At 39.9% G+C, this 288,358-nt stretch overlaps 3 protein-coding genes and 1 pseudogene across 5 annotated transcripts; 1 reads left to right on the forward strand and 3 right to left on the reverse strand.

The window, feature by feature from the left end:
* Window positions 8,002-114,210, forward strand: GLDC (glycine decarboxylase). Its single transcript, XM_021063878.1, has 25 exons — window positions 8,002-8,506; window positions 9,032-9,110; window positions 32,558-32,693; window positions 43,178-43,342; window positions 48,443-48,520; window positions 49,624-49,771; window positions 50,361-50,557; window positions 51,555-51,651; window positions 58,506-58,611; window positions 60,499-60,638; window positions 62,970-63,050; window positions 65,811-65,908; window positions 66,421-66,505; window positions 66,605-66,646; window positions 68,819-68,961; window positions 84,840-84,915; window positions 90,280-90,405; window positions 91,893-92,042; window positions 93,506-93,618; window positions 95,310-95,451; window positions 98,841-98,952; window positions 107,110-107,205; window positions 110,858-111,030; window positions 112,958-113,038; window positions 113,510-114,210. The coding sequence occupies exons 1-25, from the start codon at window positions 8,240-8,242 to the stop codon at window positions 113,651-113,653; spliced, it is 3,075 nt and encodes a 1,024-aa protein (XP_020919537.1). The 5' UTR covers window positions 8,002-8,239; the 3' UTR covers window positions 113,654-114,210.
* On the reverse strand, window positions 54,121-56,188 carry LOC110255542 (annotated as a pseudogene).
* UHRF2 (ubiquitin like with PHD and ring finger domains 2) lies at window positions 129,360-206,778 on the reverse strand. 3 transcript variants are annotated; one of them, XM_021063938.1, is made up of 16 exons: window positions 206,259-206,776; window positions 200,703-200,936; window positions 188,270-188,529; window positions 170,704-170,922; window positions 156,590-156,699; window positions 153,678-153,864; window positions 149,236-149,359; window positions 148,786-148,893; window positions 145,013-145,117; window positions 142,695-142,801; window positions 138,970-139,132; window positions 138,157-138,297; window positions 136,176-136,272; window positions 135,387-135,544; window positions 131,516-131,614; window positions 129,360-130,381 (listed from the first exon to the last, which is right to left on the reverse strand). In XM_021063938.1, exons 1-16 carry the CDS (start codon window positions 206,409-206,411, stop codon window positions 130,235-130,237), a joined length of 2,412 nt encoding a protein of 803 aa, XP_020919597.1. In that variant the 5' UTR covers window positions 206,412-206,776; the 3' UTR covers window positions 129,360-130,234. The 3 variants fall into 3 exon arrangements, with proteins under 3 accessions (XP_020919597.1, XP_020919601.1, XP_020919603.1); XM_021063942.1 differs by lacking the exon at window positions 170,704-170,922 and having other exon boundaries at window positions 129,367-130,381; XM_021063944.1 differs by lacking the exons at window positions 129,360-130,381; window positions 131,516-131,614; window positions 135,387-135,544; window positions 136,176-136,272 and adding an exon at window positions 136,279-137,366 and having other exon boundaries at window positions 206,259-206,778.
* Window positions 240,611-241,754, reverse strand: TPD52L3 (tumor protein D52 like 3). The gene has a single exon (XM_003121910.4). The coding sequence runs from the start codon at window positions 241,427-241,429 to the stop codon at window positions 240,725-240,727; it is 705 nt and encodes a 234-aa protein (XP_003121958.1). The 5' UTR covers window positions 241,430-241,754; the 3' UTR covers window positions 240,611-240,724.

A 288,358-nucleotide genomic window follows, 5' to 3' on the forward strand; every position in this document is an offset into this window, starting at 1 on the left:
CATCGCTCTTTCTTTCTCTTTCTCTCCCTCTCCTTCCTCATCAGGAATTGAATTAATTGGCACCTTGATCTTGAATTTTTCAGCCTCTAGAACTCTAAGAATAAATTTCTGCGGAGTTCCCGTCGTGGCTCAGTGGTTGACGAATCCAACTAGGAACCATGAGGTTGCAGGTTCCATCCCTGGCCTTGCTCAGTGGGTTAAAGATCCGGCGTTGCTGTGGCTGTGGTGTAGGCCGGCGGCTACAGCTCCGATTAGACCCCTAGCCTGGGAACCTCCATATGCCTCGGGAGCGGCCCAAGAAATGGCAAAAAGACAAAAAAAAAAAAAAAAAAAAAAAATTGTATTAAAGTTTAAAAAAAAAAGAATAAATTTCTGTTCTTTCTACCTAATTCATGGAATTTTACTATGGCACCCAAACCTAATTAAGACACTGACAAAACCTCAAATAAGATAAAACTGAATATATACATGCCAAGACAAATCATAATCAAAATTCTTAATTTTAAAGACAAAGAAAAAGGCTGAAAGAAGCAAAAGAGAAATGACATTTTATCTATAGGGGAGAAATACTTGAATAATAACATTTCTTTCTCTCTCTCTCTCTTTTTTTTTTTTTTTTTTTTTTTTTTTCGGTCTTTTTGTCTTTTTAGGACCGAACCTGGGGCATATGGAGGTTCCCAGGCAAGGGGTCCAATCAAAGCTACAGCTGCCGGCCTACACCACAGCTACAGAAACGCCAGATATGAGCCGCATCTTCGAACTATGCCACAGCTCACGGCAACGCCAGATCCTTAACCCACTGAGCAAGGCCAGGGATTGAACCTGCAACTTTGTGGTTCCTAGTTGGACTCGTTTCCGCTTTGCCACAACGGGAACTCCGAATGATGACATTTCTCATCAGAAACCATTTAGACTAAAAAGAAGTGGCACACATTTTTCAAATGTTGAAAGATCTTGTTAACAAAGAATACTGTATCTTGTGAAAATATCTTTCAGAAATGAAGTGGAAATTAAGTTATTTTCAGATGAAAGAAAACCAAGACAAAAAAAATCACTGAAGGAAGTTCCTCTTTTATTTTGGCTGAGCCCATGGCACCTTGAAGTTTCGGGGCCAGAGATGGAAGCCACACCACAGCAGTGAGGAACCTGAATCCTTAATGCTAGGGCAACAGGGAAGCCCTAGGAAGTTCCTTCTTAATATACCACTGTTCTTTTAAAAAGAAGTACACATGGAACATTAGGAAGGCAGAAGAAACAATGGAAAGAGCAAAAATATAGATATTATCTGTTGGCTATGAGTTCCCTCAGTTTTTGTCTAAGTCTTTATTAATCCTTCATTTTTGAAGGATAATTTCCCTATATAGAATTCTAGGATGATGGCCTTTTCTTTTAAAATTTTAAATATTTTACTCCACCCTCTTCTTGCTTGCCTACTTTCCAAAATAAGAAATATACCCTTGTTCCTCTATAAAGTGTTTTTTTCCTCTAGCTTTTTAAAAAAATATCTCTTTGTCTTTGGATTTCTGCAATTTATTTTTATTTATTTTTTTAGATTTCTGCAATTTAAACACAATATGCCTAAGTTATATTTCTCTTGCTTAGTGTTCTGTGATCATATTGGACATGTGGGTTGATGTCTAACTTTTCAAAGTTTTCAGTTTAGTACTTCAAAGGTTTCTTTTGCTCCTTTTTCCTTCTGGTATTCCAATTATATATAGTCCCCCCCCCCTTTTTTTTAATAGGGCTGCACCTGTGGCATATGGAGGTTCCCAGGCTAGGGGTCAAATCAGAGCTACAGCTGCTAACTTATGCCACAGTCTCAGCAACTGGGGATTCAAGCCACATCTGTGACCTACACCACAGCTCATGGCAAAGCTGACCCATAACCCCCGCATGAGGCCAGGAATTGAACCTGCATCTTCATGGATGCTAGTCAGTTTCATTTCTGCTGAGCCGCAACTGGAACTCCACGTGTTGTCTACTTTTTCTATGAGAACTTTTAACATGTTAATCATAGTTATTTTAAATTCCTGGTAGGATCAATGTCTGTATCATATGTAGGTTTGGTTCTAATGATTTTTTTGTCTCTTTGGACTGTTCCACCCCCCCTTGACTTTTTGCATGCCTTGTAATTTTTTAGTGAAGGTTCAATAATGATATATTGGGTATTAGTAACTGAGAGAAGTAGAGCTTTAGTATGAAGATTTATGTTAATTTAGCTAAGGATGAGCTGTGTTTAATATTGGCAGTAGCTAAACATGCTAGTGCTAGAGGCTCAAATTTCTCTAGAGTCCTCAAATTTGTTTTCCTTGATGCTTCTGGAATTCCCTACATACTCTTCCTCAGAGAATTTGTCCTGTAACTCTTTTAGTTGCTTTTTTGGGGTTTTTTTTTTTCTGTTTTTTTTTTTGCTTTTTTGTTTTCTGTTTGTTTGTCTCTTTAGGGCCATACCTGCGGCATATGAAAGTTCCCTTGCTAGAAGTTGAATCAGAGCTGCAGCTGCCATCCTATGCCACAGCCACAGCGATGCCAGATCGGAGCCAAGTCATCAACCAACACTACAGCTCATGGCAGTGCCAGATCTTCAACCCACTGAGTCAGACCAGGGATTGAATCCAAGTCCTCAAGGATACTAGTTGGGTTTGTTACTGCTGAGCCACCATGGGAACTCCTCTTTTGGTTGTTTTTATTGGAGCCATTTATGTGGTAATGTGTTGTAGCAGAAAGGAAGTGTTTTCTAATATTCAAATTAAATACTAGTGTTTTCGTGGGCCTGTGTCTTAGGTTGTGAACTTCCAAGTGATTCTCTAGTGATGAAGCTCCCTCATTTCCACCCTTGTCCTGTACTTCTTTCCTTGGTTGCAGAGTTCCCAATCTATTACCTTGAAGCACTAAACCCTCTGATTTTTTTTTTTTTTTTTCTCATTATGTGAGACAAGAAGGCTGGATAGGGAGTTCCCATCATGGTAGAGTGGAAATGAATCTGACTACTATCCATGAGGATGTGGGCTCAATCCCTGGCCTAGCTCAGTGGATTAAGGATCTGGTGTTGCCATGAACTGTGGTGTAGGTTGCAGATGCAGCTTGGATCCTGCATTGCTGGGCTGTGGTGTAGGCCAGCAGCTGTAGCTCCAATTTGACCCTTAGCCTGGGAACTTCTACATGCTGAGGGTGCGGCCCTATAAAGCAGAAAAAAAAAAAAAAAAAAAAAAAAAAAAAGGATAAGAAGAAGGCTGGATGGGGGATGGAGTGGAAGGAATTTCCTTCCCCAGCTGGGATAAAGCTCTGGTAAAGTCCGTTCCTTTGGCCGTACCTGTGGCTTATGGAGGTTCTCAGACTAGGGGTGGAATCAGAGCTATAGCTGCCTGCCTATGCCACAGCAACTCAGGATCCCATTGGAATCTGTGACCTACACCGCAGGTCATGGCAACACCAGATCCCTGACTCCCCTGAGCAAGGCCAGGGATCAAACCCACATGGATACTTGTTGGATTTGTTTCCATTGCGCCACAACGGGAACTCCAAAAAGTCATTAATTTTAAATTTATCAACCTTTTTCTTGTAAGGACAGGAGGGATGACTTCTATGCTCTTTATATATTGGAACTGAAAGCAGAAATCCCAAATCTCTGTAACATCCCACTGTGCTTTGTGGACTAGAGTGGTTTGGTTTGGATCTGCAGGGTTTAGCATTATCTTAGAACAAAGTTCCTTTTTTCTTGTCCTTTGCTTTTTAGGGCTGCACTTGCTGCATATGGAGGTTCCTAGATTAGAGGTCCTATTGGAGCTATAGCTGCCAGCCTACGCACAACCACAGCAATGCCAGATCCAAGCCTCGTCTGCAGCCTACACCACAGCTCATAGCAATGCCAGATCCTTAACCCACTGAGCAAGGCCAAGGATCAAACTCAGAACCTCATGGTTCCTAGTCAGATTTGTTTCCACTGCACCACGAATGGGAACTCCCTTAGAACAAAGTCTAATCATCTGCCCAAAGACTGGGTATTTTCCTTTTTTTGAATATTAGGGTTCTCCAGAGAAACATAATATCTGTGTATGTAAAGAGCTTTTTAAGGTAGTGGCTCATGGAATTATAGAGGCTGGTGAGTTCAGTATTTGCACTAGGTGGCTGGAGACTCAGAGAAGAGCCAGTGCTGTAGTTCAAGTCCAAAGGCTATCAGAGCAGAGCCAAGGTTGCAGTTCAAGTTCAAAGGCTGTCTACTGCAGAATTCCCCCTTGCTCAGGGGAGATGAGTCATGTGTTCTATTCAGGGCTTCACCTGGTTAGTTTAGGTCCACCTATGTTACGGTGGGCAATCTACTTTACTCAAAGTGGACTGATTTAGGGAGTTCCATTGTGGCTCCATGAGGATAAGCCACATCCTCATGAGGATGCAGGTTCAATCCTTGGCCTGGCTCAGTGGGTTAAGGATCCGTCATTGTCATGAGCTACAGTGTAGGTTGCTGATGCAGCTTGAATCTGGCATGTGGCATTGGCCAGCGGCTTCAGCTCCGATTTGACCTCTAGCCAGGGAATTTCCATATGCCCTGGGTGTGGCCCTAAAAAGACCAAATCAAAAAAAAAAAAAAAAGTGGACTGATTTAAATAGTAATCTAATCTAAGAGCTTTTTCACAGAAATCGTCTAGAATGATTTTTGACCATATATCTGGGCACCATGGCACAGGCAAAATCAATACATAAGTTTAACTGGCATATGTGGTAAATGGCCACAGGTATCTTTGGGGAGTTTAGGAGGAAGATTTACAGTATATACTTACAGCAGAGCCATGAGATCTTTTCTTGAGGATTTTCTTCTTTCTTCCTTTTTTTCTTCCTTTGGCCAACCCCTTGGCATACTGAAGTTCCCAGGCCAGGGATTGAATGTGAGCTGCAGCTGTAACCTATGCCATAGCTGGAGCAAGCCAGATCCCTAACCCACTGCACTGAGCTGGGAGTCAAATCTGCACCATCGCAGAGATAATGCTGGATTCTTAAGTTGCTGTACCACTGAAGGAACTCCTCAAGGATTCTTTCTTAGGATTCCCTTCATCTGAGATGCTCTGGATCAGTGAACTAGATAAAGAGAAAACTAGTTGAGATTGGGTCTCTCCATTTGGGTGACATATCAAATCTTGGTTCCCCAGATTAAATAAGATTTTCATAGGTTGCTCGTTAATTAGTTAACACCAAAATCCCTGAGGATCAAGCCTAATTATTTCTCTAACTCTGCTGTACTTGTAGCAATCTTGCTGGCCTCTACCACTTTGGAATTCCAATGTTACCTCTGAAACCAGGGAGCCCATTTCAACAGTGGCATCTTCCATTATCACTTTATACATGCAGACACAGAAATTACAGAGCTTTCAAGAATAATGCTACTCCTCTTGAATCAATAGCTTTTTTTTTTTTTTTGTCTTTTTGCCAGGGCCGCACCCACAGCACATGGAGGTTCCCAGGTTTGTTACCTCTGAGCCTCAACTGGAACTCTCCTATCAGATATTTTATTCACCTTCCTGGAATATGTTGAAATCTAACTTTAGGTGTGGATCTAGAGGTAAAGAAGCATTGGCATACCTTTGCAAAGTTAATGCTTTAGTGAGGCCATTACAAGATCTTCAAGCAAAGGATGGCTAGCATCTCAAAGAGGGGAGAAGGGACTGCTTCATGTGTCGAGGGGGACTCAGTGGGATTTGGGGGTTCTAAGATAATCCAGTTCAACCCAAACTACCAAGATGTCCTCATTCCAAGTCTTAGGGAATTTAAATTAATCTCAAACTTTCACATATGAGTTCTAATAAGGCTGTAAATTTAGCTTCTATGATAATTTGGCAATCAGAGGGATCAAAACATTGGGTCCTCTTGCAGCTACAGAATTTATAGAGTGCTGAAGCTCTCTAGTTCTCTGAGCTGTCATTTTATTCAGTAAATTCTCCAGGGCATTCAGAAGCCACTAGCCTTCTCTATAGTACTTGTAGGCATCATTCCCACCAGAAGGGTCTATGCTAGCAACCATTTAGTCTAGCAAAGATTTGTCTTTATTTTTTTAATTTTTTTTTGTTTTTTCTAGGGCTGCACCCGCGGCATATGGAGGTTCCCAGGCTAGAGGTCTAATCAGAGCTGTAGCCGCCGGCCTATTCTCTGGAGAGCAACGTGGGATCCGAGCCGTGTCTGCGACCTACACCACAGCTCACCCCAATGCCAGATCCTTAACCCACTGAGCGAGGCCAGGGATTGAACCAGAAACCTCATGGTTCCTAGTCGGATTCGTTAACCACTGCGCCACCAAGGGAACTCCAAGATTTGTCTTTAATAGGCAATTTATTTCCCACTAATAATTTAACTCTTTGCATTGCATTCCTAGGACTATCATGATCTCATTCTCCACTAATGATAATGTTATCAGTGACTGCAAACACAACTGGGTCAGACAGTTAATCCCTTTAAGCTTTAAGATTACTATCTTAAATCTACTTTACGCATCTGTTACAGTCTTTGTTAAAGTTTATTTAGGAAAACAAACTAAATACTCATTATTTCAAGCAAGGCAGGATTAAAATACCAGGAGTTGGTGCATCTAAAACCACTGGAAGGACTGGAAGAGCAAGAGACAGAGTAGGTGGAACGCCATTATTTTCAGGTCAACTAGTGAAACTCAAGTCCAGGACAGCAAAAAATTCCTGCTGCCCCCTAGGTTGGAAAACCACAGGCTATTTCTGTTGACAAACATAGGGCCCTTGATGTATCAACATGGGTGGCTGGTAAGGAAGCACTTCATATCTGCTGCCATGCATGCATCTGTCTGTTGCTGACAATCAAGAAAATGGTTTCTACTTTTATTACAGTTCCAATTCTCACACAAGTGTATCTTGTTGTCAGAAGACCAATAATATCTAGAATCCTGGAGCCAATCTGGGAATTATAGTTGTCTGGCTTCCAGTTCCTGTGATACATAGATGCTTCCACTTCTCCCCCCTTCCCCCCCCCATCTAGCATAGAGGATATCTCCCCACTTTTATGAAGGCTATAATTTCAATTCCAAGGAGATGAAAAGCTGTTCGTGGGCATTCATCCCAGCCTTTCTAGCTCATCACACTCCCCTGCCCGCCATACACAAAAATTTTGCCTACTGTTTTTTTCATTTTATATTTTCCTGCCTCTCTGCCTAGTCTCTGCCTGTCAGCTGCAGAACTGTGTGCTGAAGATGACTGAAGGACAACACTTAGGAGGAGAAAGAGGACAGGTTCTATTTTTCCCTAGTCTTAGTACAACTCATGTTCTGATGACTTCTGTCATTTTCAAAGTTTATTCTCTATAAAAATCTCAAGAAAAAAAAACTCAAGTGATAGATGATTTACAAAATGTCCAGGTATAGATAATCTCCCAAATGATAGTGCAAAATGTATACTTTTGTTTCTTTTGCATTTTTATACCATACACACGCAAACTCATACAAGCCAGTGAGGGAGGTTGGGGGGAAGAGAGAAAGGGAGAGGAGAGTGTTAGTTTAAGGCTAGTGTTGCGGCAGTGCTTTCAGTGTCTAATCTCTTTTTAAATCCCATCTAGCTGTGTGAGATTCGAAAACCGAAGCTGAGAAGTTGAGTAACTTCCCCACGATTTCCAAAAGGATATAAAAACTCTCATCTGCCTATACTGGTTTCCATGAGATATGACAGCGAAAGATACCTCAATATTAATGGAGACTAACCAACTCTGAGTCTGGCTTCCCTGTCGGAATCATCTTCCATCTCAGCTGAATCTCCCAGGCACTTCCCGATGGCCTCTGGCACGAGCGCATAGAGCGCACCGGCCTCACATCAACAAGAGATGGAGTAAGAACCACCGAGGGTGGCGAGCTCTGGGCAGGAGCAGCGCGACTCCACCGAGGGCCTGAGGAGTGGGTAGGGAGAGGGGGCGGGGGCGGGGTAGACTCCTCCCCTGCCCTTCCTTTCACTCTAATTGGTCGAGCGTTTGCTGGCCCTATCCCCCTGCCCACCCCCAGACCGAAGCTTAAAGTGTGCGGAGCAGGTGCCTTGCGTGGAGTAACAACTTTACGCGCGTGTTCCGGTTCAGCGCGGCACCCATTCATTGCACCTGAAATTCAATCTGTCCTTCCGGTCATTCAGCGGGAAGGGGCTCCAGCTACCCCAGGGCAGCAATCACCCAGGGAACCGCGACCAGAAGAGGGGCCGAAAGCGCGGCTGACCCTCACGGGCCGGGGCAAGGGACGGCGACCACGACCATGCAGACATGCGCCAGGGCCTGGGGGCTGCGCCTGGGTTGTGGAGTCGGAGGCAGCCGCCGGCTGGCTGGAGGCGCGGGGCTCCGTTGGGCGCCTTCGGGCCGTGACAGCAGTAGCGGTGGCGGGGACGGTGGCGGGGACAGTCGCGGGGCTGCGGCCTCGCGCCTCCTCGAGCGCCTCCTGCCCAGACACGACGACTTCGCTCGGAGGCATATCGGACCCGGGGACAAAGACCAGAGGGAGATGCTACAGGCCCTGGGGCTGGCGGTAAGGACCCCATCTCGGCCCTCCGGGGCCTCGGCTCTGCCCTCCCGGGTTCTGCCCTCGCGGCCTCCCAGCTACATTCAGGATCTCTGCTTTGCTCCGCATGGGACTTGCACCCTAGTCCGGGGCCGTGGTGGGGAAGCGAGCCCGTTTTCTCTGTCTGTGTCCCCTAGCTTTCTCCCAGCCGCTTACTTCTCCACCCTTTTCACGCCTCAAAACCGAATTTTTCAACCTAAATTGCCCTGCCGATAAGTTCTAACTTTGCAAAATAAGGACCTCTTGATCTATCCGATTACCTCTGGTTGCTGACTGAAGTTAACCCGGAGTGGCCGTATCACTCCCCCGGGTCATTATTTTTTTTTTCTCCAAGTGATTTTTGGTTTGTTCTTTTTAAAAAGAAACAGTAATTAGACAATTTAAAGGAAGTTCCCACAAGCCTTTGTACATGCAAAATACAGAGGTGACTCTTTTAACTCAGAAGCACTTTCCTCTGCCTTTAGTGTTCACGGACCTGCATTTTAATTTTAGAGCGTTGATGAGCTGATTGAGAAGACGGTCCCCGCCAGCATCCGCTTGAAAAGACCCTTGAAAATGGATGACCCTATCTGTAAGTGACCGGGAAACTCCACTTGCTCTGGCCTATTTGTCTTCTCTCGTCTCTGAAATTTCAGCTGTGTGTTAGGATTGCTCAGGACCCAGAATATGTATAAAAGCGCGAGTACTGCAAGGAGGGGGACACAGTGAAATATTTATTTACCGTAGCAGTCAGTTCTTTATTTCAGGGCTCTGAGAGGAGCCAGGAAACTTCCCAGGAGGAAGGCAGTGCACAAACATGTGTGGAGGACTCCCATCTCTTCAGGCACCTGCCCAGGGCTGTGGTTCTCCCATTCTTTGGCTTGAGAGGTGTCACTTTGCTCCTCAGGATATTCAGAAGGGAAAAAGGATTTGCCTGCAATCAGGCAAATAGGGAAGTGACAAATATGGGAGGCCCAGACACCTGGCCTTCTCTCCCAAAGTTATATATTTGAAGTAGTTTCCAAATGTTCAAATTATTTTACCTTACATCCAAACTTTATTATTTATACCAACTGAAAGGCAGTAGTATTTTTAAAATCTGAGTGATTTTTACAGAACACAAATAAAATTCATGCTTGGTTAAGAAATCTTAGTTTACTCATAGACTCTCCTAGAATTTTATTTTATATTTTAGTGGGCTGAAGATTGCCTTTCAAAGGTATTTTTATGTAAGCATTTGACTTCCACGGACTGAGCAAGAATCCACAGAAACATTCAAGGGGATAGGCAGAGCTGAAGAGATTTAAAAACAAACAAACAAAACCCCAGAATTCTTATGGTTTTAAATCATAAAAGTGCTATCTCTTACTCTCTGTGGAGTCAAGTGAAGAGAAGGCAATTGTTTTGTTTTAGGTTTCGGAACAGAAGGAATGTTTAGAAGGCAATCTTGATTTTGTTTTAGAGAACTTGAGGTATGAAGCAGGTCCAGCTCCAGCTGGCTGATGCTATAACTCAAGCTGTGCTGAGGGCTGCTCTCTTTGATGGTTTCAAATCTGAACCATTTCCCCTGATGTCAGGGACCTTGTTCATAGAAGAAAATGTGCCCTTTTTCCTTCATTGGAATTGAACAAGCCCTGGGGATAGCTGGAAACCTTATCTATTTCAATTTTAGGAGATCAGAATCCTGATTTATTGGATGTTCAGAGTGAAGAGTTGTATGTTTGTGAAGCAAGCCATTGATGAATATTTGAATGAGCAAATGCCTTCCTGAGACTTTCAAAGTCAGGGACTGTTTAGGTCAGCCCTTTTCCAATATACTAAAATAAAATGTTCATGAGCACTGGAGTGGAGGAACCATGTCAAAGCTGTCTAGACTTTTTTTTTTTTTTTTTTTTTTGTCTTTTTGCCATTTCTTGGGCCGCTCCCACGGCATATGGAGGTTCCCAGGCTAGGGGTCTAATTGGAGCGGTAGCTGCCGGCCTACGCCAGAGCCACAGCAACGGGCGATCCGAGCCACGTCTGTGACCTACACCACAGCTCACGGCAACGCCGGATCGTTAACCCACTGAGCAAGGGCAGGGACCGAACCTGCAACCTCATGGTTCCTGGTCGGATTCGTTAACCACTGCGCCACGATGGGAACTCCCTGTCTAGACTTTTTTTAATTCAGCTGCTTGTTTCCAGCTGAATAATTTGAACCTTGGGGTATTCCATTTCTCCTCCTCTCTTTGGAAGCAGGATTCTGACAAATAATTTGCAGTTTAAGTGTATACTTTAAACTAGGCTTCTGTGAGATTTGGGACTGACTCCACCTGGTTAGTCTGAGGTGACTCAGAAAATACTGCAGTCAGAAGTCCCCCCCACCCTGCAACCCCTTGCCCTGAAGTGGGCTGACTCTCCAATAAAGCTGGCTTCTTGGAAGTGAGTTGGGGTAGGGAAGGGGATGTGAGGGGATGGGGGGACAGAATGCATCAGAAAGGCCTCAGTGCTTTACTCAGGTATGCACGGGTCATTGTTAATGAATGTGTTCCATGTGGGGAGAGGAAATTGGTACAGTAACCTTTAGTAGTAGCATTTACATTTACTGGTGGAGCAGCATTACCCAAACTTGATTTCACGTGAATGCTGAATGCCTGTGTTCTTGCTGTAGTCAGAGAGGAATTCTAGACCAAATATTTGTTCGCCTTGTACAGAGAAAACTAATAAGAGCTAGTTATGGGTCTTGAATCCCTCACTGCTTAAAAAAAAAAAAAAAAAAAAAGATTGTGAAAGATGTAAGCAGCATGGAGATACTTGGGTTAGTTCTAATGCATAGCTTTATTTCAAACATTTATGTAGTTCTTACCAGGTACTGGCACTTTTTTAAATAAAAAAAAATTTTTTTTGGTCTTATTTTTGCCTTTTTTCTAGGGCTGCACCCACGGCATATAGAGGTTCCCAGGCTAGGGTTCTAATCGGAGCTGCCAGCTTATGCCAGAGCCACAGCAACACAGGATCCGAGCCATGTCTGCGACCTACACCACAGTTCATGGCAACGTGGGATCCTTAACCCACCGGTCGAGGCCAGGGATGGATCCTGCAACCTCATGGTTCCTAGTCAGATTTGTTAACCACTGAGCCTTGACAGGAACTCCAAAATTTTTTTATTAAAGTATAGTTGATTTTTAATGTTGTGCCAAATTCTGCTCTACAGCAAAGTCGTACTGGCACTTTTAAAAGTGCTTTTCATGTATTAATTTAATCCTTATTACAACCCTGTGAGATAACTACCATTATCCATTTTAAAGAAGAAACCATGGCATACAGAGGATAAGAAACTTGCACAAGGCGGGGTGGGTGTATAAATCAGATAATTCCTTCAAAGTCCTGACTTTGAAGTATCCCATTTATAGGCATGCACAAGTCCAGTCACACTGGGATCACTCTGCCATTTGCCAACTTCACTAGTGGAAATGCAGCAACAGAGTGAGAACACAGTGACAACACTCAGGTCCATTGCCAGGGCAAGCAAAGGAGTGACAGAGGTGCTGACCAGGGCTGGGTATTGAAGGATAAATAGTAATGTCTCTGCTGGACAAGCCTGGGGAAGGCTTCTGCAGCCAGAGGGACCAGAATGTACAGGACAGAGCAGAGTGACCTGACAAAGTCAGGGAAGTACAGATGGTTCATCTGTCACGCAGGGATGCTCCCCTCCCTTGGACATTTCAGGAAGTGCCTTAAAAGAATACCTTGAGCATTAGTTGGCTTCATAGTAAGCCCTACTTCAGAGAAACAAGCAAAGCTACTCAGTTCAAAACCCTATCAGATTCATCCCCTTCAAGTGAATCTCCCTTCTCCCACCTGCATATGCAAAGGGAAAAAAACTAGAAGGATATATGTAAATTGGAACATTCTTTCTCTGGATGGTGCCTTTTTGAATTTTAAAAACTTTCTTTTTAGGTCTGTGCTCGCAGCACGTGGAGGTTCCTAGGCTAGTAGAGCTGTAGCCACTGGCCTATGCAACAGCCACAGTAACTCCACATCCCAGCCACGTCTGTGACCTATACCACAGTGCACGGCAACGCCAGATCCTTAATCCACTGAGGGAGGCCAGGGATCGAAGCTGCATCCTCATGGATACTAATCAAACTTGTTTCCGCTGAGCCACAAAGGGAGCTCCTGGATGGTGCCTTTTTGGGTAGTTTTAGATTTCTTTTTTATTCCTTTACTTGTTCTAGATTTTCTATAATAACTGCGTATTTATTTTGAAATTAATACAACATATAAATACTTTGTTTATGAACCATGCCAATCACTTTCAGCTATGGTCTCCCTCTCTGTGTATTTTCCGTGGAATCATCTCAAACTAACAAGACTGAACCAGTCCATAACTTCACAGAAGCTGCAGAATTTAAAGTTTACACAAAATTGTACATTGCTTATTGTGAGCTTGATTAGGAAGAGAGAGGGGTCACTAAACCCTTTAATGTTCAAGTTATTCAACCAGCAATGAACCAGCTGAGCTGTCAGAATGAGACTTTTAATGCGCTTGTGAGGACTTAATGTTCTAAGCTATATTGTTTAGAGGGGATTTTAATAAATGGTTAATGGAGGAGTGAGCAGAGGGGGGTGTTGTGTAATGTAGCTGTAGGTGGCGACTCTGTCACCCAGCTGGGACTGGGCACTCTCCTGAACTGACCCCAAGGACACAGACAGGGCAGCTATTCCCCAGGCTGTGAACGTCAGTTATCTTTCAGCTGAATTAAAGTCTGTTGTCAAGTGTCTCTCCTTTGGCCATTCTTAGCTCTTTCAGTTCCAGCATATATCAATTATTACTTTATTTTTATCTAGGATAATTCCAATGGATTTTCATTATACGACTATGGAAATAAAAGACAAGCAAGTGGGAAAAGCAAAGGCTGGCTATAGGAGTCAGCCTTGTGTTTTGTAGAGGAGTGGGAAGGTCCTGCAGTGAAAGAAAGGGAAGTTTTCAGGTGTGCCCTGTTGTCCTGGGCAAGCTGTACGTGGGCCAACTAAAGCAGGGCTTCCTATATGGTTGGTTGGTATGCATTTTCGGCTTTGTCTGGTTGGTCCTAAATTAGAAGCAGGGACCAAGATTAGGGAAGCTGTCAGTTACTAGTCGAGTCGTAGCCATTTGGGGCTAGTTGTTAGAGAAGTTATTGTTTATTTTCCTCTGTTGTCACTGGAGATAGCAAAAGATGGCTTTCTGTAAGTTTAACCTGTAGCAGGCTGGTTTCAAGGGTAGTTTGTCCTGAGCAGGTTGCTGCAGATTGTGGGTGAACGTTCTATGATTATCTATGTTCTGGCTATTGTCTATTTGTGTGGCTAGACTCTCAAAACAGAATCTATTCTGTCTTTATATTTTTTTTATTCTTGTTAGGCAGACCCCTGCTGATCTGATACCTTGGACAATCTGTTGCCTAAATTGTAATGTTTATGGCTATTTGTTGTGGGCAAGGCACTGTGAGAAGAAATGTATAAATAAACATAATCATTATCCTCAAGGAGCTTAGATTTTACCTTAATATAAATTGAGACAGAAAGTTAAAATGTCCAAGACATCATAAGAACTATGAATAAAATAGTATGTGTACAGAAATAATGTGGACTAAACAGGGATTTCTTTTTTTAATTTTTTTAAATTACTCAATTAATTTATTACATTTATAATTGTACAATGATCATCTCAATCAAATTTTACAGGAAGGAACAGAGATTTCTTAAAACAATGTAAAATTAAGTTGAAATATGGGAGTTCACATTGTGGTTCAGTTGAAACAAATCTGACTAGCATCCGTGAGGATGCAGGTTCCATCCCTGGCCTCCCTCAATGGGTTAAAGATTGGGCATTGCTGTGGCTGTGGTGTAGGCTGGCAGCTACAGCTCCGATTAGACCCCTAGCCTGGGAACCTCCATATGCCACAAGTACAGCCCTAAAAAGATTTAAAAAATATATGTATATATGTCTTCTGTTGGAAACAAAGACAGTATCTTTACTTTGACTATGTGTTTTTGTGTGTAAATGTTATAAGGAGGGAAACACTCAAAGAAAAAGGCAGTATCTTCATTGAGGAAAAAAAAATGGCCAAATGCAATGTGCAAAGCATAATTATAGAATTGAGTGTTGTAGTCTCACCCTTGATGGAATCTTAATAGCATAATTATTTTATGCTATTAAGCATAATTATTTTATGCTACCTGCATATGGCCTCAGATTTCACAGGACTTGCCCCCACTTCAGATGTCAATCAAAAGTCAGGGCTGTCACCTGCGCTTCTGACCAAAACCCTATAAACTGAACCACCTTTTCTTTTTTTTCTTTTTTCTTTTTTTTTTTTTTTGTCCTTCCTAGGGCTGCACCTGAGGCATATGGAGGTTCCCAGGCTAGGGGTTCTAATCGGACCTGTAGCTGCCAGCCTGCACCATAGCCATAGCAGTGCGGGATCTGAGCCACGTCTGCGCCCTACACCACAGCTCATGGCAGTGCTGGATCCTTAACCCACTGAGCGAGGCCAGGGATTGAATCCACAACCTCATGGTTCCTAGTTGGATTTGTTAACCACTGAGCCACAATGGGAACTCCTGAACCCCGGTTTTGTTTTTGTTTTTGTCATTTTTAGGGCCGCACCCATGGGATATGGAGGTTCCCAGTCTAGGGGTCTAATCTGAGCTTGGGTTCATTAACCACTGAGCTATGAGAGGAACTCCTGGACTCCCTTTTCTGTCTGAATTTTTTTGTTACAGTGGCTCACAGAACACAGAGAAACTTTTCCTTACATTTACCAGCTATTATAAAGGATATTATAAGAGATACAGGTGTACACCCAAATGAAGAGGTATGCAGGGTGGAGTCTGGAAGGGTCCTGAGCACAGATGCTTTTTCCCCATGAAACTGGGATGAATCAATTTCCCAGCACAGAAATATATTATCCATCCCAGGAGCTCATCAAATCTGTTGTTGTACAGAACTTACCCTGCAGCCCCTCCCCCCTTCCCCATCAGTGGGTGTGCCTGAAAGTTCCAATCTTATTTTTTTTTTTTTTTTTTTTGCTATTTCTTGGGCCGCTCCCACGGCACATGGAGGTTCCCAGGCTAGGGGTCGAATCAGAGCTGTAGCTGCCAGCCTACGCCAGAGCCACAACAACTCGGGATCCGAGTCACGTCTGCAACCTACACCACAGCTCACGGAAACGCTGGATCGTTAACCCACTGAGCAAGGGCAGGGATGGAACCCGCAACCTCATGGTTCCTAGTTGGATTCATTAACCACTGCGCCACAACGGGAACTCCTAAAGTCTTTTTTTTTTCTTGTCTTTTTAGGGCCGCCCCCAAGGCATATGGAGGGTCTCAGGCTAGGGGTAGAATTGGAGCTGTAGCTGCCGGCCTACACCACAGCTCCCAGCAACACTGGATCCTTAACCCACTGATAAAAGCCTGGGATCCAACCTGTGTTCTCATGGATATTAGTTGGATTCATTTCCGCTGACCCAGGATGGGAACTCCTAGACTATCATTTTTAAGCATTAAAATGTTTTGGACTATCAATCTAAATAATGAGGTAAACTCAAATTACCAGATATTTGCGTTTATTTGGGAATAGCAAAGGAATTGCAGTTTGGGAGACACATGTTATAGACGCTGCAAGCAAGTGAGGGTCTAGGGCGAACTGTGTTTTTTGGCAAGGAGAACAGAGAGGGATTTGCAGCCACAGCCCAATCAGTAAGTTTGTTGCCTGGAGTGTGGAGAGATTCTTGGCAGAAATTCCTTGGTCCAGAGGTAAGTCTCAGTTTGGTGTAGAGCAGATGTTTACAGAAACCCAGTCATCTCAGTTCTTAATTTTATTTTTCGTGTCTTATTTTTGATTGGTTCTTAGACATGTGAAAGTTCCTGGGCAACTCACTCCATCTTGCATCATAGTGGTCTTGGAGAGATAGCAGTGAGTAATGGCTTGGAGCAAGAACTTAATTTTCTCTTCAGGAATTAAACTTGGGCAGCCTGGATGAAAAACCAGGAATCCTAGCCAGTAGACTAGCTAGAGGGTAAAAGTAGAATTGCCCTGATTCTTGCCCCCTATTGAAAGCAAGAATATTTTAAGGAGGCAAAGACTGTGAAAACAGGTATAAAGTTTATTGTTAGAGTCACAGTACAACATGTGGGAGAGCACACACAAAGAAGCAGTTTATTTAAGTCAGAAGCAAGGCAGTATTACACAGCCAAAAGAGGAGCAAGGGTGCGGGCATCCCCCTGAGTGAGGAGTGTACCGGAGGTAGTTTTATGTAAGACCGTTCTTCTGGGTCTTTGTTTACCTTTAGACAATTATCTTGTTTTATTTCTCACACCTGACTGGACACAGAACCCTCCCCAATATGCGTGTGAATATTTTGTTAGAGATGGATGCCAAAGCAAAGGGTGCCAGGACAGTATCAGGACTTATTACAGACTGGTGCACCCTCCCTTTCTGACCCCAGGAGTGACTGAAGTGGTCATCTTACCTTTTTACTCCAGCAGAGCTCAGCTCCGGCAATTAACTTTTTCCTTGAAGTGTCAAAGAGAAACAAGGCCCAATTTACTCTGCCTGATAAAGTCCCAGCTTTTCTCAGCCCAGGGGCTCATCTACCTCCTACCTCAACAGCAGTGACAGCACTGGATCCTTAATACACTAGGCTACCAGGGAACCCTAAGTTCTGTTCTTCTGAGGGAGCATGTGTGAGATTCTTCATTTCATACATTTGGTTTCCATTTTAAATTGAAATCTTTTTACAGGACTTTATTTTTTGACATACAAAGGATACAAACATGCTGACATATAGTGATGAGAGGCCAAATAGGTCATGTGAAAGAACTTAAAATGTTTTGTTTTTGTTTGTTTTATTACTCAAATGAATTTGTCACATCTGTAGTTGTATAATGATCATCACAATCCAATTTCATAGGATTTCCATCCCACAGCCCAAGCACATCCCCCCACCCCCCAAACTGTCTCCTCTGGAGACCATAAGTTTTTCAATGTTTATGAGTCAGCATCTGTTCTGCAAAGAAGTTCAGTCTGTCCTTTTTTCAGATTCCACATGTCAGTGAAAGCATTTGATGTTGCTGTCTCATTGTCTGACTGACTTCACTTAGCATGATAATTTCTAGGTCCATCCATGTTGCTAAAAACGCTGGTATTTCATTCCTTTTAATGGCTGATTAATATTCCATTGCGGGAGTTCCCGTCATGGCGCAGTGGTTAATGAATCCAACTAGGAACCATGAGGTTGCGGGTTCGGTCCCTGCCCTTGCTCAGTGGGTTGACGATCCAGCGTTGCCGTGAGCTGTGGTGTAGGTTGCAGACGCGGCTCGGATCCCGCGTTGCTGTGGCTCTGGCGTAGGCCGGTGGCTACAGCTCCGATTGAACCCCTAGCCTGGGAACCTCCATATGCCGCGAGAGCGGCCCAAGAAATAGCAAAAAGACAAAAAAAAAAAAAAAATATTCCATTGCGTATATGTACCACATCTTCTTGACCCACTCCTCTGTCAATGGAAATTTAGGTTATTTCGAAGAACTTAAAATGTAAAACAACTCTTCCCTCTTCATCTTGGATTGTGGAATTCATCCAGCATCATCAAGATTTTATATAAATGATATTAACAATATTTTAAAAAGTTGGCTCTTTGCAAAAGTTACTATATTCATTATGTCTTGCTTTATAAGAAATTACTGCAGGACTTCCTGCTGTGGCACAGCAGATTAAGAATCCAGAATTGTCTCTGTGGTGGCGCAGGTTGGATTCCCCAGCCTGGCACAGTTCAAGTACCCAGTGTTGCTATAGCTGTGGCTCAGATTCAATCCTTGGCCCAGGAACTTCTGTATGCTGCATATGCGGCAAAAATAAAAAAATAAAGAAAGGAAAGAAATAATTATGAAACTCTGGCTTAAAACAACAATGAACATTTATTATCCTCATGGTTTCTGTGGTTGAGGAATCCAGGGGCAACTAAGTTAGGTGGTTCCAGTTCAGAGCCTCTCATAAAGCTGTGGTCACATGTTGGTGGATTCTCCACCAGGGCTGGAGGACCCACCTCCAAGATGGCTCATTCACGTTGTTGGCAATTTGATGCTGGCTGTTAGTGGCCCTAGTGCCTTTTCACACAGGTCTAGCCACTGACTGCTTGAGTGTCCTCACAACATGGCAGCTGGATTCCTGCAGAGCCAGTGATTCAAGAGAGAAGGAAAGCCAGGCAGAAACTCTCCTTTTTATGACCTAGTCTTGGAAGTCCTATGGTATCACTTACATCATTATAAGGGTGAGTCACTAAGACTGCTCCATATTCAAAGGAATGGGAAATCGTTTCTACCCTTTGAAGGGACGAGTATAAACAAGATTGTAGAAATAATTTTTTTATAGATGTTCTTTTTTTTTTCCGTTTTTTGCCTTTTCTAGGGCTGCACCTGCGGCATACGGCTGTTCCCAGGCTAGGGATCTAATTGGAGCTGTAGCTGCCAGCCTGTGCCACAGACACAGCAACTCAGGATCTGAGCTACATCTGCAGCCTACACCACAGCTCACGGCAACGCCAGATCCTTAATCCACTGAGCGAGGCCAGGGATTGAACCCGAAACCTCATGGTTCCTAGTTGGATTTGTTAAAACCACTGAGCCACTACGGGATCTCCAATATAGATGTTTTTTTAAGAGCAGTTTTAGGTTTCATAGCAAAATTGAGCAAAAAATAAGATTCACACATACCCTTTGGTTCCACACATGCCTAATAACCTCTCTCGTTTTCAACATCCCCACCAGAGTGGTACATTTTTTTCAACCTACATTGACACATCATTATCCCCCAGAGTCCATAGTTTACATTAGGGTTCACTCTTGGTGTGTATTCTGTGGGTTTGGACAAATGTGTAATGACACGATTCTACCACTATAGTAGCATACAAGATGTTTTCACTGCCTTAAAAATCTTCTGCAGGAGTTCCCATCGTGGTGCAGTGGTTAACGAATCCGACTAGGAACCATGAGGTTGCAGGTTCGGTCCCTGCCCTTGCTCAGTGGGTTAACGATCCGGCGTTGCCGTGAGCTGTGGTGTAGGTTGCAGACGCGGCTCAGATCCCACGTTGCTGTGGCTCTGGTGTAGGCCGGTGGCTACAGCTCCAATTGGACCCCTAGCCTGGGAACCTCCATATGCCGTGGGTGCAGCCCTAAAAGAAAAAAACAAAAAATAATTCTAAAAAAAAAAGGTTCAATGCTATCAGAATGAAATCAATTATACTGTGTTTTAAATATGGTATTACTCTTAAGGGCTATTAAGGTACATAGAGCCATTTGACCATACACTAAATCCACAGCCTACTCACCTTTGTCATCATTGGGTTATAGACTACAATCATTAAATCTATTTCTGCACCTTCCTCCATCTAGTTTCATTCCTCATGTATTAATTATCTATAGAAGATAAGAAACTGCTTTAGGCACTAAGGATTTAAGATTCAGGAGGTAAAACGTGATATGATCCCTGACTGTAGGTGACTACTTATACGGAGATAGATATTGAATAGCTCCTCAGGTCTGCAAATAGGATGAATGCTTCAACTGAGGTTATGGCATGAGCAGAGTCATGGAAGTGTAGACATGCATGGTTATTTGAGGATGATGAGTAGACCATGTGTGCAGAATACTGAGCTGCAGAAAGGTGTGGAAAGGAAGGTATGGAGGGCTCAAAGCCATGGTAAAATATTTGTTTCCCTCTATGTAATGGGGAGACATCAACAGTGATTACAGAGGAAAGTGACATATTCAGTGTGTGTTTTGCAGAGTGCCTCTGAGATAGATGCAAGGAGACTAGCTGGGAGATTGTTGGGGTATTTAGAGGTGAGATCTTTATTTTTTTAATTTTTTTTGTCTTTTTGCCTTTTCTAGGGCTGCACCCACGGCATATGGAGGTTTCCAGGCTAGGGGTTGAATCGGAGCTGTAGTCACCAGCCTTCATCAGGGCCACAGCAACACGGGATCTGAGTCACATCTGCAACCTACACCACAGCTCACGGCAACGCAGGATCCTTAACCCATTGAGAAAGAGCAGGGATCGAACCCGCAACCTCATGGTTCCTCCTAGTCTGATTCGTTAGCCACTGCGCCATGATGGGACCTCCCCTAGAGTTGAGATCTTTAAATGTGCATTAGTTCAGAGCTACCAGGAAGCAGTTACCAAGATGATATTAAAAATGTAAGAAATTTACTGGGAGTGTGAGCAGGAAAAAGCAGGGGAGCCTTTAGACTGTGATGCAGGTCTGAGCCTGGAGGAGGGGGAGAGAGAGATGGAAGGATAAGTGATTCAGTAGAATCATAAATCACAGATCTAAAAAAGTTTTGGTCCCTCTGAGTAGAGCCTTTGAGCCAGAGTCACCCATCAGAAGAGTCCCACATCTTGCAGGAATGAGTCTCTATTAGTTCTCCTGCTCAGTTTAGTATTTGGCTAGGAGCAGCCTGTGGGAAGTATGGTTTCAATACAAACATGGCAGTTGATCCAGAGGAGCAGCAGATGGGACTGTCAGTTTTGTTTTTTTTTTTGTTTGTTTGTTTTTGTTTTTGTTTTTGTTTTTTGCCATTTCTTGGGCCGCTCCTGCAGCCTATGGAGGTTCTCAGGCTAGGGGTCGAATCGGAGCTGTAGCTGCCAGCCTACGCCAGAGCCACAGCAACGTGGGATCCGAGCCACGTCTGCGACCTACACCACAGCTCACGGCAACGCCAGATTGTCAACCCACTGAGAAAGAGCAGGTATCGAACCCGCAACCTCATGGTTCCTAGTCGGATTTGTTAACCACTGCGCCACGACGGGAACTCCCAGTTTTTAGGCTGAGTGTCTTTTCTTGTGTGATAGCAATGTCATTAACAGAGAGGGAACAGGGAGAAGAGGAGGGTTCTGGAGGAAGATGAGATCATGGGTCTTGTGTGAGCAGAATTGAATTTGCGGTGCTTGTAGAACATGCCTTTGTAAAAGCTGTAGCAATAGTTGGAAATATGAATCTAAAGCTCAAGAGAGAGATCGAGTTGCTGATTTACTGAGTGTTCTGAATGAATTAGTGAGAATGAGATTTCCTAGGGATAGAGTATTGGGAAGAAAGGGAAAGCCAGGGTTGGGAGATAGATCATGGAAAAGGAGGGAGGCAGAGCAACTTGAGATGAGGTAATTGAAGACGTCAAAGGATAAATTTTAAGTCAGGGAGTTGTAGACCACAGTGTCAAATTCTGGACCTTTCTTAGAGTGAAGAAAGTCCACACAATGACATTAGGACACTCTGAGGTAGGAGTTGAGGGGCTGCATATCCTATGATCTGAGTGAGAGATAGGAAGAGTGAGACTGAACATTAGAAGGAGTGGGAGAGTTCCAGAAAGGCTGTCGTGGTCATCTGGGTAGTGAGGAACCTAGATCAACCTGCATGGAAGATCCCCTGAGATTTCATGGCTTGAATCTGTAAGGTCAGCTAGGGTTCCCCTCACCCCAGCATCATTTAGTGACCGGGTAGTAGGAACAGAGAAGTAGAGTGCCTGAGTTTAGCAGAAGTTGAGGATTGGCAAAGTCAAGTGGCCAAGGACTTTAGGTCCACACAGGCGGGCTGGGTGGGAGAGAGGTGAGGGAGGCCTGCCCCTCCACAATGGGTTGGAAGCTCAGTGACCACCTTGTGGGACTGGAAGTTGGGGGCTTGACCTCTAAGTCAACTCGGGAGCTTCAGAGGTGCTGCTAGACAATGAGGTTGTTAGCTGCTTGTGGGTAGGTAGGTGTTCTGGCTTACATTCCTTCTGTCTTCTTTTCACTCCCACAAAATGGCACTGTGCTTTGCCTTTTTTTTTTTTCTTTTTGGCATGTGGAAGTTTCCAGGTCAAGGACTGAACCTGAGCCATAGCAGTAACCCATGCCACGGCAGTGACAACAGCAGATCCTTAACCACGAGGCCACCAGGGAACTCCTTGCCTTGCAAAGAAGTCTCTGTTATATGATGTATGAAGAACTTTGATCCCATTTTGACTGCTCAGGTTTGTTTTGCTTGTTAAATCTGAGGTATTTTAATAAAAATGCGAACTGGGAATTTTTTTTTTTTTTTTTTTTTTGGCCACACCTGTGGCATATGGAAATTCCCAGGCTAGGGCTCTTCCTGAACCACAACAGTGACAATTCAGGATCCTTAATCTGCTGCACCACAAGAGAACTCCATGCAAACTGGGAAATTTAGTAAGGATTCTCAATGTTTGTATCATCAATGTACTAACTGATTAAACAATAAGGAAACAAAATCATAGAAAATGTGAAATAATTAGAGGTACTACATTATTTCATAAAACTTGCTTAAGAGCTGCAAATTTCCCTTTATAAATTTCTCAGAAGCTCAAGTTTTAGGGATGTGAGAACAGTTTGTGCATTGATTTGTCACTGTGAATTCTGTGATGGGTGAGTTATTAGGAATATTGAGCTAGCTACAGGTAGAGTTTAGGTGAATTTTCATTGTAACACCTCGATTCATCTGCATATTCTGAGCATGAACTGTATGCCTAGCAGGCACTATACCCTGGCCCACAAAGAGATTATAATTTAGTTGGTGAGATTCTGGGCTGGATGATCACAAATTTCTCCATATTCCTATATTCCTTTGATCTATAAAAATTATTTTTTTCTGCAAGCATGTTAAATTGTTTGAGTTGGACTTTAGTATATAGTCGTCCTTTGTTTTTGCTCTGCTGGACATGACAATGTACCCACCAGGCAGCAAAGAGGAAAAACAAATACTCCAAGATTCCATCCTGATTCACATTTCAAACTGACCATTTGGCTTGGTTACATTAGTCAGCAGGTGTTCCAGGTAAATATTAGGAATTGTAATGTTTCTCTGTATGTTTCTTTAAAAAATGTTCATAGATTTGAATGAAAAGAGGTGGTGGAAGAGGTCTCCCTCCGAAAGTAGTACGACCGAAGTCCAAGAAGTAAATAACAGCCATGGTGCCCCTTGTCCTGACTATTCCCCCGTAGGATGCTCTTCTGATATTCCTATGGCTGGTATAAAGATTTTGAACCTGTGTGTCTTTTGAGTGAGTAGGTAGAGATGTAGGGACTGCTTGCTCCTGTGGAGACGAGGGACCAAGGAGCCATCAGAAACACAGATTGGACATGCTTCAGCTCCTTTCAGCTGGAGGTGCCTGGCAGAGGGTCTAACCCCTGAGGGTCATGAGAGGCTGGGTAAGGTGGGGTGTTAATTGGGCAAGCAAGAACATGGGAAAGAGCCTGGAAGGATTAGGGTGAGAGGGCCAGAGCCCTAAGTCAGGACTGTGGGGTGCTGCCCAGACTACTTCCTGACACACAGGGTGGGCACCCCTCTGACAGTCTTGAAGGGTTTTTAATTCAGAGTTTCCATATCATGATTCCACACTACGCAGAGCTCATGGATTGGCTTGCCTTCTTAGAGTGAACAAATTCTATGATTCAGCAGACTCTGGCTGTGAAACATCCCTTTGCTGGGGAAAGAAACTTGACAAGACTGAGTGGGGTTTATGGGCTGGGTAAATGGGGTTAAGCCTGGCTTAACCCTACTTATTTATGGGGGAGGGGAGAGATTAAGTTATATTAGAGAAAAACAAATGATTAGGTGATACTTGAGAAAAACAACACCGTTAGGATGGAGTTTTTATGCAAATTCTGACTTCCACTGGGAAAATCCTGATAAATGCCTTCATGCATGGTCTTCCTTCCTTCCTTCCTTCCTTCCTTCCTTCCTTTCTTTCTTCCTTTCTTCTTTTTAGGGCCACACCCATGGCATATGGAGGTTCCCAGGCTAGGGGTACAATTGGAGCTACAGCTGCCGGCCACAGCCACAGCCACAGTAACATCAGATCCAAGCCTCGTCTGCAACCACAGCCCACGGCAATGCCAGATCCTTAACCCACTGAGCGAGGCCAGGGTTTGAACCTGCAACCTCATGGTTCCCAGTCTGATTCATTTCCGCTGCGCCAGGATGGGAACTCCTTGTGGTTTGTTTCTTGATGAGACCCTTGAACCTACCCCATGATTCTTAAGTAGCTTTGAAGCTAAGGATCTGCAAGTTGGCAAGACAAATGCTAAGGCAGTATTTTTTCTCACATTGTAGCCCTAGCTTTTCCCTTCAATGTCTGGCAGAAAAAGGCCTTTCTGGGCAAATTCAAATATGAGTGTTGGTTTTCAGGCCTGATGATTTCCTTGGAGTCCATTTCCAAGTATCTTGCCAAGCACATGAGGGGCAGGGAGTGGGAGGGAGGCTATGTCTCTGACTGAGTGGCTGCTCTGTGCTGGGTGCTGCTGGGCTGCCTGGAAAATGCTCTGTGGACAGCCATCCACAGTGGGGACTGCATATTTCTGTACCCATGTATTTCATAAGGAGGATTTTGTTCTGGGCATAACATTGTAGTTTAATTTACAATTTTTGATTAAATAAGACAGTCATATTATCTAAAACTGAAAAGCACAGGGAGTTCTCTTGTGGCAAAGCAGGTTAAGGATCCTGCATCGTCACTGAAGTGGCCTTTGGTTACTGCTGTGGCGTGGGCTTGATCCCTGGCTGGGGGAATTTCCACATGCCAAAAAGAAAAAAAAGGGAAATAAAGTGCAAAAAGATATACAGAGAAAAGCATTTATCAGTTTGTTGAGAATCATCCCAGAGATATTCTGTTAATATACAGCATATGCATGTACATTTTAAAAAATATAAACGGCAGAATAATATACATTCTCTGCAAACCTGGGTATGATATTTTTAGATGTCAAAAAAAAAGCATAACTACATTTTTCCATATAATTGTGGTTAAAAAAAAATCATTGGGTTGAGAGTTTGGGGAAACAGGCTAAGGGTGGAGAGCTCTGTGTATGTGTGTGTATCTTGAGGTGTAGCAGGTGTCTTGTCCCATACAGCCTTCCTGATTATTCTAATGATGTTTTCCTAGGTCTTGTCAAAATTCCCATGGGTGGGAAATTAAAATCAAGGCCTAGACATTTAATAGCTAAATCGGCTTGTTACTATTAGAGAGTATATTTGGGTACAAAGCTCTTGACATTTTAGGTGCAAGTGAGTGACTGTTTTAAATGCCCTTTAGTGGAATTATGTAAGGAGGAAGCATTCCATCTGGATTCTGAGAAGCAGGAACAGTTTGAGACCCACCTGTGGATTCTTAGAGAAGGGTTCTCAGTACAGTAGGACCAGGGCATTATGCAACACTCTGAGGGAGAGGAATAAACAAGGTCAGAAGCAGGCATTTATTCTGTAAGAAAAGAACTTAGGCTTAGATTGCTGAAGAGTTGAGGACTTTGATGACCGGGAGGCACAGTAGGGTACAGATCTGGCTGCTCTGTGAGGCTGTAGGAAGCATCTGGAGAATGATAGGTTGTCTCTAAGTGTTTTGTTTGTTTGTTTTTCTTTTTAGGGCTGTGCCTGTGGTATATGGGAGTTCCCAGGCTAGGGGTCGAATCAGAGCTGCAGCTGCCCGCCTACAGCACAGCCACAGCAACGTGGGATCCAAGCCACATCTGTGACCTACACCACAGCTCACAGCAATGCCAGATCCCCGGCTCACTGAATGAAGCCAGGGATTGAACCCGAATCCTTGTGGATACTATTCAGATTTGTTTCCACTGCACCACAACAGAATTCTGACACAAGTGCTTTTTGAAAATGCTTCTCTTACTAGTATGGGGTGAAAAAGGCTGCCACTTTAGACTTTAGGATCCCACACAATTTCCCCTTGAAAGAAATCTTGGAGTTCCCATCGTGACTCAGTGTTTAACAAACCATCTAGTATCCATGAGGACACAAGTTCAATCCCTTGCCTTGCTCAGTGTGTTAAGGATCCAACGTTGCTGTGAGGTTTGGATCCTGTGTTTCTCTGCCTGTGGCATAGGCCAGCAGCTATAACTCAGATTCTATCCCTAGCCTGGGAACTTCTATATGCTATGGGTTTGGCCCTAAAAAGACCAAAAAAAAAAAAAAAAAAAAAAAAAAAGGAAAGAAAAATTCTTTTCCAAGGGAGAAAAGAATCTAAATCTATGGTTAAGTACAGTGGTGGCATTACATGGTTAGGATTTGGCCTTTTATTTAGGCCAGTCATGCCCCAAAGCTTGTTCTTAGAGACTGATTCTGCTATGTTCAATTTCAGATAGATTCAGTGATAAACTACTGATTGTGGACTTTTCCCTTTTCTCCCCTTTTCTACATGTCCATTGGATCTTGGCCTCATTTAACATAGTAACTCAAACTAGCCTTCTAAATGCACTGAGTTGTTTCTTCTGCTGATTAGGCCAAAGTGAGATTTCATTAGTAGGTATGAGAAATAGTGACCAGTGAACAAGCATTTGAAATAATACAGACACTCACTAAGTTCTGTTTGGGAAGTGTTCTTTTTTTTTTTTTTTTTTTTTTTTTCCTGCTTTTTAGGGCTATGCCTGCAGAATATGGAGGTTCCCAGGCTAGGGATCCAATCGGAGCTGTAGCTGCTGGCCTACACCAGAGCCACAGCATCTCCAGATCTGAGCCGCATCTGTGACCTACACCACAGCTCACGGCAATGCCAGATCCTTAACCCACTGAGAAAGGCCTGGGATTGAACCCGAAACCTCATAGTTCCTAGTCAGATTTGTTTCCACTGTGCCATGACGGGAACTCCTATATCGTTTTTTTTAGATTCCACATCTAAGTGATATCATAGGATATTTGTCTTTGACTTACTTCACTTCGTACGATAATCCCTAGGTGAAGTCTTTTTTTTTTTTTTGTCTTTTGTCTTTTGTCTTTTGTTGTTGTTGTTGCTATTTCTTGGGCCGCTCCCTCGGCATATGGAGATTCCCAGGCTAGGGGTTGAATCGGAGCTGTAGCCACCGGCCTACGCCAGAGCCACAGCAACGCGGGATCCGAGCCGCGTCTGCAACCTACACCACAGCTCACGGCAACGCCAGATCGTTAACCCACTGAGCAAGGGCAGGGACCGAACCCGCAACCTCATGGTTCCTAGTCGGATTCGTTAACCACTGCGCCACGACGGGAACTCCCTAGGTGAAGTCTTGATTTTATCACAGTAAAAAGCAGTATAACTCTCTGTTCTTCAAGACACTGTCTTGGCTTCTAGCTGGGTAGTCTGATCATGATGAGCATGCATGAGTGAATGATAAAGGTTTCTCAGACCATTCTAACTTTCAGAAGCATGACCAAGTACCTACCCTACTCTCGATGGCTCTTGAGTGCCCATTAGCTTGGTGTACAGAGGACTACTCATTCTATTAACTCACTTTGTTCCCAATAAACTATAAAATTGATCATAAAAACCAAGCTATGATGAGGGCCAGAGAATACAGTTGTCCCTCATTATCCAGGAGGGATGGGTTTCAGGACCACCACACCTCACCCCCCTGCACACAGATATCAAAGTCCTTGATACTCAGGTCCCTTATATAAAATCATGTAGTATTTGCATATAGCCTATATAATTCTCCCCATATACTTTGTCATCTCCAAATTACTTGTAATATCTAGTACAATGTAAATGTTATATAAATAGTTGTAAATATGATATAAATGATATGCAAATATTTGCCAATACATGGCAAATTCAAGTTTCGCTTTTGGGAACTTTCTGAAAAATTTTTTGAATTATTTTTTATTCTTGTTTAGTCAAAATCCACAAATTTGGAAGCTGTGAATTCTGAAGGACCTGTTTTATTCATATTAGTCCAAAACCGGGTAGGGGCAGAGCCCACAGGTGCTTGGGAATTTTGGTCCTGTAGAGACTAGAGTATATCTGTTATAGAATTAAAAACTTGTGTGTTCCAAGTTTGAACATTTTTATGCTTCTGGTTCTTACCTATAATTTTGCTCTTCATTTATGTTAATTGGCCTTTAAAATTTTTCAAGTGTTTTATCCAAGTGTGTAAGACATTGGCAACTATGGGGGTGCTGAGATATATCTGGAGACCCTGAACTCATGTGGGATGTGCCACTGGGTTCCTATCTGGGCTAGGGTAGTGAAGGCACATGAGCAGGACAGGACCAGGGCATGGGTGGCAGGAGGCTGCTGAATGGACAAGAAATGAACTGGGTGCTATTTGAAGCTCTCTCATTGAACTCTCTCCTCAGCCCTGCTTGGAGGTGGGAGAGAATGAGCTTTCTTGCAAAGCAAAAATCAGATTTCTCCAGCATTCTAGTTGAGAGTTGAGGGTCTCCAGATACATATCAGCATCCCTTGTAGCAGACAATGATGGGTTTTTTTTCCTTTTTATGGCTGCACCTATGGCATATGGAAGTTCCCAGGCTGGAGGTTGAATCAGAGTTGCAGTTGCTGTCTTACACCACAGCCATAGCAACACTAGATCTGAGCCGTATTTGTGAGCTACACAGAAGCTTGTAGCAATGTCAGATCCTTAACCCACTGAACGAGGCCAGAGACAGAACCTGCATCCTCACAGATGCTATGTCAGGTTCTTAACCCACTGAGCCACAATGGGAATTCCCAGCCACTGATGTTTTATGTACTTGTTTAGGACTTAGGACCTGGAGTTAGGACTTCAATATATCTTTTTAGAGGATACAGTTTAACCTACCACACTCCCTGGCCCATCTCCTTCCTGGATTATTGTGCTGGCTTCTTACCATATCTCCCTGTTTCCAGAGTCTCCTCTCTGACTTATCTATACTACCAATAAAATTATTTTTCTATAATGTAGAAAAAAAATCATATTACTTGACATTCTATGACTCTCCAAGTTTAAACTCTTGATTTGACAGACAAACCCTTTAAAGACTGTTCTCATTTGAGAGCTGGACCTTTTGTTCTCATGGCGTAATATCCCTTTTGCAAAGGATCTTAATTGAAGCTGGTCTTGCTGAATTGGGTGCCTGCCAGGCACTGCTAATTAATCCCTCCTCCTACTGGGCTTCTTAATCACTCTGCCCTACGAAGACTTTTGGGAAGTGATTAGATTTCTTGCATGATTGTTCCTAAGGTTGCTATACTTGTATATCTCCTCAGATATTGTCTTATTGTACTTACAGTAATATTTCCTAAACTTCCGATGGAAAGAAGGCAAGATTGGTAGCTGGATTATATTTACTCATGAAACTGATACTTATAAATTGATATGTATTCCTCTCTTTTGTTAACCTGGTCTGGCAAAATGACACATCTCTTGTGAATTTATTTCCCGTGAAGAGTGGGAGGGTAGGATGGAAGGTGAAAGTGTTTTCATTGAGGATAAAGAGAGATTAATGAGAATAGCCATATAGGGTTCAGTAGGGTTACAACATTGTGAAGCATCTTCTTAGCCAGCTTGTCATCTTAGAGATTGCTATACCTAGATTTTTAAGAATAAAATCAATCAGTTCCAAAATTTAGTGACTCAGTCCCTGATCTTAAAGGGCGCAGAGATTTTCCTGAGTAGTTAATAAATTTCAGGTAAATCTTACTAGCATTATCTAACTATGTGTCAAAAGGCAAAGAGAGAACCATGTAAGGTAATTCGTAGCTAGAAAGTATCTTTCAGTATAAGGGCTGTACCTGTAGCAGGTCTGAATTTGGCCCAGTGGGGAAAGTGTGGAAGCTGGAGTTAGGCTGAGTTGTAACCCTTTAATTTAAAGCTGTACAGCATTAGGTGAGTGATCCTCTTTAAGACTCATTTTCCAAAGCTGTGTAGAAAGCATTTGTTAAACAGTAACTGTTCAAAATGTCAGATGCTATTATCATTTTGTCATTATATGAATGACCACCAAATAGGGTCTCACCTGCATCTGATAACTGTTATAATTCTTATTTAATTACCTTAGTGCCCTAATGGGAATACTGGTTAAAACTGCATGTGGGTTTTTTATTATAACTGGTATTTTCTTTTTTTAATGATTTTTATTTTTTCCATTATAGTTGGTTTACAGTGTTCTTTCAGTTTCTACTGTATAGCAAAGTGACCCAGTCACACATATATACACTTTTTTTCTCACATTATCATCCATCATGTTCCATCATGAGACTAGATATAGTCACTGTGCTATACAGTAGGACCTAATTGCTTATCCACTCCAAATGCAATAGTTTGCATCTATTAACCCCAGACTCCCAGTCCATCCTACTCCCCACCCCCCCTTGGCAACCACAAGTCTGTTCTCCAAGTCCATGAATTTCTTTTCTGTGGAAAGGTTCATTCGTGCCATAGATTAGATTCCACATATAAGTGATATCATATGGTATTTGTCTTTCTCTGACTTACTTCACTCAGTATGAGAGTCTCTAGTTGCATCCATATTGCAGCAAATGGCATTATTTTGTTCTTTTTTATGGCTGAGTAGTATTCCATTGTGTATATATACCTTTTTTTTTTTTTTTTTTTTTTTTAGGGCCTTACCCTTGCATATGGAGGTTCCCAGGCTAGGGGCCTAATTGGAGCGAAAGCTGCCGGCCATAGTCACAGCCACAGCAATGCCACATCTGAGCCATGTCTGCAAACTACATCACAGTTCATGGCAATGCTGGATCCTTAACCCCCTGAGTGAGGCCAAGGATCAAACCCACAACCTCATGATTCCTAGTTGGATTCCTTTCCACTGCCCCAGGACCTGAACTCCTATACCACATCTTCTTGATCCATTCATCTGTCAATGGACATTTAGATTGTTTCCATGTCTTGGCTATTGTGAATAGTGTTGCAATGAACATACAGGTGCATATATCTTTTTCAAGGAAAGTTTTGTCCAGATGTATGCCTAGGAGTGGGATTGCTGGGTCATATGGTAGTTCTTTATTTAGTTTTTATAAATGATATTTTCTTGGTTGGGTAAAGGGCCTTTTATAAGTAGCCATTTCAGAGACATAAAGGAAAAAGTGTCAGAGGGTCTCAGCTGGTTAAGAACCTGACTAGTACCCATGCGGATGCATGTTTGATCCCTGGCCTCACTCAGTGGGTTAAAGGATCTGGCATTGCCACAAGCTGTGGTATAGTGTAGGTCACGGATGTGGCTCAGATCTGGCATTGCTGTGGCTGTGGTAAAGGCCAGCAGCTACTGCTCCAATTTGACCCCTAGCCTGGAAACTTATTCTATGGTGGGTGCAGCCCTAAAAAGACCAAAAAAAAAAAAAAAAAAAGGTGTTAAGAGTTAGTGGGACAATTTTAGAGAAAATGTGGGTCATGTGTTATTTAAGACACGCCAACTACTGGTATAAGGCTATTTATTTATTTATTTATTTATTTATTTATTTATTTTAAGGGCCAAACTCACGGCATTTGGAAGTTCCTAGGCTAGGGGTCGAATCAGAGCTACAGCTGCCAGCCCACACCACAGCCACATAAATGCCAGATCTGAGCCACATCCATAACCTACACCACAGCTCATGGCAATGCCAGATCCTTTAACCCACTGAGCGAGGCCAGGAATCAAACCCATATCCTCATGGATCCTAGTCGGGAACCACGAAGGGAACTCCCTGGTATAAGGCAATTTAAAGGGGAAATCAGTTTTATTAAGAGCAGAATTTTTATTTGCTACAAATGAAGCATAAATGTGAAAGGAACAGAAGAAACCTGGAATGCGGCAAGTGTTAAAGTTGGGAAATTCCTGGAGTTCCCTCCATAGAGCAATGGGTTAAGAATCCAAATGAGGAGGTACCAGTTCTATCCCCACTCAGGCACAGTAGGTTAAAGGATTCTGCGTTGCTGAAGCTGTGGCGTAGGTCCAAGCTGTAGCTTGAATTCAGTCCCCGACCCAGGAGCTTCCATATGTTTTGGGTGTGGCCATAAAAAAAATAATTGGGAAATTCTGACAAACAAAGCCAAGGAAAGAAGAGCACCCCCCCTCCCCTAAATTATGAGGACCCAACCTTGAGTAACTGAATGCTGTTTTGGGATTTTTCAGATTTCTGTATCTAGTACATAGTGTTGTTGGGAGGAAGATTCTTATATTTCCGTATAGCTGTTCTCATATAAATACTCCAACAAATCTAGGTCTTTATAATTAGAACTCTCTTGAAACATTTTCACTTTGTAATGTTTCTCTCTTTCTCACAATCAGGTGAAAATGAGATCCTTGCAACTCTGCATGCCATTTCCAGCAAGAACCAGATCTGGAGATCATATATTGGCATGGGCTATTATAACTGCTCAGTGCCACAGACAATTTTGCGGAACTTACTGGAGAATTCAGGATGGTAATGTATTTCTTGAGGAAAAATAGGAGTGCTGTGATTTGATTTGCATGACTCTTCCCATGGCCCAACTTGCTCACCTCCCACCCCCAGAACCTCAGAACATGTCCATCGATGCCTATACTCTAGTGTTGTCTCTACCTGACTTTCTCTGGCTTGGGAGATTTTCTTACTCAAATATAAAAGAAATAGAAACTTCTTTTCACTTTCATTCCCATAAAATAATCTATAGCCTAAAATCATGGATGCTGGTCATCTCTTTGTCTCTCTGACTTCATGTTTGTTCTCATTGAGCGTATTTGAACAAGACATCAAACCAGCAGGTGTCCAGATTCAGGGCTTAATTCTTTGGAGCCATTGGGATTTTAGGCTATGTCTGAGCTTACTCAGTGAGTCAGAATCTTGGTCCATTGTCTTTTGTCAGGATTTTAGAAGTGACAGGTTACTGTACTCCCGCAATCCCCAACCAATATTCTGGGTTCACAACCAACTGTATCAGGTAAATGGAGATGAAAATATCAGCTTTATTACTTAGTACCTTGTAGAGAAAGAACCACGTGTGTTCTGTGTGTACAGGCTCTTCTAGAAACAATCAGAGAAGCTGAGCTGTTAGGGCTCAGGTACTTGTTCTACCCTCACCTCACCTGTCAGGTGACCTTGTCCTCTGGAGGTGGAGTGAGGTGTGCCCCTGTCCCTACTCACTCTGGCTGCCACCGATGGCACAAAATAAAAATGTTTTTTTCTGCACTTAAGGAAAACTTCCATGCAGTTTTGCTTTTCCATTTCTGTTTGCTGTCTGATAGAAAGAGGAAACAGAGGTTCACATTCCGGTTATGTACTAAACAAGAAAACACCTTTGGAAAATCCTTGGCAGGCAGAGACCATGGCTTCAAAGGTGCCTAAGAGTAGATCGAGGCATCTGCTTGTTTTGCCCACTGGGAAATATTGTTTGACTGTGGAGGAAGAAATACGGGGGGGCCCTTGGGCCTTTCTTTCTCTTGTTTCTGGATTGGTGCCATTGTATACACCAGCATCTTTGAATTCAGACTTCATTGTAGTTGATAAGGTTATCTCCAAAGGAATGTCTGCACTTAGCATTTCTAGTGTAGAAACAAACCACGCTTGGGAAGGTGATGGTAATTCATAGGTGTTTTTTTAGTTAATTGGTGCATGAGGTAAATTTAATTTTTAGTGGGACCATTATTATGCAAGAACAGAATAAGTGATTACCTCTGCAATTCAAAGATAGCAAGATACAGAGGCTTTTAGGTTGTGTATAGAGAAAAATAAACTTCAGTGAAGGGAAGGTGGACCTCCCTATGGGAAAGCACACAAAGTTCACAAATTTTTTGAAAAACTAAGTATATGCTTTGTGATGATCATTGTGCAACTATAAATGTAATAAATTCATTGAGAGAAAAAAAAAACTAAGTACATGCTCCACAGAAATAAATCTTAAAACATTTGCTGAACACTTTGCATCTTAAAAAAAAAAAATACGTCTTATTTAGTAAAATTTTGTCAGTTAATTTGAGTTGAGTGACCAGAATTTTCATTTCAGTAAAATAGCCTTATAAAAGAAGCTCTCCATCTGCCATCCTATGGCAGACTATTGAGACATCTATTAGTCCCTTTTTTTTAATCTTGAAAAGGAGGTAAGTGCCTACCTAAGAAAATTCAAAGCTGCCCCCCAAATTTACTGTGTGTTCCAGTCAACGCCTGAAGATGGGGTCCCTAGCTCCCACTGTCTGTGGTTGAGGAGGGGCCTAACATCTATGAGTGCCAGTTACCAAACTTGGATGGGTTTCATGTGGACCATCCCTATCCTTCCCAGTTTTTGTAAATTTTAATTTCCCACACTCTACTGAGTCCCTGCTCATTCCCCTCCCCACCCCCTTATTCTCTCTAAAATATCTAGTTACCTCTAACACACACACACACAGAGAGAAATATGCAGCCACATCTAAGAATACAATCATTGACAATTTTAGCATTTTAGGGAGTAAACCTGATACCCTACCTAGGTTTTAACTTTGTACAAAATGCTCTTAGTACCAGGGATATACGTACTGTTTTGACTCTTCACCATATATGAACTTGCTCTCTGCCCCTCACAACCAGCAAAAATAGCTGGTTTCCATGTGTTTGAGTCTGCGAATGAGTGAATATGTGTCAGGCCATCAGTGCAGTGGGCCCTCTTCTGGTGCCTCAAGCCCTGACCTGTAGGTCCGTGGACAAAGGCCTATGTGTAGCTCAGGGTATAGGTTAGACTGGGTGGGAAGCACAGTGCCTTTGCATCTTTTGTCCACTTCTGTGTAAGTTCGAAGGTTGTCCTGGTTGGTGTAGGTGTTTATCCTATACTAAGTGATTCCTTTTATTAAAGGAGCCAGATCTGTGGGCTTTTGGTTTCAATATGCTTCATTTCTTCTTCTTTTTTTTTTTTTTTTTTTTTTTTCTTAGGACTGAACCTGGGGCATATGGAAGTTCCGAGGCTAGGGGTCAAATTGGAGCTGCAGCAGCCAGCCTACACCACAGCCTACACCACAGCCACAAAAACTCAAGATCCAGTCGAAGTCTGGGACCTATGTCAGAGTTTGCAGCAACAGTGGATACTTTAACCCACCGAGCAAGGCAGGGATTGAACCCATATCCTCATGGATACTAGTCAGATTCTTAACCCACTGAGTCACGATGAGAACTCTCAATATGCTTCATTTCTTTTATTTTTTGGTCTTTTTTTTTTTTTTTTTTTGTCTTTTTAGAGCTGCACCAGTGGCATACAGAGGTTCCCAGGCTAGGGGTCCAATCAGAGCTGTAGCTGCCGGGCTACACCACAGCCACAGCAGTGCAAGATCTCAGCCGTGTCTGTGACCTACACCACAGCTCAGGGCAACACCGGATCCTTAACCCACTGAGTGAGGCCTGGGATCGAACCTACGTCCTCCTGGTAGGACACTAACTGCTGAGCCACGACAGGATCTCCTTCATTTCTTTATTAATAAGAGAACAGGAATGAACTGTCAAAGAACTGGTTTATTTGCTCTGTGTGTGTGTGTGTGTGTGTGTGTGTGTGTGTGTGTGTGCATGCGCATGTATGTAAACGTATTGCTGAGGGTTTCCTTTTACACTGGAGTATTGGTAAAAGTTTGGGTGGTACATTTGATTTCAAAGGCAAATGGCCTGTCTCTCCTCCTTACAAAACAAGCCTCAAAAGCACATGAATGGACTGCAGCATTTCAGCTGTCTGAATACTGGCCAGCGGTCTTCGCTCTTGTGGCAGCACAGAACAGTCACCATATTGCTTCCTGGCTGTGAGCGGATGTGTTCGTTTACTTTAGGAGTCGCCAGCATTTTGAGAGAGAGAGAGACAGTGTTGTTTTTTGCCTTTCAGTCCTGTTTTTTGGATGCATTTTAAGTTTTGTTCCTTTGCATTCTCGGAAAGCTGATCTGCAAACAGGGTGATACTACCCCTTTCCAGCCCTGATAGGGAGGGCTGTGCACATGAGGCTGGGTAGACGTCACATTATCGCCCTTCTGAATGGTTGCCATAGGGATGGAACCAACAAATTCCCGTGACGTGAGGTGAAAATAAATGGGTAACATAGCCTCTAGAGAATACAAACATTTGGACTCTTACAAGAAAATTTACATCAGACCTAGAATATATTTTATGGGATCGACTTTTCCAGATTTTTCTATTGCTGATAACATCCATTAACTAATATCAAAACTTAACATTTTCTTTGTGACCATTTCTGTTTTTTGTAATATTGGCACTGGGATTAAAATGAGAGAATCTCCGGTTGCGGCCTCCCTCCCCCCCACATCTCCGCACCATTACCTCCCTCTTTTTTGCTCAAAATCATGGAGAATCCTGATTGTTTTGTAATAAATATTAATGCCCTGTTAAATATATCAGTCATCCTTTTTGGGCAGGACAGAATGCCTTCGTGAACATACAGATACTTTTCGCTTTTTAATATTAAAATATATCTAGAAAAGTCAATTGAGTTAAATATCAATTGGAACATAGAAATTGCAGATCACAAACATTTTCTTTATCACTGTTTTGCCTAAGGCAGCTAAGCCCTTTTAACCAGGATGGTGTGCCATGTGCTAGCATTTTTCTTCTGAAATCAGAATTTATTTAGTATCTCTAGGCTTGAGACTCACCGATCCAAGTCTTTTAATAGATGATTTTTGAGCTCATTTATGCCTGTTTAGTAGCATAAAGAACAACATGTAGACTATAAAAAAGTTTACCAAAAAAAGTAGGATTGTGTATTTGTCATCTTTGCAAGAAAACAGTTTTAAAGCTCTTTGCTTTTAGCAGTGCTAATTAGCATCTACCTAAGCTTGGGCTTAGAGCAAGGAGAGAAAGGCTGAGTAAGGGAGGGGGGATATTAAATCCTAGAGTCTGTGATGGAAGGAATAGCATGATATGGGCTCAGGTATGAAGGACTCTGCTTGGGAAGTTAGAGGCTTTTTCTTGCCGGTAATTGGGGAGCCATCCTCATTTGACCAAGAAAGTCAAATGTGCATGTTTGCACCAGAAATACTTGGTAATTTCCTATTTTAAGCACTGCCCTAGGCTTGTAAGGCAACAAAGAAAGGAGTGGATATATGATGCTCGAACGAATATAGCACAAGTGGTCATTATTTGGGGCTAAAAATATCTGAAATTTTTACCTTGGGAAATGGCATAATCAGAGTATTTTTGAAGGAATAGCATAACTCAAGAAGAGAAACTATCTTGTTTGATGATCTTGTTGGAGGAAATATAGGTAATGAGAGGCCAACCTGGGATGTGATGAATTTCCAGAAAAAAATTGTTGAGTGAAAATATCTAAAAATATCTGAATAGAACAGTGAATAAACCCTTTGGGAGATGTCTATGAGTGTTTTTTAAAAATTAGAGGCCAGAACAGAGGATAAAATTTTCAAAAAACAACCAGCATTTGGGAAGGACTTTACCATTTCCAAAATGCTTTATGTATATTAACTGGATTTGAGTGTTAAGATAATATCTAATATAGATGATGTTATCTCCATTCATGGCCAAGGGAAATCTGGTGGGGAAAAGTTTAGTGACTTGTTCCTAAGCCACAGGTAATAAATTAGAGAATTTAGGTTGACACCCAGGGCTGCTGCTGCTTTTTTTTTTTAAAAGACAGCTTGGCTTTATTTACCCAGTGAAGGAAAAACAAAGCAACATGCATGTAATGGAACGGGTACCAAATGGCTGATTCCATGGATCTTGTATAGAAAAATACAGTCAAGGTTGTAGCTGACTTACTATCCTTGACTCGTAACTCATCAAACAGTTGGTCCTTGACAAGGCTAGGGGCTGTGCATTCCATAAAAAGGCACCTCTCCAGCCCTGGATGCTCGATGAGGTGAAGTGTCCATTCCTCCATGGGGCTGGGGATGCCCCATGTGTGACACCCAGGGCTTCTTAATTCTTAGCATGCAGAAACCACTACTTAAGGGAATATAAAATTATATGATCTTTCTAATATTTAAAACTGGAATTCCCATTGTGGCTCAGTGGGTTAAGAATCAACTAGTATCCATGAGGATGCCAGTTCCATCCCTGGCCTCGATTACTGGATTAAGGATTTGTCGTTGCCACAAGCTGTGGTATAGGTTGCAGATGTGACTCAGATCTGGAATTGCTATGGCTGTGGCATAGCCTGGCAGCTACAGCTCCAATTTGACCCCTAGCCTCGAACTTCCTTATGCTGCAGGGGCAGCCATTAAAAAAAAAAAGAAGAAGAAAGAAAAAAAGAAACCAAAAGTAATCTTCAACTTGAGGGCACTTGTTGAAAAAATTTTGATAAATCATTTAATGCCACATAGCAATTAAATACATATTTCTGAATAATATTTACAGTTAGAGGAGTTCCCAGGTGGCTTAGTGGTTAGGGATTTGGCATTGTCACTGCTGTGGCTCAGGTTCCACCTCTGCCCCAGGAACTTCAACATGCTGTGGGCAAGGCCAAAAAAAAAGAAAAAAAGCAAAAAACAAAAATGTTCTCTAGTGGTCTAGTGATTAGGAATCAGTGCTTTTATCACTAGCCTGAATTCAATCTCTGGTCAGGAACTGAGTTTCCACATCAAGTTGCTGCTCAATGCAGCTATAAAAAAAAAAAAAAGTCCATAAAATAATATTAACAGAACAAAAATAGAGATAAAACTTTATATGGAATATTGGAGTTCCCGTCATGGCTCAGCGGTTAACAAATCTGACTAGGAACCATGAGGTTGTGGATTTGATCCCTGGCCTTGCTCAGTGGGTTAAGCATTTGGTATTGCCATGAGCTGTGGTGTAGGTTGTGGACGTGGCTCAGATCCCGAGTTGCTGTGGCTGTGGGGTAGGCCAGCGGCTGCAGATCTGATTCAACCCCTAGCCTGAGAACCTCCATATGCCGCGGGAGCGGCCCAAAAAATGGCAAAAAGGCAAAACAAAACAGAACAAAACAAAAATCTTTATATAGAATATAATCTTACTTTGAAATGTAAATATGGTGTTCTCAAAAATACTGAAATTAATTAACCCGATTGTGATAATCATTTCACAAAGTATGCATATATCAAGACATCATGTTATACACTTTTTTTTTTTTTTCCTGTCGTTTGTCCTTTTTAGGGCTGCACCTGCACGCAGCATATGGAGGTTCCCAGGCTAGGGTTCAATGCAGAGTTGTTGCTGCTGGCCTACGCCAGAGCCACAGCAACACCAGATCCGAGCCGTGTTGCAACCTACACCACAGCTCATGGCAATGCTGAATCCTTAACCCATTGAGTGAGGCCATAGATTGAACCTGCAACTTCATGGTTCCCAAATGGATTCATTTCCACTGTGCCAAGACAGTAGCTCCGGTACATTTTTAATATATACAGTTTTGTTAGTTATACTTCAATAAAACAGGGAAAAAAAGAATGTGTAAAGAAAAGACACAATAAGAAATGGGGCAGGCAACACAATAGAAAAATGGACAGAAAAAGAAAAAAATTGAAAAGAAATGTAAATGTTAACTGTTGTTATCTCGGAGTTTGGAGAGTATGGGTGATTTTATTTTCTCAGTAGTTGTTTCAGTTTTCCAACTTTTTACAATGAGCATACGTAACATAATCAGCAAAAGATTGTGAATGTGTTCCTGATATGACAGAAGATGGTTAGTAAATGTCAGCCTATATCTTTAATATTTATAACATACAATAAAAGAAAGTAAAAAGTACAGTTAATCTCATTACTCACAGAAAACCACTGTTTACATTTTGCTTCCATGTTTTTACAAAAGTGAAATTGTGGTATTTTATATTTTACTTTAAAAATGAATATGTCATGAGCATCTTCTATGTCAGGAAATGCTGACACCTCATTTTCACAATCCATAGTATTATATGCAGTTGTCCAATTTATTTAATCGATCTCCTTTCAGTGGATTCTTTGGAGCATCTTTCTCTCTCTCTTCCTATTGGATGTTCTTTGTCTATCTTTATGGACATACTGAAACTTCCATTCTTTAGATGGGCTAGCTGATACATGTGTATGCTTGTGTATAAATTTGTGTGTCTGTCTATATGTCAAAAAATGATTGTAACTAAAAAGAATTTCATGTTAGCCAGGCAATCTAAGTATATGTCTTCGCAGTGGCAGACTATGCTATGTATGAAGATCTTATCTGATCTGAGGTCACAGTTACCCTTGTCTTTGCCTTTTGTGTGACCCCATTTCTGCTCAGATTCCCTTTCTGCTTTGTCTACATTATGTATTGTGTGCCTCATTTATTCCAGTTCACCACCCACTTAGAATGTGGCAAACTGATTTACAGTTGCTAAGCCAGGCTGTTCAAGGAATTAATTGAAGCAAAAATGTACTGTGCTATATAAACACACACATACACTACTAAACCAATGAAAGTTCAGGAAAATTATTTCACCACTTGGTAAGTCAAGCTCCCCCACTCTACTCCCCCTCAAAGGTAAGAAGATATTGATTTCAAAGCCTTCAGAAAAGAAAAAATGGAAGGAATGGGTAGAAATATCCTGAATGATTACCAGAACAAGAGAGGAAGGAAAAAGTGTTTAAAAAATGAAAACAAAATAAAATACAATTTTTCCTAATACTCTTCAGGCTTGGAAGTATGAAAACAAGAGAGGTGAGAAACAATGTTAATCACATGTGGGAGCATGGGCCCCAGTCTGACACACTTTGGTGGTAGAGTGAATGGATTATTCTTGGTAAAAAGATATCAGCTTTGTAGTAAGTCCTCAGTCACCCTTTTTCCTCTTATTTTATTTTCTTTAAAATATTCATCCCTCTGAAATTATTTTATTCATTCATTCATTCATTCATTTATTATTGCTGCACTCATAGCAGATGGAAGTTCCTGTGCCTTGGGTTGAATCCAAGCTGTGGCTGTGATCCATGCCGCAGCTGCAGCAACGCCGGATCCTTTAACCCACTGCTTTGGGCCAGGTATCAAACTTGGGCCTCTGCAGCGACTTGAGTGGCTGCAGTTAGATTCTTAACCCACTGTACCACAGCTGAAACTCTTTTCTCTTTTTTTTTTGGCCACACCCACAGCATGCAGAAGCTCCCAGGCCAGGGATCAAACCTGTGCCACAGCAGTGACAATGCTGGATTCTTAAGCACTAGATACCAGGGAACACCAGATTTTATGTTATTTTTGTCTTTTCCCCTATTACAATATATTCTCCTTGAGATCAGGGCCTGTTGTCCATCTTGCTCATGATATGCCACCAGAATTTATCATAGTTTTTGGCACTTAGTAGGCCTGTAGTAAATATCTGTAGCATGAGTAAATGAATGGATGAAAAAAAAGGATGAAGGCACCAAGAGGATTAACTCATACTTAAAGGCACATTTTTGGCTATCAACTGGAGGATATAAGATATTCTGCCTTCTAACCCTTTGTATTTTTTTTTTTTTCTTTTTGCCTGCACCTGGATCATACCCATGCCATAGCAGCGACCCAAGATGCTGCAGTGACAATTCAAGATCCTTAAACCACTGCACTACAAGGGAATTCATAGCCATTTAAATTCTCGAATTTTGATATCTATGGGATTAACTTTATAAACCTTTATAAGTAGATAGTAACTTTCTTTTTTTTCTTTTTACTTTTTAGGACTGCACCTGTGGCATATGGAAGTTCCCAGCTAGGGGTCGAATTGGAGCTACAGCTGTTGGCCTACACCACAGCCACAGCAACTCAGGATCTGAGCCATTTCTGTGACCTACACCACAGCTCACAGCTACGCTAGAGATCTCAGACCCACTGAGCGAGGCCAGAGATTGAACCCACATCTTCATGGATACCAGTCGGATTTGTTTCCACTGGGCCACAATGTGAACTCCATAATGAAAATTCTTAAATAGAGCTCTATTAATTTTTTAGGAGCACACAGAACTTCTGGTTAGTATAAACAAAGCCCCTCTCCCCCAAACCAAAAATTTTTTTTTTTTAAACATGTGGCCACACCTTCAGCATATGAAAGTTGCTGAGCTAGAGGTCGAGCCACAGCGACTGTAGAAGCAACGCCAAGTAGTTATGTTGTGAGCCACACAGGAAGTCCCCCCGATCCAAAATTTTAAGTGTTAGATATTAGATTCTTGGATGCCTTTCTATTGTGAGCCATGATTGAGGTGTTTTTTTTTTTTTTTTTAACAATTCTTTATTTTATTTTATTAATTTTTTTTTTTTTTTTTGCTTTTTAGGGATCGCCCACGGCATATGGAGGTTCCTAGGCTAGGGGTCAAATTGGAGCTACAGCTGCCTGCCTACACCACAGCCACAGCAATGCCAGATCCAAGCTGAGTCTGCAACCTACACCACTGCTCACGGCAACGCCAGATCCTTAACCCAGTAAGTGAGGCCAGGGATTAAACCTGCAACCTCAGAGTTACTAGTCAGATTCATCTCTGCTGTACCACAACAGGAACTCCTATTTTTTTATTTTTGGCTTCCCCATGGCATATGGAGCTCCCAGGCCTGTGATCAGATCTGAGCCACAGCAATGCCAGATCCACTGTGCTGTGCTGAGGAATCAAACAGGTGTCCCAGTGTTCCCAAGCAGCTTCCCATCGCATTGTACCACAATGGGAGCTCCGAGTCTTTTTTTTTTTTTTTTTTAAATTCTGTTTATAATACCATAGGAAGGCAGGTGGATTTTAAGAGACAGCTTATAATAAAACATATAATAAGATTGTTAAAATAGAAATTTAAGATTAAGTATCTTAGAGGGATAGAAAAGTTCTGATTATCCCCAAATAAAGGATAATATTATAAATGAATTTTGAGCTGCCTTACAAAGGACAAAATGTAAGCTTATTGATGTATTATATCATTCTCAAGAGGCAAATTTTCAGAAACTAAATTCTAAAATGAAGGCATTTAATGAACTTTTTCTGAATAGTGGATTCACAGTTTTAACATAGCCTTTTGCATCCCTTACAGGATCACCCAGTATACTCCCTACCAGCCAGAGGTGTCTCAGGGAAGACTGGAGAGTTTACTCAATTACCAGACCATGGTGTGTGACATCACAGGCATGGACACGGCTAACGCATCCCTGCTGGATGAGGGCACCGCAGCTGCAGAGGCAATGCAGCTTTGCCACAGGTGAGAGGCCCAGCATGAGGTTCCCTGAGGGGGAGGGACAGCTTCCAGTCTCACTCCTGCTGCACAGATGGCGGCTCCACTGAACCAAACAGTGCTCAGTGACTTTCTCTTGCTCTTCCACGCATGCACACACACACACATATCTGTGTGTATGAGATACATCATATCAGTATCATTATACCACCAGTTAGATGAGGTAACAAAAATATCTAAAATAGTAGAGCCTTAAAAAGCTGCTCTTGTTTATTTAACATTGTGTTAAGAAAGACATTTTGCTCTTCGCATATGTAGTGTTAAGTTTAGGAATGTTATAGCAACTCTGAGATGGTATAAAGGACCAGTGCTCTTCTCTCTTTGCCATTTTTAGCGTGAGGCTTTCATCCTATAGACTGAAGAAAAACATACAATCTAAAAGTTATGAGTTAAATTTTATTCAGGGATCTTACTGAGGATGATAGCCCAGGACGCAGTCTCTCAGATAGCTCTGAGGAACTCTAGTGAAGGACAAGAATATGTGGGAGATTGTTTGCTGAGGGAAAAAATAAAAAATAAAAACAAACATGTAGTCAGATATTAAAAGATTACCTCTAGAAATTCCCTGGTGGCTTAGTGGTTAAGGATTTGGCATTGTGACCGCTGTGGCTCATGTTTGATCTGTGGCTTGGGAACTTCTGCATACCACGGGCCCAGCCAAAAAAAAGAAAGGTTACTGCTAGTCACAAAGAAAAGACATCTCAAGTTAATGACGTTAGTGCTTTTCATTGTATGGGAAGATATAAGAGTCTGGGCTCATTGAAATTATTCCTTAGAAATGCATCTTAACTATTTAGGGCCAGTATCCAAACCAGTATCCTGTTTTTCTCCAGCTTGAATTCCTTTCAAGGTGTACCATCAGTGGGCAGCTGCTCTTGCAATGACTTGATCCTCGTAGAACTGAGATGGTGGGAAACATTCTTTGTTTACCAGAATGGCAGGGAATAGTCCTTGTCCACAGTCCTCAGGGTCACAAGATGACTGCTGGAGTTTTAGCCATGATATATGTTCTCAGGGAGAAGATAAGGGTACTCTTATCTGAATAAGCCCTCCTTAAATAGTTTTTCGGAAGCCCCTGCTCAGTAACTTTTACTTATGCTTCATTGACCACCCCTAACCTAAAAGTGACCAGGGGAAATGCAGTTTTTTTCAGATGGGCGCTGTCAACCAAAAAATACAGCCTGAAAGCTAAGAGTTAAGTTTTTCTTGGCATGAAAGTAGGATTTAAGGACAGGAGACAGCATCTCAAGTAGCTCTGAGAAACCCCTCTGAAGAAGTGAGGGGTGATGCTAGGATATATGAGTTTTTGCAACAAAGGGAAGGTAGTAGGAACAAAGGATTTACAGATAATTGGGTTGATGGAAGAAGATTATAGAAAACTTGTTTGTGTGGGAAGAAGGTCTGGGCTTTTTGGAAGCACTCCTTTGATCTGCACCTCAGCTGTGGGCCAGTCTTTGTTTCTTCCCTGAGTTCCCTCAGGGCTCACTGGCCCACCCTTGGGAGTGGCTGTTGTCACTGAGGACCATGACATCTTTTGTTTTGCCCACTAACAAAAGCCCAGGCAGCTCTGAAATACTGCCCCAAAGAGGAGAGAGGAAATATCAAGATTATGTCATGAAGGTGAAGGGGGAGGTGCATGCAGCCAATACACACATTTTACAGAAGTTTACTGCTGGTCTCATGAAGGTTACTACTAGTCACAGACATCAGTCATTATTGACAGAGTTTAGTGTTTTTCTAGGTATGAGGAGATGCAAGAATTGGGCTCATAAAATCTTCTCCTAAAAATATCTAACTATCTGAAGATGTGTTCTTCCAGTTTTCCCAGAGCATAGAATGCCTCACTCCTGGTCTCCACTCTGAGCTCCACTGCAGGTTGGCAGCTGCAGTGGCTTATGTTTTACTCCATGTAGAGGCTGATGGCAAGTGGCAAATTTCTGTTCACAGCGCATTGCTGCATCCTACATATCGGAGTTCTATTATTATGGGTGACAGGAAAAACGGATACTAAGTAGTAACTAGCAACCTGTGATATTGTATGTAAATATGTATAACCTTCTTTTATGAAGAATATTCTTCTCAGGTTGTTTTTAATGTTTTATAGCTTGTTTTCTTTTTTTTTTAGGGCTGCGCCTGTGGCATATATGGAGGTTCCCAGGCTAGGGGTAAAATCAGAGCTGTAGCTGATGGCCTATACTACAGCCATAGCAACACCAGATCTGAGCTGAATTTGTGGCTTACACCACAGCTCACAGCAATGCCGGATCCTTAACCCATTGAGCAAGGCCAGAGATCAAACCTGCATCCTCATGGAGTCAGATTTGCTTCTACTGAGCTACTACGGGAACTCCTATAACTTGCTTTCTTTTTCTATTTAACGATATGTTGTGAACATTTCCCATTTCTTTAGTGAACTTTCTAAAATAATGGCTTTCATTGCCTACAAGGTATTACTCATTTGCATGGAAGTGAAACCTAAATACCTCTTACTCAAACCCAGCCTAAACCCAGATTGGGACTTGAACCCAAGTTTTTTTAAATTAGAATCACTGACATGGTGTCTGGACTTACTGAGGCTCAGGTTTTCTGTATCTTATCACAGAAGGAATTCAGCAAGAGACCACGTGATAAGCAAGAAATTTATTTATTAAGATAAGAGCCTTTGAGAAGCAAGCAGGGGAGGAGGCTCTGCCTGAGGATTAGGTGGGCTACATTTTTATCACCCAAGAAAAATGGAAGTGGAAAAGACGGCCTTCCTCATTCTTGGAGTAGAAGTCAGGCCTCCATTACTAGCTCCTCCTTTGCATTGGGTTAAGAGAGCATTTGATGGTGCTTATTCGGATCATCAGAAGGGTGGTAACAAATGCTAAAATAGGTTGAATTATCTCAGGTTTCCTTAAGAGGGTCTCCTACTTTGGAATGTCATCTTTCCCTTAAATTCTTGTCCTTGTACCTAAGGACCATTATCTTGCTGAATTTGTATGCAGGCCTCACTTTATCTTTCATTTAAAGACCTGAGGCATATCTCAGTGCTTTTATTTATGGTTTTATGGCTCCTTGATTCCAAGACATTCTGTTGGCTTTCCTTCTTTTTCTTTTGTCTTTTGTCCTTTTAGGGCCACACCCAAGGCATATGCAGGTTCCCAGGCTATGGGTCTAATCTGGCCTTAATCTGGCCTACGCCAGAGCCATAGCAATGCCAGATCTGAGCCTCCTTTGCAACCTACACCACAGCTCAAGGCAACGCTGGATCCTTAACCAATTGAGCGAGGCCAGGGATTGAACCTGCAACCTTATGGTTCCTAGTCGGATTTGTTTCGGGATGTGCCACGACAGGAACTCTTCGAAGGCTTTCTTGAGCGATTATTATTTTACAGTGGTCTCCCAAATTTCCCTAGGTTTCCTTCTCTATCTGTGGTCCCCTACTGGGACTTCTTCAACTACCTGTGTAACTACTGGACTTATCCCTATCAGAAATTCCATAATTTATACAACGTCATCTCTATTGTTACACATTATTGGTTCCCAATTATTGAAATTGTTATTAATGAAATTTTTGTGTATCACTAGGTTAAATATTTGTCAAAAGTTATGGTTATTTCCTGAGGATGCATTTCTAGAAGCAGAGTTGCTGGGTCACAGTTAACTTTGGTTAACATTTAGATAATAATTTTTCTCCAGCTCCTAGCCTTTCATTCTTTACCTTCCTTCCTGGTAGAATTCTCATGTCCGTGGTCATCTATCTGGTTGGGGAAGCTGCCCACCCTGGTGATATGAGGTTTTTGGCCTTTGGGCCTAGTCAGCTGGGTGACTGCAGTGTCTAATGTGTTGATCCTTGTAGGACTGGCTGGCAAGATTCTTTTTTTTTTTTTTTTTGTCTTTTTTAGGGCTGCACTCTTGGCTTAAGAAGTTTCTCAGGCTAGGGGTCAAATTGGAGCTGTAGCTGCCAGCCTACAGCATAGCCACAGCAATGTGGGATCTGAGCCGCTTCTGTGACTTACACCACAGCTCACAGTAATGCCAAATCCTTAACCCACTGATCGAGGCCTAGGATCAAACCCTCTTCCTTGGGGATACTATCCAGGTTCATTAACCACTGAACCACTACAGGAACTCTAACGTTCTTCATTTACATCATGAAGGCCCATGTAACTCTTTCTTGGCACTTGTTGTTTGTAGACTTTTTGATAATGCCCATTCTGGCTGGTGTAAGGTAGTATATCGTAGTGGTTTTGATTTGCATTTCTTTAATAATGAGTGATGTTGAACATCTTTTCATGTATTTTTTGGCCATCCATATGTCTTCTGTGGAGAATTGTCTGTTTAGCTCGTCTGCCCATTTTTGGATGGGGTCATTTGTTTTTTTGGTATTGAGCTACAGAAGGTATTTTTAAATTTTGGAGGTTAATCCCTTGTCAGTTGATTCATTTGCAAAGATTTTCTCCCATTCTGTGGGTTGTTTTTTCGTTTTGTTTAGGGTTCCTTTGCTGTACAGAAACTTAAGTTTAACTAGGTCCCATTTGTTTATTTTTGTTTTTACTGTCATTACTCTAAGAGGTGGATCTGAGAAGATATTGCTGTCGTTTATGTCAGAGAGTGTTTGGCCTATGTTTTCCTCTAAGAGTTTTATAGTGTCTGGTCTTATATCTAGGTCTTTAATTCATTTGGAGTTTATTTTTGTGTGTGGTGTTAGGGAGTGTTCTCATTTCATTCTTTTCCATGTGGCTGTGCAGTTTTCCCAGCACCACTTATTGAAGGGGCTGTCCTTTCTCCATTGTATATTCTTGCCTCCTTTGTCATAGATGAGTTGGCTGTAGGTGTGTGGGTTTCATTCTGGGCTTTCTATCCTGTTCCACTGTAGATCAATTTAAGATTGATTTTGCTAAATGAGTTTAGAATGGGAATTGGATTTCAGTGGAATTCTAATCAGTAAATGTCAGTATTAGTTATTAATGACTCATTTTTTTTCCTAAGCTCAGACTTAAGTACTATCTTTGCTTTGCATTCTTAGAAGATACTCTGATTTCTTTTATGTTCATGTTGGAATGTGATTTTCCTTTTCAACAGACACAACAAGAGGAGAAAATTTTTTGTTGACCCTCGCTGCCACCCACAGACGATAGCTGTCATCCAGACTCGAGCCAAGTAATTAATTTTATTTGTATTTTGAATTCGGTGATAATATCATGCTCATCTCTGCTGTTTCTTCCTCTTATTTCCAACTGATTGGAGGTGAACCTGGTTTAAGATGGGCTTGTTGAGTTTTACTTTCCCTCCCACTTTCTTCCCCTGATCTTACTGGTAAGTAAAATGTGTCAGATTTGAGAGAAAAATACACAGTGAGTTTAGTTGCCTTTGCTTTGTATTAAGTTACCATGTTTTTTGTTTTCTTTTTGTAAAAAGAAAATTAAGAATTTTAAAATAATTTCAACAGTGTTTTGGGAAGTTTGAAAAGCAGAGAGTAAAAATGGATCTCTCACACAATTATGATTTTGTATGTATCCCTTCAAACATGGCTCATGGGAATCCATGTAATACCTAGGTTAGTGTGTGTAGATGAAAGCATATTGGTTTTTTTTTTTTCCCTAAGTTTTTTTGTGGTTGGTTTATACTCTTCTGAGAATTTTTGCTGTACAACAAAGGTGCATATTGTATTTTTTAAGTGCTGTAAGCAGATAAAGCAAATAGCACAACTACCACTTGTGGGTGTGTTTATTTGCTTTCTCCTTGTAAAAGGCTTTCACCTGACCCCATTCCTTCAGAAGTGTTTTTCTGACATGAGATAAGAACTAGCCAGTTTTAGGAACCTAAGGAAGGTCTTCTTCCTTGTCTTAACTGAAGTTTTCCATTTACCTAAGACCTATCCAAAATCAAAGTGGTGATGGCTCTGTAATTACAAGTATTGGTTCTTGAGCCCTCCGAGGGCATGTTTCTGCTCTCAGGCACAGGTTCTGAAAGGGGAGGGGAGGTGATGAGGGTGGAAGAAACAAATCGAGCTGTTGGATGCTCTTGATTTGATGTAAAGCACTGTTACCACTGAAGGGCTGGGTGTCTGATGAGGGTGTGAGCGTGTGTGTGTAAGTGTGTGTGTATGTGTGTGTGTGTGTGTGTGTGTGTTGGGATGGGGAGGGAGTGAGGCACTCAGGAAGGACAGAGAATATGAATGCTGTATCATTGAAAAGAAACTGTAGGTAATTTAATTTTCCCTTGTCAACCAAAAGCATGATTATTGTCTTCTGTCTTTCCAGGTATGCTGGGGTCCTCATTGAACTGAAGTTACCCCATGAAATGGACTTCAGTGGAAAAGATGTCAGTGGAGTGCTGTTCCAGTACCCAGACACTGAGGGGAAGGTGGAAGACTTTACAGAACTCGTGGAGAGAGCCCACCAGGCTGGGGTAGGCAAGCCTCTCCTTGTGGGGGTCCATGGACGTGTGTCTCAACTTTGAATTATTATTGTTACTCTTTTAGGTGTGTTTTAATTTCCACACATTTGTTACTTGATATGACAGAACTGCCTTCTTCTTACCTCCTTTTTTTTTTTTTTTTTTTTTTTTTTTTTGTCTTTTTAGGGCCATACCCGAGGCATATGGAGATTCCAAGGCTAGAGGTCAAATCAGAGCCGAAGCTGCTGGCCTACACCACAGCCACAGCAACACAGGATCCAAGCAAGCCTCATCTGCAACCTATACCACAACTCACAGCAAGGCCAGATCCTTAGCCCACTAAGTGAGGCCAGGGATCGGTCCCCTGTCCTCATGGATACTAGTTGTGTTTGTTAACTGCTGAGCCACTATGGGAACTCCTCTTCCTCCTTTCTTCAAGTTCCTGGCACATAGTAGGTACTCAGTAAATGTTTTAAACAAATGAAGGAGTAAACAGAATACAAACCAACTCTGCCAGTCTGCCTGTAATTGGAATAATTTATTACCCTGGCACTCAGGGAAGGTTAAAAACCTTGTCCATTTTCTCTTGTTTCTCTTCTAGAGCTTGGCCTGCTGTGCTACGGACCTTTTAGCTCTGTGTATCTTGAAGCCTCCTGGAGAATTTGGGGTAGACATCGCCTTGGGAAGCTCACAGAGATTTGGTGTGCCACTGGGATATGGCGGACCACATGCGGCCTTTTTTGCTGTCCGGGAAAGCTTGGTGAGGATGATGCCTGGAAGAATGGTGGGGGTGACAAGGTAAAGCAGTTCATGTTTCTTCCTTTTTACTGTGATTATGGTTTTTCCCTGCTCCTTCTCTTGATCACAAAAGTTGTTGATTCTTTTTGAAATTAACTGGGCTGTTTGGTGTGGATTAAGGAAATGTACAGCATAAGAGTCAGAAGAAAGAATGTATTAGGGTATGAATGCTAGGGGTATCCATGTCCTACCTACCCCCATCCCATCCCAACACACACACACACACACACACACACACACACACACACACACGTGAATGCTCGCCACCTTCCATACAGGGATTTTTTTTTTTTCTTCTTCTTGTCTTTTGTCTTTTGAGGGCCACACTGAGGCATATAGAGGTTCCCAGGCTAGGGGTCAAATTGGTGCTGTGGCTATAGCCACAGCCACATGGGATCCGAGTCACGTTTGTGACCTACACCTCAGTTCATGGCAACACCGGATCCTTGACCTGCTGAGCGAGGCCGGGGATGGAACCCACAACCTCACGGTTCCTAGTTGGATTCGCTTCTCCTGCACCATGATGAGAACCCCTGCTTATCTAGATTTTAAATTGTATTAAGAAAGGAGAAATTTTATTACAGAGAAGTGGTAAGATTATTAACATTATTTATAGCCATATAGATGCTTTAGCTTTCTAGTGTAGAAATTCTGTTTCCTTTGTTAGGTATTTCTCTTTTCTCTGAGTCTGCCAAGAAGCTCAGAGTAAAGTTTCAATCACCATCATTATATTAGTCTGGGTAATTCCTGGGAGATTTTCTTTTCACATTCCCAGATTGTTGTATATATCACAGTGCTTCAAATCCTCCAAGTACAAACTGAAAGTTAGCAATCCCATTTAGAAGAAGGTGGTTTGGAAATTGTTTCCTTAGAGCCTTGAACTGAAGTAATTTTTGCTAAATTCACTTCAAGCGGGAAGGAAAAAAGCAGCTCTATTTATGGCAATTCCTGGTGCTATGAGTACCTGTGCTAACCAAATGTTTTATTCCTGGTCTAGAGATGCCAGTGGGAAAGAAGTGTATCGCCTTGCTCTTCAAACCAGAGAGCAACACATCCGGAGAGACAAGGCCACCAGCAACATCTGTACAGCTCAGGTAGATCACAGACCTGACCTGCTTTCTGAATGCCTTACAATCTACAGAAATGAGCTACTTGTTCATTTATTCAGTTATTAATTCATTCATTCATTATCTGTTGAGCAGTGTGCACACCAGAAATGTCAAGATCATGTTGGTCTTGTCTGAATGCCAATACAGGGTATTTTACTGTAGTTTTATGTATGCACAGCCTTTTATTTTATTTTATTTATTTTATTTTATTATTTTATTTTATTTTCTGTCTTTTTAGGGCTGTATCCACAGCATATGGAAGTTTCCAGTCCAAGGGTCAAATCAGAGCTGTAGCTGCTGGCCTATGCCACAGCCACAGCAATACCAGATCTGAGCTGCATCTGTGACCTACACCACAGCTCACAGCCAGGCTGGAACCTTAACCCACTGAGCAGGGCCAGGGGTTGAAACTAGTCAGATTCATTTCCACTGAGCCATGATGAGAACTCCCTACTTCACACTTTAGAGTCTCTGGCATTCTTGGCTGTGGGGCAGGTCCATTAATGGTGGCAATTGGTGCATCTTCCCTTGAGGCTGAGATGGGAGCCCTCCAGGTTAGTGTGGCAAAGACCAAATGAAGGTGCTGGAGGTAACTAATTGAGGAGATGGTCCAGACTGGCCAGCCGGTAGAGGTCATGGGGTATTCTTATTGGAAACTCAAGAGAGGCATTTCCTTTAATGGATGGCATAAAAGAGGAAGAGCTACCTGGACATTGTTCAAGGTCTCAGGTTAGAGGGAGCAGTGTTCTGACATCCAGCCAATTCCTAGGATCAGGTGGAAGACCACTCCTAAGCATACAGCCCATTCTAGGTTCATCTCTTCCATTCAGAGTCAGAGATGGAGAGAGCTCATAGATGCCTCAGTGGGCAGTACAGTGTTCTTCTCTTAGGGTATGGGCTCAAGGCACTACCACTAGGTTTTAGAAAACCTCTCCAGGGATTTAGTAGATGGTAAGGTCTTAGATTTTTCTATAGCCATTGGTATTTGGAACAGTTTTCTTATGTTATTATTATTTATTATTTGTCTCAGAAAGGTGGCTGCTTTTCAGGGAAGAGCTCTTTTTAGTATCCTAGGAAGAAGCCAGTTGTCACGAGCTTGTCCTTTGTTGACAGCGCATCGATCTTTATATAATGCCTTTACTTTCTTTCCTTTTTTTTCTTTTTTAAAATTTTTTTATAATGCCTTTACTTTCTATAGTTGACCCTTTATTTGTTGAATTCTGTGTTTACATGTCTTCCCTTCCTCTGCAGCATTCTGTTCATGTTCTTCCGAAGGTGTCTGTCTGATCATAGGTATACCAAAGATTTTCTGCTTTAAGGTTTGAAGTTAACTTTCCAGGAGTTCCCATGGTATGGTGGAAACGAATCCACCTAGGAACGATGCTCAGTGGGTTAAGGATCTGGCATTGCCGTGAGCTAGGGTGTAGGTCACAGACGCAGTTCGGATCTGGCATGGCTATGGCTGTGGTCAAGGCCAGCAGCTGTAGCACTGATTAGACATCTAGCCTGGGAACCTCCATATGCCACAGGTGAGGACCTAAAAAAAAGCAAAAAAAAAAAAAAAAAAAAAAGAGAAATTAATTTTCCAGGTTATCTTGGGCTGTCTACAATGAACAAGAGTTATATTCCCACTTCTTTTTTTCTTCTAGTTCATGTATAGCTGATGTTTCATTTTTTAACTTGGATTATAAAAGGTCTCTGTTTTTCAACAATTAATAAAGTAATATTTACCCTCGAGGTAGTGATACTCTGTCTTCTCTGATTTTCACTTTCTTATTCTGGAGATCTTATAAGTCTCTGTTGTCTATTTCATTTCACGTATTTTGTTTCCCACTTGGTTGCATAAAACAATTGCTTGTAATTCCAGTACCATTTTCTTTGTAGGCTTGAAAGTGTTCTCCTTTGTTAGGAGATGATATATATCTTTTGAGCTGTTCCTTGAGCACTGCATGTCTTTATTCCAGCCTTCTTTTTGTAGCATCTCTTCTGTGCTCTTCTTGAGACTGCCACATTCCTCTTGATCATTGTAGGCTTCACACTAGACTGCTTAGTTTTGCATTGTTCATGGTGCAAAATTTTTGTTTTACTCTCTGAAAACATGTTACTGAATTCTTAAAAAAAGATATTTCTGTAAACTTTAGGCGTTTCTGCAGATGTCTGAATTTGCATCATATCCTATTCTTTATATTCTCTTTTTTCTTAGCTTCCACCACAAGAAAGTGTTTTTTCATTAGCTTTTTCTGAAGTCCAGGAGTATTAACGTATGATTTCCATTTCATTAGCTCGTTTGTTGAGATATAATTCCTGATAAAATTCACCATTTAAAGTATACTACAGTGGAAATTAATCCGATTAGGAACCATGAGGTTTTGGGTTTGATCCCTGGCCTTGCTCAGTGCGTTTAGGATCTGGCATTGCTATGGCTGTGGCGTAGGCCGGTGGCTATAGTTCCAATTAGACCCCTAGCCTGGGAACCTCCATATGCTACAGGTGCGGCCCTCAAAAAGACAAAAAATAAATAAAAAATAAAGCATACAGTTCAGTGGTTGATAGTATTTTCACAAAGTTGTATAATTATTACCAGCATTTCGTTTCTGGATATTTTTGTCACCCGCTCAAAGAAACTTGCTCCCATTAAGCAATCACTCCTTGTCCTTCTCCCTTCCTTGTAGCCCCTGGTGGCCACTTATCTCCTTTCTGTCACTATGGATTTGCCTATTCTGGATGTTTCATATAAACAGTATCCTACAATATGTGTTCTTTTGTGCCTGGTTTCTTTCGTTTAGGATAATGTTTTCAAGGTTCATCCATGTTGTAGTATTGAAGAGGAAAAAAATTTCCTATATCCTTCTAGATTCTATGGCTGATCTAAGAAATAAATTCACATGAGACAGATTAATAGGAGAAAATAAAATTTTATTCATATATACAGGATGCTCATATACATGACAGGTTGGAAGATAGAAATAAGTGAGGTATACCTGTCATCCTGGGCTAAGGAATAGGATAGGGACCAGGAATAGCACTGGAGGGTCATTGACAGGATGATAAGAACAGGGAGTTCCGTGGTGGTGCAGTGGGTTCCGAATTTGGTGTTGTCACTGCTGTGGCTCAGGTCACAGCTGTGGTGTGGATTTGATCTCTGGCCCAGGAACTTTTGCATGCCTCAGATACAGCCAAAGGAAAAGAAAAAAAAGAAGAAAAAGGAGAAAAGAATTATGTTTGGTAATTAGATGTTTGTTCTGCCATATAGATGGGCTACTTAGATAAAAGTTATCTTTGGTAGTAATTCCTTTTCTGGGAAAAATCCCAAATTTACATTCCTCTGGGCATTTAAGGGAGGGTCGGTAGTTTCTCTTGAGCCCACAGGGTCTCTCCATTGCCTTTAGGTCAAGATAATCCGCGTGCCAAAGTGACACATTTTAGGGAGGCCTCTTCTGAACCTCTGTGGTAGTATGAGTCAGTAGTTTTATTCTTTTTTGGATGAAGAATACCCCATTGTACAGATATACCACATTTTGTTAATCCATTCATCCGCTGATGGGCATTTAGGTTGTTTCCATGATGTGGGGTACTTTGAATAAGGATATTATACACATTTGTGTATAAGTTTTTTTGGGGACATATGTTTTCAGTTCTCTTGGGTATATAGCTAGAAATAGAATTGCTGGGTCATGTGGTAACACTTTGTTGAACTTTTTGAGAAACTTCCAGACTGTTTTCCAAAATAGCTGCACCATTTTATATTCTTACCACCAATATGTGGAGGTTCCAATTTCTACACATTTTCACCCATACTTGTTATAGCTATCCTATTTGGGGTGATGTGATATCCCCCTGTGTTTTTTTTTTTTTTTTTTTTTCCAAAGTGCATCACTTTATTTTCTTTGTAAGGCAGTCGTACATTACAAACCTTAAGTATGTGACAGTCACATGATTTCTTCAAAAAGCCCTAGAGCTTCCATAGCTCTCCTGCGGCCCATGGCCAGAAGTCCTGAGGAGTCAGATGTTAAAGCTTTCTCCACAGCCACAGGTTCCTTTGATGTTTGGATTATCGAAGACAAACTCACTGGATAATTTGTCTTTAACATAGTCCATTTCTGTTCCTAAAAGTGTTAGTGCTTTCTTCTTGATGAACACTCTGACTCCATCTTGGACAACTTCTTCATCAGTCTCCTTTTGTCTTCGTATATTCTATGTGTTCAGGCTTATCTTTAAGTTGTTTTTATCTTGTTTACTGCTGAAGGTGTTAGGGTGAGGGCAGCCCAGGTGGGTTGCAGCTTCCTCTTGCTCACAGCCCGGACAGTGGCCTGGACTAACAAAGCCAACATCTTTGTCCTCCCAGTGATCCGGTGCCTTGGGCCTGAGCTTGGCCACCTCAGCCTCTCTCCATGAACATGGCTGGCGCATTAATGCACAAACTCCGCCACACGGTGGCTCAGGCCCCACCCTTCTCCCTATGGTTTTGATTTGTATTTCTCTAATAGCTAATGATTTTGAGTATCCTTTTTTTTTTTTTTCTTTCTAGGGCCACACCTGTGGCATTTGGGAGTTCCAAGGCTAGGGGGCAAATTGGAGCTGCAGTTTTTCTGCCTATACCACAGCCACAGCAGTGCAGGATCCAAGCCACATCTGTGACCTATACTACAGCTCATGGCAATGCTGGATCCTTAATCCACTGAGCACGGCCAGGGATTGAACCTGCATCCTCATAGATACTGGTTGGGTTCATAACCCCTGAGCCCAAATGGGAATTCCTTGAGCATCCTTTCTTGATTAGCTTTTGATTACTTTAAGCATCCTGATTAGCCAAATTACCAAAGAAATTTGAATTTTCTTCATCTTTTTGTTTCTCTGAACTTCTTTTGATGTTCTAATGCCTTTCTAAGGTTTCTAAAAGTGCCTTTGTACTTCTCAATAATTTGTTAGTCACTTGATATAATTTCCTGTTTGTCCAATCGGAGCTGTAGCCACCGGCCTATGCCAGAGCCATAGCAATGTGGGATCCAAGCCACGTCTGCAACCCACACCACAGCTCACAGCAACGCCGGATCCTTAACCCACTGAGCAAGGCCAGGGATCGAACCCAAAACCTCATGGTTCCTAGTTGGATTTGTTAACCACTGCGCCACGACGGGAACTCCTGCATTTGTTTCTAATTGTCTTACAGAGTCCTTGAGAGAGTCTATACTCTCTCTGGGACTTTTGGTGCAAGAAATTCTACTTCTTTGTTCTCTAAAGTCTTTTTCTCATTTTCTTTATTGACTCTTATTTCATTTTTTGGCGTCTTTTGAGAACTCTTTCTTATTTTGCAGTGGCCCCAGAGAGATTCCCTCTAGTAGGAAATGAGCGAGGCCAGGGATGGAACCCACAACCTCATGGTTCCTAGTGGGATTCGTTTCTGCTGTACCACCGTAGGAACTCCCTTCATCTAACTTTAAAGCACTGTATTTCTCACCTGAGTAGTGTTTCTGTTCTATGAAGCACCTCCTTCCAACTTGGAGTGATTGGCCATGAATGGTGGACATTGATCTGCTGTCCTAGAACATTAGGACAGAATTAACTTAAGTGGGATGGAATCTTCAGAAAGACCATGGTGCTAGACTAGTGAGGGAATGTGGGAGGATTGAATGGACTAAGCAGGGGAGAAGTCTGAGACTTGAGTTTGGACCACTTGCCTAGGGTGACTTTGCATGGTTAGAAAGCTGCTTGTTGATAGGATCTAGGGTGAAAAACAGGTAAGGAATAGGGCCAAGAGGAGGAAGTAGGAGGTGGGCCTCCATTATTTTCCCCCAGGCTGGCACTCCTTTGCTTTCTGACCCTAGCCATCTTCTTCCTCCTTCCAGACTCAAGGTGTCATCACAATGATCCCTTCCCTGTTCTCTATGCTGATCTCCCTCCCTGAAGCACCCCTGGAGCCCCTGGGTTGAGAGGTTCCAGTGCCATTCTTTCCTATTTTCTGTCACACTAGAATGCACACTTGCATGAAAATATTTTTGTGAAACCTCAACCAACAGTTAAGAGAGATCTCTTTACCTGAGCAAACGACCTTACTGTCAGCAAGGAATAAGCCGGTAGACTCTGGTCTTCCCTTTCTAATATATCTCCCGCCAATTTGTTTTGGCTTCATTCCCCTGCATCCTGCATTTTCATCTTTGGTGGTCCTTTGCCATGGATTCTCCATTCTCATCTTGGTTGGCTCAAATTTAGTTTCTAATGCTTTATTTAAGGCTTCAAAGGAATTCCTGTTGTGTTTAAAAATTCTTGTTGCTTTTTTCCTTGAAGAACTATTTTATTGAGCATAAAATTCTTAGATCTCATTTTCTCCCCCTGAGGTCTTTATTGCTCCACTGTATTCCACCATTAAATATTGCATCTACATATGTCTGATGACAGCCTGACCTTCCCTATTATGGGTAACATGACTATGTTGTATGGATGGAACCCCTTAATAATGGTCAAATTTGAAGGTTTGATATGGTGACTCTAGGGTGTCTTGGATGCTGAATTACCCCCTCAGATGGTCAAGCAGGTTATAAATTGTCCCCAGGTATTATAGAAAAGGCAGGAAGTCTTATCATATTGCTTTATCTCTGTTTTTTTCTTTTTATTACAGTTGATTTATAATGTTTTGTCAATTTCTGCTGAATAGCAAAGTGACCCAGTTATGCATATATATAATTCTTTTTCTCATATCATCTATCATGTTCTATTACAAGTGATGGGATAGCTTTACCCCTGTTTTTAATTTTGGCATCTCATTCAGAATAATAGTCCCTCCCATTAATCATCTTCCAACACATTAAATGTGATTCTTTAAATGTTCCTTCTTGTTTTAGGCTCTCTTGGCAAATATGGCTGCAATGTTTGCAATCTACCATGGGTCACATGGGCTGGAACATATTGCTAGGAGGGTACATAATGCCACTTTGATTTTGTCTGAAGGTGAGTCAGTTGTCTATTTTAAAACTTTTAGTTATAACATGACTAATAAATGTGAGCAAGTAAAATTGAAAACATGTACAATACTACTTGCAAAATTCAATGTCAAATACCTGGGAAGAATATTTTCAACATCTGTGATAGCCTGAATGTGTTAATATATTTTGTATATCAGACTCTTACTCATTCTTTCACCCCATACCCAAGAAGGATGAATACCTTGAGAGAGAAAACTGGGCAAAGAACATTAAATGGGAGTTCCCGTCGTGGCGCAGTGGTTAACGAATCCGACTAGGAGCCATGAGGTTGCGGGTTCGATCCCTGCCCTTGCTCAGTGGGTTAACGATCCGGCGTTGCCGTGAGCTGTGGTGTAGGTTGCAGACGCGGCTCGGATCCCGCGTTGCTGTGGCTCTGGCATAGGCCGGTGGCTACAGCTCCGATTCAACCCCTAGCCTGGGAACCTCCATATGCCGCGGGAGCGGCCCAAGAAATAGCAACAATAACAACAACAACAACAACAAAAAAAGACAAAAGACAAAAAAAAAAAAAAAAAAAAAAAAAAAAAAAAAGAACATTAAATGTAATTTTATTTACTTTTTTTTTATATATATATATTTTTTTTTATTTTCCCACTGTATAAATGTAATTTTAAAAGAAAGCATGCAAATGAACATGTAGAATTTCAACCTCATTATTAATCAATGAAATGTAAATTGAAAGAATGGTATTTCTCCCATTACATTGGCAATGATTAAAAAATGGTGATATTGGTATAATTTTTATGAGGGCACTTAAACAATATATCTCAAAAGCTTTAAAAATGTGCCTACAATCTGATCCAGAAATTTTGGGAAAATACTTAAAGGAAATAATCAGATAAAGATGTAAAGGGTGTCTGTTGAAACATAATTTACAATAGCACTATCTTGGAAGCAGCCTAAATGTCCAATAATAAGTAATTAGTTAAATTATGGTACATCTGTAAGTTTAAGTACTATATACCTATTAAAAATAATGATAGGGGTTCTGATCTATAGAAAAGCAAAATATTCATGATACATTAAATTTTCTAAGAGTTCCCACTGTGGCATGGTGGGTTAAGAATTAAATTACAATGGTTCGGGTCGCTGCAGAGACAGGGGTTCAGATCCCTGGCCTGTAGCAGTGGGTTAAAAGATCTAATGATGCTTCGGCTGTGGTGTAAGTCAAGCTGCATCTCGGATTTGATCCCTAGCACAGGAACTTCCATATGTTGTGAGTGCAGCCAAAAAATAAAAATAAAAAATTTTACTAAAAAAGGGTAAAGAAATACATGTATGTGATGTATTATAAACTTCTCTACCCCCCTGCAACTTCTAGAGAAATCTATACTAAAAGTAACCACTAGTTACTTCTGGATGGTGATTATGGTGATTTTTCTTCCCTTTTTATATGTATTTCACAATTTTCCATAGCATAATCATAAGCATTTAATTTTTTTTTCTTTTTTGTCTTTTTGCCTTTTCTAGGGCCGCACTCATGGCATATGAAGGTTCCCAGGCTAGGGGTCCAATAGGAGCTGTAGCCGCCTGCCTATGCCAGAGCCACAGCAACGCGGGATCCAAACTGCGTCTGCGACCTACACCACAGCTCACAGCAACACCAGATCTTTAACCCACTGAGCCAGGCCAGGGTTTGAACCCTCAACCTCATGGTTCCTAGTTGGATTTGTTAACCACTGAGCCATGATGGGAACTCCAAGCACTTAATTTTTTTTAAGCAGACATCTAAATGTTGGGTAAGACCAGGAACAGACTATAGTAGAAGTTACCTGTTTGTTTCTCTATGATATGTCAGTGGCAGAAGGTCAGGTTTCCATGTAGAAGCTGATGGCTCTCCTATCTCGTCTAGGTCTCAAGCGAGCTGGGCACCAACTCCAGCACAACTTGTTCTTTGACACTTTGAAGATTCACTGTGGCTGCTCAGTGAAGGAGGTCTTGGGCAGGGCTGCTCAGCGGCAAATAAATATTCGGCTCTTTGAGGATGACACGGTAAGTCAAACTTTCAGGGCTTTTTTTTTTTTTTTTTTTTTCTTCTGGCTTTGTAGGACTGCACCCTCAGCATGTGGAAGTTCCAAGGCTAGGGGTCGAGTCGGAGCTACAGCTGCTGGCCTACACCACAGCCACAGTAACTTGGTATCCAAGCCACATTTGCAAACTACACCATAGATCATGGCAATGCTGGATCCTTAACCCACTGAGCAAAGCCAGGGATCAAACCCGCATCCTCATGGACACTAGTCAGATTTGTTTCCACTGAACCATCAGGGGAACTCCCCAAACTTTCAGTTATTTTCCTTGTTTGTTTGACAGATACTCTAAATTTTCATTTCTTTTCTCATTAAAATTTTTCTTTATTTTAAAAAAAAGTGAGGGATTCCCTGGTGGCCTGGGAGTTAAAGAAGGGATCTGGTGTTTTCACTGCTGTGGCTCAGGTTTATGCCCTGGCCCAGGAACTTCCTCATGCCATAAACTCAGCCAAAAGTAGAAAAGGAAAAAAAAAAAGTTCAAAAAAAATTCAGTATTGGATCTTTGGGCACAGTCTATTTCTCTGTAAACAATTTTCATTTCCAATGAACTTTGGAACATTGTGACCCTTTGTTTGTTTTATTTTCATTTCTGGCCACCCCATATGGAGTTCCTGAACGAGGGGTCAGATCTAAGCCGCAGTTGTGACCTAAGCAACAGCAGTGGTAATGCCAGATCCTTAACCTACTGCGCTGGGCTGGGTATCAAACCTTCGTCCCAGCACTCCCAAGACACCACTGATCCTGTTGTGCCACAGCAAGAACTCCATTGTGACACCCCCCCCTTTTTTTTTGCCATTTCTTGGTTCACTCCCACGGCACATGGAGGTTCCCAGGCTAGGGGTCGAGGAATTGGAACTGTAGCCACCGGCCTACACCAGAGCCACAGCAACACTGGATCCTTAACCCACTGAGCAAGGGCAGGGATCGAACCTAAAACCTCATGGTTCCTAGTCGGATTCATTAACTACTGTGCCATGACGGAAACTCCTCCATTGTGACCCTTAAAGGATAATTTGTTTTCCGCTTTCCTGAAGATGTTATGTTTTCATATAGGGGACTCAAAGCACATATTTTGCTCGTAATACTCCTTTCTTCACAATATGACTGTTCAAAGTACAGGCTCTGATAAGTGATATGATAGGGTAAATTAAAGGAAGGAAAAGTTGAGCATACCTACCAACAGGTGTTCCTGGCAGCCATCAGACTGTTAAGAGTCCAGAAGTGGCTATAAAACTAAATCTTGTGAAGTTTTTTGTTTTGTTTTGTTTGTCTTTTTTGCCTTTTTTAGGGCCGCACCCAAGGCATGTGGAGGTTCCCAGGCTAGGGGTCTAATCAGAGCTGTAGCCACCAGCCTACGCCAGAACCACAGCAATGCGGGATCCGAGCCACATCTACAACCTACACCACAGCTCACGGCAACGCTGTATCCTTAACCCATTGAGCAAGGCCAGGATTGAACCCGCAACCTCATGGTTCCTAGTCGGATTCGTTAACCACTGAGCCACGACAGGAACTCCTAAATCTTGTGAAGTTTGGGTCTGGTCTAGCCTCCTTTGTCCAAGGGCCACTTGGTTATGATAGTACCCTGTAATTTCAGATCAACAGAATTAGGTTTTTTGCTTTTGTTTTTGTTTTTAATTTTCCAAGGAGTTTTATCTTTATTTATTTTTTCGTCTTCCAGGTTTTTTTTTTTTTTTGGTCTTTTTGCTATTTCTTTGGGCCGCTTCTGCGGCATATGGAGGTTCCCAGGCTAGGGGTCTAATCGGAGCTGTAGCCTCTGGCCTACGCCAGAGCCACAGCAACACGGGATCCGAGCCGCGTCTGCAACCTACACCACAGCTCACGGCAACGCCGGATCGTTAACCCACTGAGCAAGGGCAGGGATGGAACCCACAACCTTATGGTTCCTAGTTGGATTCGTTAACCACTGCGCCACGACGGGAACTCCCAGTTTTTATTTTTTAAAAAGTTATTTAAGTATAGTTGATTTAGAATGTTGTGATAATTTCTGCTGTACAACCAAGTGATTCAGTTATACATGTACACATATCTCTTCTTTTTCAGATGCTTTCCCCATGTAGCTTATCACAAAATACTGGGTAGAGTTCCTTGTGCTATATAGGAGGTTCCTGTTGGCCAATCATTCCCTCTATACCTCAGTGTGCATAAGCAAATCCCAAACCCTCAACTGGAGTTTTGTTCAGTACGTTCTCCCCTTTGACCTCCCTTGGGGTTTTTCCACTGATCTTGGCATTTGGAACTGATGTCTTGCCTTTCATTTTCATTTCTATAGCTTGGTATTTCTCTTGATGAAACAGTCAACGAAAAGGATCTGGATGACTTGTTGTGGATCTTTGGCTGTGAGTCATCTGCAGTAAGTAAAGTAAAAATGCACATTCTTCATAATGATGATTTGAGGTGGTGTCAAAGATGGCTTTGCTTCTTGTGAGCCTGAGTAGGAAGGAGAAGGGGCCCAGGTATGATATTAGGATGCCTGCTGGTAAAATTATGATATTTATTGTCCCTTGCTATGTGACTGCTGATAGTTAGAGGTCACTGCTGTGGGTCCTAGCCAGGTCTATGCAGCCAGGCTAATTGGAAAGATGGTTAATGGTGTTTAATTGAAACTATTCCTAATACAAAGATTCATGAAATCAGCATCTTGGTTATGCTGACTCTGGGAAAACTGACTTTATAGTACCAGATATTATGCTCTGCTCTGAGAATAGTGGTGAATCAGACACATTTCCTGCCCTTATGGAGCTTATAGTCTATGGGGTGTCCAAACAAGCACAGGATTGCATTCCAGGTGGTGTATTGTGACGGGCAATGTCTGAAGATGCACTTTGAGCACGGAGGAGGGGCTCCTCACCGAGACTTGGAAGAAATTATCCTAAGCTGAGACCCTAAAGATGAGTAGGAGCTATCCAGACACAACTGAGGAAGAGGAGGAAGGGGCCAGAGGTTTTCCAGATACTGGGAAAAGCAGGCACAAAGACTAGGAGGAGAGGGATTCCATGAGGACTAGAAGCCATTCAGAGTGACTGAGTTGGTTTCTAGAACAATGGAACTGAGGAAGCAATTACAATTCTGTGGAATGGAAGCAAGGGTCAGTAGCTACCCAGACCTGTGGCACTCTACAAGGCCTGGAGCATAGAAACCACTCAATAAATATTTGTCAAATGAATCAGCGAAAGGAAGCAGAAATAGGTTTCCAGGTGTTGAATGGTGCTGGTTGTCTCAGCCCTCTTTGAGAGATGGTATCAGTATCAGATAACAAATGTTATTTGATGTTAAATGTTAAAAGAAGTATTACACTGTTCTCTCTCTCTCTCTCTTTTTTTTTTTTTTTTTTTTTTTGTCTTTTTTAAGGCTGCACCTGCAGCATATGGGAGTTCCCAGGCTAGGGGTCCAATCCAAGCTGTAGCTGTCAGCCTACGCCAGAGCCTCAGCAACATGGGGATCTAAGCCACATCTGCGACCTACACCGAAGCTCATGGCAATGCTGGATCCTTAACCCACTGAGCGAGGCCAGGGATTGAACTCAAATCTTTATGGTTGCTAGTCAGGTTCGTTAACCACTGAGCCATGACAGGAACTCCACACTGTTCTCTTTTAAACTTTAATAAACAAGACTGAGTAAGATTCTTCCCTCTCTAGAACTCCGCACTGAATTTAATCACAGGTATTCTATGCATTTGAGAAATATTGATGGAGCACACCTGAAGGCTCTAGAGGGCCAATCTATCAGCCTGGAGCAGAAGGAGGAGCAAGCCATGTGTTTAATTATATATTCTGGGTATTAAATGCTTATCAGATATATGATTTGCAAATATTTCCCCCTGGTTTTTGTTTTTTGTCTTTTTAGGGCCGCATACGTGGCATGTGGAGATTCCCAGGCTAGGGTTCAAATTGGAACTCTAGCCTACACCACAACCACAGCAATGCCAAATCTGACCCGTGTCTGCTACCTCTACCATAGCTCACGGCAACACCAGATCCTTTAACCCTTTGAGGGAGCCCAGGGATTGAACCTGCGTCCTCATGGATACTAGTCAGGTTCTTTTCCACTGAGCCACGATGGTAACTCCTATTTTCCCCTAGTCTATGGGTTGTTTCTTAATTCTTGATAGTGTCCTTTGATGCACAATTATTTTATTTTATTTTGTTTTTTGTCTCTTGTCTTTTTAGGGCCACATCCGCAGCATGTGGAGGTTCCTAGGCTAGGGGTCTAATTGGAACTGTAGCTGCCGGCCTTTGCCACAGCCACAGCAATGCCAGATCCAAGTGGGGTCTGCAACCTATACCACAGCTCATGGCCACGCCGGATCCTTAACCCACTAAGCAAGGCCAGGGATTGAACCCACAACCTCATGGCTCCTAGTCAGATTTGTTTCTGCCATACCACAACAGGAACTCAGATGCACAAAAATTTTTAATTTTAATGAAGTCCACTTTTTTTTTTCTTTTGTTGCTCATGTTTGTGGTGTCATATTTAAGTAACCTTGTCAAATCCAAGGTCATGCAGATTTGTGTCCATACTTCTAAGAATTTTATAGTTTTAGCTTGTAAATTTAGGTCCTTAATCCATTTTGAATTAGGTTTTGTATATGATATAAGATAAAGATCTCACTATTCTTTTGCATGTGTATATCCAGTTTTCTTAGCACCATTTGTTGATGGGAATGTCATTCCCCCACTGAATGGAACTCTTGACACTTATGTTTTATTAGGATTGTTCCCAAAGATAAAAGAGCTGTGTCAAGTGAGAATCCTTACTTGAGTGTTATTATGGTAACTTTTTAGGTAGCCCTTTAAAATAATTTACCAGAGCTTGCTTCGTTATTCATGGAACATGCAGGAGATGTCAAATTTTTTTTCCTGTAAAAAATTGCACAATTTTATTTTCTGTGACTTAGGTTTTAGAGAAAATTGCCATGATGCATGACCCCTGACACCTTTTCAGTGTACCATGCCAGATGTCCCAGGGGTGGGTGACGGTATGGGTGGGACTTTGGGTGATATGGGATTTGGGGTACTCTGTCAGAATATAGGCTGACTGGAAGCCTGGTTCACATGTGGTTCCAGGCGTGACTCCTGTCCTTTCTGTGGCTTCTGTGGTCTCTCCATGCAGGAGCTGGTTGCTGAAAGCATGGGTGAGGAGCAGAGAGGTATTCTAGGGACTGCCTTCAAGAGAACTAGTCCATTCCTCACACATCAAGTGTTCAACAGGTTTGTGTGGCTTGTGTGACTTGTGTGTTGTGGCTCGGGAGCACAGTAGAGAGTGGCTTCTGACTCTGAATGTGTTATGCCTTAGGTTGTTGTGCCATAATGATCCCAATCCTGACCTGAGAAAAGCATATCTTATTTCCTGGTGGCTCTGATCCCTTGGTACTGTAACTCCTAATTCTGTTCTCAACAAGATGGGAATCTGGATGCATAGTCGCCAGGCTGAAGATCATACCTAGGATCTCAACATGCTCTTCTTCCCAACCCTTCCTCTCGTGCCCACAGGCAGCTTCTCATCCTAGGACATCCTTTGAAGTTCATGGGGGTGGATTGGGGTCTATGCCCTTCTCTCTGATGCTTTGTTGACATGCTGCCCATGGCCTAATTTGATCTGTATGTTGAAGGTAGATCTCAGTGTGTCGAAGGTAGATCTCAGTGTGTCTTAACATTCAGAAGGATTGTTTATGGGCTCTTAATCCAACTGTATTGGCCTAAATTATGTTTTGTGTTCACAGCTATCACTCAGAAACAAATATTGTTCGATATATGAAGAAATTGGAAAACAAAGACATTTCCCTTGTTCATAGCATGATTCCACTGGTAATTATTGAATGGATGGCCAAACGGGAGATGGGAGGGCCGATTAGATGGATCATAAGAAGTCACTAACATGATACACTTTGGCTGTGCTTCTTAAAGGGGTCCTGCACCATGAAGCTCAACAGTTCATCTGAACTCACAGTAAGTTGGTCACTTCTACTAAGAGGGAACTTAGCAGGAGTTCTCTTATGGCAAGGTGCGTTACGGATCTGGCATTGTCACTGCAGTAGCTTGGGTTGCTACTGCGGCATGTATTTGATCCCTGCCCAAGAAACTTCTATATGCCATAGGCTCAGCCAAAAAAAAAAAAAAAAAAAAAAAAGGAGGGAATATTACTCAGCCATTAAAATGAACAAAATACCAGCATTTTTAGCAACATGGATGGATCTAGAAATTGTCATACTAAGTGAAGTCAGCCATACAGTGAGACACCAACATCAAACGCTTTCACTGACATGTGGAATTTGAAAAAAAGGACAGACTGAACTTCTTTGCAGAACAGATGCTGACTCACAGACATTGAAAAACTTATGGTCTCCAGAGGAGACAGTTTGGGGGGTGGGGGGATATGTTTGGGTTATGGGATGGAAATCCTGTGAAATTGGATTGTTATGATCATTATATAACTACAGATGTGATAAATTCATTTGAGTAATAAAAAAAAGGGAACTGAGCAGAGGCAGTGTCTTGGCTGTACATAAACAGCTAATTAGAGAAATCTGTTACTGGGACTATGATTTAATAACTACTTTAGTAATCCTTTCCCTGATTCTTCAGAAATCTTGGCAGAAACCCTGATTTTTTTTTTTTTTTTTTTTGCCTTTTAGGGCAACACCTGTGACATATTGAAGTTCCGAGGCTAGGGGTCAAGTCAGAGCTGTAGCTGCTAGCCTGTACAACAACCACAGCAACGCTAGATCTGAGCCATGTCTGCAACTTACACCACAGCTCACAGCAACACCGAATCCTTAACCCACTGGGCAGGGTTAGGTATCAAACTCGCATCCCCATGAGACTAGTCAGATTCGTTACCACCGAGCCACAATGGAACTCCAGAAACCCTGAATTTATCACAACTTGATCATTTAAATTTGAGTGAAATTATTTTAAAATATTAAAATATTAAGTATATAGTATTTATGTCTTCCTACCCTCCGCATCCCCCCCAACCCCCTTTTAAACCTGCCATGTTAAAAAGCTTTATTTTTATCAATTTGTAGTTGTTAAGCTCAGGTAGAATTAAGAACCTTAAGCCTTTCTAGAAATCCATTCACAATGCCAGAAGGATAGAGATTTGAAGGTTTAATTTGTATCTTATATCAATAGAAGATTTGTGTATCCTGCTGTGGTGTTTGGTAAGTATCCCTATTAGGCTAGGATGGTTTTTTTTTAAACCCCGTAGATTTATTTTGATGCGACAAATCACATCAGGCAAAGAAAATCATTTTATGTTGTGATAGGAGGATTTTCCCCATTCGCTTTTTTTTTTTTTTTTTTTTTTTGTCTTTTTGCCATTTCTTGGGCCGCTCCCGCGGCATATGGAGGTTCCCAGGCTAGGGGTTGAATCGGAGCTGTAGCTACCGGCCTACACCAGAGCCACAGCAACACGGGATCCGAGCCACGTCTGCAACCTACACCACAGCTCACGGCAACGCTGGATCATTAACCCACTGAGGAAGGGCAGGGACTGAACCCGCAACCCCATGGTTCCTAGTCGGATTCGTTAACCACTGAGCCACGACGGGAACTCCGGTATTGTAGTTTTAGAGGAAAATACTTACTTTTATGTTTGGGATGCAACAATTTTATATTGATGTTGTATTCTGCTTAATGAATAAAGAATAATATATGGGCCATGTAAGAGTTTGAACAAACCATGCCTGAAATAACTCATTGGGTTTCATGGATATACATCTCACCTATGTATGTATGTATGTGTGTATTTTTTTTTTTTTTTTTTTGGCCAGGCCCATGGCATGTGGAAGTGGGCCAGGGCTCAAACTCACACCACAGTAGTGACCCCAGCTGCTGCAGTGACAATGCTAGATCCTTAACCTGCTATGCCACAAGAGAACTCCGAAAAGAGATATATATATTTGACCCTTTGCGTGCTAGTAAAATGAAGACTGTAGTAGTACTCATATCATAAGATTGTGGTAAGGAATATATCTGAAGTGCTTAGAACAGTGCCTGGTACATAGTAAGCACTCTTTATGTTAGTGATAGTATCATTGTCATCATTACTAAAGTTAGTATTGCATTACTATTACAATATGTACATACACATATGTCTTCTCCCGTCTTGTTCTTCAGCCTATTACATGGAAAGAATTTGCAAATATCCACCCCTTTGTGCCTCTGGACCAAGCTCAAGGGTACCAGCAGCTTTTCCAAGAACTTGAGAAGGATTTGTGTGAACTCACAGGCTACGACCGAATCTCTTTTCAGCCTAACAGGTAAGGGGATTTCTTCTTCTATCCTTTCAGCTGTTTCTTATAGGATAATACCCACTGGAATAGATGACTAGAACGTCCAAAGTGGCTTCATTCACATAGCTGAGAAGTTAGTGATGGCTGTGGCTGGGAGCTCAGCTAAAGATGTTGATCCGGGCTTTAGTTCTGTTCCATGTGAACCTCTCTAGTGGTTGCTTGAGCTTCCTCACAGAATTGGGTCTGGGTTCAAAGTGGATTGTTCCAAGGTGGAAGGATATGGAAGCTACAAACTTTTTAAGGCACAGACTCTGAAGTTACACAGCATGACTTCCAGACCATTCTATCAATCACAGCAAGTTTCAGAGCCAGCCCAGATTGAATGTGGGAGGGGGACACACATGGCTGTGAATGTCAAGAGTCCTGGTTTGTTGTGGTCCATCTTTGGTAACTAGTTATTCCGCCTGTCTATAATACAGCATAAGGATTAGAATCGAGCACACGTGTTAGTTCCTTATAAGCAGCAGTACCTTGATCTAGTAGGGTTTGTTCTTGTCACTAACTTTGAAAGTTCCCTTCCCCTCTTCTGGTCTAGGTCTCTTTGTCTGAACAACAGTGATTTTTCAAAAGCAGAGTGCTCTCCCAACATCTTCCGGGTACTTGCTAAATATAGATCCCTGGGTCCCACTCCAGACCTACTGATCTCCAAAGGTTGAGATTAAAGATCTTTAAGAAGCCAATCAAGAGATTCTGATTTATAGATAACATACGTATCACCGAGATGCACTGGAATTGTGATCCCTGTCTTCATGGGAATAGATAAACAGGTAGACAGATATGTTATCAGTGAGTGAGTTAACCTCTGAGTACACCTTCAGAAGAGGAGTCTCATATCTGCCCAAAGTTCTCCACCTTCCACTACTCAGTGTGGTTTTCCACCAGCCCTCTCAGCATTGATATCATCTAGAAGCTTGTTAGAAATGCAGAATTTCAGAGTTCCCATTGTGGCTCAGCTGAAATGAATCTGCCTAGTAACCATGAGGATGCAGGTTTGATCCCTGGCCTTGCTCAGTGGGTTAAGGATCCAGCATTGGCATGAGCTGTGGTGTGCGTCACAGATGCAGCTTGGATCCCACATTGCTTTGGCTGGCATAGGCCAGCAGCTACAGCTCAGATTTGACCCCTAGCCTGGGAACTTTCATATGTCACAGGCGTGGCCCTAAAAAGACAATAAATAAATATGGCATAACTTTTAGGAGTTAGCATTAGTAATTCCTAAAAGTAAGGAAGTAGTAAGAAGTAGAATTAGTAATATTTTGTAAGTTAATTTTTTTATTGTGGTAAAATATACATGGCACAAAATCTGCTATTTTAAACATTTTTAACTATTCGGTTCAATGGCATTCATTACATTTACATCATCATATAACCATCGACACCATCCAGTTCCAGAGCTTTTTATTTTCCCAAATTAAAGCTCTGTACTCATCAAACAATATCTCCTAATTTACCCCTTGCCCCTGGCAACCACAATTCTACTTTCTCCCATTATTAACTTGACTAGGTAGATAAGTGGAATCATAACAATATTTGTCCTTTTTTGTCTGGCTTATTTTACTTAGCATAATACCTTCAAGGTTCATCTATGTTGTGGCATGTCAGAATATCCCTCCTTTTGAAAGGCTGAATAATATTCCATTATATGTACCATATTTTGTTTATCCATTCATCTGTCAATGGACATTTGGGTTGTTTCAGCCTTTCGGTTAAAGGGAATAAGGCCGCTATGAACATTTGTATACAAATGCCTGTTTGAGACTCTGCTTTCAGTTCTCTTGGGTATAAACCCAGGTAGGAAATTGTTGGATATATGGTAATTCTATGTGTAATTTTTTGAGGAACTGCCCTACTGTTTTACAGATCTATGCACAGGCATAGATGGAGAGAGAGAGATCAAAGGAAAGACACCCAAATACATCTTAAGGTGGTAGAACTTCACGTTTCATTTTTTTGTCCTTATGCTATTTTATATTACTAAAAAACTTTTTTTAAAAAAACATGGCATAGGTTGTTATACAATCCAATCCAAAAAGCTTTTTTTTTTTTTTCTTCTTTTTTCTGGTGCTGCTCCCGCGGCATATGGAGGTTCCCAGGCTAGGAGTCAAATGGGAGCTGTAGCCACCGGCCTATGCCAGAGCCACAGCAACTTGGGATCTGAGCCGAATGTTCGAGCTACACCACAGCTCACAGCAACGCCAGATCCTTAACCCACTGAGCGAGGTCAGGGATCGAACCCACAACCCCATGATTCCTAGTTGGATTCATTAACCACTGAGCTGCGACGGAAACACCTATTTTTAATTACAGGGAGCATATGTATTGTAAAACATTAAAGGCATAGTAAGAGTTTCACCATGGTTACAGATTCATTTCCACTGTGGTTCTCCTGATCTCAGGGGTTTTGCTGTCAGCTGGTGGCATAGTGAAGTTGTCTTTGAACTTGCCCTGTAGTTGAGGCAAACCACCTATAATCCTTTGTAGCAATCTGGCACTCAAAGTGAGGAAGGCTTGCAACAAAGGGCAAAGAAAACGAACTCTGTAGAATAGAATAATATTCAACTTCAAGTGGACTTGAAATACAACTCTCTAATTCTAAAATGCCTAAGGAGGAGAACTGCATATTTTAGGCATAAGCCTGAATGTTTCAGCACGTGGCCCCAATGGCTCGGCCTCTTCTATGTGACTGGGCCCTCCCATATTGTCTTCCAATCTCCAGCAGTTTTGTGTTATACTCACGGAAGGCTTTTATCCTTTCTTTCTCTAATAGTTTGTGCCTACATGGAGATTGCCACAGGGGCTTTCTCTTCAGTGCATTTTTTTTTCCCCTGAGGGTGGAATCTAACAGCTGCAAGGAAAGGTTTATGCCCAGAATATGCAAGGCCTCCAGAGCTCTGTTATGTGGCTTCCTCCCTAGTTGTGATGTAGGTTTTTCTCCTATCTAGCAAGAAGGGGAATGCTGCATTATTGACTTGACTGAGATTTAACTGAGGAATGGCTGACAAATATGGATGATAAAGGACTTTAGAACCATAAGCTGTGGCATGAAATCTTTGCTTCAAGTAGCCAAGCCTTCACTTGGTCTATTTCCTGGAGCCATTAGATCCCAAAGTTGTTTAAAGGACTTGAAACAAAAATGTCAGGAAACATCTCCTCATTTCTCTTATTTGCTCAATCTACAAACCTGGAGAGCATTTCTAGCTTAGTGGAGAACATAGGCAAATAATATTTAAGTATCTTTCCATTTTCTACCCTGCCCAGCATGGCTTGCTTCAGCTTGCTCCCCATAACACTGTAACAGTCTTAAAATCACCCAGCAGCACGCAAATATACTCTAGGAATTGCTGGGTTAGAATTGTGATGTAATGTTTAAGGCAGGCAGAAACAGTAATTAACACCTTCCACAGATAGCTAAAGTGAAAGACAAGCTGGAATTATTATTGGCTCAATTGGCTAATAAAAGTAAGGACTTTGTTTTTGTCTTTAAAAACCACAAACTGTGATCTTGAGTGTAGATAGAGCTAGCAGAAGCTTTCCTGGAATCGCCTCCTGGGAAGGTTCTTAAATGAAGTGTGAAAAGGGCACAATCAATGACTCTCAAACTTTATTGTATGTGAGAATCACTTGTGGGGCTTGTGAAATTGCTAACCCCCATCCTGGAATTTCTCACTTAGTGAGTCTGGATTGAGTACTGATAATTTATTTGTATTTCTAATATAATCCTGGGTGATGCTGATGTGCTGGTTTAATTGACACACTGTTAAAATGGGTTCGGGGGTGGGGGTGGGGGAGGCTATAGGGGTTCTCAGGCCTGGCTGCATATTAGAATTACCTATGAAGTCTTTGAAGAATCTCATGCCCTCCCCACCCCATGAACTAGCTACAGCAAAATTTCCTTCAGGTGTGGTGCCCAGGCGTCAGTGTTTTAAAATCTCCTCAGGTGATTCTAACTCAGGTTGGAAAGTGTGTTGCCTTGGAAGACCACCAAAGAGTTAGATGACTTTTTAGTTATTTTCATTTATTTATTATTATTTTTCACATTTTTAATATTTTTATATATTATTTATTTGTTTATTTTATTTTAATTTATTTTGTCTTTTTGCCATTTCTTGGGCCGCTCCCGAGGCATATGGAGGTTCCCAGGCTAGGGGTCGAATCGGAGCTACAGCCACAGCAACGCGGAATCTGAGCAGCGTCTGCAACTTACACCACAGCTCACGGCCACGCCGGATTGTTAACCCACTGAGCAAGGCCAGGGATCGAACCTGCAACCTCATGGTTCCTAGTTGGATTCGTTAACCACTGTGCCATGACGGAACTCCCGTATTTGTTTATTTTTACTTAGTTATTTTATTTATTTTTAGTTTAGTTAGATGACTATTATCTTCCAGTGGAGTGAACTTTAAAACTGGCCTTTGAAGGCCAAGTCATGATTGTCATGCAGATTTCGGCAGTTTACAACAAAGAGAATCAAACACCTAATATTGGCCATCTCACCTCTCCTTTCCTCTGCTCACCGTAAAATGGGTAGATTTATGTCATTGATAATCTGATTCGCTTTCCTACTTAGCCTAGTGCAACTTCAGAACCCTCCCATGCAGAGAGCTCTGGTAGGCCAGGTATCTGGGACTGATTTCCCAAACTCAGGATGCCAGGGAGAAGAGAAAGAAGGCTGAAGGTTAGGAGAGCTATCTTTGGGGAAATATAAAACAACGAGAGGCTCTCACCTCCCCAAATTTTCCAGACTCTTAATAGTTTATCTGGACTTTTACAGTTTATAAGGCTTTGGAACAGTGGTTCTCACATTTGGCTGCACCCTTAGAATTTCTGATTCAGTACACCTGGGGTGTGAACCCAGCATTTGTAGTTCTACCAAGTCCCTAGGTGAGGCTGATGTTTGGGGATTTGAGTTTGGAAACCACTACTTTGAGGTGCTATTGAGATAGCGGAAAGGTTAGAGCGGCTGAGCTATCCAAATGTTTTTTGCCCAGAATTCAAAGGTTAAAGCATAGAATTTAGCTTATATCAAATTAGATACAGGTTGGCAAAAACATGTTGAGTTTTATTTTAAGCCAATAGAAGCAGAGGCCTAGGTAGTGTTGAAGATACTTGAGGTATGCAACAAAGAGTTTGATTAAAATGGAGTTGCTTCCAAGATATGGAAGCGTATCTTGTTTATCATGCTTATAAGATAGAAGTCAGTGCAAATTTTACTGTTTTCTTGAGAGTGGTCCTCTGAGGTTGCCATATACTGATTCAGGTCATTTTAACACACTGGCTGTTTTTATTTTTTAATTTAATTTTTTTTTTTTTTTTGCTTTTTAGGGCCATGCCTGTGGCATATGGAGACTCCCAGGCTAGGGGTCGAATTGGAGTTCCAACAGGAACTCCTGATGGAATTTTTTAAAACATCAGATGAGGGAGTTCTCATTGTGGTACAGTGGAAATGAATCCGACTAGTATCCATGAGGATTTGGGTTTGATCCCTGGCCTCGCTGAATGGGTTAAGGATCCTGCATTGCCATGAGCTGTGGTGTAGGTCGAAGATGCAGCTCGGATCTGTAGCATAGGCTGGCAGCTGCAGCTCCAATTCCATCCCTAAGGAAAAAAAAAAAAGAAAACATCAGATGAATGCATTACTTAACAATTTTAAATTTATCTGTAAATTAGGTAGCATATCCCCATGTGACAGATGAGACTAAGATCCAGAGGAGCTTAGGGCCAAACTTCTTGAAAACAGTGAGCAAATCAGTGAGGCTCACTAGGAGAAGCTCTAGGCTGGCCCCATCTCTTTGTTAAACCTGCTTAGAAATGAGGTTAAGTAAAGGTTCTTGGTTGCAACAACAGAAAATGGGTTGGCCTAACTTAAGCAGAAAAACAGTTTAAAGGGTGACAATATCGCACACTTCACAGAACTGATGGAAAAGCTGGAGAAGTGAGGCAAGACCCAAGGGAGGCTGGCAACAGACAGCAAATCAAAGTTACTCCAGGGAAAGCATCACCACCACTACTGTGACTGAGCTATTCCTAGTGTCACTCCTTCCAGATTCATGAAGTTCCAGGCTGGAGTATCCAATGGGCTGAAACTGGGTTACATATACAGCACCTTGTTAATTAGCGGTGATGGGGAATATCTGGTCTCTTTCTGCTTCCATAGGGGCATTTTGGACCCTGCCTTTCCCTAGACTCACACAAAAGGGGAAATTCCTCCAAATAGTCAGGGGACTGAAAGGCTGGTGTATTTCTACAATACACACCCATAAAAATAGCAACGAGAACCAGCAAATCTTCAACATCCTGATGTAACTCTTCGTTGTTCTTTCTAAGCACATTGACGAGTTTGATTATCACAGCACCATTTTCTTTCTTTTTATATTTTATTTATTTATTTATTTTTGCTTTTTAGGGCTTGCACCTGCAGCATATGGAGGTTCCCAGGCTAGGGGTCGAATCTGAGCTGTAGCTGCCGGCCTATGCCACAGCCCCAGCAACTCAGGATCTAAGCTGTGTCTGCGACCTACACCTCAGCTCATGGCAATGCTGGATCCTTAACCCACTGAGCGAGGCCAGGGATTGAACCTGTAACCTCATGGTTTCTAGTCCGATTCATTTTTGTTGCACCACAACAGGAACTCCCAGTTTTTCTTTTTTTTAAATGGCTGTACCTGCAGCATATAGAATTTCCCAGGCCAGGGATTGAATTCCAGCTGGATCCTTTAACCTACTGCACCAGGCCAGGAATCAAACCCAAACCTCCACAGGGACCAAGCTGCTGCAGTCGGGTTCCTAAACCCACTGTGACACAGAGGGAACTCCCACCATTTTTTCTAATTTCTTTGTTTTATACTGTTTATTGGACATGTAGTTTGCAGATATTTTCTCCCAGTCTGTAGCATGTTTTTTCATTCTCTCATCAGAGTCTCTTGTAAAGCGAAAGTTTTTAACTAGGATGAAGTATAATTTATTCATTTTTCCTTTTATGAATTGTGCTTTGTTTTCAAATTAACGAACTCCAGCTAACCCCCAAAATGCCAAAGATTTTCTTTTGTTTAATCGTAAAAGTTTCACCATTTTATGTTTTACATTTAAATGAATGATCTATTTTAAGATAATTTTTGTATACAGTATGAGACTTAAGTTGACCTATACATGTCTAATTGTTCCTGCATTATTTGTTGAAAAGGCTATGTTTTCTCCATTGAATTGCTTTTGCAATTTTTGTCAAAAATCAGTTGGGTTTGTATATGTGAATTTGTTTCTTGTTTCTATATTCTGTTTCATTTATCTATGAGTATATCCCTCCACCAATAACACACTATCTTGATTATAATAACTATGTAGTAAGTCCTAGCATCAGACCAACTGATTCCTCTCACTTTTTTCTTTTTTCAAAATGAGGCTATTTCAGTTACTTTGCCTTTGCATATAAATTTTAGAGTAATCTCAGTTATATCTACAAAAAATCTTGGTTTTATGGGATAATGACATATATTTTGGCTTCATTATTCTTTTTACAATGGGCTAGATGTTAGACATAATAGGTATTACAGATGGTTGAAGGGAAATCCACTTCATATTTATAGTTTATCACTTAAAATTTTACATGAAAACCTGTGTTTTTAAATGTAATAATTTAAAAGTCATACTATAAAAAACTTCTTAGGAAGTTGAGATATTAGAAGTAAAATAGGCCCACTGACTTAAAAGACAACTTCTCTGAAACTACACACTAATGTGGCCATTAGTGTGCAGACTACAGTGGTGTGTTGAAAACTATTAAATGATTTTTGGAAGATTATCTAGAGAAAATTAGAACAAGAATAGATCTGGTAAATTTATTAATTAAAAAAATTTTGTAATAGTTGATTTATAATATTCTGTCAATTTCTGCTGTACAGAAAGTGACCCAGTTATACATATATTTACATTCTCTTTTTCACGTTATCCTCTCCATCATGTTCCATCACAAGTAATCAGATATAGTTCCTTAGGCTATACAGCAGAATCTCATTCCTTATCCATTCCAAATGCAATAGTTTGTCTCTACTAACCCCAAACTCCCAGTCACTCCCCTTTTCTCTCATGAACCACAAGAGTGTTCTCCATGTCCATGAGTTTGTTTCTTTTCTGTGGATTGGTTTGTTTGTGCTGTATATTAAATTCCAGACATAAGTTATATCATATGATGTTTGTCTTTCTTCTTCTGACTTCACTTAGTATGAGAGTCTTTAGTTCTATCCATGTTGCTGCAAATGGCATTATTTTGTTCTTTTTTATGGCCGAGCAATATTCCTTTGTGTACATATATCACATCTTCTATATCCATTCATCTGTCATTGGACATTTAGGTTATTTCCATGTTTTAACTATTGTGAATAGCACTGCAGTGAACATAGGGGTGAATGTATCTTTTCCAATGCATGCCTTATCGGGATATATGCCCAGGAGTGGATGATATGGTAGTTCTATATTTAGTTTTCTGAGGTACTTCCATACTATTTTCCATGGTGGTTGTACAGATCTGGTAAATTTAGATACTTGATAGTTCAAAACAATGTATAAATCTTAGTTCAACTACAATATAATTCAGCAGGGATTTTGTTGACAACTGGGGTTTGCCCTAAATCATGATTTATATAATATATTCTGCAGTCTTATAAAATCAGTTCTATGTTATTTTTTTCATAAGTATAAAAACTGCAGAAAATTTTCTCTTAAAAACAGTGGCTGCAACAGTCCATCTTCAAAATTTCCTAAGCAGCCAACTTTTTTTTTTTTAACTTCTAATTTTTTTATTTTTTTGACACAAAACCAAAAATTTAATCTGAAATATGCTACTTCTCAGTTATTATTGAAATATAATCTTTTTTGTACATATCTACATAAAGTATAGTTGATTTGCAGTGTTGTGTCAATTTCTCTTGTACAGCAATGTGATCCAGTCATACATTTATGTACATTCTCATTCTCATATTATCTTCCATCATCTTCTGTCACAAGAAATTAGATACAGTTCCTTGTGCTATACAGTAGGACCTCATTGCTTATCCATTCAGTATAATAGTTTCCTCTACTAACCCCAAACTCCCAGTCCTTTCCACTCCCTTCCCCTTGGCAACCACAAGTCTGTTCTCCATGTCTGTGAGTCCGTTTTTGTTCTGTAGTGGGTAAGTTCATTTGTGCCACATTTTAGATTTCACATATAAGTGATATTCTGCGGTGTTTGACTTTCTCTTTCTGACTTCACTTAGTATGAGAATATCTAATTGCCTCCATGTTGCTGCAAATAACATTATTTCATTCTTTTTATGGCTGAGTAGTATTCCATTGTGTATATGTACCACATCTTCTTAATCCATTCATCTGTCGATAGACATTTAGGTTGTTTCCATATGTTGGCTATTTGGAATAGTGCTGCTGTGAACATATAGGTGCATGTATCTTTTTGTTTTTTGTTTTTTTCTCTTTCTAAAATTAAATATATATACTTACAGCAGCTAATAACACATGATACTTAGTACATAATTCAAAGAAGATGTATAAGGCTTTTATGGAGAAAATTATAAAAAATCATCAAAAGTTATGAAAGACCTAAATGAATGGGTGGAGAAATATTTCTCTGATCAAGAATACAAAGATACATTATATAAATTATCAATTGATTATAACAGACTCAAACACACTCATGAAAATTTGATTCTCTAATATATTGAAGAGATCTAAAGGCTAAATAATAATCAATGTAATTTTGAAGAAGAATATGAAAGTATGTAAAAACCAGGTATGTGGGGGAGGTAGCAATATTTTATAACAGTTTTTACCATTATAAAACTATATAAGAATAATTAACATTCTTGAGAGGTTACAAAGTTAACGGGTTGTTCTGTAATGACATACTTTTTTGTGTGTGTGAAATTTTTATTTTTTTACAAAATAAAATACATATATTTAAATATAATTATACTCACACAGATTATTATATCATAGATCTTAAGAAAGAGATTAAGTGACTCCCTCTGGAGAAGTGGAATGGAAAATATGCTGAGACAAATGGGAAATTTATTCTATACTTTATCCCATTTTGTATGGCTTTCATCCTTACTATTTAGTATTATCTATTACATTTCAATTTTTCTTTAAAAAATTAGCATTATATTAAAATTGTGTATCTTATGCAACTAAAATTTATAAAGAAGGAAGCCTTATATACCATTAAATATTTTATATAGCATAATAAAAAGAATAACTTAACTGGTAAGAATAACAAAAATAATACACCCTCTGAAAATGAGTAAAATTTACAATGCATAAATTGGTTTAAAAATAGTGTAACTATATAAATATGTCCTCACAATTTGTTACATCTTAGTGATTCTTCAATATAGGCATTACACCATTCTAGGTAATGTGATAAGACATTAAGACCTTACATTGTACCATGGAGAGAACTGGTTATTAATAATACAATTGTAGAACTGTATTATTTACTTGTACAGTTGCATTATTTAATTATAATTATTATAAATTCTTTGATGGAGAGGAAATCAGAATCAGTTCTAAGATGACTTCAGCATTCCAAGAATGATGTCAAATGACCCCCTTCCTGGGGGATTATGTGCTTATTTACTATGAGATATATTTCTACTCCAGAGATTCCTTGTTTGTGTATCAATTGCAGATTTTTGGTTTGCAGTTATTCTGAAGTTTTGATATGAGTTTATATGTATATGAGATTGTTTTAAGTTGCTCTTTTTTTTTTTTTTTTCTTTGTCTTTTTGCCATTTCTTGGGCTGCTCCTGCGGCATATGGAGGTTCCCAGGCTAGGGGTCTAATTGGAGCTGTAGCCACCGGCCTACGCCAGAGCCACAGCAATGCAACCTACACCACAGCTCACAGCGATGCCGGATCGTCAACCCACTGAGCAAGGCCCCAGGGATCGAACGCGCAACCTCATGGTTCCTAGTCGGATTCGTTAACCACTGAGCCACCACGGGAACTCCCGAGAAGAGCTGAATTTTCACTCCAGCTCTGTCATGCCACCTTCAAATTCTACCAGTCACCCTTTATTATTATTTTTTACTAAATTCGCATTGAACAACTGCCCTGAAATCTCACAGTTATGATGATATGCAGATGCTCATTGGTTTTAAATCATCGCAAAACTGTTGAACCCCATCAAATCCAATTTATTTTCACTTTGTGGATTATTGTACTTGTTATGTAGTTGTTTTAGCTTTGTCTAGCCTACTGGATTTCTTTGTAGACTGAATCTGGGTTTTGGAAGGAGTTGTGTGCTAGTTCTCACTCATTCTTTTAAACAGTGCAATATATAGCAGTTTTTTCACCAGGCTGAGTAAATGTCATGAATTGGGGGTGTATGATTACCTGGCACTCCTGTGGGTCTGAGGTTCCCCATTCATGGGTATCCTTGCTGTGGCTGACTCTGCAGGTCCAGGCCACTAACCACTTCATTTTGTATAGACATCTCAGAAAACTGCTATCCTCGTTGCCCCTCCACATGTAATACTTTTCTGAGGGGTTCTCATTCTGGGTTATAAAGATAAGCAGTTACTTTTCATAATTCGTTTCTTCCAACAGGTGGCAGTAATAATTCTTCTTATTTTCATAGTACCCCCAGTAATAAGCCTTGAGTGGCATTAGAACATATCTTTTGCACTTTCTGAGTATCTAAGCAGAAAACACCTGGGGTTTCTGATCCAGTCATTAGCATATTGCCTTGTTTCTGGATCACTAGTTCCTAACTCCAATTTCTTCTTTCATTCCTAGTCCAAACAGCTTGATTGGTCTTCCAACAGCACAAGGTGATTGGAAGTCATGAGAGAAACACAGAGGGAAATACAAAATCCATTTGTTGCAGTCCCTTTCCATAGGGGAAAGGATGACATTAAGGTTGACTGTCTGACCTGAAGAACTCAATTGTGAACAAATTGTTTAAGCAGGGAATATACAGAACTCTAGCACCTAGATCATATTTTCAAAAGCCTATACCCTAATTGAGATAAGATGGACAAAGTAAATGTGAGGTCTGCAATAATTTTCAATGTATTTTATATATAACATATGCATGTAATATATATATGATGGTATTAACAGGAGAATAAGCAAAGTAAAATACTATGAGACTTTTGGAGGAGTTAAAGAATAATTCAATCAGTCAATCAATCCATCAGTATTTATTGAACATCCCCTATGTCAGTGTTCTTGATACAGAGAATACATTGTTGATACAGATAGACAACATTTCCAATTTCAGGGAAGGCCTCTTTGAGGAGATGACTTAAATTGAGGCCCATATACTAAGAAATAGTATTTCAGATGTGTGAAGAACTAGAGGAGGAGCTTTCCAAGCGGATGGGGCCATCTAATGAAAAGCCATAAGGCAGAAATTGACTTGATCTGACCCAGGGAAGGAAGAAGGCCTGGGTGGCTGTAGGATAGTTAGCCATGAGAAGATGGAAGAAGACACAGGTGTAGGGGTGGATAGAAGCCACAGATCGTGTGGTGGATTTGTAAGCCATGACGAGGAGCTGGATTTGTGACTTTTGGGAAGGCTTAAAAGAAGGAGCAGAACTTGAGTTGGGACTGGTTGAAGAATGGGTGAATTTGGCTGGTGAGAGGGCACTGGAGGTTGAGGGTTGTGGAAGTGCTCATTCAAATGCTGTGGGAGCCCATTCTCGGTGCCCGAGTTAAAGAGCGGTGCCCGAGTTAAAGAGCGTTCAGGGTTGCTGCCTGAAGTTGGTGATGAGGGTGATGCTGATGGCAATGATGATGTTATTGATGATAGTTGCCTATCTATTACCTAATGAGTGTTTACCTTGTGCCAGGCACTGTGAAAAGATCTTCACCATAGGTCACCACATTTCTCATCACATCTGCCCTTCCAGTTGGGTGCAATATTATGCTTATTTCAGAGATAAGGACACAGAGGCTAAGTAAATAGCGGTGTGAGTGGCTTGCTAAAGTGTGCCATATTCATTTTCCTGTTCTCAAAATAAAGAACATCAAATGAACTAGAACTTGTTTTTCAGAAGGCAGGAAAACAGAAGCCCAGTATTTGCCTCCCTCCGTGGAAAAGAGGGGAGAGAGGCAGTGTTCACTCAGTGTGAGTGAGAGGAACTGCGTGCCCCAGGTCTTATGGGGACAGACCTTTTATATGTAGCTAGCCTCTTAGTTCTGGGAGTCAGACAAGTGTTCTGTGAAGGAAAGCCAGTGTTTGTTCCCACGACTCTCAATCCTTTGGAAGCACAGCATGCTCAGAGAAGCCTCACTGCTTACAAAGGAAGCACAAAGCACCTTGAGCCAGGCTGACTTATACCGATGTCTACATCTGTCATTGTTGGCTGTTTGGACATGTAATACTCTGAAGATGATGGTACCTGCTTCCTGGGGGTTATTAGGAGGGTTAAATAAGAAGATGTGAAATGCTTGGTAGTGACAAGTGATCCCATTTACCTGTGTTTTCTCTGCATAGACTGCCTGATAAACAGGATGTGCTTAATTAATAGGGCAGTTTTATATTATTGTTACTATTATTTTTATTCCTTAGCTCATCTAACCTCTTTTATTGCTCTGTGGCACCCGCACTCTGGAAATTACCTCTCTTCCTTTCTTTTCTCCAGCTAGGCTCTAAGCACTTCACCCCAGATGTTTCTCTTCTCATGCTGAGCCCAGAGTCATCAATTCTGCGGTCTCCCAACTATCAATGTCCCTACCCTTGTTGCAGATATTTCAAATTCAGCTGGTTCCATCCCATCGTTCTCTCAACAAATATTTTCCAAAGTTCACATTTTTAGCTTTAAGTTTAGAAATTAAAACAAAGTTTATCTAATTCACTGTTAAGCCTTGTGCCTTGTTAGATTATGACCTCAGTGTTACGAGGTGACCAGAAGGGATGAATGTCAAAACCACTAGGCCTTCCACAGAGTCAAAAGATGGTGTAATTTCGCAAAATGGAGGAAATACGCATTTTGAATGGGATTAAAAAACGTATTACTCACTTCCCTTTCCTTCCTGCAGAGAATATTGAGAACATTAAGTAACAGTTTATGATTGACTCAGCATCCTTCACTGGAATGTTAGTCATTAAATGTGCTCTAAAAGTGATGCCTTCAAGGACTGCTGAGGTGGGTTTGGCCAGCCTCTAGCAGCCATCCATGTGTTGCTGGGCTTGGGAAAGCTGACTCAGACTGGCGGGAGTGGTACTACGCTCACAGTGTTCCTTTGGGGTAATCTGATCATTGACTAAACATTTGGTAATATCATGAACTTTTATTCTTTGTTTTAGGTGTGATCATTACAGTTATCTTTTAAAAATTATTCTTTGAAACATACATAACGAAATTTGAATTGATAATACAATGCTTGGGTTTGTTTGTTTTTTGTCTTTTGAACTTTTAGGGCCGGACTCGAGGTATATGGAGGTTCCCAGGCTAGGGGTCTAATCAGAGCTGTTGCTGCTGGCCTATGCCACAGCCACAGCAACGCCAGATCCCAGCTGTGTCTGCGACCTACACCACAGCTCACAGCAAGGCTGGGTCCTTAACCTGCTGAGCAAGGCCAGGGATCGAACCCGCCATCTCATGGTTCCTAGTGGGATTCGTTTCCTCTGCACCATGACTGGAACTCCTACAATGTTTGGGTTTTACTTCAAAAGAATCCAGTGAGAGGACTTAGTGAGGGATATAGCTGGAAACAGGATTGACCATAATCTGGCAATCTTTAAAGCTGGCTGATGGGTACCTGGTGATTCCTTATATTCTTCCCTCTGCTTTCATGTCATTTTGTAATTTTCCATAATGAAAATGATTTTTTAGGTGCAGGGTCCTGAGCAAGGGTCAAAAAATCCCTTCAAACCCTCCTGCACTGTTGGTGGGAATGTAAACTGGTACAGCCACTATGGAGAACAGTTTGGAGATACCTTAGAAATCTATACATAGAACTTCCATATGACCCCGCAATCCCACTCTTGGGCATCTATCCGGACAAAACTCTACTTAAAAGAGACACATGCACCCGCATGCTCATTGCAGCACTATTCACAATAGCCAGGACATGGAAACAACCCAAATGTCCATCGACAGATGATTGGATTTGGAAAATGTGGTATATATACACAATGGAATACTACTCAGCCATAGAAAAGAATGACATCATGCCATTTGCAGCAACATGGATGGAACTAGAGAATCTCATACTGAGTGAAATGAGCCAGAAAGACAAAGACAAATACCATATGATATCACTTATAACTGGAATCTAATATCCAGCACAAATGAACATCTCCTCAGAAAAGAAAATCATGGACTTGGAAAATAGACTTGTGGCTGCCCAATGGGAGAGGGAGGGAGTGGGAGGGATCGGAAGCTTGGACTTATCAGACACAATTTAGAATAGATATACAAGGAGACCCTACTGAATAGCATTGAGAACTTTGTCTAGATACTCATGTTGCAACAGAAGAAAGGGTGGGGGGAAAAATGTAATTGTAATGTATACATGTAAGGATAACCTGACCCCCTTGCTATACAGTGGGAAAATAAAAAAATTTTAAAAAAAGAAATTCATAAAATAAATATACTCTTGAATGAGAGAAAAAAAAAATCCCTTCACTGAGTAGGAGTAGGTGAACTTTAGCACACAGACAAGGTGCTGTTCTGGTTGTTCCAGACTTTAGGCTCACACAGGGGTCCTGAGTGAGCTTTTTGTTGTCTGGGAGAGGCTTTGTGTCACATGTTGGTGAACACATGGCCCATGTCCCATGAGTATTGAATGAGTAAATGAAAGCAGAGAGGCACAAAGCCCTGACCCTTCTCTTCCTGTCTTCGCAGTGGAGCCCAGGGGGAATATGCCGGGCTGGCCACTATCCGGGCCTACTTAGACCAGAAAGGAGAGAGACACAGAGTGGTGAGTATGGACCTGCAGTGCTTGCTCACACTGAGGGCAGTGGGACCAGCTTTAGGGTCCCTTTAAGGTTGTGCTATGGGATACCCCCTCCCAGACTTCTTGGAAGAAGCTGGGGAAACATATAATCAAGAAACAAATGTCTGTGACCTGGCTATTATGACCCTTGCCTCCAAGACATTTCATTGGACCATTTAGAGGCAAAACATTTGGAGATAAAAGTCTTTCTCTCAAACCCAGTCCGTAAAAGTCAGCCAGTTGGCTGTGGACCTGCTTTCCTGAGGGAGCAAAGGGAAGCAGGGGCAAGAAGGTTGCCATTCAAGCCTCCTCCTTGGCTCAGCCCTGGACCTTAGGCCTGGACGGAGGGCAGAGGCCAAGCTTTGATTCCTCTGTGACTACTGCTGTGCCTGAGCGCAGTTCTGGTCATATGTATGCTCAAAAAATATTTATTGAATAAATAAATTCCCCATTAAGCGATTCTCAGCTCTAAGCAGCAAAAGAAGATGTGGAGTTCTCAGTTCTGCTTCATTGTTTGCTTTGGGTAAGATAGTCTAGTCTCCAGGGTCCAAACTGCTCCTGGGGGCCCTCATGGGGACTTGCAGATGCTCATGGGCTCAACAGGCTTCCACTAATCCCTAGAGGCAGTCCCTTTAGCACCTGACCTAACAACACAGGCTTCAAACTGTGGCTGAAGGAGGTCTCTGCTCCTGGGGCCTTCATTTTGGTGATGGCCTCACTAAATTCGAACTTAATGAGCTATGGAGGTGGTGTTGGAGCATGGGTAAGAGTCAGGAACAGGACAGAAGTGTCTGCCTGTCCCAGGAGTCGTTCTGGCTGCCCAAGTAAGTGGGGTGCAGCAGGGAATAGCCCAATCTTAGTCCATTTCTGGTTTTATTAAAGCTGATAGATTGTTTTCAGCTAGTTGCCTGGATTTTGTAATGAGGAATTTAAATATTTATTTGACATCCCTTTCACAAAAAGGGAGAAAAAAATTTTTTCCCACCTTCCCTCGCTTATCCATCCTGATTAAACAGTTGTGTTTTCCCAGGCATTCCCCCTGGTTGGGGAATAGAATTGATTTTCAACGACTTGGAAAACAAGGCATTTATTTTTTGAATAAGTTATTGAATGCTGGCCATATACAAGGCATTGTGTGTGCCTGTCCAGAGAGAGATTTAGCGATAAATCAGACAAACACAGCCCTTAGTATCCCAACTTGGTTTTTTCACTTGAGTTTTTCTTGTGGTTTTGAATTCTTTAACTTTCTAAGGAAGGGTTAGTTTAGAATTATAATTGTTCTTTAGACCTCAGAGTCTCAGCACTGTCATAGAGTCAGAAAGGAAATGTTGGGGCTCTAGTTTTCCAATGAGAGGACACCAGGTGACTGATGTTTAAAGTTGCCTTTTCTGTTTTCCCTCCGTGGCTTCCCTGTACTGAGCAGTCCCTGGAACTCCTCATTGTTAGTCTCTTTAACCATGAGGTGTATGGGACTCTGGGGGAGGGAGCTATTCATCCTGTATAAACATCCTCCTGTTGCTCCTGCGTCACAGAGCAGCCTCTAAGATCCTCATTGTGGTGCTTGTGGAAGGCTAGTGACTGGCCAATGACATAAGGCCAACTAAAATACAAGTTTTGTCCACTCTGTGATGCATCCCTCCTCTCATTGGTTCCCATCTTTTCAGCTGACACCAGGAACTGTCCAGGAGTTGGGAATCAAACCAGAAAGGTCAAGGAGGAAGGATGAGAGACCTTTAGATTGGGCCTCAGCCGAGTTCTGTGACTCACAGATTTTTTTTAGCTCCTTTTCCTTCTCTGTGTCTTTTTTTGAGTCCTCCCTTCTCTCTCTGTCCCCTGGTGTGTGATATCTTTTCTGGCACCCTGGTTCACACTGCTCTCACTGACGTTTTGGGGAAAGTTATTCCACTGAAGGACGAAAGAAGCGGGATGCTGCATTTTGGGGGTGGGTGCTGGGAGGCAGGGAGGGCTACCCAGTCACTGAGCTTGTAGAAATAGGGAACTCTTAAGTCTGGAAATGTTGGCATCCTTTCTAGGTTGAAGATTTTAATTAAGGCTGACTTTTTTTAGTTAGAGAAGAAAATGACTTATTATTCAAATAATCAGGGAAGATTTTTCTACATCAGAGATGTCTGAGACAGCTGCTCCTATACAATAGACTCTAATGGGACCTAGTAAAATATATCCTTTTTTGGAAAAAAAAAAAAAAAGAGTATAGGGGAATCATGTGTTACAGAACCTCCTGGGTTCCTGATGGTTCTCTTATTTCAAGCTGTTTTTGGAAGTTATTTTCACATTTGCTTTTTAGGTTCCTAAAATACAATGGCTAAGTTCTTGATTTACCAGTTTAATTTGGGAGAATAGAAATTTATTTAGCAAACACTTATGCAGAAGTTACCATCTGCCAGGCACTGTCCTAAATACTATATAATTAATAACTCAATTCGCTGGTCAAATAGTATCTCAGGTTTGCTGATCAGAGACTGAATTTCCTGTACAAAGGGAAAACGGTGACCCCCCCAAAACACTTAACGCACACATACACACCAAAAACATCCCAGAACTTGTATATATTTTTCTCTTCACAGCTGCCTGAGGCAAAGTAGTAGCCTTTGGTTTGGGGATTTTACCAGTGTTAAGAAATTGATTTCCCTGGCAAAGGAACACTCCTTAATCCCTCACTCATTCAGTAAGTCTTTGAGGATGAGCTTGTTGGGTCTATGCCAGGAACATTGGAGAGTTAGAAAAACACAGTATTCACCTAAATTGGCATAAATGCACCAAAAGGGTTAGTATTGGATAAAACATCAATTCTGGGTTCTGTTATTTCCATATCCCGTGTAATACCACAATTTTTAAAGTGAGGAAGAGTTAACTTTTTAAAAGAATAATTAAATTTTCCTAAATCCACATAGCAAATCTGAAATATCTACCACCAACAAATCATTGACAAAACCACTAAGACTTTTTCCTCCTGCTAATCCATATATCAGGATGTGTATTAGTTTCTCATGGCTACTGTAGCAAATTACTACAAATTTAGTGGCTTAGAGCAACACAGATTTATTTTCTTATAGTTATGGAGGCCAGAAGTCTGAAATTGGTTTCACTTGGCTAAAGTCAAGGTGTTGGCAGGGCTGGTTTCTTCTGGATAGTCCAGGAGAGAATCTGTTTCTTTGCCTTTCCTGGTTTCTGGAGGCTCCCTGCATTCCTGGCTCATGGCCCCTTCCTGCCATGACTCCAGCCTCTTGTTCGGTCATCACATCTTCTACTTTCTCTGTAGTCAAGTCTCTCTCTGCCTCCCTCTGATGAGAACATTTGTGAAAACATTTAGGGCCTATACTTGAAACCTATAATCCAGATTTCAAGATCCCACCTCAAGGCCCTCCATTTCTCACCTCAAGAGCCTTAATTTAATCATACCAGCAAATTCCCTTTTGCCATATAGGTCACAATTATAGATTCCAGGGATTAGAATGTGGATATATCTGGGGGCCTGGTATTCAGGGGATGTCAAGATGAGTGACACTTTTAGCTTGGATGTTTTTGTTTCATCAGAACTTCTCTGGTATGTTATTCATCTAGGCCTTTAACAAATATTGTATGTTCTTTTTTTAAAATATTTTCCTTTCCCTTCCTTGATCAAGGTTCTGCCCAAAAGGAATCCTTTTATCTAAAGATCCTTTGGTAGAATAAAAATATTTCATGGGAAAGGACAAATAATGCTAGCTTTGGTCCTGAGAATTCATGTTTGCCTCTGCTTATAGTTCTCTATGAGTACATATATGCATTTTTCTTAAGTAGATGACTTTGCTGTTTTTGAGGAAACAGCTATGAGCTAAATTTCCCCTTCATGAGCCCATTTCTATGATGCCCATCCATTTCTCTTCAAGCAGAGCAATGTTGGTACTGGGATTTAAAAAAAAAAAAAAAAAAAAAAGATTGTTTTCAGGGTCAACACTGCTTTTCCTCAGTGCTTTCTGTTGGGGGAAACTCCATGATGCACTTTCCTATAGGGGGTATTATCCCATCACACAGAGCATGTGTGTTCCTCTCTGTTTATGTGATTTGGGGGCAGGAAACAGAAATGATTTAAATCTGGGAATTTTTTTGTTTGTTTGCTTTTTAGGGTTGCACTGGTGGCATATGGAAGTTCCCAGGCTAGGGGTAGAATTGGAGCTGCAGTCGCCAGCCTCCACCACAGCCACAGCAATGCAGGATCTGAGCTGCATCTGTGACCTAGACCACAGCTCATGGCAACACTGGATCCCTGACCCACTGAGCGAAGCCAGGGATTGAACCTGCAGCCTCATGGATACTAGTGGGTTTCACTTCCACTGTGCCACAATGAGAACTCCCTGGGAATTCTAACATTGTGCCCATCATCCATATTCAACAAGATTTCAGCATATCTTTAAGTTCTGGCTTAGGTTCTAGCTCTTGAGATACTTTCTCTTGAACTCTTCAACTTGAAGTGACACCCCCTTAGGCTGAGTTCCTTTGGTACCTGTGGGATCTAGACATTCATTTATATGGACTATGTTGTGTGAGCACAGGGTAGGGGCTGATGGAAATTCTTGCTTAGTTTTTTTGTTCTTTTTTTTGGGCCGCACCTGCAGTATATGGAAATTCCTAAGTTAGGGGTCAAATCAGAGCTGCAACTGCCAGTCTATGCCACAGCCACAGCCATGTGGGATCTGAGCCACGTCTGTGACCTGTGCCTCGGCTTGCAGCAATGCCAGATCTTTAGCCCACTGAACTAGGCCAGGGATTGAACCCGAATCCTCATGTGTATTTGTCGGGTTCTTAATCTGCTGAGCCTCAGTGGAAACTCCCATTTGTGCTTAGTTTTGATTCTCATGGCAACTAACAATTTGTTGCACAGAGTAGCATCTAATAAATGATGACATCATTGATGTGTTAGCACTGGGAGGTCTTGGAATATGTCTACTGTTATCTCTTCTGGGTCTTAGCAGAACCAAATAGAGCACTGGAGCTGTGATGTGTACATTTGAGCCCTAGAGTTTAACTTCCAATCGCATATTCTTATAAGGTACTTTCTATAGCTGAGACAAGGTGAGAATAAGCCCAGGCCTGTTTTTGGTGTTGCTGGGATAAAGGAGAAGAGTATTAATTTTGGGAACAATATTTGGGAATTAAGTATAAACTCCCCTGTTGGACATTGTTTTGCAATAATAATTAAGTTGTAGCAGATTTTCAGGCATTACTGGTCAGTTTAGAGCATGTGGCACCTATTGAATTTGTGCTCCAAGAATCTTGTAGGATTTTTCTGTCATTATGAATAGCTTGGTGATTTTTTTTTTCCTTCCTTCCATTCATTTCATTCCTAAGGTTTGTCTCATTCCAAAATCTGCACATGGGACCAATCCTGCAAGTGCCCACATGGCAGGCATGAAGATCCAGCCTATAGAGGTGGATAAATATGGAAATATCGATGTGGCTCACCTCAAGGCTATGGTATTCATCTTCCACTTAACAGATGGGGAGGTCTGGGTTGAAAGAAGTGGTGGGGATTAGGGACTGAATGGTTTATATTGATGTTATCTTCTTTTGCATTCTAATTAAAAGACTGCAGTTCCTCCTCTGAATGGGTCTAGGGAAAGTGCATAAAATCAGAAAATCTAGCCATCTCTATAAGTAAAATAAAGGCAAGAGTCACATTTTTGGTCCAGAATAAAGCAGACCATAGTCTACTTTACCTCTTCCTTATCTAACAAGGAGAAGGTCCTTTAAACTGAAATCCTATTTTCTAATGTGTGTGTGTGTGTGTGTGTGTAACAAACTGTATGAATTATTCATAGTGGAGGTAAGGGTACTGCTTGCAGGACCTGTCTGCCTCCTTCTGCCCAACCCTCCCCTCCTTCCTCCATTAACAATCAAACTGGCAGCCACAGTTATTCTCAATCTTTGTGCTGGGAATTAAAACATAAATTTAGATTTTGCAGATGTTTTTGATGGTCCCAGCTATTACCTGCTGAATTTCAGGCAACATTCCATCCTCTTTCTTGAAACACCAACCCCCACTCCCAACCTCCCAACCTCCAGGAAGAGGTTGCCTAGCAACCATATCTGCTTTCCAGTGGTGGACCAGAGGCTGCATCTTAAGAGGGAAAGAAATCAGTTGAATAGCAATGTGATTTTTGTGGAGTTATTAGGCATGGAGACTGAGAACTCCATGTAACTGCCTTCAAAGGAAAGAAGAAAATACATAACACTGCTTCTCTCTCTCATCCACCCCATCCTTCTATCACCCCACAAAGTTTTTACAATAAAAATTCTAGGCCAGTAGTTGTAATTTTTAAGTCTCTCCAATATAGGATATGACCTTAAAATTTTTTTTCCCATTTCCACATAAGCCTCCTCTCCAACCCTCTGGTCAAAAACAAAAACAAAAACAAAAAAATCCAGGAACATGCCTTTTTATTATATATGCTTGCTTTCAAAAGGAAAAGTGATGTGTTTTATTGTTGTTGTTTTTGTTTGTTTGTTTTTACCAGAGCAGAACACTCCTAGTGGGAATTCTAAATTCAGTAGAATGGGAGGGAAAGGGGATATGGATATAGCAAAATGAGCAGAGAGAAATTAATTGAGGGAATAGACTTGTCTGAAACCAAGGAGATCTGAAATAATTATTGAGATGATTTGAACCAAAGGAAAACTACTTTACAGAGTTAAGTCCAAAATATCCAACCATCTTCTGAACAGTTTTTTTTCCCTGACCATGGAGACCTAGGCTGAAAGGATCTTGTTATTTATTTGGAATGATTTATAAAGGGAGTAATGACTGTGGTTCTTTAATTATTGTCGTCATACACTGAGAGAGTTCCAGAAATAAAAGACCAAGACTTCACCTTTCTTAATCCTTTAAAAAATAAAAGGCGAGGGTTTGGCCAAGAAAGAAACATTTCCTCTCCTTGGTCCCTCTGCTGTTTTCTATCTCACAGGTGGATAAACACAAGGAGAATCTGGCAGCAATCATGATTACGTACCCATCCACCAATGGAGTATTTGAAGAGAACATTGGAGACGTGTGTGACCTGATCCACCAACACGGAGGACAGGTCTACCTGGATGGGGCAAATATGAACGCTCAGGTGGGCAGTGTGAGAGGGTTTCCTGAGAAAATGATTAAGTCAAAGAAACCTCTTTTTTCCTTGACTTTTTGACAATTATTTTATTTATTTATTTATTTATTTTTGTCTTTTTGCCTTTTTCTAGGGCTGCTCCCACGGCATATGGAGGTTCCCAGGCTAGAGGTCTAATTGGAGCTATAGCTGCCGGCCTACAGCAGAACCACAGCAACGCAGAATCTGAGCCACATCTGCGACCTACACCAGAGCTCAAGGCAACACCGGATCCTTAACCCACTGAGCAAGGCCAGGGATTGAACCTGAAACCTCATGGTTCATAATCGGATTCATTAACCACTGAGCCACGATGGGAACTCCTTGACAATTATTTTAAAGCACGACACTGAATTCAGAACAGAGGCTGACTTTCTATATTGCCAGAACAAACAAGGTATGTACCACAATTTCACTGAGGTTGCAGATCCTAAGGAGGTCATTGGGAATGCTGAGGAGGAGGCGAAAAGTTTGAAAGGAAGCAAGGAGTGGGCTGAATGTCCTTAGCTTGTCATGGGATGTGAGCCCTCTGGGGGCACGAAAGGTAAGAAGTTCACCTGACTCCCTTCCTGAGGAAATTTAGACCCAAGTTCCAGCCACTTGAGCTCCCATGGCCTTGAATAAGCCATTGACCTGCCTTCAGCCTCATCAGTGTACAATAGCCGAAAGGCTCTGTCCCTGAAGGGCTGATCCTGACTCCGTGGCAAGGGTGTGTGTGGGGTGGTCTGTGTGATGTGTACCTCAAAAGGAAATGCTTTAGGGAGACTTTGGATTCATCATCTTTTTAAGTCTTCTCAGTTTCTTCCCTCTTTTTAGACCATTTCAGACTCTTTCTGCTTTTCTTTGCTTCTGTCTAATTTCTTTTGAGTAGTCCAGGGATTGTCTATTGCTTAAATTGTCTATAGCATAAATGCCTCCTTTATCTTTGGCCACATTCACAATTAGCCTTAATGCCCAAGTGGTGGGAAGGCCCATTGAATGTTGTGGCTGGTACCAGGATGGTTTGAGGAAAACTGTCAGCCTCCCTTCCTCTTCCTCAGCTCAGTATCATTTCAAACAGCCCTCCAGCCCTTAATACCCATGAGCTCTCAGGGGCCCTTTAGTAAAGAAACCCAAAGCTGCAGTCCAGGAAATGCTGGAGTGCAAGTGCTTCTTCAGTAGCAGGGAGACACTATCTTTTCCTGTAATTAGGAATTGACTGTATATTGAAATCTGTATTTTAAAATCTAAATTAGGCTAAATGGTCAGTTGTTGTTTCCTTAGAAACCACAAGCCATGCTGCCTATGGGATGCCAGGTTTTGATTGCAGTATTAAGGACATTTTTGTGAACAACTCCACCTGCCTCTCCTCTGAGGAGAAAAGCGTGGCCGCTTCTCCAGAGCACCCCTTCAAGCTCTTGACTTTTGCTTTTGGCTCTTTCCCTTTGTGGTAGGTGGGAATCTGTCGTCCTGGAGACTTTGGGTCTGATGTCTCACATCTAAATCTTCACAAGACCTTCTGCATTCCCCACGGAGGAGGCGGCCCTGGCATGGGGCCCATCGGAGTGTGAGTTCTGGGTTGCTGGTTTCAGGATGCTTTGGAGACTGAGAATGAAAGATTGGCCCCAAACTCTCTGTCCTTCTCATTTAAGTGTCAAAGATACTCTCACATATACTGTGCCTGTAGATCTGCGTGAGAAGCAGTGAAAAGGAGACTACATCCAAGGAGAAGCATAATTAGATTTTATTAACCCAGTGTGTGGCCACACTAAGCTCCCAATCACGCACAGACGGAGCAAGCAGGTTTATTAACAGAGTAATGAATAGGGAACTTTACTGGAGCATTATGGGGTCAGAACTGGAATATTAGCACCTTGAAGTAGTTCTCAGACTTTAATATAAACTTCCAGGCAGCTTTTTAAAATTTCTTTTTAAAATCAGCTGATGGTTACATTTAAAGTGACTTCATCTGGAGTTCTTGTCATAGCTCAGTGGTTAATGAACCCAACTAGTATCCATGAGGATACCAGTTTGATCCCTGGCCTCACTCAGTGGGTTAATGGTCCGGCATTGCTGTGAGCTGTGGTGTAGCTCTCAGACGCAGCTCGGATCCCGAGTTGCTGTGGTTGTGGCGGAGGCCAGCGGCTACAGTTCTTATTCAACCCCTACCTAGCCTGGGAAACTCCTTATGCTGAGGGTGCGGCCCTAAAAAGACAAAAGACACCCCCCCCCCCAAAAAGTGACTTATCTAACAACAGCAACTAAAAGAACTCATAGTAGAAAGGTAGTTGCCAGGGATTGGAAGTCAAGCGAAGGGGACAACTAGAGAGAGGCTGGTAAAAAATGTGCAAACTTTTAGCTGTAAGATGAATAAGGTCTGAGACTCTAACATATAATGTGGTGTCTATAGTTGATAGCAATATTATGTAATTGAAATTTACTGAGAGAGAACTTAAATTTATTCCCCTCTCCAAAAAAAAAAAAAGCAAAAAAACCAAACTGAATTGAGTGTAAGGTGTTGAATACTTTGCACCCTGAATTCTTACTACATATGATGCAAGTAACAAGGAAACAAACATTGTTACTAGAAATAATTGGACGAAGTCAGAATAAGACTAAAGCAATGTCTCATAGAAGTTAACTTCTTACACTGTGAGATAAATCATCTTATAAAAATGATGCTGAGCAGCTATTTGCCGAGCATTTTCATTTTTCGAAAAATGTGCTGATGGGACCCGTCTCTATGGATGCTGAGATCCTGGCGTTGGTTTTTTCTTCTTTCCTATTTTGATTACTATTTAGAGTAAGTGGTTGAGTTCCACTGTTCCACCTTTGGGGGAGGTGGGGTGAATGATGTTCACATGCTGGCCTCTGATATATCACTCCATGGGGCATCTTCTCAGAGCATCCTTCTATGTCCCTTAGAAGCCTTGGGGAAGAATGTGGGGCATGAGGCTGGGAGGGAGAGGGTGTGGAGCTGGGGGGTCCTCATGTCCTTGTGAGCTGCATGCTATTGCCTGGCCACTTGCCTCTGCCAAATTCTCTGCCTTGGTTCTTGGGTGAGCTGCTGGGCTGGTGAGCCATGCCTCCAGCAGAGAAGGGACACCTCCTGGAGTCTGCCTCTTAGCGGGTGTTGGGTCCCTTCCACCGTCAGAGTTCCTCTGCTAGGTAGAGCTTCCTGAGAAGGCCCAGCAGCTGCCCATTTGGTTGGATTGAATCTTTTTACATCTTCTATATTTGTATTAAAAATCAATACAGGAAGAAGCATCTTGTCCCTTTCCTGCCGAATCATCCCATCATTTCAGTAAAGCCAAGCGAAGATGCCCAGCCTTTGGGTACTGTCAGCGCGGCCCCATGGGGCTCCAGCTCCATCTTGCCCATTTCCTGGGCTTATATTAAGGTGAGGCCTATGAATGTGTGTTAGACGGTGGGGGTGTGATGTGTGGGTGGGGAACTGAGACAGCAGACTTTCTTCTTGAGTTAAAATGAAGAAATCCATGATCCAATATGTGGTTCAGTGGAAATTGCTGAGGGCTGAGTGGAAGAAACCTTCCTAAAGAGATCAGCTGAAATTAATTTTATCTCTTCTTCATCAAGCTGGTTTCCTTTGGGTTCTCATACTGGGTTTAACATCAGAGAAACTGACACGCCAGATATATTTTTCCAGACAGTTTAGTACCATGAGTCATATGGATGTTCTGGCCACGTCATTTGGTTTCCTGTAGGGTTTGTACAGCCCCTTGCAAGAGAAAAATAGTGCACATACTAATTATTACACATGGTTGAGGTCCTGGGATAAATTTTAGGAATATATCATTTCGCTTTATATTTCTTGGGAGCTTTGAGGATAAGAAGAAAATAGCAGAAATTTACTTATGTGGTGGTTTCCCAAAGCTCCTTGCCCTTTAGGTCTTATGGAACTGTACTCTCGGGGGTAATTAGACTTTGTCAGAAAGCAGGCTTCCTTCCTTTGTGTTTTTCCAAAAAACGCTAGGGCCAGAGTTTATTTTATACAGCTCTTGTTCAAACTGACCTGCCCACCCCCTGGGCTGACGAGACCATGCCTTGGGTGGGAGCGCTTGTTCACCGCTAATTAGAGCAGCCTTCCCTAACTGGTTCCCCTCCTTAGAGGAAGGCTTCTGGTGAAACAAACCACAAACTCAGCCTCGCAAATCACGCTGGATGACTCTCTGGACTAGGTGTTATTCTTGAACAGTGTGGCATTTCTGATTCTTAATGAAAACTTTCTGGGAAGCTGGAACAACAATTCTATACCCCAGAGACTAAAACCTGCTTTTTCAAATGATATTTGAGTTGTTTTGCAAGTAGTAACAACAAAAGCAATCATAATAAAGGTCTGCTTCTTTGCAGACAGAATCTAATTCCCAGCTTGCTTTTGGTCTCTGATTCCTGTAAACCTGTGTTATTTGTTAGGGAATGTTATTTGGCTTGGAGATGGTTTCCCACATAAAGAAAATAAATACCCCAAGGTTGGTTTGGCCATATGCCAGGAACACCAGACAGAGCTGTGGTTTAAAAATGAAATAAATAGGATTCCCCGTTGTGGCTCAGTGGAAATGAACCCAACTAGTATCCATGAGGACGCAGGTTCGATCCCTGGCCCCACTCAGTGGACTAAGGATCTGGCCTTGACGTAGGTCGCAGATGCATCTCAGATCTGGTGTTGCTGAGGCTTTGATGTGGGTCGGCAGCTGCAGCTCCAATTCAACCCCTAGCCTGGGAACTTCCATATGCCACAGATGCAGCTGTACAAAGAAAAAGAAAAAAAAAAAAGAAAGAAAGAAAGAAAAGGAAAAAAATGAAATAATTAAAGCAGGGTTTAAGCCATCCCTCTGACCTCGGGCTCTTTCTTTATTTCAGGCTGTTGTTACTTATCACCTGGACTCTAGAATTATCTTCTCTCCCTGCTGCAGTCCATGTTGGACACTCCCTACAGGACTGCTAGGTTCCTGCTAGGGCCCTCCATCCTTTCTTGGATTCCCTTTGCCTCTACCACTGGATCCCTCTAGATTGCACAAAATCCTTAGATTCTTCCAAAATGAACTTGCCTAGGCTCCATCCCAGAGAGAATCCAGTTCAGGATATACAGGGCATGGCTTGGGCTGTCTAGCTGCTTGGTGACTCTGATGCACAGGTTGAGAGGCAGTGGCTGGCTGAACCCAGTCTGAGTCCTTCCCAGCATGGGTTTGAGGCTTGCAAGAGGTAGTCACAGCCCAACCGGCTCTACAGCCACCCCCAGGCTGTAGCCATGTGCCTTTCATTGCACAGCTTTGTTTTTGCCAGTCTTCTCACTTAGAGTGCCTTTCCCTTTCTCTTTTGTCTATCCACATTCTATCCATTTTCAAGTCTCCACTCAAGTTATAAATCTTACTCTAAGACCCCCCCCCTTTTTTTTCTTTTTTAGCTGTTCCCACAGCATATGGAAGTTCCTGGGCCAGGGATTGAATCCAAGTTGGAGCTGAGACCTATACCACAGCTGTAGCAATGCCAGATATGAACCTTTCTATGACCAGCCTGGGAAAACATGTCCTCTCTTTACTTTGGACTTCAGTATCCCTGCTGTTTTACTTAATGATTTCTCATTTTCTTTACATTAGTTATACATTTAATATACATCAAGCCTCCATCATATGAGGTCTTTTGGAAAGAAAGTAGGCAGTAAAACGTGATGCAGTTTTGGTTTTAACCTCTTTACTGGTGATGACATCCTCCCATATAATCACAGGAACTTGTGAAGCACCAGAAAAGAATAAGATTTAACCTGGAAGTTGTTAAACATAAAGGCTTTGACTGGGGACAATTGAAAGGGAAACCATGCAAAATGGATTCACTGGGGATTATGGCCAAGATCCCATGGGATTCATGGCAATTATCAAGGCATCTCAAATTCACAGTGAACAAACAAAAACTCCCCAAATTCATGGAAAATACTCTTTTTTTTTTTTGCCATTTCTTTGGCTGCTCCCGCAGCATATGGAGGTTCCCAGGCTAGGGGTCGAATCAGAGCTGTAGCCGCCAGCCTGCGCCAGAGCCACAGCAACTCGGGATCTGAGCCACGTCTACAACCTACACCACAGCTCACGGCAACACCGGATCCTTAACCCACTGAGCAAGGCCAGGGATCGAACCCACAACCTCATGGTTCCTAGTTGGATTCGTTAACCACTGAGCCACGATAGGAAGTCCCTGCATGGAAAATATTCTTTAAAAAAAAATCTTTTATCTTTTTGGGCCACACTCATGGCACATGAAGGTTCCCAGGCTGGGGGTCCAATCGGAGCTGCTGTAGCTGGTGGCCTATGCCATAGTCAAAATAACACCAGATCTGAGCAGTGTCTGTGACCTATGCCATAGCTCATGGAAATGCCAGATCCTTAACACACTGAGCAAGGCTGGGGATTGAACCTGCGTGCTCATGGATAGTAGTCATATTTTTTTCATTTCCGCTGAGCCATGATGGAAGCTCCTAAAAACATTCTTCTTTATTTGTAGATAGCACAATAGTCAGCAGTCGGTTTTGCCCTATTCTAAACTTTGTTACTACAATAACAAATATAAAGCTACTCCTCAAAGGAAAAAAACAAAATTATTTCATGCTTAGAGCGAACTGACAGATATCCTTTTTCGGATATTTCATTCATCAGCAATCCAGAGAGTAATGCTGGGCTGACTTCCTTTGTGAGTGGGGCTTATCTGAGGCTAACTCTGTTTAGTGTCCTTTGGGTTTACCTCTTCCACAGTTGATGGCTCTTTTTCCCTCTGTTGCAGATGATGGGAGGCAAAGGCCTTAAACAAGCCACAGAAATTGCTATATTAAATGCCAACTACATGGCCAAGAGATTAGAAAAACACTACAGAGTCCTTTTCCGGGGTGCAAGAGGCAAGTATGAACCTTAGTCTATATTCACCTTGGTTTTTTTCTTGGTGAAACCAAGTTTGACCTCATGGATGTGGCTTTCAGAACTGTGGGTTGGAAACTTCTGTTTCTCAGCATATACCAGAGAAAATCCTAGAGTTAATGGAAAGAACTTTAATTTAGTAAACAGTTTAGGGGTATCGCTGTTTGCAAGGTTTTGTGATGCACTTAATCTCTGCAGCCCAGGCCAATAAGGAGCCCACACCACTGAGAGATGTTACATAAATTCCTTGAGCTCATTACCTCCCCCACTGCCATGGGAGTGGCCCTAGGGTAATTCATTCAGGGCACAATGGCTGGGAGAGCCTTCTGGGAGGAGCTGCTTGAGATGAGTATGGAAGGAACAGTAGCAGAACCCCAGTAAACAGAGGTACAGGAGCAAGCCAGAGAGAAAGGAATGTTGGATGGGTTGATGGATGGGATAGGAGGGGAGGGAGCAGATGAGGATAAGGCTGGAGCAGGAGCATGGCGAAAGTCTCCGAAGGCTCTGGACTCTACCACTGGGCCAGAAAGGCTCTTGAGAAGGGGAATGACAGGATTAAGAGGATGTTAAAAATTATTAAGACAGTGGCAGGGGATGAACATGCTGTTAGAAGTAGAATCAAAGGACTTAGGTACTGATTAGTTGATGGTGAAGAAATTTTAGGTAAGCCTCTGTGGCTTTTTTGTTTGTTTGTCTTTTTTTAGGGCCACACCTGTGGCATATGGAAGTTCCTATGCTGGGAGTCGAATTGGAGATGCAGCTGCCTGTACCACAACCACGGCAATGCTGGATCCTTAAATCACTGAGCGAGGCCAGGGATTGAACCTGAGTCCTCATGCATGTGTACAAGTCAGGTTCGTTACTGCTGAGCCACAACCAGAACTCCAACCTCTGTGGCTTGTAACAGAGGGAGTAATAAATTGAAGAACAAGGTTTTGCTGGAACTGATGCAAGGGGCTGACTTGCAGAGATGTGGCTTTGGGTGCAGAATCTGATAGCAGACTGCTAGAAATGGTGAGACTCCAAAAAACCAGTATTGAGAAACCAGAGTGAAACTCCTCAAGCAGCTGGCTACATGGAAGGGCTACAGGAAAGGTGGCACCTGTGAGGGAGCTCTGTGCTGAGGGAGCTTTAAATCCCCCCATACCCTGCCCACCATCACGTCACCCATACTTCTGCCTCTGCTCTGCCCCACATCCTCTCTGGGGCTGCCCTTTCCTTTCCTGGTGCAAGAACTACTCTTGGGTCCCTCTGCACGGAAGATTTTCCCACTGCATTTATCATCCATATCTCTCCTGCAGACCTTGGGCTCCTGCACTTGGGAGGCTGTGGCTGCCTCAGTGCCTGGCATCGTGTCAGTTCAACACACAGCAAATGTGGGTGGTCTTGCCCAACATGGAAGGACAGGCTGAAGAGCGGGTGGCTGGTCTCAGGAGTCTTTAAAAGAACATTTGCCGGAGTTCCTGTCGTGGCACAGTGGTTAACGAATCCCGACTAGGAACCATGAGGTTGCAGGTTCAATCCCAGGCCTTGCTCAGTGGGTTAAGGATCCTGCATTGCTGTGGCTGTGGTGTAGGCCGGTGGCTACAGCTCTGATTGGACCCATAGGCTGGGAACCTCCATATGCCGAGGGAGCAGCCCTAGAAAAGGCAAAAAGACAAAAAAAAAAAAAAAAGAACATTTGCCTTTCACAATTAGGAAGCCTCTGGTCACCTCGGAAAGCAGGTCGGGCCCAACAGGGAGGCACATGCACTGAGAAGTGTCCTAAAGTTGGAAGAAGGGAGAAGCTTTCATGGTTTCAGGGGTTTGGTGGTGAAGCAAGGCAGGAGCTGTTTCAATAGGATACAATTTTCTTTTTTTTCTTTCTTTTAAAAAAAAAAAAAAAACAGTGGAGTTCTCTTTGTGGCTCAGCAGGTTAAGAACCTGACTAGTATCCATATGGATGCAGGTTTGATTCCTGGACTTGCTCAGTGGGTTAATGATCCAGCATTGCTGCGAGCTGCTGTGTAGTTCGTAGATGTGGCCTAGAACTGACATTGCTGTGGCTGTGTTTAGGCTGGTAGCTGCAGCTTGGATTTGACCCCCTAATCTGGGTACAGACCTAAAAACAACAACAACAAAACCAAAAAAAAGGGAAGTTGATTTTGAACTGCTGAGGAAAAGGCTTAAAGAGGGGAGAGTGAAGCTACAATGGAGGCAATAATAGAAGGGGGAATAAAGTCACTTTGGAGGTGATGGGAGGGGTGGTGCTAAGAGTCAGGTGGACAGCAGCACGCAGGCTGTGGACACAGAATTCCAGAGCAGGGACTGACGGGTCTTGAGCTTGGAGCAGAGGGACAGCAGCAGTAACCAGCACGCCCAGACCCAGGGCTGCAGTAACGAGGCCCCTCTTTTGCTCTTGGGGTCTCTGGCCCAGGCAACTATGCATTTACACCTGTGATCTTTAAAGGCTGATCTTGCTTTCTAAATATGTATCCAAAAGGGTGGTTCTAGAGTTTGAAAATAAAAAAGAGCTAAATAATCAGGAGCCCTGGTTAGCAGTGCTCCCCAGAGAGTAGGAAATAAAGTTGTGGGCAGTATGTTTCTAAGCAACACAATGAAATGCTTCTGAAGTGAAGCTACAAGAGCTACTAATTAATTCAAATATAGCTCCTGCACTGTGAGATGGTTCCTGCTTATGCATTGGCCTTCAGGATTAGCACCAGCATTTGTTTTGTCTGATTATATAAATCGTGTACATTTGCTCATCATGGAAAATTTGGACAATAAAAAGTTTGAGGAAGGAAATATAAATGATCCATGGTTCCATCAAGCAGACATAACCAATTAACATTTTGCTGTATTCTTTCCCACCTTACTTTGAGACAGTTGAGACCATATCCAGTTTATACCTTGTTTTTGTTTTTCACTTTTTTGGCTGTGCCCTTGGCATGCAGACATTTCCTGGGCCAGGGATCGAACCCATGCCACAGCAGCAACCAAGGCCACAGCAGTGACAACACCAGATCCTTAACCTACTGTGCCACCAGGGAACTCCCCATACCTGGTTATTTAACCTCATTTTATATTGTGATCATTTACCCTGTCATTAAATGTCCTTTGAAAGTGGTTATATATTGGACCCATTGTGGCTCTGCGGTAACAAACCTGACTAGTGTCCATGAGGTTGTGGGTTTGATCCCTGGCCTAACTCAGATGGTTACAGATCTGGTGTTGTCATGAGCTGTGGTGTAGTTTGCAGATGCGGCTTGGATCCTGTGTTGCTGTGGTTGTGGTGTAGGCCAGCAGCTGCAGCTCTGATTTGACCCCTCGCCTGCGAACTTCCATGTGCCATGGGTGCGGGGCTAAAAAGCAAAAAAAAAAAAAAAAAAGGCTATATAGGTTCTGTCACACTTATGATTTAATCAATTCTAGGAGTGCCCCCCCCCCATTTGCATTTGTAACAATGCTACAATGAATATCTTTTACTTAGATTTAAAAAAAAAAATCCCTGGAGTTCCTGTCGTGGCACAGTGGTTAACGAATCCGACTAGGAACCATGAGGTTGCGGGTTCGATCCCTGGCCTTGCTCAGTGCGTTAAGGATCCGACATTGCCGTGTCCTGTGTTAGGTTGCAGACATGGCTCGGATCCCGAGTTGCTGTGGCCCTGGCGTAGGCCGGTGCCTACAGCTCCGATTAGACCCCTAGCCTGGGAACCTCCATATGCCATGGGAAGCATAGAAAAGGCAAAAAGACAAATAAATAAATAAATAAATAAATCCCTGATTATTTCTGTAGGTTAGAGTTGTAGAAGAGAAATTATCTCAGAGGATTTGAATGCCTTTAAGGTCTTGAAAAGTATGGCCTCATTTCCCCCTAGAGAGTTAATATCAATTGATGTGACACTAACAGTATATAAGAGTAACCGTCTCACCGGAGCCCAGTGAACACCAAGTGCCAGGCTGGTAAAACAACACAAGCCAAACCCAAAATGTCGTTGCCAGTTTTGTTGAGTGAAAATAATCTTTTTCGCTTTAATTTATAAGATTTAGGGTTTTTTTTTTCTTAATTGTTTAATTATTTTTTTACTTAACACCTTCCTTAGGATTGTTTATATGCCAACTTCATTGACATAGAATTCACATTCTACACACATCACCCACTTAAAACACACAATTCAGTGGTTTTTAGTATGTTTGGAGTTGTGAGATGCAAGTTGCTCAGGTGCCTGCCGTGTGCTTAGCATTAAGCGACTACTGTGGGCAGAGACCGTCCCAGGAGATTTGCAACCCAGAAAGATAGATGAAATTTCCATTTGTTTTGACATTTTATCCCAGAATTAAGTAATGAATTGTATTTCTCATCCCATTCAGAAATAGATTGGTGATTACAGACTTTATTACCCAATCCCAAAGTTTATGAAACCAAAAATTGTCTCATGTTTGGTCTGGTAAACACATTCATTATATAATCTGAGGCTTAGTATTTAGGGCCTAAAAAAGAATGATCACTGTATCTCCTGAGGGCTCAAAATAGAAATGTTCTTAATAAAAAACATTGTATTCCAAAACATCTAATGGCAATATTAGAAGGCGGTCATTCATCTTAATCATATTTACCAGCTCTAAATAAGACTTTGGAATTATGGATGACTATGAGGCAATAACTTTAATGAACTCCAGGCTTCCCTTTAAGAACCATTTCTTTGAGAGATTTGAAAATACTAGCTAAATTTGTTGAGGCTTAGGGTTTTGCAAGGAAGTGATAGGCAAGAATTGAGATGGAGGAGCAGCCGTGGTATTTGTTCTGCTAGGATGAGCAAAGGAATTATCTCAGGTAAGGACCTGTGCCACAGCTGCAGTGGAAATGCTGGATCCTTAACCCACTGCACCACAAGGGAACTGCCTGGGTAAGGCAGTTTTTAAGGAGGAACTGAAAAAAATTTACAGTTGTCTGCTCTTGTGGGAGGCCAGGCTCATTGTTTGATCTAAATGGAGTTCCTGTTAGTGGCGTAAACAATTTTGTTTGTATCCCAACATCTTCTTTATGTTTTAATTTCTTAAATGCTTATCCCTTTTCTACTTTAGAGAAACCTAACTCTGCCTGGAAATTCTTGTCCCTGAAGAGGTTTCCTGGTGGCCTTTAGGATAGATGTGGGTCTCAGGGGCTGGGCCCTCCTGAGGCTAGAATCTCCTACCTACCTGACTTCATTTTTCATTTCATTTCCTACCTACCTGACTTCATTTTTCATTTCCGGGGAGACAATCAGGAGTCTTGATTCTGTTAGTAGTTCCTGGGTTTCTTTCCTTTTTTAATTTTTTTTATTTTTTTGCTTTTGAGGGCCACACCCGAGGCATATGGAGTCCTAGGCTAGGGGTCCAATTGGAGCTACAGCTGCCGGCCTACGTCACAGCCACAGCAACACTGGATCTGAGCCACATCTGCGACCTACACCACAGCTCACGGCAATGCTGGATCCTTAACCCACTGAGCAAGGCCAGCGACTGAACCTGAAACCTCATGGTTCCTAGTCAGATTCGTTTCTGCTGCACCATGACAGGAACTCCTTTTTTTTTTTTTTTTTTAATTTGTTTTAGGGCTGCACCTGTGGCATATGGAGGTTCCCAGGCCAGGGTTCCAACTGGAGCTGGAGCTGCTGGCCTACACCACAGCCACAGCAATTCCAGATCTGAGCCATGTCTGTGATCTACACCACAGCTCACGGTAACACTGGATCCTCAACCTGATGAGTGAGGCCAGGGATCGAACCTGCATCCTCATGGATGCTGGTCAGATTTGTTTCTGCTGAGCCACGATGGGAACTCTGGTCCCTGGGTTTCAGATGGGAAGCTTGACTGAGTGTTGATTGCCCACTTTATAGAGTAATTAGCTAGTGAATTCCATTTATTTCTAGGCAGTCACCCTGAGGATGTGGGATAAATAAGGTACGGTCCAGTCTCCGCTCTCAAGAAGGCTTTTGGGAAGGCTTATCTTTCTGTAGCAGTTTCCCATGTCATCTTTAGCCTTGTAAGATAATTAACATATGAGGGGTTGGCAGGGGGTATGTTCCAAGCTTAGAGCCAAGTCACTTTTATTTTGCTTTTCTACCCTGCCCCCACCTTCCTCTTCTTTCCTTACTCTTTTGACTAGGTGTCTTTTCAGACTCAGCTCTAGTCATGGTTAGGCCCAGAGGAAACACCTACTCCCTGAAAATTAAAACTTGCGCTTATCAGTTTATACAGTTTCTAGCCATAGAAGATTTGTATATCTTTTCTCCTTAAAAACTGCAAATGAAGATGAACATCTTGGGATCTGGCTTCAACAGCAACGAAGTTTAAATTTCACCCTTTTTTGGGCTCAAGCAGAAAGAGAGAGATACTGAAATCTCACTGGAGTTTCCATGTGAATGTATTAGAATATGGATTTAGAAAATAACATCTGAACCTCATTTTGAAAATGGAGCTCTTCCCAACCACTTGGCTGTGGTGGATGCCTCTGCAGATGAAGTCTTGGTATTAGCAGCGCCAGGCTGAGCTTGGCTTGGCAGGCCCTTTCAGCTATTACTGAACCTATGCTCAGAACACTGTGCTCTCCTCCCGCCAGCAAGAGACTCCTCCCCAACGTGCATCCCTCTCCTCCAGCCTCCTGCCTGCTGAGTGTTCTTCAGAGCACTGAGCTCCTCCCTTAGCCACCTTCTTTGCATCATTGTCACAGTGCTGGAATAGCTCTCAAGGGTTCAGAAAAGAAAAGTCAAAGCTTGAGGCTGGGCTCCACAAATGAGGTAACAAAGTAGGGTAATTAGGATTCCTAAAACCAACAGTGAATGAGGATTTAAATAATCTTGTGGTTTCCCTCCTGTACATTTCAACTGGTCAGTTCTTACTGGCTGCACCTGTGGCCATGTGGAAATTCTTGGGCCAGGGATCGAACCAGTGTCACAGCAGTGACAATACAAGATCCTTAACCCGTTAGACCACCAGGGAACTCCCTGGTCAGTTCTTTTAGGCACTTCTTTTTCTCTGTCTCTGAATATACCTTTCCACTTTTGAAACACACTCCTTACAAACTGCATATACTAGTTAGAAAGTGTTTTTTAAATATGCAGTGACAGTATATTCAATACCTCAGACTCTCAATACTTTTCAAATAAAGCCAATCCTTTCATATGTATACCTGACACAAGAAGCAGAGAAGTTCACAGACTGTATCTTCATAGGCTGATAATGACTATAGCTTTTCTTCTTAGGCATGAGGAGTTATGTCTGCTCTAAGGATCTGCAAGTGGATTTATTGTTTGCTGAGAGTCAGGATAGCGGGTCAGTAAGGAAGAGTATATTATTGTTTCATGAGTAGATTCTTTCCTTGAAGGAAATGAACCAATTTTGTGGGACGTGGAATTTGAGAAGCTCCCAGGAATGCTGTCAGTTTAAGAAAATGCTGACTTACTCACTGGTTAATCCTTGATGCTGGATGGGTGGTCAACAGCTCATGCAGGGCAGATGGTGGCCTGAACCTAAAGAGGAAACTGGTTTATAATCAAGAACAAGGCGAACTGCCCCCACAAGACCGTGACCTCATTAGTTCCCTGCCACTTATGCTGTGCTGTTTGACAATCATTATTTCTGATTCTTGGTCTGAAGACTGGAACCAAAACCTCAAAAGCCCCTTTGAAGAATCACATAAAATCAGTGACTTATGGATATAGGTTTACTATATATTTACACAGACGTAGACGCCATTATTTGATGTTGGGAACAAAGTTGTTGAAAAGAATGTCAAGGACTTTTAGCTCTAGAAATATTTTGTATAAAAGGATCAGGCCTGTGATGACATGTTTAATGGTTGCAAGTAGATTTTAGGTCCTTTGAGTAGAAATGGTCTCATCTCCACGGAGCTTAGCAAGTGTTCCAGCACTGGTCCCACCTCCCACTGGCCTCCTCGCTGTTGGGTGTGTTGTGCACTGAGGATTGGACATGTTGGCCTAACATGTTAAAAACTTTTATATGTAGTAAGAACAGACAAAATCTTTGTTGTCAATTATAAACTTACAAAGTGCCCACGGCTTCTTAGTCCTCAAGGATATGCTGATTTTGCTCACTTTCTTGGGTAAAACAACAAACTGATGTTTATCTTGAGCTGAAACAATTTTCCTCAACAGGTTATGTGGCTCATGAGTTTATTTTGGATACAAGACCCTTCAAAAAGTCTGCAAATATTGAGGCTGTGGATGTGGCCAAGAGGCTCCAGGATTATGGTGAGTGGTCTCATGAGAGTGACTTCTTGGAGGGGAACTTGGGCTTTTGACCTTCATACTGGCTGTGGAGCACAGACTGAGTGTGCAAGTATCTCAGTAAACTCACCCACAGGCTAAACAGGGAGCCCAGGGCTGTGGATAAACATTTTCACTATGAATGCACTGGTACTGGCTTTTGAATGATATTTTATCATCTTGAACCTATCAGCAGCTAGGTAAAGTCTTCATAGTTAACAAAGTTAAAAATCTACCCCAAATTCCACCTGTCCTACTTCCAGTAAACAGAGAGGTTCATGAAGAGGTGAACTGGTGTGATGATAAAGGAACTGGAGCAAGCAACCTGCAGCAGTGTTAAAAAGATGAGCACTTGAATTTTATAACCACCTCAGTCATGGCCTAGCTGTTTCTAGAGATGAAGCAATAGGTACACTTTGTTTTCATAGACATGTTGCAGTTTTCGCTGAAGGATTTTGAAAGACATAGGCCTTTTGTCTGTGTATTGTTAGTGGATGTTCATTCTGCAGTATCTTTATTAAAATACATTTTCTTAGTGGCACTATTAATAACATCAAAGACCCTGCAATCGTCAGGAAGGCTAAGTTGGGGAGAACTTTGCCTTTTGATGAATGTGGAGTCCTATCTGAATTTTAAGATGATCTGAATGACTTCTTTTAATAAGTAATGTGAAAGCTTCAATAATTTAATAGTTTTACTACTGTATCATAACGGGAGTCCCAAGTGTGTGACTCATTTCTCCCTTGAATGAATTATCTTATTATGCAGAGTTACACTGATAATAAATGGGAAAACCTGAGACAGTTTTCAATAATGAAATTAGCATTTACCTTCTCTGAATCTCCTCTGGCTGCTCCTATGACCTGACTTGACCTCCCAGCTAATGGCTGAGTAATGGCCGATTGAGGATAAGGCTTCATTTCTGGGATGTACCCACATCTGACTGCAGCAGCATTTGCAGGGAGGCAGGCATGCAGTGGATGGAGGGAGGTGGTAATTTAAGTTACCACCCAGTATTTCCGAGTACTGTTCTATCTCCAGCCATGATATGCTGATACTTGAGAGGGTAATTGCTACACTTGCCTCAAGCCCAGAACTGCCCAGGTGATTGGCACATGGAAGACACTCAGGACATATGTGCTTAATAAGTGAGAGAATGCATGAATGGCTAAGTAAAAAAACAATGAAAATGACAACACAGATTCTGGTTCTTAATCAAACCTACTGATCAGAATTCCTGGGTAAGGCCTACTAATCTATATTTAGAACACTTCATAGATGGGTCTTATCAGGTGAGTGTGCTGTACAGCAGAGGTTTCCAAACTTAACTAATGATCAGATCACCTCATTCTGATATAAGACTCATTCCTTGGGTTTCCTGAATCAGGGTCAAAATTTCAGGAATCTGTGTTTCCAAGACAACTCAGATGGCTCCAGATATGAGAACCACTATAGCAGAAAATACTGGACTGAATTTGCTCACATGTGGTGTTGAGGTTGGACTTAGTGGGTAATGAGATCAGCTTGTTGCTAAAAAAAAAAATAAATAAATAAACCTTCTTTGATTTGGGTGACATAGTTGTATGCATTTGTCAGAACTCATTAAATGGTACACTTAAGATGTGTGCATTTCACTATAAGTAAACTTTATTACAAAAACATGTGAACAGATATCAATTTCAGATACTGAATTCTAGCTAATGATATGCATGCTGAAGTGTTTAAAGGGGAAATGTACTGATAGCTGCAATATGCTTGGAAATGCACCAAAAATAAAATGGATGTGTGAGATATGTGACATGAAGAGATGGTTAGATGCGTGGTGAAGCAAACAGAGCATCAGTGTAGAATCTAAGTAGAAGGTGTATGAGTGTTGACTCTGACAATCCTTTCAACTTATTGGCAGGTTTGAAAATGTTATAATAAAATGTTGACAAGACAGTCTTTTTTTTTTTATTTCAGTTATTGTATTTTGCATCTTTTCTTGTTTGTTTTATTTTTTTTGTCTTTTTTTGTTGTTGTTGTTGTTGCTATTTCTTGGGCCGCTCCCGCGGCATATGGAGGTTCCCAGGCTAGGGGTTGAATCGGAGCTGTAGCCACCGGCCTACGCCAGAGCCACAGCAACGCGGGATCCGAGCCGCGTCTGCAACCTACACCACAGCTCACGGCAACACCGGATCGTTAACCCACTGAGCAAGGGCAGGGACCGAACCTGCAACCTCATGGTTCCTAGTCGGATTCGTTAACCACTGCGCCACGACGGGAACTCCACAAGACAGTCTTTTAAAGCATGCAGGCATGACTCTAAAGCACCCCCATGTAATGATGTACCCTAGAATCTGGGAACCACTGCCCTCCAGGGCAAACTTAGTTGACTGGAATATCAACCTGGGAGCTGTTCTTCATCTTTTGAAGGTCACAAGAAAAAGTGTAAGAATTGGGAAAAAGTCGTTTTTGGCTTTTGTCCAGGAAATCTTTCTCTTGACCATTTGCCTTGTTGATTCATCTTAACACATGAAAACTTTTGGAAACAGAAACACCTTCAGCCTATATTTAGTGTAAAGAGAGGCTTTTCTACATACTGGGGAAGTCTCAGTTTCCTCATCTATAAAACAGGGACAATACCACTCACTCCAGGATCCTGCATGCTTGTTACCTCGTTATTTAACTTTTGGTAGGCTATTTTTTAATTTCTCGTATTTGTAAGATACATGAACATATAAAAAGATTCAAAAACACAAAGGGAAATAAAAATCCTAGTCTAATTTTCTGGTAACAACCCTGTTACAATTTTAGTATTTATTCTTCAAAGCAGCATTTATTCTTTATTCCCTCAAAATATGCATAGATGTAAGAAGCATACACATATGTATATAAACATACACATACTCTGTCATTTAAAAAATAAAAATGAGGAGGTCTCACTGTGGTGCAGTGGAAACAAATCCAAATAGTATCCATGAGGATGCGGGTTCAATCTCTGGCCTTGTTCAGTGGGTTAGGGATCTGGAGTTGCTGTGAGCTGTGGTGTAGGTCACAGATGAGGCTCGAATCTGATGTTGCTGTGGCTGTGGCATAGGCTGGCAGCTGTAGCTCTGATATGACCCCTAGCCTAGGAACCTCCATATGCCTTGGGTGCAGCCCTAAAAAGCAAAAATAACAAAAAAAAAATTTAAAAAGACAATTTGATTATGTAGCTTGCCTTTTTCACTTAATATTTTTGAATATTTACCCAGTTTAACAAATATAAATTCAAATACTTTGAACGGTTGCGTACTTGTTGTATGGATACTCAGTACAGTTGGCTTAACTGAGAAGTTGCCTGGTGGCTCAGTGGGTTAAGGACCCAGAGTTGTCACTGCTGCAGTTTGGGTCACTGCTGTGGCATGGGTTTGATCCCTGGCCTGGGAACTTCCACATGCTTGGGTGGGGCCAAAAAAATTGGCTTCACTGATCCCCTCTTGTTGGATATTAGGTTATTCCCTAAGCTTTTCTTCTATAAAAAGTGCTGAGATGAATCCCTAGATATATCTAATAGCAAATTTATCAGATGTTTTGCTTGAGATAAGTTATAGTCTCTTCTTCCAAATTGGGGAGGTCAAAATTAATGACAGAAGATCCCTCATCTCCTTTGTAGGATTTCATGCCCCTACCATGTCCTGGCCAGTGGCAGGCACTCTTATGATCGAGCCCACTGAATCAGAAGACAAGGCAGAGCTGGATCGATTTTGTGATGCCATGATCAGCATTCGGCAGGAAATCAGCGACATTGAGGAGGGCCGCATTGACCCCAGGGTCAATCCACTGAAGGTACTTTATCTAAAATGTCTCAGAGGGAGTTCCCATTGTGGCTTAGTGGATTAAGAACACGACATAGTCGGAGTTCTTGTCGTGGCACAGTGGTTAACGAATCCGACTAGGAACCATGAGGTTGCAGGTTCGATCCCTGGCCTTGCTCAGTGGGTTAAGGATCCAGTGTCACAGACTAGGCTCAGATCCTGTGTTGCTGTGGCTCTGGCGTAGGCTGGCAGCTACAGCTCCGATTAGACCCCTAGCCTGGGAACCTCCACATGCTGCAAGTGCAGCCCTAGAAAAGGCAAAAAGACAAACAAACAAACAAAAAAACCCCATGACATAGTCTCCATGATGATGTGGGTTTGCTCCCTGGCCTCATTTAGTGAGTTAAGGATCTGGCATTGCCACAAGCTGTAGGGTAGGTTGGAGATGCAGCTTGGATACGGTGTTGCTGTGGTAAGGCTGTAGGTCTGCAGTTGCAGCTCTGATTCAACACCGTGGCCTGCAAACTCCCATATGATACAGGTGTAGACGTAACAAGGAAAATAAAGTGTCCCAGAGAGTAGAAAGCAGTGTCTGGACAGCGTGTTGGCAACCTGAGCTCCTATCAGATGATACTGTTGCCTAGAATAAGACCATTCTTCTGGAATGATGATCCATTCATTATGTGGAAGTTTAAATCTTCTTGAATCAACATAGCGGTGTTGTGAGTTTCCACTATGGCACAGTTGATTAAGGAGTTGGTGTTGCTGCAACTGTGGCACAGGTCACAGCTGTGGTTCAGATTTGATCCTTGGCCTGGGAACTTCCATATGCCTTAGGTGCAGCCAAAACTAACAAAAAGAAAAAAAAAGAGAAAAAAAAAAAGAAAAAAAAACCCGCATAGCAACGGTCACTCAAGTATAATGCCAAATTTCTTATATGTTTTTATGGTTTAGTGGGTGTGGGAGCTATTCACCCCACAAGCACCCAACTGGCTGCTGAAGGAGGGAGCAGAGGCTGGAGGACTTTATTTAATTGGAGAAGACTTAACATTTGGTGTCTCTGTTTGATGCACTCTACTGAGATTATTTACCTTACAAACTCCAGATAAAGACAAATTCTTGTATTGGAGTAGTTAGCTCTTAGAACAATCAAGATTGGTACTTGGCTTGAATGTTTTACAATGTTTATGGTCTACATTGCAGGAGAATTTGTTAGTCATTACCTTGCTTCTTCCAAAACATGTTCCTTTTATATCTGGTCAGAGCCCTAAGTTCTGCATTAGGTCCAGACTTTAGTAAGCTGGGGGATCATGAATTGAGAATATCTTGAAGACTGTGGTTGTTATGCTATGGCTCCAAGCCAGGCAGCAAGTCTGAGATGTTTGGGGAGACTCAGACAGACTCCAAAGCTGCTTAGCTGAAGGTGGAGCACTGGGGCCAATGGCTGGCAGAAGGCCAGTCCTGTGCACAGTGTGAGTTTGACAGGGTGGTAGAGGAATATAATATGATTTGCTTGCATTATTATTTATCCTCTGGAGTCTGCTCATTCTTGCAGGACTTCGGCTATTTTTTAAAGAGGCAGTAGACATCTAAAGAACATAACACTGAGCTATAAAAGCAAGTGGAGGATGTCACAGGATGACATAAGGCTTAAAAGTATACCAGACTATGCTGTATGCAGTTTATTAATATATGCAGTAATAGTATAAAAACATGGTGAGAATGGCAACACCAAATTCAAGGTCCTGGTTATCACTGGGGAGAATAAACAGACAGTTGGAGAGGTGATATGCTGGCAGCTCTAATGCTATCTGTAATGCTTTTTACTTTAAAAATTTTCTTCCCCCTAAAACAGCCCTCTGTTCGTGGGCTTCCATCAGAAGCCCTCCAGTCGATGTGATGTAGGGAAGAAGGCAGAGTTCTGCTCTGACCCCTCCCCCATCCATGTCTCTTCTCAGATGTCTCCACACTCCTTGACCTGTGTCACATCCTCCCACTGGGATCGGCCGTACTCCAGAGAGGTGGCAGCATTCCCACTTGTAAGTTCTCCTCTGAAGGTGGATGTGCCAGCTGGTCCAGGTTCACCTGTGTGGGAGGGACCATCGCCTGCTCACTATAGCAACCACATGTAGGGCAGACACCTTCACAGAACAGGAACTGATATTCACAGAGCTGAGGTTGGAGTTGGGTGCCAGGCACAGTCCTGGGAACCCTCAGGGCGCACAGTCCAGGAAGACCAGATGGGAGTCCCTATCAAGTGGGTTGATGTTTTCCACCGTTGTTCGCCAGGGAGATGGCCCTAAATGCAATGTTTCTTTCCTTGGCTTCTTACATGAAGGTGCTCTGCAGTCTGTTTGGCCAAGTGGGGACAAGGGATATGAAGGGACAGTCATGAAGGAGGTTGGAGTTTAGAATGGTTGTTGGGCTAATGGTATCTCAGGCCGTGGGGCTATTACTGCAGTCTCCTCTCAAGAATATTCCAGAACATTCCCATCTTTTGTCCCTTGCAGCCATTCGTGAAACCAGAGAACAAATTCTGGCCAACCATTGCCCGGATTGATGACATCTATGGAGATCAGCACCTGGTTTGTACCTGCCCCCCCATGGATGTGTATGAGTCCCCGTTTTCTGAACAGAAGAGGGCCTCTTCTTAGTCTTGTCGCCTAAGTTCAAGTGACTGATTTGATGCGCATTTGAGTGATAAATATTTCATCTTTCATCATAAACTAAAGTAGGGGTTTTATATACTGTGTATATTTTTGTAAGTTCTGTGGAGGTTAATGTAAATACAACTAGCATAGTAAGTGGAAGCTCATCATTGGGAGATTGATTTGATTTGCTTTGGTGCTTCTGCTTTCACATGCATCAGTTGATGTTCAAGTTGCCTTGATTGGGACCATTTAGTTTTTTGCATAGAAATTCTGGGGTGTGCTAGTAACTTTAACTTCAATGTAGCAAATTTGCAGGTGTAATAGAGGCTATACTGGAGGGAAGATAGACATTTTTATTCCAAAAAGTCCTTGTGGACTATGCCATCTGTGGGAAATCCCAGGGCAAATGTTTACATTTTGTATACACTGAAGAAATCTTTTTCCTCCTACTAATTTACCTAATTTGTAACAGCATTTCTAAGTGTTTTCCTTTTTCCATGTTTGTAGTTTTTTTTTACATCTGCAATAAGTAACATTCTAATAAAAGCATTGAAGTGCCTTCTTGGTCATTTTTTCAGTGTTAACTCCCACATACTCTAGGTTTAGAGGGGTTTGAAGGGTTACCAGAATACCCAACCCTGTAGTATTGTTACATTATCAGTTTTGTCTTTGGCTAAAGAAATATTTTCTATGCCTCTGTTAACAGCAAATTTCACTTTGGTCCTTTTTCTTAGTTGTGTTTGGCTGTGAATAACTGAAAACAAACCACAGAATTTTAATCAGGGTAATAAGGCAAGGGCTCATTAGTGCCCCTTCAGTCTTCCTGCTCTGCCTCCTTTGCACAGAGTATTCATTCTCATGGTCTTAAAATGGCTGCTGCGTACCCAGGCATTACATACACATGCTAGGTAGGAAAATGGAAGAAAAACAAAAGGCAGATTCCATCCTAGTCAGCTGCTTTTGAAATGCTTTTCCATGGTCTGTTGGTCAAAATAGGCTACCACATTGCCACATAGTCACTGCACATCTGGAGAGACTGCCCTTCCTGAGCTGGAAACCAAGCTCTCAATACAGTTCACCATCAGGGCATGGAGCAGCCCCTTCTGAGAAAGGACAAGCATGTGAAAACAAACCATCAGAGTGAGCAGCAATTCTTCTTTCTTATCAGACTCGAAAGTTTTAGCCGTGAGGTGCCAAAGTTGTTTCCATAGTTGGTCATCTATTGCTTACCCTGGAGCATGTCAGGGGCAAAAGCAGGTGATTTAAGAGACTCGAAGTCAATTGTCTTCATGGTTGAGTCGCTCATGTGTTCACTGGATGTTTGTGCATCTCTCCCACCTTGAGGTCTTTGCACATGTGGCATCCTCTACTTAGAGGATTTCCCACCACCCATGCTTTGCGGACTCCTGTGTGTACTTTACATTTCAGCATCTCCTTGAGAAGGTCTTCTGCACATTTCCATGAAATGGGCTGTTACTTTCTAGCTTAGCACATATATTGTTGTCCTATTAGCATAGTTATTACTCTGTTGACTTAGTTTCTATCTGCCTCACTAGACTAAGTTTCCTGAGAGCAGGGACTGTATTGTCACTGGACTGCCAGAGTGGAGCTAGGGTCGTCTATATAGTATGTGTTCAACAAACAAATATACATTGAATGGATCAGGGAATGAACTTGGATCTCAAAGAGGGATACTGCCAGGGAAACCAGTATTTCCAGTGCCTACTGTGAGAGTTCTGTTAAAACCAAGTACAAAATGCCAGGCTGTGAAGAGAGGGCCTCTGGACAAGCTTTACGTAGTATGCCCTCTCCACCTTCCTCATGATGACAGATAAAATTTACCATTTTAAATTATTCAGTTCAGTGGCATTAAGTACCTACACAGCGTTATAGAGAATGTACCTCTTGAGCAGTTTTGAAGATGAGGAGTCTGACCACATCCTGTGAACTGGGCATCCCCTCAGCCTCCCAGCCCTGGGATAGGCCACAAGCCACTCTTGGAATAACCCTCGCCTCAGAGCTGTGTGTGACGGAGGCCAAGGGCCCCAGCTCAGCCTAAAAACCCCACAAAACCTTGAGATAAATATAGGGACTGTGTTTTCCAGTAACAAAACTGGTGCCTTTTTTCTTTTTATAGCCGTATCTGTGGCATATGGAAGTTCTATGGGGTCAAATCAGAGCTGGAGCTGCAGCTCCAATCCAATGAGATGCTAGCACATGGGACTGAGCCACATCTGCAACTTATGCCACAGCTTACAGCAAGGCCAGATCCTTAACCCACTGATCAAGGCCAGGGATAAAACCTGCATCCTAACAGACACTATGTTTGGGGTCTTAACTTGCTGAGCCACAATGAAAACTCCCCAAACTGGTGCATCTCATCCAAATAAAGGATGCAAGAAGCATCTGGAACAGGCAGTTTGGAAATTGAGATATTAGCACCTTCAGAGGCTTACAGGGCTCTAGGATCAGACATCTGCCAGGTCAGGGATGTTACTTAGGGCAGAAGTTTTCAAACCTCAGTGTGCTGCCATCACCAGAAGGGCTTATAGACAATAGAATGCTGAGCCCTGGCCCATTTCTGATTGTTTGTCTAGGGCAGGGCCAGTGAATTTACATTTCTAACACATCCCAGGTATGTTGCCTCTCAGCTTTCTTCACACTTCAGAGAAATTTCCAGAATTCTAATAAGCTTTTAAGGGATGGGTTTTTCGAGGCAGGCAGGGGTGGTGAAGAGCTAGACTTAGTCAATTTTGCATTTTCCATGATAATCTTACCATTCTGGAAGGAAAAATCCCTCTATGGCTAGAGCAGATGCCACTGTGTTTTGGCCTCGTCTGGTCTGGTAGGCTTTCTCCTGCCATTTTGGAGACCAAATCAGCTTTATTAACAAAGTCAAGTTAACAGGGCTTCCTCAGTGCTAGTGGAGTGACATGGATGTTTCTATCACACCCTCTGTGAAGAGTGGTGGAGGGAGACCAGGAGGTGAGAGTGTTCCATCAGCTGAGGGCATTCCATGGAGAAGAATCCGGGAAGCAGGAGTTGGGGCCCAGCACAGAGCATATGACTCTTGTGCTAGCATCTCATTGGACTGGAGCTGCAGCTCCTGAGGTATTGCAGGATAAGCAACTAGAATACTTGCTCTGTGGTCAGACTCCCTGGGGGCATATCCCAGCTCCCCTATATCCTATCTCAGTCTCTATCTGGAAAATGATGTATTACTACTACTCCTAGGTGAGAGAATTCAGTGTATTGTTCAGAACAGTGCCTGGCACAAAGTAACTGCTCATGTTAACTCTTGTTATTATCCTCCTCTTCACTTAGGATCTAATGTTCTACACTGTACACCCTACACTTCTGCCCCAGCATAGGAGCCCCAACTCCGATCTGACCTACCTTACATTCAGATCCATTTTCCTTTCCTTTCCAATCCTAACAGCACGTTTTCTCTGGACCACCAGAGAAACTGGCAGGAACATGAGCTCTAACTTCATACAGATCTGGATTAAATTCTCAGATACACCAGCTGTTTTGAGACAGGCAAATTCACTTATATTCTTTTTGCGCTTCAGTTACTTACAGTATAAAATAGCAACAATAAATGCACTTTACCTAAATCAAACTTGTTAAAAGATTAAATGAGATAACACAAAACAGGCAATTAGCATAGTGTCATACCCAGAAAGCACTAATTTATTCAGCAAACTGACTAAGCCATTAAGTACCAGGCACCATTCTAAATGACAGAGATACAAGATGAACAAGAAAGTAAAGGCCTCTTTCCTAGGGCATCAATTCTAGATGGACACGCATAGACACCCAGATTTCACACCAGATTTCATAGTTAAAGGTTCTTTAGAAAACAAAAACCATTATGGTATGTGGGTGGGGGTTTGGGACTCCTTTATTTTGGTGGCCAGGGAAGGATTATCTTACAAGCTTCTCAGCCTTGACTTTCAGGCTAAAATCTGAACAGAAAGAAGCCAGCCATTACTGGGTGTGGGGAAGTGGGGCATGAGTGTTCAGGAAGAGGGGAAAGTGTAAGTACTATCTTAAGGAATTCCCATCATGGCTCAGTGGTTAATGAATTTGACTAGCATCCATGAGGATGCAGGTTGAATCCCTGGCCTCGCTCAGTGGATTAAGGATCCGGTGTTGAGCTGTGGTGTAGGTCTCAGACACGACATGGATCCTGCATTGCTGTGGCTGTGGTATAGGTTGGCAGCTAAAGCTCCAATTTGACCCTAGCCTGGTATCTTCCATATGTGGCGGGTACGGCCCTAAAAAAAAAAAAAAAAAAAAAAGTACTATCTTAATTCTCCATCTTATTTAGCACTTGGTTATTTTGAACTTCATATGTAAATGGTTTTATGAATTTCCAGAACTTGGGGAAGAGAAACCGATGAGGAGTAAAGGCCAGGGTGGAAAAAGGTCACAATCTTTCTTGAGTTAGGAGTTCTGGAGATGTTGAACTTAGAGTTAAGATCAGAGGGAATGAATGAAAATAGAATCCAGAGAAGAAAAAGAGTACAAAGCAGGTGGTCCTTGGGTCAGGGAAGGAGAGAAGGATTTGCAATCGGGGAGGGAGGAGGATTTGAAGTAGGGGGGAAAATGCAGGTTAAGAACATGAAAGAAATTGGGGAGGAGGCAGCTAAGGGCCTATGATGAGGATGGGGAGAAAGATTCAGATGTAGAAGAGGAAAGAAAATCATTAGCTCAGTAACAGGGCAGATAAAAAGACTTCCTCAAGTTAGCATGAGAACAGGAATCAAGAGAATGGGAGGGTGGTTAAAAGGTTGGCTTGAGAGCAGAAGATGTGGCAAAAGGAAGCAGTGGAAGGCAGGAGGTGGCCCAGTTTGGGAGGGAGAGGCATAGTAGTAGTAATGAGGGGGAAGGCGGTGGAAGAGGAGACCTAGGGCCCAAGCTCCCCAGATAAGAAAGAGCTGGGGGGAGGGGGAAACACCAGGCACTGTGGAGTGGGGAGGGCTCTTATTAAAGGGGTTAATAAGAGGAAGATGCCAGAAGGAGGAGGAAAATGTGTATGGGAGAGGAGGACCCTAAAAGAAGAGGAAGCACAAGGAAGTCTTCTTAGAAACCATCTAGGCAGCAAACCTATAGGATTGAGGGAACCACACAGGAGCCAAACCAGAGGTAAGGAAGTGGGTGATGGTCACTGTCCTGGGTTAGAATATCTGTGAGGTTGAAAACTGAATCCAGAGAGCAGCAAAGCCCTGAGGACAGGGCTGGTGGAAATTCCCCAGGGAGAGAGGCTAAGGGGCTGGGAGGACCCTTGCTCATCGCAGGCCATTGCAGTAAGTGGGGATCCTGCTATGTATGCTGGTGAGTGTGCAAAGTCCTCTCTACCTCTTTCTTCCTTCTGTTCCTATGTAAATTTTTTTTTTTTTGGTCTTTTTAGGGTCACACCATGGCATATGGAGGTTCCCAGGCTAGGGGTCCAAGAGCCAGATCCTTAACCCACTGAGCAAGGCCAGGGATAGAACCCAAATCCTCATGGATGCTAGTCGGGATGGTTAACTGCTGAGCCAATTTCCTAGGTAATTCTTATCACTTGCTCCTCTGTGTACTTTATCTCCCCACCCCTCCCCCAACTTTACCTTGCTAATTCCCAGCCATGTAGATTACGTTCATCTTGAGTTTTTCCCATGGCTCCTCCACAGCTCTCATATGCACAACTCCCTGGGGACGGGAATTAGTTCCTGATATTGAAGAAGCTACAGTGTCTGCTGTCAGATCACCCATCCCAAAGTCTGTCTGGAGCATGTGATCTATTTGGGGTAAGGGGCTGTCTCTGGAGCCTGGAACTGGGAAAGGTTATTCCATCTTTGCCATGCAAATGGTGCTGCTCAATTATGGTTTAAGAGGCTTCTAAAGGCTAATCTGGGAATCTACCTCTTTCCTCTATGTTACTGTTCCTATGGGAATTATTTGTACAAATTCATATGAGAGATTTCATTTTCAACCTACATCAAGTCACAGGTTATGGCCGTCATTCTTTTATAAAGTAACTTCTCAAACCAGGTTGGAGACTGCCTGTAATCTCTTCTGAATTCAAGAGAATCAGTGGACAATAGAAAGTTGAAAAAAAATCAACTACAAATTATTTTTTTAAATGGACCTACATGACTCTCTGGGCATCTGGACCACTTGTAGAGGTCTAAGGTTTTCAGAACCAATGCAAGAAAAGTTTTAGTGTGCTTTTCATCTGTTTATTGCATTGTACTTTAACCTTACCAGCATTTTTTTTTTTTCCACTGGTAAGGTTAAAGCACAATGCAATAAAATGGGGTATGACATTTTCAATTTCCTACAAAAGCACTTATGAAGATCATTTGAAAAAATAAAAACAAAAAGCTTGGTGAGATTAAAAAGACTTAAATGCTTTAAGTTTCAAAGTCATAAACTCCCAGAAAACAGGGTGGAATTCAACAGCACCAAGAGGAGTGATGTCAGTCATTCTAAAAAAATGCGGAATTTCCCCCTGTGGTGCTGCCACTGGGAACTTGATCCAAAATTGCTACTCAGTGCAGTAGGAAGCAGCCAAAGTAGAATTAGTTTTTTTTTTTTTTTTTCCTTAAAAGTCTGGCACAAAGAATGGAAAAAAAAAAGGATACTTTCCTTGCATTCAAGACATTTTATCCAATGTGAGCTACCTAAGAATATTAAAGTTCCCCAAAATAGAAAAACTAGATGTTTTTATTGGTTAAGAGAAGCGGCTTCAAATGCATTCCAAAAGACAATGAAGGAAATATTTTCCATGGAAGGAGACAGTTGGGCAGGCTGTAAACTTGCAAATAGCAAAGGAGTGAGTATAGTGTGTGGTGCCAGCCATGGTGGGGGGTAGGAGGGAGTGGGGAGAGTCAGCACTATTTCTATTCTTTTTGTCAGAAAGATAGCCTTTAGCCTGGGGCAGGGTCTGCAATCACACAAGTGCCATAGGTCTGAGGGCTGAAGCTCCTGAGCACAAGGCAGTTCTGGGATAAGAGGCTGAAAAGTGCCAGTTAAAACAGACTCAATATCATCCTTAAACATCATTATTTCCCAGAAATGAGCTGCACTTAGGAATGAAGACCATGGTTTTTAATGGTATGAAAATGATAAGGGTCTCTAAAAATAAATAGGTGCCATTTAACAACCATTCAGACATTTTCAGGAGAAATTTGGTCAGGCTGTCTTTAAAATAGTGTCCGAACCTGGTTTTCTAAGATCAAGAGGATATAATAGAAAAATACTGAATAAATAAACAACATAGTCAAGCAGAAAAAGTAGCAGAAAGTAACACACAGCCTTGAGTTTAAGTTCTAAGTCTGCTCCTGACTACTTTTAGTGACTCAGTAACTCTGAAGACACTACTTTTGTCCGTAAAATGGAGATAATGCCATTTACCTCCTAGGGTGTATGTGAGTAATAAGTTGGTATGAAAGATGCCAGTAGGGGAATTATTACCATTCCTGCTCCAAAGATATGGATGTGCTAGTGAAAGGGGGTTGGGGAAACATTCTCAAGGAAGAAAAAGGAAACTCCAGGTGGCAGAAATGAAGAGGACCTACGTGACCCATGAAGTAGCTGGACTGGATATATGCTTTAGGCACAGGTTTCAAAAATGCCAAGGAAGAGATGTTAGCAATCAAGGCTGCAGTTACAAGGGATATTAAGAAGCAGAAGTGGGTCATGCTGAAAACTGAGGAAGTTCTATTCTAACACAAAGACTGAAAAATTCTTATCTACTACCTCAGGGTCATAGCAGAAAAAAAGCTTTCCCGCCCAGGCCAGGGATGGAAACAAAGTCACTAACAAGAATCTTTGCTACCTGTGAAGGCAGAAGCCAAATTCATAGTATAGTTGCACTGTGAAACATTCAACAAAAATAACAACTGGTTCAGTTAAACAGTGGAACAGCCTCAAAGAGAAAGTGAATTGGAAGATAGAAGGAAATCACCTGGACCAAAGTATAGAGCAGGTAAAGAGATGAAAGATTTAAGAGATATTAAGCTATGGAGGGTAGAATGCTGAAAATTTCTAGCAGGCCATTTTTAAAGGAAAATTTTAGAATTCTAGAACTGAAGACATGTATTTTCAATTTAAAGGAGTACCATGAATCTCAAACAAGGCAAACAGAAATTAATCCACAGCGAGAGTTTATAGTGAAACTGGGAAGCTATTAGAAAACATATCTTTCAAAGAAATAGTCAAGTTGATATCCAACTTTTTTCAGCAATAAAAGATGCCAGAACACAATGGAACACCTGCTGAAGAAAGATAACTAGCAACCTAGAATTCTAAACCCAGCCAGTTTATCTTTCTAAAATCAGTGTGTGGAGTCACCACAGTGATGCAGTGGATTAAGAGTCCAAATCCTGCATCTCGGGTTGCTGGGTTCAATACCTGGCCTAGTGCAGTGGGTTAAAGGATCTGGTGCTGCCGAAGCTGTGGCATAGATTGCAGCTGCAGCTCAGATTCAATCCCTGGCTTAGGAAAAACCATTTGCCTTGGGTGCGGCCACTAAAAAAGTAAAAATGAAAATAAAAAATCAGCGTGAAAAACGAATCCGACTAGGAACCATGAGGTTTCGGGTTTGGTCCCTGGCCTTGCTCAGTGGGTTGAGGATCTGGCATTGCCCTGAGCTGTGGTGTAGGTCACAGACACGGCTCAGATCCCGAGTTGCTGTGGCTCTGGCATAGGCCCACAGCTATAGCTCCGATTGGACCACTAGCCTGGGAACCTCCATATGCCCAGGGTGCAGCCCTAGAAAAGACAAAAAGACAAAATAAAAGAACAACTTGTGGAGTTTCTGTCTTGGCTCAGTGGTTAACGAATCTGACTAGTATCCATGAGAATGCAGGTTCGATCCTTGGCCCCGCTCAGTGGGTTAAGGATCCGGCATTGCCATGAGCTGTGGTGTATATAGGTTGCAGATGCAGCCTGGATCCCATGTTGTGGTGGCTGTAGCATAAGCCAGTGGCTACAGCTCTGATTTGACCCCTAGGCCTGGGAACTTCCATATGGTGCGGGGTGTAGCCCTAAATGGACCAAAAATAGATAAATAAATAAAATAAAATAACAACTTGGGTTTAAAAAAGAAGTGGTAAGTAGGGGTTTCCACCATGGCGTGGTGGGTGAAGAATTTGACCATAGCAGCTTGGGTTCTGCCAGTGCAGTCTGTTAAAGAATTCGGCACGGCTTGGGTTGCAGCTGTGACTCAGATTCAGACCCTGGCATGGAAACTTTCACATGGCATGGGTGCCACCATAAAATTTTAAAAAATGTTGTAACTAAAATATTGAACATTAACATGGAAATTAGGTCAGAAAAAGTAATCTGAAGGGAAACAAATATACTAGTTTTACTGAGGAAAAAAACTGAGGTACTGACCATTTTGTAAATTATCACTAATATCAATATGTTCTAAAGTGTAGTTATATTGAAAAATTAAGAATGAACTAAGAACAATAGAAACATTACCTTTCAGTCCACTGTGTGTGTGTGGATGAAGAGGGGTGGAGGGTGGGTTGGGGCTGAGGACCAAATCCTCTTTAAATATATGAACAAGGAGAAAAGGTAAGAATTACTCCTGCCTCTTCCATAACAAGAAACAAACTGCAATGATAGGAATAAATACATCAGGTAATCCTAATCTCTTTACATTTATTATATTATTAAAAGAAAAGCGTAATGTCTAATACAAGTTGCAGATTTTATCATTTGAAATACTGTTTTGTTTATCAATGCCTAAGTATAAAACAGAAAAGGCAACACTGAACTCCTAATCTATTGGTTGGAGGAGGGGCATGGATGAAAAGTATGTCTGCTTTGTTTATGGTATTTTACTTAAGAATATACAAATGTGGTAAAAATGATCAATACTAGAAAGCATGTATGCAAGGTGTTTGCTAGTTTCTTTATACTTTTCCATATTTTAAAAACAAACTGAAACCCCAGTAAGCATAGAACATGGCATAGATATTACTTTCCTGCCTTTGGCCTGAGCCTTATTCTTTATAATTAACAGAAGAATTTAATTAATATTTGGGTTGTTAGAAAAGTTTTAGTATCACTGTGCATAATGTCTGACACATAAGTGCTTAATAAATTTGAGTTCCTTTATTGTTAAAACTGTTTTGGTTTCTTAGTATATAGATAAAAACCTGTTTTTGAAAGGCTACTTGCAGGACTTTGAATAAAACACATAATAAAGTAAGTATATTCCATCTTGTTCCTGCTGCTAAATATGACTAAAATCCCTGGACAAAATATATAAAGCAACTATCAAAAGACTGAAAGGTGGAAAAAGGTGGTGGCCTGGGTAGGCACTTTCAAACTTGAAGAATGACTTGGACGTTTACTGGGGTTTTTCTTTTGCCGCCTTTTTACTTTCCTTTAGCTTGGGTACAAGGAAAACCTAAATCTGAAAACATCAATGGGTATAGACAAAGAAAGAAGGAATGGCAGAAGAATGACCTACAGGGAAAAAAGCCTCTTGATTAAACCTGACCTATTCCAGATGATCAGCCATCCCCCTAGTCACTGCATGTGGCTAGGACAGTGGGGAGGAGCTCTGTGGGCCACTCCTGCCCTGTACTGAGTGAGCAGCTGCAAAAAGGTGGTACCTTGACCATCCCAACTACAAACTGAGGGAGGGTTGCAGAAGGGAGGGAACTGGAGAAAAGGTTCCTTTAGATCTGTTAATGAAGTTCTGGGCAGATGCTCAAACAGACTACACGTGAATCAACCTGGTAAAATGAACTATGTGTGGACTACTGCCCAAGTTTCAGATTGATTTCTGGGTAGCACCCAAGTGGAGACAGCACTGCAAAGGCTTTGAAAATTGAACAAGGCGGGCCTGAACCCACTGAATCTGAACAGTCTGCCTTATAAAATAGAAGACTGAAATAGGAACAAGATTCTGTTGTGGCTCAGTGGTTAATGAACCGGAGTAGTATCCATGAGGACGTGGGTTCAATCCCTGGTCTTGCTCAGTGGGTTAAGGATCTGGCATTGCTGTGGTGTAGGTTGTTGCTATGGTGTAGGTCGAAGACGTGGCGTGGATCCTGCACTGCTGTGGCGTAAGCTGGCGGCTATAGCTCCGATTAGACCCCTAAGTCTGGGAACCTCTATATGCCAAGGGTTCGGCCCTAAGTAGACAAAAGACAATAAATAAATAGGAACAAGATTCGCAAAATACTCACAATGTCCAGGATCCAATGCCAAATTATTCACCGTATAAGCCAGGAAAAATCTCAACCTGAATAAGAGATTTAAGGAAAACCCAAACAAATTTTACAACTGAAAAAATACAGTAGCCTGGAGATAGATCACTAAGAATTATGTACTTCGAACGACAGACCAAGAAATGAATAAAAGTGATTGGAATCCCACAGACCTGTGGGACAGTGACAAAATTAGCATTCATGTAATTACTTCTGAAGGAGAGAAGAAAAGGTACACAGCTGAAGTCACATTTGAAGAATTAATGGCTGGAAATGTTCTGAATTTGACAGAAGATATACTCTAGATTCAAGAAGCTGAACGAACCCCAAACAAGATAAACCTAAAGGAAACCCATGCTCAGTCACATCATAGTTTTGAATTTCTGAAAACCAAAGAAAAGGAAAAAAAAAAAAGGTCTTGATAGAGGCTAGGAAAAAACATTACCCATAGAGGAAGAATATGAATAAAAGCAGATTTCTTACCAGAATCCATGAAGGCTGAAGTCTTGATGGGAGAGAATCCACTTCCATGCTCACCTCCTGTGGCTTCAGGACCTTCCTTCCTAGCTGTTGGCTTCAAGTTTTTTGCCACACAAACTTCTCCGTCAGGTAGCTCACCAACATGGCAGCCGGCTTCTTTCAGAATGAGGAAGATTCCATCACTTCTATTCATTACATTACGTGTACAGGATGAAAGCATTCCAGCCCCACACTCAAGGAGGGGAGGTGACAATGGGGCATGAAGACCAGGAGGTAAGAGATCACTAGGGGCCAATGAGAGGTTGCCTACCATACTACCAACCACCTTATTTATATTTTATAGTCAATTAATTTGGATATTAAAGAACTCATTTTAAAAACAGAAGCTCTAGTTCCAAAGCATTAAAAAGATTAATAAAATTCAGTTCCTTATCTACTGGTAGGCTGAAGAATTTAGCAATGCTCTAAGATAAGCTGGGTCATACTGTGTTAACAACTCAAAAACCTTAGTGTCGGAGTTCCCATCGTGACTCATCGGTTAACAGACTAGTATGGCATGAGGACTCGGGTTCAATCCCTGGCCTCTTTCAGTGAGTTAAGGATCCAGCATTGCCAAGAGCTGTGGTGTAGGTCGCAGACATGGCTTAGATCCTGTGTTGCTATGGCATAAGCTGGCAGCTACAGCTCTGATTTGACCCCTAGCCTGGAAACCTCCATATGCCATGGGCGTGGCCCTAAAAAAAGCAAAGCAAAGCAAAAAGTCTTCATTTTTTCCCTGAGGAAATAAGGATTAATGAAATTGATGGGTTGCATTTTAAGTACATATTTTTGTAAGAAATGTCATTTTCCAAAGACTTACAACCTAAATATCCATCAGATAGATTTCAGGATACTCATATATAATGGATTACTCACTAACACATTCAGATTCTGGCAGGGTCCTATTCTGTTTTGTCTGTTTCATCTTTTCACAATGTTTATTTCCTAGAATTTTAATTTCAAATTACTCTTTGCACAGCAGTTTGTTTTGTTTTTGGTCTTTTTAGGGCTGCACCTACGGCAGAGTTTCCAGGCTAGGGGTTGAATTGGAGCTATAGCTAAGGGTGTACACCATAGCAACAGCAAAGCTGAATGCAAGCTGTGTCTGGAACCTATATCACAGCTTACGGCAACGTTGGACCCTTAACCCACAGAGCGAGGCCAGAGATCGAACCCACATCCTCACGGATACTAGTCAGTTTTGCTACTGCTGAGCCATGAAGTAACTCCAACACAGCAGCTTGTTCATATTCTATCAACACCATGAACTTTCATAATTCAGGATAGTTGTAAAACTCTTGTCTCTTGTTTTTTTTAAATCATTTGGTCAGCCTTCTTTGTTTCTCTAGCTAGCTCTTCATTTCTTGTGTCCAATGACTGGTGTTCAACTTTTGTTCTTCTCTGCAGTGTCTGATTAACCCATTACTAAACATCAGTTCTTTTAGAGATTTAAAGGTGTGGTGTGTGGACAGTCAGCAGTCAGTGCACAAGCAAGGGTAACTCTTCCCATTGCGAGCTAGTGTCAAGCAAACCAAGCTCAATTCCCTCAAGTCAGTCAGAGAAATCACTTAGGTAGGTCATGAGTGCTACCTTTCAGGGTATCCTGAGAAAAATGGGGAAAGGTTTGATCCCTGATATGCAAAGAGAAAAACAGACTACGGGCAAGTCATAGCAGATCTCTATCTAGCTCTTATTTAAGCAGGATCTATACTGACATCTAAAGATTTAAGCTTTATATAGACAGGGGCCCTTTCTGTTTGCCTAACTGTTAAAACAAGACTGTCAGAAAGCTAAGGATGTTTTTGATTGCCAGCTTCCAGAAGACTACCTAATACTCTTAAACATATTAGTGTGCCCATTATTTGTTGAATGAACCATATTATTTAGAAGTGAGTTCTAAAATTAGAGGATCTGCCTACTCTAATTAGAAACAAAACAAAAATCCTCCCCTTATTTTTTAGCAGCATTTTATTTTTCTTTTTATTTATTTATGTCTTTTTGCTATTTCTTGGGCTGCTCCCACGGCACATGGAGGTTCCCAGGCTAGGGGTCTAATTGGAGCTGTAGCCACTGGCCTACGCCAGAGCCACAGCAACGCGGGATCCGAGCCGAGTCTGCGACCTACACCACAGCTCACGGGAACACCGGATCGTTAACCCACTGAGCAAGGGCAGGGACCAAACCCGCAACCTCATAGTTCCTAGTCAGATTCGCTAACCACTGTGCCACGACGGGAACTCCAAAAATCCTCCCCTTGTGAAAGTAGCTTAGTGCTTAGCAATCACTGGATCCTATTAAATGTAATAGAATCCAGTGAAAACCTCACCTTTCAAACTCAAGCCTAAGAGACAACTAGATATTATGTACCACCTTCCACAAGGGCAACCACAGCACTTATGAAGATGTCTTCCCACCCCTAGTCCCACCCCAATTCAAATCTGCTTACTCTTGATTTCTAACTACCAATTAATAGAATAAAGAGAAAGATTAAACTGCACCACATGGCTATAACTGGACAATCTTTTTTTGCCTTATAGATTTAAGGAGATACTGATTAAAAATACTTAAAAGAGCAATTAGTAACAGTGTAAAGTCCTTAATTTGGATCCTGATTCAAACAAACTTAGTATCTATGTATGACATTTGAGACAATGGAAATGTGAACCAATATTCACCACATATTATATAATTGCTGTTTGAGATTTTTTTTTGGTTGTACTTGTGGCATATTAATTCCCACACCAAGGAATGAACCTGTGCAACAGCAGTGACTCGAGCCACAACAGTGACAATGCCAGACCTGTAACCCGCTGAGCAACCAGACAACTGCTAGGTTTTTTTGTTTTTAAACATGTGACAGTGATATCATGGTTATGCTTTCTAGAAGTCTGTGACCTCCAGATGCAAACTACTTATATAAAAAAACTTGAAGTCCTTTAAAAAAAACTGTGTAAGGGCAACACATTCTTGACATTTCTAAACATGTTAAACAATAATCAGCCTTTTTACATAGTCTATCATTTTATAGCAGAGCTAAGACCACATATAGCACAAATGTGGGAACTCCTTGTTTTGCCAGTAAAAGTGATAAAACCAGTTCAAGTAGCTTGAACTGCCAGATGTTCCCTACCCTTCATGCAGACATACGGCCAGTGCAGAGGACAGAATACTAGATGATGCAATTTAATGATTCTTTCTCAATCTAATTTAAATTTGATTCTTCAAAGTAAAAATGATTCCAATCTTTAAAACTAGCCCTAAGTAACAGTAGCTCTAATCATTGTGCTGTTTCCCAGAATGTGATTTTGAGTTTAACTGAATACAGGAAAGGCACTGAAACCAGTTTGGCTTATTTTCAGATGTGAGAGCCTATGTAGCTCAGAAGTAGATTGCCAGGTTTGGACTCAAGACTGTTTACAGCACAGTTCTGCCACTTCCTTACCATATAAACTTTGGCCAGTTTCTTAGCCTTTCTGTGCCTTTGATGTTCATCCATTAGAAGGGGATACTAGCACTTACTTCTTAGGATTGTCAGTAGAATTGAATTAATACACATGAAAATGTACAAATGCAAAGCAAATACTCAAATATTGGCTATACTTATGGCTTTGAATTCAGGGGTAGAAAAAGTGAATAATATTAACGCTTTTCTCTTATGAAAATTTAACAATATAGCATCAGACAATAGAACTGTTCTAGAATATTCCCATGATTGTGAAATAATTGATTGTTGTAAAACTGAACATGACTGAGTTGTTATAGATAAAAGTCATTGGGTCCTTAATTCTAAAAAATCTGTCTGTGCTTCAGATTTTATACTAATTCTTATCACCAAAAATCAAAACAAAGAAAATTCTGCAAAATGTCTGTTCCAATAAACACACAATGAAATACTCTGGAAATTACTGATTCTTATAAATACCTACTAAAATAAACCAAACAAATATAAAAAAGTGAAGATGAACTATTTTTCTGGTCATAAAATATTTATTAAGGTATACTTTAGGGAATATAGTGAATATAAAATTTAGGATCACAATATGAAGCAATTTCAATCCTCTCAAAAAGTCAGCCCAGTCCTCAAATGTTCTGCAGATGTAAAACCACTGGTGAGACTCACTAAAAGCAGTTTGACTAGAACAGAAGAGGCTTTTCAAGAACATTTACAACTAGATCTGAATACCTCTTTTAAGTGCAAAACCACACCACATTACACTAATGCAGCAACAATGCATTCATATTGTTTTCATTAGTAGTCAACTTGCATAAAACACCAGGAAAAAGCACAATGGAGCTCACAAAATCGACTAAAAAAATGAATCTGTTCTTGCAAAACACACAATGTAATGGAAGAAGACATTAAAAATGTATTATGCACACTATAGAAGCTGTGTTCATTTCAACAATCTCAAGTGTCCCTTCCTTTTTGTAAAATCAAATTACATGAACCAGGCACAACTAATATTAGGGAGGCAGTGTGTAGCTAAAATTTCATTTAACTAATTATTCAATGATTTAAAAAAATCCCCATAAATCTTTTCTGTCCTGAGGTAGTTGCAAAATAAATCATAACTTGGATATCAACTAGAGCTGAGGCTTTGACTTTTTACTCATTAAAACTGGTTGTTACTGACAAAACTACCTTTTGATATTTAAAAGACAGCTGAGAAATGGGCCTCTTACTACACACACAAGATGATGGCTACGTAGGAAAGAGGATTAGCTGCTTCAGAATGTGAGAGATGTGGTCCACCATTGCTTCCACCCCTCCCCCACCCCTAACCATTTTCGATTATTTGTCCAAAAAGCCACTGGCAGCAACACAGTAGAAGCAGACAGATCATCGTCCTTTGCTGTAGCCAGGGAAGAAAAGGTCAAGTAGAGTCTGCAGAATCTTATTGGGAATCATGATGTAATTCTGGCCAAGATCATGCCGGCAAGCAGGGCAGGAGAACACTTGAGCCTTAAAGGAGCGCTGTAAGCAATCCTAAGGCAAAACCAAAAATAAATGAAACATAATTTCATCTGACGGTAAAGCATATAGAAATTCACTTTAAAAAACTTAGGCTTTTAGGTAGGAACTCGAGTTACTGTTTGGCAACAAGAAAACATGAAAGATGAACTATAAAGGAATGAATCTGTACTATAAAAATTAACCTGCGGATATGGCTTTAGCCCCACCTCTAGCACATATGGTGAGACTGCAGGTAAACAACACCTTCTTACACATTAACTTCCTCAATCAGTAATATGGAGGTGCAACAGGATTGACAGTTGATCCCCAGCCCAGCAAAGTGGGTTAAGGCTCTGGCAGTGACTTCAGTTGCAACTATGGCTCGGATCTGATCCCTGGCCTTTGAGCTCCATGTGCCGTGGGGCAGCCAAAAGAGGAAAAAAAGAAAAAAAAAAAGTTAGAATTCTGCATGGCTCCCTCTGGACTCACATTCTAGTTTAGATTTTAATCCTATTCTTTCCTGATAGAGTGCTAAAGAAAATTAGGGCCATCTCCTGCTTTAAACTGAATTATGTATGTACTTTATCAAATCATTTATCAAAGAATGTTTTCCAGAAATATTCTTTGCTCTACTTAAATGACTCAAGGTCAGACACAAATATACATGTAGAAGGTTTGTTTCCATTTTACAAAAGCAACTAAAGTTCAAAAGTTAGGTCAGGGCACATAACCACCAAGCAGTAGAATAAGATACTAACTTTGGTTTGACTAAAATTCAAATTTTCCTTTTATACCACACTGATAACTCAGTATTCAATTCCTCTGGGTATCCTGCCAGATATAATTTGCTCTAGATTCCAGTAAGTACATGAAATTATTTCAGTTTGCACTACCACATATGAAACATACATAATGTTACAAAAAAACAATACTTCCTTTCCATTTCATAATTTCAAACATAATAAACTGCTGAGATTATATAGATTAGAATTACTATAGAATTAAAAGGTGCATTCACCACCAAGATGTAATTAAATGCCTCCTACTGGCAAGGTTCCGTATCTATTCTGCTTTATAAAAAAATGCTTTTCACATGCTAAAACCAGGTTTGGAAGTTATGTGAGCCTTTGGCACAACAAGGGAAAACAAGAAAAGAATTCTACTCACTTTACAGACATTGTGGAGGCAATCTGTTGTTACAGGTTGGTAAACTAGCTCCTGGCAGCAGACACACATGAAAGATTGTTCCAGTTTTTTCAGAAAATTCTAGAATGGTACAAGAAAAAGAGGTTAGCATTTCATACTGTATTCATAGAATTCCATGTGAATGGGGAAAAAAAGGTGTCTTCATCACATTTATTATGTTTTTAATTAAGAAAAAAATCAAGTACTAATTTAAACTGCAGGCAAATGTGTAATAGGAAACGGAAGAAATCTCATCCATTAGATTGACACATTAGTTTTAAATCTTAAGAGTTGTGCTGGAAAAGTTGCCAAGTCAAGACATACAGTTTTTAAAAGTGAACCTCATATTTGAAGAGATTACAATTTTTCCCTTAAAAAAATCATGAACAGCTTGTCTCGAGGTCATTATATCAAGGTCTATTTTCAAAAAGTTGTACGGTATTCTAGTATATGAACATGTATTATCTTTTGCTCTTAGAAAATGTCAGTAAATACTTACTTTTTTTATTGCACTTGGCAGTAATACTCTGCAATATCTTAGATGGCCAAGAATTAACATATGTATTTTCCTAGGATAAGTTTGTGTTATTTTGCCTCAAACCAAAAAATCCTGTTTTTTCCTGGTGCTTATCTTTACTCAAATTGGGAACAAATTATACAAGGTAGAGCCATCTAAAGCAGACATAATCAAATGAATGAATCATCTTTAAAAGCCATTACTAGGCTCTATTTTATCGAAGCTACTTGTTTCTTTTAAATTAGAAGGTTAAGTAGTTTTTTCAACCATCACCAGGATTATCCCCCAGTTATTTTTTGGTAGTAGGAGAATGTACTTTTATGTCTGTTTTTTTGTTTTGTATTGTTTTTTATTATAGCTGATTTACAATGTTCTGTCAATTTCTGCTGTACAGCAAAGTGACCTGGTTATACATACATCTTTCATATTATCTTCCATCATGTTCCATTATAAGTGATTAGATATAGTTCCCTGTGCTATACAGGAGATGTTTGTTCTTTGTTACCAGACAAAAGTAGAATCTGTAAGAATTTCAAAAAAAAAAAAAAAAAAAGATTCCATTTCATAGGTATGTCTTGATACTCAATTATTTATGAACATGGAATATAAATACTTTGTTGATAATTCACTTGACATTACCCAACACATTAAAAAAATATATCAGTTAGGGGAAGGTATGGAAAAAAAACTTTAATTTTAGTACCAGGTCACCGTTCTCTGATAAACTTTGTTAATGACTGCTATTTCCCCAGTACCTCCACATGAGTGTATGCACTATCAACATTTTGAGGTCCTACAATGTGCTGGGCACTCATCTACATAGCAGTAATGAACAGGATAAGTTTGCTCTCGTGGAACGTTCCAATCCTTTAGGAGAACAGACTTTTTTTCTTTTTCAGGCTGCACTTGGCAAATGGAAGTTCCTGGACTAGGGGTGGAATTGGAGCTACAGCTGCCAGCCTGCGCCACAGCATGGCAATGCCAGATCCGAGCCACATCTGCAACCTATACTGCAGCTTGCAGCAATGCCAGATCCTTTACCCACTGAGTGAGGCCAGTGATCCACAAATTCACATCCTCGTGGATACCAGTCAGGTTCTTAACCTGCTGAACCACAACGGGAACTCCCAGGAAAACGGATTTTTAAAAATTCAGTTTCAGGAGTTCCCTTTTGGCTCAGTAGGTTAAAGATCTGGCATTGTTACTCTTATGGTTCTGGGTATTGCAGTGGTGTAAGTTCTGTCCATTCTTGGCCCCAAAACTTCCACATGACAGACACAGCATGCCACCACCCCCCCAAAAAAAATTCAGTGTTAGATAGTAGTAACTTAGGAAACAAAGCATATTAAACCAACATGGTCATGAGTGGCTATTTCACAAAGGACAGTCAGGAAAGGCCTCTCTGAGTGTATTGCTTTGTTTTTTTTGTCTTTTTGTCTTTTCTAGGGCTGCTCCTGCAGCATGTGGAAGTTCCCAGGCTAGGGGTCCAATCGGAGCTGTAACCACCGGCCTACACCAGAGCCACAGCAACGGGGGATCTGAGCCGTGTCTGCGACCCACACCACAGCTCACAGCAATGCCAGATCCTTAACCCACTGAGCAAGGCCAGGGATCGAACCTGCAACCTCATGGTTCCTAGTTGGATTCGTTAACCACTGAGCCGCAACGGGAACTCCAGGAGTAAGAGATTTAAAAGTGTACTTGATGTGCACATACCTACCAAGTTTCCTAGGAAACTTCGCTAATTTTTAAAACTGAGAAATGGGATATACTGAAAGCCTCAGATTGAAGCCCAATACACACATCCAACCCAGACAATAGATGTGCAAAAAGAGAACTTCCATGTGCACTCGGGTGGCATGATCCTTCACCTATACCTGCTACTTTTTCTTCTGCCCATTCATACCTGGAACTCAACTGAGTTATCACTAACCAGCAATGTCCTCTCCAACCAGAGAACTAGATCAACAACTGCTTGCTGTTTCTTACTTGTTCTAAGTGAAAATGAGCTTGATGTACCAGAGTCAGACTCTCCATATGCCTGGGTCTCTTGGCTAAAATGCAAGTTAACACTCCTCACAGAGCTAACTCACTTTTCTCTGTCCTCCAAACATGTAGGTCTTATTCTACCCAAGGACAACCCAAAATATCACATCCACAGACAAAACAAAAAACAACTCCAATATCAATCCAAAAGGTAATTGAAAAACTTAATTTCTAAGTTTAAAAATTATATCATGAAGATTTTTCCCATAATAATGACTTTTTCGAACAAAAAGCAACCCAAAATCTTTACGAGTTCCCTCTACATCTAGATAAAAGTCACGCATAGATATGAATGAACCCCATTTCAACCACACAAGAAGTTCTGGCCAATGCACTGACAGAAATAAAGGAAATATTCCAAGAAAGAAATTACTAAAATGATGAAATGGATTTAAAGGGCGGATACTAGAGCTGTAATAGCTGATGCACATCACATCTGAAAGGATCAAAAGCAGCTATTACACATAGCAAGGGGCTACTATCTGTAAGGAAAGAGAAGAACCAAATTTATAACCAAAATTAGAGAGACAATAAAAGCAGTGAGCAAAGCAAATAGAATATTTATATTTGAAACCCCTAGCTTTTGGGATCTAATAAGAAAGCTTCATTGCAAAACACAGCTAAACACAAAACTCACCCATCAAGTTAACCTTGAAATTCTCTTTCACTTAAAAAATGGAAAAAAACCCAAACACATGAAATACTTAAATCAGTGCTGATTTATTTTACCCCAAGGTTGAACATGTAGGTAACACAAATTGTGCTCAGTTGCTCAAAAATGATTCTGCAGGTAACTATGAACTGTAACAAAGACTTTCCTGATGAATTTTAGATGAAGCTGAGTATGTTTCACAACTGAAAACTATTCCCAGGAACAGCATCTCTTCAAAAGCTATCTAAGTTCAAGCTCAGAAAGGTCAAAAATCAACATCTAAGAGGCCTAACATCAATTTAAAACTGTTCAAGTACTGCTTCACTTCTGAAAGGTGGTAGTACTGTTGACAAGACTGGAGAAAAAGATCAAGTTTTAACTTGATCTTGTGAAAATGATATTTCATAGGGGATTGGTGGGTTTGATCCCTGGCTTCTCTCAGTGGGTTAAGGATCCAAAATTGCTGTGACCTGTGGTGTATGTCACAGACACAGCTCAGACTTGGCATTGCTGTGGCTGTGGTGTAGGCTAAAAGCTTCAATTCCCATTTGACCCCAGCCTGGGAACTTCCATATGCTGCAGGTGCAGCCCAACAAACAAACAAACAAACAAATAAACAAACCCCAAACTTTACATACTGGTCCTTCCACAAGCGATGCAAGAACTTCATCCCACAGCTTCTGGTTTTGATGATCTTCTCTGATTAGATGTTGCTGTTGCGGGGTTAGTTGGAAAGCCTCAACTGCTTCTGCTGAATCCGATGCTTTTAACACTTTGGAGGCACTTGGACAATCATCTAGATTTATTTAAAAGTAAATCAGCAGACTACAAGTGGTCCTAAGCACAACTATGAAATCAAAGAGTTAACTGGCACCAGTAATGTTTAGCTTGAAGGTAACTAGCATGAAGCAACATCTAACTTCCCTGAAGTTCAGGGTACTTTGTTGTTTGGGCTCTGATACTTATTAAAATACAGGAAAAAAAAAAAACCTTACCCCCACTTCTACCTCCCACCCACCCCCATACTCCCCTCACAAAAAAAAACCAAAAACAAGAAAAATACCTCCTTTTTCTTTTTGTCTTTTTAGGGCCACACCCACGGCATTTGGAGGTTCCCGGGCTAGGGGTCTAATCAGAGCTGTTGCTGCCAGCCTAAGCCAGAGCCATAGCAATGCCAGATCCAAGCTGCGTCTGCAACCTACACCACAGCTCACTGCAACGCCAGATCCTTAACCCATTGAGCAATGCCAGGGATCGAACCTGAAATCTCATGGTTCCTAGTCAGATTCATTTCCACTGCATCAAGACAGGAACTCCAACACCTCCTTTTTCTTTTACTATCTTTTGAGTTTTCAACTTATTCTCTTAGTATTTCTCTTTCTTAGAAACTATGTTATCAGGACCCATGTTCTGCCATCATTACCTACCATCTGTAGAAGGTGCTCTTTTTGAGGCTCCACTGGCTTTCTTTGACTGTCCTTTAGTCTTCTTCCCTTCCTTTTCTGAAGGGTAACCTACTGGATACTGATGAGGGAAAAAAGGACAATGTAGATTTAAGCTTCTACAGAGAAAGGAGGTTCTAGATTCTGGTCAGAAGTTTTAAAAGGTCATGTGTCAAAATCTATACTTTCCTTAAACTGAAAGGAATCTGTACTTGCCCTAAATTGAAAGGTTTTATAAAAAGTAAAAAAAAGACTATTAAAATCCCAAATCCAGTGTAAAACCATGTAGTTTTGACTGTTAAGATAATCCATTTTACAAAAAAATGATCTTAGTTTCACATCTAAAAGAAGAATTTTCAGGAGTTGTGACTAGGTGGCTTAAAAAGCCTGAGGAAGAGAAGAAAGTGGACTGTAGATATGAAAGTAAGTGAGGATCAACCATAAAGCACAATAGATGGTACTCATATAGATGGGGTTACATGAAATCTTGGAGCCAATATTAAAACAGAAACAAAAAAACCCCCTTAAGGGCCAAATCTCTATCTCCCCAAATAGGGGGAGTAGGTGGGTGGGAGAGCTTCTAGACCTATAAACACTAGATTACTCAGTATCTACTCAGTATCAACTAAAAGGTTATACTTTTAAGAATAAATTCTACCCTATTACACTTGTGATTTATTTGCTATCTTTTATTTTTGACATACTTTGTGATAACACTCAGATTTAAAGTTCAATATGTAACAAGCCTCATCATTTATATTAACTTATCATAGTTGCTTACTTCAACTGTTTCAAATTTAATGGATCTAGAACCTTGCACTGCTGAACAGCAAACTTGTTAAAAAAAAACTTCTGAAAAAGGATTTTATAATAGGTTTTAAGAATATTCTGTTATAAAAGGAAGTATTTTGGCAATTATTTTAGAAGCTGATGGATATCATTTCAACAATTCTGAGTTTAAAAAAAAAAAACAAAAACAAACAGACTTGCACTAGAAGACACACACTCACCTGCCTGGGTGGTCAGACACTTGCCCATAGTTCAGCCCCTACACATGCAGTGTGGGCAGAGCCAGGGGAAATGACAAAGCTGGTAGTCTTTACGAGAAGCACAGCGATGGGGAATGATGGAGAATGAACTCAGACCATGCTCTGAAGTCAGTGTCAGGGACAAAGTCTAGGATGTATAGGCAGTGGAAGGGGAATGAAGCCATACCATCTATTATGCACATAAAACCAACAAAGTCTTATATGGGTTAACAGCTGAGCATGTGCAAAGGGGAAAAAAAAAGGCAAAGCACTAAAGGTGGTGACAGGACAGGGAGGCAGCTTTGAGGGGGAAGAGAGAAAAGGGGTGAGGAAAAGTGAGAAGGGTAGAAAGCAGACCACTCTTATAAGCCACCTCCCCACTTCCCCTACCAAAGACACACCCCCTGTGCCCTCCAGGATAAACTTCCCCTCTTAATACCTCCTATACCTACATTTCCCTCATACTTCAAGTCATTTCCAGATTGAATTGGAAATACAGTTGACCCTTGAACAATGTAGGTAGTTAAGGCAGGGCCAATCCCCTAGAAACTGAAAAACCCTGTCTAACAAAGTTGGTCCTCTATCCAGGGATTCACCAACAGCAGATATGGACTGCAGTTATTTGCTACTGAAAACAATTTCAGTTTAAATGGATCCACGTAGTTCAAACCAGTGGTGTTAAAGTGTAAACTGTATTCTACTTTTCATTGTCAAGCTCAGCTTTCCCCAAGCACGATTCTTGGTCTTAGGGCAGCCTGACACCTAGGATGCCACCTTTCTACTTCCTTTCCTTCTGTATACTTGTACAATCTCGTTCCTCACCCCTTAGAGTCTACCAATCAAGTGCTGTGGATTATATCCAATGTTGAGGCACATAGATAGTACAGAGGCATATGTTTTTATGAACATACAAGTAGCCTAGATGAGTGTAACCTAACCTGTAAACGCAGACATAGTCTCCTTGACCGTTCTATTCCTTCCGAGGTCCAAGGAGCGGGTTCAACATCATCTCTCCTTAAAAGATAGCGCCAAACCAAGAATCCATGGCTTGATGAAATCTCCGGCCAGTATTTCACCACCTAAATTACAATATTTCAGTACTAGCTTGAGATTTAAATTTTAGACTTATTCATAATGTCATATTAGTGTTTTAAGTAAACTTGGAAGAACTAAATGCAACTTAGAAAGGTACCTGCTTTGCTTGAACAATAAATAAGTAAAAACTATGCATTAAAATATTTTTTAACTTCATTTCCTAATTATGATGGTTTTCAATATAAGCACAGGTTGCTATAAATTTGAAATAGTATGTTAAATTATGCTAATTTTACATAAAAGATAAAAATGGTAGCAGATGTCTTCATTTTTTAAACAAAGGATGCAACCTATTTTCAAATTATGTGCTCTTCTTTGAAAAATCTATTAAAATTAAAATCATTCTGACAGATATGTAAGAATATTTACAATGGCTGAGTTGATTTCTACAGTTTTATGGTAAGAGAACATGTAACTGTAAAAAGCTTAACCTAAAATATAACTCTGCCTAGGTACTTCAGATAAGCCTTAAAGGACAAGTATCAAAAAGTTAAGAAATCACTGTGTGCATGTTCTATTTTCAGAGAAAGTAGATACAACACTAAGACAGTCTACTGTTTCCTTTAGCCCACCCACAGTAGAGCAATTCCCTGTGGCAACCCTGTTTTGAAAGCCCAGGAAGTTTGACTAACGAGATGTCATGCCAGATAGAGCACCTTATAAATGCCATCATATCTGTTGCCTTCTTCAGGAGCATATTTGCTGATCTTCCTCCCTTTAAAACTGCGTATCACTCTGACTGGCTTACCAGCTCTCCAATTCCGAGACTCTGCTCCAATTTTATCATCCAATGGAGCATCACAGTTTAGGGCCAATGCCCTAAAAAATAAAACAAAGTCCTTATACCAAGCAATCTTTCCTCAAGTATATAATCACATCATTAGCTCAATTAAAAGGTAAATTATGCCTTACCTGATGGTTAAGATTCTATGATTCTTTCCATATTATTCCAGACAATAGGATTATGCTTTCCCCCACCAGCAGAGAAGACAAATCAGTTTTCTGATGTCACCCCCAGGCCAGGGGATTGGTTCTCAGATAGCCTGTAGGGTTCTTCTGAAAGTAATAACATCTGTGCCACGTATAATAGAAAACAACTAGAAATACATGGAATTTTCTTTAAATAACGTTTGTTGAGGGAAGGGAGAGAGTTGGAAAACTAAAGCAAGTGATTGTTTTAATAGTTATTTTTGATAAGGGAATGAGGTAAATTGCTGGAATGATGTAGAAAGAAATCCACAAAAATAAACTTGAGGTAAATTGCTGGAATAATGTAGAAAGAAATCCAGAAAAATAAATTTGTCAGCAAGGTACAAATGAACTTTCTAGGTATACTTTCCACATTCCAGACAACAGAGATTCCTTCAAGTTTAGAAAATAGTAAGAACAAGATCAATATGAGAATATCCTTTAAAGGCCTCCAGTAAAAAGTTAACTTTTATTTAAACTGAAACATTCTAATTCCTCTGCTAAATCATGACAAAAAAGATTTTTACGTTGCTCAAGATCACTACATTTTACTGATGACACATGAACAAGGAGCAACACTGAACTGGAAGCTGCACAAGATTTAGGTGAAGCTTCCTAAAGTCTGTGTACTCATCTATTAGTCATTAATCAGTTGTGTACTTATCTAGTAGTCATTAATCAGTAAGGTTATTAGATGTTAGAATTCCTTTCTTAGGAGAATTAATCCTGCCCCTCCAAAAACAACTAGAATCTACTGAAAGTTAAGTTTTTTTCCCCTAAGACACCTACATCCTAACTTAAGTGAAAAGAAACCACAGAGAACATTTAATGTTCAAAAAAAACCCAAAAAACCAAAAAACAAACAAACAAAAAAACCCTCCCCTCAAGTCTGTTAAAATTAGACATGGTACAATATGCTTTTTCAGGATATAGCTTTTATGAAAGCTCAAAAAAAAAAAAAAAATAGAACTTAAGAGTAGGTGAATAATCTGTCATTTCTTTATCATAGTTGAAATAAACTAACTTAAATGTTTTGTCAAAAAATATTTTAAAAAATAGATGTGAATCAACTATACCTCCATCAAATTTTTAAAAATGGGAAAAAAATTAAAAATAGATGTGGTCAAAGAGTTAGAGCTTACAGAGTTATCTCTTTTTATCTCAAAGGCATTAAAACTCTGGAAGGCAGAAGAAAACGTAGCTATCAATTCTAGGGCTGGTTTATTTATGGAATACCTATTGAGATATACATACTTCATCTTCTTAAAGACCTAAAATAGAGATATGCACTATCTTTAAGTTAATGAGTGGAATAATTTAGTGCTCATAGGTACTTTCTGTCATGACAGCCACAACTAACTGGCTAAGTTAGGCCATCTGTTCAAGTGTGTACAAAGCATAGAAGAGGATGAAACCAGGCACAACAAGGCTTTTCCACTACTCTATTCACAGCTCAGTAAGTTGCCTTTAACTGCCTTAATAAAGGACAGCCAGGTTACCTGCTGCCCATTTCAGTTTCACAAAGTGGAAGAGTTGAGAAGAAATAGGAACAAATTTCTCCAAAGCAAGAAGCACGTGTCAAACTACCTCTTAGTAGAGAAACAAAAATGAATTAGACTATATCCTAGCCAGGAAAGAATACATTATGGGTCAGAGCTAACTGCCTTTCACCCTAGCTTTCATGTTAATAAAACACACAGGTACCTTCGTTTAAGAGATCTCTACAATCACAAGGTGTACTCCCAGCTTAATATATAACTTAAAACGAAGAAATGTTAGTCTCCGTGGTTAAGTCAGTCCTAAAGTGTTTTGACTTATTTCATTTTCACTACCTCCCTTATTAATAAACTTTTTACTTTCTTGTCAATTATTTTTTAATGGAATTGTAACACATACTTACTAGACAGGGTATACTTACTAGATTTTTTTTAAAAGCTTGAAAATAATCTACTATGTACAAGTGCAGGTAGTTACAAAGCAAGTTTCATTCAAGCAAAATAATCGTATTAAAGGGAAAATAAAAATTTCAGATTTGACAACGTGAAAAAGCCCTTTTGTAAATTCAAGATACATTTTCATTGAAAAAATATATCAAATATTTCTAATTCTTTTCAGGGTCATTTCTCCTGAGAAACTGTTTCCTTGTTAGAAAAAGACTGCATAGGGACTGGACTCCTGTTTTTCACCAGCAAACCTGACCTGTCTCCTCTGCTGGTTCAATAAAATAATCCTACTGTAAGAAATAGTATGGAAGGAATACATAAAAACAGATTCTTTGTAACTTGATATGCAACAAAGTCTTGAAATCATAAAATATATCCTTTACACGGTAATCAGAAATTAAGGGCATGCTACTTAAAACTGAGTGGTTTAGATTCAGGAAAGTGAAAAAATACTAATTTTTATTCAGTAATCAATAACCTGTAACAATACACTTAATATTAGGATACAAAAATTCCAACTTTATGATTACAAAATTATCAATATGCCTAGTTATAATGTGTTCATTGCTATCTGATGGTCTGGGTTATTTCACCTTGTTATTTTTTTTTTAATTTTAAATTAAATTAAAAAATATTTTAATTGATAATATTTTTTGGCTGCACCCATGGCATGTGGGAGTTCCTGGGCCAGGGATTGAACGCAAGCCACAGCAGCGATATTGCCAAAACCTTAACCACTAGGCCACCAGAGAACTCCAGTTACCAGAGAACTCCAGTTAATCTATTACTGATATTAGCATACTTTTAAGAAATGAAACATTTTGAAGTTACTATATTTTCTACTGCCATGGAGGCTGGAATATCATGAATACTTCTACAGATTAAAGATAGTGGCTCTTTTTTAATATCTAACAAACATTTAGTTAGAAAAGGTCACTTTTGTAACTAAAATTCTCTTCATTAACACTTAAAAGACATCTTATTATAAATCTCAAATGCACCTTGTGTGTTTCTGATTACATTATCTTATGTTTCACTTATGCACATACATGTGGCTCCAAAACATAACTCGTTAATCTCCTTTATTTTTCATATTAATCTCCTCTAAATATGTTTGTCATTTTAAAAAAGAAATATGTTGAGTAGAACATAAATATGACTTCTGTGGTAGTAGATACACCACCTTTGTCCTCAATTTCACCTCAATCATAGGTTTTTTTCCTTCAAAGGTTGCAACATATTTTCAAATGCAAAGCACAGATATTAAGACTGGGAATTATGTCATTTAAACAATGATGAAACAAGTTTGGAAGCTTATAATTATGTGCTGATCAGGTAGTAGGGTTTGTATTTTAGCTATATTAACCTGCAACTTAAGATTCTTCTCCATAGTATCAGCTACCAATTATAGTCCTATAATCAAAGTCCCAATTCTAAACAGTCTTACAAATGCTAACGATAAAGAGTACCTGTTCATGTTTGTTAATGTTTGATCAGCCGATGGTGCACCAATCCTTTTATTACCAGCAAGATTTTTACCACCACTTCCAGTGTATGTGAATTCATCACCTCGGTCCTGTAGAGGAACATTTTTGGCATTAAAACACCTAAAGCCAGGTGTAATTTCACCAACTCTCTTCCCTCAGAAGTTTTGGTTAACGAGTTCCTGTCATGGTACAGCAGAAACAAATGTGACTAGGAACCATGAGGATTGGGGGTTCAATCCCTTGCCTTGCTCAGTGGGTTAAGGATCCAGTGTTGCCGTGAGCTGGGGTGTACGCAGACACAACTTGGATCTGATGTTGCTGTGGCTGTGGTGTAGGGTGGCAGCTGTAGCTCCGATTTGACTTCTAGCCTGGGAACCTCCATATGCCTCGGGTGTGGCCCTAAAAGGCAAAAAACAAAAAAGAAAAAAAGAATTTTGCTTAAGATGTTACATATTGACATGTTTCTTTAATGGTTTCTACCAAAATAAGGTAAAATTCACACACAATCTTGTGTGTAAGATACCTTCGAGCTGTATCACATGATCTAAAGATTTTCAAATTATAGATTTTGGAGTTCCTGTCATGACTCAGTGGAAACAAATCTGACTAGCATCCACGAGGACGAAGTTTCAATTCTTGGCCTCACTTAGCAGATTAAGGATCTGGCATTGCTGTGAGCTGTGGAGGAGGTTGCAGGCACAGTTTGGATCCTGAGTTGCTGTGGCACAGGCCGGTAGCTATAGCTCCGATTCGACCCGAGCCTGGGAACCTCCATATACTGAGGGTGTGGCCCTAAGAAGATAAAAGACAAAACCAAAAACAAACAAAAAAACCAAAACCAAAAAAACCTCACCTGTATACAAATGTTTACTGAATGTAGCATTATTTGCTGGAAAGAACCCAGATGTCTTTTAATGGATGAATGGTTACACTGTGGTATACCTATACCCATCCAATACTGCTCAGCAATAAAGACAAATTATATTGACACATGCCACATTTCGAGGATTATACTGAGTGAAAAAAGTCAACCCCAAAGGTTATATACTACATGATTCCACTTAAAATTTTTTTTTTTTTAATTATCTTTTTAGGGCTGCACCCAAGGCACATGGAGGTTCCCAGGCTAGGGGTCAAATCTGAGATGTAGCCACTGGCCTACACCACAGTCAAAGCAACGTGGGATCCAAGTCACATGCGACCTACACCGCAAGCTCAAGGCAACGCCAGATCCTTAACCCACTGATCGAGGCCAGGGATAGAACCTGTGTTCTCATGGATACTAGTCAAATTTGTTTCTGCTGAGCCACGACAGGAGCTCCAAATTTTTGAAGTGACAAAATTATAGAAATGAGAACAGATTAGCGGTTGTCTGGGGTTAAGGGGGGTTGGGTGAACAGATATAGTATTTGTGGCTCAAAAAGGGCAACATGAGGGATCCTTGTGGTAAGGGAAATGTTCAGTGTCCTGTATGTATCAATGTCAGTATCCTGGTTATGATACTGGACTACAGTTTTTACAAAATGTTACCATTTGCAGAAATTGAGTAAAGGGCACAGAAATCTCTGCAGTAATTCCAATGCTTCAGGTCAATCTACAATCATCTCTAAATAAAAAATTTAATTTAGAAATTAAAGAAAACGTGACTAGTTTTGGAGTTCCCGTCGTGGCGCAGTGGTTAACGAATCCGACTAGGAACCATAAGGTTGCAGGTTTGATCCCTGGCCTTGCTCAGTGTGTTAAGGATCCGGTGTTGCCGTGAGCTGTGGTCTAGGTCGCAGACGCGGCTTGGATCCCGAGTTGCTGTGGCTCTGGCGTGGGCTGGCAGCTACAGTTCCAATTAGACCCCTAGCCTGGGAACCTCCATATGCCGCGGGAGCGGCCCAAGAAATGGCAAAAAGATCAAAAAACAAAGACTAGTTTTATTTAAAAAATCGGTACTTGCAAAGATTAAAGACTTCAACATAAAAACAATGCTAAAAGAGATGGAATTTATCCTGGATGAAGTTTCTGCATTTTCTTGAATGATCAAGACAGGTTCTATACTCCCTTTGTAAACTTTTTTTTTTTTTTCCCCCCTTTTTCTTTTTTGGCTGCTCCAAGACATGGAGTTTCCCAGCCAGGGATCAGATTCAAGCAGTAGTTGCAACCTAAGCTGCAGCTGTGGCAACGCCGGATCCTTAACCCACTGTGCTAGACTGGGAATTGAACCTGTGTCCCAGTGCTCCCAAGATGATCTACTGTGCCACAGCAGGAACTCTAAGACAGGTTCTAAAGAACAAGGTTATATCATTACTTACTACTTCATCTGCAAATCCTCCAGCCAGGACAAGAGAATAAGCTCCATCATTACTTCGACCATGAATTCCACCAACATGGGGCCTATGGACACCTGCTTCGCTCACCTATAAAATAAAGAGAGACTCAAAATACCTTCAAACAGTTGAAGGTACACTTAAAAAAATGGTTTCACATACTTTATTGGATCCTAAAAGTCTCCCACTAAAACTGAATGTGCCCCGAATTGTACATTCTGTTAAGATTTTTACCTCTCCCTAACTATATATCCCTTAGGTACTATATTGCTGACTCTGAAAACTGCTCAAGCCTAGAATTTTGAGTTTCAAAGTAACCATTAAAGAACCATCATCCTATGTCTATATTGGTGATTCCAGACCAATTTGAGTAAAAAATAATTTACTATCAGTGCTCCAGATTTTTCTTCTTGTTTGTCTTTCATTACAGCACTTATGGCACTGTTCCCTAGCCAAGTCAGAAAGGCAAGAGTCACTTTAGTCTCATTGTGCTGTCCTCTTCACTCATTTGGTCACAAGTACTGCTGATTCAGTCTCTCAAATCCATCCGTTTCTACTTTCACTGCTTAATCCTAGTTTAAGTGGTAAATACTTCCAGTATACCCTTTTTCAAGGCCTCCAGTTTTGTTCCTTCAAACCTATCACCCATCACAAACAGAATGATCCTTTTAAGAACCAATCTGATTCTAATTTTCAACTGCTTAGCTTTAGCTATTTATATTCAAGAGCCTGTGTTTTATAGTAGTTTATCAAGGCCAAGTTAAGTGTTATACATTACCTACTGAGTCTGGCTCCTCTCTTCTCTCCTAGCCTCATCTCTAACTTCTCCTTATGGAGCCTGTACATTTGAGCCAGAACTACTCAGTGATACTCAACATATTACCATTTTTATTTATTCACATTATTATTTTCTTGGTCTTTTTTGCCGTTTCTAGGGCTGCACCCTCAGCATATGGAGGTTCCCAGGCTAGGGGTCTAATTGGAGCTGTAGCCGCCGGCCTATGCCAGAGCCACAACAACACAGGATCCAAGCCGCATATGCAACCTACACCACAGCTCACAGCAACGCTGGATCCTTAACTCACTGATTCAGGCCAGGGATCGAACCTGCAACCTCATGGTTCCTAGTCGGATTCGTTAACCACTGAGTCACAATGGAAACTGCTATTCGCGATATTCTTCTACCTCAATGGCCTACTACTTTCCCCCCAATTATTTTCAATTCTGACTCACTTAAGTGTCACTTCTTCAGGTACTTCAAACTCCCTAAAAGAAATATTCTAATTAGTTTATTTATCGTACAACTGTTCTTAGCAGAGAAAAATCAAGCTGAAATCTAAGCCTGTATAGCGGGCTAGGGAAAGAGGACTTTAGAAGTCAATGAAAAGCTGTTAAGTGCAAAATAATCTGCATTTAGGCCATGGAAATACCAGGTACTTTAGAAGAGAGGACACTTGATTCCCACCCTCACTATCTCTGATGACAAATCTGCCAAATCTTCCCCACTTCCTTAACAGCAAATCCATCCTTCTTATTGCTCAGGCCAACAGCCTCTGATTCATTTTAGATCATATTAGTGGGGCTTTTAGAATTGGGGAAAGAGTGGTAGGTATACCAAAACAAAGCAAAACAAACAAAAAAACCCCTACCAAAAAAAAAAAAAAAAAAAAAGGCAATTAAAAATGTACAAAGTGGGAGCTCCCATTGTGACTCAGTGGGTTAAGAACCCGACATAGTCTCTGTGAGTATGCACATTTGATTCCTGGCCTCACTCAGCAGGTTAAGGATCCAGCATTGCCACAAGCTGTGGTGTAGGTCACAGACAAGGCTTGGATCTGGTGTTGCTGTCTCTGTGGCATATGCTAGCAGGTGCAACTCTGATTGAACCCTTAGCCCAGGAACTTCCATATGCTAGAGGTATGGATGTACAAAGGAAAAAAAAATGCCCTAAGTGTGTTTTATTGTATTTTATTTCATATATTTAGAGATAATACATAGTATAAAAAAATAAATGTAATTTATTTATTATTGTATAGTAATACCTCTGAGATATTGCAGTTTTGGTTCCAGATCACTGCAATAAAGTAAACATAACAATGCAGCAAGTCACGCAAATTTTATAGTCTTCTGGCACACGTAGAAGTCATATTTACACTATACTGTAGTCTATTAAGTGTATAACAGCATTACATCGAAAAAATTAAATACATTAAAAAATAATGCTATTGGGAAAATGATGCTGATAGACTTGCTTGACACAGAGCTGCCAAAAACCTTCAATGTGTAAAACAGAGTATTTGTGAAGGCAATAAAGCCGAGCATGGTGAAATGAAGTATGCCTTTATTTATAGAATTTTTCCTTTTTCCTTTTTGTTTTTTAAGGGCCGCACCTACGGCATATGGAGGATCCCAGGCTATAGGTCCAATTGGAGGTAGAGCTGTCGGCCCCAGCCCCAGCCCCAGCCCCTTGGGATCTGAGCCACATCTGCAACTTACACCACACCTCACGGCAATGCCAGATCCTTAACCCACTAAGAAAGCCCAGGGATTTGAACCCGTGTCCTCATGGATACTAGTTGGGTTTGTTAACCAATGAACAAAGATGGAACTCTGATATAGAAATTTTAACTGTACTTATAGATCCAAAATCGTAACTTAAGCCTTGAATACTGATTTAGTCAAAATTCTAACTATCTCAAGGATAAGAGGACATAGTGTGAATGTTAAATTAAATGCTTGGTTAATGAAAGCAAAATAAAAAGACAAAAGTATTTATTTAGAAATAAAGAGGTAAATTTAGAAGAAATAATTTTAAAATGACTGTCTATTAGAAACAGAAAATGGCAATGAAAAGAGGAGGGTAGTTTCTAAAATAACGTCCAAGAACCAGGGCTACTCAACTCTTCAGGTTCCGAATCCTAAGATTTTTTTTTTTCCCCCCACATTAAATTTTCTCTACTGGTAAAGTTAACTTTCCAATGAAGAAATTAGGAAAAAATACAATAGAGACTTCAAGAGGAAAAGAGAAGGGATTTCATCCTTGGATTATCTGGTACTTTCTCTGACCAGTATCTTAACATTCACTCAAGGATAAGTCCCCAAAGAAAACAGCTGACGTGAGCTTCCCTGCAGTTCAGTGACATTACATGAGAACTTACTACATAATTTAAAGACTTGTTTCAAGGATTTCCCGTAGTGGCTCAGTGGTAACGAACCTGACTAGTACCCATGAGGACTCGGGTTTGACTCCTGGCCTTGCTCAGTGGGTTATGTATCTGGTGTTGCCATGAGTTGTGGTGTAGGTCAGATGCAGCTTGGATCCCGCACGGCTGTGGTATAGGCCAGCAGCTGCAGCTCTGATTTGACCCCTAGTGTGGGAACATCCATACGCTGCTGGGAAAAACGGCTAGGAAAAACAAACAAACAAACAAACAAAAAAAATAAGACATTTCCAATATTAAATTTTTGGCAAGAAAAATGGAGAAATAATTTTAATGACAACATCAACTACCATAATGACCACAAAACAGTAAATGAAAGTGATGCAAAGGCTTAGCTGATGGCTAATTCCATGATGTATGTTCTATGTTCCTCTATTAAGCTATGGTGAAGGATTTATACATCCTATAAGAAATTTTTCATTCTAACACCTGAATGCCATGTCATACTACCTAGGTTAGTCCACTTAAACTCACTAGACACTAATTCTGCTACAATCCTCCATTTTACCCTTTCAACTAAGCCAATTTAAAACATACCTGAACTCTAAATCTCCAAGTTGATCCTACAGGAATCCCAGGAATAGGTCCGTAATGATTAGAAGGAACAATAGTACATTCTTTAGTGCGACCAACACAGGCCATTCCCTACAAGTCACAGATCGAGCTGTTTGAGAAATCAGTTGTGTTAAATTTTAAATCCCTTAATTCCCTTACATGTGATTAAAATAAAAACCCAACAATTTATATGATTAACATATCGATTTATAGGATTAACATAAATTTAAGACAAATTAACTATTTATATGATTAATCAATAGTTATTTGTTAAGACATGTATTTTTTGTTAACAAAAACTGTTAACATGTTAACATTCCAGAAACTTAAAATATCATTTATACCATTACTACTACCGGTATCTAAACATTATAACTTGCATTAGAGTTAGAAACATTCTAACAAGGAAGAAAAGGAGACTTCCTTCTTTACCCTGCCCCAGTCTCTCCGGCTTTCAGTACTAGCTGATGGCATCTTTGCTTTCTTTTTACTCATCTTGAGTCTTTCACCAGCCTTTACAACTTCGCTAGAATCAGTTTTACAGGAAGGACAATACCTTAAAAATAAAGAAAAAAAAGGAATATTGTTATCATACTAAAGCCAGTAAAATAATGGCCTAAGTTAGAGTAAGTTTTAAGATACAATACTTGGTTTATATTACAGAGTTTCTGTTAGTGCTTAAGTATCAAACTTTTCGAAATATTTACTTGATTGAACTGACTCAAAAAACCCACTTGTTCTTTTAGAGCACTTAAGATTTTAGTGTCCAGTTCTCAAATTCAGTGCAAAAGGCAAACAAGTCAGTCCAATTCTAACAGCACCATAAACTCTCATCACTAGTTTTGAGAGTACAAATTACTCATTGGAAGCTTTTAATCATTAAAACAAAAGCAGTAAAAATAGATGACTTTAGACTGAATACTGAACCATGCAAATGATATATCTCCTCATCGAAATTGATTATTAGCCTATATACTTTTCACCTTGAGAATTCTGTTATAAAAAGTATACTGATTCAAGGCTATTTGCTTATCTCTAGCCTAACCTTAATCCTCCATACTTGTCTTTTAGCATATTTGTAGTTGGTCATCCTACTGTATTGTCTGTGTACACACACACACACCTTAGATCACTTGCAAAGGGAAAAGCCATGTCTATAGATTGAGATGGGGCTATTTTTAAGTCACCAAGGAATGGAAACTTTGAGAATATCCAAAGATCAACTGGTCACTGCCCCTATTAATCTTAGATTTTTCTCTATTTTCCAGTTTATAATTACCTATGCCTTGTGGCCTACAGAGCAAAGAACATGACACCTATCCCCATTATTTAATTTTGACAGCCTAGTTATGACTCTTTTCCTAAGGCTAAACCTACAGCAAATGGAAATTCCTGAGCCAGGGATTGTATCAGAGCTGCAGCTGTGACCTGAGCTGCTGCAGCTGGATTCTTAACCCACTGTACCACATGGGAACTCTGAGATACTTTATTTAGTGCTACAGGAAAGACATGTCAATAATTCAGTCCCTGAGAAAACTAATTGGGCAGTGAGATACAGACACAAATTCAAGGCAAAACTATGTGTGATAAGGTAATAAATACTATCAAGTAAAATCTTGACTCATTTAGAAATCAAAGAGGCTTCTGTATATTAATCTGCTCTAAGGAGGACTGTATTTTACCAGATGTGCTCATCTTTATGGTTATAATTTTATCAAAGATCTTATGGTTAAAGCAGGTATTATCTCTGATGAGAAAATTAGTGCAGAGGTTAAATATCCAGACAACATCATCTGGAGAAGTAGAAAAGATTTAAGGTTAAGGAGTTCCAGGTGAAGAAAAGGACCTCAATATGAATGTAGATATACCCCTCAGAGTAACCTAAAGCCGTCTTTTAATTTTATCATCCTAAAGTCATCTCTGGGATTCATCCCTTCATTCAGTTTGTTAAGAATCCACATACTGCTGTTGGGCTGGGTAGGGATTAATATTTGTCCTCAAAATAGTCAAGGAAAACGAGTACATACAATGAAACTATTTCAGAATGTGCTGAGTACTATAAAGGAAATATGTCAAGGTTATGTGTGTGGAAATAGCGATTAGAAGTCAATTACATTCCAGCAAAAAAATTTTTTAAAAGAAATAGTAATGTGTCTTTAGATAGAAGAGCTAAAGCTTCTGAGGTGGTGTTCCAGCTGAGTTCAGAGAAGTCAGTCCTATCAAGAAACCAGGAAAGGCACTGCAGACAAAGACATTAAGTGTAAAGGTGCTAAGGCATCATAAGGAATGGTATTCTCTAAAGAACATGAATGCAGGTACAGCTGAAGTTCCTGAATAAAATGGATAGTAAACTAACTAGATAGTGATAAGTGATGAGTTTACAGAACAGGCAGGAGCCTGGTCATAGATGGCGAGGGTTTATATACATTAGGGGGCTTTGAAGAGTTGAGTAGCCTGATTAAGGACTTGGATCATCCTGCTGCTACGGCAAAAAGGATAACTGGTAGACTATGTGAAAGCAAAGAGACTAGTTAGGTATTTGTTATGCAGTACAGGATAGAGATGGTGGTTTGAACTGGGTGGTGAGAGTCGACAAACATGATGGAAATTAAGATTTGCTCCTATGTTATTGGATATAGAGTATGTGAGGGCAGAGAAGAGGGAATCAAAATGAAGTTTAGCTTTTTGGGCCTCAATAAATGAGGTGACAGTATTATTTAATGAGAATTGATGGGAGTTCCCATCATGGCTCAGCGGAAGCACACCTGACTAGCATTCATGAGGATGCAGTTTTGATCCCTGGCCTTGCTCAGTGGGTTAAGGATCTGGCATTGTTGCTGTGAGCTGTGATACAGGTTGCAGATGAAGCTTGGATCCTGCGTTGCTGTGGCATAGGCCAGCAGCTCCAGCTCTGATTCAACCCCTAGCTTGGGAACCACCATATGTCACAGGTGTGACCCTAAAAAGAAAAAAAAAAAAAAAAAAAGATTGAGTGAAGTGCAGGACTTTAGAGAACATACTCATGGAAATCAAGATCTCCATTTGGCCTCACTGGTTTTATGATACTAGTTAAACAGTTGAATATAGGAAATAAAAAGCTCAGGAAGACTGGATCTGGAAATTTGACTTCAAAACCATGAACTTGGCATTTTAAGTCTCGTGAGTACATGAGGTCTTTGAGGGAGCAACCATGAAAAGAGGAAACAAGAGGAGAGTGCTTTGGGAAACTCTGAAATGTGGTCGATGAGGAAAAAAAAAAAAAAAGAGACTAAGAAGGAAAGGCAGTGAAGTAGGGGGAAAATGACATCAGATGGTATCATACAACCTATAAAAACAGAGTTAGCCGTTGTGCAGTACATGCTTGCATTTGGCAACACAAAATATGGTATGCCTCACATAAGCCAATATATGGTGGAGGGCTGGGGTCTAAGTAGAAGGAAAGAAAATGGAAGTTATTAGTGGAGATAGTTCTGAGAAGCTCTGCCATGAAGAGAGCTGAGAAATGGAGTAGGCAGCTAATGGGAGAAATGGGATACAGGTCAAACTCTTGAGATTCTAAGACACTAATGAGAATGACTCAGTAATGGCAACTCAGAAAAGGAATTAACTACAGGAGTGAAGATCCTAAAGATGCAAAAGGTAACAGAACTCAGAGCAGGAAGAAGGGTTTGCATTTTAGAGAAGCAGGAACATATCCTGTACACAGAAACAAAAAGTAGGAACATGAAGCTCTGGAGGAAATATAGATACTGGTGATGGTAAAACTCAGGGTGTGACCATCCAAGGTACTGGCAGGGGGTTCAAGGAAGAAGTAGTATCCTCTTCCTTCTCCTCCTTCTGCCTCTGTTGTGCCATAATAGCAACTTTCCCAACAGGTGGGGAGAAACCAAAGGAATGGGGAACCATCTCTTCCTCACAGTAATACCAGCTACCCAATGGTGATATTAGTATTTCTAAGTACAATATGCCATCCCTCTAATTTAATCCTTCATGCTAGCAACATAACTCATAGTTGAGAAAGAAAAACCTCTTAATATTAAGTTCTTTAAAACTAACTCTGCACATTTTCCACTAGCCTATTTCCTGATGATTTCTTTTCATAACTAACACTACTCAGTAGAATTATAGATTTTGACAAGTATATCTGACCTTTGTGCCTGGTATTGAACTCATAGGTTTAAAAATGGTAATGCATGTAAAGCACTGTATTAGTGTCTAGTTTGGGTGAAACACTTAACTAGTAAGTTTATTATAAAACATTTAACAGGTACTTCTAAAATAACTGGGGGGTAAAGCCAACCATTCACAAGCATTCCTCATCATATTCAGATAAAAGCCCAATTTTATGAAATATTTTAAGTGAAAACCTAAAGAATGAACATCATCCTGAAGTTAAGCCAATAGGAAAATGTTTCTAAGAAGAAAATATGACAAGTCTAAGCCCAAAGAGAATATGACTTATTTAAGAAGCTTAAAGACATAATCTGGGTAGAGTATGGAGTATTTGGGAAAATAAAGGAGCAAAGCAGGTAAGAGATACAGTGAGAGAAATCAACAAAAAAATATTGTGAGGGCCCCGTATAGTAACATAAAGCCCCTGAAGCAAAGTAACTATCAAATTTGCATTTCACAAAGAAAACAAATTCCATATTGGAAAGGGACTTGAGGGATTAAAAAATGGAGCTAGAGACCGGTTCAAAAGCTGTTGTAATAGCTGAATCAAGGTAGCAATGCTAAGTAAACATTGGCTGAACAATTTTAAGCACTTTAATACATACTGCGTATCTTTAGAAATCTACTTTTGTCAGTTCAGATACATTATTTCACGTTCAATTTTTAACTGAGTAGAAACAAAAATCCCCTGATAATCATACCAGTACTCCTCTTCAGGGACCTTATCCAAAGGTGGATTCAGGCAGTAAATATGATAGGCCATGTTACATTCATCACATAAAACTTGCATGTTGGGTTCATGTTTTCCACCACATACATGACAGGAACAAGTACGACATTTCTTATTTGAGTCTCCACCACAAACGTTACATTCAGGGTCATTTTTCCCTATTAAGAACAAAGTTATAGCAAACTCAGTTTTAAAATCACTTTTATGTCTATGAATCTTATAAAGAAAAATACATAAAAGAGCGTACAGCTTTTTTTAAAGAAAACCATAGGAATATCCTAGTGTAGTACCTTAAAATTTCCCAAACATGGATCAAAATGCCTAGGGATAACACAGTGAACTCACTGGGACACCATGAGATATACTAAAATTTCAAGTGCAATATAACACTCAAAGTTTTTAGAACATAACTACTTAATAAATGAAACTGCTAGATACCATCTATTCTGTAGGTCCAAATCTTTCATTGACTGGACTGAAGTAGAAGGGGTAGGGCTAGTAGGAGTTAGCAAATCCAGTTTGGCTCCCATATAAGCTATATACCCAACACACTATATTAGTAATAGAAGTGGCATTTTTGTTTGTTTTGTTTTCTTTTTTTGGCTGCCATGTATCATATGCAGTTCCCAGGCCAAGGAGCCTATCTAAGCTTCAGTTGAGACCTATGCTGCAATTGTGGTAATGCTGGATCCTTAACATACTGCAATGGGCCAGGGACTGAAACTGCATCTCTGCAGCTACCTGAGCCAAGGCAGTTAGATTCTTAACCCACTGTGCTACAGTGGCATCTCCAGAAGTATCATTTCTAACTCAGTTGGGTTTTTTTTTTTTTTGTCTTTTTGCCATTTCTTGGGCTGCTCTCGTGGCATATGGAGGTTCCCAGGCTAGGGGTCAAATCGGAGCTGTAGCCACCGGCCTATGCCAGAGCCACAGCAGCGCAGGATCCAAGCCACGTCTGTGACCTACACCACAGCTCACGGGCCACGCCGGATTGTTAACCCACTGAGCAAGGGCAGGGATTGAACCCGCAACCTCATGATTCCTAGTCGGATTCGTTAACCACTGCGCCATGTCGGGAACTCCGGTTTTTTTTTTTTTTTTTTTTTAAATCTTACTTGTTATTTGGTTCAGAACTCTGGCAATTAAGAGGTTCCATTTACACACCCCTCCCCACCCTCAGCCTTCCTCATCCAAATCCAAACACCTTTTGCCAAAATATTCACTTAAAATATATATATATGCACATACAATATATGAAAATTAAAAGTATATATATATATACAAAAAACTTACTAATGCTCACTAATACCAACAATTAAATTTAATTGTAATGCTCACTAATACCAACAATTAAATTTAAATGTCAAAAGAGCAACAGTTGGATCGATTTATGAAAAATAAGGTAAATTTGTAGGGTATAATACAGAGGTAGTCAAATACATTGAATTCATAAAGGAAATTGCAGAACAGACTTCTGAAACAAAATTAATTTTATAAATTCACAAAGATGAATTATATACATACAGAAAAATGTTTAGAATGACATGCTGTTAGAATGACTACCTCTTGGGAGTTCTGTAATTTATGTAGTTTTATACTCTGATTTTGTGCATTTGTTAGAAAGTCAACCTGTGAGGAAACTTACCACCTAAGAGCTAGATAAGCAAGAAGGGAAATGGGGAACAGTACTTTACAAGGGGGGGGAGGGGGGAGAAAAAGGCTGCTGACGTCAGTACTAACTTTCTGACTGATTAACTCTGCCTATTCTTGCTAATGAATCAGTTACTATTTTGTTTTACTATTTGTAACATAGCTGTGACAACATATAAGAAATGAAATATCACAGACCTAAAATACCAAAGCCATGTTTAGATTTTTGGTTTGGTGAGTAATCTAATCAATGGCAGTCTGGCTGTGGCTCTGAAATGGTTTCTTTACACACCAAGTTCAAAATTGTAACTCTAACATGATTAGTTATTAGGCAGAGGAGAACAACGAATATATGTGCAGATATACTGGGTGGGAAAGAACAGAAAAACGCTGTTTTATCCAGAGCAAGTCACATTAAATGACTTTACTCATCCAGTTACCTTTATTCTTAGGATCTAACCATGGTAATAGTCACACACAGGAGGCCTGAAGGTTCTTAAGTCTAGATGAATTAGCATTGCAGACTCAAAAAATGAGTATGGCCTAGAGCAATAACATGGAAGTCTTGATCTGTTCAAGGTCTTATTCTAACAAGTGTGGTCAAGAAGACATTGGGCAGGACTCTTTAGTCTTGAGTATTTCTTTTCTGAAATATACTAGACACTGACATGCAGCATAAAGAGATGAATTGCTCTCCACCAAAAAACTCAGAATTCAAAGAGTTTGAAACACTCATTTATTTGGAAAGATAGCAATTGCATCATGAATGAAAAGACCTGGAACCTAGTCCTACCTCTGTTACCAACTACCTGTATGATATTAATCAGTAAAATATAACAAAGAGATACGGCTGCATTCTAAAAGTCTAACAGTTATATAAATGTCATTCATTACCTCCCAGAAATTCAGAGCTCAACCAGCATTATTCTTCTTAGGCCCTAATAGAGTAATTAAAAATTAATCTTAAATGGCCACAACACCAAAGTGCGTTTTTTATTTTGATAGTTTCTAAAATACAGCAAACAGCAAGAAAATGGCAATAAAATGTCAAAAATGAGAAATTATTTCCTTGAAAAAAAATTTTATCATTTGAGAAAAATTAAACCGAAATAACTCTTAGATCAAAATGGTGGTCTTAAAAAGTTTTATAATTCCTCAATAGTTATTCCCTGGCAGTTAAAATGTTAATCATGAACAATACACGCAGTCTCAGCTCATAAGAAAAACCCATACTTAAAAACTTTCCATCTGCCAATGAAAGAGGATGGGCTCCAGGTTTCTCGATCTTGAAGATTTCATTTACAAATCTTATCTGGCAGTCATTTAATTTTCCTTCAGAAGCCCTGTTTAAAAAAGGAAGAAAGGTTAACCTCTGCCAGCAAAATCTAAATGATTAAAACAATTAAAAGTCAGTTTGGAAACACACTGAACACTATTTACAAATGGGAATTATGGCTATGCTCATCACTGAGTTATTGTTTCCAGCAGTAGGAAATGTCTAGTTTTTAATATGTGAGGTCTAATTTTAGTTTTAATATTAGGGAAAAAAATGTTAAGACTTCAATTATCTGATAAGGTAGCTATCCTGTAAATTTAACTTAAAGACTAGGTAAAATGATGCTCCCAATTAAAGACAAACATATGTCTAATAAATAAGCTTCTGGGTAAAGAGATGACCTCTTATCACAAAGAAGTCTTTCAAATACTAAGCCATAGTTTTCACAGACACATTAACAGCTGACTGCATATACTGCTTCAAAATCCTTCAAAATCTCTTGCTATGACTGTCCTTTTAATCTGTCTTTTAAACTTTTGCTTGGTATTTTTGGAGATGTGTTATTTGGTACATACAGATTAAGGATCTTTTTATCTTCTTAACGCATTTTGTATCCAAAGTGTACCTTTAGTTTTTCTGGTTAGCATTTGCTTTGTGACTTAAAATTCTTCCACTTTTTTTTTTGGAGTTCCCGTCGTGGCGCAGTGGTTAACGAATCCGACTAGGAACCATGAGGTTGCGGGTTCGGTCCCTGCCCTTGCTCAGTGGGTTAACGATCTGGCGTTGCCGTGAGCTGTGGTGTAGGTTGCAGACGCGGCTCGGATCCTGTGTTGCTGTGCCTCTGGCGTAGGCCGGTGGGTACAGCTCCGATTCAACCCCTAGCCTGGGAACCTCCATATGCCGCGGGAGCGGCCCAAGAAATAGCAACAACAACAACAACAACAACAACAACAAAAGACAAAAAGACAAAAGACAAAAAAAAAAAAATTAAAAAAAAAAAATTCTTCCACTTTTTAACTTTTTATGTCAAAAACAAATGCAGGAAACTGCATAGATAAATGTAATCACTAACAACAACAGGAGATAAGACTGCCAACTACCTCAGCACTTGATGTGCTCCCTCCAGTCACAACCTCTTCATCCCTCCCAAGTTTTATTTAATTTTCTTCCATCTCGTCACCTATAGGCCTTTAGCGTATGATACAGTTGTTTCAAAACTAAATTCCCCCCCAGTCTTCTTCCTCACAGTTTAAGAATCCCCATCATTTGTTCTATAGTTTCCCAGAGTATTAATTTTGATATTTGCATTCCCACAGTGTACTTTAAGTAGTTTTTTCTGTCCTTTGTATTTCCAGTAAATTAGCAGTTGGATCTGGAGTAAAGGTCAAAAACCTTGGTTTGCTGCCTGTTTCTGTAAATAAAGTTTTACTGGAACATGGCTATGCCTATTTGTTTTTGTATTCTTCATGGCTGGTTTAGTGCTACAGTAGCAGAGTTGAGTTGTGACAGAGACCATCTGGTGGCCATTTACTATCTGGCTCTTGATAGAAGAAAACCACTCTTATTCTAAATGTTTCATCAAATATAGGTTCGTTTTTTGGGGGTAAAACCATCTATAGGTCTATTTTCATCAGTAAGGACCTAGATATTCAGTTGTCTTTTTCTATGATGACAGTAGCCATAAGATGATCACTGCCTAGATTAATTCACTGGGAATTGGAAAAAGTTGATACTCCAGTTCTATCACTCCCTTTTCACTTTTTTTCTGGAATAATTCTATAAAGAGAAACCTGATCCCAACAATTATTTGTTGACTCAGTGGTATAGCTCATTTAACAAATGTAGATTAAGTACTTTTGTATCAAAAGATACAGTTCTGGAAATCCCATTGTGGCTCAGTGATTAAAGAACCCAATCTAGTCTTGTGAGGAGGCAGGTTTCATCCCTGGCCAGCTTAGTGGGTTAAGTAAGGATCCAGCATTGCCACAAGACGCAGTGTAGGCCAGCAGCTGCAGCTCCAATTGGGCCCCTAGCCTGGGAACTTCCAGATGCTGCAGGTGTGGCCCTTAAAAACAAAAAACAATCAAACAAAAGACACCAAACAAAAAGGTTTTCTAACATCCCATGATCCCATGTAGGTGAAGAGTTTCAGTTTCTCTATTACTTGGAGTTCATGTATTAGAGTTCATTAGAGTTTATTCAGTCTACTCTAGTTATTTTCCTTATTGATGTTCAAACTGTCTCATCTTTGGCCAATGGGATCTTCCAGCAGATTCTCGCAATTTTCATACAAGAGTTTAACAGTCTTTGTGGGCTTCCTATTTTCTGCAATACAAGATGTTCTTAGTTCATCTTGTACATTTTCTGCCCCCAGCCTGGAGTCCTACCCCCAAGAAAGCCTGTTTTCTTTTAGGTGGAAATAGTCACTTAAAGACCACAATTTAGGCACTAGAAAAACTTACTGAAATCAGACTGATCATTATTCCAGGCTTTTCCAAAGAAAAAGAGCTACAAAATTTAGGCATACTGTTAAAACATGTACAAGATACCTCATTGAGTTCATACACTTTCTGTACAAATTTACAACCAACAAGTTTTCTTTCCAAAAGCAATTTATATATGTTTTTCCCCGATCCAATCAGAAAATCCTATTCTCAAAGAAACCAGGGATACCTAAATTAGAATGCTATAAATACTTCTTTGCTTTATCCCACATTACACATAAGACATTTTCACCGGTTGTCATTATTACTGAAAATATTTTAAAATTTCTTCGTATAAACTGTAAGATACTGCAGAAATATATCCAGAGTCATAAAACCATTACATACTATACTTTCTCCTTTAAGTACCTCCTTGACTTCTAGTTCTAAATGCAGAAATATTTTCAATGTGTATCACCACTCTTTATGTCAAATTTCCTTCAGTCATCTTAATAGTATGAAGTTAGTTCTCTACAAGATTACCCAGGAAGGGTACATGAGAACAATACCTCCCGTAGTTCTTTCAAGTTAATGACAGTTTGTCTCCAGCCTTAATACTGAAGGACGGTTTTGCTAGGCTTAAAATTCTTGGCTCACTTTTTTTCCTTCTTTTTTTTTTTTTTGCTTTTTGAGGGCTGCACCCGTGGCACATGGAGGTTCCCAGGCTAGGGTCTAATTGGAGCTAGAGCTGCTGGCCTATGCCACAGCCATGCCAGATCCAAGCTGTGTCTGTGACCTACACCATAGCTCATGGCAACGCCAGATCTTTAACCTGCTGAGAGAGGCCAGCGAACCCACAATCTCCTGGTTCCTAGTCAGATTTGTTTCTGCTGCGCCATGATGGGAACTCCTTGGCTCACCTTTTCTTGACTCATGCATGTATTTCTGAGATGTTTTCCTTGGAAGGGTGTAATCCTGGTTCCGTACGTATTTTTTTCTTTTTCTTCTAATTTTGTATGATTTTGACATCAATACTTTTTTTTTTTGCTTGTTTTTATGATTTTCTTAAATCTTTATAGGGTATAATTTTGCTTAGGTTTGCTAGATCATGGCCATAGAGTTCCAAAAAACTCACCTTTTAAGTTATTTTTGGAGAGGCATTCACAACTATGGCAGCTAATACACATAAATCAATGAAATTAGAACACGCCCTTACGCCATGCACAAAAATAAATTCTAAATGGCTTAAAGACTTCAACATAAAACAAGATACCATAAAACTGCTAGAAGAGAACATTCTATGACATCAACTGTACACATCTTTCCTTAGGTCAGTCTCCTCAGGCAATAGAAATGAAAATAAACCAATGGGACCTAATCAAACTTACAAGCTTTTGCATAGCAAAGGAAACCATTAAAAAACCCAAAAAGACAGCCTATGGAATGGGAGAAAAGTACTTTCAAACAATGCAACTGACAAGGGCTTTATCTCCCAAAAATTCAAACAACTCAACTGCAAAAAAAAACCAACAACCCAACAGAAAAATGGGCAGAAGACCTGAACAGACATTTCCCTAAACAAGACATACAGATGGCCAAAAGGCACCTGAAAAAATGCTTTATATTACTAACTATTACAGAAATGCAAGTCAGATCTACAATGAGGTACCACCTCATACCAGTCAGAATGGCCATCATTAGTAAGTCTACAAATAAATGCTGGAGAGGGTGTATAGAAAAGGGAACCCTCCTACACTGTTGGTGGAATTTAAATTGGTACAACCACTATAGAAACAAGAGTATGAAGGTTCCTCAGAAAACTAAATATAGAATTACTATATGATCCAGCCATCCCACTCTTGGGCATATATCCAAACAAAACTTTAATTAAGGGAGTTCCCATGGTGGAGCAGCAGAAATGAATTTGACTACAAACCATGAGGCTGCAGGTTCGATCCCTAGCCTTGCTTAGTGGGTTAAGGATCCAGTGTTGCCATGAGCTGTGATGTAGGTTGCAGATGTAGCTTGGATCTGGCGTTGCTGTGGCTGTGGCGTAGGCCTGCAGGTGTAGCTCTGATTAGACCCCTAGCCTGGGAACCTCCATGTGCTGCAGGTGCATCCCTAAAATGACAAAAGACAAAACAAAACAAACAAAAAACAAAAACCCCAAAAAACCCAAAAAACTTTAATTGAAAAAGCTATGTGCACCCCTACGTTCACCGTGACACTATTCACAATAGCAAAGACATGAAAACAACCTAAATGTCTGCCCACAGATGAATGGATACAGATGTGGTACATATATATACAATGGAATACTACTCAGCCATAAAAAGAAACAAAATAATGCCATTTGCAGTAAAAAGAAACAACATAATGCCATTTGCAGCAACATGGATGAACTAGACAGTCTCATACTAAGCAAAGTCAGTCAGAAAAAGACAAATACTCTATGATATCACTTTTATCTGGAATCTAATACATGGTGCAAATGAACCTATCTACAGAAAAGAAACAAATTCAGGGACATGGAGAACAGACTTGTGCTTGCCAAGGGGGAGGGAGAGGGAGCAGGATGGACTGGGAGTTTGGGGTTAGTGGATGCAAACTATAGTATTTTGAGTGGATAAGCAATGAGATCCTGTTGTATAGGCCAGGGAACTGTATCTAATCACTTGTGATGAAACATGATGGACAATAATGTGAGAAAAACAATGTATGTACAACTGGGTAACTGTGCTATACAGCAGAAATTGGCAAAACAGTGTAAATCAACTATACTTAAGAAATTAAAAAGAAAAACTATGGCAGCTAAGATCTAATATGACAGAAAGCACATCAGTAGTAGTCTGAGTAGAGTAAGTCTGAATAAGAGTGCTACAAAACCAGATAGCTTAAGCTTAAACTTAAATCACTTTTCCACTCATTTATCATTTTTATTTATTTATTTATTTATTTGGCTTTTCTAGGGCCGCACCCACGGCACATGGAAGTTCCCAGGCTAGGGATCGAATTGGAGATGTAGCTGCCAAGCCCACGCCAGAGCCACAGCAACGCGGGATCCAAGCCATGTCTGCAACCCACACCACAGCTCACGGCAACGCCGGATCGTTAACCCACTGAGCAAGGGCAGGGACCGAACCCGCAACCTCATGGTTCCCAGTCGGGTTCATTAACCACTGAGCCATGATGGGAACTCCTCATTTATCATTTTAGTTCAAGGTTTACCAACATTCATTTCTTCTGCACAAAACCGATAAAGCCACAGATCACAAACATGTAAATAGTCAATTCATTCCTTTGGGAAACACTATACTACACTGAAATGTAATTTACCAACAACTGTAAAATGCATTTTTTTATGTATTACCAAAAAAGAAACTGGCCTGCAGTGAGTCAAGAGGAAACCTCAAATAAAGATGGAATACCAAAGGGAAGGCAACAAATATACAATGTGTTATTTTATGAAACTCCAAGAAAGAAAACAGCTCAAGATGAGGTGTCTACAAAAAGGACCCTTAAATAAAGCTAGAATGACAAGGAACTCTGCTCATGTTACAGATAAATGAGAAATAAACCACCTTGCAGACACGTTAAAAAAAAATGCCTGTTTCACTATTATTGCTGGGTATAAGGAAAAAAGTACCTCCTGAGAGTTGAACCACAAGGTATGAATCATGCATGGTTGCAGGTATCAATTCATACTACCTGTGTGGTCTAGAAAAGCTCAAGCAGAAAATCTAACTCCACATTAGATGACACTCCAAGGTGACTACAAGAAGCAAACTCAAATCCCTGAAAGAATTCAACTTTAGTCAATCCAATAGCAATTTTAAGATATATCCTTAATTTCAGAAATATTAACGTGTGGAGAACTGTTATTTTAAATTCTATGAAATAATATATTTTGATTATTTAGTATTGTTGAATATCTAACTTTAACTACTGCTTAGAACAGGGCCTCACACACAGCAGCAAACAAAAAGTCGAAACATTAACATTCCAGTGGTAATGGGAACATAATAGGCCCTCAAGATGTTCATGTCCTAGGTCTAGGAACCTGTGAATACTTTACCTTACATAGCAAAAAGGACTTAGACATAATTAAAATTAATACCTTGAAAAAGGATTAACCAGATAGTCTCAATGTAATCACATTTGACTTTGAAAAGTAGAAAAGGGAAGAAAGAGCCTGCGGGAGATGTGACTACAAACATATAGTAAAAAAAAAAAAAAAAAAAAAAAAATGCAACTTGAGTTCCCAATGGGGTGCAAGGGGATTGGTGGCATCTCTGCAGCACCAGGATGTACATTCGATCTCTGGCCTGGTACAGTTGGTTAAAGGATCTGGCATTGGCACAGCTGCAGTGTAGGTTGGCAACTGCGGCTCATGTCTGACTCCCTAATGCCACAGGGCAGTCAAAAATGGAGAGAGAAAACAATATAAAAAGCAACTTTGGCAGCTTTAATAACTGAGGAAGTAGGCCAAGGGTCTTGAAAATTTCATTTAAACCTTAAACTTTCGTTTTGAATTTTCTTCAAAGCTCAAATAGAAGATGACAAGCTAAAAATAGAATTTGATAACCAGAATTAGGCAACAAGTTTAAGCATATTCACTCTTTGGTACTCACAAATTAAAAACAGAAACAAGCAGAAGTTCCCTTGTGGCACAGGTTAGGGATCTAGCCTTGCCATAGCTGTGGTGCAGACTGCAACGGTGGTGTGGGTTCCATTCTTGGTTCAAGATTTCCACATGCCACGGGTGCAGCCAAAATTTAAAAATTGATCATTAATCTTCTGAGTCAGAGAAATTCTCAATTATTTTCAATCTACAAGAACACTTCATGGTTCAACCTAATAAACAAAATCATACTGAAGACGTAAATAAATGGCGAGAAATCACATTGATGGATTAGATTTAATGCAGTACCTATCAAATTCCCTGCTTTGTCATATTATGAAAGTATAGGACTGACGTAAGAACACACATACAAAAAGGACACACAAGAGACCATTAACACAGGATAGAGAGCAGATGGATGCTTCAAATATAATGATACTTGACGAGGTGATACTGAAGATCAATGAGGGGAAAAATGGGCCTTTTCAATAAATGTTGTTAGGAAAAGTGATTATTTTCATGTCTCAATTACCTCACACTGTACAATAAACCTGCTTCAAGAGGATTAAGGACCTAATCAAAGAAAAATCATTAAGCTTTTGTAAGGTAATAACGGAAATTATCTTTATGCTCTCTGGGTATGGAAAAGTTTCTTTCCCTTCCTCCACCCCACTCCTTATTTGAGATATAACTGACAACACTGCATACATTCAAGGTGCCCAACATAATGATTTATGTGTATCTTGACAAATTATCAGCACAGAACGTTTAATATCCATCACCTAACAGTTACAATTTTTCTTATGATGAGAACTTTTTAAAAAAAATTTATTTTTTTTTCCCCACTGTACAGCAAGGGGATCAAGTTATCCTTACATGTATGCATTTTTCCCCCCACCCTTTGTTCTGTTGCAACATGAGTATCTAGACATAGATCTCAATGTTACTCAGCAGGATCTCCTTGTAAATCTATTCTAAGTTGTATCTGATAACCCCAAGCTCCCGATCCCTCCACTCCCTCCCTCTCCCATTGGGCAGCCACAAGTCTATTTTCCAAGTCCATGATTTTCTTTTCTGTGGAGATGTTCACTTGTGCTGGATATTAGATTCCAGTTCTAAGTGATATCATATGGCATTTGTCTTTGTCTTTCTGACTCATTTCACTCAGTATGAGATTCTCTAGTTCCATCCATGTTGCTGCAAATGGCATTATGTCATTCTTTTTTATGGCTGAGTAGTATTCCATTGTGTATATATATACCACATCTTCCTAATCCAATCATCTGCTGATGGACTTTTAAGATCTACCCTCCATTATACAACTACAGATGTGATAAATTAAAAAAAAAGAACAAAAAATAAATTTAAAAAATAGTATATGGTCAAAAAATAAATAAATAAAAGTTAAAAAAAGAAGAAAAAAAATATATATAGACTTTCATTAGAATCAATAATACAATGCTCCAAAATTTTATGGTAAGCCTGCCAGGATAGCCAAAAAAAAAAAAAAAAAAAAAAAAATAGCAGTTCCTTTCCCTTTAACATATTTTATATTCAAGTGAAAACTAGTTGAATATAAGACAAGAACAAAAGTTGAATACAGGTGGTAAGATGCCATAGACCCAATGAACAACAGGTGTTAAGCAACATTTTTCTTCCCATTTTGTTTCCATTATATTTTAACTTACATCATCAGGAGCATACTTATCTATAATTTTGAATTCTCTACTTTTATTTAAACATTTACATTGTAACATGACCTTTTCTCATGTTACTAAGTTTCTTCTGAAAATATTTTAGTGGTTGTATGATAATTCTATTTTATGAATATGTTATCATTTTATTTAGTCATTCCCCCCACCAGCAACTGTTAAGCATTTTGTTGTTTCCATTTGGGGCTACTGTAAATAAGTGCATAATGAACATCTTTATACATATATTCTGAACAGTTACTGATGTATAATTGACATACTAAATGACATATAGTCTACCCTCTAAGTAACTTCCAAACATATATAGAGTATTGTGAACTAGAGCCACCAGGCTGTTTACATCCCTAGAATGTATAAACTTACAAATCTAAGTTTGTACCTTTTGACCATGTTCACCTAGCCCCCATCCTGGCCAAGCCCAGAAAGTTTCTTAAAGCAAAACACCGAAAGCGTAAGCACTGGAGGAGATTCATGATAAATTCAACTACTTTAAATTAAAAATACTATTCAAACATAGGGAAAAAAGATAAGCCATAAAATTGGAGTATTTTGGAAGAAGGATCAAGATGGTGGAGGAGGACAAAGATGTGGTATTCACCTTTTCCCACAAACACATAAAAAAACACACATCTGCATGTAGAATGGTTTGCACAGAACATCTACTCAGTGCTGGTGGAAGACCTTAAACCTCCAAAAATAGCAAGAAACCTTCCACCCGAGTACAATAAAAGGAAAGAAAAAAAAAAGATATAAAAGGTCAAGGACAGAACTAGCACTCCTGAGAGAGAGAGCTATTAAAGAGGAAAGAAATACACATCCTAGGAAATCACCTAACCAATGGGGTTATCAGCCAAGATGGAGGGACCTCAAAGTCACAGAGAAGGGCACAGCAGCTGAACTGAGGAGGGCAAACCAGACTGAGAGCCACACAGACCATCTGTACTACTTTGCCTGGACACCCACAACCTGAGTCCCTCTGCCGGGGGCTGTGCTGAGACTCAGGCTTTGGAGGTCAGTTCCAGGGAGAAGACTAGGGTTGGCTGTGTTGAGACAGCCTGAGAGGCTAGGGAGCGGTGCACCATAGGCTTGGGAGCCAAGCACCACAGCCGAGGGAACCTGGGAGGAGGTCTGGACCCACAGGAGAAGCCAGGAACCCCTGTTGGTGAGAGGACAAAGGACAGACGGCCATAGGACTATCTTTCCCTGCACACACACAGACTCTCAGAGGGCAGGATGCCTCTAGCACAAGCTACTGGTGGCAAGGCACCACTTGCCCAGGCCACAGGCAGCAGGGGGACTAAGTGCATAGCAGCACCACTTGTGCTTGGTCTATAGGCAGTGTCGGGGGCAAACCACAGCAGTCACCTCAGACTAGAGGTGGGCGTGGCTCTCCACCACTCAGGCACAGAGTTATTTTAAGGAGACCCCATAAGGCTATAGGCTGATTTCTCTACAGAAATACTACATGCCAGCAGAGAGTGGCAAGATACAAAGTTCTAAAAGGGAAAATTCTGCAGCCTAGAATACTCCACCCAGCAAGAATATCATTTAAAATAGAAGGATAAATAAAAAAATTTAAAAACTATTGTAAAAACAACAAACACAAGGAACAGCAAAAGGATAAACAAAGATGTTAAAAAAGGACTTCAAAACTCACAAAATATGGGGAAGGAAATAAGAAAATTCACTCTTTCAGAACGAGTTTGAGGTGATATAGGAAGGAGTTAACATACTTGAAAAACAAGACTACCACAAAACAAAACCATAGATTACATCCACAAAAACTCAAAACGCGAAGATAACACAAGCATAAAATAAGAGGAAATCAACCGAAAAAAAAGGGGAACCAAAGAGAAACATAGACTCAACTAGAAAACAAGGTTTAAAATGGAAATAAATACATATTTATCAATAATTACCCTAAATGTCAATGGGTTTAATGCTCCAATCAAAAGACAGAGTGGCAAATTGTATAAAAAAGCAAGAGCCTACAATATGCTTGCTGTCTACAAGAGAACTCAACTTAGGGCAAAAGACACACAAATTCAAAGCGAGGGGATGGAAAAAGTTATTTCATGAGAATGGAAAAGACAGGAAAGCAGGAGTTATAATATTCATATCAGACAAAATAGACTGTAAAACAAAGGCCATAAAGAAAGACAGAGAGGGATACAATTTAATGATAAAAGGATCCGTTCAAGAAGAGGCTATTATACTTGTCAATATATATGCCCCTAACATAAAAGTACCCAAATACATACAGCAAATACTAACAGACATGAAAGGAGATACTGATGGAAGATAATAGTAATAGACTTTAAAAACCCACTCGCATCAATGGACAGATCCTCTAGACAGAAATCAATATGGCAGAAGTGATGCTAAATGACACAAGAAAAAAGTTAAGACTTCATTGACATTTTCAGGACATTACATCCAGAAAAATCAGAATATACATTCTTTACGAGTGCACATGGAATATTTTCAAGGACTGAGCACATACTGGGGCACAAAACTAACCTCAACAAATTTAAGAGTATAGAAATTACTTCAAGCAACTTCTCTGACCACAATGACATGAAACTAGAAATCACCCACAGGGAAAGAAATGAGAAAAAAATGACTACTACGTGGAAACTAAACAACATGCTACTAAAAAACCAATAGGTCAATGAGCAAATCAAAAGGGCAATTAAAAAACACCTCAAGATAAATGATAAACACAATCATTTAAAATCTATGGTATGCTGCAAAAGCAGTTCTTAGAGGGAAGTTCACAGCAACACAGGTTTTGCTCAGAAAAGAAAAATCTCAAATGGACAACCCACCACCTTAAAGAATGAGAAAAAGATGAACAAACAAAACTTAAAGTCACCAGAAGGAAGGAAATCATAAAGGAAATAAAATCATAAAGAAAATCATAAAGATCAGAGAGGAAATCAATTTCATAGAGATTCAAAAAACAATAGAAAAAAAAAATGAATACAACCAAGAGCTGGTTCTTTGAAAGGGTAAACAAGATTGACACACCTCTGGCCAGACTTGCCAAAAAGAGGAGGAAAATAACAAACAAAATAAGAAATGAAAAAGGAGAAATCTCAATGGATACTACATAGCTGCAAAAAACCATAAGTAAATACTATGAACAATTAAATGCCAACAAATTTGACAACCCAGAAGAAATGGACAACTTCCGAGAGACTCAAAATCTGCCACAACTGAATCAAGAAGAAATAGGTCAATTCAACAGACTGATCACTAAAAGTGGAACTGAGTATGGTGGGGGTTCCCACTGTGGCACAGTGGTTAATGAATCTGACTAGGAACCATGAGGTTGCGGGTTTGATCCCTGGCCTTGCTCACTGGGTTAAGGATCTGGCATTGCCATGAGCTGTGGTGTATGTCACAGATGCTGCTCGGATCATGCATTGTGGTGGCTCTGGTGTGGGCCACTGGCTACAGCTCCGATTAGATCCCTAGCCTGGGAACCTCCATATGATGTGGGAGCTGCCCTAGAAATGGCAAAAAGACAAAAAACAAAAACAAAAAATCCTGAGTATGTAATAAAAACACTCCCTACAAACAAATGTCCAGGACCAGATGGCTTCACAGGTGAATTCTACTAAACATGCAAATAACTTATTCCCATTCTTCGTGAACTTTTTCAAAAGGTTCAAGAAGGAACACTCCCAAAGACCTATGAAGCCACCATCACTGTAATATCAAAACCAAACAAAGATACCACCAAAAATCAAACTATAGGCCAATAGCCTGGATGAATATGGATGTAAAAGTTCTCAAACATTTTAGCCATCTGAATTCACATATTAAAAAAAAAAAAAAAAAAAAAAAGATCATACACCACGACCAAGTGGGATTTATCCCAAATTCACAAAGATGGTTCAACATACACAAATCAACGTCATACACCACATTAACAAAAGTTAAAAACCACATGATCATCTCAATAGATGCAGAAAGAGCATTTGACAAAATCCAACATCCGTTCATGATAAACTCTTACCAAAGTGGGTATGGAGGGAACAAACCTTAATATAATCAAAGCCCTTTATGGCAAACCCACAGCCAATATAATACTCAGAGAAAAGCTGAATTTTAAGTTGCTTGGAAATCTGTTAATTGAGTTGCATTCTTAGCCTGACAGAAGAATCACACTTGTTTGCTTAACTTTCACAAGCTTTCCTAAACTAAGCTCACAACATTCTTTACCTTAGAAGTCAACAGTTTTTCCATGAAGGGTACAAAGTACAGAGTTTATAATTCTGTAAGCCTCAATTACAACTACCCAACAATACTGTTGAGCACAAAAAAACAGCCATAGTCAGTATATAAATGGCTGTGTTTTGATTAAACTATTTTCATAAAAACAGGTAGCCAGTAGGCCATAGTTTACAACCCCTGCTTTGTATTATCCTAATCAGACATTTGATTTAGATTTGTCACCTCCACGTTCTTACAAATGCATGATATAGATATCCATTACATATGTAATATATAATGCATATATCAGTTAACCAGAACTTTCAAGAATATTAATTTAACTGCTTCCCTTCAGTAAAAAAACTGTCCAAGGTCACTCTGGTATCCCCAACGCTCAATGCAAATGTACTTCTAAAAATTCATTCGCAAGAAATGCACAAAATGCATATACCAGGTTATTATAAAAGAACTGAAATTACTTTAACAGGTTTTATAAGAAAGTAAATTAGTGACTATCCAATAAACTTTATTCAGAAGAATAGTTTCACTGAAAGATGGTGAAAACAATGCACAGTACTGTACCACTTGAAGGAAATATCTGAGTAATTTGGTTTCTTGGGTGACATTTTTCATTTTTATTTCTCTTTGTTAAGTTCTTAAGTTAAAGAAAATTACTGTGAAGGTAAATTTTTTACTAGTCTTACAAGTCCAGCATAGCTGGTTAGGTAGACATTCACTGCTATCACAGTATTAACATAGATACTCAGCAACCTTAGCTACTGAAATGCTTTTGTATATTATTTGATTTAATCTATAAGAATCCTGGGCAATAGGCAGGGATTTTTCCAGTAAGATTCAATTATTTCCCAAGGTGCTTTCCAGTAACACTGCCTGCCTTAAAGTAGCAATGGAGATTAAAGGGCCATCTTAATATGAAATTCTCAAGAATTTATTTAAAAGCTCTCCTTTAGTATGGAAATTTCCATATTTCATATATTCCATGCTTTTTTACTAAATAAAGTGTGCTCTACCCTCCAAAATTCCATTCCTTGATTGATTTGGTGATTAAATGTCATCGGTGAAAAGAATCTTACCCCAAGAAGACAGTCACCCGAAGTTCTTTTTTGGTCCTTGAGATGGTCTTCAATGTGGTAATTTCTGCATCAAACCAAAATCCTCTATTACTAGGACTTTCTACATTGTAATTAACCATTACCACATCACCGACATTTAGTTGATTCCATTTCAAAGTGGTTCTAGCTCGTGGCCGAAGATCCTTGACATTTATTTCTACAGTGCCACTTTCTGGATATCTAAAGAGATTAAAAAAAAAAAAAAAATCACAGGCTACTGCTTATGCTTATCACCAAAGAAAACTACAATTACATGTAACATACATAAAAATGTAATCATATTATTCTTAATGATACTTAAAATAAATGATATTTATTCCTGATTTTTAACTGTCAGAATAAACAATTCTTGCTAAAAATCTTAGCAAGAAATTCCCTGCTAGCTTGGGGGGGAGAGTGAGAATAGGGGTAAGTAAAAAAGCCAAGTTCTGAGAGAGTTTCCTTGTGGCACATTAGGTTAAGGATCCAGTGTTCTCACTGCTGTGGCATGGGTTCGATCCCTGGCCCAGGAACTTCCCCATGCTGCAGGTGCAGCCAAAGAAAAAAACAAAAAAAACCCACGTTCTTCTTGTTCCACATTTTCTTAACCCAAGTTTAAAAATTAATAAGACTAGATGCTGACCTTTTCTTGAACTTGAAACCAGTTCATCAAGTTCTGCCATTTGCTTTATACATAGTAAGAACAAACTTAGTATATTTTCAATGATCTCTATTTTTCCAGGAAGGAAAAATTAAAAATTCTAGTTCATACATGTAACTAGCTCACTAGTAATGGCAAAACCAATAGGAAAACAAACAAACAAAAAAACCCATAAAGCCTGGAATTTTATGTGCATCAGAAGGTAGAACCACATACAAGTATTCTATCGGAATTTTTATTTTTTTGAATTTCTAAAGCTAAGCTTAACAAACCTACACCTGACCTGAACCTAAAGCTTTAGTTTTAAACCTTCGTTCGTTCAATTATTTGGCCTACCATCTGGTTATCAACAGGCCAAAGACAGCAATGTAACAGTCTACAATGGTTTCTATAGAATTAAGATCTGTCATCTTTACCTATTGCTAGCCAGTAGAGGGGCAAGGAGATGAGTAAGACCTGGTTCCTGCTCTTAGAAAACTCCACCTACTGGGATAGTCTCAACTGTCAAAGCAGTAGTTCTCTATCAAGCAGTGGTTCTCAAACCAGTGGTTCCATCTGGGAACATGCTACAAATGCCAACTCTTAGGCTCCACTCCTGATCTGACTCAGAAATTCTGGGAGTGAGACCCAGCAATTTATTTTCACAAACCTCAGTAATTCTAAATCATATTCAAGTTTGGTAAGCTGTCATGCTGTAGAAACACAAGAACAGTTAATTACCATACCCTTATGTGACAGCATTATAACAACTGACTAGCCTACTCAAACTGTAAGTGGATCTGAAGTTGGAAGCATTTCTAGCACCTAGCCTCGGTTCTTCCCAGTCAAGTAAGTAGTATGCAGGCCTAAGACTCCCACAGTATATGTAACTCATTTATAATAACTGGCTATTAATCCTGAGTGGGATCTTTAATCACTCAAGTTAATCAAGTTTCTTCAAATTTGAAGTAACTGGGGTGGGGGAGAATTTCAGGATTAGCAAGGGGCCTCAGAACAGACACGGTCCATTTACCCTCTCAGGGCTGTAATTTCCTTTTACCACCAGCCTCCCCAGTAACCATGCAACCTCTGCTCAGACAGTCAGGAGAGGGAAGCTTTAACCCTAAGAAAAGCTATTCAGTCTTCATGTAGCTCTGACAAAGAAAGAGAATATACTTGATACCAAATTGAAGATAAGCTTTAGAATTCATTCGCTGAAAAAATTCCATGAAGAAATCTATACAGTCTATCAAAGACCTGATCCTCTGCAGTCTAAATGTTGTCACCCTTTATCTTGAGTGTAATACCCTTTAAGTGAATTTTCTTCAACTGAAAAAAGATTTTGAATCCTTTATCTTCTTGGTGTCTTCACTCAAAATATGTTCTCGTTTCAGCCTGTCTGGGTTTAAATTCCATTTTAGCTTTCTGCTACTGTGTATCCCTGGGAAAGTTACTAAACTTCTGTATTTTAATTTTACACACTTGTTTAGTTCATCTAACTCATGTGTAAAACTTACCTACTGGTAACTACCTCATGTGGTTGTTTTGAGAATTAAAATGAGAACATTTTTAACTAGGTATTTTAGAGCTTTTCCAATTCTAAAGTTGTGAATTTGTTTCCTGACTCAATATTCTTAAGGCCATATAGAATACAAAACTTCTTTCAGTGAAGTTTTTCTCAGCTACAATGTGATTTACGTCTACATTGCATTAACATGTATCTCTGTATGTCTAATCCAGTAAAAAAGACTGTTCACTGGCAAAAAAAATTCTCCATTTGCCTAAGTTTGCCAGAATTATATACAAAGAATGGAAATATTTTGAACTAAGTTTTAAAATTTTACATAAAATCTCACTTATTGGAGAGAAGTAAATCATTCCATACAGAAGAAATTTAAGCTACGTTTACCCTAAAACTAAATTTGTATTATTTCAAAACAGAATTATATAGTAGAGCATATGAATATTTACTTGATGTGTAGAGTAAGTGTGTCAAGGTCAAATTATGAAAAAGTATACTCTAATGCTACACCCAAGAGACGTTAAGTCAGTTGATACATAAAAAGATACTATGTGCAAGGGACCCATAAAACTACTCTTACCAAAATCACTAACATGCCAGGGATCAAATATCGCTATTAATCTTCTCCTGAGCACCTTATAATCTATATATATCTTTTTGTCTTTTTGCTATTTCTTTGGGCCTCTCCTGCGGCACATGGAGGTTCCCAGGCTAGGGGTCGAATCGGAGCTGCAGCCACTGGCCTACGTCAGAGCCACAGCAACGCGGGATCCGAGCTGCGTCTGCCACCTACACCACAGTTCACGGCAACGCCGGATTGTTAAGCCACTGAGCAAGGGCAGGGACTGAACCCGCAACCTCATGGTTCCTAGTCGGATTCGTTAACCACTGCGCCACGACGGGAACTCCTATAATCTATATATATCTTAACATCACATAAAGTGATGACTCAAAAGCTCTGTTCCAACCCTAATTTCTCTCTTCAGATTTATGTATGTATCTAACCACATCTCCAACATGTATGTGTCAGGAGCACCTCAAATTCAAGTAATTCCCCCATCCCGTAATCTGTTCTATATACTCTAAAATTGTTATACTCCCAGAAATTGGAGTTATCCCTAATTCCTCCATCCAATTATTAAGTCCTCTTTACGCTATACTGTTAAATTTAATATAACTTTACCCATTTAGTGAAGATGTGCATTTCTGAGACTACTGTAAAGGCCAATACATCTGTCTTTAGGATTACACCTTAGATCCATCATTCTTTTGCCAAAGATACTAAAACACAGATCTACTTAAAATATTTTGTGAAGTCTGAAGATCTAATCATAGGCTGTGGGAAAACACAGACATTATCACTCATTGATGGGAATACAAGTGGTACTCTCCCTGTGTAGAAGGGAATTCGACAATACCCAGCAAATCTGCCTCTAAATTTACCTTTAAAACACTTTTTACAAAGTTAAAAGTTTAGTGGAGTTCCCATTGTGGCGCAGCAGAATCCAACTAGGAACCATGAGGTTGTGGGTTCAATCCCTGGCCTTGCTCAGTGGGTTAAGGATTCGGTGTTGCCGTGAGCTGAGGTGTAGGTCGCAGATGTGGCTTGGATCTGGCACTGCTCTGGCTGTGGTGTAGGCCGGCAGCTATAGATCCAATTGGACCCCTAGCCTGGGAACCTCCATGTGCTGAGGGTGCAGCCCTAAAAAGATAAAAAATTAAAGAAAAAAAGGTTAAATATAGTTAATTTAGAATGTTTTAGTTTCTAATGTACAACAAATATATTTACCTTTTGATCCAAGAATTCCACTTCTGGGAATTCATCCCAAACATAAATAACAAAAACCTCCATAAAAAGACACATGCACAAGGCTATTAATAGCTGCACTAGCTATAGCATCAGGACTAAAAACCATCAAATGGCCTCAATAGGCAACTACTTAATATATCTTATAATCATATAAGATATATTATGCTCCTATAAAAACAAGTGTCGTATCTGCTATAGAGTGCTACATATACACTGACGCCAAAAAAACCAAAAAACCAAGATGAAAACAGTGTTTTTAGTGTGATACTCCTTAATGAGTTTGTGTGGAAATGCAACATACCTGTATATGTACTTATGTGTGTAAATATGTGTGAGTATATATGCCATCATACACAGAAGGATAAACCAAAGTAATATAATTACTACAGAAAGGAAGAGGCAGTTCCCTTGTGGTCAGTGGGTTAAGAACCCAACATTGTCACTAGAATTGCTCAGGTAGATGCCATGCCATGGGTACAATCCCTAGCCTAGGAATTTCTTCATGTTATAGGCGTGGCCCCGTCCACCAAAAAAAAAAAATAAAGCTAAGAACTAGGGCAGAGGAACCAAGATGGCCAAGACAGCCACTTTTCTTTAATGTACTTGTTTTGGAAATTTACCTATAGAACCATGCAATGTTTCACATCATTACAAAACAAAATATACAAAATATGAGAAATTCCAAAAACCAAAAGCTAAAGTAAAAAAAAAAAAAAAAACAAACAAAACCACCTTAGCTATTAAGAAAACTATTACATGTGACTTGAAAATACACTAAATTAACTGTGCATCCCCAATAGGGTTATACTTATTTACTAAAGACTGAGTAAAAAAATACCAACTTTTCACCAATCATATTGTTTTTGATATTAGCACTCTTAGTTTGAAACTACCATAAGAAAAGAATAAACCAAATAAAAGGTGGCATTAAGAACTGTGACTTACAAGATAGGAGAAAAAAAAGATTAGAGAGATTAAATGATAATTCTTTAACTCTCAATTAATTGGAAATTTCAATACAAACATTTTCTAGCTGTGTCCAATATGAAGACCTATAAACATGATTAAAAACACGTCTCAGTGAATAGCCAACCATACACTAACAAAAAAGAACTAGGGTTCCTTGAGGAAATGGCTGAATCCACACCTGGGCAGGAAACAGAAGAGCTTGGGATATTCTGTTGTACCTGAATACAAAGAAACCCCCATTATGTCAACTTGAAGGAGCCTCCACAGGTCAGAGATGAGACAATCTGGGCACCAAAAAAGATCAGAGTTAGATTAAAACAAGTATTAAAATCCATTAGTTGCTCATAATGATACTTATTACAAATTTCACTGGCCAACCTTTGCAGGATGCTAGGGAATTTACTCATTCTGAACACTGAAAAAGTTCAAGAATCAATCGTTTATCTTACCTTTTGTATATAAAACAACTAGTTGTTAAGGAAAGTTCTTTACAAAAGAACTACAGCTAAAAAAATGAAGGAAAGAGAATGAGGTATCACCATTTTTACTATATTTAATGAAACAGTGGTTCTAGATAAACATTAATGGTAGCTAAAACCATTAAATACTGATGGCGAGTTTCACAATGGATGGATCAGGCTGACAACCAAATCTTAGCACAACCATGAAAGGAAAATCAAGTAGTACATGCCTCCCAATATCACACAATAGGTAAATTAACACCGGTCTCTCAACTAGTCTTGTCAAATAATTAAATTTAAAGCCAGTTAAGCCTCTAAGTCAAGTCAGCCCTCCATACTCATGAGTTCTGCATGCATCATCAAACACCAATTGAAATATTCAGAAGAAAATTCCACAGAGTTCCAAAAAGCCAAACTTCAATTTGCAAGGCTCTACAACCTCAACTTTTACTTATTACACCTATTACAATGTAAATGCTATATAATCTAAACATTGTTCAAAATATACAAGGTGATGCGCTAGTCAAAGGTGATGTGCATATATTACATGTAAATATGCCATTTTATATGAGACCTCAGCAGCTGTGCATTCTCTAGGTGTAGGGGTACTGGAACAAATTCCCCCTGAATACCAAAAGGATGCCTAAACTTTCAGGAAACAAACATTAACAGAGGAACATGCTAAATACCAATAGAGAGATGTACAGACCGTGGGAAAAAATGAGTGTCGCTTTTCTAGTCCCAACAAATAGCAAGAGAAAATTAAGGAAAATCTGTAGGTTGAGATTTAACCTATCAACTACATGTAATGGGTGGATCTCCATTTTGATCCTTGTCTGTACACCAAGTATGTTTTTAAAAGATAATTATGTCTGTGAGTCCTCTTGTGGCACAGGGGGTTAAGGATCCAGTGTTGTCACTGCAGTGGCTCAGGTTGCTGCTATGGCGCAGATTCAATCCCTGGCTGTGGAACTTCTACATGCTACAAGTTTGGCAAAAAATAAAAATTAAAAAAAAATAATAAATCAAGATAATTAAGTCTGAACATCAACTGGTTATTTGAAGTAGTCACTATAAACTTCATGTGGGCTTTTTTTTTTTTTTTTTGCCTTTTCTACGGCTGCTCCAGTGGCATATGGAGGTTCCCAGGCTGGGGTCTAATTGGAGTTGTAGCCACCGGCTTACACCAGAGCCACAGCAACGAGGGATCCAAGCCACGTCTGCGACCTACACCACAGCTCATGGCAACGCCAGATCCTTAACCCACTGAGCAAGGCCAGGGATCAAACCTGAAACCTCATGGTTCCTAGTAGGATTCGTTAACCACTGAGCCACGACAGGAACTCTGGGCTTTTAAATATGGTAGTATCCCCAAGACTACCACCAGGTTCAGTGATTTGCTAAGGGAACTCATAGGACTCATTCTCACAAAAAATCAAATAGCTGTTCCCATGGCTATGATTTACTATAGTGCAAGGATACAAAACCAAACCAGCAAAGGAAAAAGGCACATGGGGTTAAGTCCACAGGAAACCAGGTGCAAGCTCCAGGAGTCCTCTCCCAGTTGAGTCAACACAGTATGTGCTTAATTATTCCAAATTATGACAACACGTGGGAACCAGGGATGTAAAGAATGCTCAAGACTTTTATTATGGATTGGTCACATAAACACTCAATGCCTAACACATACCAAAATTCCAGATTCCCAGACACAAACCTTTCGAAGAATAGTATATCTCAGGTCTGACATGTTAGCTCTCTTTTACACAGGTTCAAAAGAATCCTTTAAGCTATTTTGTCAGTTGAATGCTCTAAGATGTCAAGATGAAGACGAACCTAAGAAAGATAGGGAGAAAAAGTAGGACTAGGTAGCAAAAGTCCTTATACCCATGATGCTGATCTGTCACTTTGAAAGGAGAGGGGAAGAGGAAAACTAAGCAGAAAAAGCAGAGTGTGCTACAACTCTGATCAAGTCTGTGTTAATCCAATGGGAACTCCAAGTTTAACCATGGGTCCCATATTGGGCAGAATTGCCACGCCCTACAACTCCTGACAATTAAGGTTACCAGCTGGAAGATGCCAGGAATGTGGGTGCTGTTGGCTCAAACACTGACACAGATCTCAATAGCCCTGTGGCTAAAAGTTAAACTTAACTGCATTCATTCCTTGCAAGTTAGCAGATCTTCATTAGAGATCTCAGTGTGACCACCATAGCTACTATGGCTATTTCTGGTTGAAAAGACATAAGGTTTGGGACTTCCTTCAAAGTAATCCGGTGGTGCTTGGGATGCTGGCCTGGAATTCATCATAATTGAAGCTAGGTAAACAGGTCGTTATAATTCTCCCATAACTTTAAAGATTTGTACAATAAAAATAAAATGCTTTGTGGTTCAAGATAAAATCCCAACATAAGGTTCTTAGCTCTTCCCACCTTTTGAAGATTTCCCACAAGTATCCAAAACTCAGCACGTTAATACTCTACAGAGGACAAGCAGCTTCCTGCCCCAGCACACCACACTCGTGATTCCTCCTATTCCCCAGATGCAACAATTTAACTAACCATTTCTTTTGTTTACCTCCATATTTTAAAGTAACATGTATATACATTGCTTTTTACAGTATGCTGTTAATTCTACCCATCTTATGTCCATTTGCCTCCATCCTCCTTTTTTTAATTGCTAATACAAGGAGGCACTGCTTTAAGTGTCAACATATTTACTACTCTACATATAGGTACTTTTCTATCCCCATTTTACAGATGAGGCACGTAAGTTAATTACATTATTTGGACAGGAGTTAAGAAGCAGAGACATAACTCAAACTCTCATCATCTGGCTCTAGACTCATTCTTTCAAGACTGATAAACTTTCTTGCTCCTAAACACATTATACCAAAGTAGTCGGTTTGTAAAAAATCACATTTTTTTTTTTTTTTACATGCTCACTAAGCATTTACAGCTAAATAATGAAGTATGTTTTAATTACATGTCCTTTCTTCTACAGCTTAGTTTTCCAGTGAATGCTTAACTTCTCTTTTTGGTCAAAACTTAATTGTCTACATACCTATCATTTATTCTCTCCATTCTGTCAGTTTTAAAAGTCTCTGTTGGAACATTTTTAGGTACTTTACCAATCACTTTTGTTTCAAAATATCTTTTAGAGACCTCTGTAGTTTTCTAATCTGGACAGCTTGCTATTTCAGTTTAGACCTGTTCCACAGCTGTTATGTTAGGATCTCATTTCGTTACTTCCTGTGTTGAATCTTAATTCCTGGATACCATGTTTTCTTCTCTCTTGGTTTAAACCTAGAGTCGGGTTAAAGTGATTAAAATATTCTTTCATAGAAATAAACCAATCCTCTTCTTCACAATTTTATTCCATATGCCTATCTCGAAAGTACCTCGTAAATTCAAGGCCTGAGCTGTCCAAAGGTTATTCAATGCCAATTTATTGCTTGTTGTTGGCTTCTCACATCCTTAGCTTTCAGCTTTTTCTGGCCTACTAAATTAAGGTATTTACCCACTAACTTCTTATCTTCCAAAATTTTGTTGCTTTCTCTTCCTTGTCTTACTTCTACCACATTTTTTTTTGTCCTTGGGCATTAGGCATTCATTCTTTTACTGTCTTCTAGCAAGGACTTAAGCAGGAGTGGAGACAAACATATATCTTAATTTATCTTTAGTTTCATTTATTATTCACTATTTATCTCCTTCACCCCAGCTATACTATTCTACCCTCAGGTAACCCATTATTTCCTACTTCCTTATCCTTTGTATCCTGCTGTTCTTCCCGAATACCTAAGTATTTTCTCTACCTTATATTGAGAACTTTAGTTATTCTGAAATCTAGGTGTGCCTAACACTGTACTTACTCTACACTATAAAATGGTCTACAAATGTTTGGAAACATTCAATCCATTGTAAAGTAAAAGCTGCTTTTATGTAACTAAAGCTCTTAAAATATATAAAATACGGCCATTGTATTTCAGAAAAACTTTTGATCCTGCCATGATTCCTTTTTCCTCGAGAAGTCTTGATCTAGGATAGTTAAGCACAAAGAATTCCATACATAGATAGTAAGAAAAAAGCTTTTCAAAGATTACAATTTTGGTTTTCTTAAGAAACTTGCTCAATTGATAATTCTACCAATCTGTAACCAGTCCCCAAGAAAAAAAATCTTTTTAAGTATAGGCAGTCTCCAAAATAGCATCCCCTGCCTCCTCTGAGGTCTAATGTAAGGCTGAAGATAACCACTACACATTTGTCCAGGAAGCTGATTTCTTCCAGCATTTGCAGTGAAGAAAAGTGTAGGAGACTGTATGAAATGTATTGAACATATTGGGAAGTGCTGTAAGCTTGAAAAACTTCCCATACAGGGATCAAGATACCTGATGAAGAGAGACAGGAATGTATCAGGGCTAACTTTAGCTACACTGTGCCATGAGCCAACATACACCTATGTAAGGGTGAGATGAGGGTCCTTTTCTTCTTATACTACATGGCCACCTGTTCCCAGAACCTGAAGTTATTATCCTAGCATCTATAAGAGATAAATTATTCTTGTTTGCTACTTTGCATCTTTTGGAGTTTAGAAACCCTTTTGGTGTTATACAGTCTGTACTCTCAGGTAAGCTTTAAGTATCCCTAAGCTTGTTTTCCAAGTAACATTTTCATTGTTCCAAATACCCTTCAAATGTCTTTTAAAATTATCCTCCGGAGTACATGTTTTTGATTATCCTGAACTATGTGATGCCATAGCACAAACCAATTTTGTTTTTAATTGACAAATCATTGAGTAAAACCTGAGGAATTCAATTTCAGGGAAATTAAGTGCAATTTTTAAGTTTATTATAAAGTAGAAAAACTGCTTTTCCTTAGGTGACTTGTGAGCCAAGGATTTTCAAAGACTCAAACTGTATTAAGCCAAGTACCATCACTGAAACCTTCCTTCAAAACATGGCTCCCTAGGGTTAAAATGCTTAAATAAGGACAACATTCATCCGGAGGCATGTTCTAGTTTAGCAAATCTTTAATGTCATAGCACATGCAAAACAAAAAAAAGCATTTCTTATTCTAATAGATAAGAATCACACCTTAAATATAAAGGTTACTCAAAGACAATTAAGGAAAACTTACTTAAAACTGCTTACAAAAGGACTTTACATATTACATGGGGAAAAAAAAAATCTCATTTGTAGAACATGTTAACAATGGCATATAACCGTTTTAATAGTGGAAACAATGTAATTAGGGTTAAAGAAAACCCTGTGCCAAAGGTAAATTAAGAGTACTTACCAAAATAACCTGGCTTTATTAGTAAATAAGTGAAAGAAAAGCAGAGACTTTTACTCTATTATTACTGGATACTTTTCAGGGTAATTAGGAGGAAAAAAGAACATGGTCAGGTAGGTATTTTCAGATGACAAAATTAAAGAATGAAAGAGTTAAAAAAAAAACAAAGCAAAAGTTTGCAAAAAAAAAAAAAAAAAAAAAAAAAAAAAAAAAAGCAAAGAGTTGAAAACACATTCTGATACTAATGCCTGTAACTATATACCAAACCAATCCTTTGTAATACTTAATGGGCCCCTAGGTGCCTGTTTAAAAAGCAAATTCCTGGGCTGGAATCCAGGCTTACTCAATGCACGGAGTGGGAGTGAGCTTTGGTGTCTGACAGGGATTTACATTATAAACATGTTACCTGGATGAATCTGCAGTGTCAATGACCAAGGGAAAACACTAATGTAAAGTAAGGATGGTAAATTTGAAAAGGTGAAATCAACTGATCTCTAGTCTTTTAACACCAGAGAAGAACAATGTCAAAGGCCTAACTTCCTCTGCCTTTTGATTATTACCTATTCAGAACACCTCAAGTCATAGAAAGAGGATATATCCTAAGTTTTCAGCAAGTCAGTCAGTTAACAACCAAAAAACAATGAGACACTGCACCAGCGTTCTGAAATGAAGCCCTTTATTTATAGCTCCCTACTCCAGAGCAAGAGAACGCTTTCACTTGAGTAAAACCAAACTGAACCAAAAATAAAATCCCCCAAAAACTCACTCCCTTTCTCCTAGCAAAACCCAGAAATCATTACATTTTGACATTGCTCAAAACATTTTTGGGACTCCTTTACAAACAGATCATATATCAATTCATTGAAGAAAAAAGTTCTTTCTGCATAAAGTAAAAAAACTGGTTATCTAAGAATACAGCTTGATTTTATTCAGAATTGGCTCACTGACTTCTATTTGCAGTAGCCATAATTAAGGCTACTCTAAAGCATGCACCACAGGCTTAGAATAGCTCACAAAGTCTTAAAAAAAAAAAAAAAATGCTGGGAGCAATGACAACATTATCCTAAGACATTTGCCAGATGAGCTTTTAATTATAGTCTAGCCTAAGTTACCCTCCAAGTCCAAAGTGATGCTATGACATTTCCATTTCATCTCGATCCTATGGTAGAGCCTTGACACTGTGTCAAAAGCAACAATTTTAACCTATTTGGTTTAAAAATCCTTCAAATACTAACGAGCTATATATAGATTTTCCTTACAGAAAATGGTGCACAGTTGTTTATCATTATTGGTTTAAGTTTTCTGTTCAGTGAAAGCCTAACTAGAGAAACTGACAAATTTTTTAGATTATGTGGGCAAACTGCCTTATAAAATATTTATTCATGTATTAAAATATTTTATGAACATGCTTCTCTCAAATGAAAGGTAGTATTGTAGAGTGGTTTTAAGTATGTGCTTTTCAGAATCCAGGTCTACCAATACTGGGTAAGTTACTTAACCTCTCTATCAGTTATTCACACTTTACACCAGAAGAGTATCTTCCTATTGACTATTTAATGAGGATTACTTGAAATAATCCAGGTAAAGTACTTGTATAGTGCCTGGCACACAGTCTCATTTTAATAAGACAATTACTGAACTATGCTTTTAAAAGGGTACTCTGGAATAATTTTTTTTTTTTTTTTTTACAAAGTCACAACAAGAAGACTTTGTTTCTGAGCTAAACTCACATTTCTATGCTAAGTGTGAATACTAAAGAGCATGAAAGATCATACATTATTTGCGTGTCGCTATGAAAACTCAGTATTTAGTCATGTTTAAAGATTTTAACTTTGCCTAGCCACAATTATACACTAAGATATGATGGAGATAATAACTTCCATAAGCATTTCCCACTTTATATATACTTCCTTGTTCAAACTTTGTTTTCTAGTTTATATTTTTTATAAAAATCTTAATTTGTAAATCAAGGTTTCTAAATTAGACAACTAGATTTAATAAAACAATTAAAGCAAGTCACTAACAATAACAGTATTCCCAAATTCACCTTTTTAACTGACCTGTAAGACTAAGGGTACATGTTGAATATTTAGGGAAAAAAAAAGACTGTATTAGGGAAGATTTTGAGATCTAGTTGAATCCTAAGCCACAATCAGAAAGCTTATCTTAGACTGACTGACCGATATATTTAAAATCCTAATTGAACAAGAAAGCCAAAACTAGATCTCAGGACAAATATTCAATTACAAAGTATTTTCCCCCAATCCAGAATTTACCAGTACATTATAAAAGAAATTCCACACATACACACACACATTATGGACATTGCTGCCTATGCCAAGTTAGTATAGATAAAGACTGATCATTTTAATGAGGAAAATTGTTCCTTATTTAAATGATACAGATCATTTAGCTTCAATGACAATTTCTTTTAAAAGACTGAATTCTAATAATTTTATCTATATGGAAACAAAATGGAAAAAAAAAGCCTTAAGACACCTAAAAGATGAACTGTTTCCTCAAGTATGATACATCATATCCAGCCTTTAATTAAAAAATATTTAAAATATATTTACTATATTTTAACTATTATATCAACCCCTTTCCCACATTATTACTCTTTAGAACCAGGTTGTGCTAACAGTTGATGAGGGTAGACAAAAGGCACCCAGCTGGATAGACTGCTGGGCCATCTCCAGAGATCTAATCATTATATCTGGACGAAGTGCACAAACTTTTTTTTTTCCTTTCTTTTTGCCTTTTCTAGGGCTGCACCTGTGGCACATGGAGGTTCCCAGGTTAGGGGTCCAATTGGAGCTGTAGCTGCCAGTCTATGCCACAGCCACAGCCATGTGGCATCTGAACTGCATCTGTGACCTACACCACAGCTCACGGCAGCACCAGATCCTTAACCCACTGAGCAAAGCCAGGGATTTTGAACCCACAACCTCACGGTTCCTAGTTGGATTCGTTAACCACTGAGCCATGACGGGAACTCCACCAACTTGTATTGGAACTCCACAAACTTGTATTTTAACAAGTAATGCTGATGTTCCTGGCCAAGGACTATACTTTGAGAACCAATGGTCTAAGGCAGTAATTCTCATCCAGAGCTACATCAGAATTACAAAGGAGCTTTTTCTGTTTGCTTTTCTTTTTTGGTCTCCCTGCAGCATATGGAGTTTCTGGGAAAGGGATCATATCCAAGTCACAGTTGCAACCTAAGCCACAGCTGTGGCAACACCGAATCCTTAACCCACTGCACCAGGACTTCCAAGACCCTGCCAATTCAGTTGCACTACAACGGGAACTCCTACAAAGGAACTTTTTAAACAACAATGCCTAGAGGTCCCGGATATCCTTCATACCAGAAGTTCTGGGGGTAAGGTCTGATTCACTTCCTAGCCTGAGAACCTCCATTTGCCCTGGCTGTGGCCCTAAAAAAGACAATAAAGTTTTTGGAGTTTCTGCTGTCTTGGGAGCACTAGGACACAGGTTCTATCTCTGGCCTGGCACAGAGAGTGGTTAAGGATCTGGTGTTGCCGCAGCTGTGGCTTAGGTCGCAACTGCTACTTGGATCTGACTGGAGTGGGGATTGAAGATGAAAGAATATACCTATTTATCTTGTTCTGAATCTGCAATAGTCTTAATGAAGTTCATTTCCAAGACTGAACTCATCTGATAATGTATTAGAACCTGTACGTCACTATAAAAATAACTTAAACAGTGCTATTTTAAACAGACAAGCACTACATATCTCAGAACTCCGAGACAGGTTCATTGGTCCCATGTACATGCCTTGGCTAAATGACAGCTTGTTCCAAATGCACTGCTGCACTTAGTTTGGAGATAATTAATCAGGTTTCTTTCAACTTATTCTATGAGAAAGATGAAGTTAATTCATTGAGGGAAATGATAGTACTAAATCAGAATCATAAATGCAATCAGAATCATAAATGTAATGGGATGGCATACTATACGTATTTAAAGCCTATTCAGTAAATTACAAGTATAAAAAAAGTTATCTGACAAATACTGTTTTGGCAGTAAAAACTAGAGTGACTGGATTAGATGACTTCTAACTTTATTATTTCTCTTCACAATGTAACATCTGTGTTAATTCCTCCTAACGCTGAAAATGGCCAATGCTTGTTTACTGGTTACTTCTCAGGGCAGACCATTCTTTATCTTTACAGAGATTTGAACGGTATCAAGTTTATTGCTAACAGAGCTTTTAAAATATTCCAGCTATCATGATCCCAGTGTTTTAAAGCTAAATAACTCACCTATTCTTGTTTCACCTTTTGAGTTCTACTCTGAAGATGCACCAGATCCTGTTGGTATTACTCTTAAAGCATGAAGATGGAAAACAATATTCCACATAGAGAATAACCAGCCCAGTAGGGTACCACCACCAGTCTTGTTCTAGGTATCTTACTTCTAATTAAGATATCCTATAGTGAGACTATTTAATAGCTACATTCTATGGGTTAACTTGGAACTTACTATTTAATAGAAATCCGAATTCAAGCTATACACTTCATTATCTCTCTTCAAGGCAGCCTCCGTAACTTATTGAAATTAACTTGAATTTGACTAGTTTTTAACTTACTTCCCTAGTAACCATGACGAATGAAACTGAACAGAATTTATTATCACATCCATATGGGTCATGATTCTTTCTAGGTACACCAGCCTTTTCTTATTTAAGACCCTCATCCAGCAATCATCTATTTCTTATTTTGTATGGTTCTTTTCTCTTTTTCGGGGTGTTCCCGTCGTGGCACAGTGGAAGCGAGTCCGACTAGGAACCAAGAGGTTGAGGGTTCGATCCCAGGCTCAGTGGGTTAAGGATCTGGTGTTGCTGTGACCTGTGGTATAGGTCACAGACGTGGGTCGGATCCTGCATTGCTGTGGCTGTGGCATAGGCCAGCAGCCATAGCTCCAATTTGACCCCAAGCCTAAGAACCTGCATGTGCCATGAGTGCGGCCCTAAAAGGCAAAAAGGAAAAAAAAAAAAAAGATTTTGGATAATTTTAATCTTTTCATGCATGTGGGGTTTAGACTCCCTTTTACTAACATTTGTTGTAATCAAAAACAAATTTTTTTCTTCACTAAACAACAGCCAAATAAACACTAAGGTGCTGTGATTTGTGCTCTAACAATTATGCCAAACTCAGGCCTATCCCTAGGCAAGTCTTACTTCAAAACCAACTATGAGGAGTTCCCGTTGTGGCACAGTGGTTAACAAATCCGACTAGGAACCATGAGGTTGCGGGTTCGATCCCTGGCCTTGCTCAGTGGGTTAAGGATACGGCATTGCCGTGAGCTGTGGTGTAGGTCACAGACGCGGCTCAGATCCTGTGTTGCTGTGGCTCTGGTATAGGCTGGCGGCTACAGCCCCGATTAGACCCCTAGCCTGGGAACTCCATATGCGACAAAGAGCGGCCCAATAAATGGCAAAAAAGAAAAAAAAAAAAACAAAAAAAACAACTATGAGCCTGTAACTATAAAAATTTAATATGCTTTAGTTCACTAAGTGTTTACTTCTTACCCTTTATCTATACCGTGCCATTATATACAGCATTTTTTTTCTTCCCAAGTAACTCATTTACTGGCTAGAAATGGGCCCCAAGGAATAGAGATTTTTTTTTTTTGCCAGAAAATAAAAACTCAAAACAAATCGAGAACTCTTATTGACAGCAAATACACAGATAGCTCAAGTTCTCTACTAGTTCAGTATCTTGCCTCTTCACCATGGCACTCATAGGCCTAGACAATGATTACCATCAACACACCACTGTAATCCCTTTTATCTCAGCCTAACTTACCAATATTGCCTGTCTCGGCTAACCTCCTATCTTAATACTCATTCTAGTTGTTGGTTCTATTATCATCTACTATGGTAAAAACAAAAAACAAACAAAAAACCACCAGAATGATGGCACATTTGAAATAAGCCATTGTTGTCATGTTAGCCTCAACTACAGGAAGTATCAACAAAGTAAAGATGAAAGTGATCTATGTTTGACCCCTTTCCAGGTATCCTGAAAATTGGAATTGATACCCAAGTCTTTTGCACCATTTTTGATTACAAAAATCCTTACTATTTTAGCATCTTCAACTCACACTTCATTAAGGATTTGGTAGCTTATTTTCCATACATATTAAGGTGTCACTTGAGTGATGACATAAAGTTCATTTAGTGCTGAATAAATATTAAATCTGTCCCCAAAATAACTTTTACACTAGGATTCTGAAAATGATAATTTGGTGTTAGAATCTAGGCCCTCAAAATCAAGTTCTTAATACCATTTTCACATGAACATTTAAAGACATTTTTTTGAGACTGGGGACTGGAAAGTGACTACTGGGTATATGGTTTTTGGGTAGAAAATAAAAATGTTTTAAGATTAGTTTTTGTTAATGCACAATCCTGTGAATATACTCCAGACAATGATTTCTATCCTTTAAATGTATTAAATTTTATGTGAATTCTCTGTAATCTCTTTAGAAAATATTTTAACCTCTTTTTAAAGGCTATTACACATGTATTTTCTACATTACTAAAATACATCCTAATTTAATAGAAGAAAATGAGACAAAGAAAAAAACTCATTAAATTAAGCCAGGTGTTATATACGAAAACCAACAAGCCACTTAGGAGCCAGACATTCAGTGCTCGGGAGCCCTTATTTTACAACCACTAAACAGAAACAAAAACAAATGGTAACAAACTGAATATGACCCCTAAATGATCCTTCAGAAAGACTTATTTGGAAACTATCTTGAAATGGAAGATTTTGCTTCTATAAATAAAAACAAGAATGAAGTCCTCAATAGCACAAGCACTTACTCATCATACTCGATACGATAAATAACGTCTTCAGCAGCAGCAACAGAATCTGAATTAGATGTAGAGGGTACATTGTCCAATTTATTTGTGTTCTCTTTGGAATTACGATTTACACTTCCATTAGTCCTTTTACAAGAATTGCCATTCTTCAGTGGAGTTTTGCCACGTGAATGTCCATCAGAAGCTCTAGTAACACTATGTATACGTGCTTCAAACCAAGCACCAAGGGCAACATCTCTGGCATCCACCAATTCATTTACCTAAAAAAGTTTAAAATGAGTTAATGAGACACAATTTCATCTACTTCAAAAACCTTAACATAACTGAGCTTATTTTGAGGGTTATCATATTTAGTATCTGCAGATACTGATGTTTAAAATATTATCAAAGATTAGATCAAAACTATTCTTTGTGGATAACACTGTCAAATTGTTATTTACTAACAGAAAAATTAACTGTGTTCCAAATATCCATCAATGAAATATTTATTTTCCTTACACATATCTAGATCAGACTTCTAAAATATAATTCTTGTGACCCCAATAGTCATTGTGACAAGTCATTCAATAACAAAAAGCTAGGACTTAATTGTTGTTTTCTTATTTTGTCTTTTTTTTTATATTTTATTTTTTGTCCTTTTTTCCCTCTTTAGGGCCATACCCGAGGCATATGGAGATTCCCAAGCTAGGGGTCTAATCGGAGCTGTAGTGGCCAGCCTATGCCAGAGCCACAGCAATGAGGGATTTGAGCCATGTCTGCGACCTACACCACAGCTCATGACAATGCCAAATCTTTAACCCACTGAGTGAGGCCAGGGACTGAACCTGCATCCTCATGGATGCTAGTCGGGTTCATTGACCATGGAGCCACTATGGAATCCTTAGAAGCTAGGACTTTAAATATACTCTGACCATAATACTAATTGGTCCCATTAATTTCTTCAGAATCCTGAAGATAACTTATAGTCAGTCCAACTGGAAAACGAACGGTACAGTACTAAATAGGAAATAAAACTCAAAGATGAGGGATTTATGCACATGTACGAAGCCAAGAACCTAGTGCAACCACTATACGAAATGGGCTCAAGTTCCAACAGTTAGTAATTCCCTAGTAAATGTGTTCAAGAGCAAAGAAAACTACCATAAAGGAAGCTTGTTTAAAAAAAAAAAAAAAAAAAATCCTGTCCTAAAAAAGCTGAGGGAATTAGTCTACAAGTTAAGGCCCTTTCAGGAGCAATAACCAAGAGATATCCCTTCAACTTTTTTGTTGAGCCCTTAAAAAGAGAAAAAACAGGAGTTCCCGTTGCGGCTCAGTGGTTAATGAATCCAACTGGGGAACCATGAAGTTGCGGGTTCAATCCCTGGCATTGCTCAGTGGGTTGAGGATCTGGCGTTGCCATGAGCTGTGGTGTAGGTCGCAGATGTGGCTCGGATCCCACGTTGCTGTGGCTCTGGCATAGGCCAGCAGCTACAGCTCCGATTAGACCCCTAGGCCTGGGGACCTCCATATGGCTCGGGTGCGGCCCTAAAAGGACAAAAGACAAAAAAAAAGAAAAAAAAGGCAAAAAACATTACTAATACATGATCATTAATGAATAAAGCAAGTTCTTCCTGAGGGTACAAGAGACCACTTAAGGTACCCAGGAGAATTCTGACAGGCGCTGTTACTTAGGGTGGGGGGTAGGTGTATACTCTAAGTTTGAATACCCATTTGCTAGGTATTACGCAAGGCTCCTTAGGCTTGTTTAACTGTAACAACCTTATTAACTCCTATTTTACAAGGTAAGGAATTTCTAAGATAAGGAAACAAAAGTTCTGACCAGTTAATAAAATTTAAAGCTAACACTTAAAGACATCTTGACTTTGAAGATTATCTTCTTGCTACTATGTATTACTATACACTTTTTAAGGCTATTGCTATCACTCTGATTTGCCTGATGGAACTCAGCAAAGTTAAATGAAAGCTTTCTGGAAAGGACTGATCAGTCTGCATTCCTTAAGAACATTTGTGATTCATGAGAAGGTCAAAGTATCAACATTAATAAGATTTAGGAGTTGATTCCAACCCTCATGGGTGACTTGGAGGGGTTCAGGATTTCAGTGGAGGAAGTAACTGAAGATGTGATACAAGGAACAAGAGAACTAAAATAAGAAGTAGATACTGAATTGCTACAATCTCATGCTAAAACTCCAAGCTAGGAGTTGCTTTCTACCGATGAACAAAAAGTTTCTTTTTTTTGGCTGTGCCTGCAGCATACAGAAATTCCTAGGCCAGGGACTGACAGCGCTAGATAGACGCTTAACCACTGAGCCACTAGTGAACTCCAAGAAAGAAGTTTCTTGAGATGTAATCTACTCTTCTGGGGAAGACTGTTGCAATCACATAGGATTTACAATACCATATAAACTTAGATAATAAAGCAGAAGCAAGGTTTGAGAGGACTGACTTCCAATTTCCAAACAAGTTCTACTGTGGGAGTTCCTATTGTGGCCCAGTGGTTAGCGAATCTGACTAGGAACCATGAGGTTGCAGGTTCGATCCCTGGCCTTGCTCAATGGGTTAAGGATCCGGCATTGCCAAAGTGAGCTGTGGTGTAGATTGCAGACGCGGCTCGGATCCCGCATTGCTTTGGCTCTGCGTTGGCTGGTGGCTACAGCTCCAATTAGACCCCTAGTTTGGGAACCTCCATATTGCCACGGGAGCAGCCCAAGAAATGGCAAAAACAAAACAAAACAAACAAAAAACCCTGAGGAGTTCCCATGGTGGCTCAGCAGAAACAAATCTGACTAGTGCGGCCCTAAAAAAGGCAGAAAGACAAAAAAAAAGTTCTACTCTGAGTAAAATGCTATCTAATAGCCTTTGCATGCTACAGAGAACTCACTTGTGAAAGAGTCAATCAGTGTGGCAAACTTCATTATCTTAAGAAATTGCCGCCACCACAACCACCACCACGACCCACCACTCTGATCAGCCAGTAGACATCAACATGGAAGCAAGCCCCTCCACCAGCAAAAAGATCTTAACATCCTGCAGGCTCAGATGATGGTTAGCTTTTTTTTTAGTAATAAAGTATTTCAAAATTATGGTAGATAAATTTACTAGGCATTATGCTATTGTATACTTAATAGACTACAGTATAGTGTATACGTAATTTTTTCATAGACTAGAAAACCAAAAAATTCGTGTGACTAGCTTTACTGCAATATTTGCTTTTTTGTGGTAGTCTGGAACAAAACTTGTACTATCTCCAAGATATTCCTGTAGCCAATGGCCTACAAGCATGTGAAAAAAATGCTCACCATCACTAATTATTAGAGAAAAGCAAATCAACACTACTATGAGGTACCACATCACACTTGTCAGAATGGTCATCATTAATAAGTATACAAATAACAATTGCTGGACACGGTGTAGAGAAAAGGGTACCCTCCTACACTCTTGGTGGGAATGTAAACTGGTACAACCACTATGGTAAACAGTTGGGGGTACCTCAGAAAACTAAATGTAGAACTACCATATGACCCAGCAATCTCAGTCCTGGGCATGTATCTGGACAAAACTTTCTTTGAAAAAGACACATGCACCCTTATGTTCACTGCAGCACTATTCACAACAGCCAAGACATGCAAATAGTCTAAATGTCCATCGACAGATGAATGGGTTAAGAAGATGTGGTATATATACACAATGGAATACTATTTGGCCATAAAAATGAACAAAATAATGCCATTTGCAGCAACATGGATGGAACTGGAGACTCTTACTAAGTGACTTACTCTATTAGGTCAGAAAGAGAATGACAAATAACACAGGATAATACTTATATCTAGAATCTAATATATAGCACCAATGAACCTTTCCACAGAAAAGAAAATCATGGACTTGGAGAACAGGCTTGTGATCGCTGAGGGGAGGGAGCAGGATGGACTGGGAGTTTGGGCTTAGTAGATTCCAACTATTGCATTTGGAGTGGATAAGCAATGAGATCCTGCTGTACAGCACAGGGAACTATATCTAGTCACTTGAGATGGAACATAGTGGAGGATAATCAAGAGGAAAAAAAATATATATATAACTGGGTCCCTTTGCTGTACAGTAGAAATTGACAGAACACTGTAAATCAACTCTAATGGAAAAAATAAACATCATAAAGAATAAAATAAAGATATGCCTGTAGCCATATTTACACAAGTCTTCCATATCCAAGTAATTGCTTAAAAAAAACAATAAAAAATAAAAAACCCAACCCCCGCCCAAAAAAAACCTGTCAAGTATAGGAGGCAAGGAGGAATCATTAAAAAATAAAACAGTACCAAGAGCAAATATTTGAGGAGTTACTATATAGCTGGATATACTTCCAAGCACTTTGTATATTATGTGGAAAACACACAAGCTCTTCAGTTTAAGTTCTTGATAATCACTTAATAGATGTAACCTTGAACAAATTACTTAGCCTGAAACAGCCTCAGCTTCTTTTACCAAGTAACCTACTTTGCAGTTAGATTACGCAACAAATCTCTGCAATGTTCCTACCTAGCAAGCGTATAGTAGGATAAAATAAAGTTCTCCTTCTACTAAGTATTAATGTATGTTCATTGTTTACTCAGAGTATAGTCTTATTACCATACCATGCTCAGTTAATACATAAACAGTTTAACATTATACCTATTACCCCTTCATAAAAGTTTTAATACAAAGTCACTCTGTTTTCCAATGAGGTCCAGAGTAAAATATACTTGCTCTCAGGAGATACACAGCTTTAAGTGAAAGCTTGAAGTTGATAAGGGTTTCTCTTTATGGAAGTTTTTTAGAGCAGTGAAAATACTTTGTATGACATGATTTTTTTCAGTTGTTCTATTTTTTAAATGGCCTCACCAGCAAGTTCCCAGGCCAGCGGAAGTGCAGCTGCAGGTCTATGCCACCAGAGGCATGCCGGTCTGAGCTGCATCTGTGATCTACACTGCAGCTTGTGGTACCAGGTCTTTAACCCTCTGAGAGAGGACAGGGATCAAACCCGAGTTCTAATGAAGACTAGGTCAGGTTCTTAACCCACCGGGGCACAATGTATGACATTATAATGATGGATGTATGTCATTATACTTATGTTCAAACCCCTAGAGCATGCAATACTATACACTTCATTAAAGTGAACTCCAATATGGAAAGTACAAGTTTCTCTAACTCTGCACATTGTTCTTTCACTATACCATGTTTCTTCAGAGTTAAAAACTAAAATGCAAGAGAGTTCCCTTGTAGTGCAGCAGGTTAAGGATCTGTTGTCATTGCAGCAGCTCAGGTCAATGCTGTGGTTCAGTTTCAATCCCTGGCCTGGGAACTTCCACATGCTGTGCATGTGGTCAAAAAAATAAATGAAGAAATCAAAATGCAATACGCTTCCATTAACATAAAGTTCACAAAGAGGAAAAGTAGGCATGCTTAAGTAGATTAAAGGTTATTAAGAAGTTGTTAAAGGGGAACAGTAGGACAAAGTTAATAAAAAGTAAATAAATCATTAACATGGAAGTTTGGATAGTGGTTACAACTACTGAGGATGGAGTTTTAATCAAGAGGGTGCACAGTAACAGTTCCTGGGGTACCACTATTCTATTTCTTAGTTTGAGTGCTCTTTACAGATGTGACTTCATAAAATTGCATTAAGTTCTACTCTTATTTGTATTGTCTATTACATTTCATAATTACCAAGGTTAAATAGAGAAGCACTGCACTGTTGACAAAAGAGAATACTAAATCTATTACTTTTTATTAGCAATTATTGATAATTTTCATCTCTCCTTTATTCACTACAATAAGCACAGAAATAAAAAAGGTTTAACATTGCCACACACTTAGCTAAACCCTAAGAGCTTACTATCATTCTTCTAAACACTTATGTAAGCCAGGATGAGTCATTTCAACAGTAAGATCTTAGGTTAAGTCACGAATCTAACTAGGAACCATGAGATTATGGGTTCGATCCCTGGCCTTGCTCAGTGGGTTAAGGATCTGGCGTTGTCGTGTAGGTCGCAGATGCGGCTCTGATCTGGCTTTGCTGTGGCTCTGGTATAGGGCCACAGCTGTAGCTGATTAGACTCATAGCCTGGGAACCTCCATGTGCCGTGGGTGCGGCCCTGAAAAACACAAAAGACAAAAGAAAAACTTATAGATCCCAAAACCAGAATTAAAACTTAGGTATCAGGAGTCCACTTGGTTTAAGAAAATAAATTACTTCCTAGAGTTACTGTGATTCAATGTGTGTTGTGCAACCGGAATGGATAGACAGAGCCTTTGTACAATCTTCCACAAGCTCTCCTAATGTGATAGTGGTATCTACCTACCTTCTTGTAACATAGAAAAACATAACTTTGAGCAATACTTGGTTCAGATATCAAATAGGGCAAAACAAGACTAGTATTAGATGACAACTTCAGATTAATATCTTAAAGTTAAATATTTACGTATGTCTGTTTTGAATAAAGTTAATTTGAAAATCCACTTTTTGTACCTGCTGATCATGAAAAAGGTCCAAAAACATTTTCAGGCAAAAAGAGAAAGCCCCAAAACTTGTTTGCTCATCCATAAAGTAATCCTAATTATAGAAAGCTCTATTTTTATAGAAGTAAAGTTTTTACAAAAGTATTTATAGGCAAGAATTTAAGATGGGGAAAAAAAACCCTCAATTTTTAAGTGATTCAGAAACAATTTAATTAAACTTTGATATACTTAACTATTCAGAGATTGCTCTAAGGAGAGCAAATCCAAAGCGAACTCCCAATAAAAACAGCTTCAAAGCATTTTCAGGTTAGCTCAAAAGAAGTTAATATCTAATATAATTCCTTAAAAGTAGGGGGCAATATCATCTCTTTACCCTCCTCCTAACTCTAGTACAAATATATCCCATCTCTAGTACAATATACCAAATATCCAAACATCCAACAAATGAATTACCAAGAAATAAGCCCTTCTATATGAAAGTCACTAGTCGAAATTTCAAATACCTATGACTATTACTAAGCTTCACCCAAAAAGCAAGTTTGTGTTAGCCTTCTCAACTAACAAGTTAAATGCAGCTTTGATTTAATATATAACTTTACAAATAACAGCCACCTTTTTAGAGTTTAAGTGCCAGGTTCCAAGTGTGCTTCTAAATGAGGAAAGAGACAATGTGATTTACTTGCCAAGTTTGTATAACCAAGAAGCAGCTGGACTGAAATTTGAAATCAGGTCTCACAACAAAGCTTAAGTTCTTAACATTTATGCTATATATTAATATGGAACATAATTTTTTTTTTTGGTCTTTTTGCCATTTTCTTGGGCTGCTCCTGCGGAATATGGAGGTTCCCAGGCTAGGGGTCGAATTGGAGCTGTAGCCACCAACCTACACCATAGCAACGAGGGATCCAAGCCACGTCTGCGACCTACACCACAGCTCATGGCAACGCCATATCCTTAACCCACTGAGCAAGGCCAGGGATCGAACCTGAAACCTCATGGTTCCTAATTGGATTTGCTAACCACTGAGCCAGGACAGGAACTCCCAATACATAAATGTTTTAAAAAAAAAGTACTCGAGAAACTTGGGAGCCAAGGGAATTCTGTTGTGGTTCAGCAGCAATGAACTCAGCTATTATCTATGAGAATGCTAGTTCAATCCCTGGCCTCGCTCAGTGGGTCAGAGATCACTGTTGCTGCGAGCTGTGGATCCTGCATTGCTGTGGCGTAGGCCAGCAGCTACAGCTCTGATTTGACCCCTTGCCTGGGAGTTTCCATATGCCATGGGTATGGCCCTTAAAAAAAAAAAAAAAAAAAGGCAAAGAAAAAGAAGTTAACAGCCTAAGTGCTAACACTGAAAATAAAAACCAAAGATCTGCCTTGAGAAATAGTTTCTCCTGTTCTTTTGTATTAGATTGGGGGACAGGACGAACAGGGTATTGCAAAGTGTGTTCAACAGCAAGAATTTAAATTAACTGTAACTGCTTAACCTTAATTAACCTCCTATCTGCAGATACATAAGCTGATCCTCTCATAAAAGAAATTCAATAGTTCCCTGATGGCTTAGCAGGTTAAGGATCTGGTGTTGTCATTGCTGTGGTGCTGGTTCAATCCTTGGCCTGGGGAACTTGCGCATGCTGAAGACAAGGCCAAAAAAATGAACATGCCTACACTGCCCAAAATAAATCAAGTCAAAATTAGCAGCTTCTACATTGTTACCCTTAGCCACAAAGCTAGTACTTAAGAATGTAAGCATAATGTACAGACGGCTACATAAATATTTACAGATACGTGGATATAGAGGGGTTACTATACATCCATGCATTTCTCTGTTTTGTCAGCTAAGGGCCCTAAAAACAAGGACACCCTAATAGCAAGAAGTATACCTAGAGCTCAAATCTTTGTTTTCAATACCATTCTCCAGTTAAAGGAACCAAACTTCCTTGGAGAAATGGTTGAATGCAGGACTAGGGCAGGAAATAGCCAAGACAGGCCTGGAGCACCTTTTAGTGCCAGAAAGAAAGTGATTTAATAAAACAAATAAAAAACAAACTCCAAATAACAGGGGTGTGTGGAAAGGACGTGCAAGAACAAAATAACCATACTGATGTAAACAAATGACTGGAAAATGGAGAATAGACAATAATTCCTACATAAAATAATTTCCAATAATTTCTGTAGATAACCTGACCTCAAAGAAGCAAAATACTTCACTCCCCACTCCTTAATTGTAGGCTGCATATAGTGACTTCCTATTAAAGAATTCACTATGTAGGAGTTCCCTGATGGCTCAGTGGGTTAAGTATCTAGCATTGTCACTGCTCTGGCTCTAGTTACTGCTGTAATGTGGGTTTGATCCCTGGCCTGGGAATTTTCACATTCTGCGGGCATGGCCAAACAAATTCTCCCCCCCCAAAATGCCATAACCCCCCAAATCCAACTGAAAGAATACTGTATGTAAAGGGAGGGTGGGGGAAAGTAACTTGACAGTACAAAAATGTAATGGAACACTACCTCGGCCACATAATTAATGTTCACGTCAACAGTGTTAAGTTAAAACCCGACATAAAACCTAAATTCTAATTACCAAATAGAATATTGATAGTACAGTGACGTAGATAAGTGATGAAAACAGCACCTTACCTCTGTGTTCTTCTTCCCTAGAAATGATTAGTATCTGATGAGGAAAACAAATCCTAATGTGGCATTTTACAAAATACCTGAACAATACTCCTTGAAACTGTTACTATCAAAAACAAAGTCTGAGAGACCACTACTGCCAAGAGGAATCTATGGAGATGTGCCAACTATCTGTTTTAACACTAATGTAAATGTAACATAGTATCCTAAACAGGATTCTGCATCCATAAGAGACATTAAATAAAAGCTGTGGTAAGAGCTACGTGGTTCATTAGTTGCAACAAATGTGCCACACTAATGTAAGAAAGATGTTAACAAGTCAAACTGGGTGTGAAATACATGCAAATTCTGAAGCATCTTCCCAATTATGCTGTAAACCTAAAACTGTTTATTTTGCTTTTTTTTCTTTTTAGGGCTGAACCTACGGCATATGGCAGTTCCCAGGCTGGGGGTCAAATCAGAGTTGCAGCTGCCTGCCTATGCCACAATGATGCCAGATCACAGCTGCTGTCTGCGACCTACACTGAAGCTCATGGCAACACTGGATCCTTAACCTACCAAGCAAGGCCAGGGATGGAACACACACTAGGATGCTAGTCAGGTTTGTTACCTCTGAGCCACAATGGGAACTTCAAATAATCAGCTTATTTAAAAAATAGTAAATATCAAGTAAAAAGTTTTGGTTAACTGAAAGAGGGATGAAATCCATTAGTGAGGTAGACAACAATACAGCAAGTGAGCTACCATTATTCAGTCAATTGTGAGCACTATACAAGGCACTGTTTTCATTTATGTCTTGTACTTATTTAAGTTTATCCCTAGACTCTTGCTACTTTTTTCCTTTTACTAAATGATTATATCAAGGAAAAGTTATTGGTATTTGTATAGCCACTTGTGCTAATGGCTCATAATGTTCCAATATATTTTCTTAGCTTTGCAGGTACTCCTGAGTAGTGACTGACTTCTCCAGTATTTACAACTTTGTTTTCTTTGTTTGGCTCCTATCGTTAATGGGGATGTTTGTGGCTTTTTCCCTACCGTAAAGCATGATTCTGGTTATGGTTTAAAATATTCAATTTATTCCATCTGCTCCTCTTACCAAGCATATTTTTAAAGTAAAAAATAAATTGAAAATTTTACTTAGATGCAGAAAACACTTTACATTAGATCATATTTTCTTTGGTTTATTAGTATGATACATTATATTATATTAAAGTATTTCCTAATATTGAACTATCCCACTTCCTGACAAACCACACTTGGTCAAAGTATATTCTTTTAATATATTTTTATTAGCTAAATATAACTTAAGCTTTACATTAATATGTAGTGACACTGGTGTTTTTGTTGTTGTTCCTAGCTCAAGGATCAGATCTGAGCCACAGTTGCAGCCTATGTGGCAGCTGTGGCAACAAGGACCCTTTAACTTACTGCGCAGGGCCAGGATGGAACCTGCATCCTTGCATTACAAAAATGCTGCGGATACCCTTGCACCACAGAGCGAACTCCTGGTGTGCTTTTTATTATGTTTTAGGTTATTAGTGTTACACTAATTTACTAAGCAAACAGAAACTCCTTTTCCAATATTGTAGGTCAATGTAGATGTCATAATTATATATTCTTTGGGTTTAAAGCAATCCATCAGTTTAGCCAGGCCAGGAACTTTTATAAAGCTCTTTGCCAGTTTTGCTTCTTTCCATTTTATGGATCTGATTGCACTTTCCCACAGATTCCAGATTTTCTCTATTTGCTTTTTTTTTTTTTTTTTTAGGGCTGCACCTTCAGCATATGGAGGTTCCTGAGGTAGGAGGTGAATGAAAGCTGCAGCTACTGGCCTACGCCACAGCCTCTCCAGATTCAAGCTGCTTCTGTGACCTACACCACAGCTCATGGTGTCACCAGATCCTTTAAACCACTGAGCAGAGCCAGGGATCAAACCTGCATTCTCATGGATACTAGTTGAATTCATAACCCACTGAGCCACAATGGGAACTCCCTCTATTTGCATTTTCTTTAGTAATTCATTCTACCAGTCTTTAATTGTTAGCTTTGAAAATGCTCTGAAAAATTAAGTTTGGGTCCCAATTTATCTCAATTAGTAAGAATTAAGAAAAATATAGGAAAAAACTGTCAATTATTCCTATGAAATTTGTTAAAATTGAATTTGAAGAAGCTGCTGGGTAACAAAGGTCAATAAATCAATTGTTTTTCTCAGAGCAAACAAATTATAATTTTAAAAGGAAACCATTATAGTAGCCTAAGAATAAAGCTACTAGAAATAAAGATATCAAAAGAAAATTGAGAAGACGTTAAAGATCTAAATTACTGACACCATCTATCATTCCACGAACAAAGGACTCGACATTGTAAAGATGTCAATTCTCCAAGAATATCTACAGATGTATTTCTCATCAAAAATCTCACTGTATAATTATTTATTTGTAAAGTTTTGACAATTCTCAAATTTCTACATGCAAGTGTTAAAAGCTAAAACCCAAAGCATCCTTGAAGAGGAATTAAATTTGGGAAATGGGGGAAAGGGAGATATCAAAACAGTCTACCAGTTCTTAGAACAGTAGGAACATTAGGATAAACCAACAGGAGAACACAATACAGAGCAATTTGGCCGTATCCTGGTGAGTCAACAACCAGCACTTCAACCTCTAGCAAAAAATTCCAAAAAAAAATTCTTGAGCATGTACACCAGGATACATATAATAGGTTCAAAACAGTACTATCCAAAACAGCTAAAACAGCCCATCTATCTATTAATCATGGATTAGATAAATCTATTGTGGACTGTTAATAAAATGGAATAATGTAGTAGTTAAAAATTATAGCTATATGTGTAAAATCTCAAAATTGAGAAAAAGTATCAGTGTATTATATAAAGTTTAAATATGGGCAAAACAAAGCATTGTTTAGAGATATGACTTTTCTAAGTTTTAACACTAAAGAAAAATAAGATGATCATAAAAGTTAGAACAAGTAGTTTACTTTTTAGGGAGGGAGAGGGAGATGTGTTCTGATAGAGGCATATAGGATGCTTTAAAAAGGCATCATTCTACCTCTTAACCTTGGTGAAATTACATAGGTAATTTCTTTGTTCTTTGATCTGTACATAAACATTTTATATATTTGTCTATGTATCTTTGATAATTTTTTAAAGATTACTTTTAAAGTTAAAAAAGTAGCAGTCCAACTGATTTTACTTTCAAGCAGCAACATTTACTCATGTACACATCCTGAAGAGAACAGATCTATATTCTCACAATTAACAAGAAGTCTTAAGAATACAACATACCTTATATAATCCAATGCCAGGATCAATAAGAAAATCATGAGCTGATGTAGATGGCTTACTTGAAGGTCCCACCCTTGGGGTTTTCTTTACCTTAGGTGGACTATTAGAACAGGGTTTGGCCGGTACATCAGTCTGTTTAGATGTGCTAGGAAGGTCAGGGTCTGGGCGAACTAGTAGTTGAATTATATCATTCAGTCCAACATCATAATCAAATAAAGTATATCCGTTTTCCAACTAGGAAAAAAAAAGGATATAAAAAGATTAAAATGCTTTTCTTAAAACTATCTACATCCTTAATTATCCAGCCAAATTATTAAAACACAGTTCATAGCATTGCAATTTAGTGATCTTAAAACCATTCCTATTACTTTATGGCTTCTGATATCGGCATCTTCTCAGGACCTCGATGCATTTTAAGCTTCATCTGGTATTGACTATAGAGAACACCAATAGCCACCAAAACCAACAATTTCTCATTGATGTGATGACCTCATCGCCTACTCAGAAAAACTCTCAACTTCTCACCAAGTGTCAGGTATTACAGAACAGTGCCTCAGTCTACTGTAAGAAAGAAAAGGTGACTTTTCAAAGTGAACTGTTTTATGATTTTATTTTCATAGAGACGTTAAGTTAACCATTTTATCTTTCTGTAGCAGTGTCAGTAATTTTTTTCAAAAAATCAAGCAGACATGAGTTCAAACAGGCATAATTACAATTCTTGCTCATTCTATTCCAACTTGCAGAAAATTCTAAGACAGACACACAGGGAAAAAATACCCACATGACTAGTGTAATGCATCTACAAGCCAACACCACCAAGGATTGCTAGGAAGAAAGCAAGAAGCTAAAAGAAGAAAGGAGGATTTTCCCTTAGAGACAAGATACCAAGACCAGCTGACACCTTGTTTTCCAGCTTCTAGAATTGCTAGAAGAGAAATTTGTTTTCTCTCCCTGAGGTTTGATACTTTGTTACTTATAGAAGCCCTAGGAAACTAAGTCTCCATTTTGTTTCCTTTTAACATTCAGCTGGCTATTTCACTCAATTCCTTGAGGATCACAACTATCATTTCTCCAGAAACAATACCAATTTAATCCCTCTTCATTTTTCCCTCCATGTAACACTTGTCACCATCCACAACTGTAACACAGTAAGACTATACATATTTGAAAAGTCAACCAAAGACAAAGCATGAAAATCTGTTCTTGAATGGCAAATCTTCCCATGTACCAGGTTACGTATGTACCAGATAGCTTTAATTCAAGTGGTCCAAGAACTCAATTTAGCACAATCCTGCACATTATTATAGGTTTCACAACTGTTAAACAGAACAAGGAATTGAGAAATTCAAATTTTCCAGTGATTATGTATACATGTATGTGTAACTGGGTCCCCATGCTGTACAGTGGAAAACAAAAAAACAACTTTCCCAGTGAGGGAATTAAATTGACATTATGTCACAGATTAGTTAACATGCTTATTTCAAGTAAGTCTAAGGAGTCCCCCAAACCTGTAAGCAGATACAACTTTATAGGGATAGTATGTTAGCATGGCTTATCTGACTTAAAGAACAAGAATTCATAATCCTGAATACCTGGGAAAACTCAAGGAGCAAGAAACTACACCTTCACCACTTCATTTGGACTTTCTCCAAAGCCCCTCACTCATCCCATTAAGGACACACTAAATCTGGAACAACTGAAAAACCGTAACTTTGATTCTACATACATTCCACCTTCTGACAAAAAGATGTAATGTTTTAAGTAGGGAAAGAAAAACAAAAACCTCTTAACAGCACAGAACGAATTAATTAACTGGTAGAGCATTCCCCAAAATCAAGACAGCCGTTAAGCTGGTGAGATAATTGGAAATTCAAAGTATTTCCATAAGCTTTTTTTCCATTGAAATTTGAGGTGAGAGTTACAGGGAACTTGGGGGCATTCTCATACCCAAGCATTCTGACTAGCTTTGGCCAAGTGATCAGAATAAGTACAAGCTGCTTCAAGTGGTACCTAGTGTGAAAGGGAAAACAGTATCTTAAGTCAGAATAAAACATTAAGCATTATCGGGGCATGAAGTGCTCTAATAGAAATCAGGCCCATAGAACATGTAACCACCTTTCCTCAACTATTCATGCTTGCTATGATAGCTATCTTTATCAGAATTATCTAGTCTTTCCCTAATTCATAGGTACCCTCCTAGTTTTCCTTAAACAGTGATTATTATCCACTGCACAGCAGTTCCACACAGGCTACTGGGAAGAGTTGCAACAACTGTTGGAATGATTTGTTATTTTAAAAGTACTGAAGCCCTCCCAAATTCAATTAAATATAGATAAAAAATTACCTGCATTTAAATTATGTTCCAATTGGGGGAGAAAGGAATTGAGTCATTTGGGAATTACAAACACCTATGAGCTTCAGGTTTTTTAACTAAGGCCCAGCAACGTCTCACAGCAGAAAATGTTTTTGAGAACTGCTATCCTACATAGAGTTGCAGGATTTGTGCTATTAGAATGGCAGGAATGGTCTAGAGTTTTTTTCTTGAATTGAGTTGAAGAAATTCCAAGTAACAGGAAGAAATGCAACATTTCGCAAGGGAAAACTAGGAAGCAAACACCAATTGACAGTGAATGAGAAGGCAGAGGGGGAAGTCATTCCCAAGGGGCTACGGATAGGCATACAGGTGGAAAGCATTAGTAACTTTTATGTATCTTTCACAGCATATACAGAACACACACACACACACACACACACACACATTTAAGTAGGCAAACACTTTGTAGCCCATGTGAAAACTGAGTCCAAGGGCAAAAGGCGACTACTCAAGTTTTTCTTCACCTCTGGTTCATTGCCCACATTTACAATCTATTCTAAGAGTCCTTACAGTGGTACAAAGGAAGCAAAGAGGGGAGAGAATGCTTTCCAATTAGGAAAAGCTCTAGGTTTTCTCAAGATTTAGAGATCCACCAATGTATCTCTTTCTAAAAAACAAAAAGCAATCCCTAGTGTGCACATTCAACATCGCAGAGAATATCCCAGTGAGGTTACCCTACTCTAACTGGAACTTACAGCCCTGAATCGCTGCCTGGCTCTCCATTTTGACTCTCAAAAGTGGAGTCAATCACACAATTACAGTGCTTCTCCAAGTTAATTTGCATACAGACCACCTGGGAACCTAATTAAAATACAGATTCTATTTCAGCAGGGTGGGTGTGAGGCTCCCAGGTGCAGCTAATGCTACTGGTCCTGCTGATCCTGGGACTACATTTTGAATAGTAAGAAACTAGTAGGAAGCTGCCTTCTTCAACATTCATTATCAAACTCAGGTGTTCATGATAATCTCCCACAGGGTCTTGTTAAATTCACTACTTGCAATTCTGTTGTGAGCTGAACATCTGTAATAAATATCTACAAAAGATTCTGATGCATACCAAAGATTAAAAGAAGCAAACCTTACACACAAAGGTGAAGGCAGGGGGACTCCTTACATCAGGGAAAACTGTAAATTTGTTTTTATTTTATGACATTTTGCACTATGAGAAAGGAATCTTGAGGATGGGACATCTTTTTCTAATAAGCACAAAAGCAATTTACAAGAATAAGGGCAGCCCTGTGACACCAATCCAAAGCAGCTTGATATAGATACACTATCCTGTCCACAGGCTGTAGACTCCAAAAGGAAAGGAGAATATAGATAATAATCATTTCATCTCTGCTTGTCAGATCATAAGGAAGTAAATACAGCTGGAGCAATGTCTTCCTTCTATCTCCAACTCAAGTGAGGCACCCACAGTCCATTCCTAATTCTTGTTGGTTTATCCCCATAGTAAAATCAAGTAGTGAGTTATCAACTCCTGGAGTAAAAAGTTCAAAAGGTTGTTAAGCTCAATAGTTCTTCCCTGAGCTTGGAATAGCTTCCTGGTTTGTCAGAAGGGCTACTTGGTTGCCTTGAGTTTAACCCAATCCCTACCTTTTCCTCAAGAGAGCCAGGTGCACATTTTCCTTTTAGTGTTATTTGATAATTAGACTATATGGGCATCGCCCAGGAATTCATTTTCATGCTTTTCTATCTCTGGTGAAGTCACTAAAGTATCCCAGGAATTCAAATACTATTGTCCCTAGCTAGAAAATAAAATTCAATAGACTTTGTTACATGCTTTTCACTTTTGACCAAAAAATTAAAAGGTATCAGCCTTATAAAGCTAAAGAGCGTTTAATACACATACATTTATTTCTAAAGCAAAGTTTGCAAACAAATTGAACACCTATTTTTACAAGTCAAGCACTAGAGGATCAATATAAAACTGGATATTGATATCAACGATACTGACACTTATTTCAAAACAAATTTTAACAACCCCTCGCTCTTTCTCAGTGCAATCTTGTTACTCTGAAGTTTCTGGACAGTTTTCAAAAGGTAAGCCTATGAAGAGGAGAAAAATACTCCTCTCAAACCCGTTGGCTGTAGCAAAACGCTACTTCTACCAAATGAAAGAGAGTTACACTTATTTCAAACTACAAGATTGGAGCCAAAATATGGTCTATCAACTGGAGGATACCAACTTTGTTTTGTCTTTACAAAGAAGAAACAAGAAATACACGATGAGTCTGGGTCTCCAGGTACAGATCACGTGAACAGGAAAAAATCTTCAATGGGCCAGATCAGGGCCATACCATACAACTACCAGGGACGCCCAAACACCCTAGGGCACCGCCAAATAACACTTTCAGCCTTCAAGTATGTACCGCTAGCTATGCTCTAATTGTGTTCAAAGCATGGGTGAGAGACCTATGAGAAGGTGAGAAATAAGGGCAAGACACATCTTTTAAACCGTTTTTCACTCTGAATATTACCCCTCCACACCCCCCGCCAAGACTGGCTAGTTTAAACCCGGTCCCAGGTTACATCTACAGCTTCTTCAGCCCAGGTCTCTAATCTCCCCCAAGACAGATTCAATTCCAGGAAAGGAGGGGGCGGGCAGAAGTTCTGGAAAGCCTTCGAACCTTCAGTGTATACAAATCCCTTCCACAGAGAGGAGGCAACTTAGGGTCTTGTGCCTGAGAACAAGCAATACGTAAGTTTCCCCTCCTATTTGGGACCCAGGAGGGCGGTAGAGCTAAAGAAAGGATACAAGCCGTTAGCCGGGTCAGCGCTGCCGGGAGTCAGAGCCGCCAGCCCTCCCCACCTGCACTTTGGCATGGCCGCCAGAGTCTGCTGCCCTCCCCGCCCTCCAGGAGCCCGGACCCCACCAAGCGCGGGAATAAGAGGGAACCCAGGCGCCCTAGCGAGCGGCTGCTGCCCCATTGAGAAAGGGCGGTGAGGTCTCCGGGCTCCGGGTGCCTCCGACCCCGCGAAGCGCACCTGCACTCAGGGCTGGCGAGGACCCCCGCCCATGGCCGAGCTCTGAACCTCGCGGGCTGCCCACCCGAAGTGGAGCCAGGTACATTTTGCACATGTGGGGCACCAAGCACTCCGGCCCGTCCAGCTTAAGCATCCTGCCAACGCTCCGCTGCCCTTGCTCGAGCTTCCCGTGGGGGGCGGTGGGCGCGACTCACCTGCTTGCCCCGGTAGAAGAGGCGCTGGCACTCGGGCCGCACGTCGAACAGTGCCCACACCCGCTCGCGCAGCTCCTCAATTGTGGCTTTGCGGGACACGTCCTCAATGGTGCGCGTCTGGGACCCGTCGATGGTGCGAACCTGGATCCACATCTCGGCGCCGGGAGAAGGGGCCGGCCCTGCTTTGTCTCCCCCTGCGCTCGGGGCGCCGCGCCCCGCCCGGCCCGCGCCGCTTCCCGGTCCGCTCTGACTCTCCGCGGCTGGCGGGCGAGCGCGCGCACCAGAGAGGAAGACCGACCAGACGCCGGGCCGGACAGGCGGCGGTGAATCCTAAACTAAGCGCCCACCCAGCAGAGCTGAGGAGGGAAGGAAACCGGAACCAGTCGGGAGCGCGGCTGCTACCGCAGCCCCCACCTCACAAATAGGAAGAAGCCTTGTCTGCGCCGCGCGGAGTGTTTACTTATAGAGCTCAAGCTCCCACATGGAGGTCACGGCGCCAACCCGGATCTCGCGAGATCTATGCCGGGCTCCGCCTTAAAGAGGAAGCAACTCAGGAGGTGGCCACAGACCAGAGGAAACTAAAATGGGCGGGGTGGGAAGGGCGGGGCGGGGGGGCGGTGCTTTGGTGAGCCGTTACTTGCCCCTCCGCCGGCACCTGGGCCCTAGACACGCCCTCTAGCCTTCGGGTTGCTGGCGGTTACAAGGCCGCCCACACGGGTTGCCGCTTTAGACCTGATTTCGGGACCAAGGGCGAGAGCGACCTCTCAGGCCTAGCCAATTCGGTTCTGTGGTATCAAAAACACCAAAGATAAGAAACTCTTATGTGCAGTTGTACGACTATGAAAAGTGGGGTGAGTGCATGCGGGCGCGGCCTAAATTTGTGAGAAAGCACCTAAGGAAATGAACCCGCTTCACCGCGCTCAGCCAGACACAGCCAGCCAGGCGGCCTGGCGGGGCCGGCCACCCAGGAAAGGCCCTAGGGACCCTTCTCCTTCAGGAACTCGTTTCCCGCCGGTCGCAGAATGCTGCCTTCGCGCGGAAACTGGCTTCCTAGTGTTTCCCGCCGCTGGGCGGAGGTGGCCACCCAAGTAAGGCCTACAGGCCGCCGGGCCGGGTGGGATCCCCATCTCTGCCCGCTGCGCTCACAACCGGACCTTGGGCCAGGGAGGTGCTGGTGCCGCCTCTCTGAAGGCCTCTCTCCAGAGGCGGACGTTTCCGTTTGTGGACCTTCCATGTTAGCATTTGGCTTAAGGGGCTGGGGTCATGGAAGACGCTTTTAAAGGATGCAAAATTACACACCTATGAAGGAAGTACTCCAGCGATCCTGATAGGAATAATTTCTCAAAAATAGTCCAAAGGAGCATTACCTAAAAAGGAAGAGAGCATATGGAAGTAGAAAAAAGTATGTATGTATAAAATTTGGACTTCATATTTGCCAAAATCCATAACTTGAGTATTCATACTGGTGCAGATTATTAGCACAAAAGTAGAGCAACATTTTTGTAATAACCGCTTAAAATAATTGTAAGTACAGAGACCACTAATATATTGGGAAAAAAAAAAAAGATGGCCCAACATGGGAGAGAGAGAAAAAAGTGGAACAAATATACATTTTGGTCTCCGTCCTTGTTGAAAATTTTACACTCACTTTTACTCTCTAAATACATCCTGTCTGCTCCTGATTTAAGTAAAACAAATATTGGGTATTCTTTACATGTGTAAATATGAGGCTCGCTAATAACCTGCCCCAATAAAGGATAGCTATTTGCTATTATAGGATACAGTATGCCCTTGTAGAGTCATATTAAAAGTTTTATAAAAATTCTCTGATCACAAAGAATTTACAATCCTGTTCAAATAAGAATTTAAAAAATGAAAGTATTAAAGAATAATTTAGTACTAAATAGTCTGCTCTTGGTTAAAACAGCAATTAGAGGTGAGAGAAAGGGACTAGAATGATCTGGGATCTTAAGAATAGGGGTACAACTTGACCTGAATTAAATGGCATATTGTAATGAAGGCAGCATTTAAATGTTCAGTTCATGAATTGTAACCAGTTTTTCTATTTACTTAAAATGTGATCTTGGAGAAATTATTTGTTTCAATTTCCTCAATGTAAAATGGTGCTTAGAATATCTAATGAATGTAAAATGTTTATCATAGTGCCTATCCCTTGGTGTTACACACTAAATTATTTTTGTACTATTATGGAGAGGATTTAGATAAGCAGAGAATGCCCAAAGAGGAGAGAGTGCTTAAGCAAAGATAGAAGGTATGCATTTTTGCAGGTCAAAGAGATTGCATATAAGAGAAAGGTTGACTAAATAGGGAGGGGCAGAGTGTGAAGATTAGCATTGAAAGAAATAGATTTTGTGGGCCCCAGGGAGAAACTAAAGTTTTTAAAGGAGTCCACTGATGTGATTAAATATGCCCTTTGCAAAGACACCTGAAGGAATGTGGAAGGATGCCTTAGGGAAAAACTAAGAGACTAGGAGAGGCGGGGGAGATGCTGTCAGAAAGCTTATTGTGTCAGTTTCGGTGAAATCTGTGACAGTAAGAGAGGAAAGTATAGAGTCAGAGTATTCTAGAAAATCAAGGCTATCAGACTTGTAGAAAGTGTGGATATGAGGGATGAGGAAAATAGAATGCTAAGAATAATTCCAAGGTTTCTAGTTTGGGAGACTTAAATGATGGTTTGGGTAGATAATGATGCTCTGAACTAGAAGAGAAGAGGAAGCAGTGCGTACCCTTTGCATTGTGTTGCACTGAAATTCATCCAGAGTATACCTACATGGAGTTATTTAAGTAATAGTTGGAAATATAAATCCAAAGTTTTGAAGAGAAGTAGAAAAGTTCGGAAAAAAGAACTAGTCAAGACCTGCTGTACTCACTCCCATGAGGCAATTTGTCCTTTTAATGTTGTAAGTCTTAAATGGAGAATCCTTTGTGAGGAGGTCAGGGGTTGGGGGAGACTATTGTCAAAATACTGCTGAGACTGTATAGGATTTGTGCTAATCTAGCCAATATAGATCCCAAATGATTGACCAGAGATGGGAGACCCAGAAAAGATATATTTGTCCTGTGCAGACCAAATTAATTACATCTGGAAACATAAGCTTTTGTGTATAGTGATTTACTTAGGCTATAAACAATTGCAAATAATGATTCTGTATGTAACAAAATATAACCTTCTCTGTTTCTCCCTCCACACAGTATAGATTGTAACTAAGGTTTTTTCTCTTTCCCTACAAGGCTGTTGTTTTCTTCTTAGAAAGCTGCCCAGCTGTACAAACAAGATAGAAGTTCTCAGACAGATCTGACATATGTCTTACTATCAGATGTATAGCTGAAACCATTTGGATGTGAACAAAGAAAGAGGAATTATTTTCTTTTTTTTTTTTTTTTTTGGTCTTTTTGTCTTTGTTGTTGTTGTTGTTGTTGCTATTTCTTGGGCCGCTCCCGCGGCATATGGAGGTTCCCAGGCTAGGGGTCGAATCGGAGCTGTAGCCACCGGCCTACGCCAGAGCCACAGCAACGCGGGATCCGAGCCGCGTCTGCAACCTACACCACAGCTCACGGCAACGCCGGATCGTTAACCCACTGAGCAAGGGCAGGGACCGAACCCGCAACCTCATGGTTCCTAGTCGGATTCGTTAACCACTGCGCCACGATGGGAACTCCAGGAATTATTTTCATGCATGAGAAGCAAATGCTAAACTTGATGTCACCAGTCATGGCTCAATATTTTTTTTTTCAAGTCAAAAGAGGCAAAATAGAAACATACAAGATTGATTGTATCTTGTTTTCTCAACTAATATTTCAAAGTCAAGAGCTTTTGTATATGTACTGAAAAAGTGACTTTCAATCTGGTCTTTACCATCTTTTCATCGACACATCTGTGCTGATTATCTTCCTTTTGCTCCTCCAGGACCACTGTCCACCTGCCCCTGTCCTGGAGTCCAAGGGCATGGAGTCTATCACTGGAGTCAGTACTTTCAGGCTTCAGCTGAGTTTGGCCGGTGGAGAGGCAGCACAGACATGAATCTGCAAGATGGGAAAAGAGTGAGGTCAGTATATTAATTCATCTGGGTTTCTACCCGAAAGGTCACTTTGGACTATCTGTTGGGCTGCTTCTTAGGAAGTCTCTACTCCTCCAAAAGTGACCTACTCTATATGACTCACTTTTAAATGTTCTAACTTCTCCCTTCTTTGGGTCAAGGGATTGTAATATATTTAAAAGTACTAGATTCATTCATTCCCTTCAGTTCCCTATACCCTGACCCACACCCTTTTTTATTCCTTTTAACTGAGGTATAGTTGATGTACAATAAAATATCTCAGGTGTACAACATAGTGACTCACAATTTTTAAAGGTTATATTCCCTGTATTATGCAATATTAACTTGTAGCTTATTTATTTTATGCATAATAGTTTGTACCTCTTAATTCCCTGCCCCTTTCTTGTCCCTCCCTCTTCCCTCTCCCCATTGGTAACCACTAGTTTGTTCTCTATATCTATGTCTTAACTTTTTTTTGTTATATTTACTAGTTTTATTTTTTAGATTCCGCATATAAGTGATATCATACAGTATTTGTCTTTCTCTGTCTGACTTATTTCACTTAGTATAATACTCCCCAAGTCCATCCATGTTGCTGCAAATGGCAAAATTTCAATCTTTTTCTATGGCTGAGATATATATATATATATATATCACATCTTTTATATCCATTCACCTATTGATGGATACTTAGGTTGCTTCCATATCTTGGCATTTGTAAATAATGCTGCTATGAACATTGAGATGTATGTATTTTTTTTTAATTAGTGTTTTCAGGTTTTTTTGGATAGATTCCTGGAGCAGAATTGCTAGGTCATATTTTCAGGTTTTTTTTTTTTTTTTTTTTTAAACCTCCATAATGTTCTCTGCAGGTCCACACTCTTAATTGGTCCCTTGGAGGTGGTGATGGTGGACATTAAAAGTACCTTAACTGGAGTTCCCATCATGGTGCCAGTGGTTAACAAACACAACTAGGAACTATGAGGTTGCGGGTTTGATCCCTGGTCTCACTCAGTGGGTTAAGGATCTGGCATTGCTGTGAACTTCCATTTCCAGATCGCAGATGTGGCTCGAATCCTGTGTTGCTGTGTCTCTGGCATAGGCCAGTGGCTACAGCTCCGATTAGACCCCTGGCCTGGGAACCTCCATATGCCATGGGTATGGCTCTAGAAAAGACCCCCCAAAAAATAAAATAAAATACCTTAACTGGAGGAGTTCCCTCCATGGCACAGTGGATTAAGAATCTGACTGCAGTGGCTTAGGTCCCTGCAGAGGTGTGGGTTCAATCCCTGGCCTAGCACAGTGGGTTAAAGGATCTGGTATTGCTGCAGCTGCACTGTAGGTCACAGCTACAGCTTGGATTCAATCCCTGGCCCAGGAACTTCCATATGCCACTAGTGTGGCCATAAAAAGAAAAAAAAATGTACCTTAACTGGAGGTTTTCTGTTATCATCTCTAATGCTATTTTGAAAAGAACTATATGCTAAAAGAACAGAACTAAATTTCCATTGACTAAAACACACTTCACATTGTGGTTTGTTACTTAAACTAGCCATATTTAGAAGGATGTGCTCTTTCTTTTCAATAGAATCAAAGATTTTTACTGTGGTAATCTATTTCAGTGATCATTCTCTTTAACAAATGAGAAAATGATTTGGACGAGGACATGTAATCAATGAGTAACAGTGTTAGAGTTTAAATTTCCCATGTGCTTCCTTTTTAGCCAATTTTCTTTACACTTCAACTCTCCCTCTTTTATTTCTCTGGAGGCTTCCCCATTCACTTTGTCCAGAGAATAATCCTTGTCCTTCCTTCAGTGAGTGCCTTGGTTCTTTGGAATACCTGATGGTTCAAATAGGAGTGGGAACCTGGAATTCTCACTAAAGACTTGACATTTATCCCTGTTTTCAGTCACATGCCTTACAGTCATGCCTTCTGTAATTGGTCTTTCTTATTGCTCAACTTTTTTTTTTCTTTTTCCCAGAGTGTTTTTGGATCGATTCACCTCAGATTTCTCCACTATTAGGGGTCAAATTTCCTGATGACAGTGTCAACTTACAACTTCCATTTCCACTTACAACTTGCTCTGCAAAACAAAATTTAAAGGTTTAAAATAACTACAGTCACTTTACTATTTCTCAGTTTCTGTAGGACAGGAATTCTGAAATACTTTAGTTGGAAAACTTGAGTTCTGGCTCAGAATCTATCATGCCATTACAGTCAGAATCAATTAGAACTGGAAGAATGGGAACTAGAGCAATTAGGAGCTAGCTAGTCATCTCTCCCTGAGAAGTCCCAGGACTTCTCTGTATGGTCTGTCCCTCTGATTTGGGTTGAGCTTTCTTACTGTATTGGCTGCCTTAAAGCAGTCAAACTGCTGTGATGGTAGTTTCAACCTCAACAGTGAAAATTCCAGTGAGCAAAGTGTAAGCTGTATCACTTTTTATAGCCTAGTTTGAAAGTCACATAATGTCACTTCTACCATATTCTTTTGACCAAAACATTCTCAAAAACCCACTCAGTTTCATAGTGAAGGGGTAGAGATGCTACCTCTCAATGGGAGGAATATCAAAGCCACATTGTAAGAGCATATGGAGTGGAAGATTTTGTTGCAGCCATTTTGGGGCGGTAGAAGTTGCATCACAACTCCTACATCTAATTTCTTCACTTTTTTTGTATGACCAAGGGTTTTTAAGTTATGAAATACATCATACAAAAAGGTATAGAGAGTAATATAATAGACACTTTTGTCTTCACCACCTTGCTTTAGAAATAAAACATTTCAAATAGTTAACACCCCTTTCTGCTTACATTTCTGTTTCTCTCCCTTTTACAAAGAGATAAACATTGTCTTAATATTTATTATTGTCATGCCTATCTTTATAATGTTAATATATGTATCTCTAAACAGTAGTAAATACGAAGTCTTTTTAAGCTTCCTATAACATGATTTTTTTTATAACATTAAAACTTTTGAAACTCAGTGTTACTCTTCTGAGATTCATTTGTATTGATGTATAGCCATAAGGCTCAGATAGTAAATATGTTAGGCTTTGTGGGCAGACAGACTTTGTTGCAACTGCTTATTCTGCAGTTGTAGTACAACAGCAGCTCTTCTAAATATGTAAATGAATGGTGCACCCATGTTCCGATACAACTTTATAAAAATAGATGGCAGAGAACAGCATTAGGCCTGTGGGCCATAGTTTGCTGACCCTAGATCTGGTATAAAATTTATGATACTTTAGATAGCTTGTGTTCCCTGAAGGTTGTTTTAGCTTATAACCCAGTCCCAACCCCATCCTTAGCATATTTCTCTGCCTTAGGAAGAAATTTTAGAGACACTGATTTAGGAATACAACTGACTGATTTACTAAATTTTGATGTTTAAAAAGCCCCACTGGACTCCATTTTTCATTTTTTATTCTTGAGGGGAAAGCCCAGCAAACTCCTGCCTTTAGACCCCTTTAGAAATCCTCTCTTGAACTCATACTGGCTCTTTTCTACATGCCTTGTCTGCCTAGAAAATTTCAGTTTATATATCAAGATTTCCCACGAATGTCTCTTCCTTCAGGATACCTTTCCTGATACCTCCCAGCCAAAGGAAGGCTTTTCCAGTATTCCCATACTTAGTTGGTATCTCTAACACAACTCAGAGCCTTACTTATTTGTTTGCATGACTGTCTTCCCCATTAAATTTTTATTCCCTAGGGAATGAAGACTTATTCTGTTTATCTTTGTTTCCAACACAAAACTCAGTGCTTGGAACCTAGATGTACTTAACAAGTAGTTATGGAAGGATGGAAAGGAGGGAGGGAGGAACTAGTATTCCAGTGTCTACTTGGAACAAGAAGCAAATTTGCATAATATGCAGGCCTCTGAAAGTGAAGATACCCCTCTTCATCTTTCTACCCCATCTTACCAGAGAGCATTCCTTCATGCCTTCTCACCTCCCCTTTGCAGGGAGGCAGATAAATCACATTGTCTTTTATAAGATAGTTATAATTTTTTCATAGGAAGCACTTTATTGTACATTTCCTTGTGAACTAAATTCCTAGGTTCTAAGGTGTTGAATATCCTCAAAACTACTACTATTTATGAAGAAAGACAGGAAAACCAAGGTAAGGAGTTCCCACTGTGTCTCAGCAGGTTAAGGACCCAGCTTTGTCTCTGTGAAGAAGTGAGTTTGATCCCTGGCCTTGCTCAGTGGGTTAAGGATTTGTGTTGCCACAAGCTGTGGTGTAGGTCGCAGATGTGGTTCAGATTCAGTATCATCATCACTGTGACTGCATGAATAAAAAATACTATATAACTGATCCATATCCATTTACTAATTTGTATGTAGATTTAATAAAGTTAAATAGCATGATGGAAGGAAATGGGCTCTAGAATTAGAAAGACCTGAATTTGAATCCAGGTTCTGCTCATTACCAGCATTATGGCATTGAGCACCTATTTGATTTCTCTTAGCTTTGAGTTCTGTATCTGAAAAGGGTATAGTAATACCTCTCATAGTGCCACAAGAACAAATTCAGTCAGTCTTATTACATCGGCACTCAGTAATGGTTCAATCCCCAGCCTGGCGCAATGGGTTAAGGATGAGGAGTTGCTGCAGCTGTGGTGTAGATCACAACTGTGGTGTAGTTTGCAGATGTGGCTCAGATTTGATCCCTGGCTCGAGAATTTCCATATGCTGTGGGTGAGGCCATACACAAAATCTGGTTGAAAGTAAAGAGAAGCTAAACTAAAAAGCTTCTTAACTGTTCTGCAGGGCTCCTGACTTAAGGATATTGAAAAGAGATTGGTTGGAAAAGGTATGGTACCTACACACACGTGTGTGAATATGTATGCATGTGTGTGACCATGTGTGTGTATATGCTCTGTGCACATATGTGGTGTGTGTATGAATGCACATGAATGTGTATATATGTGCACGTGTGTTTTCTGCTAGATTTTCATAGGAGGGGTGAGGAGGCATATCTTTCCTCCAAAATAGCAAAGGTCTTGTGAAATGCTGTATGCTTTTAGTTCCAAAATTCTACTGAAGATCCCAAGGACTTGGGTAAATGTTCAGCTTCAGATGAATCTTTCTAGGTGGAGGTGAGGCATAAGGTATAGATCCTAGAACTAGTACATCACTCTTGTGTTAGGGAGTAGTTTATTTCTAAAGCAGAATTAGCATAACACTGTAAACAACAAAAAAAAAGGGGGATAAAAGTGAAATTTGAAGGAAGAGACTGGAAGCAAGTCTAGGAACTAAGGTGCTGACTCAAGGGGACCCTTATTTCTGTTCCTTTGGACCTGTAGCATCTAGTTCTATGTTTTATCCTACATTGTAATTCACCCTCTCTTTCCCACAGTTTTTCAAAGCACAGTACCCATTCTGCAGCTTGATGTTAATAGTGTTGTGGGAACAGTGGGCAGGGAATAAACAGACAAGGCAGTAAACAGAACCGCAGCCTTACCACCTCAGCTCTTCCTGAAGCCAATGTAACTGGAACAATAGGGTGTGAAGGTGTAAAGAAGGAGATTCACAAGGCCACTAGTGGTGAACTAAACCACACCTCATTATGGAGGTAGTGGTGAAGAGTTATGTGACCTCAGAGAATCTGCTGCAGCTTGGACAGAAGAAGGAGGGCATGAGAGATCAACCCCCTGAAGTGAGGCAGGGTGAGAAAGGTAGAGGAGTGCAAGCATATACTTGGCTCACAGTGCGGTGTAGGATCTTTGATAAAGAAACTGGAATGACACATGAATGATTGAGAGCTAATGGATTTTTTTTTCATGTGTTGAAATATGTGTATAATTTTATTTTACTTCTTTTTATGTGTAATTTATTTATTTTGGAATGGGAATGGTAGTAACCTTCACATAGTTCATAATTCAAAAAGTATTCAATTATACACAGTGAAGACTCCCTCCCATCTACATGCTCCAGCCACACAGTTCCTCCTCCAGAGGCATCAGCATCATTAATTTACTTCCTTTCCTTAGGGAAATACACAAGCAAATTTGCATAAGGCATCCTCCCCACAATCTTTTATTTATATAAATGATAACTCACTATTCTGCTTTTCTCACAAAATTTATTTTAGAGATCATTCCATACCAGTACGCTTGTGAATAACTTTAAAAAGTCAAAATTAAGAGCCAAAATGCATTTGCATTTAACTTCATGATATCATGAGATTATGGGGACAAATTAAAGCAAAGTACAAATTTTTAAAAGTGGTATTATAATCAATATATTCCTTGAAAATTTCAATTACTTTGAATTATTCATAGATCCATGGGGGGAAATAATGGTTTAGAAATGAATGTGATTGAAATTGGTGCATATTTTCAGCAACTTTATGGGAAGTCAGCAAATATGCTAAATGAATTATAATTCTCAAAAAGGTCAAAAAAACTCAAGGAACGTGAATGTAATTGAGGCAGGGTCATAGCCTTGTCAGATTTTGTATTCAGTAACTTTAGCAAAGCAACTGTTAAAATATTGCTTGAAGGTTTTTACATGTCCCATAGTTTTGGAATCTAAGTAGAAATAGAATAGATGCCCCTGAATGTGTCCTTTGAAACAGAAAGTCCAGTTTGGCCGATACTAGAGGTAGTAGTGCTTTACAGAGGGAGTATGATTTTAATCTATCTTTTCTGGGTCCAGCCTCAATCCATATATAGTGTTTAAGTTGGTAACTCTGAATTTGGCAGTCAGTTTAACCATGATGTAGCCGTTAAAGTATTTAGACTACATGGTCATTGTATTTGCTCTTGTGTATAGACTAGTTTATTATTTTCTGTTGATTTATTTGCAAGATTCCCAAAGTGTTTTTTTTTTTTTATATCATTGAAAGGAAAGTATCTATGTCTTGAAAATACTTGGTGATTTAAATAATTCAGATGTTGTATTAGTTTGATGGGGTTGCCATAACAAAATACTACAAGCTTGAATGGCTTAAATAACAGAAATTTATTTTCTCACAGTTTGGAGGATGGGAGTCCAAGATCAAGGTATCCGCAGATGTGGTTTCTCCTGAGTCTCTCTCCTTGGCCTTCAGAAAGCTGTCTTCTCACTAAGTGTTCACATGGTCTTCTTTCTCTATGTGTGCATCCTGGTGTTTCTTCCTTTTCTTATGAGGATATCATGTTGGATTAGGGTCTTACCCTTATGACCTATTTAATCTTAATTACCTCTTTAAAGGCTTTATCTCAAAATATTGTCACATTGGGGGTTAGGGCTTCAATATATGAATTTTGGAGGAGGGGGATATAATTCATTCTGTGGGATAATGCTGCAATCATGAACTTGTAATAGTCTCATTACCCACTTTCCTTTTAAGATTACAACTTACTATTAATTACAAATAGCAAAACACCTTAAGTAAAGGATGCATTGCTATTTAAAAAACCTGAAACTAAATTTTACCTCAGCCAGGTATGGCCTCAAATTGCTAAGAGCTGAATTAATTATAACCACATGTTGGATATTAATCTTAGAAAATTGAGTTATCTAAATTCTTAGTAAGATCATTGGCCAATAGATAACAAAAAACAACTGCATAGGAAAAAAAAAAACCTGTGAATAAGAATACAAGGATCTGATCTTTTTTTACTTTGAAAAAAAAAAAAACAAAACTAAGAGAGTTGTTTTTTCAGAGTTCCTTTTTTCCTTTTAACAGATCACATTAAATCCTAAAATAGTCCAAGTACAGAATTTTGCTTTCTAAGCTAGAGAGTTAAGATGAAATGTTTTTCCTTAAAAAACAAAGAACTCAATCATTCATATCAATAATTTCTGAAAATATGTAGTGAGAAAAGAGTTTTGTATGCATAATGAAGATATAGAAGCTATATGTATGTTGTATCTTAAGAATAGCTATTGGTTTTAGAAAGAGAAGAAAAAATGTACTGAGACAAATTGTTTTGAAAGGTAATTGTTCTGATTTGGCTTTCCTGATGTGATTGCAAGAGAAGAAGCCTGTGGTTGCTTGGTTAGTTTGTAAAGCTGGAATAGCTCTTGTGTGCTGGCAAGTTTTGGTGTGCTTTTTCTGAGAAATTTTCCCTATTTTAAAAATCCAAACCTTTCATTAGGGTTTAAAATATGATATCATGATCACATAAAGTTAGAGACATAAAAGACTTTTTAATTTACTTTTCAAAATCAGTTAGAAAGAGTTACTGTCTGTTCCTTTTCTCCAGTAACTATAAGCACATATATTATCCACTGTAAATGTCTTGATTTTTGTTGAAAATCCAGGTAAGATATTTTTGTTATTGCTGCTCAGTGATCTTTTTGAGAAAAAAAAAGAAATGTTTTAGGAGTTCCTGTCATGGCGGGGTAGAAATGAATCCAACTAAGAACCATGAAGTTGTGGATTCAACCCCTGGCCTCGCTCAGTAGGTCAAGGATCCCAGTGTTGCTTTGAGCTGTGGTGTGGGTCACAGATGCAGCTTGGATCTGGCATTGCTGTGGCTGTGGCATAGGCTGGCAGCTGTAGCTCCGAATGGACCCCTAGCCTGGGAACTTCCATATGTTGCGAGTGAGGCCCTATAAAGACAAAGAAAAGAAAAGAAAAATTTTTTGTCTTTTTTTTTCTTGCTATTTCTTTGGGCCGCTCCCTCGGCATATGGAGATTCCCAGGCTAGGGGTCGAATTGGAGCTGTAGCCCGGCCTACGCCAGAGCCGCAGCAACACTGGATCCGAGCCGCGTCTGCAACCTACACCACAGCTCATGGCAACGCTGGATCATTAACCCACTGAGCAAGGGCAGGGACTGAACCCACAACCTCATGGTTCCTAGTTGGATTCGTTAACCACTGCGCCACGACGGGAACGCCAAATCTTTTTTTTTTTTTTTTTTTTTTTTTTTTTTAGGGCCACCCCCGAGGCATATGGAGATTCCCAGTCTAAGGGTTGAATCAGAGCTGCAGCTGCCTGCCTACACCACAGCCACAGCACCTTGGGATCCAAGGGTCGTCTGTCTTCAACTTTCACCACAGCTCATGGCAATGCTGGATCCTTAACCCACTGAGCGAGGCCAGGGTTCGAACTCTTGTCCTCAGGGATGCTAGTCCAATTCATTTCTGCTGAGCCACAATGGGAACTCGAGAAAAGAAATTTCTTATACCAGTATGCCTTACTTTAATAGTTTCTGAAATGGCTTATGAAAAGCAAAAGAGAAAGCCACTTCCCTTTTATTTTTCTACTCTGACACTGATAAATAAATGCACTTCAAAAACCGGTAAGGCAATGATAAAAAATTGCAAGGAATGCCATGATATAATGAAAGTCCTGAAAAGGAAAACCCTACAACCTAGGATACTCTACCCCAAAACACTGTCATTTAGAATAGAATGAGAGATAAATAATTTCTCAGACAAGAAAAAACAGAGTTCAGCAGCACTAAACCTACCATAAAAGAAATATCAAAGGGGCTTTATGAAAAAGAAAAGAAGAAAGAATCTATAGGAAGGGGAGAATCATAATAGGAAAGTCAAATATATAAGAGGAATGAAGATCACTTAAATAAGCCAGTTCATAGATTAAAAAAGAATAAAAATTGAAAAAGTGATTATAACTGTAATTAACAGCAAGAGGATAAGCATAAAGATAGAAAACATGACATCAAAATCACAAAATGTGGACGAGGGAAGTATAAAAGCATACATCTTTTAGAATGTGTTTGAACTTGAATGTTATTTAAAAATAAATAGATATAGTTATGGGTCAGCATACTTGAACTCCATGATAACCACAAATCAAAAATACACAATAGAGTCACAAAAACCAAAAAGAAAGAAACTCAAACATTCTAAAAAAGAAACTCATCAGACCATAAAAGGTAAAACAAAAAGAAGGAATAAGCAAAGAACTACAAAAAACAACTGGAAGATAAAGATTAAAATGGCAATAAGACCATAGCTATCAATAATTACTTTAAATGTCAGTGAATTAAATGCTCCAATCAAAAGATCTAGAATGGCAGATTGGATTAAAAACATGAGGAATTAAACAGGATTCAAAGAAATGGAAAGATATTCCATGCTCTTAGACTGGAAGAATTAATATCATTAAAATGGCCATACTACCCAAAGCAATCTACATAATTAATGTGATCCCTATCAAATTATCCATGACATTTTTCACAGACCTAGAACAAACAATCCAAAAATTTATGTGGAACCATAAAAGACCCAGTATTTCTAAATCAATCCTGAGGGGGGAAAAAAAAACCTAACAGAAGGCATAACTCTCCCAGACTTCAGATAATATTACAAGGCTGCAGTGATCAAGGCAGTGTGGCACTGGTACAAAAATAGACATACAGACCAATGGAACAGAATAGATAACCAGAAATAAATCCAGACACCTATGGTCAATTAATCTTCAACAAAGGAAGCAAGAATATAAAATGGGAAAAAGACAATCTCTTCATTCAGTGGTGCTGCCAAAACTGGACAGTTGCATGTAAATCAGTGAAACTAGAACAAACCCTCACACCATGCACAAAAATAAACTCAAAATACGTTAAAGACTTAAAACAAGACACCATGAAACTCCTAGAAGAAAACATAGGCAGAACATTCTCAGACATCGACCATAAAAATGTTTTTTTAGGTCAGTCTCCCAAGGCAATACAAATAAAAACATAAATAAACCAATGGGACCTAATCATACTGACAAGCTTTTGCACAACAAAGGAAACCATTAAAAAAAAATAGACACGACAACCTACAGAATGGGAGAAAATAGTTTCAAATGATGCAACCTACAAGGGCTTAATCTCCAAAGTATACTAACAACTCATACAACTCAACAGCAAAAAAAGCAACAACCCAACTGAAAAATGGGCTGAAGACCTGAATAGACATTTCCCCAAAGAAAACATACAGATGGCCAACAAACACATGAAAAAATGCTCAACATCACTAATTATTAGAGAAATGCAAATCAAAACTACTATGAGGTACCACCTCATACTGGTTTGAATGGCTATAATTAGTAAGTCTACAAATAAGAAATGCTGGAGAGGGTGTGGAGAAAAGGGAACCCTCCTACACTGTTGGTGGGAATGTAAATTGGTACAACCACTATGGAAAACAGTATGGAGGTACCTCAGAAAACTAAATATAGAACTACCATATGATCCAGCAGTCCCACTCCTGGGCATATATGTGGATAAAACTTTCCTTGAAAAAGATATATGTACCCATATGTTCATTGCATCACTATTCACAATAGCCAAGACATGGAAACAATCTAAATGTCCATTGAGATGAATGGATACAGAAGATGTGGTTCATATGCACAATGGAATACTACTCTGCCGTAAGAAAGGACAAAATAATGCCATTTGCAGCAACATGGATGGAAATAGAGACTCTCATATTAAGTGAAGTCAGAAAGAGAAAGACAAGTACCATATGATATCACTTATTTGTGGAATCTAACATATGGCCCAAATGAACCTATCTGCAGAAAAGAAATAAATTTGTGGACTTAGAGAACAGACTTGTGGTTGCCAAGGGGGAGGAAGAGGGATGGACTGGGGGTTTGGGGTTAGTAGATGCAAACTATTGCATTTGAAGTGGATAAGCAATGAGATCCTACTGTTTAGCCCAGGGAACTATATCCAGTCACTTGTGATGGAACATGATGGAAGATAATATGAGAAAAAGAATATATACATATGTATTACGGGTCATTTTGCTATATAGCAGAAATTGACAGAACATTGTAAATCAACTATAATTCAAAAAAAAAAAACCCTATAAGAGCCTATAATATACTGCCTACAAGAGACTCACTTCAGGGTGAAAAACAGACTGAAAAGAGGGGGTGGAAAAAATTTTTTCATGTGAATGGAAATGACAAAAAAGAGGTGATAAGCAATACTCTTATCAGATAAAATAGACTTTAAAACAAACAACCTGGAGTTCCCGTCGTGGCACAGTGGTTAACGAATCCAACTAAGAACCATAAGGTTGTGGGTTCAGTCCCTGCCCTTGCTCAGTGGGTTAATGATCCAGCGTTGCCATGAGCTGTGGTGTAGGTTGCAGACGCGGCTCGGATCCAGTGTTGCTGTGGCTCTGGCGTAGGCCGGTGGCTGCAGCTCCAATTCAACCCCTAGCCTGGGAACCTCCATATGCCGAGGGAGCGGCCCAAGAAATAGCAAAAAAAAGGCAAAAAAAACCCCCAAAAAAGCCACAAAGGACCTAAAGAAAGATAAAGGGTATTATATATGATGATAAAGGGATTAATAAAAGAAGATGATGTTGCACTTATTAACATATATGCATACAATATAGGCACACCTAAATATATTACAAAAACTCTAAGAAACATAAAGGAAGAAACTGACAATAATACAATTATAGGAGACTTTCACACCCAGTTCACATCAGTGGACAAATCATTCAGGCAGAAAATCAACAAAGCAGCAGAGATCTTAATGATATAATAGACCAATTAGATGTAGTTGATATCCACAGGACACTACATCCCCCCCAAAACCAGAATACACATTCCTTTCAAGTGCACATGGAACATTCTCTAGGATAGACCACATACTAAATCACAAAACAAGCTTCAACAAATTTAAAAGGATAGAAATTATTTTAAGCATTTTTTCTGACCACAACAGTATGAAACTAGAATGAACACATGGAGACCTAACAATGTACTACTAAAAAATCAATTTGTCAATGATATCAAAGAAGAAAATATCTCAAGACAAACAAAAATGAAAACACAACCTTATAAATTCTATGGGATGCAACAAAAAGAATTTCTAAGAGGAAAGTTCATAGTGGTTCAGGTTTTCCTTAGGAAATAAGAAAAATATCAAATAAACAACCTAACTGACAAGCCAAATTATTAGAAAAAGAACAATCAAAACACAAAGTCAGCAGGAGGAAGAAAAGAATAGACTTCAGAGAGAAAATAAATAAAATAGAAATTAAAAGTAGGAAAGATTAGTAAAAACAAGAGCTTTCTTTTTTTCTTTTTTGATCTTTTTTCTTTTTAGGGCCGCACCTATGGCATATGGAGGGTCCCAGGTCAGGGGTCCAGTAGGAGCTATGGCTGCGGGCCTACACTGCAGGCACAACAACTCGGGATCTGAACCACGTCTACGACCTACATCACAGCTCACAGCAATGCCAGATCCTTAACCCACTGAGCAAGGCCAGGTGTCAAATCTGCATCCTCATGGATTCAAGTCGGATTCATTAGCCACTGAGTCATGACAGGAACTCCATAACAAGAGCTTTCTTGGACTTCCTGTCATGGCTCAGTGGAAATGAGTCTGACTGGGAACCATGAGGTTGCAGGTTTGATCCCTGGCCTCCCTCAGTGGGTTAAGGATCCAGCATTGCTGTGAGCTATGGTGTAGGCTGCAGACACAGCTTGGATCTGGCATTCCTATGGCTGTGGCATAGGCCAGCGGCTGTAGCTCCTATTCAACCCCTAACCTGGGAATCTCCATATGCCTCGGGTGAAGCCCTGAAAAAGACAAAAGCAAAAAAACCAAAAAAAACAAAACAAAAAAACACAAACTTTTCTTGAAAAGATAAATAAAACAGGCAAACCCCTTAGGCTCACTAAGAAGAGGGAAGACCTAAACAAACAATAAATAAAAGAGGAAAGCTAACAACTGATGCTAGAGAAATACGAAAAATCTTAAGATAATGCCATGAGCAGTTGTATACCAACAAATGGAACAAGATAGAAATGGAAAAGTTTCTAATAACAGACAAAACTGATTCGAGAAGAAACTGATAATATGAGTAGATCAATTACTAGAAGTGAAGTAGAATCTGTAATTTAAAAAAAAAAAAAAACTCCATTTAAACAAAACTCTAGGTCCAAACTGCTTTACAGGGGATTTCTACTAAACACATAAAGAAGAAATTATACCTATCCTCCTCAAACTATTCTAAAAGATTGAAGTGGAGGAAATACTCCCAAATACATTCTATGAAGCCACCATCACCCTGACACAAAAACCAGACAAAAGTACCACCAAAAAAGAAAATTATAGGCCAATATCTTTGATGAATATAGATGCAAAAATTCTTAACAAAATTTTAGTAAACAGAATCCAACAGTGCATAAAAAGAATCAGACATTTGGCAGCAACTTCTTGAATCTGACACCAAAGGCCGAGGCAACAAAAGAAAACATAGACGTAGACAAATTGTACTTCATCAAAATTTTAAAAATCAATTCATCAAGGGACATCATCAGCAGAATGAAAAGGCAACCCACTGAGTGGAAAAAGTATTTGTAAATCATATATCTGGTAAGGGATTAATATGTAAAATATGTAAAGAACTCCTACAACTTAGCAACATAAAAACCAAACAACTCAACTCAGAAATGGGCAAAAGGCTTGAATAGCTTTCAAGCCAAAAAAAAAAAAAAAAAAGAAAAGAAGTCCAATAAGCATAGGAAAATTTGTTCTACATTACTAATCAGTAGGCAATTGCAAATCAAAATCACAGTGAGACACACTCCACACCCATCAGGATGGTATTGTCAGAAAGCAAGAAAATAATGAGTTACGTCATGGCTCAGCAGTTAATGAACCTGACTTATATCTATGAGGATGCAGGTTCGATCCCTGGCCTTGCTCAATGGGTTAAGGATCTGGTGTTGCTGTGAGCTGCAGTGTAGGTCACAGATGTGGCTCAGATCCAATGTTGCTGTGGCTGTGGTGTAGGCCAACAGCTACAGCTCTGGTTTGACCCCTAGCCTGGTAACCTCCATATGCCATGGGTGTGGCCCTAAAAAAAAGTGAAAGAGAAAGAAAAAGAAAAACAAAAGAAAAAATAACAAGTGTTCATGAAGTTTGGAAAATTGGAATGATTGTGCCTTGCTATTGGGATTGTAAAGTGCTGTATGTAGTAGCTACTGTGGAAAACAGTTTTAGCTGTACCTCAAAATATTAAATAAAGAATTACCAGAGTTCCTGTTGTGGCTTAGTGGGTTAAGAACCCAACATGGTTTCCATGAGAATTTGGGTTTGATCCCTGGCCTCACACAGTATGTTAAGTATCTGGCATTGCTGCGAAGTCCAATATAGGCTGCAGATGAGGCTTAGATCTGACATTGCTCTGGCCATGGTGTAGGCTGGCAGCTGCAGTTCCTATTTGACCCCTAGCCCAGGAACTTCATATGCCATAGGTGCAGCCTTTAAAAAAAAAAAAAAAAAAAAAAAAAAAAAGGAACAGGGAAAAAAAAAAAAAAGAATTAGCATGGAATCCAGCAATACCACTTCTAGGTATATTCTCAAAAGAATTGAAAGCCAGTCTTACCCCAAACAGAGGTTTGTACACTATTTTTGTAGTGGCAATATTCACAATGGCCAAAGCCAGAAATAATCCAAGTGTTCATCAACAGATGAATAGATGAAATGGTTAAAATGATAAATTTTACATTATGTGTAATTTATGATAAAAATATCACAGGAAAATAAATAAATAAAAAGCATCATACACCATGATCAAGTCAGATTCATTCCAAGGTCACAAGCGTGATTCAGCATACCCAAAATAATCGGTATGATGTAACATGTTAACAAAAGGAACGACAAAAATCACATGATCATCTCAGTGGATCCAAAAAAAATATATAATGAAATTCAGTATCCGTTCTTGATAAAAATTCTAATCAAATTGGTGTAGAAGGAACATCTCAATATAATAAAAGCCATTTATTACAAACTCACAGCCAACATAATACCCAACAGTGAAAAGCTAAAAGCAGTCCTACTAAATTCAGGAACAAGACAAGGATGCCAACTCTCACCACTTCTATTAAACATAGTTTTGGCATCTCTAGCCATTGCAATCAGACGAGAAAAAGAAATAAAAGATATCCAGGGAGTTCTCTGGTGGTCTAGGTTAGGATTTAGTGCTTTCACTGCTGTGGTCAGGATTCAGTCCCTAGTCTGGGAACTGAGATCCCACATTAAAAAAAGATATCTAGGAGTTCCCATCATGGTGCAGCAGAAACGAATCCAACTAGGAACCGTGAAGTTGCAGGTTCGATCCCTGGCTTCACTAAGTGGGTTGAGAATCCGGGATTGCTGTGAGCTGTGGCGTAGGTCACAGACATGGCTTGGATCCTGCCTTGCTGTGGCTGTGGTGTAGGCCGGCAGCTGTAGCTCCAATTAGACCCCTAGCCAGGGAAGCTCCATATGCTGTGGATGCAGCCCTAAAAAGACAAAAAGACAAAAAAAAAAAAAAAAAAAAAAAAAAAAGAAAAGAAAAGAAAAGGTATCCAAATTGAAAGGAAAGAGGTAACTGTCACTATTTGTAAATGACATGTTACTCTATATAGAGAGTCCTAAAGTCTCTACCACAAAACTATCAGAATAAATGAATTTAGCAAGGTAGCAGGATAGAAGATTAATATGCAGAAATTTGTTACATTTCTTTTTTTTTTTTTTTCTTTCTTTTTTTAGGACCACACCTGTGGCACATGGAGTTTCCTGGCTAGGGGTCAAATTGGAGCAGCAATTGTCTAAACCACATCCATAGCAATGCAGAATCTGAGCCTCATCTTCAACCTACACCATAGCTCATGGCAACGTGGGATCCTTAACCCACTGATCAAAGCCAGGGATCAAACCCAAATCCTCATGGTTACTAGTCGAGTTCATTATCACTGAGCACAACAGGAACTCCTGTTAAGCCTATTTTAAAGGTACGGCCAGCTCAGTAAATATGAAAAAGATTGTATTTACTTTTTCCTCCTCCCTTGCCTCACTTGCCTTTTCCTTTCACTCTTGCCTCCCTGGGACTGAATCTCCAATGAAGAATTAGCAGGAGTTCCCGTCGTGGCACAGTGGTTGACCAATCCGACTAGGAACCATGAGGTTTCGGGTTCAGTCCCTGCCCTTGCTCAGTGGGTTAATGATCCGGCATTGCCGTGAGCTGTGGTGTAGGTTGCAGACACGGCTCGGATCCAGTGTTGCTGTGGCTCTGGCATAGGCCGGTGCCTACAGCTCCGATTCAACCCCTAGCCTGGGAACCTCCATATGCCGAGGGAGTGGCCCAAGAAATAGCAAAAAAAAAAAAAAAAAAAAAAAAAAAAAAGAATTAGCAGAAAGTTTTGCTTCTTGTTGTTTTCTAAGAAATTCGAGTTACAAAAATAGCCCTATATACTCTCCAAGTCGTTGAACTTAGAAAGGGAAACATAAATATGTAGGTAGGCAGAGAAAAGTTTTGAAAGATAGCTGCTCTTCACTATATAGACCTTCTGATTAGCCATATGGCGTCTGATCATTTTTATTTATCACTTAGTTTATACGGGCAATCCAGTGTCCATGAGCAATTCTTTTAATATTGCAAGTACTAAATATTCTAGTCCCTGTACTGGAATAAAAAAATGATTGACATTCTGTTTTGGAAAATATTTTAAAAAGATGATCTTGACCATCAATGATAAAGTTTGTGTTGTAGAATTAATTTAGCAATGGACTTGTGAAATGCTGATTTATTCCTCAAACCTTGAAGCACTGAGTATCTTAGAAGATTCAGAGCAGGTTCATGGATTTTCATCAACAGAGGCAAGAACTAAGGATATCTTGGTGTTAACTTGAGCTCTGAGTTTCCCTGGCTTTCTGCTTTAACAGAGCCTTAATGAGTTGTTGTTCAGGCAGCACACAGCTGAAAGCACTGCTTTTAATTTAACTTTTTTTCCCCCCTGGGAAAACCTAATCAAATATGTTGAGTAATTTTCTTTCTGTGCAATAATTACATTTGTTACTCTCTTGCATGATATGCTGTGTAACACAGATAGAGACGTACATACTAGTGGGAGTGGTTCCCTCAGGGGAATGAACATGGGGAAAAGATCCTTGCAGGCTCTAGGTGCAGGCTTGAGACTGTTTGGTCAGAATCTTCTGTGGTCCTAGGAATCCCAAGTGTCATCTATAAGGGTAGGAGGTACTGGGTCTTTGTGGGCATATCCCTTGTCTTGTGGACCTTGCCTTGTAAGGAGAGATGAATGAATGCAGAAACGGTAGGTGGAACCCTCTAGAGTACAGGACTTAGGGCAGAGCTTAGATCTAGGTGTAGAATGGGACCTAGCATAATCAAGGAGCAAAAAGACTGATGAAGCTAGAAGGAGGTAAGCATGGAAAGCTGCAGTAATAAGTTGATTGATTGTCTAAATTTTGAAGACCATAGAAAGTCTTTTGAATTTCTGTTTTATTGGTGTCCTGTTTACAAGTCAGACTGTACTTAAGTCTACAGAGCCTTAAGTATGAGTTGTTTGGGGATTATCTGGAAAGCTTTTGGACAGGAGACTTTCTGAAAAAAGGGATTTGAGATTTCATCTAGTTTGTGGTCAGAGGTCAAAGTAGGCCAAAATATTCAGATGGAGCCACAGTGATATCACAGCTCTGAGAAAGGATCTTTTCTATAATATTATTCATTGATGCACTCCCCTGGGCCTGGAACTGGAAAGAGGACTTGTTTCAAGTCACATGAGAAACTGGCGGGGGTTAGAAGGCTGCACACTTTGCTGCGAAGCTGATAAACCTGCCCATGTGTACTTTTATGTTTCATGGTGTTTTGGTTTCATTTATGAACACTCTTAAGTTTCTTTACAGCTATGCCTTGGACACCTTTTCTTTTGTTCTCTACCTTCCTTTAAACTGTTTCTGCGATTCTCAAGTCTTTGTTCTGAAGTCCTAACCTCAGCCTTTAGAGTTTGTATTATCTTTTTGTCTTGCCAGCTTTCCAATTTAAACTTTCCCTATTGGATTCTGACTTAACTGGCCCATCTGACATCCTGCTGCCACATGGCAAACACTGACCACTTGGAATTTATCTTCTACCCTGGCTAGAATAACCTCTGCCTCCCAGCAGGGAGAAAAAGAGCATTTTGTTATGAATCACTGGATTCAGAGCACCTACTTTGTTACTCTGGCAACAAGGCAATGACTGCTTTTTTATAGTCCATGGACCTGGGCAAGATGACACTACAGAAGGAAAATTCAGAGTCCAAAGGACAAGTTTCTGGTGGAGATTAGAATATAGATACAGACCCTGATTCACAGATACTGAGTCTAGCAGCTGCTGTGGGCAGCTAATCCTTCCCTATTCACCCATCCAGAGAAATTTAGAGGCAATTTAGCAGAACTCTCTAAGACTAGGCAGTCATAATGATTAATGAATATCCAGAGCTTTGGTTGGAAATTGGTGAGGGATTGGGGTGGGGAATGCTATTGGGTGAAAACTGATTGCATTTCTGACATACTGCATTTTAGGAGATGTGGAAAGTGATAGCTTTGATTCAGAAGCTCAGCATTCATTTTTAGGGGGAAGGGGGAGCAACGATGTTCCATCCACAGGAACTGATGGACATTGCTCACCTAGCAGGAGAAAGAATTGTCATCTCTAGAGCTTTATGGGCTCTCTGAGAGAAATGATCCAAACTTCCACCACGTTCAGCCACAGCCTCAAGAATTTCTTATGCAGTAAGCTAGCTCTGGTCACCAGGCTTGAGCCTCCCAATGTTAATAAGCCTCTGTATAAGGTTAGAGATGGAAATAGCACATACCTCTTTCTCTTAGGTGATAACAGAGCCACTCCTCAAGGTACATGCATGTGTGTTTGCCTCTCTCCCTCTGTTTGCCACCTCCCCCAAACGGGACACCTATATCCCTATAAAGTGTTGTGCTCATTTTTATGCAGATTGCATTATTCATGGTCTATGTCCAAAAGGCACTTGGTTAAAGATCATCTGTTGCACAAAAAGTATAGATTAATTTTAAGGATTTGTTATTAGTAGCAGTAGTTGGAAACACCTTCCTTGGATAAGTGTGCTCTTTTCTGCAGAGAGACCCTTTGGGAGTTTGCTGCACACAGTGCTTGCACTACAGAGATACCCCTGGGCCATTCTTGGTAATAGTAGCTGATGTTTAAGAGCAGCAGCCAGACTTCTGACATTTGGGAGACAGCAGAATAGCTGAGAGCCTGGCTCTGAGTCAGATGCACCTGGATTCAAGTTTCTTCTCTGCTGTTTGCGTGCTTCAAAGACTTGGGCAAGTTCTTTTAGTCTCTTTTCCTCAAGTTTCCTGTTTTGTGGGGTGGGGTGGGCAGGCATGCCCCTGGCATGTAGAAGTTCCTGAGCCAAGGATTGAACCTGTGCCACTGTAGCGACCCCAGCTGCTTCAGTGACAATGGCAGATCCTTAACCTGCAAGAGAACTCCAAGTTTCCCATTTTTGAAATGAATTAATTTCTTCCTTAAAGGACTTTAGTGAGGATTAAAGAAGGTAATAGAAAGTCCTTAGCACATAGGAAGTGCTCAAATGCATGATATCAAGGTTTACTGGACTTAAAAAAAATTACTGTTCTGATACTTATGAATGCTCTTTAACTATTTGCAGGACATTACTTATAGGTAAAAATGTTAATTACTGAAGTATCATAAAAAGAAGCCTGTTTTGTCTTGATATTTTCAAATCATGGTTTTTTCCCCTAGAAAAAAACTTGCAGTGTAGAAATATTTCTGTGCACTAGAAAGTTGGAAGTCTTGTTTTGCTAAGGTCCCCCCAAAAGAATAAATATGATTTGGCTAGCTTGCACATAAACAATGAGCTATATAGCTCACTTAGTTATGACATCTTCCCAGAGTTAACTAGACTTTCAGCTTCACTGAGAAGACTGTATGAGTCATTTTCTCCACTTGTTCCCAATATGTACATGTATGCATGTGCATGCTTGCACATGCACACACACACACACACACAAACACACACACAGATTATACTAAAATGACTAAAGTACAGTTTAATAATCTGAATTTAGGTAAACTTAATTCTTCTGAACTCACTTTGTCACCTATGCTTTAGTGGTTTCCATGATCAAAATGCTCAAAGAAGCTAAAATTAAACTTCCTTCTGACTTTTACTTGTTCTCTTACATTTTTTTTCCTTTTGTCTTTTTAGGGCCGCAACCACAGCGTATGGAGGTTCCCAGGCTAGGGTTCAAATCGGAGCTGTAGCCACCAGCCTACATCACAGCCATGGCAACATGGGATCCAGGCTGCGTCTGTGACCTTCACCACAGCTCATGGCAATGCCAGATTCTAAATCCACTGAGCGAGGCTGAGGATCAAACCTCTGTCATGGTACTAGTCAGATTAATTTCCACTGAGCCACTACTGTAACTCCTGTTTCTTACAATGATTGATTGATTAATTTTGCTTTTTAGGACTGCACCATGGCATATGGAGGTTCCCAGGCTAGGGGTCAAATTGGAGCTACAGCTGCTGGCCTGTGCCACAGCAATGCAAGATCTGAGCCACGTCTGCAGTGTACACTACAGCCCAAAGCAATGCCAGATCCTTAACCCACTGATTCAGACCAGGGAGTGAACCTGCAACATCATGGTTCCTAGTCAGATTCATTTCCACTGCACCACGATGGGAACTCCTGTTCTCTTACGTTTTTTTAAGTGAGTGAGACACAACACCTTTGCTTTGACCCTGTAGGAAGCAATGAATGTATTGGTCAGTGGCCTCAGAATCCTATAAGATCTAGCCAGAAGGAAGGGAATGTGTTTATTTATCTCTAGAATGATCAGAAGGCTATATAAGAAAGCTCTCAAAAATGGCACACAATTTTTCCTCATCAGATGAAGCTAACAGTCCCAAAACACACTAATATACCTCTCTTATTTGAGAGGTGCACAGACTGTCCCCCTGTTGGAATGCCAGAATTCCAATTGTTCATGTGTAGAAATGAGTTATGTGAAACTCAGAATGCATTCTCCATAGAAACCATACTGTACATGGTGGTTGGCTATATTTAACCCAGAGTTACAACAGAACTGGGATTTGGCCATTTGGTGCCAATATTTTTACAGAAGATATGTTCAGGGATCCAACTAAGGATTCCAGTAATGGAGACTCTTCCCTCCTTTCCATCCCCCACTTCTGGGCCTCTTAGGTTTGCTTAGGGCAGAGAGTCTTCTTAAGAACTGATTGAGAGGAAGCTAATATGAAGTGTGGACCTGGAGGCTTTCAGAGTGTGGGGACAGGAGGATGATGGCGCTGTGAGAAGCTGAGAATTCTTTCTTGCTCAGCTTCAGAGTAGCTCCTGATACTCTTTCTTTCTTTTCCTTTCTTTTCATCTACTAACTGCAATAATTGATAAACTTCTTCCTCCACAGCCACAAGTAGCCTCTTCCTTCAGAGAAGGATTTCTCTTCTCATTTGTATTAGAACAAAGAGTTCTCTCTACTTGTCTAGTCCTGAAGTGAATACACAGAATACATGGAGTCAGATACTCTATGGAGTTAACAAAAAAATTTCTTCTCAGTATTAAAAGTAGATTCAACAGGTTAAGTTCAAAACCCTAGTTAATGGTAAGTCTTTTTCAACATAAGAGCTGGTGTGAGGTTTATCCACATATTGTGGGGAGTTATAGATTTAGGTTTAATAATAATCGTTTCATCAAGATATATGACTGATAGGATTTCCCTTTGCGGCTCAGCGGTTACGAATCTAACTAGTATCCATGAGAACGAGGGTTTAATCCCTGGCCTTGCTCAGTGGGCCAAGGATCCGGTGTTGCCACGAACTGTGGTATAGGTTGCAGATGGCTTGGATCCCACATTGCTGTGGCTGTGGTGTAGACTGGCAGCTGTAGCTTCAATTAGATCCGTGGCCTGGGAACTTCCATATGCCGCAGGTGCAGCCCTAAAAAAGCAGGAACAGAAAAAAAAAAGAGAGAGAGAGAGAGAGAGAGAGAGAGAGAGAGAGATGTGACCGATAAAGGTTTAGGCATGAAGAGCATGAGTGTGGGTTTATATAGCACAAAATGGGGCAAAATGACAGTGTGAGTAGCACCCCCTAGTGTTGAAGAGAAGCTATGAGTAGAAGGGAGGTACTAGGAGAAGGTGTGTTACAAAGTTTGTCTGCATTCCTTTGCTCTAAATCCATTCCTGTAGGAGCAGAATCCTCAGATGCTGCTCAGAGGTTTCTAAGTAAAGCGCTTAAGGTAATTCAAGAGACAGTATCCAGCAATGAAACCAAAACTAAGGTGTTATCAAAAGAGACCAGGGAGAGTAGTGAAATTCAGGTGGCTGGGAAGAAGACAGACAGTGGGGGAAGCTATGGATTCCTTGTGGAGCCTGGAGAGACTCACAGCTGCTATCTGGTGGAACACTATAATCAGTTCCTTTTCTAGGTCTCTCATGCTTTAGGAGAGAAGGAAACTTTTGAAGGCACTGAGTAGACTTGCATATCATTCCTCAGGTCACCATAAATCCTGCCAGGGCTAAGGACAAGGGTGAGAAATCTTTGAAGCATTCTGGAAGCAGACATCTGAGCAGGTAAAATAAGCAGAAGTAAAAGCCACAATGCTTAATAACAAAGTATATGGCAGAATTAGTCACTGGCTGCATAGATATCCTTTAGTTTTGGATGACTTCATACATCTCCTTGGTGTGGACTTAAAGTTTGCCTTTCTAACTGGTTACTCTGACTGTCAAAGTTGATATTTGTCATCGTGCTGATCCCATTCTGTGTACAGGTTAGGTTTCACTTATTGTCCCAGCCCTGCCTCCTTCCTGTCCGATGGGTTTTGGTGAAATGTGAGGAGGACCAACCCAGTCAGCTCCTGGACTTTCTTCCTACCTGTCATATTTATTGAGCACTTACTGTATACCAGATAGTGTATTAAATGCTGGGCATATAATAGTGGACAAAACTGACAAAAATTTCTGCCCTTATGGAGTTTACATTCTAGTGGAAGAGGCAAACAATAAACAAATTTCAAAAATATAATCTATGATACATGGTGCTAAACCCAGAAACAGGGATATATATTGAACACAGGGTGGCCCAAAGGGGTGACTTTGGTGTAAAAATTTGATGGAGATTATATTTGCATGCTAAGGGCAGTCATAGCACAGACTGGGTGGCTTAAATAGCAGATATTTTTTTTCTCTTAGTTCTGGAGACTGGAAGTCCAACATTGAGGTGCTGGTAGGGTTGGTTTCTGGAGAGAATTCTCTTTCTGGCTAGCATATGGCTCTGTCACTTAATAGATGTGTTTTTAAATTTTTTTTTATTATTTTATTTATTTATTTATTTATTTATTTATTTTAGAGATGCACCTGCAGCATATGGAGGTTCCCAGGCTGAGGGTCAAATTGGAGCTGCAGCTGCTGGCCTATACCACAGCCCCAGCAACATGGGATCTGAGCCACGTCTGTGACCTACAACACAGCTCAAGGCCACACTGGATCCTTAGTCCACTGAACAAGGCCAGGGGTTGAACCTGCATCCTCATGGATACTAGTCAAATTTGTTTCCACTGAACCATGATGGGAACTCCCAATAGATGTGTATTTTTTCAAAGTTACTTTACTTCTTTGAGCCTTGGTTTCCTAATCTATAAAACTGGAACAATAAAGAACCTACTTCAAAGAGCTATAGTGAAGATTAAATGGATTAAAGCATGAAATACATTAGAATAATTTCTGGCTCATAATAAGTGGCATATAAATGTTAGCTCTTATTATTATAAATGTTTTCCTTCTTGGAAACCATATATATTACAAACTATCCAATCTTTGGTGACTCCAAATGTGTGGGTTGCCTATTATATGGTTCAGATGGGATTATTAGGCTTTCATAGATAACAACATAGAGTCAGAGTTCAAAGGGAAAACCAAGTCCATTAGGAAAAGATAAGAGCCATTTAATGGGAACACCTGTTTTGAATTTTAAAAATCCATAGGGGCCAGAGGTAGGCTCAAAGTTTAGGATGTAGAGAGCCAAAGGTTTTGGGTCAGAGTATAGCAGAAGAAGGAGAGTTCAGAATGAGAGCAAGCCAGAAATAAATAAGATGCTGTCCAGGAGGGCTGCTGCAAAAGTTCATCCCACTCCCTTAACTCCCCATCCAGCCTCATCAGAATAGTCTCATGAAGGGCCCTGGCCAGGGTCTAGGATATGTTTGCAGTCAGAGGCCAATTCTACCACCATTTTTCTGGCTCCATAACATTTCCATAGTGTTAAGTACCATGTGGAAGGGAGCCAAGGTACCAGACAGCAGGTGTCTAGTACTTCTGAGTTCACTGGCTTCCCAGTCCAGGTTTTGGGGTCTGGGAGATATTATGTAAAGCGGAATAAAGGTCTAGATGGACCAGGCACAGCAAGGATCAATGGAAGGAAGAATGGGACTCAGGGATGGGAATAATTAGATATCAGTTTTCATAGGATAGATAAAGGTTTTGAATAGCTAAGGAACACATATCCGAGCTTTGTGCAAGGAAGAGTGGAGCAGATGTTTCATCTCAAATCAGCCTCAATCCAATGGTTATTGATACATTTGAAGGTATTTTATATACCTCCATTGGCAGTCTATGGCTTTTCTAGGTGCCAACCACTGGTGTGTTACTAATGATTGGGAATTTGGGATAAATACTGGTTTGGAAGCTGTAAGAGTTATGGAATGGTATATGTTGGGTGGTGAAGCAATGCTCTGAATTATTACATGAGATTTTGTGGTGGTGAGGAATGCTGATGAGCCAAAGTGTAAGAAATATTTATAGGCTAGCATGGAGGCACACCCTTTGCTTGTGTTTGGAGCTTGAAGGACCGTTTTGTAGGCCAGCTTCCTATTGCTCTTTTTTTCTGCATAATGAATAAATTGGCTGGTCTTTATCCCTGATTCTTTGTAAGGAGCCTCCAAATCCTTGGATTTCCCAACTGATGGGAATGTCTTTGTTATTTAAGGCAGACCTCTGGATAGTTTCAGGATGGGAGCTGGTAGTTCCAGAACTCTGGAAAGACCTAACCATGTGATTAGAGGTTTGGGGATTTGAGTCACATTATATCACCCTGATGTCCAACCTCTGGAGAGAGAATTGGGCTATATGGATTGAGTTCAGTCATATGGCCAATTCAATCAATCGTACCCATGTAATGAAATCCCAGTAAAACTCTGGATGCCTGAAGCTGAGTAGAACTTGGTAATCATACATTGATGTGTTGGGAGGTGATGCATCCTGAGGACATGGAAACCTCAGGTTTCTTCCCAGATCTCATTCTATGTGTTTCTTCATAAAACTGTAATCATAAGTATAGAGCTTTCCCGAGTTCTGTGAGTCATTCCAGAAAATTATGGTATCCAAAGGAGTAATAAGAACCCCTGAAGATTTGTGGCCAGTTGCTCAGAAGTATGGGTGGCCTAGGTTACATTACAGGTTTTTAAGTCAGTATTAGGATATTTGAAGTCATACTACCAAGTTAAAACAAATGAAAATATCTGTATGACTGTAAGTCTTTTTAATACCATGGGTCTGAGGCAAGGTAGCCAGGATTTGGGTAGAGGTGACTGAAACTTTCAACTTCCAGAAGAACCCTCTCTTCTTCAGGTCGTCATTTATTTGGATAGTATAGATAAACAGGGAGTGAACTTCTAAATTACCGGTAAAATCTTAGGGATTGCCAAAAATTTTTGACTGCTTTAGGGACCAGCATAGTAATTTCTGAGAGATGACCAAGTTTCATGGTAATGTGTCATAGTAGCTGGCCACATCATCTGGAAGGCATTCTTCCATTTGTCACTTGATTTATGTGAATGAGGCTGTAGGCACTGGAAGTCATGACATCATTGTGCCTTCCACCAATAGCAGGAATGGGACATAGTCTCAGATGTGAGCTGTGTGGAGTTCCTAGTAATTTCGTTTTTTCTTACATTGGAATTCATGGGCAATAACTGAAATTTCATTGCCCATGTGTTACTGACCTCATTCCCTAGCAGAATCAACAAAGAGGGCATCATTGTCCCCCTGATGGGTAGGGCCATTAAGCACATTGCCTAGCAGTTTCAGAAGACCTACACAGTTCTGGTTCATTGCACACATCTCTGAAGTCCATGAAATTCATGAGAGTAGGTGTGTGATATAGTTTCTCTCAAATCTGGAGCTCAGAATAAAGGAGGTTCCAGAAGTGCAGGTGAATTTCTCTAGGAGCGATGTTTGCAAAATGCTGGGGTACGTATGATGCTAATTAACAAGGGCTTGGTACTTTACTTTCATCCTTGCCAGCTGTGTGGGGAGTATTATATGTGAGTGTTAGAACTTTTAACTATGTCTCTACCTTCCACCCCAATCCCTTCACTCACGTGGACAATGGAAAACTAAGAAAACTGAGAGCCTCAGGGAATTTTGTTCTAACATTACTCCCAAACAGTGGTTCTCAGGGGTTGAGCCAGTTGGGTCATCTTTGAAGGTTTGCATATTCTGAGAACTACCAGAAATTGCATCCTCAAGTGGCCTAGTTAAATAGACTGAGGCTAGGCTACAAAATCCAAATAGGTCTAGATAAGCTAAAGTGATCAAATTATGAAGGTAGATAGGCTAGGGGATGAGGGCTAACAATGCATGGGAAGGGTAGAAGCAAGTGGGAAAAAAAAAATCTGGAGGAAACCTTTGTTCCAGAATCCACATTCTCATGGAGGCATTTTATTTGGTGACCATGGCTTTTGATGCAGGTATACTAGAATCCAATCTTGCCAAAGCAAAATGAATGTGCAGTTCCAGCATTGTCAGTATTAAGTTGATTCAATTCTACATCTTTTTTTTTTTTTTTTTTTGGTCTTTTTGCTTTTTGTTGGGCTGCTCCCACGGCATGTGGAGGTTCCCATGCTAGGGGTCTAATCAGAGCTGTAGCCTCCGGCCTACGCCACAGCACATGGGATCCGAGCCATGTCTGTGACCTATACCACTGCTCACGGCAATGCTGGATCCTTGACCCACTGAGCAAGGCCAGGGATTGAACCCACAACCACATGGTTCCTAGTCGGATTTGTTAACCACTATGCCACGATGGGAACTCCCCAATTCTACATCTTTATCATCTTGCAAATCTATTCCATCCCTCTCTCCTATGAAGTTTTTTCCTAAGTCTTGGAGATTCTATCCCTTAAATACTTCTCAATCTATTTCTGTGGTGACCAGAGTGATCCATCTAAAACACGAATTTGACTTAAGTACCTTCAGTGCATCCTCATTTCCTACAGGATTAAATACTACTGTCAGATAGCATATAAGACTATTTATGATGTTGCCCCTACTTATTTCTCCATCTTCATCTCTCACCACTTCCCTGCCCTTTTCTAGCCACAATGACTTACTGGTATTTCCTGGAACATGCCATTCTGTTGCATTCCTTCATGACTTAGTTCTTCTGCATATTGTCTGGTATGTCCTACTCTTGTATGTCTGGCAATTTTCTGCTTATCCTCTAAGACTTACTGCATCTCTGAATTCTTTTCTAACCTATGAAGGCAGAGTTGAACACTCTTTCTTTACAAACGTTCTCAATTTTAGCACTGCAATGAATTGTAATGATTTAAAAATCGGTTTCTAGAGAGCATGGCCATGTCTAATTGATTTCTGGGCCTTCAGAGACTGACACAGTGCCTAACACATAGTAGGGTCTCAAATTGTCTTTGAATAGGGAAGTGAAATACTTTAAAAGCAGGAGGAACTTGTCAACAAATTCATGCTGTTGATTATCTCTTGGATTCAAGATCTGATGTCTGAAGTATGTGATGTTGATTCCTTCATTAATTCAGCAAGTGTTTATTGAACATCTACCCTAAGCCAAGCATGGGAATAAAATGATGAACAAAAATAGTTATGTTCTTTACTGCTCTCAGAGGATTGAGGATTTACTGGGGGGAAACTATTACTGCATTGTTTGAATTACTAAATAAAATAGAATATATTGAGTTTGGCCCATAACATCAGCTGAAGAGTTTATTTAATACAAGGCTTTCTGCAGTGTGATGTCAAAGCCTTTGCCCGTGGGGCTACTTTGGTGTCATGCATAGTGCAAGTTTGTCTCTAGTTCTTCAGCATAGAAAACCACAACAGGTAAAATAGTTGAACATCCTATTTTAATCCAAGCAAAACTTTGTCTTCAAAAATACGTGGACTTTACATCACATAAAGTGACTTTACATTTTATGAAGCGCTTTTGCACTTATAGTGGTATTTGGTTTTACTTATAGGAAAACCAAAGGAATGTAGGGAGAGCATTTAAAAATCAACAAAACAGGATCACCTTCTTAGGCTATAGGGAATACCTTAAGGCAGTGAGACATTATTAGTATATATATACCTAAGCAAACAAAAAATCCTAGTCCCTCTGCTAAAAGCCAATATAAGACACAAACTTCTAACTCAGGGGGTGTGATTGGAGGAATGAAAGAAGCTTCCAGGTCCTGGCATTTTGAAAATGGCGGGGGGGGGGACCCTCCAAAATATTACTCTCACGAAACTCAGATAAGACAAAGTTCGAACAAACTCAAACCAGGGTCCTACAGGGTCGTATTATCCTGATATCCCCTGTGTGTGTTCTGTTTCCTTCTCAGTTGAGGTTATCTATAAACAAGGACAAACTTGGAATCAAGGTGACCAGTGATATATAATCAGTTAGATCCATTCAAAGGCATACTGGCCAGAATTGCAGGTGTTAGACATTCTGTAACATAAGGGATTTGTCTTTCTTGAATTTGGCTATGCTGTTTCTGATAACTAGAATTGCTACACAATAGAGAAACAATTTTATTTCTTTTAGGTAGCACGTTGCTGTGGCAGAGACATGCTGCCACAAGGCTTAAATTACACCCTCATTTTGATTTATAAATGGATTACAAACAAAGCACAAGGCAAAATAAAGTTGCAGTTTTAGCTTGAGCCCAAAGTAGCTAACAGTCTCCTAAACTGAAGCTAAAGTTACTTTCTTAATTAGGAGATTAAAAAAAATCAAGTGTCGTAGAAGCAGAATATTATGTACCAATTTGTCTATTAATATCACCCCCCTTTTCTGAGGGTATCAGAGACAAAATAGTTTTCTTGATCATCTTTTTTAAATAAAAATATAGGCCAGGTAGAAGCTTGGCCTTTCAAGTCTTTTCCTGACATTTAGGGAAGGAAGGACGGAAATGGGGAGGGGATAAAATTGCAGATTGTTTCATACCTTTTCTCAGTTCTAAATAGAAACCTCCTTTGGCCTGATGCACTAGTTTTCCAAGAAAGGAGTTTTGGCTTTGACCTACAACTACTCTGGAACCACTGTCCTGTCCATTTAAATGCTACCCCAGGAAGGCTAGCATAGTGATACATTTCATCTACAAATTTCAGTGTAAAATAACAGTACAAAACCGTTGGGCTCTTTATCTCCACAGCAGCAAATATCTATGTACAAATGGGCATTATTTTTCTCAATACTGGACTCTGTTCATTTCCTGAATTAACTTTACCATTGAGGTTTGGTTACTTGTTTTTTGCTGGGCAGAGTTGCAACTGGGATGGGGGAAGGGAATTCTTGCACTGGTTAGGCAACCAGGCAGGGTTACCAAGGAGCTCATTCTGGCTCCAGAAAGGGGAGTAGGTTGTCCTCATTTCCTGGAACTGGATCATTCCCACTCCCTGAAACAGGGAGTGGATCATCCCCACTCCCTGCTGAAGAGGGAAGGCAGTCACTGCCCAGCTCTCTGCTGCCTGTCACTCTGGACTTGATTGTCCCCATCAGACCTTCAAAGGATCTGAATGTGGCTGACTTCTTCATGTCTCCAAGCTTCCTGCGAATGGCAGAGCCCATGGTGGACAGGGCAGCTGATGTCTTTTGTTTCATGTAGTCGTTGGAGACCTGAACATCATGCCAGCTCTTGGAGAGATTCTGCCTCAACCCTGCCAAGGTCATAAGTCCCAGCTTCCTCTTGAGCTCCACGCAGCGTCTCTCTTTGGCTGCCAGCGCATGGCGTAGGGTTACAATTTCCGCTTCCAATTTACTGAGCTCAGATTTGAGCTCTTTTTGCTCCACCTCTGTAAGGTCCTCTGGTTTGGCAGTCAGGTATGATCCATTCTTTCCTGCAGAGGTCTCTGTCATGGCGCCTGGCATAGACTGAGAAGGAAGATCTTCATTAAGAGAGTCAAGGTCCAATTCTTGGTAGAAAGAGTCCAACTCATGGACAGAGAAGAAATAATCTTGGCCAACACAGTTGAAGTCTAGGCCTTCAGGGTCAGACTTTTGGCTGGTGGGGTGGGCCTCTAGGTGGGATGGATTCATATCTTGGCTGGTGGAATGGATTCTTTGGCCGGTGGATCAATGTCTTGGCTTGTGGAGTAGATCCACTTCCGGGTGATATTGGGGAGTAGGGTTGGGGGAGGGGTGGTAGGCTAGGGTTGGGTTGGCATCGTGGAGGTGGGATTTCCACAGAAGACGGCAGAGGGCAGAACCTGGGCTCAGCCTCTGCGCCGCCCATGCTCATAGTATTTCGACATCACAATGTCCCAATGAGGTAGGTACTAGCCTTCAAACCAAGTCTTACTACCTAATGGACCCTTTTCCACCACACTAGCCATTTTTAAAGCCTGAAAAATAAGTGAACTTTTGGTGTTAACAGAAATTTATGACAGAGCCCCATACCTAAAATAAATAAAAACTCTCCCAAAGTGATGCAGGGAGTCTAGAACTCCTGGTCTTGTACCCTCCCAATTTTCTCTTCTCAGGTTCCCAAAAGGGCCTGAGAAATTCCTAGCACCTCTTATAAAGTGTTCTTAAAGGCTCCTCAAAACATTTAAGTCCAACAATAGTCCCATGGCATGAGTATCAGCAGTGTTAGAGGCTTGGAATAGTGGAACTCAGAAAGTTAGTCTGATGAGTCACAATTGTCTGTTCTTTTGGGGGACTGGGGAGAGACGTAGAATGAGCAAATGTGTAATGATTGTGTCAAGTTTGAGCTTAATAAAGGCAAAGTCTACTGTACTATGAGAATTTAGGAGAGAAGAAATAAGATATATGCACATGGACAATGCAAAAATTTTCAATATTGAAGTTGCATTTTCTTTTCCAAACATCCACTTACATTTCTGAAGGCATGTCTTCCCACATATATGGTTTTCAGTTGAGGGAGGTGGTCTGCACAGTAAAGTAGTAATAGTTGTACAAGCTCTGTTAGGATGCCAATCCACCATATCCCTTATTTCTATTCAGAGCTGGTAATTTATACCATGTAAAAATCAGGACTTCAGTCCAGAGAGGGCAGATAGTCAGGTATCACTTAGCTCCTTGCCTGGCTGCCCATTCCCAGGAAAGAGCCTTGAGCAAGTCTTAGTTTCTAGTGGTTTTTTTTGATATTCTAGATGTCCTTTCAAGCATGATCTTGTGGAACCTGATATAATCCTCAGCAGATTTCAGCAGTTTGCCATACTCATGTTTGTGTTTCCTCAGTGAAGCATCTAGTTGGGCATCCAAACCACTTTCAAATCTTTGGGTGTATACTTAATAACCCTTTCATGTAACACACTAGTGTTTATTATTGTCTTACCTTGAAGTATGTGTCTCACAAGGTTGAAAAATGAAGAGTATCCTTGTTGGAAACACGAAGGCAGATGAGGGATTTAGCTGTGTATATAAAGGCCTGAAAAATGAAGTAAGGGACTGCTTAAATACTGATTTGTTCCAGAAGGTGGACTTTTCCTCCCTTGCCTGTGGAAACACTAGTGGTTTCAGGAATGTTCTGACTTTGAACCAGTACTCCTCTCTCAAAACTGAGGGTGCAGGGTAAAGAAGTCCCTGGATTAAGCTAAATAATATGGAATGTGCATTTTCTATTCTAAGTTGAGATTCCATGTCACAAGATTTGAGCTTGCACTAAATTATCCTTCTCTGGATTGTTTTGGCCACCAAACTCACTGCCTATTTTCTTGTATATAGGTCTTCCTCATCCTTCAATTCAAAGTATGAGATCTTTTGTTAAACTTTGATTCTTTTTGGTAGAGTAATGATTTTCCTCATAGGTAAATCGACCTGACTTCTCTCAACAATTTTGTTTCCAGTTCCCAAATCAAAACATGGTCTCTGGAAGGGGGCCTCCTAGCTAAGCAATGTTCTGACCTCCTGAGTAGACCTCGACAGATAAGTAACACAATGGAACAATCCATTTTATTAGGTTTATGCATACCACATATAAACAACACATGTATTTTAAAAACATGTATCTTTCAAATGAATTTTAACTTAATTTATAGTGATGATAGACAACCGTTTGAATAAACTGTCTTTTTAAGGTTTATAATACTCAACTGTTGGCCCATGATTTTTTTAGAACCTCTCTACATTACGCAGCGAAAGAATCTATTACACAGAAAGGCTCACAAAACTGTTCTTATGAAACTGAAAGCATTTTGATGCTATTTAGATACGAAAAACAACCAAAATATTTGCTTCAGTAACCTATGTAGAAGTACTTTGAGAATTTTTTAAAAGCCTATAATGGTTTGCTATCTTTTTTTTCCAAGGAAGATATTACTGACTCATTTTTAGTAAAGAATAAACTTTGAATTATTTTTCTAAGTAAAAGTGATGGACTTATACTAATCCTTTATAATGTAAAGGTAAATGATACAACTAAATGATTTTTTTTCTCTTAATGTTTAGAAGCTTGTATGTTGTGTTTTATAAATAAATTATTGGGACTTGAGTGTAAAAAGCAAAGCCATATACCCCTCACTAGGTCTGGGTTGTTTGAGGATAGGAGAATTCAGATTGTAGTAATTGATACTTGAGTCTAGAAATGATTGTGAACCTGTACCAGTGTCAGCACTTTTAACCACTTGACTTCTTTTGTTATAAAAGGTCAATATGGAGCTTCTTTATTACATAAAGTCTTGTAAAATAATCCACAGTGGTGGTTCGCATTGCTTCTAAAGACCTAACAACTCACCCTATAGTCTAGTCATTTACACTGCTAGATTTAACCATAGTGAATTCTCTCAGACTTTATATCTGTTGTGAGAGAACTACTACCACAAACATTTTGTTCATTTTATCTGAATACCAGGAAAAATATTTCAATATTTAACTGTGCCTGAAAATAAAGCATGTAGTTGAAAACCTAATCCAGTCAGAATGTTTCAAGAGTAGGAGGAGAAAATTAGTAGTTGGATTTCTTTGTTAAGCCATAATGTTATATTTGATTTCAGTTTGCAAGTTATTTTCACTACTATCTCACATCATAGCCCAGCTTAATCAGTAATATATGCAGTGTTACCCTCTCCATAGATATTATATTCTCCAGCATGAACTGGAATATTTGCTATTGTTTATAGCTGTAAGAGTTATTGGTAACAATCCTCATATTTCAATATTTGAGCTGATCTTCATTTAAGACTAGTATGACATTTCCTTTCAACAGTCCCCCCCGCTTTTGACTGCACCAGTGGCATATAGAAGTTCCCAGATTAGGGATCCAATCGGAGCTACAACTGCAGGCCTACCCACAGCCACAGCAGTGTGGGATCGAGCCGCATCTGCAACCTACACCACAGCTCACAGCAGCGCTGGATCCTTAAACCACTGAGCGAGGTCAGGAATCGAACCCATATCTTCATGGATACTAGTTGGATTTGTTTCTGCTCCTCCCCAATGGGAACTCCTCAGCAGCCCTTCTACATGGCCTAATCAACTTTAAAAAGTACTTAGGACTATTTTTTTTTTTTTGTCTTTTGTCTTTTTGTTGTTGTTGTTGTTGTTGTTGTTGTTATTGTTGCTATTTCTTGGGCCGCTCCCGCGGCATATGGAGGTTCCCAGTCTAGGGGTCGAATCGGAGCTGTAGCCACCGGCCTACGCCAGAGCCACAGCAACGTGGGATCCGAGCTGCGTCTGCAACCTATACCACAGCTCACGGTAATGCCGGATCGTTAACCCACTGAGCAAGGGCAGGGACCGAACCCGCAACCTCATGGTTCCTAGTCGGATTCGTTAACCACTGCGCCACGACGGGAACTCCACTTAGGACTATTATAGAGTAGGATTTTCGTCTCTGAATCCCAAAAGTGTTATCAGGATGTTAAATTGGAGCTTATTTGATTAAGAGGTATGCACTCTCTTTGTGATCAGTATTCATATGAAGATCTTCTCATTGCCAGGGGAGCCCTCAACTAAAGGCTCTGGCCATTTTGTGGACCTAGGGACTGAGGGGAGGTGAGGGGGAAAGGAAGAATGGAAAAATAGTTCTCATGGAGTACTGAGCCAGAGTAGGTAAAAGTATCTTTAAGATTCTTCTCCCTGCCTCTCATAAGGAGGTCTCAGGTGTCTGGAAAGACCCCTGATAAAGAGGCCTCCCAGTGGAGGTGCCTGAGCTAGGAATGCAGATAGGTGTTAGAACTTGGTTTGTTGTGGACCTCCACCCTTGGCTATTAATTCCCTTCTGAGACTGCAGTGTGGGAGGGCAGCTTTTTCCAAGAGATCTGCCAGGTAAAGCCTTTGTAATTTCCTATGGTCAGGCCTGAGAGATCATACATAGGTTTTTGTTTGTTTGTTTTTATAAATTTTATTGGAGTATAGTTGACTTACAAAATTATGTTACTTTCAGGTGTATAGCAAAATAATCAGTTATACATATACATATATGCATTCCTTTTCAGATTTTTTTCCCATATGGGTTATTAAACAGTATTAAGTTATCCTGGGCTACACAGTGGGTCCTTATTACCTACCTAATTTTTTTTTTCTTTTTTGGTCACCCCCCCAAGGCATATGGAAGTTCTCAGTCCAGAGACTGAATCTGAACTGTGACCTACTCCATAGCTGCAGCAACACGGGGTACTTAACCCACTTTGCTGTGCTGGGGTTCAAACCAGTGCCTCCAAGAGACAAATGAGATCATTAACCCACTGTGTCACAGTGGAAACTTCCACCTATCTATTTTTTGTATAGTAGTGTATATATGTCAATCCCAGTTCTCTAATTTATCCCTCCCCCCACCTCACATTTCCCCTTTGGTAACCATAAATTTGGTATCAAAATCTTTGAGTCTGTTTCTGTTTTGTAAGTTCTTTTTTTTGTCTGTTTTAGGGTCACACACACGGCATATGGAGGTTCCCAGGCTAGGGGTCGAATTGAAGCTGTTGATGCTGGCCTAAGCCAGAGCCACAGCAACACCAGATCCAAGCCGTGTCTACGACCTACACCACAGCTCACGGCAACGCCAGATCCTTAACCCACTGAGCGAGGCCAGGGATTGAACCCACAACCTCATGGTTTCTAGTTGAATTCATTTCCACTGTGCCATGATGGGAACTCTATAAGTTCTTTTCTATCATTTTAGATTCCAGGAGTTCCTATCATGGCTCAGGGAAAATGAATCTGCCTAGGATCCATGAGGACACAGGTGACCACTGGCCTTGCTCAGTAGGTTAAGGATCCGGCATTGCTCTGAACTGCGGTGTAGGTCGCAGGCACAGTTCAGATCTGGTGTTGCTGTGAGCTGTGGTATAGGCTGACAGCTGTAGCTCCGATTCGACTTCTGGCCTAGGAACCTCCATATGCCACAGGTTCAGCCATAAAAAGACAAAAAAAAAATTTAGATTCTACATATTAGTGATATCATATGATATTTGTCTTTCTCTATATGACTTATTTCACTTAGTATGATAATTTCTCGGTTCATCCATGCTGCCTAAATGTCCATCAACAGAGAATTGGATAAAGAAGATGTGGTACATATATGCAATGGAGTGTTCCTCAGCCTTAAAAAGAATGAAATCTTGCCATTTTCAGGCAATATGGATAAATCTAGAAATTATCATACTAAGTGAAGTAAGTCACATAGAATTTTTTGGTTTTTGGCCAGGAGTCAGACTCCTCACTATGATTAGAAACTCTTCAAATGTCTTTCAATAGGTATTGGTTAGGTCAATTGTGGTAAACCCATAAAATGTCTTTTTAAAAAGTGATTTTCAGCAAAGTCAGAATCCTAACTGGAAATCTATGATTTACTTAAGATGAGTAATCGAAAAGAATTTGGGAAAGGGTGAAGAATAGTGTGGCATCCAGGGCCATGACAGGGAAAACATTACTATCTCTAGGCCTGAATGGATATAGGATAGAATGGTTACCTCTTGAGGAACGTTTTGTCTGCCTGAATGGATATAGGATAGAATGGTTACCTCTTGAGGAACCTTTTGACTACCTGAATGGATATAGGATAGAATGGTTACCTCTTGAGGAACCTTTTGACTGCCTGAATGGATATAGGATAGAATGGTTACCTCTTGAGGAACCTTTTGACAGTCAGATAGCCACTGTCAAACTATGGCCCAGCAGGGAGGGAGCAGGAGAAGTAAGTATCCTGACCTATCTATCTCCTTCTAAACTTTGATCAGAATATCCATCTCTTGCTGATGCTTCCCATCTGCCAAACTTAACCTGAAACCAGAGGGTAAGGGAATCTGTTCAATGCAGTCGGTGAAGAATAACCTTACAGGGCACAGAGTAGGGAAGAAAAAAGTAGAGAAAGAAGAGAAGGGTAGAGATTGATTTTGCAGAGGCAAACAGTATTTCGTTCAATGACATTTCATTGTATAAACATATAATTGTCTAACTTATCTATTGAGCATTTATGTCACTTTTAGATTTTCTTTTAGCTTATTATAAATATTCTTTTATTTAGATCTTTGCATGCCTATTTTTATTTCCAGAAGATACATTCTTAGAAGTAGAGTAGCTGGACCCCTCTTTAAATATTTTTGATGTATATAACTGTCAGAAAAATTCATAGCAATTTATCCTTCACCTGGAGAACATGAGTTTTCCTGTGCACATTTTATTTTTTATTTTTTTGCTTTTTAGGGCTGCACCCATGGTGTAGGGAAATTCCCAAGCTATGGGTTGAATTGGAGCCACAGCTGCCAGCCTACACCACAGCTCACGGCAATGCTGGATCACCGACCTATTGAGTGAGGCCAGGGATTGAACCTGCATCTTCATGGATACTAGTCAGATTTGTTTCCGCTGTGCCACAGTGTGAACTCCTCCTATGCACATTAACACCAGATATTATCATTAGTCTTTGCTAATTTAATAGGGAAAAATTACATCTTGCTGTTTTAATTTATTTTTCTTTGATTATTAATTGGACTCAAAAAACAGTTCTCTTGTGACACAGTGGGTTGAGGACCCAGCATTGTCACTGCAGTGGCTTGGGTCACTGCTGTGGTGCAAGTTTGATCCCTGGCCTGGGAACTTCCACATGCTGTGGGTGTGGCACCCCCAAAATAAATTAAAAATAAAAAAAGAAATTCATTGGTTATCTGTGACTTTGTTATTTTGCAAAATTATCTCACGTTTTAGTACAAAATTCTTGCTCTTATTTGTACCTTCAACCCATAAATCTTTCCTAACAGTCATCTTTTAGTGTTTTATGATGGTCTTTGCCATAGTTGTTTGACCACAGTTGGGGGAAAAATTTTAGGGGTGTCTTAGCTCCTTAACTAGATTTTCAACCTGTCTTCATGTTTTTTAGTTCTATTTTTGTACCACCAGCCTTCTCTTTCTGCTTCTGGAGATAGCTTATGGTGCCAATCTCTGAGCCTTTTGGTGGTTATGCAACATAATTTGCTTTGATTTTTGACTTTATCCTCTACCAGCTTAGAATTCAAATTTCTCAGGTTTTCCAGGTAAGTTACTACTTTTCCCTCTGCTTTCTTGAGTTGCTCATACAAAAACATTTATGAATTTGTTCATTTGTATATAATCTAATAAATCAGACAGGTACACATTTATTATGTTTATAGTTCAGGTTAAGCTTCTCAGGAACATAGCAAATGTTTAATAACTGATGATGCGTGAGCACTGACAATCAGAATAAATGGTGGCTGGAATAGGGTCCAGAAGGCCTTTTGTTGGACTGTTTATATGCTGGGTCATGTGTTGCTATGGACACTGGAGATGTCAAGGGGTAGGCGGGGTGAGGGGAAGGGGATATTTTGAAGGCTTATTGCAACTGCTGTTTGCAAACTAGCATGGAAGTATTTTCATATTTTATGGTACATATGGTTATAATAGTACATATAAATAGATATCATCCCTGAGCCTTCCCTTTTGCTTTAATTGTATTGCCCTTATATGAATTATTTTCTTTCTGTAGGATGCTCGAGATGTTATTTTACCCTATGTTTTACCTATATTGTCTATCACTGCCTTATTTTTGTTACTCAATATCTTTCCTAGCTTTCTATTTATTTATTTATTTTTGCTTTTTAGGGCCAGACCTGAGGCATATGGAAGTTCCCAGGCTAGGGGTTGAATCAGAGCTACAGCTGCTAGCCTATACCACAGCCACAGCAACTCTGGATCCAAGCCACATCTGCAAACTACATCACAGCTCACGGCAATGCTGGATTGCTGACTTACTGAGAGATGTCAGGGATTGAACCCGCATCCTCATGGATACTGGTTGAATTCATTTCTGCTGTGCCACAATGGGAACTCCTTTCCTAGATTTCTATAGAGGATGGATCCCATCTATTAGACTCAGGCCCTCACCAATTCCCGAACCAGTCCTGAAGATGTGGCATTCTAACCAGTAATATCAGCAACCTAGTGCTTGCTTTCTAACAAGACCCCTGCCTGTCTAGATAATCTGTATGTTGTAGCTTTCCCTTCCATCCCCTAATTTTGGCATTATTTGTAGGGTGAAATTTTGCCTCAGTTTCCCTCCCCAGTGTGCTTGGTATCTAATACATTTTGGTTTATCCTACTTCCTTTGAATTCCCCCCTCTCTTCTGTCACTGTCTGTAGTTTTGCTGCAAATGGACAGATATAGCTACTGAATCTTGATATAGTTACCTGTGAGGCTTTGAGCATACCTGCTGACTCTGCTCTCTTCTCTCCTCCAGCATTGTGCTCCTTTGATATCGATGCTTGCCTAACCCATGGCCAAATATTGTTGTGCCTTCTATAATATTGTTATAGAATATCCAGCTGCTTCCACTGGACTGTATTTCATACCTTGAATTGGGCAAATTTACCACTCTAAAGAAGAAAATCAGTGTTTTGTTAGCAACAAGCAGCAGTGGAAGGAAGAATCATTGACAGGTTAGCTGTTAAACAGCTTTTGACACACTATACACATAAATATGCAATGATCAAGGTTACAGAGGGCAGCTTTCAACTAGCTTTTTAGTTCTACTCTTTTAACTATGGGAAGACAATGGAAAAATATTAGATATTTGAGGAAAGCTGTATACACAAAAGATACAAAACATGCAAATGTAAGTAATAACTTGGAGAAAGCAGAGACAATGTAAGGAGAAAAAAGTTTTAAAATTATCGTTAACATTTTCATAGAGACAAGAGAAGATATAGTGATCTTGAAATAAGAAGCGAACCCTACCAAAGGAATATTCAATGTTGTTTTTTTGTTTTTTGGCCTTGCTTGTGATATATGGAAGTTCTTGGGCCAGGGATCAAACCTGTGCCATAGCAGCAACTTGAGCCACTGCAGTGACAATGCTGAATCCTTAACCCTCTGCACCACCGGGGAACTCTGAAAAGAACATTTAAGGACTAAAAAAAGAATTCTTGGAAACTAAAAATATGATCGCAAAACTGATGAACCCAATAGAAGTTTTAAGCAACGAAATTGAAAACATTTCTGAATACAGAGTAAAAAATACTGGAAATGAAAAATAAGGAAGAAAATAATATTAAAGTGTCATTCTAGCAGATGTTATGGCTGAATGTTAGATTAAAAAAAAAGAGAACTGATGGAGTTCCCTTGTGGCACAGTGGGTTAAGGATCTGGTGTTGTCACTGCAGTGGCTTGAGTTGCTGCTGTGGCAGGGGTTTGATCCCTGGCCCAGGAAGTTCCGTATGCTGTGGGTGTGGCCAAAAAAAAAATGACAAAAAAGAGAACTGAGAAAATGGAGGGAGAAATCTGTCAATAAATCAAGAAAATTCTCTAGAACTAAAGGAATCAATTTCAATCCATTTTCATAAGGTACATCACTGTAAAATTTCAGAACTCAAAGAGAAGTTGGGAGAAAGAGGTGTGAAATACAACAGGCTATGGATCAGAATGACTTCAGATTTTTCACAATACTGGAATCTAGAAGATAAGGGAAGAGTTCCCGTTGAGGCACAGTGGGTTAAAGATCCAGTGTTGTCTCTGCAGCAGCTCATGTCACTGCAGGGGCATAGGTTCAATCCCCGGCCTGGTACAGTGGATTAAGGATCCAGCATTGCTATCCCTGTGGTGTAGGTCACAGCTATGGCTCCGATTCAGTCTTTGGACCAGGAACTTCCATATTCCATGGGTGTGGCCAAAAAACAAAGAAGGAAGGAAAGAAGGAAGGAAGGAAGGAAAGAAAGAAAGAAAGCAAGAAAGAAAGAGAAAGAAAGAAAGAAAGGAAAAAGAAGGAAACACTAGAAGGCACTAGAGAAATACCTTCAAGATTTAACCTAAAATTCTGTACCCAGGAGTTCCCGTCATGACTCAGTGGTTAATGAATCCGACTAGGAACCATGAGGTTGCGGGTTCGATCCGTGGCCTTGCTCAGTGGGTTAAGGATCCGGCGTTGCCGTGAGCTGTGGTGTAGGCCGCAGATGCGTCTCGGATCCCGCGTTGCTGTGGTTCTGGTGTAGGCCGGTGGCTACAGCTCCGATTCGACCCCTAGCCTGGGAACCTCCATATGCCGCGGAAGTGGCCCAAGAAATGGCAAAAAGACAAAAAAAAGAAAGAAAAAAGAAAAAATTCTGTACACAGTTAAATTATCAATTAACTGTGAAAGGAGAATAAAGGTATTTTAATACATGCAAGGTATCATATTTTATCCATTGTAACCCTTTCCCAGGAAGTTACTGGAGGATATATATATATGTGTATGTGTGTGTGTGTGTGTGTGTGTGTGTGTGTATGTGTATATATATATATATATATATATATATATATTTCACCAAAACAAGGAAGAAGAAGACATAGGGTATGTGAAACAGCTGATACAATCTCTGAATGAGAGTTAATTCACCAAAGCATTGAGGGCCACTAGTCCAGATTGGAGCATTTCAGGAGATGCTTTTTTGAGAAGATGTAATTGACTGGCTATATGATACATATGAATGTTTCAAGTCAGATACACTACTGGCAAAGTGCTAGATATTAATTCATACTAGGGAAACAAAATCAGGCCAGAGAGCTAAAAGTGGATTCCGACCTGAGAGATTGAGCAGGGCAGGAGATATTAGCATAGACTTAAACAACAGATATTTATTTCCCACAGCTCTGGAGGCTATGAAAGTCCAAGATCAAGGTTCCAATAGATTTGATTCTTGGTTAGAGTCCTTTTACGAGCTTGCAGGGCTCTCTTCCACAGAGAGAGAAATCTCTGGTGTCTCTTCCTAATAAGGATGCTGATCCTATCGTATGGTCCTACCCTCATGACCTCATCTAGATCTAATTACCTCTCAAATGCCCTGCCTCCAAATCCCATCACACTGGGGGTTAGGGCTTCAACATATGAATTTGGAGGAGAAACAAACATTCAGTCCATAACAATGCCTAGAAGCCATTACTTTTTTTTTTCCTGTAAGTTTCATTAAAAAACCTGACTGCAGTCACTTGTGCATTTACTCATTGACTAATTCACATCTACTGTTTACAGAAGACTGTTCCTTTTTTCTTTTTTCTTAAATTGAAGTACAGTTGATCTATAATATTGAGTCATTTTTATGTGTACAGCAAAATGATTTAGTTATATGTATATTTTTAGATTATTTTCCATTGTAAGTTATTACAAAATATTGGATATAGTTCCCTGTGTTATATAGTAAATCCTTGCTGCTTTTCTATTTCATGTATAGTAGTTTGCATCTGTTAATCATATACTCCTAATTAATTCCTTCTTGAAGTTCCTTTTCTCTTTGGTAATAATAAGTTTGTTTCCTATGTCCCAGAGTCTACTTCTGTTTTGTATACATGTATTCATTTGTATTTTTTTTAGGCTCCACCTACAAGTGATATCATATAAAATGTCTTTGTCTAGCTTACTTCACTTATTATGATATTCTCTAAGTCCATCTCTGTTGCTGCAAGTGGAAATATTTCATTCTTTTTTATGTATATATATATTTTATGTGTATATATATATATATATATATACATACATACATACATACACCATATCTTCTTAAAACAGTTGTCTACTGATAGGTGCTTGGATTATTTCCATGTCTTGGCTATTGCAAATAGTGCTGCTAGGAACACTGAGGTGCATATATCTTTTTAAACATTTTTTATTGAAGTATAGTTGATTTACAAGGTTGTGATAATTTCTCCTGTACCACAAAGTGATTCAGTTATACATATACACGTATCCATTCTCGTTCAGATTTTTTTCCCACATAGATCATCACAGAGTCTTGGGTAGAGTTCTTTGCTATATAGCAGGTCCCTATTGGCCAATCATTCCATGTATCACAGTGTGCACATGCCAATCCCCAAACTCCAGTCCACCCCCACCCCCACCTATCTCCTTTGGTAACTATAACTTTTTCAGGGTCTGTGAGTCTGTTTCTGTTCTTCAAATAAGTTCATTTTTATACTTTTTTTTTTAGATTCCACATATAAGTGATACCTTATGATGTTTGTCTTTAACTGTCCAACTTCACTTAGTATGATAGTTTCTAGGTCCATCCATAGACAGACCTGCAAATGGCATTATTTCCATTCTTTTTTATGGCTGAGTAATATTCTACTGTATATATGTACCATATCTTCTTCTTTTTTTTAGGCTTAAATATATTTAATAAGGAGAAGAGTCTCTTAAAATTGAATATTGGGCCCACTTATTTTACTATAATTTTTTTTAATTACTCAAATGAATTTATTACATCTGTAGTTGTATAATGATCATAACAATCTGATTTTACAGGATTTCCATCCCACAGCCCAAGCACATCCCCCCACCCCCCAAACTGTCTCCTCCAGAGACCATAAGTTTTTCAATGTCATGAGTCAGTACCTGCTCTGCAAAGAAGTTCATTGTGTCCTTTTTTCAGATTCCACATGTCAGTGAAAGCATTTGATGTTGGTGTCTCATTGTATGGCTGACTTCACTTAGCATGATAATTTCTAGGTCCATCCATGTTGCTAAAAATGCCATTATTTCGTTCCTTTTGATGGCTGAGTAATATTCCATTGTGTACATGTACCACATCATCTGGATCCACTCCTCTGTAGAAGGACATTTAGGTTGTTTCCATGTCTTGGCTATTGCAAACAGTGCTGCAATGGACATTGGAGTACATGTATCTTTGCGAGTCATGGTTTTCTCTGTTTAGATGCCCAGGAGTGGGATTGCTGGATCAAATGGTAGTTCTATTTTTAGTTTTCTGAGGAATCTCCATACTGCTTTCCACGGTGCTTGCACCAACTTACAATCCCACCAACAGTGTACTAGGGTTCCTTTTTCTCCACACCCTCTCCAGCACTTACTGTTTGTAGACTTTTGGATGATGGCCATTCTGGCTGGTGTCAGGTGGTACCTCAGAGTGGTTTTGATTTGCACTTCTCTAATACTGAGTGATGTGGAACATCTTTTCATGTGGTTTTTTGGCCATCTGTATGTCTTCCTTGGAGAACTGTCTGTTTAGATCTTCTGCCCATTTTTGGATGGGGCTGTTTGTTTGTTTGGTATGGAGCTGTAGGGGGTGTTTATAAATTTTGGAGATGACTCCCTTGTCAATCGATTCACTTGCAAAGATTTTCTCCCATTCTGTGGGTTGTCTTTTTCGTGTTGTTTAGGGTTTCCTTTGCTGTGCAGAAACTTTTCAGTTTGATTAGGTCCCATTTGTTTATTTTTGTTTTTGTTGTCAATACTCTGATAGGTGGATCTGAGAAGATGTTGGTGTCGTTTATGTCGCAGAGTGTTTGGCCTATGTTTTCCTCTAAGAGTTTTATAGTGTCTGGTCTTATATCTAGGTCTTTAATCCACTTGGAGTTTATTTTTGTGTGTGGTGTTAGGGAGTGTTCTAATTTCATTCTTTTCCATGTGGCTGTCCAGTTTTCCCAGCACCACTTATTGAACAAGCTGTCTTTTCTCCATTGTATATTCTTGCCTCCTTTGTCATAGATTAGTTGGCTGTAGGTGCATGGGTTTAATTCTGGGCTTGCTATCCTGTTCCACTGATCTATATCTCTGTACGATATCTTCTTTATCCATTCCTCTGTCAGTAAATGTTTAGGTTGCTTCCATGTTTTGGCTATTGAAAATAGTGTGAGAGTGCATGAATCTTTTTAAGTTAGAGTTTTTGTCTTTTCTAGATATATGCTCAGGAATGGATTTGCTGAATCACATGATAATTCCATTTTTAGTTTTTCCTTTTTTTTTTTTCCACAGCATATGGAAGTTCGCAGGCTAGGGGTCAAATCAGCTGTAGCTGCTGGCCTACACTACAGCCACAGCAACGCCAGATCCTTAACCAACTGAGCAAGGCAAGAGCGAACTCATGTCCTCATGAATATTAGTTGGATTTGTTACTGCTGAGCCACAACAGGAACTCCCCATTTTTACTTTTTTAAGAAATCTTCATACTGTTTTCCATAATGGTTATACCAATTTACATTCCCACCAACAGTGCAGGAAGTTTCCATTTTCTCTACATCTTCTCCATCATTTATTATTTGTAGACTTTTTCGTGATGGCCATTCTGACTAGAATGAGTTGCTGCCTCATTGTGGTTTTGATTTAGAACAGTGCTTCTTAAACTTTAGTAGATTGCAGATGAGCTCAGATCAGGCTTTGCTGTGACTGTGGCGTATGCTGGCAGCTGCAACTCCGATTTGACCCCTAGCCTGGGAACTTCCACATGCTTCACCTGCGGCCTTAAGGCAAAAAAAAGCAAAAAAATAAAAATAAAAAAATTTAAGTATGTATTTGGAAACTTGGGGGGAAAGGATTTGGGCTTTGTTTAAAGGTACCAAGCATGATTGCATAGAAATGAACAAATGCTCTCTAGTATCTCTTCGTTATAGCTTAATATACTCAAAATCATATTTGGTCTCAGGTAGTATGTTTGATATTACAGATTTATACATGGAAGTTACTGGTGCTTCCATTGGCTTAATTCTCTGTAGATATTAGAGATCTTTCCTCCTGAGATGGGAATGAACAAGGATCATCTCCTTTAGGGAGGAGTAAGTGGAGGAAAGAACAGAGATAGTACAGAGAATGTTAGGATAGACAGGGATGAACAAAATTACTTGCTAAGACCTCTTACCATGAAAATGCCATTGGAAATTAAACTGGTATTTCTCAGATTTTAGGGCATGTAAGAATCATCTGGGGTACTTGAGGACACTGAAGATTTATGGACCCTATACTTGGAGGTTCTGATTCAGTAGGTCTAGAAGTGGAATAGGAGAAGCAAAAAATTTGTGTTTTGAATAACACCTCAGATGATTCCAAGGCTGTTGTTCTCTGGACCATTATTTTGAGAAACATTGCACTAGAAAGATTGGTAGTGGTCTCTAGAGAAAGAAAATGAATCAAAACACATCAACAAAATCAGGCAAATTGGAATGGATTAACAATGAGATCCTGCTGTGTAGCACTGGGAACTATGTATAAGTCACTTATGATGGAGCATGATAATGTGAGAAAAAAGAATGTATACATGTATGTGTAACTGGGTCACCATGCTATATGGTAGAAAAAAATAATGTGTTGGGGAAATAAAAAAAGAAAAAGAAAAAGAAAAAACTGTAAACAAAACACACAAAACCAGGCAAATATTTATATCTATTTTGATTGAAATACCAAAAAAATATTTTTTATTATGGTTGATTTTGATTGGAATATTTTTGAATTACTGTAAGAGAGAAGCCATACTCAGTAAATCTAACTATAAATTAAGCAGGCCCAAACCCTGTGTCAGGACTCTGAGGGAGGACTGATGGCCACAATTCATAGGAATTGTGGGAATCTGGAATTGATAGGAATCTTAGAGGTTTTCCACCTTTTTTGGCTGTGACCCATAGTAAATGGTACATTTTATATTGTGTTCCAGGAAACACACAAATGAACACTAACACAACTAAATGTGTACATTTATTTACTTCCTGCAACCTATGGTGCACTATGATTTTTTGGAGGTTATATTTAAATTTAAAAAATTCTGATCATGACCCATTAAACTGATTATATGACTTCTGTGTTATAACTTCAGAAACACTAATCTAGTACAGTCATTTTATTTTACAAATGAGGAACAAGTTTGGAGAGGTAAAACGTCACATAGCTATGAATAGTAGAACTCAAAGTTAAAATCTAGATAGCAGACTTGTAATCCTATTATCTGTCTACTATGGCCTACTGTATATATAAGTATTTGTTTAATTTCTCTTAGCCTTTTTTCTTTCAGGGCAAAGTGGTCTATTTATAAAGACTGAATTGCCTACTTAAAATACCTTGAAAGGTAGAAATGTCTTTTCCCCAAATGAACCACTAGATGGTAGTATAAACTCTTATGATGGTGGCCTCTTCAACTGATCCAGGGTAAATTCAGATTTGTATATATGCACCATTATAATGTCTTATAGATTCATATTTCTCTGTAGATATGTAGAGCTTTATGTCCATTCTGAAAAAACTATTTCGTGTGATTTTGCAAGCAAGATATATTTTGTTATTTGATACTTTCATTTTTTAATCTGTGTGAAAGAGAGATTTAGAAAAACAAATGCATGCATGTTTCTAGGATCCCTCAAAGGGCCTTTTGTTTTGTATTCAATATATTTTTCTTTTCCAATTCTTATTTTATAGGACTTTAAGTAATTATTTACTGTTATTTCATTATTCCAGACTGAAAATTAAATTTCTTTCAGAGTGGGAAGTCTATATGGGCTCTTTTGGATTTGAAATATGTGAATAAAAACCCCAAAGCCCAAATAACTTTATATTTATTTTCTCCTAAGAAAGAAAATTAATACTCTATAAGAATTTTTTTTTCATTAGCTGCAATAAGGTTGGCAGAGTCATCTCTGCGTATACTAAAAGCTTCAGAGGGAAATGAGCAGGAAGACAGTGCTGTTTGTTGGGGTTTAAGGGTTAAACAGGCTGAACATTTGAGCCTTTCCTCAGCCATATCTTTCTCACACCTTAAGCTGGAAGAAAAAGAAAATGACATGGCTATCCTTGACACTGTCCTTCTATCCCTCTCTCCCTTTTCCTATTCAAGTTCTCCTTAAAAAAAAAAAAAAAAAAAAAAAAAAAAAGAATTCAAGGATGTAGGAAAGAGAGGAAAGGGTAACAAATGTGATGGTTAATTTTATACATTAACTTCTGTGGGCCATGGTGCTGGGATATTTGGGCAAACATTATTCTGGATGTTTTTGTGAGGGCATTTTTTGGATGAGATTAACATTTTTGTTAGCCTTTGAGTAAAGTAGATTGCTTTCCATCATGTAGGTGGGTAGGCCTCATCCAATCAGGTAAAGCTTTGATAGAATAAAGACTGACCCCTTTCCCTCCCTCTCCCCCAAGTAAGAAGGAATTCTGCTAGTTGGACACTAGCTGCAACTCTTCCTTGAGTCTCCATCATGCTGCCTTACCATCATATTTCAGACTTGTCATGCCTCCACAGTCATGGTGAGCCAGTTCCTTAAAATAAATCTCTTTCTCTCTTTGTATACATATATGCATATATACATATATACACATACACATGCACATTCATCCTCCTATTGGTTCTGTTTCTCTGGAGAACTTTGAATAATACTAGGAGTAGAAAGATAAGAAAGACAGCGGTCTTTAGAATGGTTAACCTAGCTTACAAATTAACTCAAAGCGTACAGACAATTCGAAGAATGATATTTTCTCTTCTTTCTTCTTCCACAACTTCTTTTCTTTCTGAAACCTTGACAAATGCAGAGACCAATTCTGTTTTCTGCACCGTTATATCCTCAGTGCTTACCACAACTTTTGCCACATACTAGACTCTTAGTAAGTATCTGTTAGTTGAATGAATGAATGAATGAATGAATGGTTGGGATTATTAATTGTACAACAGGCAGAGGACTGAATGCTCAGCATCACAGTTTAAAGAAGGATGAACAGTGCAGTGTTGAAAGTATTTGGGGATAGATTTGCTATGAATCTGGAACGGTAGCATGCTGAGAAATGGGCTTTATCCTTGTAAGAAGCAGGGAATCATCAGGCAATTTTACGGAAGGGTTATATCCATATTTACACCTCAGAGTGATTACCAGGATTATGTCCATATTTACACCTCAGAGTGATTGCCAGGATTTTCTGAAGTTTTAGCAAAGCTCAAAGGCTTTTACTTTTTTAATTTTTATTATGAGTTAGAGTGTCTTAAATCCAAATCTATCCTCTTGCCCCTGCCTGTTTTAAGTCTCACTAGTTAAATTTTTGCCACTGATACAAATTGACAAAAAGAACATGGGTCTTGGAGTAATGTTGAAATCTAGATTTCTTGCTTAGAGGCTTTATAATCTTGAACAGCTGCTTTACTTCTGAGCAGCACAATTTCTTTAGCTTTAGATATTGGCATAGCTCAGTGTTGAAGTGTTAAAAGTATTTCCTTTAAGATCAGGAACAAAAGGAGCGTCTATTATCTGCTTTCTTTCAATATTGTACTGAGGTTCCAGCCAGTATGATATGACAAGAAAAAAGAATCAAAATGTATAAAGATTGGAATTAGTAAGTAAATTATTAGAATTAATAAGAAAGTTTACAAAGCTGATTAGGCGCAGTATACATATGCTAAAAAAGTCCTTACATTGCTATGCAATAGCAACAAAAAGGATAATTTAAAATAATATTAAGAAATGTTAAGTTCCAGTGGGAAATCTCACAAAAAATGTCCAAATGGTTTATGGCAAAAATTACAAACTTTAGGAGTTCCCATTGTGGCTCAGCAGAAATGAATCTGACTAGCATCCATGAGGACATAGATTTGATCCCTGGCCTCACTCAGTGGGTTACAGATCCGGCATTGCCACGAGCTGTGGTATAGGTGACAGATGCAGCTCAGATCTGGCATTGCTGTGGCTGTGGTGTAGGCCTGTGGCTACAGCTCTGATTTGACCCCTAGCCTGGGAACCTTCATGTGCTGCTGATGTGGCCCTAAAAAGACAAAAAAAAAAAAAAAAAAAATTACAAACTTTACTGAAAGACATTAGAAAGGACCTAAAATAGAAAAATAAAACATGTTCATGGGTTAGAAGACATATTATTGTAAAGATTTCACTTATCCTAAGTGATATGCAGATTCAATGCAATTCCAATCAAAGTCCCAATTGTATATTTAAACCTGATGAGCCAATTCTTTAATTCAAGTGGAAATGCAAAGGACTAAGAATACTAAGAGAATACTAAATGATTTCTGAAGAAGTGTAAGATTGGTGGGTCTGCTTTAACAATATACTAGATTTCAAGATTTATAAGGCTATTAGTTCAAAGATAGACAAATAGACTATCTTTGATAAGAAATGGATTCATGTATATATGAAATGGATACATGAAGAGAGATAAGAAATGAATTCATGTATATATGAAAACTTTAAGAAAATAAATGAAGGAAAGAATTGAATGTTTAAATAAATGATACTGAGGAAATTGATTATCCATGTGGTAAAAATAGGTTCTAGATGCATTCAGATTTAAATACGAAAAGCAAAATTATGAAATTGTCAGAAATAATGTAGAAAATATTTTGACGTGTGTGATATGGCGTAACGAAGGACTTCTTTTTATTTTTTATTTTATTTATTTATTTATTTTTGTCTTTTTGCTATTTCTTGGGCTGCTCCCGCGGCATATGGAGGTTCCCAGGCTAGGGGTCCAGTCGGAGCTGTAGCCACCGGCCTACACCAGAGCCACGTCTGCAACCTACACCACAGCTCACGGCAACGCCGGATCCTTAACCCACTGAGCAAGGCCATGGATCGAACCCACAACCTCATGGTTCCTAGTCGGATTCGTTAACCACTGTGCCACGACGGGAACTCCCAGGAAGGACTTCTTTTTAAAAATTTTATTAAAATATAGTTGATTTACAGTGTTCCTTCAATTTCTGCTGTACAGCAAAGTGACCTAGCCACCCATACGTACACCCCCCCCCCTTTTTCATTTTCTATCAGGTTCTTACCCAAGAGACTGGATACAGTTCCCTGTGTTGTACAGCAGGACCTCATCACCCATCTGTTCTAAACATAATGGTCTACATCTGCCAACCCCAAATTCCCTGTTATCACCCCCCTCTCCCACCTCCCCACTGGCAAACACAAGTCTGTCCTCCATGTCTGTGATCTGTTTCTGTTTTGTGGGTAGATGATTTATGCCATATTTTAGACTCCACATATAAGTGACATCATATCACGTCTGTCTTTCTGACTTACTTCACTCAGTATGAGAGTCTCTAGTTCCGTTCATGTTGCTGCAAATGGCATTATTTTTTCCTTTTTGTGTATGAGTAGTATTCCATTGTATATGTACCACATCTTCTTAATCCATTAACCTGTCAGTGGGCATTTAGGTTGTTTCTGTGTCTTGACTATTGTGAATAGTGCTGTGATGAACATACAGGTGATGTATCTTTTTCAATGAAAGTTTTGTCTGGATATATGTCCAGGAGTGGGATTACTGGGTCATATGGTAGTTTTATATTTAGTTTTCTGAGGTATTTCCATACTGTTTTCCATAGTGGTTGTACCAATTTATATTCTTACCAACAGTGAAGGAGGGTTCCCTTATTTTCACCTCCTCTCCAGCATTTGTTGGTTGTTGACTTGCTAATGATGGCCACTCTAACTGGTGTCAGGTAGTACCTCATTGTACTTTTGATTTTTCTTACCCATAACTCAGATAGGAACTACTTTTTTTTTTAAGACAAAGAAAAAGAGAGGGAGGGGGAGGGGAGAGGGAAAGGAAGAAAGCATGAAATGGGAGGAGGGAAGGAAATCCTGTGGGGAAAAGAGAGACTTGGGGCTGGGGAATGGGGTTATATTTCATATTCTAGGAAAAGAAAATGCTGCTGACATTTTAGGTGGTCATGTTATGCAAAATAACCCCAAGAAAACAGTGAAAGATTGAAAGAGTCAGACATACTTGGCATTCAGTCCTGGTTTCATCACTCACTAGGCTGTGATGCCAAATGTAATTGAGAAAACTGCTTAATCTCTCTAAGCCTTCATTTCATTTGTAAAGTAGGAAAAGTAATACAGCCACTTTGAGGGATTGGTATGAGAATATGATAATTCATGTAAAGCATGGTAGGTGCATAATCAAGATTAAGTTGGGGTCCTCTGGGTCCTGAGCTCAGCGACCCACTTCATTTGTCAAAGATTGCTTTGAAAGTGTTTTTGTTTCATTTTGTTTTGTTTTGTTGTGTTTTTTTGCTTTTTAGGGATGCACCTGTGGCATATAGAAGTTCCTAGGCTAGGAGCCGAATCAGAGCACAGCCACAGCAACATGGGACCCAAGCCCCATTTTCAACCTATACTACAGCTCACTGCAATGCTGGATTCTTAACTCACTGAGTGAGGCCCATGATCGAACCCACATCCTCATGAATCCTAGTTGGGTTCATTAACCGCTGAGCCACTAAGGGAACTCCCTGAAAGTGTTTTTATAAATCTTTAAAAAGAGTCTCCATACTGCCAAATTTATGCTAGGATTTAAGCTGCAATTTTGTGGTGACTAGGTCTAGAAAGTACAATGATGAAATTGGTCTCACTAAAAATGGAATTAGATAACAGCAGAACAACTATGGTACAGATTAGTCCTGTGAATAGTGAGTGCCTCTGAGCTCCGGAGTTCTATATATAACAGCTTGTTTGGGAGTTCCCGTTGTGACTCAGTGAATATGAATCTGACTAGTATCCATGAGGACACAGGTTTGATCCCTGGCCTTGCTCAGTGGGTTAAGGATCTGGTGTTGCTGTGAGCTGTGGTGTAGGTTGCAAATGCAGCTTGGATCTGGAGGTGCTGTGGCTGTGGCATAGGCCAGCTAGGCCAGCAGCTACAGCTCTGACTCGACCCCTAGCCTGGGAACCTCCATATGCCACTGGTGTGGCCCTAAAACGACAAAAAAAAATGCTAAAAACTTATTTGGCATCTGCATGTGGATATGTCCAGCACCTCAAACTCAGTTTATGCAAAATGGAGCACCTGCTCATCCATCCATAATCTGCTTTTCCTCAGGCTTCTACATCTCAAGCCACTTTCTAGGTGCTCAAGCCAGAAACTCCAATCATTCCCAAATCCCTTTATCCTTTATTTCTTCTTTTTTTTCTCCTCCTCCTCCCCCTCCTTTTCCTCCTTCTTCTTCTTTCTTTTTACGACTGCACCTGTGGCATATGGAATTTCCTAGGCTGGGGGCGAACCAGGGCTGCAGCTGCAAGCCCATGCCACAGCCATAGTAACATGGGATTTGAGCCTCGTCTGCGACCTATGCCAGATTGTGGCAATGCTGGATCCTTAATCCACTGAGCGAGGCCAGGGATTGAACTCACATCCTCATGGATACTATGTTAGGTTCTTAACCCACTGAGCAACAATGAAAATTCCCCTTTATTTCCTAATCCAGTTCATCTCCAAGTGGTATTTAAAACTCCTTCATACGTATATTCAATCCGTCTGCTAAACTACATCTCTACTGCCATCACCCTAAACCAAATCATCATTTAAAAAATTTTTGGATTACTGCAATAGCTTTCCAAATGGTCTCTCCACTTCTACTCTTATCCACCTCCAATCCATTGGGTCTTGTCATCATCTTGGTCTGAAGCTTTGGTGGATTCCCTTTGCACATAAGATAAAAACAAAATCTTTAACGTGACTTGTAAATCCCTGAGTGATATGTCCCATGGCTAAGTTTTCCCCTTATCTATCATTATTCCCTCCCTTAATACATTAGAATATCCCTTAGATATGGGAACACAGTTTTCTCAGTGTGAGAATTTAGCATCAGTAATGTGAATAGACTTTACCAAGATCTCAAGCATTAATTAGGTCATTAGTAGATACTTGAGAGGAGAATGATGTAGGACCAAAAGTTTTGGGATATACTCTGAAAGATATTTTCTGACAAAATTTTGTTATAATCCTAGAATGAAGCTACAAAATAAGAACTGAGTGAAGTTAACTTGTCCTAGTTAAGATTACTGTGTATCCTAGCAGGAAAATTAAAGAAACATATAGAACACATGCCCTTATGGTACTACACCCTTGTATGGGAGATAAATCATGCATACATACAATGCTAGGCAGAATATAATCAACTTTGTCACAATTAGAATCATCCATAAGGCTTGAAAAGATAATGGGAGACAGCTGGATTTTAAAGGAAGCATGAGAATGACATTGATGGAAAAAAATCAAGACGGTATATCAGTGTGTGAAAAAATAGACTGACAGGAATGAATGTTCCAGTAGAAGAACAATGAGGAAGCTACAGGAGAGAGACATCATGATATATAAAGAGAAGAATCAAATAGAAGTTTCTTTTTTTAAAAAAAAAATTGAAGTATAGTTAGTTTATGAACATATGTACAATAGAGTGATGCAATATTTTTGCAGATTATATTCCATTATAGATTATTATAAGATAATTGGTATGATTTTCTGTACCATAGAGTGTATTTTGTTGCTTATCTATATTATATATAGTAGTTTGTATCTGTTAATCCCATACCCATAATTTGTTCCTTCCCCTTCTCTCTCCCCTTTGGTAGCAATTTTGTTTTGCATATACATCCATTTTTATTATTTTTTAGATTCCACTTATAAGTGATAATCATATAATATTTGTCTTTCTCTGACTTATTTCACTAAGCATAATATTCTCTAGGTCTGTTAGCGTTGCTGCAGATGGTGGTGTTTCATTCTTTTTTATGATTAATATTCCATTACTCACACACACATGCACATATCTAACATCCTTTTTTTTTTGGTCTTTTTATGACCACACCCATGTTACATGGAAGTTACCAGGCTAGGAATCAAATCCAAGCTGTAGCTGCCTGCCTACACCACAGCCACAGCAATGCCAGATCCAAGCCTTGTCTGTGACCCACACCACAGCTCACAGCACTGCCAAATACTTAACCCACTGAGCAAGTCCAGGGATTGAACCGCTGTCTTCATGGGTGCTAGTCAGATTCGCTTCCACTGAGACACGGTGGGAACTCCTCTAACATCTTATTAATACAGTCATATACTGATGGGTACTTGTGTTACTTCCATGTCTTGGCTGTTATAAATAATAAATTGGGATATATAAAAGATATATCTTTGCAAATTAGTGTTTTACAAGAGTGAAATTGCTGGATCATATGTTAGTTCTATTTTTAGCTTTTTAAGGAACTTTCATAGTGGCTGCACACTGCTTTACATTCCCCCCAACAGTGTCTGAGTGTTCACTTTGCTCTACATCCTTGCCAACATTTGTTAATTGTAGACTTTTTGATGATAGTCAGGTGTGAGGTGATATTTCATTGTGGTTTTGGTTTGCATTTCTATGATAATTAGTGATGTTGAGCATTTTTTCATGTGCCTGTTGGTCATCTGTAATGGCCTAAATGGCCATTACGGCCAAAATGTCTATTCAAGTCTTTTGCCTATTTTTTAATCAGGTCTTGTTTTGATATTGAATTATATAAGCTGTTTATGTATTTTGGATATTAATCTCTTATGGTCATATCATTTGCAAATATATTCTCTCATTTAGTAGGTTATCTTTTCATTTTGACAATGGTTTCCTTTGCTGTGCAAAAGATTTTAAGTTTATGTCCCATTTGTTTGTTTTTGCTCTTATTATTATCATTTTTTTTACTTATCAAAGCCCAAGGGTTCCCGTGACACCTGCACTTCTGACCAACTGGCTACAAATTTGGAGATTTCCACCATCCCCTCAATTTTGATAGTTCACTGGAACAACTCACAAAACTTAGGAAGGTGCTATAATTATGGTAAAAAATTTATATAGCCCCCCCCCCCAAAAAAAAAGGCAAATCAGGACACCCTGAAGAAGAGATACATAGGGAGAAGTCATGGGAAGGTCCCAGATGCAAAGCTCTCCTCCTCTCCCAGTGGAGTCAGGACACTTCAGCATTTTTAGCTCATTGTTATGTAGCAATTTACACAGAGTACTGTTAGCCAGGGAAGCTCACCTGAACTTCGGTGTCCAGAATTTACTGGAGTTTCATTACATAGACATGATTGAGGTTGAACTCAACCTTTATCTCTTCTCTGGAGATCAAACTGCATTCATGTGGCTCAAAGCCCAAACTCACTAGTCAAATGGGTGGTTCTTCTGGTGTGGCTAGCTCCCAGCCTGAGTCATCTCATTATTAGAAACTATTGAGGGGTCCATCATGAGTCACCTTCTTAGCATAAACTATCAAGTGTTGTTTAAGGGATTGACCATGAATAACAAAGACACTTCTACCACTCAGGAAATTTCCAAGTATTTGAAGGGTACCTCTAGGAACCAGAGACAAGTTCAGCCATATCTCTCATTTCTCTCTTTCTTTTTCTTTCCTTCTTTCCTTCTTTCCTTCCTTCTTTCCTTCCTTCTTTCCTTCCTTCCTTCCTTCCTTCCTTCCTTCCTTCCTTCCTTCCTTCCTTTCTTTCTTTCTTTCTTTCTTTCTTTCTTTCTTTCTTTCTTTCTTCTTTCTCTCTTTCTCTCTTTCTCTCTTTCTCTCTTTCTCTCTTTCTCTCTCTCTCTCTCTCTCTCTCTCTCTCTCTCTCTTTCTCTCTTTCTCTCTTTCTTTGCCACAGCTGCAGCATGAGGAATTTCCTGGGCCAGGGATCAAGCCTGTGTCACAATTAAAAAGATATTGTATTCATATGCAATGGAATACTACTTAGCCATAAAAAGTGAAGTAATGCCATTTACAGCAATGTGGAAGCAACTAGAGATGCTCATACTGAGAGAGGTAGTTAGGAAGAGGAAGACAAATACATTATATCACTTATATGTGGAATCTAAAATATGGCACAAATGAACCTATCTGCAAAACAGAAACAAACTCACAGACATAGAGAACAGAATTGTGGTTGCCAAGGGGAAAGGGGGAGGGAATGGGATAGACTGGGAGTTTGGGGTTAGTTGATACAAAAACTATTACGTTTAGAATGGATAAACAGGGTCCTGCTGTATAGCACAGGAAACTATATCCAATCTCCTGGGATAGGACCGTGATGGAAAACAATATAGAAAAAGATAATGTGTGTGTGTGTGTGTGTGTGTATGACTGAGTCATTTTGCTGTACAGCAGAAATTGGCACAACATTGTAAATCAATTATGCTTTAATAAAAAAACAGAAATAAAAAACAAAAAAACCCTGTGCCATTGCAGTGACCCAAGCCACAGCAGTGATAATGCTGGATCCTTAACTGCTAGGCCACCAGGTAATTCCACCCCATTACTTTTTAATGTTTATATAATTACATAATTTTATAAATTATATAAAATTTTAAGTATATATTGAATAAATATATATACACATATTTTATTTTTATATCTCCCAGATATTTTAACCATTCTGAAATAGTATAATATTTTAAAAAATTTAAATAACTTCCAAATCTGCTGTTCAGTGTTCCAAAGCACAATGAATTTCAGAAAGCGTTTACAGCCAGGTAGAGCTAGCTAGTGACTCTTATCTTCAAAACTGAAGTGAAATAAATAGGCTAAAAGTACAATTTCAAAATGTCAATATCAGAGTGATATAAATAGTGGGAAATACAATGAAAGAGCTCTTTCTAATAGAATTATATGGTCAAATTGGATAGTTTTCTGGAAACCAAATACAAAATCCTGTTTTTTGTATAGTATTTTCATAAAACATTTTATACAGTCATTTGAGCATCTTCACATATATTATCTCATTTGATACATACAAAAATTTTAAGGTAGGAGTTCCCGTCGTGGCGCAGTGGTTAACGGATCCGACTAGGAACCATGAGGTTGCGGGTTTGGTCCCTGCCCTTGCTCAGTGGGTTAACGATCCGGCGTTGCCGTGAGCTGTGGTGTAGGTTGCAGACTCGGCTCGGATCCCGAGTTGCTGTGGCTCTGGCGTAGGCCGGTGGCTACAGCTCCGATTCAACCCCTAGCCTGGGAACCTCCATATGCCTCGGGAGCAGCCCAAGAAATAGCAACAACAACAACAACAAAAAGACAAAAAGACAAAAAAAAAAAAAAAAAAAAAAAATTTAAGGTAAAATGGGCTATCTCTCATTTTACAAACCAGGTAAGAAAGGCAAAGCTCACTCTTGGTTAATAATTTGCTCCTGAGACTTAGTAGGTCTAGAAGTCAATGCTATTTTTCAGATCCTAAGACAGCTTTTATGCTGGTATAATACTTTCTGTAAGTAAAGATGGTGTTATTGACCTCTCAATATGTTTTTATATTTTTTTTCATTTTTTTTGATGAAGTTCTAAAATTTATAGACTCCTGAGTTGATAGATCTGCCTCTAAGACTGAAAGTTACCATGAATGGCACAGATAGGGAGTTAGGGTGCTGTGATATAATAAAAAATAAATACTTGGCCTTTATTCCCAGTTCCTGGCACATAGCTCCTAAAATCTTGGAATCTTGGAGTATGAATTTTTTTGTATGCTAATGAGATGAGTAGTGGCTGGGGTGCACTATAGAGCTTCAGATGGCCAGAGAGATTTGAAAGGCATTACAAGGGGTTTAGAGCCTTTAGCCTCAGCCCCACCCTTCACCTCTGTGGAGGTGAAGAGGAGCTGGAGTTTGAGTTAATTACCAACAGCCAATGATTTACTCAATCTTTCTTACGCAAGAAAACTTTAATAAGAAATTACAAACCACTAGGGTGTGGAGAGCTTCTGTTTGATGAACACATTGAGGTGCTGGGTGGGTGTTATGCCCAGAGAGGGTATGGAAACTCTATGCCCCTTCTTCTCTGCCTTACGCTAAACATCTCTTCCATTTGACTGTGTCTGAGTTTCTTCGTTTATAATAAGTGAACAATAGCAAATAATATGGTTTCCTGAGTTCTCTGAGTTGTTTAGTGAACTATCAAAACTGAGGAAGCAGTTGTGGGAACCCCTCAAATTACAGGCAATCAGTCAGAAGTATAAGTAACAAGCTGGGTCTTGTGATTGGCCTCTGAATTAGGGGCATTCTTGTAGGATCAAGCCCTTAAATCTATGGAGTCTGACAGACAGGTGATGTCAGAATAGAATTGAATTGTAGGATAGACAGCTGGTGTCCAGAGTGTTGGAGAACTGGTTAGTATTTGAAAAATCCTGCACATTTGGTGTCATTAATTGCAGTTTGTGCCCATGGGATAGAGAAAGTAGTGTGGTACTCCTGGGCCTTGGCCCCTGGGACCTTGACCTCATTACTACCCTTCCCCAAAGCTGTCTGACAGTCTCTTTACAAGATAGGAGAACTCAGCAGTTGTAGGAAATCATGAAAAAAGTGATCTGGGATGTTAAAGTATCAGATGCTGAAAAAAGAAGGTCCAAAATATGAACTAAGCATTTTTCTTATTTCCATTGAGTTTATTATAAAACACTGCTTTTTTTTAATGAAAATATTGAAAAATAATTATATTCAGACACTTTATTAGCTAACATGCCAAAAGTACATAATCTGTGAGTACTAAATGCCTCAGAGGAATGATTAGGATGATTGATTACAGGGACACTCCTCATAGAAGGGACAGAAGAAAGTGCACAAGGACTCTTAGGAATATGAGGCGCACTAGAGATTGGAGGCTGACCCGGGGATCATCCATGTCAGTCATCTACTCTGGGCAAATGTGCATATCTCTGGTCTTGACCTGAGTGGAGTCTGCTTTGACAATGTCCCAAATGGATTCTTCTGCAAAAGAAATGCCTGCTGAAAGACTCAAAAGACTGTTATTATCATAACTATAGTTATAGTACATAGGTCTCTGGTCAGGATGGGTAGGATTAAGAAACCCTAAAAGGCAAAGAAAACAGTAATGTTGTGAATGCTAAACTGAGGCTTTGGCATGCTTTATTGCTGGAGCCAGAGCTAGATCAGTCTTCACAGATGAGACTCAACCAAGCTATTAATGCTTTCCTCATATGCTTTGAAAAGTAATAAAAAGTATACTTTGCCCCTAGGTTACTGGAAAATTGCCTTTGTACTCTGGGGACAGTCCGACCTTCAGGGAAAATTTTCAAATTGAAACTTGGCTATGTTTTTTCAAATACAGACTTGAGTTTGACCTTACTTACAGAAAAGAATGATTCCAGGAATTGTCGCTATATAGAGATCAGTTGTAGTGAGGATAAACATTTTCTTCACTTACAACAAATACTTTCTCCCCCTGCTCCCAGGTTATTGGGATAGAATTAGCGTGTAATATATATATTTAAAGTATGCAATGTGATGATTTGATACATGTATACATTGTGAAATAATTGCCCAGTAAGATTTGTTAACATGTCAATCACCTCTTATAATTGTATATTTTCTCTTTTTTTAGTAAGAGCATTTAAGGTCTCTCTGAACAATTTTCAAGTGTATATTAGAGTACTGTTTTTTGTTCGTTTGTTTCATTGTTGTTTTTATGGCCACACCTGTGGTATATGGAAGTTCCTGGATCAAGGATTGAATCCAAGCCGCAGCTGCAGTAACATTGGATCCTTTAATCCACTGCTCCAGGCCAGGAATCAAACCCATGACTCTGCAGTGACCCGAGCCACTGCAGGCGAATTCTTAACCCACTGAGCCACAGTGAGGACTCCTCAAGTATTGGTAACTTTGGTTAACATGATGTATATTAGATCGCCAGAACTTACGCATCTTATAACTGGAAGTTTGTACCTTTTGACCAATATCTCCTTTATTTATTCATCTGTTGATGGACACTTAGCTTATTTCTAAGTCTTGGCTATACTGAATAATGCTGCAGTGAACATGGGAATGCAGATATCTTTTCAAGATTGTGATTTCATTTCCTTCAAATATTTATAACCAGAAGCAGAATTGCTGGATCATATTACAGATCCAAGCTTAGTTTGTTATCTTTTTGTTTTTTTTAAATTCTTTATTTCATTTATTTCTATTCTGGTCTTTATTATCCTCCTCCTTCTACTAACTTTTTTTTTTTTTGAAACAGCAACAACTAACATTTATTGTGGTTTTACTACATTACAAGCACAGTGCCAAGTTCTTGCATTCAAACTGTTTAAATGTAATTTAAGTATAATTCTAAAAAGGTATGAACAGAGATAGCACGAGGTCTGTTTTGCAATTTGCCCCTAAAATAGGATAGTATTGGCAGTACAAATTAAGGCAGTGATAGGCTCTAGGTTTATAAAACAGTTGGTTAGCACCTCTCTAACATGTGATTATGTCATAATTGCAATTTTAAAAAGAATTGAAATTCATTACAGTGAACCTTAAACATTTAAAATTTAATATTCTATAGGTACCTCTTTTTTTCCTCTTTTTTATTACTCAATGAATTTATTAAATTTGTAGTTGTACAGTGATCATCACAACCAATATTTACAGCATTTCCATCCCAAACCCTCAGTGCATTCCCCCAATCCCCAACCTGTCTCTGTTGGAAACCATAAGTTTTTCAAAGTCCATGAGTCAGTACCTGCTCTGCAAAGAAGTTCATTGTGTCCTTTTTTCAGATTCCACATGTCAGTGAAAGCATTTGATGTTGGTGTCTCATTGTATGGCTGACTTCACTTAGCATGATAATTTCTAGGTCCATCCATGTTGCTAAAAATGCCATTATTTCGTTCCTTTTGATGGCTGAGTAATATTCCATTGTGTACATGTACCACATCATCTGGATCCACTCCTCTGTAGAAGGACATTTAGGTTGTTTCCATGTCTTGGCTATTGCAAACAGTGCTGCAATGGACATTGGAGTACATGTATCTTTGCGAGTCATGGTTTTCTCTGTTTAGATGCCCAGGAGTGGGATTGCTGGATCAAATGGTAGTTCTATTTTTAGTTTTCTGAGGAATCTCCATACTGCTTTCCACGGTGCTTGCACCAACTTACAATCCCACCAACAGTGTACTAGGGTTCCTTTTTCTCCACACCCTCTCCAGCACTTACTGTTTGTAGACTTTTGGATGATGGCCATTCTGGCTGGTGTCAGGTGGTACCTCAGAGTGGTTTTGATTTGCACTTCTCTAATACTGAGTGATGTGGAACATCTTTTCATGTGGTTTTTTGGCCATCTGTATGTCTTCCTTGGAGAACTGTCTGTTTAGATCTTCTGCCCATTTTTGGATGGGGCTGTTTGTTTGTTTGGTATGGAGCTGTAGGGGGTGTTTATAAATTTTGGAGATGACTCCCTTGTCAATCGATTCACTTGCAAAGATTTTCTCCCATTCTGTGGGTTGTCTTTTTCGTGTTGTTTAGGGTTTCCTTTGCTGTGCAGAAACTTTTCAGTTTGATTAGGTCCCATTTGTTTATTTTTGTTTTTGTTGTCAATACTCTGATAGGTGGATCTGAGAAGATGTTGGTGTCGTTTATGTCGCAGAGTGTTTGGCCTATGTTTTCCTCTAAGAGTTTTATAGTGTCTGGTCTTATATCTAGGTCTTTAATCCACTTGGAGTTTATTTTTGTGTGTGGTGTTAGGGAGTGTTCTAATTTCATTCTTTTCCATGTGGCTGTCCAGTTTTCCCAGCACCACTTATTGAACAAGCTGTCTTTTCTCCATGTATATTCTTGCCTCCTTTGTCATAGATTAGTTGGCTGTAGGTGCATGGGTTTAATTCTGGGCTTGCTATCCTGTTCCACTGATCTATATTTCTGTCTTTGTGCCAGTAGCATACGGTTTTGATGACTGTTGCTTTGTGGTATAGTCTGTAGACAGGGAGTCTGATTCCTCCAGCTCCATTTTTCTTTTTCAGGATGTCTTTGGGTATTCTGGGTCTTTTGTGCTTCCAAACAAACTTTAAAATATTTTGTTCGAGTTCTGTGAAAAATGTCCTTGGTAATTTGATAGGGATTGCATTGCATGTGTATATTGCCTTGGGTAGTATAGTCATTATGATAATACCAGCTCTTCCAATCCAAGAGCATGTTATGTCTTTCCATCTATTTGTGTCATGTTTGATTTCTTTCATCAGTGGCTTGTAGTTTTCAGAGTACAGGTCTTTTGTCTCTTTAGGTAGGTTTACTCCTAGGTATTTTATTCTTTTGGATGTGATGGTAAACAGGATTGCTTCCCTAATTTCTCTTTCTGCTCTTTCATTATTAGTGTATAGAAATGCCATCGATTTCTGTGTGTTAATTTTGTATCCTGTGACTTTGCCAAATTCATGGATGAGCTCTAACAGTTTTCTGGTAGAGTCTTTAGGATTCTCTAGGTATAGTATCATGTCATCTGCCAATAGGGATAGTTTTACTTCTTCCTTTCCAATTTGGATTCCTTTTATTTCTTTTACTTCTCTAATTGCTGTGGCTAGGACTTTGAAAACTATCCTTGTCTTGTTCCTGATCTCAGGGGGAATTCTTTCATCTTTTCACCACTGGGAATGATGTTAGCTGTGGGTTTGTCATATATGACCTTTATGATGTTGAGGTAGGTTCCCTCTATGCCCACTTTCTGAAGGGTTTTTATCAGAAATGGGTGTTGGATTTTGTGAAAGGCTTTTTCTGCCTCTATTGAGAGGATCATATGGTTTTTATTCTTCAGTTTGTTACTGTGGTGTATCACACTGATGGATTTGTGGATATTGAAGAACCCTTTCATCCCTGGAATAAATCCCACTTGATCATCATGTACAATCCTTTGAATGTATTTTTGGATGTGGTTTGCTAGTATTTTGTTGAGGACTTTTTCATCAATGTTCATCAGTGAAATGGGCCTTTGGTTTTCTTTTTTTGTGGTATCTTTGTCTGGTTTTGGTATCAGGGTGATGGCCTCATTAGAATGAGTTTGGGAGTATCCCTTCCTCTTGAATTTTTTGAAATAGTTTCAGAAGGATAGGTGTTAGCTCTTCTCTAAATGTTTGATAGAATTCACCTGTGAAGTCTTCTGGTCCTGGACTTTAGTTTCTTGGAAGTTTTTTATTTATTTATTTAATTTTATATATTTTTTTCTTTTTGCCATTTCTTTGGCCACTCCCGCGGCATATGAAGGTTCCCAGGCTAGGGGTTGAATCAGAACTGTAGCCGCAGACCTACACCAGAGCCACAGCAATGCAGAATCCGAGCCGATTCTGTGACCTACACCACAGCTCATTGCAACACCCGATCCTTAACCCACTGAGCAAGGCCAGGGATGGAACCTGCAACCTCATGGTTTCTAGTTGGATTCATTGACCACTGAGCCATGACAGGAACTCCTGTTGGAAGTTTTTAAATCCCAGTCTCAATTTCAATACTTGTGATTGGCCTGTTCATCTTTTCTAGTTTGTCTTGGTTTACTCTTGGAAGATTGTACTTTTCTAAGAATTTGTCCATTTCTTCTGTGATCCTATTTTTTATTGTATTTTGATGTATTTTTGTGATGTTGCTGTTATTTCTCCTTTTTCATTTCTAATTTTATTTATTTGAGTCCTCTCTTTTTTTCTTGATAAGTCTGGCTAAGGGTTTATCAATTTTTTTGATCTTTTCTAAGAACCAGCTTTTCATTTCATTGATGTTTTTTTCATTTCTATTTCATTGATTTCTGCTCTGATCTTTATGATTTCTTTCCTACTACTAACTTTAGAATCTTTATGATTTCTTTCCTTCTACTAACTGTTCTTCTCTCTCTAGTTGCTTAAGGTGTAAAGTTAGCTTATTTATTTGAGTTTTTTCTTGTTTTCTAAGGTGGGCTTGTATTGCTGTAAACTTTCCTCTTAGACCAGCTTTTGCTGCATTCCATAGGTTTTGGTGTGTTGTATCTTTTTTGTCATTTGCTTCTAGGTATTTTTTAATTTCCTCTTTGATTTCTTCTGTGATATTTAATTTCCTCTTTGATTTCTTCAGGTTTTTTAGTAGCCTGTTGCTTAGTCTCCACGTGTTTGAGTTTTTTGCAGTTTTTTTCCTTGTTGTTGATTTTCATTCATATAGCGTTGTTGTCATAAAAGATGCTTGATATGATTTCAATTTTCTCAAAGTGATTGAGGCTCGATTTGTAACCCAGGATGTGATCAATCTTAGAGAATGTTCCATATGCACTTGAGAAAAATGTGTATTCTATTGTTTGGATTGAATGTTCTATAAATATCTATTAAGTCCATCTGGTCTAATGCTTCATTCAGGGCCTGTGTTTCCTTATTGATTTTCTGTCTGAACAATCTGTCCATTGCTGTAAGTCGGTTGTTAAAGTCCCCCACTATTATTGTGTTATTGTTGATTTCTTCTTTTAAGATTGTTAGCAGTTGCCTCATATATTGTGGTGAACCTATATTGTGTGTGTAGATATTGAAAATGGTTACATCTTCTTCTTGGATTGATCCTTTGATCATTAGGTCGTGACCTTCCTTGTCCCTTAAAATATTCTTCACTTTAAAGTCTATTTTACCTGATATGAGTATTGCTACTCCAGCTTTCTTTTGATTCCCGTTTGCATGGAATATTTTCATCCATCCTCTCACTTTCAATTTGTATGTGTCCCTAGACTTGAAGTGGGTCTCTTGAAGACAGCATATATATGGGTCTTGTTTTTGTATCCATTCAGCCAATCTGTGTCTTTAGGTTGGGGTGTTTAGTCCATTAACATTTAAGGTAATTATTGATATGTATGTTCTTACTGTGATTTTATTAATTGTTTTGGATTTGTTTTTGTTGCTCTTTTTACCTCCCATCTTCTCTTGTTCTCTCCTCTTGTGGTTTGATGACTATCTTTAGTGTTGTATTTGGTTGATTTTTCTTATTTGTTTGTGTATCCATTGTAGATTTTTGGATTGCAGTTATTCTGAAGTTTTGTTTTAAGAGTCTATATATATGTATGAGATTGTCGTAAATTCTTGGTTTCTCAATTGCAAGTGCATCTCCAGTGTCCTGCATTTGTACCCTCCTCTTCTCACAATTTCTGATTTTGGTGGCATAATTGTGCATGGATTATTTTGTACCTTTACTGTATATATGCCTTTACTGGTGAGCCTTGTCATTTGTGGTATTTTTGCTTCCTGTTGCGGCCTTGTCTTTTCTGTCTAGAGAAGTTCCTTTAGTATTTGTTGTAAGGCTGGTTTAGTGTTGCTGAATTCTCTTAGCTTTGGCTTACCTGTGACGCTTTTGATATCTCCTTCAAATCTGAATGAGAGTCTTGCTGGGTTGGAGGCTTTTTCCTTTCATCACATTAAGTATATCATGCCACTCCCTTCTGGTGTACAGAGTTTCTGATGAAAAATCTGCTGATGACCTTATCGGGGTTCCTGTGTATGTTATTTGTTGCTTTTCCCTAGCTGCTTTCAATATTTTCTCTTTGTCTTTAATTTGGTCAGTTTGATTATTATGTGTCTTGAGGTGTTCCTCCTTGGGTTTATTTTATATGGTACTCGTTGCATTACCTGGATTTGAGTGAGTGGTTGCTTTCCCATGTTAGGGAAGTTTTCGGCTATTATCTCTTTGAATATTTTTTCAGTCCCCTTCTCTCTTCTTCTGGCACCCCTATAATACAGATGTTGGCACGTTTAACATTGTCCCAGAGTTCTCTGAGAATCTCTTCATTTGTTTTCTTTTTCTTTTTTTTGGCTTTTTGCTATTTCTAGGGCTGCTCCCATGACATATGGAGGTTCCCAGGCTAGGGGTCTAATCAGAGCTCTAGCCACCAGCCTACACCAGAGCCAACGCAATGCGGACTCCGAGCCGCATCTGCATCTTACACCACGGCTCACAGCAACACTGGGTCCTTAGCCCACTGAGCAAGGCCAGGGATCAAACCCGCAACCTCATGGTTCCTAGTTGGATTCGTTAACCACTGAGCCACAATAGGAACTCCATTTTTTTTTTTTCGTCATTTGTTTTCAGTCTTTTTTCTCCTTTCTGTTCCATATCTGTGATTTCCACTAATCTGTCCTCCACCTTGCTTTTTTGTTCTTCTACCCCCTGTATTCTGCTGTTGATTACTTCAAGTGAATTTTTTATTTGTTATTGTATTTTGCATCTCTTCTTGCTTAAGCTTTATATCTTGTATCTCTTTGCTCAATGTTTCCTGTAAGTTATCCATCTTTGCTCCAGTTTATTTCCAATGTCTTGCATCATCTTCAGCATCAACAGTCTAAAGTCTTTTTCCTGGAGGCTGAGTATCTCCTCATCACTCAGCTGATTTTCTGGGATTTTTTCTTTCTCCCTCATCTGAGTTATAGTTCTCTGTCTTTTCATTTTTATAGTTTTTTGGTGTGGTGACCTTTTTGCAGATAATAGAGTTGTAGCCTCTCTTGCTTTTGCTGGCTGCCCCCCTTGTGGCTGAAGTTGGTATGGGGGGGTTTGCTGTTGGCTTCATGATGGAAGGGACTGATGCCCGCCCACTGGTAGGTGGAGCAGATTCTAAACCCTCTGATGGGTGGGGCTTTGTCTCTGGATGGGATTAGAGGCAGCTGTGTGCCTGAGGGGTCTTTAGGCAGCCTGTTTACTGAGGAGCAGAGCTGTGATCCCACCTGGATTGTTGTTTGCCCTGGGGCTTCTTAGCACTGGCTCATGGTTGGGGCCAGATTTTCCCAAAATGGCCACCTCCAGAGAAAGGCATGCTGTTGTATATTCCTGAGATTTTTGCTTCCAATGCCCTTCCCGCACAACAAGCCACATTCAACCCCTGTTTTCCCAGGAGGTCCTCCAAGAACTGCAGTCAGGTTTGACCCAGATTCCTATGGAGACTTTGCTTTGCCCTGGGACCCAGTGCTCGTGAAAGTCTGTGTGCACCTTTTTGAGAATGGGGGTCTCTATTTCTCCAAGTCCTGTGGAGCTCCTGTGCATATGCCCCACTGGCCTTCAATGCCAGATTCTCTGGGGGCCCACTGCCAGATCCCTAGGCTTGGGGACTTGACATGGGGCTCAGAACTTTCACCCCTGTAGGTGAATCTCTGTGAACCAGTTAGTTTCCAGTCTGTGGGTCTTCCCACCCGGGAGGCATGGGGTTGCTTATGTCAGGTAATCACCCCTTCTACCTCTTGATGTGGCCTCCTCTTTGTCTTCTGGAGTAGGATATCTTTTTGAAAGTTTCCGGTTCATTTGGTTGAAGATTGCTCAGCATTTGGTTGTAATTTTGTTGTTTTTAGGAGTGAAGTTGAGCTCCGTCCTTCTATTCTGCCATATTAATCCTTTCTCCATCCTTCTACTAACTTTTTTTATCCATTGAGCCACTGTATAATTTTGATTGGAGAATTTAACCCATTTAAATTCGAAGTAATCACTTAACATTGCTTATTTAAATCATTTAAATAAAATTAATTAACCTTAAAGTAATTAAAGGACTTAACTATTGTCATCTTTTTTGGGGGCTGTTTTGTAGTTCTTTTATTCTTTTCTGCCTTTCTTGCTATTTACCTTTATGAATTGATGTTATATACTGCTATGCATTGAATCCCTTCTTTCTTTTTTTTTTCCCCCATCCTCATGTGGCATGTGGAAGTTCTTGGGCCAGTGACTGAACCTGTACCATAGCAGTGACCCAAGCCACTGCAGTGACAATGCCAGATCCTTAACCCACTTCATCACAAGAGAACTCCTCCCTCCTTTTTGTCTTGTGTGTATTGATTATAGATTTTTGTTTTGTGCTTATTCTGAGTCCTAATTGAAATATCTTATTGATATAAAAGTATATTTTAACCTTATAAAAACTTACCTTTGATCACATAAAAGCCTCTATATTTTCCTTTACTCCCTACCTTCTTTAATGCTGCTGATGTTCTCCTTTATCTATTTTTTTATTGTTCATCCATTAACAAATTATTATAGCTCTAGTTTTTTAAAATTATTATTATTATTATTATTATTATTATTTTTTTGTCTTTTTGCCATTTCTTGGGCTGCTCCAGCGGCATATGGAGGTTCCCAGGCTAGGGGTCGAATCGGAGCTGTAGCCACCGGCCTACGCCAGAGCTACAGCAATGTGGGATCCGAGCCGAGTCTGCAACCTACACCACAGCTCACGGCAACGCCGGATCGTTAACCCACCGAGCAAGCGCAGGGACCGAACCCGCAACCTCATGGTTCCTAGTTGGATTCGTTAACCACTGTGCCATGACGGGAACTCCCTAAATTATTTTTTTAAACTTTTATACTAGAGTTAAAAGTGATTTATAGGCCACCATGACAGTTTAGGATATTTTGAATTTGACTATATATTTACCTTTTAACAGTGAGTTTTTATATATGTTGTCATGTTGTTGCTTAGCATCCTTTCATTTCAACTTAAAGACCTCCCTTTAGTATTTGTTGTAAGGCAGCTCTAATGGTGATGAATTTTCTTAGCTGTTTGCCTGGGAAAAATCTTTACCTCTCTTTCATTTCTGAAGGATAATCTTGCTGTGTTTAGTGTTCTTTGTTAGAAGTTTTTTTTTTTTTTTTTTTTCTTTCAACACTTCAAATGTATCACCCTACTTTCTCATGGCCAGCAGGGTTTTCTGCAGAAATCTGCTGATAGGGAGTTCCCGTCGTGGCCCAGTGGTTAACGAATCCGACTAGGAACCATGAGGTTGCGGGTTCGGTCCCTGCCCTTGCTCAGTGGGTTAACAATCCGGCGTTGCCGTGAGCTGTGGTGTAGGTTGCAGACGCGGCTCGGATCTGGCGTTGCTGTGTCTCTGGCGTAGGCCGGTGGCTACAGCTCCGATTCAACCCCTGGCCTGGGAGCCTCCATATGCCGCGGGACCGGCCCAAGAAACAGCAACAACAACAACAACAACAACAACAAAAAAAAAGACAAAAAAAAAAAAAAAAAAGAAATCTGCTGATAGCCTTATGAGGGTTCTCTTGTATGTGATGAGTCATTTTTCTCTTGCTAATTTCAAGATTCTCTCTTTGTCTCTGACTTTTAACATTTTTATTTAACGTATGTCAGAGTAATCTTTGTTGTGTTGATTTTGCTTAGGGGCTTTTGAACTTCCTATATGTGGATGTTCATATCTGTCCCAAGATTTGGGACGTTTTCAGCTATTATATATTTAAATACGCTTTCTTCTCTTGAGACTACCATGATGTAAATGTCTGTTCCTTGATGGTGACCCATAATTCATGTAAGCTTTCTTCACTTTTTTTTTTGCTTTTTTTTTAAGGGCTTCACCTGCATCATGTGGAAGTTCCCAAGCTATGGGCTGAATTGGAGCTGTAGCTCCTGGCCTATACCACAGTCACAGCAACTCAGGATCCAAGCCGCATCTGTGACTTACACCACAGCTCATGGCAATGCTGGATCCTTAATCCACTGAACAGGACCAGGGATCAAACCTACATCCTCATGGATACTAGTTTGATTCTTAACCCACTAAGCCACAGTGGGAACTTCATCTTCACTTTTTTATTCTTTTTTTTTCTTTTTCCCTCTAACTGACTAATCTCAAATAATTTGTTTCTGAGTTTGATTCCTTGTTATACGTGATCAAGTCTATTGTTGAAGCTCTCTATTGAATTTTCTAGGTCTGTTGTATTCTTCAGCTTCAAGACTTCTGTTTGCTTCTTTCTGTGGTGTCTATTTCTTTATAAATCTTCTCATTTTATTTATACATCATTTTACAGATTTTGTAAACAACTCTCCTTAAGGTAGTGATTCTCTCTCTCTCTCTCTCTCTCTCTCACACACACACACACACACACACACACACTGCCACTGGCCACATACACATTTTTAAGCCAGTGCCTAAACTATTTTTTAAAGTTGGGTTGTACTATTTGTGTCTGGGTGAGATCTCTTGGATATTTCTCCAGAAGTAGAGCATATGATTTGTGTTAAAAATTATATATTCTTCAGAACCACACACAAGCTAATTAGAAAACCTTACCTTAATGGCTGGGTCTATCATCCATTTTACCTTGACAAATATTGACAGTTTCCTGAAGGCCAACCTTGTTCTTTCCAAGATTTGTACATAGCACCTTATGGGAAATGGGAGGCTTTAGTAAATATTATTAAGGGTGGAGGTAAGTTAAGGCTATGTCTTGGTCTTTTACAATTATCTTTCCATTTACATATCTAACAATTGGAAAAGACTAGTTTACAATGGAAAATTAAAATCAAGGGTAAAATTTTCAGTGAAAATTTGTTTTACTGAACTAAAGGATAAAACTCTGCGATAATAAAGACACATATTTCTTTTCTCTTAACACAGTTTCTCTTTCCAACTATTTATTTTGAAAACATTTTAGACTTACACAAAAGTTTCAGCGATTATTGAGCGTCCCTGTTTATCCTTCACTCACTTTCCTTTAATATTAACATCTTACATAACCAGGTAAATGATTGAAGTCAAAAAATTTAACATTAATACAATACTCTTAAATGCCTACAGACCTTACTGAAATTTCATCACCTTTCCCACTAATGTCCTTTTCCTGGTCTGGCAACCAACCCAATGTTGCATTCAGTTACCACGTTTCCTTAGTATCTACAAGTCTATGACACTTCCTAGGTCTTTCTTTATCTATCATGATCTTGAAACTTTTTAAAATACTGGTCTGTTACTTTTTTATAATGTTCCTCAATTTGGTTTTGCTTGTGGTTCTCTGATAATTAAATTCACGTTTTGCATTTTTGGCAAGAAAAATCACAGAAATGCTGTTTAGGTCTTTAATCTGTATTGAGTTTATTTTGGTGTATGATGTTAAAGAATGTTCTGATTTCATTCTTTTGCATGTAGCTGTCCAGTTTTCTCAGCATCACTTGTTGAAGAGACTCTTTTCTCCATTTTACATCTTTGCCTCCTTCGCCATAGGTTAGTTGACCATAAGTATGTGGGTTTATCTCTGGGCTTTATTTCCTGTTTCATTGATCTATATCTCTTTTTTTAATGCTAGTACCATGCTGTTTTTATGACTGTAGTTTTGTAGTATACTCTGAAGCCTGGAAGTCTGATTCCTCCAGTTCTGTTTTTCTTCTTCAAGATTGCTTTGGCTATTTGAGGTCTTTTGTGTTTCCACACAAATTAAAACAATTTTTTTTGGTTCTAGTTCTGTGAAAAATGTCATTGGTAATTCGATAGGGATTGCATTGAATCTGTAGGTTGCCTTGGGTAGTATAGTCATTTTGACAGTATTGATTCTTCCAATCCAAGAGCAACTGTCATGGAATGCCTCCAGATTTCTCACTTTCTTGCCATCCCTCAGTATGCAAAGCAATACATACTCCTTTCCCTGAAAATTTTCATTGTTGAGGAAAAATTTGTAAGACTTTGATCTGAGCAACAAAACCAACAAGGTTTTATTGGGTCATATTCTAGAATATAAACACTTGTTTTAAGCCTGAAATGATTGGATAGAAATGACAATTCATAAAGTTTGGTTATTTTTTCCCCCCTCATAATCCTGAGAAAGACAAATAAAATTTTTGTGCCATGAGTAAGAGTTGTGAAGTGGTCATCAGACTACAGTGTCTATAGTTCCCAGATTTGATTTGTATCATAGAATTTTCAGAGTTATCTAGTTTAGCTTCTTTGTTTTACAATGAGGAAATTGTCCCAATGTTTGGTATACTGTTTTATTTTTATTTTTATTTATTTATTTTTATTGAAGTATATTGATTTACAATGTGTTGTTTCTGATGTACATACACGTGTGTGTGTGTATATGTATAAAATATATAATGAGTGTGTGAGTATATATATAAAATACATACTTTTTTTCATGTTCTTTCCTGTTATTATTATTTTTTGCTTTTTTAGGGCAGCATTCGTGGCATATGGAGGTTCCCAGGCTAGGGGTCTAATCGGAGCTGTGGGTGCTGGCCTACACCACAGCTCATGACAATGCCAGATCCTTAACCCACTGAGTGAGGCCAGGGATTGAACACACATCCTCATGGATATTAGGTGGGTTCTTAACCTTCTGAGCCACAAGGGAAACTCCAGTTTTTCATTGGATATTGAATATAGTTCCCTGTGCTATATAGTAGGTCCTTGTTTGCCTAATTTATCCCTCTTCCTCCTCTAATGTCCCCTTTGGTAACCATAAGCTTGTTTTCTGTGTCTCTATGTCTGTTTTGTAAATAAGTTCATTGTATCAGACTTTAGATTCCACATATAAGTGATATCATATGGTCTTTGACTTACTTCAGTTAGTATGATAATCTCTAGGTTCTTCCATGTTACTGCACATTTCATTCTTTTTAATGGCTGACTAGTATTCTAGTGTGTGTGTGTGTGTGTGTGTGTGTGTGTGTGTGTGTGTGTACACACAATATCTTCTTTATCCATTCATTTGTAGTTAGACATTTAAGTTGCTCCCATGTCTTAGCTATTGTAAATAGCACTACTATGAACTTACGTGTGCATGTATCTTTTTGAATTATTGTTTTGTCTTGAATAATGCCCAGGGGTGGGATTGCTGCATCCCACCCCTAAAAATAGTAACTCTATTTTTAGTTTCTTGAGGAACCACCATACTGTCCTCCATGGTGACTGTGCAATTTACATTCACACCAACAGCATAGGTGGCTTCTCTTGTATTGTTGATGCTAGTTATTTGTTTAATGAATGAGTTAAATGACGTGCCTTAGTTTCACAGAGGTACCGTCAGCACCAGAACTCAATAGGACACTGACTTGGCACCCATTTCTTTGTGCAGGTACACATTAATCCCTAGAGTTGATGCCTGTGTTTTGGGGCATCTAGTGTTACTGAAGAAGCCCCAGACAGAGAAAGCAACTCAAGGTAGGGAGTATATCTGATTATTTCTCTCCTGTCAGGACCACTCATAGGACTGTATGAAAAGTAAATCATTTGCTGGTGGGGTTTAGTAAACTTTTTAAACTAATCTGCATTGTGAAGCCTGAAAATCAAGCAGATAATTTATAAAAGTAGAAAGGTGAGCTGCTCTTGACTTTTCATTGAGAAAAATCTATCAGAAACTAACCTTCAAGCTTAGAATTGCAGTGGGGTTAGTGGAGATGGGCACTGGGGATCAAGGGAAAAATGTAGACTTTGAATACTCTTAACCCAAATCCAGTTATGCTTCCTTGAAACTCTCCCACTCTGTCCCGGTGAATGTGGTCAGGCAATGTAGAAGCCTGTAGGGAGAATGTCAGTATTCAGGTTTCCTTGGAAAGTGACTTTTATGTTTCTCTTTGAAAAATTAACATGGTTAAATTCATTTGAGTAATAAAAAAAAAGAAAAATCAACATGGTTATTAAAAGGACCCTAGTAACAATGTGTGACACAATGACTTCCAATGAATATAGTATAGAAATGCGGCGGGTGGGGAGGTGGTAGGTGGTAGAATAAAGAGTAACAAACATTACTTCAGTGAGGTGATCAAGGCCATAACTAATGCTGATAGTATGATATGATATGAAGAAAATGGTCCTTTACCTTTGTGATCATCTCTGAAATCTATAAGCATAGTTTATTCACAAGAAAAATATCAGATATATTCCCATAGAACGACATTTTACAATATACTTAACTAGTATACTGTCAGAGTTGTCAAAAACAAGGAAATTCTGAGAAGCTGTCACAGCCAAGAGGAACCTGGGGAGATGTGGCAACTAAATGTAATGTAGTAAATGGGATCATGGATTAGGAAAAGGACATTAGGTAAAAATTAAGTAAATCTAAGTAAACTATTAACTTTAGTTAATAATAATTTGTCAATATTGACTTTTTTTTTTTTTTTTTTTTTTTTTAGGGCTGCACCTGCAGCATATGGAGATTCCCAGTCTAGGGGTCTAATCAGAGCTACAGCTGCCGGCCTACGCCACAGTAATGCCAGATCCAAGCTGAATCTGCAACCTACACCACAGCTCAGGGCCATGCCGGATCCTTAGCGCACTGAGCAAGGCCAGGGATCGAACCCACAACCTCATGGTTCCTAGTCGGATTCATTTCCACTGCACCATGACAGGAACTCCAGTATTGACTTAGTAATTGTAGCATGTATACCATACTAATGTGAGATGCAAGGGTAAGAGAAACTAGGTTGGGGTATAGAGAACTCTGCACTATGTTCTCAATTATTTCATAAATTTAAAACTTGTTCTAAACATAAAATCTATTAATTAAAAAAATTAAAATTGTTTCAAACCTGGGACAGAACTTATTTGCATGATGTGATTCAGCCTCCTTCTGAAAAGTAATGAACATTACTGACAAAATGCCTAATTGGTTTTCTGATGAATTTTAATGAGATGAAGATTTGTTCTGGGAAACTAGCTACTCACTTAGCAAAAACTTTCAGTCACAAGTCTAGTGACCTTTCTTTAACTAGATGTTCCTCTTTGGGAGGGATATCTAATGTGACAATGTTTATCTTCATCACTCTCTTTTCCTAGAAGTTTTCTTAGCCAAAAATGAAAATTTTAGTTGTCATAATGTAGGGGCTTTTTCATAAACTTTTTGAATCTGCTCATTACTTAATTTTCTAAAAAGTTATTTTCAAAACTTATAAATCTTAGACTCTATTATTTTAGAGACATAATACATTGTTTTCACTATTATCCATTCCTCTTTTTCTCCTTTTTCTCACATTGTCAAACTAAGACAACAAAAATAAGTTAAAATAGTGGAAGGAAATTTTTTTAAAAAAAGCACTCTTGGATTTCTTCAAGTTGGAGAAAATGAAACGTCTGTTGAAGGATTTCTCTCTGGGTAACAATATCCTCCTGATAGGCATGTGTTCTTTGGAAAGTAACTATGATATCCCTTTTGAAAAATTAGGCCTTACGCTAAGAATGAGAGGGAAGGACAAAAGATTTCAAAAACTGCCTTTTAGACATATTGGAAATTAATCTGGAGGATTCCTCTGAAGTTGTATTTTTTATGTAACGTCCCAGCGAGGAGGGACTGAAATTTACCCTCAGCAAGAACTAATAGTCCTGCCTCTCTGCTGGAAGCTGTATGGGGAGTAGATATCACTGGTCAGGATGCTGATTTTGGTGAGTGATGTGGTCTAAGATGCTAAAAACCAAATAGACCTAAGGAGGAGAGAGGGTCCCTATGTGAGCCTTAGCCACAGACAATCTCTCCAAGTTGTATATGGGTTGGGCAGTGTTTGGAATTTTTCTGGGTGAGACTAAAAATATGAGTATCTGGCTTATTAAACTGAGCATTCATCCAGAAACCTCAATTATTTTCACTAAGAGAACAAGGCAAAGAATTCCCAACCACCCAGACTGGCAGCTTTTTTTGACTAGAACAGGGTAGAGAACTTTTTTGGTGGTTTGGTTGGATTGGCATTGTGGGGTGTTGAAGTCAAAACTAGACTCACAGTAAAGACCCCAGTTTAAAAAAATTGATCAGGTTGTCTGTCTTTTAATTGTCCTATCATGTAATGTACTACATTTAAAAATTTTTGGGAGTTCCCATTGTGGTGCAGTGGAAACAAATCCGACTAGGAACCATGAGGTTTCGGGTTCGATCCAAGGCCTTGCTTAGTGGGTTAAGGATCCGGGGTTGCCGTGAGCTGTTGTGTAGGTCACAGTCGCAGCTCGGATCTGGCGTTGCTGTGGCTCTGGTGTAGGCCTGCAGCTACAACTCCAATTAGACCCCTAGCCTGGAAACCTCCATATGCCGTGGGTTCAGCCCTAAAAAGACAAAAAATTTTTAAAAATTGTATTTTTCCTTATTTTTAATAATTAAATTTTATTTCTTAGAGTTATACAGACTTAACCAAATATCTGGAAAGTACATGTACAGAAAATTAAAACTATGAGAAATCTTACCATCTGATTAATATTTTTGCAGCATAATATCTTTTAGGACTCTGTCCTTGGGTTTTTTTTTTTGTTTGTTTGTTTGTTTTTGTTTTTTTTTTTTGCATCACATCACAGTGACCTTTGAGGCAGGTTTTATAATCTTCACCTTTTGGATGAGGACACTGCCCTCTGGGAGCCCTTCCCTGCCTCCAACATGGTTCCTCTTTGTGCCCCAGCTCCTGCCATTCTCTTATCACTGCACAGTCCTGTGACTATTTCTTTCTGTGTCTGCTTTCCCAGCAAAGCAGCACTGATTTTGAACAGAGGATATCCAGGTCTGTTCATGTGGCGTTTTTGATCTGTCATTCCCTCCTAGTGCCACAGAGCTAGTGCCATTTAAAAATAGATCCCACCGTCTATCCCTCTTCCCAATCCTGAATCATCTGCCCTGGTCATCACATACTTTGTGACTGACCTTTCTGTCTGCAGCCCCTGAACTTTTCTTATCTATAGTCTGTCATCAACAACATGATAGACAATGTTATTTCCTTGCTCTGACTTCTTTTTTTTATTATTATTTATATATTTTTTTGTCTTTTTTTTTTGCCATTTCTTGGACTGCTCCAGCGGCATATGGAGGTTCCCAGGCTAGGGGTCGAATTGGAGCTGTAGCTGCCAGCCTACACCAGAACCACAGCAACGCAGGATCCAAGCCGCGTATGCAGCCTACACCACAGCTTATGGCAACGCCGGATCCTTAACCCACTGAGCAAGGGCAGGGATCGAACCTGCAACGTCATGGTTCCTAGTCGGATTCGGTAACCACTGTGCCACGACAGGAACTCCGCTCTGACTTCTCATTACCCTCTTCCATTACAACTAGTCATCAGCCCTATGTTGGTCATATACGTTTTGGCCATTCTGAATCTAACCTATCCCCAGGATCCTACACCTTTTCATAAACCTCACAGTCACAGAGTTCCAGATTACTAAAACTCTGTGAGTAGGATAGAATCATGTGAGTGACATGATGAAATCAGTATTGTTTAAAAGGGTTTTCCTGGGTGACGGGAAGAGAGAGAAAGGGAAGGTAGAGAGGCAGACTTATCTTGGATTAATGGTGCCCTACAGGTTGGGTCAGTCTAACCATTCTGTACAGTGTCTGGTACATGGTTAGTATTCAAAATATGGGCTATGGGATGAGTTCTCTGACAAATATTCGGCTTGCTTTTCTGCCTCTCTTTTACATTTTGCCTCCCACTTGGTAACTTCTCCCTGTCTTTGCTATCATTTCAGATATTTTTTTTAACCCCTCAAGTTTCTGTTCTGTCTTTCCTGATCCATCTCTAGGTCTCATCCCAATAGTACTTATTATTATGAGCCTATCTTGATAAAAATGTGGGATTTGTCCTCTGATGCCATTTGTTATTTT

Source organism: Sus scrofa, chromosome 1, assembly GCF_000003025.6.
Source record: "Sus scrofa isolate TJ Tabasco breed Duroc chromosome 1, Sscrofa11.1, whole genome shotgun sequence".
NCBI classification, from domain to species: domain Eukaryota; kingdom Metazoa; phylum Chordata; class Mammalia; order Artiodactyla; family Suidae; genus Sus; species Sus scrofa.

What these genes read in the sequence shown, in the direction of transcription:
- GLDC (XM_021063878.1), top strand. Translation starts at nt 8,240, where the DNA reads ATGCAGACATGCGCCAGGGCCTGGGGGCTGCGCCTGGGTTGTGGAGTC. An exon ending in GGCTCTTTGAGGATGACACG is followed by an intron (nt 60,639 to 62,969) that starts GTAAGTCAAACT and finishes TCATTTCTATAG; the next exon opens with CTTGGTATTTCTCTTGATGA. An exon ending in TTGGCTGTGAGTCATCTGCA is followed by an intron (nt 63,051 to 65,810) that starts GTAAGTAAAGTA and finishes CTCTCCATGCAG; the next exon opens with GAGCTGGTTGCTGAAAGCAT.
- UHRF2 (XM_021063938.1), bottom strand. Translation starts at nt 206,411, where the DNA reads ATGTGGATCCAGGTTCGCACCATCGACGGGTCCCAGACGCGCACCATT. An exon ending in TCTTCTACCGGGGCAAGCAG is followed by an intron (nt 200,937 to 206,258) that starts GTGAGTCGCGCC and finishes TTTTTTTCCTAG; the next exon opens with TTGGAAAACGGATATACTTT. An exon ending in TATCGTATCGAGTATGATGA is followed by an intron (nt 170,923 to 188,269) that starts GTAAGTGCTTGT and finishes TAATCTCTTTAG; the next exon opens with ATATCCAGAAAGTGGCACTG.
- TPD52L3 (XM_003121910.4), bottom strand. Translation starts at nt 241,429, where the DNA reads ATGAATCCATCCCACCTAGAGGCCCACCCCACCAGCCAAAAGTCTGAC.